The 281,040-nt window shown below is 37.6% G+C and overlaps 31 protein-coding genes, 4 long non-coding RNA genes and 2 other non-coding genes across 55 annotated transcripts; 18 read left to right on the top strand and 19 right to left on the bottom strand.

Moving 5' to 3' along the window:
• Positions 1-2,177: 2,177 nt before the first annotated feature.
• On the bottom strand, positions 2,178-7,505 carry LOC143188111 (uncharacterized). Its single transcript, XM_076392177.1, has 2 exons — positions 6,314-7,505; positions 2,178-2,437 (listed from the first exon to the last, which is right to left on the bottom strand). The coding sequence occupies exons 1-2, from the start codon at positions 7,503-7,505 to the stop codon at positions 2,178-2,180; spliced, it is 1,452 nt and encodes a 483-aa protein (XP_076248292.1).
• A 35,515-nt stretch (positions 7,506-43,020) lies between these two features.
• Croc (forkhead box protein crocodile) lies at positions 43,021-45,040 on the bottom strand. The gene is made up of 2 exons (XM_076392130.1): positions 43,692-45,040; positions 43,021-43,147 (listed from the first exon to the last, which is right to left on the bottom strand). The coding sequence occupies exons 1-2, from the start codon at positions 45,038-45,040 to the stop codon at positions 43,021-43,023; spliced, it is 1,476 nt and encodes a 491-aa protein (XP_076248245.1).
• An 18,391-nt stretch (positions 45,041-63,431) lies between these two features.
• Positions 63,432-64,730, top strand: LOC143188102 (uncharacterized). The gene is made up of 2 exons (XM_076392164.1): positions 63,432-63,784; positions 64,532-64,730. Exons 1-2 carry the CDS (start codon positions 63,513-63,515, stop codon positions 64,569-64,571), a joined length of 312 nt encoding a protein of 103 aa, XP_076248279.1. The 5' UTR covers positions 63,432-63,512; the 3' UTR covers positions 64,572-64,730.
• Positions 64,068-67,459, bottom strand: Not10 (CCR4-NOT transcription complex subunit 10). Of its 2 annotated transcripts, XM_076392163.1 has the most exons (10): positions 66,607-67,459; positions 66,172-66,494; positions 65,981-66,087; positions 65,755-65,906; positions 65,471-65,670; positions 65,130-65,406; positions 64,704-65,054; positions 64,523-64,632; positions 64,376-64,454; positions 64,069-64,294 (listed from the first exon to the last, which is right to left on the bottom strand). In XM_076392163.1, exons 1-10 carry the CDS (start codon positions 67,019-67,021, stop codon positions 64,239-64,241), a joined length of 2,070 nt encoding a protein of 689 aa, XP_076248278.1. In that variant the 5' UTR covers positions 67,022-67,459; the 3' UTR covers positions 64,069-64,238. The 2 variants fall into 2 exon arrangements, with proteins under 2 accessions (XP_076248277.1, XP_076248278.1); XM_076392162.1 differs by having other exon boundaries at positions 64,068-64,294; positions 65,471-65,906.
• A 1,335-nt stretch (positions 67,460-68,794) lies between these two features.
• LOC143183968 (uncharacterized) lies at positions 68,795-71,639 on the top strand. Its single transcript, XM_076385844.1, has 4 exons — positions 68,795-68,893; positions 68,966-70,091; positions 70,157-70,722; positions 70,802-71,639. Exons 1-4 carry the CDS (start codon positions 68,834-68,836, stop codon positions 71,402-71,404), a joined length of 2,355 nt encoding a protein of 784 aa, XP_076241959.1. The 5' UTR covers positions 68,795-68,833; the 3' UTR covers positions 71,405-71,639.
• A 153-nt stretch (positions 71,640-71,792) lies between these two features.
• LOC143183974 (peptidyl-prolyl cis-trans isomerase FKBP8) lies at positions 71,793-74,304 on the bottom strand. The gene is made up of 5 exons (XM_076385855.1): positions 74,071-74,304; positions 73,278-73,586; positions 72,989-73,188; positions 72,624-72,925; positions 71,793-72,530 (listed from the first exon to the last, which is right to left on the bottom strand). Exons 1-5 carry the CDS (start codon positions 74,098-74,100, stop codon positions 72,217-72,219), a joined length of 1,155 nt encoding a protein of 384 aa, XP_076241970.1. The 5' UTR covers positions 74,101-74,304; the 3' UTR covers positions 71,793-72,216.
• Ppib (peptidylprolyl isomerase B (cyclophilin B)) lies at positions 74,254-76,676 on the top strand. Of its 2 annotated transcripts, XM_076385878.1 has the most exons (5): positions 74,254-74,348; positions 75,398-75,471; positions 75,837-76,044; positions 76,127-76,311; positions 76,392-76,676. In XM_076385878.1, coding segments are annotated over exons 1-5 (603 nt in total). In that variant the 5' UTR covers positions 74,254-74,347; the 3' UTR covers positions 76,527-76,676. The 2 variants fall into 2 exon arrangements, with proteins under 2 accessions (XP_076241993.1, XP_076241982.1); XM_076385867.1 differs by lacking the exon at positions 74,254-74,348 and having other exon boundaries at positions 75,221-75,471.
• Positions 76,677-77,452: 776 nt separating this feature from the next.
• Pgap1 (GPI inositol-deacylase) lies at positions 77,453-81,335 on the top strand. Its single transcript, XM_076387575.1, has 10 exons — positions 77,453-77,848; positions 78,028-78,181; positions 78,254-78,364; positions 78,444-78,547; positions 78,608-79,051; positions 79,121-79,374; positions 79,465-79,890; positions 79,969-80,355; positions 80,427-80,804; positions 80,882-81,335. Exons 1-10 carry the CDS (start codon positions 77,693-77,695, stop codon positions 81,144-81,146), a joined length of 2,679 nt encoding a protein of 892 aa, XP_076243690.1. The 5' UTR covers positions 77,453-77,692; the 3' UTR covers positions 81,147-81,335.
• Positions 81,336-81,462: 127 nt separating this feature from the next.
• On the bottom strand, positions 81,463-86,327 carry Stub1 (STIP1 homology and U-box containing protein 1). Of its 2 annotated transcripts, XM_076387565.1 has the most exons (5): positions 86,229-86,327; positions 83,008-83,162; positions 82,751-82,949; positions 82,196-82,527; positions 81,463-82,097 (listed from the first exon to the last, which is right to left on the bottom strand). In XM_076387565.1, exons 2-5 carry the CDS (start codon positions 83,122-83,124, stop codon positions 81,855-81,857), a joined length of 891 nt encoding a protein of 296 aa, XP_076243680.1. In that variant the 5' UTR covers positions 83,125-83,162; positions 86,229-86,327; the 3' UTR covers positions 81,463-81,854. The 2 variants fall into 2 exon arrangements, with proteins under 2 accessions (XP_076243680.1, XP_076243671.1); XM_076387556.1 differs by lacking the exon at positions 86,229-86,327 and having other exon boundaries at positions 83,008-83,310.
• On the top strand, positions 83,701-91,212 carry Taf1 (TATA-box binding protein associated factor 1). The gene is made up of 19 exons (XM_076387531.1): positions 83,701-83,787; positions 83,917-84,280; positions 84,364-84,773; positions 84,853-85,098; positions 85,184-85,300; positions 85,373-85,554; positions 85,634-86,035; positions 86,114-86,354; positions 86,420-86,778; positions 86,851-87,113; positions 87,192-87,553; positions 87,634-88,851; positions 88,930-89,172; positions 89,241-89,679; positions 89,758-89,900; positions 89,982-90,119; positions 90,197-90,332; positions 90,405-90,617; positions 90,702-91,212. The coding sequence occupies exons 2-19, from the start codon at positions 83,935-83,937 to the stop codon at positions 90,914-90,916; spliced, it is 5,673 nt and encodes a 1,890-aa protein (XP_076243646.1). The 5' UTR covers positions 83,701-83,787; positions 83,917-83,934; the 3' UTR covers positions 90,917-91,212.
• Positions 91,213-91,396: 184 nt separating this feature from the next.
• On the top strand, positions 91,397-92,931 carry LOC143184930 (uncharacterized). Its single transcript, XM_076387543.1, has one exon. The coding sequence runs from the start codon at positions 91,402-91,404 to the stop codon at positions 92,929-92,931; it is 1,530 nt and encodes a 509-aa protein (XP_076243658.1). The 5' UTR covers positions 91,397-91,401.
• A 350-nt stretch (positions 92,932-93,281) lies between these two features.
• Positions 93,282-96,046, top strand: LOC143188145 (uncharacterized). Of its 2 annotated transcripts, XM_076392230.1 has the most exons (6): positions 93,456-93,726; positions 93,984-94,173; positions 94,243-94,419; positions 94,482-94,965; positions 95,078-95,137; positions 95,246-96,035. In XM_076392230.1, exons 2-6 carry the CDS (start codon positions 93,991-93,993, stop codon positions 95,626-95,628), a joined length of 1,287 nt encoding a protein of 428 aa, XP_076248345.1. In that variant the 5' UTR covers positions 93,456-93,726; positions 93,984-93,990; the 3' UTR covers positions 95,629-96,035. The 2 variants fall into 2 exon arrangements, with proteins under 2 accessions (XP_076248344.1, XP_076248345.1); XM_076392229.1 differs by having other exon boundaries at positions 93,282-93,726; positions 93,984-94,419; positions 95,246-96,046.
• Positions 96,036-99,291, bottom strand: LOC143188149 (uncharacterized). Its single transcript, XR_013003491.1, has 3 exons — positions 98,545-99,291; positions 96,417-98,450; positions 96,036-96,346 (listed from the first exon to the last, which is right to left on the bottom strand). It is a non-coding gene; the product is annotated as an uncharacterized LOC143188149 (long non-coding RNA).
• LOC143188146 (uncharacterized) lies at positions 96,757-100,385 on the top strand. The gene is given in 8 exon segments (XM_076392231.1): positions 96,757-96,874; positions 97,506-97,618; positions 97,695-97,913; positions 97,987-98,405; positions 98,550-99,298; positions 99,369-99,623; positions 99,792-100,023; positions 100,267-100,385. Coding segments are annotated over 7 exon segments (2,079 nt in total). The 3' UTR covers positions 99,998-100,023; positions 100,267-100,385.
• An 18-nt stretch (positions 100,386-100,403) lies between these two features.
• LOC143188143 (uncharacterized) lies at positions 100,404-107,096 on the bottom strand. Of its 2 annotated transcripts, none has more exons than XM_076392224.1 (6): positions 105,413-107,096; positions 105,176-105,339; positions 104,949-105,108; positions 103,061-103,327; positions 102,755-102,976; positions 100,404-102,631 (listed from the first exon to the last, which is right to left on the bottom strand). In XM_076392224.1, the coding sequence occupies exons 1-6, from the start codon at positions 107,069-107,071 to the stop codon at positions 102,179-102,181; spliced, it is 2,925 nt and encodes a 974-aa protein (XP_076248339.1). In that variant the 5' UTR covers positions 107,072-107,096; the 3' UTR covers positions 100,404-102,178. The 2 variants fall into 2 exon arrangements, with proteins under 2 accessions (XP_076248339.1, XP_076248340.1); XM_076392225.1 differs by having other exon boundaries at positions 104,952-105,108.
• Positions 106,683-107,829, top strand: LOC143188148 (uncharacterized). Its single transcript, XR_013003490.1, has 4 exons — positions 106,683-106,809; positions 107,090-107,273; positions 107,500-107,575; positions 107,651-107,829. It is a non-coding gene; the product is annotated as an uncharacterized LOC143188148 (long non-coding RNA).
• A 352-nt stretch (positions 107,830-108,181) lies between these two features.
• On the top strand, positions 108,182-110,789 carry LOC143188147 (uncharacterized). Its single transcript, XR_013003489.1, has 2 exons — positions 108,182-108,277; positions 109,857-110,789. It is a non-coding gene; the product is annotated as an uncharacterized LOC143188147 (long non-coding RNA).
• A 3,049-nt stretch (positions 110,790-113,838) lies between these two features.
• On the bottom strand, positions 113,839-134,410 carry LOC143188144 (monocarboxylate transporter 9). Of its 4 annotated transcripts, none has more exons than XM_076392228.1 (5): positions 128,165-129,481; positions 121,776-122,159; positions 119,279-121,697; positions 117,828-118,113; positions 113,839-117,404 (listed from the first exon to the last, which is right to left on the bottom strand). In XM_076392228.1, the coding sequence occupies exons 3-5, from the start codon at positions 121,559-121,561 to the stop codon at positions 117,232-117,234; spliced, it is 2,742 nt and encodes a 913-aa protein (XP_076248343.1). In that variant the 5' UTR covers positions 121,562-121,697; positions 121,776-122,159; positions 128,165-129,481; the 3' UTR covers positions 113,839-117,231. The 4 variants fall into 4 exon arrangements, 3 of the variants coding, with proteins under 3 accessions (XP_076248343.1, XP_076248342.1, XP_076248341.1); XR_013003488.1 differs by adding an exon at positions 117,492-117,723 and having other exon boundaries at positions 117,263-117,404; positions 119,279-122,159; positions 128,165-129,485; XM_076392227.1 differs by lacking the exon at positions 128,165-129,481 and adding an exon at positions 133,793-134,410 and having other exon boundaries at positions 119,279-122,159.
• A 414-nt stretch (positions 134,411-134,824) lies between these two features.
• LOC143188125 (uncharacterized) lies at positions 134,825-135,835 on the top strand. The gene is made up of 4 exons (XM_076392197.1): positions 134,825-135,003; positions 135,084-135,154; positions 135,274-135,619; positions 135,695-135,835. Exons 1-4 carry the CDS (start codon positions 134,905-134,907, stop codon positions 135,803-135,805), a joined length of 627 nt encoding a protein of 208 aa, XP_076248312.1. The 5' UTR covers positions 134,825-134,904; the 3' UTR covers positions 135,806-135,835.
• LOC143188124 (hydroxyacylglutathione hydrolase, mitochondrial-like) lies at positions 135,772-138,074 on the bottom strand. Of its 2 annotated transcripts, XM_076392194.1 has the most exons (6): positions 137,904-138,074; positions 137,474-137,784; positions 137,016-137,131; positions 136,549-136,891; positions 136,377-136,480; positions 135,772-136,303 (listed from the first exon to the last, which is right to left on the bottom strand). In XM_076392194.1, exons 2-6 carry the CDS (start codon positions 137,577-137,579, stop codon positions 136,031-136,033), a joined length of 942 nt encoding a protein of 313 aa, XP_076248309.1. In that variant the 5' UTR covers positions 137,580-137,784; positions 137,904-138,074; the 3' UTR covers positions 135,772-136,030. The 2 variants fall into 2 exon arrangements, with proteins under 2 accessions (XP_076248309.1, XP_076248311.1); XM_076392196.1 differs by having other exon boundaries at positions 137,635-138,064.
• Positions 138,075-138,872: 798 nt separating this feature from the next.
• Positions 138,873-154,979, bottom strand: Eps-15 (Epidermal growth factor receptor pathway substrate 15). Of its 3 annotated transcripts, none has more exons than XM_076387589.1 (14): positions 154,734-154,979; positions 154,250-154,294; positions 153,916-154,149; positions 153,572-153,844; positions 153,296-153,502; positions 152,262-152,419; positions 152,029-152,188; positions 149,190-149,435; positions 148,296-148,358; positions 147,356-147,699; positions 147,107-147,284; positions 146,918-147,037; positions 146,535-146,849; positions 138,873-144,198 (listed from the first exon to the last, which is right to left on the bottom strand). In XM_076387589.1, exons 1-14 carry the CDS (start codon positions 154,758-154,760, stop codon positions 143,416-143,418), a joined length of 3,153 nt encoding a protein of 1,050 aa, XP_076243704.1. In that variant the 5' UTR covers positions 154,761-154,979; the 3' UTR covers positions 138,873-143,415. The 3 variants fall into 3 exon arrangements, with proteins under 3 accessions (XP_076243704.1, XP_076243714.1, XP_076243723.1); XM_076387608.1 differs by having other exon boundaries at positions 144,109-144,233; XM_076387599.1 differs by lacking the exon at positions 148,296-148,358.
• LOC143187268 (uncharacterized) lies at positions 150,029-151,984 on the top strand. The gene is made up of 7 exons (XM_076391364.1): positions 150,029-150,161; positions 150,242-150,425; positions 150,485-150,650; positions 150,710-151,267; positions 151,351-151,532; positions 151,590-151,745; positions 151,813-151,984. Exons 1-7 carry the CDS (start codon positions 150,029-150,031, stop codon positions 151,982-151,984), a joined length of 1,551 nt encoding a protein of 516 aa, XP_076247479.1.
• A 271-nt stretch (positions 154,980-155,250) lies between the features above and the next one.
• Pcid2 (PCI domain-containing protein 2) lies at positions 155,251-156,903 on the bottom strand. 2 transcript variants are annotated; one of them, XM_076388259.1, is made up of 5 exons: positions 156,761-156,903; positions 156,656-156,697; positions 156,453-156,574; positions 155,888-156,369; positions 155,251-155,811 (listed from the first exon to the last, which is right to left on the bottom strand). In XM_076388259.1, the coding sequence occupies exons 1-5, from the start codon at positions 156,779-156,781 to the stop codon at positions 155,297-155,299; spliced, it is 1,182 nt and encodes a 393-aa protein (XP_076244374.1). In that variant the 5' UTR covers positions 156,782-156,903; the 3' UTR covers positions 155,251-155,296. The 2 variants fall into 2 exon arrangements, with proteins under 2 accessions (XP_076244374.1, XP_076244382.1); XM_076388267.1 differs by lacking the exon at positions 156,761-156,903 and having other exon boundaries at positions 156,470-156,574; positions 156,656-156,677.
• Positions 156,904-157,432: 529 nt separating this feature from the next.
• On the bottom strand, positions 157,433-158,659 carry Sumo (Small ubiquitin like modifier). The gene is made up of 3 exons (XM_076388617.1): positions 158,477-158,659; positions 158,276-158,401; positions 157,433-158,109 (listed from the first exon to the last, which is right to left on the bottom strand). Exons 1-3 carry the CDS (start codon positions 158,492-158,494, stop codon positions 157,969-157,971), a joined length of 285 nt encoding a protein of 94 aa, XP_076244732.1. The 5' UTR covers positions 158,495-158,659; the 3' UTR covers positions 157,433-157,968.
• Positions 158,660-159,496: 837 nt separating this feature from the next.
• On the top strand, positions 159,497-165,640 carry U2af50 (U2 small nuclear riboprotein auxiliary factor 50). Of its 4 annotated transcripts, none has more exons than XM_076392080.1 (8): positions 159,497-159,632; positions 160,600-160,829; positions 160,910-161,170; positions 161,256-161,394; positions 161,502-161,557; positions 164,130-164,411; positions 164,541-164,705; positions 164,789-165,640. In XM_076392080.1, exons 1-8 carry the CDS (start codon positions 159,611-159,613, stop codon positions 164,918-164,920), a joined length of 1,287 nt encoding a protein of 428 aa, XP_076248195.1. In that variant the 5' UTR covers positions 159,497-159,610; the 3' UTR covers positions 164,921-165,640. The 4 variants fall into 4 exon arrangements, with proteins under 4 accessions (XP_076248195.1, XP_076248191.1, XP_076248193.1 ...); XM_076392076.1 differs by having other exon boundaries at positions 161,481-161,557; XM_076392078.1 differs by having other exon boundaries at positions 161,256-161,406.
• Hoka (hoka) lies at positions 165,331-165,925 on the bottom strand. Its single transcript, XM_076392081.1, has 2 exons — positions 165,564-165,925; positions 165,331-165,494 (listed from the first exon to the last, which is right to left on the bottom strand). Exons 1-2 carry the CDS (start codon positions 165,640-165,642, stop codon positions 165,331-165,333), a joined length of 243 nt encoding a protein of 80 aa, XP_076248196.1. The 5' UTR covers positions 165,643-165,925.
• A 345-nt stretch (positions 165,926-166,270) lies between these two features.
• On the bottom strand, positions 166,271-174,024 carry LOC143186458 ((E3-independent) E2 ubiquitin-conjugating enzyme UBE2O). Of its 3 annotated transcripts, XR_013003053.1 has the most exons (10): positions 173,803-174,024; positions 173,365-173,538; positions 173,129-173,287; positions 172,420-173,070; positions 172,143-172,353; positions 171,883-172,066; positions 169,834-171,803; positions 169,382-169,759; positions 168,568-168,757; positions 166,556-168,463 (listed from the first exon to the last, which is right to left on the bottom strand). XR_013003053.1 is itself a non-coding variant. In XM_076390137.1 (9 exons), the coding sequence occupies exons 1-8, from the start codon at positions 174,022-174,024 to the stop codon at positions 169,389-169,391; spliced, it is 3,942 nt and encodes a 1,313-aa protein (XP_076246252.1). In that variant the 3' UTR covers positions 166,271-166,524; positions 169,382-169,388. The 3 variants fall into 3 exon arrangements, 2 of the variants coding, with proteins under 2 accessions (XP_076246252.1, XP_076246249.1); XM_076390137.1 differs by lacking the exons at positions 166,556-168,463; positions 168,568-168,757 and adding an exon at positions 166,271-166,524; XM_076390134.1 differs by having other exon boundaries at positions 166,556-168,757.
• A 779-nt stretch (positions 174,025-174,803) lies between these two features.
• On the bottom strand, positions 174,804-177,199 carry LOC143188119 (uncharacterized). Of its 2 annotated transcripts, none has more exons than XM_076392189.1 (9): positions 176,999-177,191; positions 176,703-176,889; positions 176,491-176,626; positions 176,208-176,425; positions 176,090-176,150; positions 175,881-176,009; positions 175,481-175,816; positions 175,328-175,410; positions 174,804-175,256 (listed from the first exon to the last, which is right to left on the bottom strand). In XM_076392189.1, the coding sequence occupies exons 1-9, from the start codon at positions 177,033-177,035 to the stop codon at positions 175,130-175,132; spliced, it is 1,314 nt and encodes a 437-aa protein (XP_076248304.1). In that variant the 5' UTR covers positions 177,036-177,191; the 3' UTR covers positions 174,804-175,129. The 2 variants fall into 2 exon arrangements, with proteins under 2 accessions (XP_076248304.1, XP_076248305.1); XM_076392190.1 differs by having other exon boundaries at positions 174,805-175,256; positions 176,990-177,199.
• An 86-nt stretch (positions 177,200-177,285) lies between these two features.
• On the top strand, positions 177,286-179,825 carry LOC143188120 (galactokinase). Its single transcript, XM_076392191.1, has 8 exons — positions 177,286-177,450; positions 177,589-177,770; positions 178,270-178,456; positions 178,530-178,672; positions 178,741-179,038; positions 179,136-179,457; positions 179,534-179,614; positions 179,713-179,825. Exons 2-7 carry the CDS (start codon positions 177,609-177,611, stop codon positions 179,601-179,603), a joined length of 1,182 nt encoding a protein of 393 aa, XP_076248306.1. The 5' UTR covers positions 177,286-177,450; positions 177,589-177,608; the 3' UTR covers positions 179,604-179,614; positions 179,713-179,825.
• On the bottom strand, positions 179,779-191,776 carry LOC143188118 (sodium-independent sulfate anion transporter). Its single transcript, XM_076392188.1, has 11 exons — positions 191,459-191,776; positions 186,008-186,356; positions 183,441-183,676; positions 183,107-183,308; positions 182,519-182,739; positions 181,903-182,248; positions 181,400-181,702; positions 181,046-181,191; positions 180,727-180,897; positions 180,462-180,615; positions 179,779-180,390 (listed from the first exon to the last, which is right to left on the bottom strand). Exons 2-11 carry the CDS (start codon positions 186,207-186,209, stop codon positions 180,353-180,355), a joined length of 2,019 nt encoding a protein of 672 aa, XP_076248303.1. The 5' UTR covers positions 186,210-186,356; positions 191,459-191,776; the 3' UTR covers positions 179,779-180,352.
• Positions 191,777-195,865: 4,089 nt separating this feature from the next.
• On the top strand, positions 195,866-195,947 carry Trnas-gcu (transfer RNA serine (anticodon GCU)). Its single transcript has one exon. It is a non-coding gene; the product is annotated as a tRNA-Ser (tRNA).
• Positions 195,948-198,635: 2,688 nt separating this feature from the next.
• Positions 198,636-198,717, top strand: Trnas-aga (transfer RNA serine (anticodon AGA)). The gene has a single exon. It is a non-coding gene; the product is annotated as a tRNA-Ser (tRNA).
• Positions 198,718-201,212: 2,495 nt separating this feature from the next.
• On the top strand, positions 201,213-206,004 carry LOC143188382 (sodium-independent sulfate anion transporter). The gene is made up of 8 exons (XM_076392591.1): positions 201,213-201,246; positions 202,261-202,478; positions 203,081-203,218; positions 203,624-203,902; positions 204,002-204,311; positions 204,500-204,802; positions 205,187-205,421; positions 205,514-206,004. The coding sequence occupies exons 1-8, from the start codon at positions 201,213-201,215 to the stop codon at positions 205,779-205,781; spliced, it is 1,785 nt and encodes a 594-aa protein (XP_076248706.1). The 3' UTR covers positions 205,782-206,004.
• A 5,059-nt stretch (positions 206,005-211,063) lies between these two features.
• On the top strand, positions 211,064-253,895 carry LOC143186348 (uncharacterized). The gene is made up of 8 exons (XM_076389980.1): positions 211,064-211,335; positions 232,849-232,899; positions 236,590-236,850; positions 247,628-247,833; positions 248,413-248,614; positions 249,433-249,660; positions 250,320-250,630; positions 251,368-253,895. Exons 3-8 carry the CDS (start codon positions 236,602-236,604, stop codon positions 251,873-251,875), a joined length of 1,704 nt encoding a protein of 567 aa, XP_076246095.1. The 5' UTR covers positions 211,064-211,335; positions 232,849-232,899; positions 236,590-236,601; the 3' UTR covers positions 251,876-253,895.
• A 167-nt stretch (positions 253,896-254,062) lies between these two features.
• On the bottom strand, positions 254,063-256,008 carry Cluap1 (clusterin associated protein 1). Its single transcript, XM_076389995.1, has 6 exons — positions 255,880-256,008; positions 255,603-255,799; positions 255,101-255,499; positions 254,786-255,024; positions 254,533-254,711; positions 254,063-254,450 (listed from the first exon to the last, which is right to left on the bottom strand). The coding sequence occupies exons 1-6, from the start codon at positions 255,899-255,901 to the stop codon at positions 254,179-254,181; spliced, it is 1,308 nt and encodes a 435-aa protein (XP_076246110.1). The 5' UTR covers positions 255,902-256,008; the 3' UTR covers positions 254,063-254,178.
• A 293-nt stretch (positions 256,009-256,301) lies between these two features.
• Positions 256,302-257,175, bottom strand: LOC143186355 (large ribosomal subunit protein mL62). The gene is made up of 3 exons (XM_076390010.1): positions 256,903-257,175; positions 256,632-256,820; positions 256,302-256,562 (listed from the first exon to the last, which is right to left on the bottom strand). The coding sequence occupies exons 1-3, from the start codon at positions 257,059-257,061 to the stop codon at positions 256,302-256,304; spliced, it is 609 nt and encodes a 202-aa protein (XP_076246125.1). The 5' UTR covers positions 257,062-257,175.
• A 1,041-nt stretch (positions 257,176-258,216) lies between these two features.
• On the bottom strand, positions 258,217-259,441 carry LOC143188134 (uncharacterized). The gene is made up of 4 exons (XR_013003484.1): positions 259,292-259,441; positions 258,902-259,079; positions 258,566-258,767; positions 258,217-258,300 (listed from the first exon to the last, which is right to left on the bottom strand). It is a non-coding gene; the product is annotated as an uncharacterized LOC143188134 (long non-coding RNA).
• Positions 259,442-281,040: the final 21,599 nt, after the last annotated feature.

Raw genomic sequence — 281,040 nt, 5'->3', positions numbered from 1 at the left:
AAAAATGTTACAACGCAGAACTTTGTGAATAAAATAAAGTAGCTTGGCTATCTCGTCGAGAAAAGAATATCGCAGCACCACAAAGTAAAGGGAGCGTTGAGAAAACGGTGAATAGCCACGGATAGCCTGTCATCGGCATCATTGAGTGACTCCGCTTGCACCTCGTGCATATTCGTCGTCTGATTTTACGTGCGTTCCAGACGAGAAGATCTTTTCGTGCTAACTTAGTAACTGAATCACGTGCTCCTAGTACAAACCGGTTGCGAAATAAAATGCTTCAAATCCTACTTTATTATTCAGTAACAAGAACATAACTTCATAGATAACTGAATACAATGTTCTTTATTTCATAAAGAAAAAAGGTATCTCAATTGCAATGAGATGTCTTTCTCAAAATTCCAAAAAATATTCTTTGAAATACGCAATTCCAAAGAAAGTCGTGTCACGAGTGGCGAGCAGAGCTCCTCCTAACGGTGGCAGAAAAATCTTAATGCGAAATTAACGTCGGTGATGAATCTGTTTCGTGTAAGCCGACACCACATGCGATCTGCCATCTCGCGTAGCGTTCTCTAATTTATTGCACAAACAATTGCGCCTCTTCGTACTCCCTAAACCGATTCAAAGAAGGCCATAGATAATACCGAATTGTAGGCTGCAAAAACAAGGGCCGCGTATTTTGATCGACAACGGTGCAGTGATACTTGTGCTACAATTATACTCGAATGCAAGAACAGTATATCATGCAGTGATCATTAGATCAGTATAGGATCCTGCTGTGACTTCAGATTTAGCACAGCTTCAGAACTAGAATAGAAGAAAATAGGATTTCGTGACTTCGAGATCGATCATAGGTCAATAATTCACAGTTCTTTTACACCGAGAATGGGTGAGTCACGAAGTGGTGGGGATGACGAATTAGCCAATAAAGAAACAAATAGATTCCCGAACAGAGGTCGCGACCAGAACGAAAATTAGTTGCGTTTCTTAACCCCTAACTACTGGTATCGATTTTATCTGATACGGAGATCTTATTTCAAAATAGTTAAAAAGTTATGAATTTATTAGATTTCACATTTACGTGAAGGAAGCAATATTTAGTGAGCGTAGATAAGAAATGTATAGATGTGAAACTATGTCAGTAGTTAAGGGTTAGAGGTACTATTTAGTGCGTGCTGAGTGTGAGTGTAAGTGCGATCGCGATCTGATTCACCCATGAAATTTCTTCCACGCGATCGTTGTTTCTCTTTCTTTGCTCGCGATAACGAGGATCTGGATCGAGTGTCATATACTATTTCGGGACGTGACCAGGATCGATTATCATCGGTATTTCTGCGAAGAGCACACGTGATTTAATGGAAAGGTTCTCACCGAAGAACGCTAGCAATATTTGAACACGTGACGAGAGAACTCCATATTACTCAAATAAGAATATCCTTCCCAAGGACGCCTCTAGGACCTGTTCGTCATTTTTATGGCAGGGAAGGCTACAAGCTGTTCCAATAGAAATCTGTGGCCCAGTGCTAGTCCAGTTGTATGCAGCTATGGTTGACGACCGTGTTATCTATTTTATAACCTCCTGCCAGTGGGATCTAGGGCCACCGAATTCCTCGAAAAAGCAGCTCGACTTCTTCTTTCAAGGTAAGACCGTATTTTCATGTCCTTTTTTGTAGAAAAGTAATGAAACTTAGAACATTAAGAGTTGTACATTTTTTGAGATAGTAAAAAGTGTTTTACTTTAGGAATTATTGAAGTCAGTGGGTTCTTGAAGAATCAGTGGTTCTAGAACCTAAATGTATTATTTTTTTATTTCTGTTCTCGAGTAAGGGGGAAATAGAGACTTTCTTCTTTTTTACGAAAGAACATTTTAATTCTACAGATCCGTTTCGCGATGAGGGGCTTAAATTAACATCGATAGCTATAAATATAAATAGTAGGAGCTTAATACGCGCAGTTATCGAAGCGACTGTAAAGATTCCTCGCGACTTTGATCGATTTTTGAGCATACAGTATTGTCTCTTCCTTTTTACAACTTACAAATACGAGAACACGTCCGTGACAAAGTCTCGAGGAGATATCTAGATCTAAAGTCAGACTCGATAACTCTGTTTCGTTGCACTGTTTCATAGTTCAAGCACTAGATTTGAGATAGTACGTTGTTCCTCTTGAATCGTCACAATTCACATGCTGTACTTGATCTGATCGTAGTACATCGACGTCGTCGACGGCGTCGTCGTCGTGTGATGAATATTCGAGGAGACTGTGCCGGGTATGTTCGATATGCTTAAACCGCCGATGTTGCTCAAGTTTAGAGAGCCAAGAGAACTCAATGAGCTCAAGGTCACAGAGCCTGCAGGGTGGCCGAAGTACGATGGTTTACGGTCGATTAGGCCAGCTCCTGTGCTGTTTGTGTTTGCGTTCGAACATTGCATTTTTATTCCTGAAATAAGAAAAAGACGAGGGTGTCAGTTTTTTTTTATTTTTTTGGGGTTATGGCGATTTTCTGGAAAATATAAATTATTACGCAGTTGCGCAATAATATGTGCGCAATGGATATTATCAAATACGCAGTTGCGCAATAATGGGTGCGCTGTGGATATTATTTAATACGCAGTTGCGCAATAATGGATGCGCTGTGGGTATTATTTAATACGCAGTTGCGCAATAATTGATGCGCTGTGGGTATTATTTAATACGCAGTTGCGCGATATTAGATGCGCAGCGAAAATTATTTATGACAAGGGAACAAAGTAGACTAAATTTTCAGAAATTTGACTGTAATGGGACCACACATGACGCAACAGAGGAAAAAAAAGGACGGCAGATCTCACGATAGATCAGTCCTTGTATAGGTACGATAAATCCGAAGCTCCAGCAGCTCTCGAGCAGTTCTTCAAGTGCACACTTCACTCGTGTCTCGACTCCGTCTTTGTCCTTTCTACCTTCTTTTTTATCTTCTTTCAAGTATCATGTCCCTAGACTTAAGCATTGCAAAAATACGAAAAAAGAAAAACAGAAAATTACTAAAAAAAATCTCTTCTGATACACAGTTTAATTTTATTCAACACTTACTCAAGAAAAATTTCACAACAAAATTCCACGATTTCAATTAAAACCGACTCGTCGGCCCCTGACGACCGGAATTCGGTTTAATTCCGGGTCGAAGGCAAGTGTAACGAGCGTCTTAAAACGGCGTCGTGTGTGGTCTCAATGGCAGTGCCGTCAGTCAAAACCTTCTCCCTGCCCCAGTCTCTCACCACCCCTCGAACTTCAGATTTTCTGAGGCACCCAACGTGCTCAGCGAATTTCTTTCCTTTCCCTCCCTTTTTTCTTATTTTCACCAGTACACAGTAGTGCTGGTAGCGTCGAAAACCGCGACAGTAAAAGAGCACAGAGGCCTACATCGGTTGATCCTCAACAACGATGCCATAGTCGCGGGGTAGAGATCTCGTGCGCGCGTGCACGCGTTCCAGAAATATATCCCGAGATCGGTGTAGAAAAAGAGAAAGAGGAAAACTGGGATGTACCCGAGGCACGTCTACAGATTGATCTCGTTTACACTTTACGTACCGAAGAGGAGAGAGGAGGGGTAAGGGGTGAAAGAGGGCGCAAGGGTGTGTGGGTGGCACGTTTATCCCCTGTCGATTTCTCGGTGTATCGAGGTGAAGAAGGAATAGATTGTACTTACAAATGGGAGTGGGGTTCAGTGGGAATCTCTGTCGATTATGATGATGGATCTGTGACGATGCAGCAGGTTCAGTATTTTTAGAAAAATTCTTTACCTATTTGGAGGATTAATGTGGTCACTGTCCTGACATACATGGGTCTTCATTCTTAAGATGCTAACCAAAGCTCTTTTATTGTCAAAGACCAGTGATATCGACGTTACAATTACTAATGCACAAAGCAGCTTGTAACTTACAATTAGAACAGAGCCTCATAGATAAGACAAATGTTTACACGAGCCGTTTCCATTATATTCGCCCCAATTCATTCCTCGAGTTATGTCCATGTGTTTCGGAACACCTTGTATATTATTGAAGAGAGGGAACGGAAGGAAAAATCTGTTTAGGAAGACACGTTGATCAACATTTAGCAAATTATTGGTTCATAATCGCTCGAGCAATCCTCGCAGCCATAAAGTTTCCCAAGATCGTGGATCCAAGGAACGAGGCCGATTCCGCGGAGAGGTTTAATAAACGAACCGGGCTAATGTTTGAGATGGCACGGTCGATGTACTTAGATTAAAGAACATCTTGTTTACCCCACTTGTAAATGTTTACGCGATAAGCGATTCGAGACCTCGCTCCGCTAGCACGCGACCACCGGTAAACCGATACAGAAAAAAAGTATATTTTTGCCTCGACTCGATCATTTGTTTACCACATACGTAATATCGTTGCATTCGTGGAATCGGTTCATTCATAAATAAGATGCTCATTGAGAATTATGTTTCTGTCGCTTTTTTTTTAAATACTATAGTTCACTGGTAGTTTCAAACGTCTGCACAGTGCTTAATAAATTTTTTCTGCGAATAATTCTTCAGTGGATTTCAAGCTTGAAGCCTCCCCTATCGAACGAGACCTTGGCGAGTGTCCTACGATTTTTTTTGGCTGAGTTATCGCAGTTTGAATGAAAAGTGGGACTCGAGCATCAGAATTGCGCAATGATCCAGGGGTCGAAAAAATTGTCGATATTTGAGCTGCTGTAACTTTGCGAAAAAAAATCGTACGGCAGTGAGCCTAGTCTCATTCTAAAGAGCAAAGCCTCTATTTTTACGCCTTTGAATTAAATTTTCTCAGAAAAATTTTCCTACTTGGCTGCAGATCGCGAAGAAGAAGGTTGTTTTTTTCCAAAATATTTTCCGTGTTCAATCGCATCTCCGGAACGGGATGAATTTTTTCTGCGACTCATTCTACTGTAGATTTCAAGCTTGAAGCCTCCCCTATCGAACGAGACCTTGACGAGTATCCTACGATTTTTTTTCGCCGAGTTATCGCAGTTTGAATGAAAGGTGGGACTCGAGCATCAGAATTGCGCAATGATCCAGGGGCCGAAAAAATTGTCGATGTTTGAGCTGCTGTAACTTTGTGAAAAAAAATCATATGGGAGTGAGCTTGGTCTCATTCTAATGGGCAAGCCTTCTTCTTTATCATCCCTGAATTGAATTTTCTCAGAAAAATTTTTACACTCGGCTGCAAGCCGAGAAAGAGAAGCTTGTTTTTCCTTAAATTTTTTCCGAATTCAGGCGAGCGTATGGAGCTTCACAAATTTTTTCCGTGACTAGTTTTACAGTAGATTTCAAGTTTGAAATCTCGTCTTTCCAACGAGACCTTAAAAATTGATCTACGATTTTTTTTCGCCGACTTATCGCACTTTGAATAAAAAGTGTGCCGCCAGCATCAAAGTGGTATGGAACAAATTCTGATTTAGAGCATTTTTATAACACTTTTACTGTCGCGGAAAAGAGCTTTTAACGAGTGTTTAATTGCCGTGGCCCCTGCTGACTGTGTTCACGGTAAATTAATCTGACGGGAAGCTTGTAGAGATTTCGTGTCACGGTGCGTTACACGTGTTCGGTTACGAGTTACGAATTACGACTTTCTGGCATGAGGCGTGACAGCGATGTCACACCGACTAATAGGTCCTGTCAACCTTAGTTATTTCGTGTCTGTTTACCCTGCTCTTCTGAGACAATTTTTTAAATTTGAAACTGTATCAAAAATATGAGAAATAATGATAAAAATAGAATAATATTTGCGCAACAAGTCTAGTCAATTTTGGAGTATAAAATATTTAAAGATCTTTGAAATATCTTCAGAGTCATAAAAAATCTAGAAAAATCAAATTTGAGTAAAAAATAACGTGCCATGACTGTTGCGCAAATGTATAACGTGTCGAGACACTTTGTGGAGTCGCTTGGTTTTACTGTGCCCGGCGCCTCTAGGGTCGTAAACTGTCTCCGATTTTCCAGATGGCCCCCCAAGACCATCTTGAATTGTCATTGTTGTCCTCGACTCCAGGATCCCCTGCTAGACGCGTAAATCGCGTCCAGAGATCAATGTCTGCACGTGATTATTCTGTTACCTTCTTATCTTATACCTAGCTTCATGTGACTCTGCTAATGATTCATATCTAACATCAATTTAACATTATGGACCATTTCATATACTACTATTCAAGTGAAAAAAAAGAGAAAGGAAACCATAGAGGTGGTCGTTGTTCTGAAGAGAGGCCCCAGCCAAAGGTTAGGAAACCTGCTCTAGAAGACTCCAAACTTCTCTAACTGCCCCAAGAAACTAGATAACAAACTCACCATTATCAGCTACAGGTGTCTGGCACCCACTATGCGGTGAACTAACATTCCCCACAGGACTGCTGCTCCCAGTCTGCTCCTGCATCGTCTGCATAGCCACATTTGCATTGTTCCCAGCATTGTTGACCCCAGGTAGCCCATATCCCACGTAATAGTCCTGCCCAGGTGTCTGAGTAGTAGGAACAGTATTCGACGGGCATTTATAAGGCATCATAGCCTCATTCTCCTTGTAAACCGTCTCTGGATGGTGCTGCTGGTGCTCCTTCACCGAGTATCCCTCTGAAGCTCTATAGGGCAGCTGGTCTTGACCCCTGGTGTATCCAGGTTCACTCTTAAACGCCACGATTTCCCCATTCCTGTACACCGACGGCTCCCCTGTCTTGTAAGTCACCTCTGTCGTCTTGTACGTGACCTCTGCTATAGGAGGCGTCTTGTAGGTAGTCTCTGGGTAGGCCCAGTCTGCAGAAACAGCCGCCCCAGGCGCATACATGGCGTACTCCTGATAATTCTGGTACTGATTCTGGTACCCATTTGCATACTCCATGCCTCCAGGTGCTAGGTTCTCGTATCCAGGCGCCTGGACCCCCACTGGCCCGCTCCCTGAGAAGTACTGAGGGTACTGGGGTTTCAGAGCCTGGCACTTGCGACGGAAGCCTCTTGGTCGTCGACGAAAGCTGCCTTCCTCGAACATGTACTCCGTGGATGGGTCTATCGTCCAGTAGTGACCCTTCCCAGGTCGACCCAGTCCCTTAGGAAGCTTGATGAAGCATTCGTTCAGGCTCAGGTTATGGCGAACAGAGTTCTTCCAGCCCTGATAGGCTCCTCTAAAGAAGGGGAAGCGCTGCTGGAGGAAGGAGTAGATTTCTGACAGGGTCAGCCTCTTCCCAGGGCTAGACTGGATCGCCATCACGATCAACGCGATGTAAGAGTAAGGTGGCTTCTCCTGGCGACGTGCTCCAGGCTTCCTTGGTAGTTCTGAGCTGGTAGGATTGATCATCAGGGGGTCCAGACTCTGGTCCTGGATTAGACTATTGCTCATGGATAGACTGGTCCGTGGGACCACGGTGGAGGAGTTAGAGTGAGCGACGGTAGGCTGGTCCTGGAGGTGCAGGCTCGATTCCGACTCGTTCTTCATGATCCTCGAGCTTTCTGCGCTGCGAGGAGTCGAGGGGACGATCACTCTCTGGTCCATGGAGTCCTAGGTCACACAGAAGGGAACATTCTAGGTCCTCGGGACTCTCGCTTCTTCACTTCACTATAATCTAATACTGGTCCAGGTCTAAACAGTCTTTACGAACTTAAAATCCTATGAATATAACACCAATAGCAATTAAAACTATTATTTATTAATCCCTCCCAGTTCCTAAGAATTCACTTTTAAAGTCCTCTTCAAAAGAGTCCCCAACGTCACTTCGATTCACCCAATCCTTCACTATTCGACTCTGTTTTCCAGCTCCAATATTCATTTAGCAAAACTTGGACCACTTTCACTTGGATCCATGCAAGACCCAAGGATCCAAAGATCCAACTCGCGTGTCAGCCACGCGGTTCACAGTGATCACAATGCTCGAGGCAGGGGGTGGCCGATATTTACGTTGCAATTTACGAATGTAAATTGTTTGCACGGAGTGGGGTCAATTATTTAGACTCCTCTGTCGGCCGTTCGCGCTGATGCGTCGCTAAGTGTTTTCGGTTGACTGGACCTCGAGATGAACTACGGGCCTCGCAGCGTCGCGATGACGCGAGCCACGCCGTCGCGGCTTGCTGCTCCCCTTTCCTCGGCGTGGGCGTGCTGAGCCAAAGGGGCCGACATTGGGGATCCTCTATTGGCTGGCAGCCAGTGAGTGGCACAAAAGCTGCCAGCGACTGCCAATGGGAGTCGACTGTGCTTTGTGCCTCGTCACGCCTGATGCGAGGCTGTAGGCATCGAGGGAGACCCTGAAGTTGGAGGATTGCTCTAAGGAAGATGTATGGATGAAAAAGATTGCATAACTTCTGAGGTTTTCATTGTTTGAGATGATTGTTGAATCAGGGATTATTGGATTATTTGTGAGGTGAGAGATTGAGATGAGTAGGGTTGGCTGATGGGCTTTCGGGGGATTGGGGAGATGAATCTGGGGCATTGAAACTTTGTTGCTTGAGGGATTGAGATATTTGATTTGGGGATTGGTTGTTTCTTCTTATCGGGGTTTCTTCTCAGTAGGTTACTCTGTGACTAAGCAGTTCTGCAAATAGTGGTTATGGCTCTATTATTAATCCATTATTCATTATCTCAGATTAGGTGATGAGTTTGTGAAAAATGGGACAGAGGAAAGTGAGAGAAAATAATCCTAGAATAATTTTTTAAATAAGAGGAACAGCAATTAGAGTCCATCAATTCTTGAAGCTTTTTTCTATTTCCCTTACTTCAGAGACTGTTTCATCATTTTCTTTCACTTTTCTGTATTCCATTCTTCTTTGTACCTATAAGTACAGATATACTTCCAGTAGTTTCCTTTAAATGATCATTTCATTTTGAGCACATTGCTTTCTTTTCCACATTCGTCTGCAGCGCAGTATAATTGAATTCACTGTGCAAGAAATTGATTTCTGAGGATGTTTTCAGAAATGACTGCTTTCGCACAATGTTGCAGCGAATTTTAGGAACTGAATGTACGTGCCAGCAAACGGATACGAAAAATCCATAGGAGATGATTGGTCCATTTGCTGGCCAACGAAGTGTTAGATCCATGCTCCGCCCGACCGTGGTACCGCCTTCTGTGCTCTGTTTCGGATCTCCTTCTCTTTAGAGTCTCTGCATCATCGATTACCCTGAATCCGTGGTAATTTTCAGGAAATTTTGCTCGGTGATATCAGCTTCCGTCGAAACGAACGTCATCGGAAATCCCCTTATTCGAGCAAACACAGCTGGTTTTATTTTCTCCTAATTTTTGTCTTAATACATTCTACACTCTTAATTCACCATTATGGAGAGTCTTTATTAAGTACTTTCAAAATATTGATAAAATTGAGGCCATTTCAATCAATATGCCTTTAAATCACGCTTGCGCGGTTGATCGACCAATCTGCGCTGGCGTGATAAGCACAGGGGCCCGCGAAATTAGAATTTGAATTTATTCAGTAATTTATTTAGTCTTGTGGTGGTATTTTTTAGATCCGCAGAACCTTAATTTTCTGTTTTATTATGACTATTTGCATTTTTTATAATTCAATTTTATTACTCTAAAAATCACCTACAATTCAGTTAGAATTACATTCAAGAAAAATCGTGTGGCAGAGTTTACTTTAATTTCACCTCAGTAATCATATGAATCCTGACATCACAATGGCTCCGTTGCCTGCTATCGTTAATTCACAAGGTGTCACTTTATTCCTTCACTGGCAGACCCTTTAGAGTTCCCTTATCGCAGGGTTCTCCATCACCATGGTTAAGCAATTAACGATCGACTCGTCAATGGCAGTCGATCGAAGCAAAATTGTTTACCCAATAAAACACGTGACAGAGTGTCGGGTGACAAGTCTGGAAGATTGAAGGAGATCAGGACTTATCAAGAGTCACGGCTCTACGTTCTCGACTTTATTGCGATACACGCCCTGACGTCTCTGTTTGGAGACTGCCAGACGAAATTCTAGAGAACTCATTAAGAACTCAACCAATGAATACGATTTCCCTCCAATACTTCTTATCTTTCAATTATTTTTGCTGATAGTGACATCTTTAGAAGCTGAGGTTTAACAAATATATCTACCTCTTTTTATCATTATTATTTTTTTATAGCATTCTCACTCAGTATATCAGATTTGGCTAAAAAATTAAATTTCCTGCCGTAAGTTTGCTAGAATATATAAACTCATTTTTTTACTTATATACGTACATATGTAGCTCATATGTTAGAAGTGTGGAGCGTGCATAGGAAATCAACAAGATCAGCATTTACTCGCAAGTACCAATTCCTTCATCCTTGAGGAGATCTAAGAACGAATCTAAAATTCGACCTCTAAGCTGAAGAATACACGAGACTCATAAATTGGAGCAAAGAGTTTCCGCTATTTTCGTGCGATTATTCATGTCTACGCGTGGATTCCTTGAAACGCGGAAATCTGGACATGAAGTATCAAGGAAAGCAATTATTTAATGTCGTCCAGCGATATCGTGCACCGTGTGCTCTTTAGACCACGAATTCTCTAAGAGTTTGTTTGCTTTACAGCGAACGATTCGACGAAAGAGAAGCGTCACGGCCATCTTGTCTTCGCCTGGAGCCCTGCAGCGGGTCTTCATAGCTGCTTTTACTCTCAATCATATGGTCCTTTGCGTCATAAATCTAGACAAAAATTTGATCATCTTAAATATCCCTCTGAAAAAGATACAGGAATTTCTCTGGATTAAATCAGATTTTCTTTTTCAGTTTAGGCTTCTTCATACTTAGGATTTTTAATATCCTAGAGTGACTAGATCTTCATTCTGAATCTATCTCTATGATAGAATGTGAAGGACCTATTAGCATAAATTCCCAGTTTTTAGTAGATAGCCATATTCCTAAAACTCGAAGCCCCAATTTAATTCCTAGTTTCTGGTTTCAGTATCGTCTGACTCCAGAAAAATAAAAAATTAGCTTAAAATACTGATAGTCGAGGGTCTTTCAAAAGACAGTATTCCCTCAGAAATCGGGCCCACTTGGAGAACCTCGTGCCTTAAGGGTTGAGCTGAAGTGTCTGTCCCTGAGAACCACCCTCGACAGATAGTGGCGCTTAGTAGTGTTTACCATTTTACTGCTTCCAAGTTTACTCGTGACATTTTCTGCGACAGCTTCAAGGGGCCCTTGGAAAAAACTAATTGAGTCCTCGACGTCCTGCAGAGACGGGAAAGTCAGAGCAGGGCTGTCTTCTCTCACCCAGAACGAGTCACCCATTGCTAACTCGAATTTACATGTTGCGAAAAGAAGTCTCCATAGACATTTCGTGATTGTCCCTTTTTTGAAAGGAAACAGGCGTGATTCCAGAGTGCCTCTGAAGTCTGTAAAAGACTTTCAGGAGACCCTTTGTCCCCTTTTCTACTAAACAGCGCTCTTGGTCGAATCGCGAGGGTTTCGGCTGGTTTTTTTAAGATAAAACGCTGCACGAGGAAGCAGGAACGAGGGACCACCCGAAGAAAACCCGTTTCAGTCGCACGTGTTCTCGTAGGAAAACCGCAGACCGGAACCAGACATTGCGGCTGGCTGTCTCACGTGCACGAGGTCTTCTTCTGTGTTCACATCCGCTGGGGTGGCCATTTTAATTCTGAACGATTCACTTTTTGAGTAGATATGATAAAGGAAGCTTATCATGAGATAGACATTAGTCAAACTTTAGAGTTGATCTTACAATTAGGCTTGAACTTGACGAGGAATTTTTTGTCATGAGTTCGATATGACTCTGAGCTTCTTGAGGAACTGTTGTACATTCTTTTTCTTGTTCTATTTCTTGGCATTGTTGAGTCTATAACGAGAAGACTAGCTTTTCGAAAATGTAGTTCAACTCCAATAAATTCTAAAAAAGAAATAGAGAAGAAAGGCCATAGACATCTTAAGCCTCAACACACCTTCAACTCTCCAAATTCACTATAGATACATAAAAAATTGAGTCTCTTATAAGTTCTAACTTCATCTGACTCGCTTACTGACTTCTGTACTCTTCAGCTGACCCAAACAAACAGTTGCCATGTTTCATGTCCCTAGGCTATAAGTTATAGAGTACTTCCGGACTCTTTTTTAGAGTACTCTTTTTTTCCCAATATCCAGTGGACCTACTTTCTACATTTTTTCTTTTTCTCTTATCTTCTGGGTACATCCTCCTCTTGACTCCTGGAGCTCAGGAAAAGCCAAGTAGAAGTGGTGTTTACAGACTCTAATTACAGCGACATTGGCCGATCCAACTGCGAATTTCCGTTTTGTCGATTCTCGAGCGATTCACGCGACCCAGCCTGGTCGACCAGGCCGAAGTTAGAGACTCGCTGCTTGTGGAGAACACGTGAGGCCCTGACGGCCACCCAAGCGGCCATCAGACGCGCCGACGATACTCTGTGTTTACACGATACCGTAATTTTATACCGCGGATCGTGGCTGCACGTCACGAGCCCTATGTTCCTGTCGCATCCCTTGCCCTCTGTTCATCAAACTGACTTTTCCTGTTTTTCGTACCTGCGCAATCCCTCGGATTTTATTCATAGTTTGCTTACAGCGTACAGTGATGTAAATATGCATGATCCAAAAAATGGGGATTAGGAAAATAATTTTTTTCATTATTTTTCACTTATTTTCTGGTACATTTTAGAGAGAAAAAACAATTTCTTTTTTAAATAAAAAATTGTGTATTGTAGGGTTAATTTAATGATGAAAGTTTACATGAGTTTATAATAGAGTGCCTGGTTTTTTTAAGAATTGACTTAGTTTTATTTTGAAATGAATTATGCCTAGATATTATAAATTTGGTGCAAGTGCAAACGTGGTGCGTTTGGTGCAAGGGTGAGTTTCAGGTGGCGCGTTCGGCTTCCTTTGAGGAAATGGATACCTTTCCGCTAGTAACGGGTCCTTGTTTTGATTGGGTCTTAAACTGTGTTCAAGACAAACAGTTTTGCCTCCTCTTTCTTTTGTTGCCCTTTCGTCCCGTTGCGAGTGGCGGGGAGGGAAGGGGTAAAATGGAGCAGCACGTGGTTGCCATACCGCCTTGAGGCTTCGACTTGCTCAATTTTTGAGTCACAGAATTATTAAACTAAATCTTGTAGAAACAAGTTGAACTTGAAATCGTAGAATCACTTCTTCTCAGAAATACATAGGTACACGTTTCCCAGAAAATCAGAGTCAATACAGAGTCAAAGTCTCAACTTTCAATCTTCTAAAATAAAAAAGTTCCCTTTTTAGAAAAATTTCTTCACCTCCATCTAACTTCAAACTCCCTCTCTTTTAACTCTCTCTTTTAACTTCTCTTTTCCCTCACCCCCACGACTCAAAAATCAAAAATCCTCCAGAATTATCTTTATTACTCCTCTCTGGGCTCTCCAAAAGCCCAAGTATCACCACCCATGTCGCCTTTCCGCGACGACACGCCTCTCACCAGCCGATCCTTGAGACCTAGACAGTGGGTGGACTGTTTTCACCACTCCAGGGTAAAAATCGCCCTTGAGCATGTCGCGGAGCGAAAAGTACGGTCGTCTACGTCGGAGGTCGCGACGAGATCGTTCGTCGATCGATCTATCCAGAAGCTCGTAAATTTCTCTGCGAACGCGTCTCGGTCCTGCCTCCCTCGAGCACCGTAATTTCTCTCCCCCGGATTTCTGCAGTCCATCCTTGGCGTACTGTGTCTGGATAGTGTTTCTTTTGCGTAAGATCAGGCTCGCTTGGCGGAGCAGGCCGAAGGGGTGCGGAGGAGGGCGACTGGCTCTCAAAATAAGACATGTTTATCCGCTGATGCTGCTATTTTGGAAAGAGCGCAAGTCCCTCTCCTATACGTAAGTCTCTATTGGAAGTTACCCTTCGGTTCTTCGCGAAATCTCGAGTTTCACGGTTTTCATATCATTCTAGGGGGATTTTCTACGATTTTTGTACAGTGTTCTTTTCTTCTGCAGCTTCATCTTGAAGAGTGCAGGTTCCTCTTCTGTATGTATACCTTTTTTCTAGCCTTTTTTCTCTGCTTTGGTTCTGCGTGGAATTTCAAGTTCCACATGGAGTATAGAATACTCTTTTTTAGTAATTCTATTTTTTGCAAGTTTTAGGAAACTGAGACTCCTGCAAAATCTCTTAATTGTAAACGTTTATATTTTATAATGTCCTCTTCTGTTATTTAAAGATATCTAGGGACGCTTTCCCACTGCGTAGAAATGTTTCACCGTACGGGCTGCACCCCCGCGGTGTCAGGCTGTTTACGCAACGCGTGTACCCCACTTAATCCAATGTTTTAGTGTTTAGATCTCGACTGCCGTAGGGGGTTGTTCTGACACGACCTCTCTCCGAGATTTCGTCCTGGGTCTTTGGACCCTTTTTTCCTCTCACTTGTCCTCTCTTTCGCCGTAGAGGAAACGGAGACGGAACAACCGTTGCTCGTTGCAGAACCTCCTTATGTAGCTTAATATATTCAAACAAATCAAGGTCCATAATAGGAAATTTCCTAGGGAATATCTACCCCCAAGACTTCTCACTATATATATTCTGTACTTATACATAGATAGGCTTATGAAATTAAGAAAAACTAAATGTAGACGTAGGTACATGTCAGTATCCTCCAAGAAGTTAGAGTAGTAAAATAAAAAACACTGTGTGCTCTGACACGTGTAATTCTTCCATTGACTCTACCCTTTTCTTCGAGACCTTCAATCGGAGGAATTGAGAGTGCATCTGTGCTAGAGCGCAAAGTACTTTTGAACTGATCGTAAGTCTAGTGGGCCAGAGAAAACGAGCAGACAGATATCGCGAAATGCACGATATAAATTACAGTGCGAGGCCCTGATCTGCTCTCCTCGATCGCGTGCTCGTTTGAGCTGAAACGAAGAGGGTTACAGCTGCAGCCATCTTGCTGGTCGACGTTTAACGGCATCGTTAAAAATTAACGACCGTTTGTTAAAAGACTTGGCCTACCGGAATAGAAACCGGGTACCGTGAACACACCGCGGCCTGCGTTACGAGTCGATGGTAACTGCGCGATTCCTCGACCCTCGAATTCTTGGATACCTCGATTGGGAAATTGAGGGATTTGAAGGACCAATAAGATACGATTTTAAAGAGTGGTTAAAATCGATTGACTAAATTAAATTTGAAGAGTCAAGCATCATTAAAGTGTTCCGGCGCCAAAATTAAAAAAAAATTGAAACTGTGGTCTTACCACACCCTGTGTACTTCTTCCTTTTATGTGATTGGTTTCTGATAGTCACTGTCATGAGAGTGAATAAATAGGTTAGGTTTCTAGTTCAATTATTACACAGGGCTATATTTAAATTTATCGTATTTTCATTATTAAGGTTAACACCATATCACTAAATTCATTCTAATTAGTTCTTGAGATTTCTCAAATGTGAGGTTAGGTAGTAATACAAGAGAGGTCGAATTTGTCCTTCGTGATAAATTATCGATTGGAGATCGATTTTTAGCAAGGATCGCGAACCGACCGCCATCTTCGAAGAATTTTCTTCACCGAACCGGAAGTTATAAATCTTAACTCTTTCTTCCACCTCCTGCCCTCTCAGACGATGGGAATGTTTGAGACGGCTCTCTGGCAAGGCGTCGGTTGAGATACGACGGGAGGAGTGACAATACTTCTGCCGTTCCTTCTTATGTTTACATGACAGAGTATCGTTACGAGCTTTCGGACGTGAACCATCTGTTTGGACCGTCCAGCGGGAAGATGATACCAAAAAAGTATCTTTCTTTCCTGCGTCACCCTTACGTCAGCCCTTTGGCTACCCTTAAAAAAAGGTTCGAGCAATTTTTCGTTCAGATTGACGTTGAACTGATTCTACGTATTTCTTGATTTATGGGAAGTAGAATAGCAGCTCCTGAGCACTGGCATTTGAATGTTGAAGATACTCCTTACATAACAGGAATATCAATTTCTTATATTTAATGAGTAATATCAAAAAAAGAAAGATTTTATAGTGCATCTTAGTAAGAACCTCGTATCAATTCTCTCTGAAATTGAAATCTGCGATATGTCTAGGCAAATCTACATTGTGCATAATCGGTGGTCGATGTTGTAGGTATTCTCAAATCTCGCAGAGTAATAGTCGTCGATAATGTAGGAAAATCCAGTAGAAATCGTTCCTAGAGTCGGTAAAGTCACTTCTCATTTTGCTGTTCATCTTTTACCGAGGGAAACCTAGTTTATCGATCAAAGCATTGGAAGTTATATTTTTCTGACACCAGATGTCGCTACGTATCTTCAAAACAACTTAATCAATAATGACATGATAGGATAATCACTTATGTACGTGCACTCACTTGAGACCACTAACGATTCTCATCAGTCACAATAAATATGCTTTCCTTACTTGAAACAGTAAAGCTGAGAATACCAAACTCATGAAACAGTAAAGTCTGGAATATTGATGACAGTAAAAAGCTTCTTTCTTTCGTATTTATGTATTTAAAAGTTAAACACATTCAGAGTTACGCGATACTTCGTGCAATACACAGTGCTGAATCCTTAAATACTTTATCCCAGACTAAATAAAAACATCGCTTGAACCCTGTGTCCCAGCCTGTTCACCGACCGATTTCGTATATTTTCTGAATCAATATTGAATCTTCCGCGTGACCTTGGCACAACAGGTAAGTTAGTTAGATCGGGACAGCTCTTACTGCCCTCGTTCTTGTGTTTGCATTTTGCAAAGATAGGACGAATTATGATCATTTGTTCTCAATATTAAATTTATGTCCATCCTAACTTTCCCCCGAGATGATCGATGGGCCCAATATTCGATGCTCGAGAGACTTTAATGGGCGATGCAATCTGCATATCAATGGGGACACCATGAGTCGACAGAAATATTTTTTCAGTTGCTGGCTTGTATGTCCACCCATTAAAATAACCCTTTGCTACATCTTGTTCTCTTTTTATCTCGATCAAGTGTAAATCGGGACATGTGTCTCAATAAGAACCTTATTGATCATTTTCCAAGAAAGGGTTATTAATTTATCGATACATAGTTTGCTGGATTTCAAAGAAAATCGTAAAATAGTAAGGTGATACCGTAGGTAAGGCGGCCACAAAGGTCGTGGTGAAAAAATAATCGAACCGTGTGTGGTGCCCGTCACAATTAACGTAGCAGGCGATAAAATGGAAAACGTACGAGTACACACGTCACGGCGAGTCTAAATATTCGATTTCGACCCGTACCCACTTACAGATCCTCCAAAAATTCTCGCTCTTGAGCGAAACATCGCCACTTAAAGGACGAGGCTCGCGCCACTTTTGTTCCTGAAAAGACACGACCCTCATTTTAGCGAGACTCTTTTTGTATCGGTGTTAAAAGGAACGTTTAAGAAAACAAAGTTTCATTCACGAAACTCTATAGAGATCTCGTACACAATTTGGTATTCTTTTTCAATTCAATAATGAGAGATAAAGTTTAGATTGTGTTTGCATTTGTGAGGTTGACATTCTTCCATAGATAAATATATATATCTGTAGCTGTAAAGCAAAATTGTGTAAGCGAGATTCTTAAAATATTTTTGAGGTTAGAAGAGAGGTTAGGATAAGGATTCGTATCAAATTGCAAAGTGTATTTTCTACTTATCGAAGAAGAACTGATTCAGCCTATCCAAGTTTTGTTTCCCCAACACAAAGCACGCCGCGAACATTTGTTTCGGCTTAGAAGGGGGCCCACCCTGTCGGTGGTTGCCACGAGAGAACCTCGGGCCCCAGCCATCTGGAAGGACTTAAAACACCGAGAATGGGAGAGACAAGGATGACCCAGGTCCAGTAGGGTTCTTTTTCCTTCAGCCTCGTGCCCCTCTCACTCGAGGTCTACGTGCACGGAACGGGGCCCGTCGGATCTGACCAAACAGGTCAAGCGAACCTCGTGTCTCCTATTCATCGCCTGACTAGATGAACTTCTGTAAATGGTTCTAGATTAACCTGTGGATTAGCGATTCTACGCGTCAAACGCCACCAGTCGCTTGATGGGAAAATAAGACAGCTTTCGACTGTGCGATGGTTACCGTCTACTAGGGCCCAACGTCAATCCCTGCTGGATTATACCAGCTTAAGGTGAATAATGCCACCAGTCGATCCCGACGGATAATCGTTCTCATTGAGGAATCCCAATCTGATCTGGAAACTCCCAATCTTGACTTCCAATTTTGTCTAGGGAATTTCCTAATTACTCAGGGCTCAATATTCCTAAGACTATCAGAAGCTTAGCACCTCTTCGAGTCGTCTAAGAAAAGAAAGCGTGAAACATCGTAAAAAGTAGTGTAATATATCAAGGAAGAGGAAGAGCCAGAGGAAGTCCGCAAGATCGGCAAGTAAAACGGAAGGAGAGAAGGGGGCGGAGAGAAGGAAGTCTCGATGGCGAACACATCAAAGGGAAGCGACAACGGATACGCGTAAACCATGAGAGCGCGAATGTCGAAAAACCGACAGAGGTTCGAGGTAGCCGCGCCGTTCTCGGGAAAACTCATCAAAGAGCCGTGGACGGATAAATGCAACCGGGCCGTTTAGCGCGAACCCTCGCTAATTTTAATTGCCGCCTGATTTACGTCTCGATACGTTCCTCTTCCCTTCTCTACCTTCTTTTCTCGCCTTCTTCGCGAGGACTTCCCCCTCCCATCAGGCACACGTGAGTGCAGGGGCGGATCCAGAAGCCTTTCTTGGGGGGAAAGGAGGGGGGATAAAATGTTTAAAGTACATAACCTAAATTATTTAACCTTCTTCTACTTTTACAGGGTCTGAAACTTGTTTAGGATTTCTTTTTTTACTTATCATCATTTTTTTCTTGTCTCTACCTTTCTTTCCTTCACGTGGCCCCGAAAATTCGATATCCCCCAAATTAGTGTACATGTACTAAATACAGAAATTTCCCATAAATGTATAAGTAAATATTGAAAAGGAAAGATTGTTGTTGCTATCACATGTTTACAGCGATTCTTAATGTATCCCAGTCTCTCTATCTTTCTCAACAAAGTTTTAAAAATGTGCCACAATATTTTTAGATCTCAGTACTCTTGTCCCCCCTTCTGGATCCGCCACTGAATGCTTGGAAGAGCCAACGATTTAGGAACGAGTTCCTTCGGCGATGAATTCGTTGGGGGAAAATGATAAATGTGGATAAATGCCTCGGGGAGGATCACCGTGATTTGTCGGTAAGGGCGACACGGCGATTTGTCACGAAATTTAATTGCAGATGCCGCGAGCGTCGTCCTTGTCGCGTGTTTGCTTCACGCACGGCCTCGTTGCTCGAGTTTCTTGCGCGTCCTGGCTTTTTACGAGGTCGAGTGAACGTTGCATAACTTGCGATGAAAATACTGTGGAAAGGAGTAAGAAGTTGAAGTGAGCGTCATGCATAAGTGATGAATGATGAATATTGTATTTATGTTAATCTGCGGGAAACTGAACAAAGCGTTCGGGTCAAAGCTACTGTGAAGAACTATGTGGGTAGATGCTGTGTACTGTTTTCCCTCATTATCGTTACGAGATTGGTGTTACATTCACTGTAATAGTGTAAAAGTGTTCTGTAAGAGCTAGAACTTTTAATTTTAGATTTATGTTATCTTTACAGAAATCGAACGAAACCTGACAAAGAGTGAAAGCTGAACTATGACGTGTGGAAGCTGCGTAGTGTGGACCCTTTTAGAGGTTATTGGTAAAGACTACGATCTTCATCTGGAATTTGACAGGTATGTGGAATATTCTACTTTTTTGTTTTCTCAATGCAAGGGGTTTTTGAAGTTCCATATATTTGGATATATTCAGATTTTCAAATGTTTGATACTTGAACTCTCAAAGAGTCGTTTTTTAATTTCGTATAAGTGCAATAATGTGGCTACGCGATCTAAGTGGAACGTCAAGTGAAGATGGTGTAACATAACCTGTTACATTCTTTACTTTTTTAATTTTGAGAGACTATATGGAAACTAAAGTAAACGTTCTCAGTACTTCTACTACTAAACATCAACCTTTAAGGGTACATATACAATAAAACGGGGAATCATAGACCAGAATTTTCGTAAACCATGGCCGATCAGCCTCATCGATCGATACGTCTCGCCTTTAGCTTTAAGTTTCCTACCAAAACTAGGTTTCGTTTCCGTTTCCAACGAAACGAAGCTGCCCTATCTTCCACCTCTCCACGTTTTCAGAAAGACAGGAGAGCGTGGTCGCAATATTCAGTTTAGTTTGATGCCACAGTCCGTCACCCTTGCGGCTGTTTTCATACAAAACAAAGAAACCCATCCCTCTCCCCCTTCCTCGTCGATATTTCCTCGTTCCTGTCACCGTCTTCCCTTCTCGAAGGGCGTCACTCCACCCCTCCTCATAGCCACCCCTTTCCTTCGTCGACCTGCGCCTTTCTTCGATCGCGACGCGACGTACGCGGAAGTACGAAGCTGCCGGATGCAGACGTAGGGGAGAAACCCGTCGCCACCATTGGTTGGGCTTCTGATCGCGAAAATGGTGGAGTTTATTGGACTAGAGGAAAAGTGTCACTCGTTATGGGGCTTAGGAAAGCAATTCTAAGGGTGCATTAAGGTTTCATTGAAATGGGATGGGGGAGGATGTTTATGAATCTTGATTTTTGTAGGAAGATCGGAAATTAGAAAAATTTGAGTATTTATGTATTGTCTAATAATTTAGGAATTCGTGAGTTTGAGAATTTATTGATAGATATGTAGAAGTTAAAAAGGGCAGAAAATTTGAAAACGCTTGCACTGAGAAAAACATATGTATACCTATATATATATATATTTGTCATTTTTATTATCATTTTGTGACTTCAAATTCTATTTGAAGGTTCTTTTATAACAGAACATCTGTGATTACTTTTTACTGTGAAGAAAAAAAGAAAGTGAAAAGAAATCACCCATGTTAGTATCTTAAGTCGCCCTCAAATATGTAGATTTATTAACATTTAAAGTACATTGTAATTTCTATACCAATCAACACTTTAACACCATATAATACATCGTCTTACCTTAAGACTAAGTTTGACAACATTGCTCTACTCGATAAGATTACTTTGCTTGACCGAATTACGAACCTTTCCCAAACATGTGCCCGAGAAAAAGAAGGGAGACTGATTCGAGCATCGCAGTCAGAGAAAGCCGTCTTTGGCAGACAGCGTGGCACCGAAGCCAGTCTATCCTTTTTTTTTCCTCGGGCGTGGCAATAAGGAAGTGGGCCCGCTGCTTAAGAAAACAGAGAGCCGCCAATATCGGGCAGGCCCTGCCGACTGCCTGAGAAAACAGTGAACCGTTTTCAGAATCCTGTCAAGGATACGGGATGGACCTAAGCTTTCCCTCGTGAATGAATGAAAACTTGAATAACCCTCGCGAGTCGCGTTCTCGACCGACGGGCGCTGGCAAAAGTGTCTCGAGTCATTTCTACTCGCTTCTATCACGAAGCATCCTGCTTTTACAATCGATGATGACTTATTTTATGACTCAGAAAAAATTGAGCAGAAAAAATGTTGGAATTGTAAGGGAATGTGGGTACATAGTGGATATACGAGCTTTTCAATCGAAAACAGGAACAGGCGGTCGTCTTTCCGGACGGGCCCAGACAGCGTGGCACCAAAGCCCCTCTCCCGACGTTTAGGGTGGGCGGTGACCGCTTAATTAACGGCCTGACGAAAGGCAGCGACAATTAATACGACGCCAGCTTCCTTCCAGGCTTCTGTGTCGGCCTCGGTCCAGCCTGCACGTGTGAAATGCCGGAGGAGGGTATTTGTCACGGTGTTGTCACGCGATAGTTTCCGTCACCTTCACGGTGCTGCCTTTTGTGAACGTGTGGTGCAAAACAATGCGGTAAATTCGTGTCAACAAGTAACATCAAGCAGCAAGGGGAGCGTTATTCACTGAGCAGTGTCCATTTTGATTTTTTATGTATTTGGAAGTGGAATAATTCTCCAAGAATTTGGGACTAATCTGTTGGGATGATCGAAGATGAACTTGCAACGAAAGGGAAATCATTGAAGTTAGACGGTACCTACACTTTTTTCTCATCGAAACTGTAAGTAAGAATATACTTAATAGGATCTGATGAGGGTCCATTTTAAGTATTCTCTTGGTGGCTTCCAAGTATTCAAAAATGCAAAAATTCAAAAATTCGAATATTTAATATTCAAACATTCAAAAATTCAGAAATTCAAATATAGTTTTTTTTAAGAAATTTTCATCCTACTAACTCGAAGACACTCTAAACGTACTAACGAGCCCATAACGAGTACTGCATTCAATTTTATCTAAATTTCAAGTAGGTACTATTCCTTCTGAAACACTGAATACTTCTAAATTCTATTGATTACTATTCTAAACACTTGGCAAACAATTCCCTTCGCGAACAACCTTTCTCATCATAAGCAATTATACGCGTAGAGTATTCTTCCACTAGTTCGATCGATTCTCAGCCACAAAGCGGAACTCGTTATCGTCCCTCAAGCGGTGCCAGTCTGTCTTTCGGCGTGACGAGTCACCGCGTGACAGAAAGTTCGGTCTGGCGAAGGTGTAACGCGAATATTGTGTATCTTTCGCGACGAGCCCATAATGGGCCTTAATTGGGTTGACTGTCAGCGCCGAGTTTCTCCTTGTCTCTCGGTAGCTGCCTGTGGACGGACAATGCATGCTCGGTAGCCATGTTGTTTGGCAGGAGATACGTACATATACGAACACACACGTAGACAGTTATTACACATACGAGAACAGCGGTGATCGAAGGAGATGAATAGCTTAGTGATGAAATATGTAAAAAATGTAGACTGTTGTAGAGGTGCTTTGAGTTGAGAGGATTTTGAGATTGAATGTAGCGTGATTTCGATTGGTATCTATTGATATTAGGGCTATTGTATTTTGTGACTTCATTAGAGTTTAAATAGTTTTCAAATACCTATAGTATCGTATCGCTAGTTTGATCTTTATTTTAAAAATATTGAAGAAAGTTCAATATTTTTTAAAGTAGATACAAAGTATATTATCTTCTCTCTGTAGGACCATGTCCCTACATCCCACATATATGTATCTAAAAGATATTTACCAGCAGCATACACCTGCAATTATCCTTCCTCCTACACACCTCCTTTTCCTATTCAGCCTGCTGTAAGGGATTAAAAAATAATTGACAGTCATCAGTATCTTTCATCACATTGAAAACTCTTTACAATCCCAACTCGCAACTTTGATCTCTCCCTTTGTGTATGTATCTCTCCCCCTGTTCGTTGCAACCAGTCAGCAACGATTGGCGATCCTCCTCCCGTTCGTCGTATCGCGATCGTTGCCTGTGACGAGCAGCGTCGAAGTCAAGCCATTCTCCGTAGGCTGGTGTTTTGACACGATGGCACCTCCGAGGATAATCCTTTAAACGGTCCCGACGGGTGGTCCTCGCGAGTCACCTTGCTCGCAGGACCTGCTCTTCGTCGCCTCTGCCTTTAATCCTGTGGGCCAATCCGGCGCACGAGCACTTCCTGGCGTCCTCGAAGCCGAGAAAGTCTTGCGGTTAATCCTGCAAAAGTCTGAGAGCCCCATACTGGGAATGGCTACTAGGATGGTCGCTCTGGACTTCCGACGAATTAGCATGTCGACGAGCGTGGTAATCGATTTGCCAGGGGAAATGTGTGTTTGCTTGTGTTGCGGGGAAGTTTTAGGGGGATGGGAAGAGGTACAGTGGTGGGTAATTCAAACTTTCAAATATTCAAATATTCAAATTTTCAAATATTCAAATTTTCAAATATTCAAATATTTAAATTTTCAAATATTCAAATTTTCAAATATTCAAATTTTCAAATACTGGAACCGTTAAATTTCAAATCTCTAAATTTTGATTTCTATACTACTCAATTTTTGACAAGCCATTTCTAGTGTTCTCATTACTTAAACTCCTTTACACCTACACAGAGTATTGAATCTCAATTTTCGTACCCACTACACACTCCACTACCGAAGTTGTCAAAAAACAATTAAGACTAGACAGATGAACTTGTCCATATCTTCTCGTCAAGTTCCAGCACGTGCTTCCCAGTGACCATTTTTTCACCCACCCGAACACAATGGCACCGTTGTCCTAGGGCACACGAATCCCGTTACAGCGTACTAGCCAGTGGACCTTATAGCTCGAACAGAGATTCTCCTGTCAGTCTGAGAATCGTAGAAACGTGTGAAGTCTCGAATGGAGTCATCAGGGTCTGGTTCTTGCTCGAGGCACCGAAGATTGAACCCTGACGCTCTATTTCCAACACAGTTTCGCTCCCCATATCCTAAACAGTGCTCTTCAGTATCTCCTCTTACGGTACCCGACACCATAAACCGACGAAACAAGGGAAAATCATATTCAAGTTTAAACACCGACTCACGTTCCTCCATTTGTTGTGATTCGCCTTCGTTTGATGCTCCTTGAGGCCTCGACGAAGGGAGCCGTGGATAGCGGCACGCTAAAGGACGCGAGTAGCAATTTATCGGTCAGTCGGCCTCTGCAAGCCTCCCCTCTCCGAGCCTCCAAGCTTTGTCTTTAATTCCCAGCATCCGGTTCCGGTCCTTATCTTACGTTACACATGTAACCTTCCGCGCTATTTGGCCCATTGTTGGCCACATGTGCCTCGTCTCGAGAGGTTTGCTTATGTTGGCCCACCTAACATAGCAAAGCCATGGGCCAGCCTCGAGTGTAAACTCCGCCGACAGGCCGATCCAGGAATTCGATCGCATCTAATCGTTTTCCAACCGTGATACGGCTCTATTTGAGTCACTGCCATAAGCAGGGGATGCTTTCCTCGATGTTTCAGTTTTCTGGGGGATTCTCTAGCTTAGAGTTGTGTAAACTTGGAGTTATGTACACGTCTTGAAAGAGTAGGGACTAGGGAGGGCTAGAATCTAGGGAAAATTAAGATAGAGAAAAGTTGCTTTGATATTTATATTATTAGGAATTTTAATCAAAAAGACTTTAAAGACTTTAAATCAAAACTATAAACTTTGTATTTTTGTTATACCATTACCTTATAGAACTTCAGTAACTTATATTTCCAAAAGTTATCTAATATCCTAGAAATAGTTCTAGAATGCCTCAGATAGGTATCTTGCAAAGATAGACAATTTTGATTTTCACTGTTCCACAGTAAATAACGCCACGGTTCGTGGTACTTCTATATTCGCATGTGTGCTTACGTTTTAAGATACGGTTGTTTGAAGTGCGTGCGCGTGTATACGAGATGTCATCATAGAAAACAAGATCTCCGCAAGATTCGTGATCCCGCGGTTTCCGGATCGACAGAGCGGACGGTGCTTATCCTCGCGTGAGTTTGAAACTCCTCGAATCTCGTATAAATTTTCTACTAGCGTTAGCTTCTCCGTCAAATATCTGAAAGAAAAGATCAAATTAATTCTCTGTTAATCTGTAATAAACTCAATTATTTCTTCTTATATTTTTCGCGTAGAAAATTCATTTTTTATTTCCTCGTGTTAAAAAATGATGCCTTCAAGAATCCAATTCGAAGGGATTAACTTTTTGTTCGCCAATCGATCGTCACTCGAGCCACAATGACGTCGGACAATGGGCCCTACTGGGCCTCAGTGGGGGCCCAACGTCAAAATCCGCGCGGAGGCTGCCGATCGGTCAGCGACATCTAATAAACGAGTAAATAATTTCGGTCACGTACCTACTAGTCGGGCATAGTCACAATGGCAGCTCCTTAAATAGGATTATATTAAGCTGTTTCACCAGCGATGAATGGCGAGTCAAATGGAGGATCGTCGAGGATGTTTTGGTAGGCGCGACTACGTGAGCAGTCGATGGCATTGCCAATGCTGTGCCACCGCGTCGCTCAGACACCAAGAAGAGAAGAGGAGGCATAAGGTAGTTGACAGGTGAATGGTCACGGGCATCCTCCTTCCTCCCTCGAGCAACAGCCTGAGCTTTCCCACGTTCCACTGCCCACTTGCAATCGCCTCTGTCCCTTCTTTCGCCCTTTCTTCACGGTTTTCACGCCCGCTCCTTTTCTTCAGACCTTCGAAATTTTGCGCAATTTTGAGAGAGATCGAGTCTTCGGTATTAGAGGGGTGTTGGATTTTTTTGGTGTAGGTTTTTAGTTGTCACTTTGTGGCGAGACTTAAGAGAGGATAGTCCCATTTGGGGACACTTGGGGATTTTTTTTAACCCTCAGCTGGTGTAGTGATTTATAGATACATACACAAACCTTTATACTGGCTACAGTTCTATTGACTTCTACTACTAGCACTTTATTTCCTATCATATTTAGGTATACGTTCTAAATTTTCTATTATAATTATATCCTGATCCACACCCATTTCATCTTTCTCCACCCCTCCCGAGGATTCTTGTGCTCAATTCCACATCGCAAATTTGTCTCAGCGAATTTCTCGGATACCATAATCTCAATCCTCCACGTCGAGATGTTTCTTCGAAGCCGTATGGTATCATTGCGTGCCCCGTTAAACTTTCAATTTGCACTGCTCTCTGTTCCATACGGACATGGACGTTTCGATTGAACAGCGGCCCATAAAGCAGGGGCCTTTCATCGGGGTACAACGCGCGACGATCAGCCCCTGGACTATTTCCGAGCCGTGGACGGTTTAAAAAGCCCGCCGATACTCGGCTGCCGACCTGTCGTTGGGATCGCCTGGCTCTTTGTCGTCGAATTATTTTAGCGGCCGATATTTCCATCCGTACTGCCACCTAAGCGAGGCTCCGAGCCAAAGTCAACAAAGAGAGAACGAGAGCGTCCTCCTTCTCGCTTCCTTTCACCCTCTCCTCCCTTGCCCCTTTCTTTCCCTCGCGCTTTTCCGCTCAGGCGACTTACTTCCAGCGACGAACCGGAATTCGTGGATCGCGCTTCTGGCGTCTCGAGTACAAATTGGGAGGCTCGTGATAACTAGACTTCGCTGGTACTAGTGGGTTGGAACGAAAGTTCCTAGCTTTTATTCAAAATTATATATGAATATTGTGGAATATCTACTGTTCAAATTATGTCATTGTACTCTGAAAATTTGTGGAAGTTATATTAGAAGTTTGAGTGATCTGAAATTTTGGGACACCTTGCATAAAATTGTTTTGAGGAGAACTTGTAACTGAGAAGTTGAGGGAATAGGTACTTCATGCCGATTAAATCGGCAAGAATTTCTAAGAATAAAGTGATGCACATGCAACGTGACGCAATGCAGTGTCCTACCACATTTTCACGCTGAAATCTTTGTCGCGAGTATTTCCTCGGATCGTTCATTCCAATATCGGCGTTCATAAATCGGTCGTTCGCCGTGTTTCCGCACGGGAACAGAGAAAGCAAACAAGAAATAAATCAGACGATAAAACGTTCCTCCGGCGATCGACGAATCCACCGGAAGAATAATAAGTTAGGTTGGCTCGATGATGGCACTGTGCTAGGTGCCAAGCTGTCTAGTTAGGCTCGAGAAGTGAGGGAAGGAAAATAAAAATTGACAGTCATTGAATTATGGTCAAGTGAGATTAGAATTTTTAGAAATACTTTTTTATATTATTTTGTCTTCCTTCGGCTTTTCTTCTTCGTATCCATTAAAACTCAACTTATTTAAAATTGCTTCATTGAAATCTTCTTCTTCTATTATCAATTCTTAATTCTTTCGTATTTCTGTTCAATGTCTCACTAAATGTACAGCTTTCTGAAACGTCAGAAAGCATTAAATATATCGCTTTCATGGTCAACATCGGGGACCAACGAGGCGTCTCCCCATGTTCTTAACGCCGAATCGTGAGTCGCAACGGGACGACTCAAAGTGATTCAAGTGCCTCGCGAGAAGGCAAATATTTGAGGAAGAAAGATGAATTCCGATGGAATTCCTCGTCGCCGCAGACATCGTGGCTCCATTCTGCGGTGAACGATGGCGTCGCGTCGACTGAAAAATTGCGAAGTGGGATGCAGCTTTTTCCTGCCAAAAGTGAAGGAAAAATAAACTCAAAATGAACTGCAATAAAAAGTTCCAATATACAGAATTTATTAAACACATGAACGATCAGTTTCTACACTAAGAAAATCCTATAAAGTGACGAAGAAAATGAAGATACTTCTCTTCTAAAAAAAATAGTGTAAGTTGAAGCTGCTCGAATTTCCTGAAGAATATTATTTCGCCATAGACACACCCATAGAATTGAGAAGAATCGAATCTCTCGCGCTGCCATCACGCTGCCGAAACTGGACTTGATCCTCCTGCTAGTCCACGCCATCGAACCGCTCGGGATTATTTATACAATAAGCAAAATACCCGCGGCTCCCGGGCACTCGCTGCGGAATCAGCGGCACTCGTAATTCGAACGAGGATCAGCCGTTGGCTGTCAAAAAACGAAATACCATCCGGGCCTTCCATCCACTCGAGGATGGTATTATGAATGAACAGCGACGCGAAACGAACGGGTGCAGAGACGAGTCCAAAAGCTAGGGAGGAAGACAGAGACAGAGACAGTGACTCGAGTCTCTCGAGGCTCTCCAGGGCTGAATGGAACCGGAGAGAAAAATCCGTGTGGTCATTTTTCGATCGAGGCACAATAAGGCTGACTGCCATGGCAGCATCCTCCAAGCCTCGGGGCTACCTTCACCAGATCGAGTCTCCATGTTGCTGCGTCACAACAGTGACACGCACACACGCATTGTGCCCCAGGGATTCCTCTCGAACGGGGCCTGGACGAAGGGGCAGAGGAGGGAGGAAGAAACTTGACGCAGTCAACAATGAGTGAGGAATGACTAGAGGAAGAGGCTATTTATGCGATCTCATTCCGAGACGAGGTGACACGGCCATGTCCCGTAAACAATGCCATCTTACGAGGGAAGAATGTCTACTGATTCGATTAACGGCGATGATTGGTTGTATCTACGGTCTGCTCATCGAGATTCCTCGCTGACTCTTCCTTCTTTAGCCTTTTTGGGTAATCCTGGAGAACCAGTCTATGAAGAATCCTAGTCAGATCTCGCTGGTGAGGAAAGAGAGTGAGTTTCCTGTCAGTGGGTGGCTATACTTTCAGCTTTGGGGCTGAATGTATAGAGACCCTTAGGAAAAAATCTTCCAAGACCTAGTATTTGCGTAGATTCGCGAGGAAGCTGAAGTTTTCTACCTACATCCGAGATGACAGCAGCGAGGATGGAGTCAAGATGCAAAACCAAAGGAGACTGCTTTTTGTCGAATCGTTTGCGACGCCTCTGAACCCATGGTCAATAATAGAGCAATAAAAAAGCTCATTGAGTCGGCGTGGCGTGTCTCAAAGCAGCGGTAATGGGGCTTGAAAGCTCCTCGTAGGCTGGGAAAAGGAAGTAGAAAGAAGCGAAAGAGGTGACGGGCCGAGGGAAAAGAGTCGGGCCAGAGACGAGAGACATTCGTCTTCGGAGGCGTTCAACCGTTTGATAGCGGAACCACCCAGCGTTGGCACTGCTTATTTCGCTTTCAGGGGAGGAAATCGGCTGCAACCGTCGGAAGCGGTTTACAAAGTGACAACCGTGGCTACTTGGATTTCCATGGGCTGGAACTGGGTCTATGGATACGTCTCACTTGAAAGGTGTGGCGGATGGGAACTGAAACTTTGGGCTCCTGTTATGTGAGCCTTTGTCGCTAGAACTGTCGACAATAGAAAAAAAAATATTAGTATGTGTTACTAGATTTGCTTAGAGGAAATAACCACCGATCCAGGAATACTAAATAAAGTAACCAGTCATGAGCAATCCATGAACTAATAATTAAACTCGCAAGATAATATTCCCCAGTGTTCTAGGTGTCGGATAAGACCCTAAACTTCATCAGACATTTAATAATTTCACTAAACGAGTATTTAGAAACTGTGTATGGAATTGTGCTCACAAAACGAGTCCACTTAATCCCAATAAAATTGCAATCACTTCAAGCAGACATTAACAAGTCACCCCACACGTATCGAATGCTCAATGCTCATCGAGCAGCTCGAATCACAGCCACTGATTCGACCCAATCTGAAGAATCGACTCTGCCTGATGTAATTAACATCCGTTAAATTTCAAAACGCCTCGAAGACCCTCCGGTATATGTATAGCTCGTGGCTCGAGGGACCCCACATCGGGCCCTCAGAGGCGTCAGACCTGTCGACGGTGGGTGGATGCATTCCCGAAGACGAACGGCTTTTTTACGTGACGCCAGACGTTCCTTGCGCCTCGTCAAGATGTCAACGACTTGACCGATGGATCGACGAACGGCTCCCGGAACAACGTCTGGATCACGCTTTCGCATGGAGCCGCGTGATCGATCGGGAAGCTTCGTGATCGAGGCAAGGGGTATCGAGTGTCTTCTACGTGACTCCTCGCTATTTCTGGAAATTTACGATTACTGTGTTCGCCATTCCAACCCTCTTTCACCTGAGTCTAGATAAACTGTTCGACAAGGATTTCTATAATCACAAGCAAAAGTTGATAGTATAGTTTGTGGTAAAATATTCTTAAAACAAAAATTGAAAAACAACAGGAGTGGATGAATTATCTGCAGTGTACCTATACTTTTTATTTCAGTACGTAGATAATTGGCATTAATATCATGTTTCAGCATAGTCCTTTTGCTTTTTAATACGTTTGATGTATCTTAAAAAAAGCTTCCTGTCTCTGGACCAAGGGTGTTGAAAAGTCCCAAGGGGGTTTTGCTGAAAAATAATTTTAATGCCAATTTCTTAAGGATTCGTATTGAAATAAAAATGATAGTTACCTCTCTGTCTTTATATAGAAACTCTGACTAATAGAAATGAGTAACCCTGAAATTATAATACAACTAGCAACCAGTAACCCTAAAACTCTGCTTCCAGCATCCATCAACCCAGCTACAAAGTAGTACTAGTGAAATTTCCCTAACACTCAAAGCAGATTCACACGAAGTACAGTTGACGGCTGGTTTGTTGACGTATCGACTTTTGAAGGGAGATCTTTGATTCCGATCTCAGCTTCTATCTGAGCTGATCCAAGTTATTAGTGGAATCCCTCATCCTCGGATCGTCGAGGTCGATTTTCAAATAAACGCGGCCTTCTGAGCTCGAGCGTGGAATCCAGCGTTGATAAGGTGTTAGACATGGACCTCCCCCTAGTTTAGGCGAAATTGATCTTTTTATAATTGCCTGTCACGCGCCTCATGATCCGACGAGCGATTATTATTACCCGGCGTGCGGGCGCTATCTAATTTTCTTGATCCCTGCTCGGCGTATCTGTCATAATATGTTCTTAATATTCAACAGCGCCCACGACACGTTGCGTTGTGTCAACATAGATCATTGCCAGCAACAACAAGAGCCGGTTACAATCTAGGTGCGCGTCCAAGATGAACAAGATCGGGTGCAGCCGGCTCTTTGTCATGATATTGTCTATTCTGATTTCTACTTTCACTTCCGAGGGGAGGGAGGACTAGATTTGTCTTGGTGCTAATTGGGTGTCTATCTTCTGAGTTAATTTTTCGTGGGATGCAGTGATAAGTTACTAGAACTACAGTGAAAGTATAAAAAAGAGAATTTAGAGTTGTAGTTTTCCTGAATATTATTCCAATATGTAGAATAGCAAACAGGTGGCACATACAGGTATATAGAATAGAGAGGGTGAGCAAGAATTGCTAAAAAAAGTAGCGCGCCCCTGGTAAGGGAACAAAGATTCTTATTTCGCCTTCACGCGTCCTACGTTCAGTCTTCAAAGTGCACTTGTCAGACAGGAGGAAGTGCTTTTTGTCCTGCCTGCGCGTCCTACGCGTATATTTAACTTGGCATACCTACTTCAACACCTTCCGCGCGCCAGGAACGCTCACCTCTACCTTTTCCTATTACCCACATCTTCAAATCGTTTTCCAACAAAAGACAAAACGAAAGAAGTGAAAAATCGAACGGAAAAGTTCAAAATTTTAAAACTAAAAAACATAGAAACTTACAGTTAAGTATTTGAAAATTTTTTAAATTTAAAATATAAATTTTAAATATTTGAAATTTTGAAAATTCAAAAATTTGAAAATTCAAAAATTTAAAAACTGGAATTCAGTTACGTTAGGGAATCTGATAGAATTTAAATTTTGAACTTCCCAAATTTTGAAGCCCCTCAAATTCTGACCCCCTCAAGCTCTGAACTCTTTTTTCACTATCTTTTTTATTTTACTACAATAATCACGACTACTAGATTGCATAGCATCGTTTCACCTACATGCACCACAGTGTCAGACGTGGTTACATTCGGTCACGCACTGAGAATATTTTGTCAATCGTCGACGACGCTCGTTAGGCGGCATCCGTCAGAGACACGGACGCGTCTCGGCGCCTTGACTTCTCGAAATAATCACGCAGGACGCATGCAACCCGCTTTTTCTCATTCTTCCTCTGCACTGTTGTTCTCGTCATGCAGGCTGAGCGCGATGTAAATACACCATGTCTGAAACTCGTGATACGTGTAACGTCATCAATAGAATTAACCCTTGAAAGCTACAGCACGTTTCTGTTAGAGTACCAGATATGTCTCAGCAGATAGTATTATTATCGTGGGCAGTTTGAATAATTCTTTTCTCACCCTAGATTAACAACTCGTAACACCAGAGATGTCGTATTATGGGACTAATCTCCCAGTGGGCGGGGCATAGGTAGCAACCAGACGCGCGGAAACATTCAGGAATAACAGAATAGCTGGAAAAGTCAACGGGGTAAATATGTGGGTAAATAAGTAAAGATCCGGAACAGCAGCGACGATACCCGCGACGGTTGTTCGGTTCGTGCAGGTGGTTTTGCACGAGGAGACACGAAGCGGTGCTTGGCCTGGTGTTTTCAGAATAAACTGGCAAGCTTATACTCATAACAAGAAAAATATTAAATCACCGTCATCGCCCTGTACCACCCTATCCGAGGGCCCTTATCTGTGTGCAGCGCTTTCGATAATAACCGTTGCCGAGTCGAGAAGCTTATTTGCGCTAACCTCGTTTCCGATTATCTTTATCTGCGTTTCAAACATTAAATATGGAATAATTTACGTGTATAAAGATGATTAATTATCGTTGCTTCTCAGCCACCTTTTTAAAAAAAAGAAAAAAAAAAGTGGTGGTGGGATTTTTCGGTTTGCGAAATGCTATATTCACTATATCTTAAGTTTAAAAAAATTCACGAAGGAAATAGGTTATTCCAGTGTATCTAGGGATATGCATACACGTAATCTCCTTTGTTGCGTATCGCCTTAGTGGATAGAGGGAATAGTTCGCCAGTTTCGTCCCTTTTCTCCTGTCGCACGGTGGCGTGGCACGAATTCCGCGTACCGATTCCCTTCTATCTGTAAGCCGCATCAACGACGCACCGATTGAGCTATTATATCTGTTGCTAATACTGTTTCGAAGATAGGACGACCTGCGGCCTCTATCCACCGTATCCACGTTTGCGTTCTCGTTCTACCGTGACACAGGAGGCACCGCGCACAATGGGCTTGCGTAAGGGCGCACCAGACCCACGGCTAAGGAACGCTCGATTTACCGTGAAATCGGTGAATACACCGAGACCCCTCCCTCGGGACGATGATCTTTTCCAGGGGACCGCGGTCGAGCAACGGGGAAACCGTCCTGATCCATTCTCTGCTAATTGTTACTTAAATAGAACGCTTTTTTGTGAAAGGAACCCCGCTCGTTAATGTCTTGCCACTTTCTTTGGGGCCTGATCCTTTGGGACTTATGTGGTTAGTCTTTTTATGGGCCATGGTGATGGTAGTCATCTTTCTTTTTGTGAGATTGTAGTGTGATGTGAACTCTACGCCAGAATCTATTAGAATATTGTTACTATGTATAGAACACTATTGGGCCTGATTTTGTGGATTTATTGTAGAATTTGCAGAACTCTTAACCAAAAATGGGCCTTATGAAACTAATCAAAACCTCTCGTATCTGAAATTTTTCCTTCCCTTTTCCAGACTCCAGCACCCATTAAAAAGACTTTCCTCACAAGATCCACCGCCAGGTTCAATAGCGGTCCCTAATTCAATCCGACGTGAAAAATAGAAGTCGATCGAGCAACGACGCGGGGCCCGCCTGCTCACGGGAGCAAATACGCCGTAACTCGAATTCGAAACAATGAGCTCGTTGTCCGTATCTCATTGTGTATCTTTCTGGGCAGCGAAGAGGATCCACGGGTCGCATCGGCGGACCCTGAAGGTGGGACGCACAATGCATACACGGGCACCACGACCCAACAATACAATCGGTAGGCGACAGGAGGATATCACGCGCACCACTGGCCACTGGCAATGACTTAATGCTATTTGGAGCCCACAGCCTCCTCTTGCACGCCATTATGCACGCGTGGCGGGTGCGCTCGTCCGTAAATGCTGCAACACGAGGCCCAAACAGACACGCCGACGCAGATAGAAATGTTCACGAATCGCCTTTTCAAATGAACACTCGTCGCTTGATCGACTTCTTTTGGTAGAAAGTGGGAGCTGTGATAGTAGAGAATTTTTCGATTAACTCCTTTTTTAATGTTCTTTGGGACGTGGAGTGTTCTCTAGATATCTCTAGGTATTTAAATTCAATTTTCTTTTACTAGAAGTAGATTCGTATCTTAAAAGTCTCCATAAATTCCTAAAAATCTCTATTTTACAAATTCCACTATCAAAAACAGCTAAACGCAATATAAACCAACCTGAATGGAAGGCGCAATACATATCGAGAATGTCCCATAGACTCCACCTTTCAGTTAACGATGCAATTCGGAGAAGAGCAGTCCATTCCGGTTTAATGGCATTCGGTGTCAGAATTTCGTGGGACGTACGCGCGTGTAAACAGGCACGGTGTCGGGCAACATACCGTACGGGGGTTGAACACCCTAAAATTAGCCCCGGGGGAGCGGGGACGCGGCGCGTACACGCGGGCACCGCGATCCTACGTGGACCCACACGCGTGGAGAGCGTGAAAAAATGCTTACATTATCATCCGTAATTTCGTAAACACACCGCGTGTAGTAACAGGGGCTGGACGACGCGCTGGTGCACTCGTTGCGGGTGGCCCGAGGAACGTGTCTTCCGCGGTGCACTTTTCACTTGAGAAGTGGCTCGTGGAAGGGACTTATTAGGAAACCAACAAGTTCTGTCGCTTTTCAAGTTTAAGAATCGCCTAAAAAAATTGGGAGTTGTATGCAAATGAAAATTGCTAACAATCTTCTTGCTGAGGAAGGGTAGTTCTATCTAAATTAAATGACAAAATTATTTTATTTGAAAAATAGTAGTGATCTTCCTCTAACTACTTCTGAAAAAAATAGAAAATAAGTGAAGAATGTTCTGAAGAATTTATCTAGTAAAGCTTCTCACGTTAGCCCACTCTAAAAACACCACTCTCCATGAATTACCCCAGCAAGGGTTGTCAACAATTCAGAATACAAATATGATGTATTCACAAGCGCGTCAGCATTCGAACGTGGCTCGTTACCGCCGCAACGGTTAATTAATTGCCTATTTTAAATTCGAATTACCATGCCGTAATAACTGTTACGTGTCAGGATCCCCCGCGGCGGCAACGTGCGCGCTAGAAGCGAAGGATGCAGACGGAGGATAGGTCGACGAGGAGACATTGATATCGTGTCCTCCTTCGTGTGTACGTTGGTAGATGTGCCAATTAAATTCGAAATTACCGGGTGAAAACGGGCAAATTGTTGCCGTTTAGCATAGAGTAAACGTACCTTCGCTCTGCTGGGAAACGTTCATTGCAGCCGATTTACCGTTTAACGTCATAATGACGTTTGCATTTTCGACTCTACGACCCTGTTGTTTATTTTATTTCGAATTAAACCGCGATTAAGCGTGATCCTCGTCCGCGCGGACAGTATTATGTAACGATATTGGCTAGTGGTTACAAGAATACATTTTTGATATACAGGCTTATGGGCCTGTGCTGAGGGCGTGGTTAAGCTCTTTTCGAGGGGCCTGATTGGGTTCTATGGAAAGAGGGGATAACATTTAGATCGACCTTTTTTTTGCACGAAAATTAAGTAAAAGGGTCAAAGATTAGCTTCGGTAGTTCTCACTACAGGTACTTGTGGTTACGCGGTGGGCATTAAAAGGGGTAATAACTTAGCGATGAACGCTTGACTGATTCTTAATAAGTTACATAATCAGTACTACATTACCATATCTACTATGTATAGATACTAGTTCAAAGGAGCCAGTGTAGCTCCAAACTCGCAGCCATATTGAAATATCCAGTCCAGGCACACAGAATATCCCCAGGCCCCAGTGCCTCAACTCTTTCAGCGCATTAATTTCTCCTCTCCACCTTCAAAGAGGAAGGGCAATTTACGAATCCCTGGTTTCTCACCATTTTCCCCAAAATTTCCCCAGTTCAGCCAGGGGCGAACCGAAAGGAAAATATCGTCGACTACTGTTAGCTTTACTTATCGCTCAGGGTCGAAAATTTTGCGAGCAGTAATAACCAGGCAGGCATTCGGACGGGACTCCACGGTCTCACAAATATTTTTCTCGACAGAGATACGCATAACGAGCCCAGGCAACGCTCGCCGCGCCGCTAAACCGCTTTCGTGCGATTTTCGCGACGTCCAGGGCGATGCTCCACATCCGACGACTATCGATCTGCGGAAAACCGATAGACCCATCGGTTCTACGCGAGCCAATTGCCATCGAACCATGCCCGCCACTTTGCTTCTCTTTCTGTTTCCCTTTCGTCTTTTTCTTTCCCGTCCTCCTGCTTTTTTCCTTTGTCCTCTCCTCCTCCTGTCTGAGAGGCGAAAGAGAGACGCTTTGGATATGGAGAGAGAGAGGGCAGATGGTCCTGGAATATTGTAACCTCGCTCAGTGCCCTTTGTAATTGCCAGTTTTAATTGGCCCCGTTCGAACTCCGTGCCCATCCCCCAATTCTTTCCCCCAGGCGCTCCCTATCTTTCGAGCTTCTTTTTTTCCCCTTTCGCTCGAAGAGCATGGCTGCGTTCGATGTAAATGAAATTCTATTTATCCACCGCCACGGGAGAGCCTCCTCTTCCATTTCGATCTTTTTTACTCGTATCCACGGGTTGCCTGTCCCTGGGAGGATCCTTTCGGTGTTGTGGAAGGGAAATGGAGAATTTTGTTACGATTCTGGGGAGGTTTAGGATATCTGGAGGGAATAGCCAGGTTTTTTCGCCGTATCACAGATTTTTGAAGTCCTGAAGGATTATTTGAGCCCTTCTGATGTAATTGGGGAATGCACCTAATTTTGAATTTAGAAATGTAATTTCTAAGCTTTTTAAAATGATTACTATTCTCCTGCATATTTCCATCCAAGTTCTATGGTCGTTACGGTCTCGTAAGCGTAAAAATGTTGGAAAACTAAGAAGAAAAATATGTAGATCCCGGAAGTAGAGAACAGAGGGAGAAGGGATGGTGAAGGACAAGCAGCAACAGGGAGGATAGAAGCTGCTGGGGCTAGGGTGTATCGAGGTTAGGTCACGGCACTCCAACAGCGATTCCAGTTTCGCGTTTTGCCGCGGGTCTCTGGGAAACGCGCACCTGTCGTCTTTCCCCTGGACGAGCAGACGATGGTGAAACCCCCTTTCTCTCCCGCTACGTTTTCCGTTCTTCTCTTTTCCACCCTCCTTCTCTACCCCCGTCGATGCCTTGCTTCCTCCGGCTGGATTTTTACCGGTTCAAAATATTCGTCGAAATTTAGTGAGGGTGTTTAAGCGAGGAACCTTTATTTTATTATTTGAAAGTGATGTACAGTGTGGGGGATAGAATATGTGTCTCTGTGATTTGAATCATTGGGGATAAAAAGATAAAACTAATGAGTTTGAGATTATTTGAAATTATCTAATTTAGACTTGTACTGTTCTTCAACTCAGCAGTTCGATCAATCACACCCCAATTCCAATCCATTACACTTTACAGCCATCTAATAAGGAAGTGTACACCTCGTAAATTCTCTAAAAGAAACAGATGAACCTTCCTTCCACCAGCACACTACTAAATCTCCCATTCCACCTAAGTCACCACCCAAAAGGTCAACGACCTTCCCCTAAAAAAAAGGATATACTTGTTATTTTCGCTTCGACGTTCAACCCTGTTTGTTACGATTCTCCTGCAAACCTGAACACTCTGAAGCTTTCACCCAGCCTCGACTTCTGTCTCGATCCAGAAAAGAAGGAAAGGAACGAGTTTACAGTGGCTTAAGTCGGGCAAGAAGAAGGCTGGACTCGCAGCCGTCTCTCTCTGTCCATTTCGTAGAGCGCGCTGTTTGTTTAACTAACCCGTCCAACTTTTTTCTCTTTCGTTCACTTGTTTGAAATTGATGATTGCGCGAACCGCTAATACGGCCGCGGCGGTTACGCGCGCGCGGGCACACAAGGGGGATAAAAAGAGGAAAAAGAGAATGAAAAGAGGCGAGAAGCGGAGGAGAGGGAGCTAAGACACGCTGTTTGTTCCTCCCGCTGAAATGATCGTCATTTAGCCGTGGTTTTTCCGTCGACGGTGTTTACGCCACACGTGGGAACCGCGCCGCGACGCTGTCAAACTTTCCAGCCTGTTTTTACGCCGAGCATCCTTCTTTAGAAACTTTTGAAGTTTTTTCGTTGCGCCACCAGCTGGGTCCTCTGATACGATCACGCAAAGTGTCCAGTTTTTATCGGTTGCGTCACTGGCTGCGTGTGGATTGAGATTATGTAACTTTTGTGTAATTAGGTTTGGGTGTTGATGTTGGGGAGAATGGAGAAGCTCAGGGTGCTGAATTAGGGGATGGTTGTTTGATTTGGCGGTTTTTTGGTTTTATATTTTATCTTTCTGGCTTGAGGTAGAAGTGTTAATCTCGATTCTCGATGATTAAGAAACCAGAAAATTCTGAATTTCGTATACCTAGACAGTAGCGTCCTAGACCTCATCATATTACCTATAATCTGTTGTACTGTCGACTCCACAATCCTGTCACTCAGATTATCCCCCTTCCCCATAATCCACGATCAGATAATCTACCACACCACCACACTCCACAGTCCTTTCCTCCCCAAAGACAAAAGTTCCACCGAAGATCGCAAGGGACTCAGGGGAATCGAATTTCACAGGAAGCTTGGGTTTTTCCAGCCAAATCCAGAACGCTCGGCCATCGATGCACAGTGGTCATGTTCGGGTGTAAGTTTCGTGGGGTGGAGGACGCGCATCCTCCACGGCGTATTTGCACGCCACGGGGCGGATAATTTTGAGTGTTTGCCGTGGAGATACAGAGTCGAGGGCCCGGTGACTTTTGCGCCCCTCGATATTCCGTTGCCTCTAAAATTGCCCCGGTGCCCAGCAGCTTGGAACTCGTGTGTTTGCTCGGTTTAGAGGCTAATGCCGCGGCACCATCCCAACCGTTTACATTCCGCGCAAATACCACTTCTGACGCCCGTCACTTTCGCCCGTCGATCGCTAATTTAATCCTGCCTTTGATAGAGTGTCTGTCAATTAATAATCGCGCGGCTGTTTTCCTGTTAATTCAGCGAAACGTGTGCCAGCCAGTATTTAGCAATTTTTAATTCAGGTTTCACTGTGGGAAAATTGGAGTTTGGGAGACCTAGAGGTTGATAGAATTATTACTATGATTTACTCAGATTATGCATGGAAAACAAAGTACAAATAGGTTCTGCGACTCATTTTCTTTAATAAATATCAATTTTAGTTTCACTATAATTCAGTGACTCTCGAATGCGAATAAAGTCTTTCTTTCCACTGATAAGGAAACCTTCCTCTTCCAGAAACTTTGATTTGGTTTGACTATGAAATTGCAAAGCTTTCAGGATGCTCATAAGCCTGAGTATCGGTCAGTTCAGTAACTAAGGCTCACGAGCACAGAAGTGAATTCCGAAACGGGGCACACGTTTACCTTCCGAGAGATCCTCGACCCCGGGTTTTCCATAAACTGAAGACCCTAAGGCGAAAGGAACCGAATAGACAGACGCGTGCTCGAAGGGATTCTGCTAACTGGCCGATAGGTATACACTCTATCTTTCGGCGAACTAACGGATTGACGGTGGCACAGAACCCAAAGCCGAGGCTTTATCCGGAGCACGTGTTTCGGCAGATGCAGCTAAATCCCGCCTCGAGCGAAAACCACCGACAGACCGACCACGAACTTTGCTACTGTGTCCTAGGGATAGTAGCTTTTTTATAACAATGGGAAGCTACAGAATGGAGGACAAAAAGAAATTAAAATTGCCATTCGTATAGATAGATACATATATCACTAGATATAGGTAAATTAAACCTCTATATTGGGAATTTTATTTTAAGATTATTACTATTATTTTATATGAAGATAGAGCCATTCACTGTTCCCAAAAAAGTTAGCCACTTTTTATTCAATTCTAATTAGTTTGCCTGCAAAAATATTAAGAATAAAATTTCCAAGTCTTGCATTAAGAATCTCAGCCCTGAACTCAACCAACTCCTAAATCCCGCATCATTCGGTACCGACAATGAGATTCCTCGAGCGTTACGCGTCCGATGTCATTCGATCGTGCAAATATCCAACCGAACAGACGAGATATTCTTACCTTTCCATTACCGCCCACGTCCGCGGCGGCGTAGGAGAAATAATGTTTCGCAGATTCGCACTAGAAATAATCAGGAGAATCGATCTGCGTATTCAGGAGCAGCAACAAAGTGGCTGGAATGCGCGCGCGCGAATTCTGTTTGAAGATTTCGCGAAAGTTTAAACACTGACCGCCTTCCGGTCCAGTTATTATTGTTATCAGCCAACGCGAGGGGTTCGAAACTTTTACGTTCTGTTTTCGAAATTTTTCGATCCATTAATTCGACTCGATTGTTTGCCCGTCGACAGCCGAGCAATTTTTCGTTCGCCGAGGCTCGATGGTGGGGAATTGATTCGCTCGAGCGGCGGGGTAATTAAAAAATCGCTTTACTGCGCCCGTTGTTTATACTGCGTTCGTATTTTCGCGCGTATTTTTGCGCGGGCTACGAGTGCGTCCGTTAACAGCGAAGAATGTAACGAAATATTTTTTCTGCACACTAGGTCCCTCGCGTAGAAGCAATAAACAGCCACGCGTTTATGGGGACGATACTTTTGTGAGGGCGTTGAAAGAGTTAGGCCAAGGTGGATGGTCAATCAGTGGCGGATGGTAAGGCACATGAGGCCCCAGTTTCGAGAGGGATCTTGAAGACAGTTAAACCTGGCAAAAAATATATTTCTTGCTGACTGTAATTGAAAATCTGGACTACGGAAAGATCGCTAATGTTTTTCTTTGTGTTTTAAGACGTATCAGTTTTTTGGTTATTAGCGATTGAACTAGTTTAGACTATTTTGGACACTTTTTATATTGGTGTTAAGAGGTGGGCCAAGGTGGAGATTCGCTGATGGTTGGTATCTCGGAAAGAACAACACATAGTGATTCCGTTTGTGATTCATTACGTTTATTTCGCAAGTTTTTTATCCGGTATTCGCACGATTTAGCCTACGTTGATAGTTTTGCGGTAGTAGTATTAATATTCGTGATACCAATACGGTTTTTTGTATACATATATATATCTGTGTCTATTTATACATATATAGCGTCGTCTATACAATCTATAACTATTTATATATTTATATATATATATATATACTCTTTGCAATAATATACACGCAGAGATCTATCTACGATACGGTTCCGTATTTTATTTTTACTTCGTTTATTCACATGATCCGTTATCAATAAATATATATAATTATCTCAGCTCTAGTCGAACGATCAATCTCTTGCAACACACGCGTTGCAGGGAATGACGTTACGAAATAAATGCACATGAACGGGATACGCAACCTCGCAATCATTCGAATGAGTTTTTTACAACGAGTTTTAGACAATCTTCACTATGATTCGCTAAATTAACTAGGAAGAAACTTTCATCTCGAATTCCGACGCAAGAACGGTTTCTAAAACAGTGGACCATTACACTGTAACAATAGAACTCTGTGGCCAGATTGCAATGGGTAGCGACCAATGTTGAGATTCAATTTAAAAACCTCATTAAACGAAGAGAAAGAAAAATATCGGTGGAAAAAAGGGCTCTAGAAAGTTTCGAGTTGGAAACAGTTTCTGCTGAGACGTTCAGCTATTGGAGTATGCCTTCACTTTCGAAGAAAAAAATGCCACCAATCTCGGCCCAGCGACGGCCAGTTCGAGATTGTTTGTCAATCCACGGGTCTTTCGCTATCGAGCTTTTTCGTATTTAAATTGAGGACACGTGTTCGTTGCTCGCGATAACGATCTCGCAAGTGTCCGAGTCCTCGTTTGGCGTACGTGACAGGGAGGACTCTATTTTTTCTAATATCCCCTATTCGCTATTTCGACCTCTTTTTTAACTTTGATCCGATATCGAAGCTCGAAAACAAACAACGCGAAACTAATTTCACTCGAAACACCACCACTACTAGCGTTCTTGTCGCTGATCGAAGTACAAATTACTAAAAGGTCAGTCGAGTTACTTCAGATACGGATGAAGATTCTTTTCGTTAAAGTCACTAGTAATTTCTCCTATTCGTTAACATTCATTGCTGTGCCTACGACGATTCTAAGTACACTCACGACTCTCGATTACGTGGACAATCTACAGTTAAGGTAGAAATACATTAATATCAGGTCACTGTGAGATCATGTGTTACCACAGCTGCTATCTGGTGTCATATCGTGACATCCGTAGAATGTGAGTTGATTTTTCTCTTCTTTTAAATCTGTTCAAATCACTAATCTCTATATAAGGCACAACTTTGTGTAATCGGGGGTTACTGGCTATGCCCTATCCATATTTATATAGAGATCAGTGATTTGAAACAAATTTGCTATAATGTGCAACGTGATAGCACATGATTTCAGTAATGTGTTTCTACCTTTATTCGATCGCGTGGAACAGCGTGAACAGGGTGATCGACCATCGATTATATTCGCGCGTTATTTTGTTGTGATGATACTTTTTGACTTATCTAGGTCCACTCTTTGGCAAGCTCCTCCGTGGAGGGTATCCATTCTTGCTTCACGTAGACCAGACTCGGGTCGTAGTGATCGTTGTGTTGCTCTTCAAGGCCCCGTTGATGAGGCCTTGAATTTCGGTATTCTCAGTATTTGTGCAGCGTGATTGGTAGATTGCCATTGGTGTTGACCGTGTTGCAGTCTTGATAGTATCTATGGTACAGGGGCGGAGACGGTGCTGCGCTCGTCGAGAGGGGTGTTGGGGGGCTAGATCTGGAAATAAGAGGAAAATTTGGTGATTAATTTTTGTTTGATTGGTGTAGTGTTCCACTGATAAGAAGAGACTTGGTAGCAATCCAGATCTATTGGTTCCAGGGTTCTTCTTGTCAGTAGAATACACTAGATAAGGCGAGGCTTCCCAAAATCTCTTACATTGACCAGTCTAAGTAAGATCAATTTTTTTACTATTCTTATAACGTCGTAGGTGAACTTGTTTAAATAGGATTCTCATTGAAAACGTGTCGAAACTAGATAACTCACGTTTAGAATATAAAGAAATCGAAAATATCTGTACCTGGACACGGAAAACTAGTGGACTTAATACAGATCAGTGTTACATCACTTTGAATAGATTCTATTCAATTTCCCAAAACTAGATCTCAAGAAAAATTGAGTTACAGTACCATTCTTAGCTGTGGATGGTTTCCATTTGCCCCTACAATATTGCCTCAACTTAACATATTCAAGCTACTATTTCGTCACTTAACGCACAATGATATAAAATGGAATTGAGTTCTCCATGAGAGATTCTCCCTACCTGTAAAGCTGACAACTCGGCGACTGCGTATCCTGGTAAATGGCGGCGGTATCCGGACTAGCGGATTCCTGGTACCACTGCGAGTGTCCCACTGTGTTATTATGGTTCCTTGTGTTGTACTCCGCGTGGTCCATAATGTAGCCAGCGGTGGGCGTGCAGTAAGGCGCGTACATAGTTCCAGGCGGCGAGCCATTGCTCCTGGGAACAGTGCTACCGTGTCCATATCCGGTGGTGGCCATCATCGCGGCGACGGCGGCGGTCGTCGTCGTGGTAGTGGTACACACAGATGGCAAATGGTCCCTGGACACCACTCCCGGGCCCATCGACTCTCTGCTGGTCATGATCGAGTGCGAGTGAGGATGAGGATGCTGAAGACTGTGAGGATGATGATGCTGGCTCTCCCTGGTCATCAGCCCAGCACTATTCTCTCGAGAGGTCATCAGAGCGTCAACACTAAAACTAGTCGGATCCAATCCCATGGACACATCCTGAATAGCGTCCTGATGAACCTGATGCGTCTGATGCACCTGGTGACCCAGGGCAGTCTGTATGACGCTCTGGCCAGCCACGACGCCCGTCGTCGTCGTGGCCGCTGACGTCTTAGCATCCTGAATAGGACTGTGCAGGCCATACTTCGCTTGCACTGCCATGCAGTGGCTCCCTGAATCGTTCACTGGCTCCCTTTTCGGTTTACACAGCGAGGTCTCCAGCGCTGACAACTTCTTCGCCGCGGAGTCCGACGGCGGCGGGATCACGATGCTGGACTTAGCCTCGTCCTGGCTGCGCTTCTCTGGGACCAAACCCTGTCTCTTCAAAGCCTCCTCTTTTTCCTTCAAAGCGTCCTTCTTCTTGAAGCGCCTGCGACGCCTCAGATAAGAACCATTGTCGAACATGTTGTAACTGTCTGGATCCAGGGACCAGTAGCTGCCCTTTCCTGGCTTCTTGTCGTCTCGAGGAACCTTCACGAAGCACTCGTTCAAGCTTAAATTGTGTCTGATAGAGTTCTGCCAGCCCTGCTTGTTCTCGCGGTAATAGGGGAATCTTTCCATGATGAATTGGTAGATTCCGTTTAGGGTGATCTTTTTGTCAGGAGCGTTTTGGATTGCCATCGCGATTAGGGCTATGTAGGAGTAAGGAGGCTTCACCATGTCCTTGCCTGGGTGGTGGATGTGTTGTTGAGTTATACCAGAAACTGGGTAGCCTGCCGCCGTCGCGTAGCCTCCGTATCGATACTGTTCGTAGTAACCTGGTGCGGCACCCACTCCTGGGTACGAGGGAGTCCCCATGCCCACGGGGACGGCTGTCGCGTGGCGATAGTAGGCATTCTGTTCGCCAAATAGGGTGTGCATGTTTGGAAAATTGAGAGGAAATGTGGATAGAGCAGAGAGACCTTGTTCTAGGAAGATTCAGTGAACTCGAATCTCTGCTAGTCTTCCTACAATCTGAGGATCACTGTTCGAGGGTGAGAGATAGTTCAGTATCCCAAAGATACAGCGATGCACATGTTCAGTATCCCAGACACTCACCTCCCCCCAGTCAATTTCAATATAACCAGACTTTTCACTCACTGATACAGATCAGTCACTTGCCGCGAATCATCGCACAGTCCGACATAGGGAATTTCACTAGAGGTCTCGATGCTTATCGCGCACTTAACTTTCAAGCAAAGGCCATCGATCGATCGATGCGACTGGTCAATCAATCTCAGCCCTCGGTCGATGGTTTATACTCCTGTTTTGTTGACGCTCCGAAATATCCGCGGTCTACTCCGCGACGAGGAAAAGACAGGATTCGGTGGTAGATGCTAACCCGTAAAACCCGCGTGCACGCGTATTATGATACACAACAGGCCGGAGTTTACTCAACCCCGAGTAAAAACACACTGGGGCCTCGGCCTCGCGAGCGAGCCAAGTGTTCGGTGCCGAGCACGGCTGCGCGAGGCCAGCGGCGTGGCGGTTGCCTTCGGAAAAATCCCCCAGGAAGCGCAGCCACGGACGAGCTTCCGTGGCGGCCAATCGGGAGAGGCGAAAGGCGATCATGTGACTCCACCTACGAGGCCTCGGCCAATGGGCTTAGGGACGAGGCTGAGCAAGACGTGGCCGCCTCGTTGGCCTCTGTTACCAACGATCTGTTGAGGATCCTAACCTAGTCACGCCCTCGCGGCTCGCGCAGGGCCGACGCAACAAAAGCGAGACGACGGAGCGTGTCGCCCCGCGCGTGGTGTGAGTGCTCGCGAAATTTTTACGCGCGCTGCCGTCGGATACTTTTCCCTAGAAGGTGCGGAGAATTGAGGAATTCGAGGGAATTCGGAGCCCTGGGGTGCGGTTTCATTTTGGGGCTAGGGAGTTCGCATGGTGCTTCCGGTTCGATGGCCGCGAGGAACCTGAGGGAAGTGATCGCTTGTCAATCACGTGGTGCTCTTGGAGTGGATGGACTTGTGTCGAGGGGCTTTTGGGGAGAGCTGTGGAGGGTTTTCGGTACTGGAAGATGCCGATTTTTGCTGAAGTGGTAATTAGAATTTGTATATTTTGGTATGGAATTTTATGTAGTTGCAATTGGTGGAATCGAGTTCTATGGTAGTTTACTTAATTTAACCCATTAGAAAATTCATGGTGAGGTGATGGATCCTGCGTCCAGAAATTCATATTTTGAATTTAATTCGTGTGTCATTAGCCTCCAATAGTAAGAAACAATTGAAACTGATAGGTTTGCGAAAATTAGATTTCGTGGAATATTCTTCCGAAGGGAGTCCCAGAAAAGATAAGGGGACACATTATCCGAGAAACACAGATAGGTGTGTGTAATCCGTGAAAGAAGAAAGCGGCGAAACCCCGACGGAGGAAGGTTCGAGTGGTAGAGTTATATAGATAAGGGAGAGACATCACGTTCTTATAGACGAGGGATTCAATTTGGCGTCTGTTTTTCCAAGGGTTCGACTCCTGGCTTGCGAAAACACTCGACAGGACACCTCAACTTCCATCTTGCCATTTCGACGCTCCTCGCCGTGAATCACCCCCAAACTTTTCTATCCAGGTTCTCAAAATATCTTCGATCCCCGAGATGTTCCACTTTTTCGTTTCATTAAGGGTCTGCGTAACGAGGTCTCATTTTATTTTGATTGAATGGAAGAATCGTCCTTTTTTATAGGACTCTCTTCCGTAGGATTACAGGACTCTAGGGCTTTAGATTCTAGGACTCTAGGATCCTAGGACACTAGAATACTAGGACTCTAGGACTCTCTGACTTCAGAACTGAAGCACCTTTCATATTCTTCATAGAAGTCTTGACACTTTTTCATTTGAATAGTAGCATTTTAATATTCAATTCTAAGGACTTCTGTTGAGCTTCGTCTATGTCTCGCTAGTGAAGGTTCCAAAGGGAAAGAAAAATCGATTCACAGGACGCAGTGGTGTCTAATTTTCATTTAAATGAAACGACGTTGCTGCAGGTGTTTCGATTCCGCTCCCTTCCGCCTCTTGCCTGCCCTGCGGCGCTACACGAAACGCTTTCGAACTTTCGGCCAAAGTTTAATTGTCTTTTGCTTGCGTTCTATCTGAATTCGTCGTTCGCTGCGACCACCAGGGTTTCCCTGCCGGCTAATCCATTTGATAAGATCAGTTGCTATTTATCCCTTTTGTAAATTCGAGGAAAAATATTTTCTAATCCATTCCCACTTTATTCTCATTAAATAATTGAGGGTTACGAAAGTTTATATTAAAAGGACTAATATTTATAATCCTCTAGGAACGGTAGAGGTGAAATTTTTTCAATTTTTGTTTTTGTACTATCAATCAGAATATTCTTACATAACGTTTTTCCATGTCCTCGCTTAACTTCTCACGTTTAACTCGACATGCTCTCTGATTTCACGATGCAAAAGTCAAGCCACTTATAAAGTGACTCACAGTCAAGTATTGTTTAAAAACTAGCATCTGATAACTTCGGTTTTTCTCTGCTCGCACGGAACTGCATAATAATTTCCCTGCAATCAGGGCTAGATCACGTAATCATCGACTTAATTGCATATTCATTTATTCACCAGCTTGGAGCATCGTAACAGGTCGATCTCATTAAAGATAGGTCTTTACCAATTCGAACGAACGTTGGCAGCGATAATCGGGATAGTAACGTCACTGTTTCATCACGGAAACAATAATCATTTTTTTCTCTCCTTCACGTTTAAACCGTCGACAAGCATCTTTCGCGAGGCGTTCAAGAAATTTCGAGGCTTTCCCAAATAAACCGTTGCCTTGACCTATCCCATGTAGACCGATGCGAACACTCTTTTTTGCCCGAGTAGAAACAATAAACCGGCGATTTCGTGGCGGACGAGTTACGTCAATGCTCCACATTAAAAAGAAAGTACATTTTCCTTGGATGATGCACACGCTCCGCGAATCATGGGGAAAATATTCTTACGTCAGTGCTTGGCTTCTGTAAACAATTGTTACGATAAATGGCTGGTAGAAATTCCCTAGAAATTGGAGACTCAGGGATTTTCCTTATACGAATTCTCTAGAAATCGATAACTTTGGGGCGTTCCTAATAGAAATGCCCTTAAAAATTCTCCTTAAACCTAGTATCGGTTTTCCCTAATTTTCTTGATCATATCCTTACCAACAATTATCCTATTTAGTCTTAAAAAGAATTATTCTCTCAAGAGGAGTTAATTAGTCCGCCTAATTACCTCAATCAAGCTCCAAATTAGTCACATTTTGAACGAAGTGTCGAAAGAATTAGATACACTTTTCTCTTTCTTCGACCACGGAGGTCCCCAGACTTAGGGAGACGGAACGTCGAACAATTTCCACCAGGTTTTTCTCTCCGCCGAGGTTTTTGCGGTGGAAACGTCGAGCTACTCGGTCCACGTATTGGCTTACACGAGTTCGCCGGTCCCGAGAATTAAATTTCATCGTTATGTAAACACTGAGAGGCCGGGGAACCAGACGAGAAGCATACGGAATCCCGAAGAGACTTCCACCGGGTTAATCCGATCGGGTGATACGATGGCCCTCGACGTGGAACCGTTTCTTTCACGCACGCCTCCTTCGCGCGATAAAAATATCTCCGCGCTCTCGATTATCCCCTTCCTCTGCTTCCGATCGGTCCACCATTTCGCGGGATATGGGACGTGTCGCGTCAATTACCGCTATTTCTAGGGAATCGGGTCGATCATATTCGCGATACGCCTTCGTTGCTTGAGAAACGTGGATCCACTTTCTGGGATCCCTTTTTTTGGTCTTTGATTCATTAATCTAAAGCTTTTTCAATCGACCCTTTTTGTTAAGCCATTTATCAATATTACAAATTTATTTGATCCATTTTTTCTGCTTATGAACATCTTACATGATCCCAATTCTGAGGTATAATAGACACTATTTCTTCCTTGCAATTTAGTTCCTAAAAACCTGAGACGTCATGAAAGCTGCTATATAAAAGGAAAACTATTGCTAACTGAAGTCAAGAGATAAATAGGTCAATGGAAGTAGTTCACAGAACTGTAGAAAAGTGAGGCTTGGAGGCTCTTGGAGGTTTCAAGGCACCCCTGCACAGTGTTCTGCGCGTTCCTCGTGTTTGTCTTTACAGCATCCAGCAATTCTGCATCGTATCTCCCACGAGCCTGTAATTCGTCCAGGTTTGCTTTGCGCCGTTTCCACCGCGTTTTCATGCAAGAATATGACGCGCGCGGGGGCCGATGCGATCGCGCATAAAGATAACAAACACGTCGATGCAGCCGTCTGCTGTTTCTCAAATCCGCTAAGAGAAAAAGCTAATCTGGTTAGCATTACCACTTTCCGCGGGACGCAGAGTCTGAGCTTTTTTTCGCCCAGTGGCCCACGAGCTGCGTCAACAATTGCCAAGCTGAACTGGCAAAGAACATTGGCAAAGAAGATTAGCAAATAAACTTTGCCGCCACTTATTGTGAGGACATTCATTCACTTGACTTTTACTGGGTGAATGAAGTCAGAGCCATGATTCTTCTCGGTTCTGGGGATTTTTGTTTCTGTTATTCTTCAGTGAAGTTATATTCGAGGATTTAGAATTAGATATTATAGCGACCACTGTGGTTCAGCTAATTTTATTCGTCTGCCTGGACATTAATAGTAGGACTTGCTTCTGATCTTTTTTGCCTCTTGGTAACTCTTCAGCTCTCTTTTTTGAATATTTCACTTGTTTACATATGTCTCGTACCTAATTAATTTCTCGAATCTCGAAAATTTTCCTTCAAACAATCTTTCATTCGTCGTCCACCGAATCGAATGAATCTCGAAGCCAGTGGAATCGCGCGATTTCGTCGTTAAAACGAGAAACCTGCTTCGCGTCGATAGGATTGAGTCTGCTCGGTTACGAGGGTGCGAAGTTGAAAAGGGCCTGGCTGGAATTCAAGCCGAACAATGCGTGCCGGGTGGCAATTTCACGCGACACGTCTCGCCATCAGCATATCAATGGGCCAGCGGGATTATCTGGATGTGCAGTGATATTCCGCGGTTGGTTCCGCCAGATAGGGTTGCGCAGCTTTCCTCGTCGCCGCGTTCCCCGACGTGTATTGGCTTCCCCGACACGATTCACTCTCTGCTGCACCGTATTGCGTGGAGATTTAGTCGGCGATATTATACAACGATTTATACCACACCAGCAGAACTTCACTTCATTATTTCCTCGTTAGCATGTGGGGGGGTAGCTTGATATCTTCATACTCTAGCTGGGTGTTCTTTTGGGGGTGTGGGCCTGGGACAAGTGGTGGTTTGTTGGTTTATGATTGTAGATTTATTAGCGATTTCGGGTTCTTGCATAGGGTTTTTTATTTTATTTTGGAACTCTAGAACTCTAACATTCTAAGACTTTAGAATTAAGAAAATGGCATTCTTGCATAACTCTTTAATTCCACCATACCACGACCAATATAATAAACGAAATCCTACTACTATAGTCAGCTGTAAGCATACCACATCACGGTGCACCGAGTTATTGCCTTATTGCACCTTATTGCACCATATCAAATGATGAAACAATGTTTTTCCAGTAACAAAGTAGCAGCCTTAGGTCGAATATCCCTGCGTCTCGATCATAGATGGAAATCAGAGTGGGGACCATCTTATTTTGATTAGGGTTTAGCAACATTCTAATGCGACCGATTCGCCATGGATGAAAACAAACGGCCGCGAAGTCCAAGTTTGTCCCTTGCTATACCCTCCCAGCCCCGACCGCAGCAAGCGTTTATTTTTCTTGAAAACGTATCGGCCGCATTTCCTTCCTCATTGTCTGCCTTAAGGAAATAAATCTACTGCCAGACTGTCCCGGGCTGGGTCGTTTCCTCTCGCTGTCATCCAACGTTTCTATCTTTCGTGTCCCCGTGTCGAGGCTGCAGCTAGTCGTAAATAATTTACTGTCAAATTTAGGTATCTTATTTAGTTTCCCTCGTTGATGGAAATTAGTTTAAAAAAATCCCTAGCTCTCCTCGCAAGTTAAACCACGTCTTATTTCCTCTTTCAAATCGTACCTTTATCTTCTCGATCAAAGTTCCAACTGTATCGAGTGACCCAAAAAGAACAGACCCAAGGTTAGCTACTCCAAAAATCATGTAGGTCGTCCTAGACGAGTCCACCGAACGATAACCAGAAATTCACGGAAGGCTACTTTTCCCATCTGACGCTGGAGGAAAGTAGACGCCGTCGGGCAGGAACAACCGACGCTAGGCAGCGTGGAAGATAATAGCCATAGAGAGGAGTAAACGGCGAAAGCACCGGTTTCCTCGGCGAGGGGGTAACGCGGGCTAATTCCGACTGTTTGGTTAGCAAGCATTTAAGGTTTGTCTTGGCTGTTGCTTCGTGTCTTTTAGACAGCCGATCTGTGTTCCGACCAAACGAAACGGAAGCTAAACGCTCCTGACGAGGTGACGAGCCGACGACTCGGTCGTTCGACGGTTCCGGTCCTCCCACAGACCTGCCTGATTAACTCGATGAGCTTTGCCGCCATCCGCAAGCTCCCTGCATTTCAGTACATGTCCAATCCTCTGTTTGACAGTGGATATTGGTGGCTAAGCGCTTCTGAGATGTTGCTAAGAGAGATAGGTAAAGATGGTAGATATGTGAGCGTGATGAAAGGTGTATGAAGGATTATTTTAATTTCTAGACGATGGAATAATTTCATTTTGAGGGTTGAGAACACGTGGAAGTAAATAGTATATGTTCTGCTAAAAAATTCAGAATAGTTAGGGGATTTTATGCTTGGGGATATTGTCTGGTATAAAAAACACGGCTATTGGAAATCTTCAAATTTGTGTAACATTTTCTCTATCTTTGCAAGTAACTGTTGTATCCCACTCACGCAAAACTTGAGCCAAAAGGATCAGATTAAGTTATTTCTAGAGAGGCGCGAGACAATTTTGGAATTTTCTTGTTTTGGTAGCCTGTGTGCTTTCAGGGCTCGCTGGTATGTATCTCTCGGCGAAGATGCTGGTGTACCTGGGCGCTAAGTAGGCACATAGGTACCCCGACACATATGTAACCGCGCTGTACGCGAGACAACCGCAACCCTCCTGCGTGCTGCACAAAAGATTTAGAGAAGTTGCGGCTGAACAAACACCGCCAGCGTAAGCGCGCACGTTCCCTCCCTTTGGCTTTTCCTGGGCTGCCGTACGAGCACCCGTAAATGCCTGCCGGCTTCTGTGTGCGTACCGTTCTCTGATAAGGCTTTTCTTAACGGCGGGAACCCTGGAGTACATTAATTCATCCTCTCCGCGGTTATTTCTGCTGCGTTTGATACTCTAACGTTTTATGTTAAGTAGATCTCGTGAAAGTATTTAATTAAATATTCTATACTTGGGATCTTCAATCACAGACTCTCCAAAGTCTTTTGGGACCACAATCCTTGAAACTTCTTCAAGCTCAAACTCAAAGTTAAGTCCCCTAAATTCCTATTTTCAGAATTCTCCCCAGTTTCTCAGATTCAAAATTTTTATTAACTACCTACAGCTTCTTAAAATTATTCATCGTGGAGATTGGAAGACCCGTGGTTTTATAAAAGGAATTCCATGTCCCAAGGCAGGACAGGATCCGCGGAAAACGTTGGAATAATCGCTAGCAGGGATCCAGGAGAAACAGTGGAAGAGCCAGAGATCCAGAGCGACAGCAGGCAGAGATAATGGCGTCGAGCTGAAAATGCGACGCATGGAAACGATGCCTGTTGTTATTTTATCGGGGTGGAACACCGTGTCAGCGGGGGGACCTCTCGTTAAACCGATTTGCACATCGGATGCACTCTCGATTCCTCGAACAGCGGACAATTTCACAGGGCTTTATTTACGCTGCTGCTGAGTCTGCCGCTCTACCCCACTCGTTTACGTATTTTCCTCTTTCCTGGCAAATATGTTGCGTTGATCCGCTTCCTGACTACTTCCAGAAAATTAATCTAGGATATCTGTTCTATTATTGTCAGACATAGAAAAGCTAAATAGTACAGTTTGCTTAGTCTTAATCAAATATCTCAGAATGTAATTTTTGGACCTGTCTGTTCTTCAACTCACCTATTCACTTATTTTATAGTGACACTCTACTCAACTTAGAGTACAGATAACACTATAACACTAAATTTTGGTACCATAGTCGTGATTTACTACTCACAAGCCCTCAGTTTGACCTCCTCTGACTCTAGTAGGTATCCATATTTTGGTCCAATAGATTAATAGTGCTCAGACTCCTACTATCACTTGGAGCCAGTCTCAAGGATACAGCATCAGGCGAATTTCAGGTGGTAATGCTCCTACACTTCGAAATTCTCTAGCTGCCTGATGTTCCCTGAGAGATCCATCAAGCTCCAGCGAAATAACGCAACATATTTCATACACGAAACGTCGAAACGCAGGCGTGTGCGTTCTGTCGTGGACAAGGAGGAGCACGGTTCATTTGCTCTTCTAGCCGAGGCTTCCCTTTCGCGCTGACGCGACGCAGCTTGCATTCGGACGTCACGTCACAGTCCGAAGACCAGTCGTCGACCATTAAATCGTTTTCTTCGTCGCTCGACTGTCTTGGTCTCGCATGGCTGCCGACTTCGAGGGGCCTCGAAGACCTCCAACGCGTTAGGACGTTCTCGAACCTCCTCAGGGTAGAGTCAAGCATCAGCTCCTTCGATTCTTAACGTTAGTTTCTATTGCCAACTTGCAATATTTGGTTTCCCATGACTCTATTACAGGGAGAAATTTCATACAATAGCCTTTGGAATCCTTGTAAGGTAGCACCTCTGTTATTTGGAGACTTCTTGGAGGGATTTATATATTAAGTTTAATCGAAAAGTAGAAATATATTGAAAATCCTCTCGCCCAAGAATTGTCACAAAGGCGACGCAAGAGTTTTCGACTTCGAGTCTTCTTGGTCTACAACTCGAGGTTGCTGCAAGAACGCAAGGAGGATGAGTAACTAACCCCCTGGCTATCGAGACGATTTTAATAAATTTGGCGCTGGCTAAGCTGCAACAACAGCGCGTATGAATTAAGAGGGCCGAAACACCGCTTGGATAAACATCTCGAATTAGGCACCGGAATTCTTTTCCGTCCATCCGCGTGCACGGGAGCTTTACGACTTCGGCATGCCTCGGCTGACGTGGCCTCGCGTGATATGTATATGAGGCGGTTAGCGCCGAGCCGCAAAGTTGCGGTAATGGACGGGATATTTTACAGCCGAGGGATTCCCGTTCGATGTTCCGGGGGATTAGGCTCATCCTTAGCTGCGCCCTGTAATCTCTGAAACGTGTTGCTTGATTAATTGTATCGATGGGGGCTCCTTCTTCCTTTGTTTCGTGTGAACGTCGCAGTAAACCTAAATGGAAAGGCATACACGCTGTAGTTAATTGGTCGTAGTTGAGTAGCTCTATAGATTATAATCGTTTGGCAATGGATTTGGTTAGAAAATAGTTTTCAAGTAGCAATAGTGACGTTTTAGAGTTCTAGGATTCTAGAACCCTAGAACTTTAGGAATCTAAAACTCCAGGACTCCAGAATCACATGTTCGCTAGAAGGAACTTACTTCACCACACAAAATTCTTTTCTCCTCCATATTTTCTTTTTTTCCTCGATCTCTCAGGAAATAGTAACAAGTGGGGGAGAGTTAGCCGCGAAACTGGAAGGCGGACCACCGTAGTGGAGACTCAATTGAATAAGACGTATCCATTTAGGACCGTGACAATCTGTTGAAAATACTGGACGGCCCTAAATCCTCGAATCACCGTCTATCGACCACTATTCCGGTGGTCTGGTCGAAATCTTCGCGTGGAATGCGCGTGATCTTATTCCACTGAAAAGGATCGAAATCCCTGATCCTTGCCATTATGCCAGGAATCCTGTGGGCAGACGTCAGACCATGATTTCTCAATCTTTTTCTCTTACTTTTATAAAAGATGTCTCTCATTTTCTCGAATTTGAGTCACGTCTATTTCTGTTATTTCCTAATTAGATTGCATTTGAAGTTACTTAATCTATTTATAAAGTAAGCCATGTGGCAGAGGCGGTTCAAAGCATTTTAAGGTGAGGTTTCCCGTAAGGAAAATAGCAGAGAAAGATTTTCCAATAGCAGGCACTGACGTAAAGCTCGCACTTGTCGGATGAAGCGTGGAAGAAGGAATCCCTTCGACGGATTTGCTCGATTCGATGCGGTGAACGCGAGGTGAGCTTGATTCCCTTTGTGATCTGTCCTGCCTGGTGACGTTGTTGTGTAAACAGGTCATTGGATTTCGACGGTGATGGATCGGCGAGGATAATTCGTATAACTGTGTAAAGATGTTTCTACACGTGTTGCTTCAATTGATTCTCTTTCGTAATAACAGATTAAGATGGAAAGATTTGTAGTTTCTGCTGGCTATACTATTACTAAAACTTCGAAACTTTAGACCTCTAGAGCTCTAAGACATTAGGATACTAGAACACTAAGATACTAGAACTCTAAGGCTCTAAGGCTCTAGGACTGTGGCACTCTAGGACTCTAGAACTCTGGAACTCCAGCGCTCTGAAATTCTCCAACCCTGGAAATCCACAATCCCTTACAATTTTAAAATTCAAGAACTCTATTTTCAAGTATCTACATACCAGAAAAATACCTTAACAGCTGAAATAGCTTACAAGTAGTATCCCAATTTGGTCTACGAACACATAATGCCAAATTGCACCCCGATCTACGACACCAGATTTTGTCCTGAACCACTGAAAGTGTTCGATTGTTCCCACCGAGTAGACCAGAAAATTCCTTTCGTATCCACACCGACAGGTGCGATCGCCTTCACCTGCGGATATTATTTCTGTCAACCTTCCTCGTGTTTATCCGCATACATATTTGACGAACTCCTCTCGTGCAGGTCCACCGTCTAGGTCGTCGGCTGGAGCGTGTTACCTGAAGAAGCAATCTCTGTCGCATGAAATAACATTTAGGCCGAAATGCCTGGCCCACTGCACTCCTCGTTTGTCCTTTGTGTATACCTGCCCCCTGTGTTACACAAACGTGGTGGCCAAGGAAATTGTCCTAAATCCAAGAACGTTGTCTGACTATTTAGACTTGGTCTGGCCTGGTTAGTCAATTCTACTTTGCACTTAGTATTGAAAGACTTTCATCAAACCCTTCAGTAGATATGGCACAATTGAATAGCAATCGAAATGAGAACCAGTTCCTTATTTCTGTTTCACTGAAACTACTGAATTAGAGAATTACTTTTTCTATCTACGACGTCCCATTTAGCCACACGATTAGCCCATCAGTTGACCCAACAGATCGACCTCAACAATGGAACAAATCACCATCCCAGGCGAGGGTGAGCAGGGTTTCTTCTTTCCCTCCTCTAGAACAACATCACAATTTCTGGGCGACGAGGGGCGGGAGCAAAGGATACGGGAGTGTGAAAAATAATTTCCTGCCGCTGATATGTGGCGGATCGGACGAGGAGAAAAGTCCTGGCAGGCAGAGAGGAGGGGAGGATATCAAAATATTATTCGAGAGTTGCCTAGGGTAGCTCCGCATTCTCGCGCCATATAGAAGCTAAAGTGGATGGTTATTGCCCTCAACCTGACCGCAGGAGCTCGCACAGTCATACTTCTCATGGCAGTACACGAATTTCATATTCACTCTTGGCTAATCCAGGGAAGGGCTCCCAAAAACGTGAACGCAGAATAAGTTCTTTTTTAAATCAATATTAATATCGTGTGTGTTATGGAAGAATTTCTTCGGTGTAGTTCATTTTATTTTATAAAGGAATATAGAATTTTAATTTTAAATTTTATTATTCATAGATATTTATTCCTAGATGTTTCCTAGATTTTTAGATATTTTCTTCTAGGCGAGCAAAAAAACTACAAGCAGAAATTTTCTTAAAAGCATTGGTTTTTAAACAAATTTTAGGTGAAATGTATTCATAATAGAAGTTCCATATTAAAAAACTATCGATACAAAAAATCCTCAGACGCCATTCAGAAAATGTAACCGGTTCTCCTCGTCGCTGGGGCGCGCGCGCACACTTGGGGAGAGCAGTGGACTCACACATGCGCGCACAAGTACTCGGGCAAGTACTTACAATTAGTGGCAGGGAACGCAGCCCCAAGCAGCGAGAGGGAAAGAGAGAGACTCGGTCGATATGTGGTCACAATGAAGGGTGTGGCATTCGAGAGGACCAAAAGCTCTCTCCTGTCTGCTTTATCCTACCATTGGCTGTTGCCAGGTGTCGAGAATGGCGGACCTTTCTCTCGGCCTCGGCCCTCCTATGCTTTTAACAGCACTTCAACTGGAGCTCCTTGCGAGCCCCGCGAAAGATTTCGCATTAATTGCGACAGGGGCGGGAGCGAATACCTGCTTTCTGATTTCTCGGTCACTGACGTGAGAACAGATCCATGTAGCCCTTCGTGATTATGGTCCAGCTTGAGTAGGTGTTCTACTTCGACGATTACTTGCTCTGGTGTTAGGTACATCAGCAGTTCCCTGTGGATCTTCATGCAAATTTAGGTTTTTGTGGATAGGGATCGAGGAATGGAACTTAATTGAACATTCAAAAAGTGAGGTCACAGATAGACTGTGCTAAAAAGTATAATTCCAAGGAAACATATGTACCATTGAGCTTGTATCAAGACAACCCAGTAAATCTGACTCACAGAATAAAGAATGTTCCCAAAAGTGATCGAGCTTCCCAGTAGAGAAAGGATTCAGCCAGAAAATGACGTGTTCGAGATTCCCAGCAAGCAGCACTTTAATGGAGACACGTGTCGCGGGTATTTTAGATCGTCTGGGCCCATCGTGCCGCGATGATGAAGAGAACGACGGACGTTCGAGGAAGATTGATGAGGTGTGTTTACTGCTAACTAATTCCCGTCTGCTGCCTGCTCACGTCTGGCTAACTAACTTTTGCTAGCGGAACGAAGCCTGAAGTTCCCCAAAGTTCCGTCGACAAATTGTTTGAATTCCGCCACGGTGGAGCCTGGTGATTAGGGACGGGGAGAATTGAGAGAAGCTGCTTTAAATTTTGAGGGATGTCGAACCCTTCCCCAGTGTTTTGGAAAACGAATGTCCTCTTGGCGAGTGGGATAATTAATGGAGCAGTCTAAATCTGGTGACGTCGCCACGGTATAATTTTATCTTTGTTTCTTGATTCCAGCAGAATGTGGAGTCCTAGAATGTCTTCTATCGGAGAATTCTAGAATTTCCTGTAGGTTTTAGAATTTCTTCTAGGGAGCCTTAGAATCTCCTCTATTTTTTACAAACTCTTCCAAATTAATATTTTTTAAGAGCATTTTTTTCAGCCAAACTTCCTATTAGTTCTACTTCACCTGGACTAAAGAAAAGGAGCTCTTCCCTAGAAATACAGTGACAGTAGTCGAGCTCAACGAGAAGAGCGAAGCGCCAAGGCATCCGCGCAGAGGTGGTTAACGAAGCATCACCCTGGATTAGGTTTGCGTCAAGCCACAAAACCAGCCTCTTCTCGGGGTTCGGCGTACGATGAAGAAACGGAGGTTATTCCTGGTTGAACAAACACTGGAATGGGTCGCGTGCGCCTCCCACATATTTATAGATTTTATCTCTCTTTGACTTCGCCGAGGCGAGCAAGCGAGTTCGTGTACTCGCGTGCAGCCAAGGGGAGCCGAGGAGGAATTCCTGGGGGCGCGAAAAGAGGGAGGAAATTTTCAGCATGACTTTAACACAGCTCGAAACAAAGTGTTTAACATTTACTAAAATTCATTAACCTGTCCGCTGCCGATCACGCGCTGGTGCGTGATAAGGCTTCTTCTAGAAGGTGCCGTTCACGCACCATCGCGTGAGATATCTGTGTTCAGTTTATGGCGAGAGTCGTGACTGGCAGTTTCGATGTTATATTTCTTTCTAGAAGTGCACGAACGTGTTAACACATTGGAGACCGATGATTCATTACCTCAGGCGGTAGCTTCTCGTTAACCTAGGGTAAATTTGAGTAAATTTTTGTACTTAGAAAACTCAGCAAATACCCTAATCTCCAATGTATCCATAGTTCCACTATCTTCTCCAGACATTTCCGATGAACCATCCCACTACTTTCGAGCGGGGGTGTCCAGAATCAGACGACCCAAGTGCCTCTCAAAGAATCACTGCGAGCGTCGAAGAGCTGTCCCCTCATTATTTATTCAACGCCGTTCCCGTAATTTTCGCCCGTCCGCGCACAATAAAAAGACAAACAGAGGTGAGGGCCAAGGGAGGTGGCGGACAGTTGTCACCGTCGTTCAATGGGGGGATTTTTCACGAGCGGCAGAAACGGTACCCAGGCCGAATCGGCCAATTGTTCGATCGTTTCGCCCTGTTATTTTTATAATTCACCGTATCCTCGATCTTTCCTGCGCTGGCTCTCCCGTGGCAGTGTTGTTTTTATTGGCCGCATTTAGGGAACGGATCAGGAGACAGCGAGCGAAAGGGACCAGCGGTGGAGAGGGACAACCTCCACTGTGGAGTGTCAGAGAAAGAGGGTGAGAGAGAAATCGGTGGGAACGGGGTGTTGTTTCATCCCTCCAGCTCCTCGTCTATTCTATTCAGGAGCACCTACATTCTAGCGCCTAAACTGAGCCAGAGCTAGGATAGGTCGGTCTAGGGAAAGAAAGATACGATTTCGATAGATGGAGAGAGAAAGAAGAGAATGTAAAGGAGAGGGAGAATCGTGGAGGTGCGACGGGGGTTGACAATACCACAGTCATCCAATGTTATTTCAGCACGAATTCCCTCCCTTCTTATCTCACTCCCTTTCTCCTTCCTCTTTACCTTCCCTCTCTCTTTCTCTGCCCGACTTCGCTATTCTTCTTCCCCTACTTCCTCTTCTTACTTGGTCTTCCAGTTTCCTCCCCTCCAACCCTGTCCACATTTCATCGACCTCCTCATTTCTCTTTCTATGTAGATACTCCAGGATCCCCGTCCATTTCGCCCGCCGCGAAAGAAAACATCCCCAGCTATTCCTCGCGCAATTGCTTCCACGGATTTTCCGCGCCGCGAGAGGGAGAATTATTATCGTCGCTGATAGACACCGAGGAGCTGGGATGGTGATGGATTCATCGAATGACGTGGGCCTGTCGTCGGTGATCGGCGACATCTGGGGCCTCGGGAGGGTGTATTTATAGGAAGTTGTGTATCGGTGTTTCGTACACTTTGCGACAGTGACGTTATTCGGAAATTATCATTTCCTGTGTGATGAATGTGAGGAGTGAGGAACTTTAGCTACGTACTAATTAAATAGATTTTAATAAGAGATTTCTTTCAGTGTTCTGCATAGTAAATGTGAGTAGATACAGATTCTGAGCAATGGTGAGAAAATGCAAGGGTTTTTTAAGATTGTAGATTTTAAAGGGTTTGATTTTTTAGAATGTGGATGGAATAGAGTAAGCATGAAGAAATAGTGAGGTTGTAATTAGTCCTACCGAGTACTTACAGTGATGAAGTTTTCAAATAGAAGTGGTACAGAAGAAAGATAGAGTGATAGTGGAAAATACTTTGAAAGTGTTCAATCAGTATTGAATGTTGTTTCTTCTGAGATCTTCATTTGATTATTTAGTGCATAGTATAGTTGTTGATAGCTCCAGCCATTTTTTAGAAAACCATGAACGCGTGATCCCGAAAATTAGGCGTCACTCTTCCGGATTGGAAGGAGGCTTCTTTGTGCCTGAAATATACCCAGGGATCTTGAACGAGTGGCATCTGTAATAACAACGTCCGTTCTTACGGCTCTCCCTCTACGTACGCTACCACGTACGATGGGTTTTCGAAACTTCGATCAGCTGGGATCGCGTCAATATAGCAACGCTAATCGAAACAGGGGTAATTGTAGAGGCTAAGATCAAATTAGTGTATCGACCTGTTCATTAACGCTGGAACTATCGAGTCCAGGAGAGTCGAAAGTCGAAATTCATTCGTACGATTATTCATTCTACACGTTTTATTGTTGAAACGCATTATATTTGATTTAGAAAATATCTGAAAGTGGAATACATACGTTTCAGTAGGTGATGAAATATAGGTATCAGATAGATTTAGGTACCTATTTTAGCCTCGGTAGTCCTAGAAAATTCGAAAATTTATGTAGTTTAATATTTACCTAAAATTTGCTAAGCTTAAAAATTTGAAAGTTTATATCTGGAACACAGAGCCAAAGTATATTAAATCGCACAAAAAGCAAGTAAACTTAATACACTTTGGTTCTGAGGTCCAGATACCTGAAAATTGGAGCATTTAAAAATCAAAAATTGAGGTATCAATAGTTCCAATAAAAATTCTCTTTCCTAGAATCCTCAGTGATATTTTCCAGGCTTTCGTCTAATCGCTTCCTTCCCAAAATACGAACTCACGTATAGCACAGTATCTAAACTTATTTAATAGCCATCGAGGATCCCAAAATTCCCTGAATCGAATGGCTGAATGAAAACGGCGCGGTTCGACTGAATGAACCAGCGTACTAGCGCCGCTACGCGCCAGTATATTGTTTTGGTTATTTTGGCAAACCTAACACAACATAGCTTGTTGTTTAACAAAATAATTGATTTTGTCGCCTCGTCTTTGAACTATGCTCACGACCCTGTCCCTCCCTTTTTCTTTTCCCTCTCTCGCTCGTGTCTCTTTCACTCGCTGTCTTTCGACTCCTCTATGCAGCGAGGCTCGCGTGCCAGATAGTTGACTACTTAGGCGGCGTACAAAAACAAATTGTTCGATTCGGTTTATTTATCCCTGATGGAAGTTTCGAATGGATTAACGACGCGAATCTTATTGTCATTGATCGCGCGCCATCCACGATACATGGGAGGGGATGATGAACAGACCGTGAGGAATTCCCTCAGCAGTGTTTATTAACTCTCGATGAGTGTGATATAGAATCTTGGAGCTCGATCAATAACATTCTTTTATACTTTATGTACAGTGCAGGCCAAAGATTTGGAATCACTTGCTGATAATGTATTTGAAAGTCAAAGTAATCCTTGCTTCCTTTTATTTTCTAAAAAGAAAAAATTTCAGGAGTAGAAAATGGAATCAAAACAATTATAGGTACTAGTGATCGCTATGATCAATAAGTACGTACTAATTTGGAGGGTATAGGGTTGTTAAAAACGCGTAATGCTAAGCTGACGACTGACAGTGTCTTCGCTTTTCCATCTCGCTGTAAATTGAAGGTACACGAGAAGAAGAACGAAGAAAGTTCTCTGTCGCCGCCTTTTTAAAGCCAACAAAAACATTCCCCGCGTAAATAGGAGTGAAACCATTTTTGTCCTCTTTCCCCTCTGTTTAAGTGGATGGCCTTTAATTATCACATTCTATTATAAAACTTCTAAGTGGCGTGCCACAGAAAATAGAAGAGCTGTCGTGTCTGTATCACGAATTATTTCTTGTATTGATATTCATTTAGATCTGGTGCAACTTGTAGTTATAAAATAATTGACATTACTATAGGGTTGATAGTGTTGAAGAAACCTCAGGTATCATGGGGTCATAGACTCGAAAAAGTATGAGCGAATAAATGAAGAAGTGATCCATTAGGTAGGAAGCCCCAGCTGACACACCCTGACGCTATCAAAACACGCCTTAAAACTTATATTCCCGCGTAACGGCGTTATAGTAGTGGAAAAACTGTGTACGTGAGATAAAATAACAGAGTGTAGTTAACAGGCTTGAGTAAAAATATTCATGCTAACTTCCATCCCCTCTTCGTCTTTTTCTCTTTCATCCCCCTTTCTATTTTTCTCTCCTTACTTGTTGCTCTTTTACATTTTTACTTACCATCGTGTATTTTTGTATATCATCTGTATTTAGAGGGAAGGTATTCTGCGATTGATTTTATGTCATTTTGAGGTCTTGTGTTTATATTAATGTATTACTGCATATTGAATATATACATAAATGTAATGCTACGAGTTGCCAGCATGTTTTGTCTTAAGAGTTCTCAATTGCAAAAGGTTAAAAGTTGAAAATTCATTTTATGAACTATATTCGAAAAAGTAGTAACTTCTTACTAAAATAAGTGCGTGAAAAAGAACTAGTTCTGTCTAGTAGCGACATCTATGCATGAAACGTTATTTCTTCTATTGATAAAGTTGTGATCTACCTTGAACTAAGTCGATAATAGGTCTATCATTACCGACGGAGTGTACGATCGATCTATTATCTTATGAGAATTTTGTGGTACACGGATGGAAATATAAATCGCGCGAATTGCAATCTTACTGTTATTCACAATTCACAGCTGGGACAGAATCGACCCAAGTCTCAGAGATGGGGCAGCGCATACAAAAAATAAAAATAGAGAAAGTAGAAGATAGGGGCAACAGAAGCAATAAGTGTAAAATTGGAGCAAAACTAACCTATGGTTCACGATGACCAGTGGTCAAGCTGCCCATTGGTCAAGGGAGTTCAGGATGACCAGTGGTCAAGGAAGTCCAAGATGACCAGTGACCAAACTTGGTCAAGCTCTCCACTGGCCAAGGGAGTCCAAGGTCCAGGAGTCCTTCCAGTGGATCCTCTGGAGGATCCTCACCCGCTGGAGGACCCGCGACGAGTGAGACTCTTGTGTTCCTGCAGCGGTATTTATACTCCCTTGGAGAAGGTGGGGAACCAACGAAAGAAATTCTTCGGGTGGTAGGAATTTGGAGATTGCTCTAACGAACAATATTTTGCAAAGTATTAATATTTCCTATAAAATAATCATCGCAGCAACAATTTCTGCTACATGTGTTGTTAATAACAATCGCCCTAGCAACACTTTCATACTATTAATATTTATGTTTATTAAATAACAAAATATAAAGAAATTTGCAATCTTGTAACGTTAGACTTTTTAGTAAGGCTGTATTTCCTGCAATGATGAATCATCTAAGGATCGTTTAAGGATCGTTTAAGGATCGTTTAAGGATATTTGGGAAAATGATTAGAATACTCATGCATCTTTTGCAATATATTTAAGAAATTTTTCACTTCATACATTAAACATTTATTTACATACGTAAATGTGTACAATTCATGTACATTGATAAAAAAGAAATTTACATAAAAATTCAATTTTATTACATTTAATTATTAAATTTACTGCTCATCAACGGTATTGAGGACAATGTTGCTTTATTATTGACCTTGAAATATCAGCATGACCTGTAATAACAATTCAAATTAATTTATCATTCAAAACTTTTTTTTTATACTATTTATAAATGAAAGTATAATTGTTATTACCTAATTGTAATTCTATGTATAAAGCTAACATTATGACATGTATTGGAATATCACAATCTGGGCCTTTCGACATCCAAACCTAATAAATTTATATTTATTAGTAATATTATCTATGTATATATATATTTAAATATATATATTAATTACTTGTTTCAGCGTTTCTCCAGACTTATCAAGTTCACCACGGATCGCGTAGGCTACAGCTAAATTGTAACGGAACACAGCAATACCCGTAGGAACAGTCGTCGGATACCACACTATAAAATTGAATTCATTAGATCAAGAAATATTAATAAATTCAAGATGAAATAGGACACATTTATCTTACTTTTGATAGGTTTTGAGATAACTTCCTCAGTTTTTTCTTTATCCTTTTCCTGGGCATCGGGAATAATAGGTATAAAAGTATTCAAATCCTGTATATTTTCTGGTTTAAGGTATTCAATTGCTTCGCCAATTTTATCTAAAAATATCAAACTTTCTGCAGCATAAAGATTTCCTAACATTCTGTATGCTCCAGGTAATTTATTAATCTTTAATAATGATTTAGCATGTTCGAGAGCAACAACATAGTCACCTAAACATAAAGATACGTAAGCACTTGCTGCTAGAACACTAATTTTCAAATTTAATGCTTCGACAGTAGAAGCTAGCGACATTATACTTAAACGCTGAAGACCTAAAAAAGTTATTTTTTTTTAATAGTGATTATATTTAATATTATTTACAACTGTAAACTTCAAGTTTATCGTACCTAAATTCTGAGCAACTTCTAATGGCATAGGTGCAATATTTATTAGTGGTATATGAAGGTCATTGTTATTCGGTAATAAATATAATGCGTTTTTTAAACAAAGAGATGCAAATTCCAAAGTTAATTGCGGTATAGCAGATGGAAACCCTTCAGGATGATATTTCGTATCTTTGGAAAGAGATGATGATAAAATAATTTTCCTATAGATTCCAGTACCAACAACTTTCTGTACTAAATCTTTTCGTCGCTTTGGAATATTAAAGTCGACTTCATTTGTCTGAAAAAATGAATAAAAAATTAAATTTTTATTTAATACCATATAATAGAGTATTTATACTTACTGGTTTATAATGATATATACAACATTCTGCAACTCTTAGCCAAAACTTGGGATTATTATGATACCACTGAGCAGCTTCCATAAAACAGTCAAAAGCTGCTGAGGCTTGCCCTGCATGTAATAATGATACGCCTAAACTGTATATTAATTCATAGTGTTTGTTTCCACCAAGCGTGTACAATGGTTGAGAGGATAAAGGATCTAAATAAAATTGATTTCTTTGAAAGGAATTACTTGTAGCAATAAATATAAAATTATAAAGCAGATATCGATTTTTATATTTACCACTGTCCTTTGCCTGCACACCTTCTATAGCACACTTGTTCTCATGCAAGGCTTTTCTTAAGTAGAAACAAGCTAAATTAGCTTTACCCATGGCAAGATGTATACATGCCATATTATTATAATATAAAACAGCAGGACATTCTCCAGAAGTTCTAAACATATTACAATATTATTATAATATGGAAAGTCTATGTATTAATACAAAGTAAGTATAAATCTAACATACTTGAAATCTAAATTTTCTGACTTTACAGAGTTCAGTAATTTGATAGCTTTTTTGTAATTTCCTCTTAAATATTCGAGATTAGCTTTCAGAAATACAGTTGATATATTCTGGAAGGAAGTAAAATATATGAAGAAAAAAATTAATTTGATCATAGTAAGTAAAAATAGTTTAAATATATCATTATATCTTACTGCAGGTGTACCCAGAGAGACTAGCGTTTTCCATTCCCTTTTACACAATTTTAATTGATGCTTCATGAGATATATTCTAGCTTTACATTTTAGTAGTTTGATTTTAAACGCATCTATAGCTGTATCAACTTCCTTTTTTTGTTCTTTTTGATCCTTTATTGATTTCATTATACCTTCCTTATCAACAGATTGAATTTTAGAATTGTCTGTTGATATAAGCTCACTTTCTATATAATTTATTAAAGATAATGCTCCATCTGGTTGCTCTGTTATTATATGTAGCTCTATTAAAAGAAGGCAAACTTTGTGTGCTAGCGATTCCTCTAAAATAGAATGACACGCATAAATAATAATTCTTTTACAAGGACCATAGTCTTGTTTCAAGTCAAAAAAATAAAATGATAGAGTTTTTAAAACAGTTAATTATTTTCATACCCATAGGTTCTATAAAAGCAAATAATCTATTTGCAATATCAAGTGCTACATTGTACTGTCTTGTATGATACAATAAAACTGCTTGATTATACTTCATAACACTTTTCTCAATATTAACTATAGGTTCAGGTGAATCGATAGTAGACATGTGTCCACATATTGCATTCAGACTTTTCCTCACCAAGTCTATCTTCTTCAAGTCATTTTTATAACATTCTACTATAACTTTATTATGCATCACCTTCAAATCTTTGGGCCTGAGCGCCTCCAATTTATTTAAATACGATAAACAAGTAGCATATGAGCCTTTTTGGAATTCAGAATACGCATTTTGAGCTAATTCGCGTTCCTGTTCCACGTTAACTCCTGGACCGATATCTTTGCTTTGAGTCTCGGATGTTTCGCTCATTTTCATTTATTATACAATAATACGTATCATGTCATAAAATTTGATTAAATTGTCACGACTTCAAAGTTACACATTTGACATTTGTAGAGGTTAAATATACCTAGAAAAATTATAGACAAATTCCCGGCATTTTCACGAAAATTGGCTAAAATCGAGACTGTACAAATAATGTTAAAATAATTACTAAATTATTCGAAATAGTTCTGTATAACTATCAAATAATTCTGAATTTTGGGAGTTTAACAACACTCTTAGAGTTTTCTGTTAAATGACATTCTCTTTGATGATACGGTCCTGGCACTCAATTGTTGTAAAGAAGAGTAAAATTGTTTATTTAACGAGTTATGCGCTATTTCAGACTGTAAAATCATTGTACAATCTCTGTAGATTACTCTGAAGTAGTATTGAGTACCAGGATTGTTTATTTATTGCAAAAAGCAGCATTTAAACATTTGGTTAAAACATGGACAGTGAAATAGTATAGCCATCTAGCGGCTGCCCCCAAACTACAAAAATTAAAAAATCGCTTATTTATTCATTTACGGGCAATCAAATGATTCAAAATCATTCTAGAGACTCTACAGATCATTATGCAACAAGAAAAGTCAACGGAAATTGTTTATTTATTGTAAAAATATCATTTAGAAAATAGAGCTGAAAATGGCACTGGTGGCGCCATCTAGCGGTGGCTGCAAGAATTAAATTAGTTATACCTAATTTAGTTCGAGGGCGGCATCGCTAGATGGCGCCACCAGCGCCATTTTCAGCTCTATTTTCTATATGCTATTTTTACAATAAATAAACAATTTCCTTCGACTTTTCTTGTTGCATAATGATCTGTAGAGTCTCTAGAATGATTCTGAATCATTATATTGCTCGGAAATTAATAAATAAGCGATTTTTCAATTTTTGTAGTTCGGGATCATCCGCTAGATGGCTATACTATTTCACTGTCCATGTTTTAATCTAATTGTTTAAATCCTTTTGCTACAATTTTTAAACAATTGTCACTGTTCAGTGTTATTGCAAAATGAATTATAAAAGGCCTGTAACGGCTTTATATCCTCAGATCATAAATAAATTTTGCAATACAAAGCTACATCGTTTGCAGGACAATGTATTTCATAAAACCAGTTTATAACAATAAACAATTCATTTTATATTACTTTGACTGTATAAATTCATAACAATATGTTTGTCTTTTGAATCAGCTGATGTTCTATCAGTTAATTTTTATTTATCCTACTTGAAATTGTCTTTAAAAATAACGACTAAATCATTTCAAAATTTCCTTACGGATCTTAATCAAATTTTTTGAAATAAAAATATAATACTTATCGAATTAAAGTTCAATACGGTATGGGTATTCATTATAGCACACATTAGTATTTGTGAGATGTGATTTATTTTATTCTAATAATGTTTTAATTACTGCTTTTACATATGTATATTTAAAAGCCAATCAGGATATCAGTACTGTAGATACAATAGTTACGTTCGATAGACCATGTTTGACAATTTAAAAAAAATAACGCAGTGCAAATTAAAATACTATAAACAAAAAAATGCATTTTTATACCGATTTTTTCGTAATTTAATTAGAATTATGTGAGGGAATTACTCAGCGTGTTCAAATTGTAACAGTTTTTTTGTAACTGTTTAATTTTTTAAGGTTATATCTAAGTGCAATTATATGAAAGAAGTCATAGAATATTTAATTATTCTCAAGTTTAATCCAAAAAACATTCTATAATTTCACCACGATATCATTGAAAGAATCCTTCACTGAATTAATATTTTTTTAAAATAGTTTAAACAATGTCAAGTAATAATGATCAACAATCCAAAACGCGATTGCTTCATTCATTTGACAATCAGGTAAGATTTAAAAAATATAAACGAACAAAAAATATAACATTGAAATGTCTAATGAATTTAATATTTTGTTAGGACGACTTGGTATTACAAACAGTACAAAATATGTCTTCAGGGACTAACGAAGCTGAAGCCTTTGATTATTTACAAGAATATGTAGATACTTTTGATAGCAAAGATTCTGGAATTAATATATCTTCTCTTCCTACAGATAACTCAAGTAATGAGTTTCAATTAGATACTATAGTTAATAATTACAAGAGTATAAACTTGAATGACACAGATCAAAATTTTATAAAAATTGAGAATACTTCACAGAATGGAATTACTGCTCAAAATGGAATAAAAAATACTTATGTAATACAGGACCATTCAAAAATGGAAAATTTAAGTATGAAATCTATTGTGTCATTTGATGAAGAGAGCATTTACATTGACAATACAAAATTAAAGTCAATCACACAATGTAATACAATGAATTTAACAGATAAAGAGAAAGAGAAGCCAGTTATATTTGAGAAAACTATTTTTTCACAGATTAAACATAAATCTCATAATCTAGAAATCAGCAATAAAACTTCATGTGATGAGAATAATGATCCTGAAACAAAATTTATGACATTGACTACTCAAAACAAAGGGAAAATCAATAGTTTAGATATATCAAATAAGCAAGTTAAAACATGTAGTCAGTGTTCAATGACATTTAAATATAAGAGACATTTAGATAGACATCTGGAAGGCCACCAAAAAAATAATTGTTCTCATTGCAATGCAAAGTTTGCCAGGCGCAAACACCTTGAAATACATTTGTTTCGTTCACATGGTGAGAGAGTAACAAAGTATCCACATTCTTGTGATGCTTGTTCCCGTAGTTTCCCAAAACGTATTTTATTAAATCGTCACAGGGCTAAACACAGTTATGAAAATGGCAAGGTGTGTTCAGATTGTGGAGAGATGTTGAAAGTAGAAGAAGATGATAAAGAGCATAAAGAAAATCATTGTACCAAAAAGCAGTTTAAATGTAAAAGGTGTTTGCAAACATTCAGTATTAAACAGACATATCTGACTCATATCCAGAATCATGATAATCATAAATGTTCAAAGTGTGATGTTACATTTGCATCTAAAAAGAAAGCACATGAACATTATAAACTGGTACATTCTTCCAAAGTAAATGATAATAAGATATCAAATAATGGTGAGTTTTTTTACAGCACAAAAGCAGAAGTATATATAGAATTCATGAAAATCATTATTTTGCAGGTATTTATTTTTGCATTGACTGTAGACACACTTTTTCTGAAAAGGATGATTATTCGCGTCATCTGGAATCTTCTTTGCACCTTAATAAAATGAACAGAGAAATACCACCTAGAGACAATTTTCCTTGTCCAGTTTGTTCTAAAAAATTAATTTCACAAAGAGCACTTGACCAGCATGTTAGACGTATACATAAAGGAGAAAAAAGATTCATATGCAACATATATGGTTGTACATTTCAGTGTGCAAGGAAATCAGACTTGGATAGGCATAAACAATTGCATGTAGAGCAACGAAACATTGTATGTGAACAATGTGGAAAAACTTTCACTAGTGTTAGTATTCTTAATGATCATGTCCTGTACATACACAACAAAGAAAGACAGTTTATCTGTGAAGAATGTGGTAAAGCATTTAAACGCAATAGTTTATTGAAAAGACACAAATTATCCCATCAACAATATCGACCATTTGCTTGCATGGAATGCAGCACTGCTTTTAAAAGGTCCCATCATTTAACGCGTCACATGGAAACTTGTCATAGAATTACTCTTGAAAAGAAAAAGAAGGTGAATTTAGTTATACACATTATTTTTTTTATTAGTATATACATGCCACTTATTTACAATGTTATGTAATATCTAACAGGTTGTAAAACTTATGAAAACAGAAGATGGTCACCTTGTTCCAATACCAGAAAAACCAAAAAAGTTGCAGCCTAAAAAACTAAAAAATAAAGAAGGATCTATTATAGTTTTAGCAGATGAAAAAATGACGTCGCCTGAGGCTACAGATATTACTGATGAACATTTCAATTCAAATTTAGAATTACAACCATTACTCAATTCCGCTGATCTCCCTGAAAATCCGACGCTCTCGTTGGAGCTTATAAATTTATCGCTTACTTCAGATTCTACCCCTCAAGTTCTTTCCCTAGTAGACATTAATACAGAACAGATTGTAACTGTAGAAGTTTCTAATCCTAAAACGCTGACAATGAATGATCTCATGGATCAATTTGATACAAATTCTAATGAAATATTGAATCTTACAAGCTATCACGATTTAGAATTTCAAAATGGAATTTTGAATTCGGATCAAAATTTTTACGACCATACAAATTATTCAGAATTGTCGTTAGGAGCTGCTGAAGGAACGCCTCTTTTTGTAGATTCAAACATTAACAAGGTAGATACTTTGCCAATAGAAAATTATTTGAATCAACCGTTTTCATCATTTTTAAATCTTTAATTAAAAGTTGAATTATTTTTTAATGATTTTATAATTACCGTGGCTCAAGTATGAAACTATATAGTATAAAAACTATTTGATACCGCCCAGATTGCTACAAATATAATTAGAAATTTTGAATTAATGATCGACAAAGAGAATGTGATATGTTTTATGATATTTAGATTTTATCGAAACTATGTTTGCATTTACTAAATTACGATTGTATAAGTTTTACATGTTTATTTATAATTGTTTATATTAAATTTTATACGAGAAATACAAAATGTATAAATGGCATAAAAATATTAACTTCAGGCTGTTTCATTTTAAAAATATACTTTTTAATCAACGTGAATGTTAAATTATTTTATTAAAATTAAAATTATCCTTGTAGAATATGATTTACATAAATCGTATATTTTTCATAACAATTACAATCTTAATTTTATACTTTTTTAACATCATGTATACACAATGTAAATGACTGATATACAAAAGTCTACAACAATTTTCTGCAATACAAATATGAATATAATAAATAAGTTAACAAATTGCAAAATCTTTTGCAAATGATACAAAATAAAAACTTAAACAGTCTGATTAAAATACCTCAACAAAAGTTTATAAACATTACATTCTTGACTTTTATTTATCTGTATGTTATTGAAGCATCAATTTTTTACAGCTTTCTTACTTTTACACCCACGTTTTTTATGGACAGTTTAAATGGACAAGGAATAATTATATATTGGTACATTTTACAATATTTAGTCTAAGAATTGTCTTTTAGCTTCATTTGTTTTTAAGATCACGTTCAATTTTTTCTTTTTTCATGAAGTAAATCTGTACAAAAGTACACCCACAAGTGCTGCACTTACACCTCCTCCTATTAAACCCCATGTAAGCTTTGAGGTAATTTTACTTTTGTTATCGTTCTTTGTAATTTTTGAAAGCGCATTATTGTTTTTATTCGTGCCTAACATTTTACGGTACAAATTTTTCTCGTGTTGAGCATCTTTAGCATTCTTCTGTTTTAAAATAGTCAGTTCTGCTTGAATAGCTTTCGATTCTGGTTCTAATTTTGCTGCTTGAAGTAACGTCTGATATGCTGATGCATGTTCCCCTTTATGATGTAAAATTTTTCCTGCAAATAGCCAAATGATTTAGTGTGTACAACTCATTGTATGTTAAGGAATAATGTGTCAATACATTTTCAGTGTATTTAAAGACAATATACCTTTTCTGAACAGTGCTTTTACATTTTGTGGTTGACAGCTTAAAACACTTTCTACACTTTTCAAAGCTGCATCATAAGCTTGTGTTCTCATTTGTGCAGCTGATAAATTGTTATACACTTTCATGCGATCCTCCAATAATGCCTGTAGTTCTGCATCAATGGTAGAGTCTTCAACTTCATGTTGGTAAGATGCACGACTCTCTGTTGGTAAAAGGAACTCTAATGCTCTTCGATAGCACTGTATTGCAAGTGTTGGTTCATTACGTGTAAACCACCAATTCCCGCGTTCCCGTTTTTTGTTACTGAAATATAATAATTATTTATCGATATATACAATATTTATGTTTCTTTTAAAAAATAATTACCCAATTTCTTTTCGTTGACTGATACTAAGAATCTCAATTTCTTCTTCCAATTCACTAGACTTCAATTCAACTGTATAGAAGATGGTAGCATCAGGTGGTATGTTTGGATCTTTTCCTAGTTGACCATATGCAAATCTTGGGTCTACTTCAATCTCAGCAACTTCTTCTACATCCATAAGTGCAACTGCTAGATCTAATCCCTGCAGTTAACAGATATAATGAAAATAAATATTTTCATACACAAATTTTATGTGTAAAATGTTTATAAGTACATGATAGCACACAACACCTGAATCACTTCGACATCACCTAACTGAATTTTGAGATTCTCATGTTCTTCAACTATTGTACCATCTTTCAATTTGCCAACAATTTTTAAAGTGCACATATCAGATCTGTTCGGCCGTGTTCCATTTTTACCCTTTCTAATGACTTTCTTTCTGAGCTGTCCATTTCCCAAAATATCCATCCATTCCTCAGGTTGAGGGTCATTTAAAGCTGCATTTGTCATTGGATCGTTTGGATCTACATCGAAGTTCAATTCATTTTTAATGAAGTCAGTCTGTGTTGTTCCTGGATGCACTGGTTCATCTTCCATCTTAAAAGAATTTCAACAAATTGATAATTTTGTCTAACTTAGGAAGCTACATAAAAATTAAAATAAAACAGTATTCTTTAAAAATTACTTATAGAAAGCAACGTCTCGCATTGTATCAAACCAAAAAGCTGATAAAAAACCATTAATCCTATCGTAAATAGTAGTAAAATTTTAAGTACGTCATAAATCAACAATATTAATTCACGACACGAATACTTTATATCGATGAAACATAACCGCGCGTAATTAGTAACAATTACAGAATAAAATTCGAAACCATAAGTCAATCGAAATAAAAAGTTCTCTACTTTATTTGACAAATCGATGGATATACGACGAGTGTGTAATCGACGACAGAAAAATGCACACTCATTTGATAATCGAAAAAATATGAAGCGGGATTAACGTTGCAGCTTTTTGTTATGCCACGGCGAAAATACGCTAAAACCCTTTAAAAATCATTTTGAATTTCTAAAAAACATACCTCAGTGTTCTTAAAAGTTTCAACAGTCATTGCGAATGATAAAAAATAACGTATATCTGCTTATTCGTAAAAACACGCGACACCGGTTGGCTTCACTTGCTATCTGAAATCAGCTTCAAATAAATAGAGAACGTAGATCGAGAACATTCAGTCGATCATCGAATTTCTATTGTGTTCTTTTATGCATTATTTATGATTACGTAAACGAATTTGTGTTCAACAAAAATCAATGAATCCCATTTAATTGTTTAATTGCTGTGGAATAAGTTCATGATCAAGTAAATGGCTTTTGCTTTACGACTAATTTCATGTTTTTTCAACCAACAAAATTTCAATAGATTAACATTTTCTAACCGTTGCTATCCCCTATTTAATCCTTTTCTTATTCGATATGCAACTTTTTCCCCCTATTTTTCCGCACGTAACGTGCAACGTGCAACACGTATTGTGCAACATTGAGTTCGTACAAATTGCACATTACAAATTTCTATGCCGCACGTAGTGCCTTTGTGTATCGTAACCATACAATCTAACGCTACAATGACCGAACAAAAAGGGCAGTAAATTATTGCTGTGACGAATTGTACGTATATGCCTAATGGAAAAATCTCTGCGATCATATCAATCCTTACAGTTTTAAACGTTTTGTTTACTTTTTATGTATGTGTACCACTCAGCCAATATTATATTAAATGTAGAACTGAAAGTATACGAATATTGAGAAATAAAAGTACGTTAGACTTACATTGGAAATAAAATTCATATCAAAATATTACGATATCTTTTATTTCCGGTACCTAAAACTGTAACATTCTTAAATTATATGTATTTAAAATATTTGTTAATTAAATAGAAATCGAATATTTAAAGTATACTCTACAAAAATAGAAAATATGTTACTTCATTGTCGTTTAATCAATCAAAAAAATGTCACAACAATATTTCATTTGTAACAATTCATATTTTTTAGGCGTCAAATAAAATATTCGATCTCTAACCTAAAATAATATTTAAATTCTAATTTATTTCAAATTGTAAATCTTGATTTCCTTCAACTTCCCATTAGTGTGTGTCCTGTGTTCTGTGAGCTACATTTATAAAGCATTTTTCTTTTCATTTTTTTTTTTTTTTTAAATGCGTTACTGCCGAGGTGAATGTAACCAATCGAATGATCCCACATTTCTAACATATGCGCGTGCGCAAAGGATCCACGTTCGACTGTGTTCCATTCTGACTTCTGACAGAGCACAGTCGTTGAGAAGTCTTTGTCCTGTTGTTTCTTGCTGAATTCTTACCTTTATATCAATAATGAAGTTACTTTTGTTAGTGGGTGTCGTGCTATCGGTTTTTTGCTCGTGTAGTAATGCCGACGATAAGAAAGGCCCGAAAGTAACAGACAAGGTGAGTGAATTCAACAATAGTATATTGTATACCGGTATACAATGTAAGAGACGCGTTGTCTTGTTACAAAGAATTTATGTTTTTGTGCAAAATAGGTAAAAATAGAATTTTTTATAAAACGGGTCATTATTGTGGAACGATATTTTAACGTTTATTATCGAGAATTGTTATATATGATAGTATTTACTTTTTCCTTAAGTTAACACGTGCACGGTAGTTTTTTTTTAAATATATATAATAATTATTTTGTAATCTTATAATTTATGTTAGTTTCTCATATACATTAATAAAACATGACATAGGAAATGGCAATTTGTAATTAAAGATTTGTTAGATTATTGTAAATAATTTACATATGTGTATAGGTATGGTTCGATATTAGTATTGATGGAAAGCCTGAAGGAAGAATTGAAATTGGACTTTTCGGAAAAACTGTCCCAAAGACTGTTAAAAACTTCATAGAATTAGCTAAGAAACCTCAGGGAGAGGGATATAAAGGTAGCAAATTCCATAGAGTCATCCGTGAGTTTATGATTCAAGGAGGAGACTTCACAAAAGGAGATGGAACTGGAGGTTTGATGATTTCACAAATGATAATATTAAGTTGACTGTTCTATAAACAATATTATATATTTTAAAAGCATCATTTTTTTAGGACACAGCATATATGGTGCCCGATTTGAAGATGAGAACTTCAAACTGAAGCATTATGGTGCTGGATGGTTGTCTATGGCAAATGCTGGAAAAGATACTAATGGTTCTCAGTTCTTCATAACTGTGAAACAAACTCCCTGGCTTGATGGTAGACATGTTGTTTTTGGCAAAATAATTAAGGGAATGGTATGTTTTGTTATTATATTCTACTGTATTATGCATATAAAATATCATACATATTTAGTGTATATTAATATTTTTTATAGGATATAGTCAGGAAAATTGAAAATATAAGTACTGATACCAGAGATAGACCAACAAAGGATGTTGTAATTGCTGATTGTGGAGCAGAAGTTGTTGAAGAACCATTCAGTGTATCAAAGGAAGATGCTACTGAATAAAAAATTATATTTTTGTTTTTGACTAACTGCTAATGGTTGCTATATAATGAATGAACGAATTTATTTACTCTATTAAGATGATTTCATAGTTCTGTATTCCAATTGAAATTGATCTACAAAGAAAATGTAATATTAAATAATTTCTTTTGATATGGTCATTTGAAATGCTGATTATTACAAAAAAAGTACAGTGATACTGTATAACTTCTCTTTTTAAATACTAAAAAAAGCTGTTTATCTACTCGCATAAATCCATAGACTATATAGTGATAAAAAAGCACAATACTGTATAAAAGGTATCTTATCATTCATTATCATCTTATCTAGACTTTTATGAAAACTTGTATACATGCCAAACAAAGCAATAAATTTTATATACCTGTAATTGCATTTTTTAATTACAAAATAAATATAGTTTTTTAAAGTTATGCATTTGTTATTTCTTCTCAGTTTATATATATTTATTTAATCTACAAATGGGAATAAATGAAATAATGCAATGCAACATAGTACCATGTAAGACAGTACTATGCATAAATAACAGTATTTTTTTAACTGTCAGTTTCCCAAGAATAGTTAAGCCTTTCACTTTAAAGTTCATGACATTCTCATCCACAGAATCATCTAAGAATTATCATTTTTATAAACTATACCTTACAACAGACTTATACAGCTTGAAAACTCAGAAATCCATAAAAAATTAATAAATTATAAAACTTATAAATTTAGAAAATTCATATTTTAAAGTTACGAAATTAAAATATTCTAAAAGAAATGAATATAACGTGCAATATATTTATTACTGAAAATTTATCAGTAAATAAATTTCAAATTTTAGTTATTTTGTATTTAAAATAAAATCACCTGTCTTCATTGTAAAGGAATTGCGCACTGACTACGAGATGCACACTAACCAATTTATCTCGCTGCGTTATAACCTCGAATCTTAAATATGTTGATATTTATGAACTATGTTTACCTTTTGATATTACAAAATTTATTTATATTACAACATGATACAACCCTTTCGTATCAGAAGTAATAATTAGTATTTTGAATTCGTCGAGATTGGCACATCAATTGACGAACATTTTTGCTGAAATCGTTCAAAACTTGCGTCATTTTTTATAGAAATCTAATATTCTGGTTAAGGAAAAGGCAAAAAGATGATTAAAATTAAATCTCTATTAATTTATGGCACATCTTTTTCATTTTTAATGCTCCTCCTTTTATTTTATATACTTGGTGCTGCTCGTTATGTCACGGATTTTGAAGAAAATACATGTGATATGACTTACATGTTTGAATATCCACAGTATGTGGTAAGTCAGCAAGAAATGTAGTTCTAATTTGTAGAGAAATGAATGAACACTACCCCACTTTACTCTAGTCCTCTTTACACATAACAGGCTGTCTGTGCACATTTAAAACTTTACTAATCCAGAATGTTAATTAAACTTCCTCTTATACACTTATCTACTAACTAAAGATTTTTTGTTAGAGAATATCCTTGGATAATGAGATAGAAGAACAATATCCTAGATATGGATTATACGCATATGGAGAAGGCTTTGTCACAGAAAAACTTAGAAGAATGTATTTCTCAGGAATACCAGTCCTTTTTATACCAGGCAATGCTGGATCTCATGAACAAGGTTCCAGACTCTGCTTGTGTCTTTATATTTTGAATATGCATTATAAAAACTAATTGTTTTATGTATTTTTAGTGAGGTCTATAGCTTCTGTGAGTCTGAGGAAGAGTTTGAAAGATAGGACTCCATTTCATTTTGATTATTTTACAGTTTCATTGGGCAAAGATTATTCTGCTTTATATGGAGGTACGTATTGCAAAAGAATATACTTCAATATTTTTTGAAACTTTACAATCACAATGAATATCTTCTTCTTTAATTCAAGGTGTATTAATGGAAGAGACTTTATATGTTTCACATTGCATACAGAAGATTTTAAGTTTATACAAGACAAATGTAGAAAATATTGTGCTCATTGGACATTCAATGGTAAATATAAAACTAATATATTATCAGAAATACATAATAATATGTTTGTTTGTTTTTCAGGGAGGAATTATAGCTAAAGGATCTGTTTTATTAACACCAAATGTAAACAGTAGTATTGCAAATATTATTATTACTTTGGCTGCTCCTCACACACCAAGATTAGTGCTAGATAGTACTTTTGCTAATTATTACTATAATTTAGAAAGTCACTTGAGTAAAATGAAAGAAGCAAGAATAAGTGTTGTATCAATAGGAGGTGGACCAAGAGATACACTTGTGACTGCTATGCAAACCTTAGATTCTACTGCAGATATTAATGTTCTTTCTACTGGTATACCAGATGTCTGGAAGTCTACAGATCATCTAAGTATCCTTTGGTGTAAACAATTAGTGCTCTCTATTGTGCGTTCATTATTTGACTCTGTTAATTATTCTCAAAGGCCTCCTAAAATTTCTTCCAAAGCTGAAGAGAGGATGCAGGCTTTATCCTATCATTTTTATTATGTAATGAACTTTTTTTTTACTGTCCTATCAATATAAAAACATTATTTCTAATATAAATAAATATTACAGCGTGCTTCTGGGAAAAAATTATACCATTATAAAGAAACAATGCAATTTGAACCTGGTGGTGAGTGGATAGAAGATATTCGAAGACATTATGTATGGAGTAATAAAAATTTATCTAAAAGGACATCCTCTGTTTATCTCATGATTAGACTAAATGGGCAACCAGATCACTTGACTATTGACACTGTAAATTTAGAATCTAAGGATTGGTTGTTTGCCTGCACAGCATCCAGGATACAAGGACAATCAAGAGTGTGGTAATAATATACTCTCATTTTCTTAACTCTTGAACAAAATAAGAAACCAATACTTTACTTTTAATGAGTGTCTATTCATTTATCTGTTAGCAACTGGGGCTGGAACTTAACAAATAGAACAAGAATTTTACCAGATCCTTTATATCGTTTAAGAAAGACTGTTGACTTGAATCTACAAGAAATAAAGTATCCTGATGTGACACATATTATTATAAAAATGACTTCCAACGATCTCGAAAAGTTTATTGCCGTAAACGTCGATTTATATTCCTATGATACAAGACTAGTACCTATTAGAGGCAATATACCTCTGTTAAAAAATTTACTTCCAAAGTTTCGAGAGAAAAAAACTGATATTGGACATATTAGATATTATGCTACTCTTATGAATGTTATGGATGTGATAACAATCGAAATGAAAGCATCTGAATGTACAGATCCCAAACATCATGCAATTGTTGAATTAATAGAACCATGGAGTATTGGAGTTGCACAAGTTCAGTTTTTTACAGTTGTGTAAGTACGAATAAATATATATAAATGTATTAATAAATAATTCAACAATACCTACACCTATTATATTTCACATTTTAGGGATAATGGACCAAAAACAATGCGAATTCAAACCAGGAACGAACATTCTAATGTTTCTCCAAGCTTAAGAATAACTTTAGATCCGGCTTGTTCGTACGCAATCAATATTCAAGAAAGCGGTATCGTAGATCAAATTTCCTGTATTGTAAGAGACCGCTGGTACCTTTTATACACAACAATTATCAGTTTATTATTGGTGTCACTGTCAATAAAAGTTAATCACGGGCACGAAAAAACTCCAACAATAATAGTTACCATATTTCTTGCATATTGCTATGGTTTAATGTTCGAATGCTTAATTGCTTTGGCAATACTTTGTGTATTTACCATTGGATTATGCTGTTCTATCATATTTCTTGGCTCAGTGGCACACAGTATTGCTGTTAGGTAAGATTTACACAGCTAACACGTTTGTAATACTCTAGAAACTGTACTGTTAAATTGATTAATTTTTTTAGATTTTTAGCGCGAGCAATAACTTTTTCAACAACATGGTCAGACTGGTTACTTGGTGGATTAAATCAGCTGCCATTTATCACAACAATTCTGGTTTTATCTTTAATTCCAGCAACTTGTGGAGCTATAGCAATGATAATTTCAGTTTTTCTGTATTTTTTAACGCTGACAAAAATGTACGAAGACTATTTAGAAGAATTGTTAATGGCTTCATTGCAACATTTTAACTGGATGGGACGATTTAGAGATGCTAAAGATAATGAGAAAGGACACGAAGATACCAGACAAAAAATATTTAATCATCTTATTCTTTTTATGCTTTGGTGTTTTACTGCTATTCCAGCTGTACCATCTGTCCTCGTTTGGGCAAAAAACTTCAGGTGTTTAATTCATTTTTTTGTACATAACACACATGCATATATGGAAATCATTAATGTACTTCTTGAATTTATTTCAGTTATGATATGAGACTTATAACCGAAGATCCTCTGTTGTATAAAAGTTGGATAGTGCTAGTAGCATGGAGCACGTTGGGATGGGTACAGATTCCTCCTAATTATCGTGGAAATCGATCACGAATATTGGCTAGTGTATTATATTTCTTGGGTTGGGTAGTACTTTTAATGGGAGCTGCACCCAATCCACCTTTTTATCAGTATTACATGCCACCTATTGTTGCTGGAGCGGTTACTCTTATTACATTAAATTTCATTATTCCATAGAATTCGTTTAAAAAATATGTTTTCCCTACAGTGTACATCGATTTCGTGTTCAAATATCGTGTATAATATATTTTATCTACATGAATTTTATTTAACTAACTAAAAAATTGAATGTACTGTGTATGACAATTGAAGATTATGTAAAAAGACTGTATTAATACAATTAAACAATAAAAAAAAGAACATTTTAAGTAACTTATATTCTACTTACCATGAATTAATCTACATTAATTTCTAAGAGATAATTTTACAAATAATTAGAAGTGTTAAACCATTTATCCATCAGAAAATAAATTACTTTATTTATCACTTATGGGAAAAAGGGATATACAATATTAATTCTAATATATGTATGACCTATATCTAACAAATATCCCATTTGTGGGCACTGTGCTTTTTTTTAAATATTTAATACATAAATATTTAAGATTTACAACAATGATTATAAAGTAAAGAAAGTTATATTATTTATACTTAATCCTTTCAATTATTTAGCATACAGTAAATAATAACAAATTGAATATATTTATCTATCATAATAAAAAAAGAGTTAGATTGAATTTTATACAAATGCATGATCTATTTACTGTACATAAGGTAATGATATGCATGTTTATGCAATTTAACAGGATCTAGAAATAATAATGATGTATACAGTTATATGTGTATCATAAAAATATGATAGTAAAATGCCTAATAATGTACAGTTTAATAGTACAATGCCCACTCATTTTCTTGAAGGAACGTATCAACTACTTCTTTCATTGCTAAGTTGGGAATCAATTGATCTTGTGTCAAACGAACTCTAGTAACAGGATCAAAATGTCCCACCCTTTGCAAATGTTCTTCAATGTCTTTTCTTTCATATGTAATTCCACTTGGTGTAATTACAGGTTCTTGCAAAATCTCAAAACTTATCTTTCCACACAAATAATCAGGTACTTCTCTTTTCTATTCAATATGTTCATAAAAATCATAAATAATATCATTAGTTTTATCTGTATGCAATGAAAAAATAGAAGAAATATTATTAAAAGAAACAAACTTACCCTTCTTCTCTCATCCACTTTTGCAAATAAATCATTTAGACGAGCCATACATGTATCTCTTTTTTCTTCTATTTCTTCTTTTCTTCTTGTAAACTCAGAAGCTTCATCTTCTGTTTTACCATTTGAATCTTTTGTTACTTCTTCTTCTTTCAAAGCTGCTAAACTTCTTTCAGCATCCTCTACTATTAACTGATTTAAGTACGACTGTAATTCAATGTCTTGAGCAATTCTTTGTTCCTCCCTCAATTGAAAACGGCGTTTCCGTGCTTGTCTTAAAACACTAGTCATATCATCTCCATAATTCAGTTTCTGTTCCTTGCCCAAATCCACAGCTGTGCCACCATTGTTTCAGATGAATAATCGCATCAAGAGCAAGTTTCAGATTGTTGTGACAACCATGAATATCATAGAAAAAGAATATTCATAAAATATTTTTACTGAATCATACTATGTCATAATCTTACCATATGGAAGCATAATAAAAAGAAATACTACTTAAGACAAACAAAAATCTTAAAAGGAGCAAGATTTCTGAAGAAAAACATAGGTGTGTACCTCTTTGTAAATGTTTAACAGCTTCATCAAAATATTCCAATTCAAGAAGAGCAAGACCCAAGAAAAAGTGACCCTTTACCAAGCACGGATCAATATCCAAAGCACGTCTGCTGTCTTGACAGGATGATTCCCATTTTTTTAATTTCAGATGACACAAAGCTCGGTTCGAAAAGTATAGCGCTTGGGATGGATTTTTGATCTGCAGAAGTGAAACGCAGTATCGTAACTTGTTTCCACATATTCACACAGTCACTTACGATTGCTTTGGTGTAGCAATACGCAGCATCTTCGTATTTTTGAAGGTTGAAAAGACGATTCCCTTGTTCCTTCAACTCCTTATCGGAGAGGTTTGCGGTCGAGTACATCTTACTCATCTTGGGAACAATTATTTTTTGCTGCTTCGATTACCCTTCTACATAGAAATTTTCGAACAATAATTAATTTGTTCGAGGCTTCTTACAGGAAAAATGAACCGTGTTCTTAAAAAATCGACTAACAAAACGTATTGTGCGATCTTATACGAATATGTGATCTTTCATTTTCCTTGTAGTGTAAGTTATGCTTGTCATTAACCAGAGTGTGACAAAGAAAGTGTATAAACAAATCTGAAGGAAGCTGCCTTTCCTTATAAAGACAGATTTTCAAGAAAGATCGTCAGATAAATGCTTCAATAAATATTTAATGGTGCTACCAATTTTTTATTCAGTCTTTTATATCTTAATCTGTTGCATGAGAAGCGCTTATGAATGTAAGAACCTCTATTTTTTATGAGAATTCATGAGGATTTGAATAGTTTATTCTCAAAGGTTATAAATTTTGCGACGCGTCCACTATATGCAGATTAATTAACGTATGAACAGTCCTTTAGGTTCATCTACTCGGCGGATCTATATAATGCTACGTTTAAGAACATGGATGCCAGTTAATGGAGAACTGCGACGTAAACAAGACGTTGGAGTGCAGTAACTTTGTTATTAATCAGATCTTGTAAATAATACTAATTATAATAAATACTAAACTTTTATAAATACATAAAGGTATGAACAAATACAGATATATATACAATATTTAAGTATTTCCATGATTAAAAAGACTGTAAGATTATTGTGTACTATTTGTAAAGGTTTATTCATTTTCTGATACAAACTAATATATTAACTTAACAGATTTCTTATTAAACAGAAATGGCTGATTCTGAGGAGGAGAGTGATAAAGACATAATGTCTGGAATTAATATGACTGGCTTCCTTTTTGGAAACATTGATGAAAATGGTCAGCTAGAAGATGACATTCTTGACCCAGAAGCTAAGCAGCATTTAGCTTCGCTTAGTCGTCTTGGTCTGAATTCATTTATTCGAGAAATGATGCCAAATGAAGGTAATATTGAGGACAGAGATGATTCAGATTCTAAATATGAACAAGAGAATGAAATGGTTGATGAGAAAGACATGGATTACATTGAGAAATCCCCTAATGCTCTTGATTTCTCTGATATAAATGAATTAGCAGATGACTTAAATGAGGAATCTAGTATGTATTATAAGTATTTGATTTTTTTCCTTCTTTTTTATATAATAGCAAATTATATACATTTTTTATCATTATTTGTACAGGTAAACAAAATTCCTTCAAAGGAAAGAATGATAAAGAAAATGATTATGATGCAGATGATGAAGAAGTTGTTAGCAAATCTGATACACAGTTAATGCCACCTCCTCCAGTACCGGAAGAAAAAGAGGCACTTACTGCAGAAGAAGCAGAGGCTGCTCGTCAACGTAAACTAGAAACTCCTCTTGCTTCTATGTTACCATCTAAATATGCCAATGTAAATGTCACAGAACTGTTTCCTGATTTCCGTGCTAACAAAGTATTGAGATTTTCAAGACTTTTTGGACCAGGGAAGCCTAGTAGCCTTCCTCAGATATGGAGAGGTGTGAAGAAACGTCGAAAAAAGAAACGGCACCATGATATTAGAGATTCTGATTCTGGATCCGATCAGGACGAAAAAAAACCGAAATTTAAAGTATGACTAATATGTGAATGTATTTTAATTTTACAAAAAAGTATAGTATTTAGAAGATACTAACGTAATTTCACATTAGGGCTGGATGATGCACTATGGTCCAGATCCTAATCCCGATATGTGTTGTTCTGATGATGAAAATAAATTATTATTACCAGTAGAGGATAAAGAACAAACTGGTAAATCTGGTGAAACTGGTGAAAATGGAGATATGGGACCAAAAGTAGCAGACTGGAGGTTTGGACCTGCACAACTTTGGTATGATATGCTTCAAGTTCCAGAAACTGGAGATGGCTTTAATTATGGATTTAAGATTACAGATCAGGTATTTAATTATGTATATTATACAAACATTAGTGTCATAAATGTTATAAAAGTTCAGTTTATCGCAGGAGTTATGTTTTTAATAGGATGAGGAGTCACACAATAAAGAAACTGAAGAATTTTCTGATGATGCATTTTTAATGGTGTCTCAATTGCATTGGGAAGACGATGTCATATGGAATGGTGATGATATAAAACACAAAGTATGCATAATTATTTTGATATAAGGTACTTCATGTAAAATAGTGTAATTCATTATACAAATGCCTTTGAAGGTATTACAGAAATTGAATAGTAAAAATAACGCAGCTGGATGGGTACCATCGAGTGGAAACAGAACTGCTCAAGCATTTAGTCAGCCAGGAAAAGGTGCACCTGTACCTGTTGCATCAAATGTTCGACTGGCTACTTCACAGATTACAACTCCATTACACATGCAATCTCAGAAAAATAAGATGTGAGAAAATAGCAAGCTAACTTTTAATAATATTAACATTTTTTCACAGTATTGATTTGTATCTTCACATTTGTAACAGGAACATGGGAAATAAGGGAAGTCAGCAACAAGCACGAGAAGAAAATTACGATGATACATGGTATTCCATTTTCCCGGTAGAAAATGAAGAATTGGTGTATGGACTTTGGGAGGAAGAAGTGATTTGGGATCCCGAAAATATGAGAAAGATACCAAAGCCTAAAATTCTTACTTTAGATCCAAACGATGAGAATATTGTCCTCGGTATTCCTGATGACATAGACCCAGCACTAGTTCACAAAGACAATGGACCTCAACCAAAAGTAAAAATACCCCACCCTCATGTCAAAAAAAGTAAATTATTATTAGGAAAAGCTGGAGTGATCAATGTTTTGGAAGAAGATACACCACCTCCACCACCGAAATCGCCTGATAGAGATCCATTTAATATTTCAAACGACACGTAAGTCTTGTCAAAGTGGTGGAGCTAATTTCTATTGTACTGAACGAACAATTCCATAATTTTTTTTGGATTTTTTAGATACTATATGCCTAGATCATCAGAAACGACGTTACGATTGAAAGTTGGAGGTGGAAACTTAATACAACACAGTACACCAGTGGTGGAATTGCGAGCTCCGTTCGTTCAAACTCACATGGGACCAATGCGTCTTCGGAACTTCCATAGGCCACCATTAAGAAGATTTAGTCATGGACCGCTAGCCCACCCAGGTCCTCATTCCGTTCTGCCATTGCTGAAACATATTAAGAAGAAAGCTAAGGTGAGTATTAAATAAAAAGAGAATAGAAATAGAAAAGGGAACTATATTCAATATGTATGTATTAGCAAAGAGAACAAGAAAGGATTGCATCTGGTGGAGGCGATGTTTTCTTCATGAGAACTCCCGAAGATTTAACTGGGAAAGATGGTGAATTGGTCCTTATAGAATTTTCTGAAGAGCATCCTCCTTTGATGAACCAAGTAGGAATGTGTTCCAAAGTGAAAAACTATTATAAAAGAAAAGCGGGGAAGGATCAAGGACCACAAAAATATAAATATGGTGAAACTGCTTATGCACACACTAGTCCTTTCCTTGGGATTCTTACGCCTGGTCAAAGTATACAGGCAATCGAAAATAACATGTACAGAGCACCGATATACGAACACAAAATTCCGGAAACTGATTTCTTGGTCATTAGGACAAGGTATTATAATATGTTCTTTACTTTTCTGTGTTCCCATTGTATGAGCAATAATTAATAACTTTTTTTATGTAGGCAACAATATTATATTAGAGAAGTAGACGCTATATTTGTCGCTGGACAAGAATGCCCATTATACGAAGTACCAGGTCCTAATTCGAAGAGAGCTAATAATTTTGTTAGAGATTTTTTACAAGTATTTATATACAGATTATTTTGGAAATCAAGTGATACGCCTAGGCGAATAAGAATGGATGATATTAAAAAAGCCTTTCCTTCGCATAGCGAAAGTAGCATAAGAAAACGATTAAAATTGTGCGCTGATTTCAAGAGGACTGGTATTTATTATATTGTTATAAATTTTAATAAAATTGATTATAAAAGGATAATAAATATGTCGAAATGTTTTACATTAGGTATGGATTCTAATTGGTGGGTCATAAAGCCGGACTTCAGGTTGCCAACTGAAGAAGAGATCAGAGCGATGGTATCCCCAGAGCAGTGTTGCGCATATTTCAGCATGATCGCGGCAGAGCAGAGATTAAAAGACGCTGGTTACGGTGAAAAGTTCCTGTTTACTCCTCAAGACGATGACGACGAAGAAATGCAACTAAAAATGGATGACGAAGTTAAAGTTGCACCTTGGAATACAACACGAGCGTACATCCAAGCCATGAAAGGAAAATGCTTGTTACAACTGGCTGGACCAGCGGATCCAACAGGCTGTGGCGAAGGATTCTCTTATGTTAGAGTTCCAAATAAACCAACAATAAGTAAGGTAAGTATTCCATACACAGTACAGCAACTTTGTGATGTCTTTTAATACATTTAAGCTCGTGTTTTCGTAAATAACATTAGGAGGAGCAAGAAGCTCAACCAAAAAGAACTGTAACTGGGACTGATGCTGATTTGAGAAGACTATCATTGAACAATGCGAAGGCATTACTTCGCAAATTTGGTGTTCCCGAGGAGGAAATCAAAAAATTATCGCGATGGGAAGTTATAGACGTAGTCAGAACATTATCAACGGAGAAGGCTAAGGCTGGAGAAGAAGGTATGACTAAGTTTTCGCGAGGAAATCGATTCTCCATTGCCGAGCATCAAGAGAGGTACAAAGAAGAGTGTCAAAGAATCTTCGACTTACAAAATCGTGTCTTATCGTCTAATGAGGTTTTAAGTACAGACGAGGGCGAAAGTTCAGAGGAAGATAGTTCTGATATAGAAGAAATGGGTAAGAATATAGAAAACATGCTCTCCAATAAGAAAACTAGCACTCAGCTGTCCCTCGAGCGTGAAGAACAACAGCGGCATGAGTTGCGAAAGATGTTAATGGGTGAAGTTCAAGAGCAAGACAAAAAGAGTAAAGAGAAGAAGAAGGATGATGAAGAAGACAGTCCTGTGAATAACTTCAATTCGCAACAGGGTAGAGTTCTCAAGATTTATCGAACGTTCAGAAACCCAGAGGGGAAAGAGTTCACGAGAGTGGAGCTGGTTAGGAAGGCAGCAGTTATAGACACGTATATAAAAATTAGGAACTCGAAGGATGAAACGTTCATCAAACAGTTCGCAACTTTGGACGAGGCGCAGAAGGAAGAGATGAAGAGAGAGAAGAGAAGAATACAAGAACAGTTACGACGAATTAAGCGAAATCAAGAGCGAGAACGTATGCTGGGTGGTCCAATGTCCAATAACGTACCCTCAAATAACATCTTCGACCGTAGTAATACCAATACCCCAACCACAACATCCTCCAGCAGTATCCTTAAATTCTGTAATTCTTTCCAATCTACCTCTCCTGCTTCTAAACATCCTAAACCCGAAATATCTCCTTCTAAACGAAAAAAACCTAAACTTAAACCAGATTTGAAATTAAAATGCGGTGCCTGCGGTAACGTGGGTCATATGCGTACGAATAAAGCTTGTCCTTTGTATCAGAATAGCATAACCACAGCGCCAGTAAATGTTGCGATGACGGAAGAGCAAGAAGAAGAAATTGAAAAGCAGCTAAACACTGATGACCAAGATCTCGTTAACGTAGATGGAACCAAAGTGAAATTATCATCTAAATTAATTAAGGTAACGTCATACGATACATGTAACTATAGTATGTAGTCAAAATTCAGAGTTCCTTTACGATTGTATTGGGTTTTACAGCATGCTGAAGAGATGAAGCGACGCACACTACTCTTGAAAGTGCCTAAAGAAGCAGTAAGTTCGAAGAAACGAAGAAGAGCGACTGGAGATGACCACTGTGATTACCTTAAACGGCAGCAGAGGCCTGCTAATAGAAGAAGGACTGATCCTGTCGTCGTCATGTCTACGATGTTAGAAAGTATACTCAACGAAATGAGAGATCTGCCCGATGTCCAGCCGTTCCTGTTTCCTGTTAACGCTAAGGTATGTAATTGTGTAGAATGTCTGTATCTTCAAGAACTTGTTTCTAACTCCTCAAAATCTTCTGTCAGGCTGTTCCAGATTATTATAAAATTATACAGAGACCCATGGATTTACAAACTATACGTGAAAATTTGAGATTAAAGAAGTATCAGAGTCGAGAAGAATTTTTAGCTGACGTCAATCAAATTGTGGAAAATTCAACATTGTACAATGGACCAAAGAGTTCGTTAACTGTCGCGGCTAAGCGCATGTTAGATACTTGTGTGGAGAGACTCGGTGAAAAAGAAGATCGTCTGATGAGATTAGAAAAAGCAATTAATCCTCTTCTCGATGATAACGATCAAGTTGCTCTTACATTTATATTGGATAATGTTGTTAATAATAAATTAAAGTCTATGACGGAAGCTTGGCCGTTCCTGAAGCCAGTAAATAAGAAGTTGGTGAAAGATTATTATAATGTTATTAAAAGACCTATGGATCTAGAGACAATATCGAAAAAAGTATCTGGTAAGTTGATCAATATTAATAGTAATATTATTAGTGGAAGTTTGCATTATAGTTATTAAATTTTACTACTTTTCACAGCACATAAGTATCATAATCGACACGAGTTTCTCAGAGATATTGAACAAATTCTGGAAAATTGTACAATATATAATGGAAAGGACTCTGTGTATACACACAAGGCAGAGCAACTTGTTAAAGTTTGCAAGGAAACATTAGATGAGGTAATTTTAAAAATAATTATTTATGTATTCTATTTTAATTATATCTGTCTTATATGACTACTACAAATTTATGTTCTGCAGTACGACGAGCATCTAATGCAGCTGGAAAAGAATATATTATTGGTACAAAAACGAGCAATGGAACAGGCAGATATAGATCCTTCTTGGCTAGGTCCAGACGAAGAAAATTATACTATTGTAGAGCCAGAATTTAGAGGGGTATTGTTTCTACGTTCATTACAAGTATTTTAATTCATAATGAATATAAAGTAACATTAACATAATGCTTCTTACAGAGTCAGACGAGTTCGCCAGAAAATCCATTTGGAAAATCGAATATGGATGACTTTTACTTTGTGGACGTCGAAGGAGATGCTGAAGGCGATGGTAGCAGAAGTGCAAATTCGAAGAAAAAAGACGTATTGGAAGAAGGTATGTCGACTTTATGAAATTTATATATTTCTTTTAAAGAAATATATTCAATATTAATTTGTTTTGCTTTAGATCTACAATTCTCCAGCGAAGATGAATTCGACGAAGTTCCATTTGGCACGGACGAACAGTCTGAAAATGCTGAGATGGAGACATTGGAATTAAATGAAGTTCGAGAAGTGGGAGTAGTGCTAGCGGATGATGACAGTCAGCAAGCAGCAGAAGCAATGGTTCAGTTGGGTAATGTCGGTTTTTATATGGCGGATCAACAATTGCTTCAGCAAGGTTGGTAAACCACTAAATTAAATACTTGATAAAGTTCATTAAATTTAAAAACCATATCTTTTCTTTTTTTTTCTTTTCTTATAGATGAAAGCATGGATGTCGATCCAAACTACGATCCTTCAGACTTTTTACTAGCTGGTTTGCCAGCGAGAGATGAAAAGAGCGAAAACAAAATACAAGATGATTTAGCTGTATCTGAAAGTGATGATGATGCAGACAATAACGCGCAACAAAAACAAAAAACGCCACAACAAATGTCACAACCGGAGGAGGATGTTGGCGGTGACTTGTGGTTCTAAAAAAAGTTCTGTTATTTGTTTCGAGCAATAATGTTATGCTATAGTTTATTTCGTAAATCAAGGGACTTTATACATACTATATTACAAAATGTAATGAAGAACGAAGTATTTATTTCTCATAGGAATAATGGAGTTTCAATATTTGAAATCACAAACTATATGTCTATGTTGTTTATTTTGTAAAAAAAATTAGAAAAAGTTGTCTAGACTTTTTAATACATATCTATGAATATTATGTATACATATATTTGTAAATACATAATTGAAAATTTGTTTTTAAACTTTACGTGTATATTCATGTAATTGTTTTCTCTTTAATGCACGACGTTTATGAACATAGCCAACTAATGTAATATGGAAAAATATCTTTTTACATACTGACATACGTAAAAGCTGCATGTTCAGTTGTGTTTATTTAAAACATATTTCTTACCAAAATTATATTTGTTGTGCTTTGTATCATATAAATGCAATATTACTAAATAATGATACCAGAGAAAGAGCTGATCAGTAAATTGGCTTACATACAACAAGTATGTTCTTCTATGCCCTCACCTTCATTGAAGGAGCAGGAAGCAGCACTAAACTATATAATAAGTATAACAAAAGGTGTCTCACAGAAGCAACTATTATCATACGAACCAAATGCTGCAATTATTACGTGCACTCTTAAACTGTTCTTCTATTATAACGAAAAATTGGCTCAATCGAATCACTTATGTGAGTGGAAACGCCGAAGAAAACGTCGGCTCGTAAAAGAATGTTATAATAGCTTATTGCAAATGTATATTCCTCAAAAATCGAAGACAATCCTTCGAGCAGTACTTAAAATGATTTATGAAAATAAACTTTGGGAATTTGAGACTTTCTGTTTTGAAGTTATGTTTAGTTTATTGGAATGTGGTGTAAGCGGATCATTAATGTTCCATATAATGTGGGACGTAGTTGACGCCCCGAATATAAGTATAGAGGACACTAGAAGAATAATAAGAATATTATATGAATTATTAGATGTTTATAACTGGCCAGACACTCATGAAACTGTGCTAGTTATCGAAAGAATATTAAATTCCTTTTATATCAGCATAACTTCTATGCAATCAGTAGATAATACCATGTCCCAATCATACACCATGCTCAAAAAAGGTCTAGAAGTTTGCATATTAAACATGGTCAAACATTTATGCAATGATCATCTTCTTATTATAGTACAGCATATGAGTTCATGGGCTGTTGAAAAAGGAATGACTGATGAAACTATTCTAGAATTTGGAAGTACCCTTGAATATACAGCATATATGCATAAAGTAACAACATATGAAAAAACCTTAACACCAAAGATATTTCCATTACTGATGGATATGATAGCATCAAAGAGTAAAATAGTAAGTTTATTGGGTAACAGAGTTATACAATATCTACTGGACAGGCATGAAAATAAAATGTGTTTCGACACACCAAGGATTTTTTTTGAGCATGGCCAATTTGACTTAAAAATACCTCAGTGTCTCAAAGAAGATAAACTGTTTTGCAAACTTCACAGGGAAATTTTGCATGATAGTCTCTTAAAAAGTATTATAAGCCATTATACATCACGGATGAATCTAGAAGCAACATATTGCACAATTTCTTTGATTGCCATAGAAGTTCCATGTGGATTTACAGCAGCAGCTATAGTTTGCCTCATGATGAACTTACAAGACTTAACTTTGAAGAAACAAAAGGATCATTCTGAAGTATCCTATCATTTGCATGCCACCGTAATAGCAGTTATGTCTCTTTTATGTTGGATTCATAAAGCTAAAGTATTTTATGAGTACGTGAACAAAATCATGCTGGAGAGAGCACAGTGGGCTCCGCATTTAAATCCACCCATTCAAGCTCAATATAATTTTGCAGCACATCATATCCTCTGGGATAAGCCAGAATTATTTTTTGTAGATTGGGAAGCACGTTATGGTCTATGGAAATGTTTTCGTTTGCGTGAAGGTGAAGATGATACGCAAGAATTGTGAATATTTGTTGAAATATTAATAACACAATTGTTTGAAATCATTAAAAAAATGAATTTCATACTGTTAAATAATATTATTTATCTTAGATTACACTAACTTTAAATTATAAATTCTAATTTATAGTGTCATTTTATTATTTTAGTAACACAAGATAAAGTGAATACAAAGAATAAGAGTTTAATTTATATTTTTATATGCAATTACGTCGAAAAAATTTAAAAAAATGTTTACATACATGCATAAATTTAAAGTTATGAATTTGGGATCCACGAATTACTATCATCAACAAAATGGCTGTTTTTCAATACCTAAGTAGTATATAGTGCATTTCATAAATTGTTGCATTATAAAAGATGAAAACAATAATTCTAAATAACTTCCAAATTTGAAATTAGAAAATAGCTTTTCACATATTATCTCGTCCCCCTTTTTATAAAACAAAACAACGCTAATACGATTGAAATTAGTACGCGATTGAAAGGCGCGACAATTTATCTTGAATTATTCATACGTTCGTCCATCTTATACCGCTGTAAACATTTTTTGATTCGTGAAATATTTGTTTTGTAAACTGTAAAGGACGATTGAAAATTTGATATGATTTGTTTGCAAACTGATGAAACGATCTTTGTAATCCTTCAAAAGTTCAAAAAATTGTAGTGACAGCGGAATTAAGTTGACATTTATCAATTTACAATTCGAATCGCAGTTATTAAAATCAAATTGTTTATATAACGAACACTGCGGTATTTAAGGATTATTTTCGTGAAACCGTCAAATTGCGTTTTAATAAAGGTTAATTTTTTGAACAAATAACACATTGTTCCTTCATTCTTAATGTAATTTTTTTATAACGACAGTGCTTTTTTGTCTTTCAAAATGATTAACTGTACAAACTATTTAATTACTGCGTAATTGATAGTTATCAATTTCAAATGTAAAAATAACAAAGGAATTTTTTTAGTTTGAGTAGCATTATTTTAATTAAAGTGTAAACTAATATTTTACTTTACAGATTTTTATTTTACTCTTGTTTAAAAAATTCTTTTCAGAGAAATAATGTCTGGAGAACAATTTTCATTAGTGTGGAACAGCTTCCCAAGGAACTTATCATCTGGATTATATACGTTACTAACTGATGAGCAATTGGTTGATGTAACGTTAGCTGCAGAGGGTCAAATATTACGTGCACATAAGTTGATATTATCAGTTTGCAGTACATATTTCAGGGAACTCTTTAAAGTACATTTGAATTTATTCAGTTATTCTCATTCATTATTATATTATAATGTTAATATATTTACATCACAGGGAAACTCATGTAAACATCCAATTGTAATCTTGAAAGATGTCAACTATCGTGACTTATCAGCAATGCTTCATTTTATGTATCAAGGGGAAGTTAATATAAAGCAGGAAGATATAGCAAGTTTCTTAAAAGTGGCAGAAACTTTACAAATAAAAGGTTTAACCACAGAAAATGAACAGGTATGTTAATTACACTTAATATTGTAATTATATAGTAAAAGAGAATATTGTTTACACCATAGAAACTTGAGAAAACATTGACCAAAGATGTGCAACAGTTAGACCACACATTTAATGCAGAAAAAAGCAGTATTGATGGTACAGGATCAGAGTTAAATATTCCTGCTACTGAAAATTCAAAGCAATTGACACACAAAGATCGACAATGTGATGAACAGGATGTTTCATCGAGGGAAGAGCTACATGACAAAGAACTTATAGAAAAGAACACAGCTTCCAGTGATGCATGTTGCCACCAAGATTCTACTTGTGACCCAGTTTACAATGTTCAAGATATTCATCTACCACCAAATAATAATTGTGGAAATGTAGACATTCAAAGTAGTGAAGAAGAGCCATTAGACTACACAGCTGATATTGGTCACACAGAACCAACAAAGCATGAACCATTGGATTATACGCTTGATGCAGATTCAGAAACAGGATATAAAACATATTTATCCAATGAATCGCTTTATAAAGCTGAAGAAAACATGCAGAGAAAAGGTATTATTGTATTCAAGTAATTTGTGAATATGTATAGAATAAATTATAGAAATCCCTAGATACTAATTCTATAGTTATATACAGCATAATAAGTCAGTGATTGATTTTCCAGATTTTGTACCAGATATGCAGTTAGTTCCCTATAATCAGAATACACAAACTCAGCCATTTGGTATGTATCTTTTTATTTTTACTGTTTGATCTAGCAATTACTCTTTTTTATGTACAATTAAAATAGAAAAATTCGCCACTGTTATTAATTTCTGTTCTTTAAATGTAGGCAATATAAGTGGTCCACAAAACGAGTTCCCCTATGACTCTGGTTGCCACAACAAAGGTCGACGAACTGTTAAAGGTATTTCTAACAACATTCTTCCTCTGGAAACAACTCTACGTGTTGTCTCTGAACTGGGACCAACGTTGCGCATGGAGAGAGGCAAAGTTATTCGAATGTATTCCTGTCCATGGTGTCTTCGTCATTTTACTCGTAAGGAGAATCTCAAGCTTCACGTCCGCTACATTCACGGCCCACTTGAAAGTTTAACGTGTAAGCTTTGTGGTAATAAATATAAGAATAGCAACAGTCTACGTGTACATTCGTATCTCTATCACAATGCGAAACGAGACAAACACACTAAGCCATTAGTAGACGGCGGTGTATGAAATTAAAAGCTGGAAGAATGTACTGACACTAATGCTTGCGACGTATGTTTTGTTATGTCATATCGAAAAATGTAGTAATACATTCGTTACATAGTATATGCTATACTATCGGCGCAATTTTTATTTATGGTCATTGAGTTATGACTAGCAACGAAATTCGTAAAAGTAAGATTATTTAATGTTGTTCATTTACGTACGTTATGTCTGGTTTGGACGCTAGACAATATAAGAACTCTAGAAACTTAGAGACATAATATTCTCTTACTTAGTTAGAGAGAGACATTACTTTTAAAACGATAGAAACTACGAACAATAATGCATATTTTTTGTATAATTGTATGATTGTAAATATATACACCTATGTACATTGATATACCATTTTGTAAATACATATTTCTAATAAAATGAAATAATTAACTATCTCCTTGCTTTAAGATTCATATTTAACACTTCATTACATACACCACACTAACAGAAAACTAATATTCATACCCAAAGGACTGTTACATTTCTGTCTGTTCTATCTTCAATCGTTCAATGCCACAAGTACACGTCAAAATATTAAAATCACATGAATCTCTATCATTTTTTATCATGAGTCTCTTCATTTCTTTCGTAATGAATCACTTAGGAGAATTTAAGGGACTTCCAGATGCAGAAATTTTCTCTTGGCCCTAAGAAAAGGAGTTCTCCATTTCTGTGACGAGATAAAGATCCTCTGTCCCTTAAAGCAATTCGATTTACAAAAGTTCAAAAATTTGGTTCACAATCTGTATCACCTTTGGTACCTTAGAAGTCACTTTCAGAAGTCTTCGTCAATCGTGCTTTCATTTTTTGGCAAGTGCTGTAAATCCTCGAGGATTTTCCGAGGAGGGAACGAAGGGAGATGAGGACAGTGCTTCCGATGCGACACTGTATCATCAAAGCCAATGTCTGGCTGACCTTTTGCAGCGAGGTCGAGGGTCAGGACTTCGGACACAATCGTCCATACAGCAGTTAGTAGTACCGTTTCGAATACGCGACGGTCGATATAGTTAATAGTCAGTCACTCGAAGAATTTTCTGCGGTTCGACAATTCTTCGCTTCTTCTAAAGTGATTCGAAGAACGTGGAAATCATCGGGAAGGCCATGGCCTCCTTCATGTTCAACCCAATGGATATCCTCGGCATTTCGCTTCTGGTCCACCTTGGCCTCAGCATGCTGTTGCTGTTTGTCTTGGTACCGCTCTTCCTGTTCGTTTATCCGGGTAATTATGCTTGAAGGACGTTTTCTGATAATAAAAAGATCAATGACATTTAGTGTGTGAGTTCTATGGGTATTTAATGATCTTGTGACTTTGCTATGAATGTTAAAAACCTTCAGAAAAAAATTATACACTTTCTTCTTCAATCAGCAGTGAAGTATATAAGATAGAGCAGCCATTGATTTCTTCTTTATATGTATGTTTTATTTGTGGAAAGTTTACTTAATTTTTGAAAGATTTATAAAAATTGAATTTAAAGTAATCATTTGAACGCAATCAGTGATACTGTTTTGTCTAAAACTATATGACTCTGATAGGGTTCTATATGTAACAAATCCGGTTAATTATCGTTCCACACATTGTACTTTGGATACGCGAAAAAGTTATAATGATTGATAGGAAATGTGAAGTCGAGACACTTTCATATGTATGTATTATATTTGTTTACGTCGGGAGTAGATACTGTTGAACAGAATATTGTCAAAGTTACGATATACAGAAACGATGAAATAATCAAGGAAGACAGATTACCTTCGGTAAACTCTAGCAAGTATTATATAAAGTGCCAAAAAGTCTTAATGTACAAATAAAAGAAAAAAGTACATTATTTTCTTTCTTCCTAATTGCATTGTAGCAATGACATGGTCGAGGAAGGCTTGGATACGTTTCGTGAAGTGGAAATATCCAAATGTTATCGTCGTGGAAGAGACCAGCATTCGCTCAATCTTGGACCATCTTCGAAATCACGTAGGTGTAAACCATTGCTCAATTAATTCATTGCGACATACATGAAAATTTCTATAATGTCTCCTCTTTAATTTAGGGCATTTATACATTGCTAGTTCAAGGCCGTTCAATTGCAGAAGGCATTCAAGGGCATTTACTCCATTTGATCTCGTCGAAAAGATTTCTACGATCACAATTATTAACGAGATGGGGCCTCTACGTGTGGAGGGATCTGAATCATTTCTCTCTGAATAATCATTTATTAACTTCACCATGCTCTTACAGGGGACGTCCTCTCACAGAGTCTAACATTCAAGTCAGTCTCATTAATGCGACTGCAAAAATAATATCTGTAACACAGTTACGTGCAATAGATTCATTCATTCTAGGACTACGTCAGCGACCTAACTTCCAAATTCCTGCCTTTGGGACAGCCCCCATGGCAGGTGCACGTGATAAACTGTGTTCTTCACGGCAAAGAGCGCCAAGTTTGTCTAGTGAGGGTCCATCATCTACTTCTACGTCAAGAGCATCTAGCATTAGCCGATTTCCTTCCACTGAAGTATTCCACTGAAAACTGGACGTGTCAAGAGTTCGAATCACCCTTCACGAATCTCTACGCTGAACCCTCCGCCCTTCCGAAGCTTTACCAGAAGCTCACGGAAAGTTTCAGCAACTACTGGAACGAGTTTCTTTATAATAATGATCCGAACGAACGACCAGAGATACTGAAGAAACAAATTGGTATTTTTCAGTGTGCGAAAATTGCTGTGATAATTTTGGTTTCTTCACTGAAGGAGTTGACTAGGTATATAGGAGTATGTAACAGGTTCCTCTTTCTGTGTCAGTGAGGCTGAAAAATAAACTTCACTTACTCACTAATAGACTAGTAGGAACTATGTTAATACAATAAAAAATATTCACGATACTAATTTCCTCTTATTTACTTCAGACAAAACAGAAAAGGAGAAAAATCCAAGATCTTCGACGCCCTGATGATCCTCCAGCGAGAAGCCTCCAAAAGAAACTTTGGTATTGCAGTGCTCTCACGTGCATTTTTAAAATCCATCAACCCTTTCGACATTATCTACAACGGGATCCTCTGGTTCTGGCACATGACAGTCACAGCAACCTTGAAGACACCAGTACTGATCCTGCGAGAGCTTCGAGCATTGAACTCCCGTCACAAGCACTACTATTCAGATACTTTGACTTCCATGCTGTGGTACTATATACCCTTGGTACTTCAGGCAGCTGTAGAACTATTCTCCATCTTCTGGATAACGATCAAAGCCCCAAAAATGATTTTAGAGGAGCTGTTCTTGAAGCATCCTCAGGCTAACCGATTGCAGACCACTTCCCCTTGTGGGAGGAAGGTGGTTGCATGGTCGGAGGAGGTAGAGTTTGATATTCTTCGAAAAATTTCCAGCATAACAGGAGCCTCTGAGGCGGAGATCCTGTTGGCTGCCACGGTTGACTCTTTAAAGGAGTACTTCCGGCAGTCTGGTGTTAGGATACCAAACGACGTGCTGGCTACTGGGAAGTTTGTCAGGCAGAGGACAATATTCATGCAGAACCACGAAGCTAGAGGTACCCTGTGCGTTGCATTGCCCACGAGGACTCCATTATTTGAGGATGATCTAGTCGAAATTCTGCAGGTTTGTGGCGGCATTGGCGAACTGTAGAGAGGAAGATATTCTCGTTAATTAAATGAACTTAGACACATAGATCTTATCTATTTTTCACAGTAATGTAATTGTACTCCCATGTTAAAGGAATGTATCTTTTTAGGTCATCCAGAGGAACATGCGGGAGGCAAGATCAAAGCAAAGCGCAATTTATGCTATCACAGCGGCGGAAGCTTCTTGCGGGCTGATATCCTCTTGTATACCCTCTCTTCTGCTCAAAGTGGTGCTAAACCAGCTGACCAGGAGATACTCCCTTACCTTGACTCACGTGGATGGAGACCTTCTAGTGGAAGACGTCGACGCTGTGATGTATTGGAGACCACCGCAGGGCAATTGCAGTAAATATTCAGAGGATTATTTGTTAATAAATTGTTACTAACACTGTCACGTTCAGATGTACTCAAAAGAAGTAGGAATGATGATAGCTATGAATAGAAGAATAAAAAATAAATACACCTATTCTAATTAAATTAGAGTGGTGAGTGTTGTATGTTAATTATTTTCAGATATGTCCATAACTCTACATAGGTACGGTGATGGGATACGCTTGGGCGTGATGGGTGATGCATTGATAGGCCCTGAACACTCCACAATCACGAAGACTTTTCCTAGAAGCGTGGAAAATCTTGCAAACATTGTGGGCGTTCCTAGAGCTTTGAGCAGAAACTCGACTCCGAGTCCAGGCAGTCCGAGTACTTCGCCTGGATATTAAAAATACGCAACTAGTTGAATAAGTTAGTAAGTAGCAAATGAATACTTATATAATCTGAACATGCTTGATGATTACGCAACATTACTGATGGGTTGACATGCTTTATCTCACTGTTCATTATTATGCTGTGTTACACGTTCCTGACATTGCATTGCAAGCTAATCAATATTACTTATCTGTTACTTGTCGATGTTATCTATGACAAAATTATAAATGAGTCTACGGAAAAATGTTATCGTATCATATCAATATGATTATGTTTTTATTAGGTGATATTACACATTTAGAAAATGCAGCGGAAGTGACTTCATCTTTTTAAGAAGAAGAAAACAGTGAAGAAAGCGAAAGAAGTAATATTTGTAACACTGTTTCGTTTCCGTCCTTCTCTGGTAAATTAAAAAGTCTGTTTGGATTATATCGTGATATATTATATGTACATATTTATATAAATATACATATTTGTACCTATATATACATATAAATTTTTAACAACCTTATCTTTGTCACAATAATACGCAGTGTAATACAAAGATGAGGAAACCAGCACATTTTTTTTATTTTCATTGTTTGCTATATTGATTAACGATTTTGAACAATATAAGTTATAAATATCGTAAATGTACCAATATATTGTTTTAATTTTGAATTTCGCCAAACTCGCTTGCTCTGCAGTAATTTTAAGCTTTTAAATAGTGCATTCCGTGAACAATTCAACACTAAGTTAATATGACAATTTGATTGCCATCATTGACTAGTTTATAGTTGGAAGCATGTTATTGTATGTCCCTCATACAATGAGGAGACTTGTTTAACAGACGTGTATAGATAAATATTGTTCATATAAAGTAATCATGTATACATATATTTTTTTAATAAAACTTTGCATAGGTGAGAATAAATTTTCTAGTAACACACAATGAAATTTACTACAGATAATTCAATTAATTGTTTCACTAGTACCTCGACTAACTAAAAATAAAACATTTAAGTAAACACACAAATACTGACAATTCTTATTTAAACAAAACCATGGTTCTTGTTACATTGTTTGTTATCGCTGTCATGAAATTTGTCTAAGTATAAATATTTCTAAAAATCTGTAAAGATATATCTAAAACTTTATCGAGTATGTACTTCTTTTTTTTCAATTACTACGTTTACGATTATCGTAATATTGGGCTTCGAAAAACCTGGAATATATCATTTTTATTAATATTTTAAACTGTTTAGAATACTTGGTAAATAGACGTACATGCTAAAAGTTTCCAAAAATTGCTGAATTCTTTCTTCCTGAAAATGGATACAATCACAGGTAGGACGTTTCGTTACAACAGTGCAAAATCAGTTGCATCAAATCCATTCGATTTGGCAAAGCTTTGATTTATTTTATGCTGCCACTGGCATTGGATGTTGTAAGGCAATACATTTAGAAGTACATTAATTTCTATTTGTTTCTAATTGAATTTTCCCTCGATTAGTATTTTCACGATCAAGTCAATTTAAACGCATTTAATATAATTTCCTAATGCAGAAACAGTCCAGCATTATCAGCCACCGATTTCGTGTATTCTGTTGACTGATAATGAGCACAAAGTGAAGATAATACACAATGTAATTCATATACATAAGCACGTATGCTACAAGTAGTTAACAAAGCAACTGCTCCTTCTTTAATCGTGAATACGTTTGTGACTAGATACAATACACATTTCAGAGGAAAAATATATTTACTAGATATAATAAAAATGAACGATTTAACCAGATGTGGAGTAATATTGTTCGTTTGTATGTTAATTAAAAAATGAATTTAAATTTATAATCCCTTGGTTTCGTCGACTTAAAAGTTAGGATAGCACTCATACAACAGTTTAGTATGTAATATGACTAGGCGTAAAATAAGTTCAATTAATTTAATTCTATACTGCTTTTTGTTCAGCTTTGTTAACAGTAAGTACCCATATTATTGTACAGAAAAAGTTACTATGCAATTGTTATAAAATGCAAAATGTGAGATCAATTATCAAGTACTTTTTTTATAATTATTCTATTTCCTTTGCTCAATATTTGGAGTTTACTACTATAAAAAGTTAAAACAAATCATATGTTAAAAAAACAATCAACAATTTCATAATATATCTTTGCAATAGTAACATCAACTTGTTAAAAGTGAAGCTGATAAATTCAAGCTAAACAAGTCTTTTCACGTTCCATTGCAATCGGACCCTTTCCCCAAATCTTTCGATTTTTCGTGTAAGGAATGAGCCCAATGAAGAATCCCGAGACAATGATCCAGGTACCAGCCATAAAGAAAGACAAGTCCCATGATTCGGTTACGTCAAATAACCAACCAGCTAGTGGCGGACCAAGAAGATTTCCTATCCCTTGACAAAGTAGAGTAAGGCCATAGGCAGTGGTAAACTGCTCCAATGGTATTAACTCTACAAGTATAACAGGTGTAAAACTAAAGCTACTCGCAAAAAACAGTCCAAATGCCGCGGAAGTAACTATCAATAAATTGTAAAAAGGTGTGAATATTGACATTAAAATTGTTGCTATACCACAGGCGACTAGACACCAAGTGTACGTTTTACTGACGTTCATCCAAGGCTGATCTCCTGCCCAACCCAGACCGATCTGGAAACAGAAAAAATAAAATAAAAGATTCTTGAAATGTTCCTCAAGTAATTAACAGCGGTACTTAAAAAAAGGTGGCAATCTTTTATGAATTATAATTAGTAAAATATAGAAACAACATACCATTCCAATTGTATTGGTGATGCCGATTATACTCAGAAGATTTGCCGCGTCAGACTCAGAGTAATTATTCCTAGTAAGATGCTCAGCAAGATAGAAATAAGGCACAATGAACCAAGTGAAGAGCAAAATCGTCGACAGTGACAAGAATAAAAAGTGTAGCTCCAGGAACATTGAAAAGTCTACCATACCTTTCAATAAATCTAGCAATTCACTATACCATTTCTAAAAACAGAAAATCGAAATGATGGTTAATCATCACCTACAGCATATTAATTGCTTATTCCAGTAAGAAGGTTCAGACTATACCTCCTCATTTTCCATTGCCAGTGTGGTCATGCTATTTCTGTAAATATTAGGACAACTACTGGCTCTTAATCTGTACTTATGCAAGTTCAGGGCAGCACCACGGTACATCACAGAGTTTCTGTGGACTCTGATATCTTTGAAGTAGTGTGTGTTTGTACTGAATTGTCTTCTCAACCATGGAAGCGAATCTGTTCTGATCATTCCACAGTTGAGACCTCCTATGCTACACTGTTTCGCTACTGACTTCGATTTCCGTTTTGTTGACATCTAAAGAATCAAGTATTATATTAAATCGTCTAAAACTAAGGCATTTATCTAAAATACAGACTGCTCAAGAAGCATATAGCATAGAAAAATTTTCGGCAAAAATTGACTAACTTTGACTGACGATAACTTCCTGAAAAATCGTCGTAGAATCATGATCTTTTTTTTAAATTAGAGCTTGAAATCTCTACATTAAGAGTCCATGTCTCAATTTTAAGTTGAATGCACTCCAGTCATAGGAATTCCCTAAATGTGAGCACATGTTGTCATAAAGAAAATTGGAAAGTTCGGCGGTGTGCACAGACTAGCTAAAATTTTTTTGGGGTATGCGGTTTACAGGATCAAATAGCTGGAACCTTCCCATTTAATTTAAAAAAAAGATCAGGTCGCTGCGATTTTTTTTCACGAAGCTACAGCACTTTAAAGTAGACCTTGTATTTGTACTGCACATCGGGTAGTGCCAATATACGACAAAAATGCAAGGGTTACTTTAAAGTGCTGTAACTCTGCGAAAAAAAATCGTAGCGACCTGATCTTTTTTTTAAATTAAAGGGAAAGGTCCGAACTTTATGCCACCTGAAGCGAAATTCCGGGAAAAAATTGTAGCAAGTCCCTGCGTCCTGTCAAACTTTGCAGTTTATCATAATAAAAATCGTCAACTTTGACGGGATGCAGAGACTTGCTCTAATTTTTTTGGGGCATAATCTTTGTAGTGACGTAAAATATGAACCTTCTCCTTTAAGTTACAAAAAAATCAGTTTGATACGATTTTTTTTCGCAAAGTTACAGCACTTTAAAGCAACCCCTGCATTTTTCGGGTACACGGGATAGCATCAATACATGACAAAAACGCAAGGTCTATTTTAAAGTGCTGTAACTTTGCGAAAAAAAATCGTATCAAGCTGATTTTTTTTGTAACTTAAAGGAGAAGGTTCATATTTTACGTCACTACAAAGATTATGCCCCAAAAAAATTAGAGCAAGTCTCTGCATCCCGTCAAAGTTGACGATTTTTATTATGATAAACTGCAAAGTTTGACAGGACGCAGGGACTTGCTACAATTTTTTCCCGAAATTTCGCTTCAGGTGGCATAAAGTTCGGACCTTTCCCTTTAATTTAAAAAAAAGATCAGGTCGCTACGATTTTTTTTCGCAGAGTTACAGCACTTTAAAGTAACCCTTGCGTTTTTGTCATGTATTAATGCTATCCCGCGTACCTGAAAAATGCAGGGGTTGCTCTAAAGTGCTGTAGCTTCGTGAAAAAAAATCGCATCGATCTGATCTTTTTTTTAAATTAAAGGGGAAGGTTCCAGCTATATGATCCTGTAAACCACATACTCCAAAAAAATTTTAGCTAGTCGGTGCACCCCGCCAAACTTCGCAATTTTCTATATGACAACATGCCCTTATATTTGGGGAATTCCTGTGACTGGAGTGTACTCAACTTAAAATCGAGACACGTGCTTCTATTATAGAGATTTCAAGCTCTAATTTAAAAAAAAGATCATGATTCTATGACGATTTTTCGCGGAGTTATCGTCTGTCAAAGTTAGTCAATTTTCGCCGAAAAGTTTTCTATGCTATAAATTTTTTGAGCAGTATAAAAAATGGTTCAATTTACTAACTGCAGTTTCAAGCTCCTTAGTTAATAAAGGATTAGTTTCTTCCGAATCCTTCTTAATTAGCTTTTTATTTGCATGGTTTTTTACAGAATTAGACCTCGATTGAACATTATTCGTTGCGTGGGAGTTTTCGACTTTGGGTTCATTATTTGCTTGCTTAATCCTGTGAAGAAAACGGAGCAATAGTATGAAAATTTGAGTGTGTGCTACTTGTATTTTATCTCTATCACCTCATAGACATCGTGACGACACTTTTATTGCCTCCTTCTACACCAGAATCTTGTAGCTTCTTATCCGAAGAGCTTCTACATGCCAGGACATTAGGGTAATTTTCCAAAATAACTTTATACAGCCTCGGGTTACTGGAAAGTAATTCTAGTACCTCCATAGGCACCTGTAATTCTCAAAAACACACTTCGCCTAACTTCTTCTCAAAACACTGTCCTGAAACTTAATGAAAAACTCACCTTCTCATTGTGCTTCACAAAAGTAGGCAAATTAACAACACTACTGAATTTAATATCCCCATTCGCCGCGTGTGGGGCCTGCGTGGTGGTACCAAGAATCTGTAACATATACTCAGGCGTGTGGCCGCTCTTCAACATCTCCCTAAGCTTCTGAACTCCAGGGAACTCGTCCTGGAGGCTCCCACTGAGCCTCTCGCCCTCAGACTTCGTCACAGACTTTTTCGGTGTAGCGTTCTGTTTCCTCTGCTCCTGGATCCACCACTCAGGATCGCGCATCACCGCCCCACAAACGATCATATTGAAGAAGGTGCCAGCTAGGAGCAAGCAAGTGCCTCGCCAGCCGTATTCCTCAATAAAATACGTCGTCATGGGCGCGTAGACGAAGGTACCTATACCAGTGCCACAGGCACCGAGACCTACAGCTAACGTTCGCTTCTTGTCGAACCAGTAAGCGATGCTCACAACCGCTGTGACGTAGCACAGACCCAGACCGAGACCCGCGATGACACCGAAAGTCAGGTACATTACCTCGATGGTGTTGCTGAAGCTGCTCAGCACGAAGCCCAGCCCTGATACCAGGCCACCCACGATGGTCATGTTCCTACATCCATAGCGATCGACAAGGGCTGACATGACAGGACCAGACAAAAGGGGCACAGCCATGAATAGAGAACCTATCCAGGCAGTTTTCGACTTGGAGGCACCAAACTCGTGGAGGAATTCAATATACAGGAGACCAAAACTGAAGGATATCCCGTCTGCTATCATAGAGATGACTAGGGAAGCCATTACTACCACCCAGCCCCAGCCACCGTCAGGAATCTTTGGTTTATTCTCTTTATCTTTGTCTGTGGAGGAAGCATCATTGTCCAGGTCCAAGACACTATCAGAGTAGATAGAGTCCTTCGTATCGGTCTCTTGGTAGCCTGGATTGAGAGTGATCATGGCTCTCGGTTCGGAGTACTTTTTGTCATTCTCTATTTCCTGATTCTTCTCTGATGGGAATGTACCTGGCGAGTCCAAGTCGCTTTTACAGGTAGGACTGAGGCCAATAGTAAGATTTGGCGAGGTCAAGTAGCTATTGTCCACAGGTGTGGGCGGTATTCTGTCCTCTGTGCAGTCTGTCCCAGGACTGAGTAAGTCAATTTTGTCTACTAGATCGTCGCCCAAGCTGAGGTCCTTGCTTCTGCCTAGGTCTGGAGAGGTAGTCAGTAGAGTGTCTTTATCTGGGGATAGGGACTCGACGCTTCTGCCGATGGTTCTAGCTGGAGTAGATTGCAGCAGCCTTTCGTCAGCCAGGCTGCTGAGGTCCTCGGTGTTCCCTGAGTCCTGGCAGATCCCTGAGCTCTTCGTGGAGGAGGTGACGCTCTGAGAACGAGATAAGTCAATTGTGCCAGGTGTGTCTCTATCGGGTGTTTGACAGGGTGTGCTTGGGAAGACAGTTGGACTGCCATTTTGCCAGCCCACTATCGGTGCTCTTTTTGGTGGACGATAGTTCCAATTCGCATGATCCCTCTGCTTGCTTGATCCATCCCTTTTAATCAGAGCTGTTTGATTGTTGTTGTTGTTCCAATTGTTGTTTGCAGCTCTGTTCGAGACATCTTGTTCTTTTGGTACATTTTCTGCGTCACATAGCAAATTCTCATTCCTGTCGGTCATCGTTTCTTCTAAATATAGGTACTGGCCGAGTGGATCCAACGACGGGGCCAGCCCTTCAGCCCTTGGATCTCGCTCGGGAAGGATCGTCCGCGCCCTTCAGCTACCATAAGGACCTCCCAACCGATCTTGGATGGGTTACTAAAGGTCGGTCGCCTCAGCATACACGCTCCGTCTTTGTTCTTGGCCTGCGGAATATTTTTCAGTTAGTAGTGAAGTATAAAGTATAAAGCTGGGATTATTGTACCTATTTCTGTGCCTTTGGTTTCAAGTCGTTTATAAAAAAAGAACTTTTACTAACTCTTTGTAACACTTTAGCATTACTCAGGACTCAGGAGATGGTCCCTGGAATCAATTAGGTTTGCATTATTTCCAGGGACCATCTTCTGAGCTCTCAACAGTACACTTATAATAAAAGTTCTTTCTTAAAGAAGACTTGAAGATTTCTTTCGAACTGAAGGTAAAAGAATGAAAATGAGGGTAACAAAGCAAGGACATGTTATAATTGTAAGTAAGCGATCCTGATAAAAAAAAAATAATGTTTACTCACCATAGAGGTAATGTGAAATGACTTATTTGCAGTATGCATGTGCGTCTGGGTCTAAGAAAGTGCATGCGACGTTAGACGGTGTGAGCAAATAAAAAAAATCGATGAAAGGAAACTAGTGTGCAAGGTAAAATCATTTAGTAACCACAGTGAAAATAAATTAACTGGAATATACAAAGCATGTAAATTCATTTTTACAAAATCAAAAGCTGTAAAATAAAAAAAAATTAATAAAAAAAACCTGTAAGAATATTTTTGAAATACCATGAAATACAAAAATATAAAAAATAAATACAAATTAAGTAATATACATTTTTATATCCTACATTGATTTTCTTGTGAATTGAAGTCAACTGTTTGCTTAAACAATATGTTCATCTTATCGCCTCAAGTGCATAAATAAATAATCATTATGTTTAACTAGTTAATAAAATGCATGAACAGCACACAGTACCGTGTTTTACACGTGTTGCAAGGATATGAAACAGTTTACTAAGTATTGCTTATATAAATAGGGAGAAGGTCGACTCTATGTTAATACTTAACTCGGACACGGTAAAAACGGGAATGAATCGCCTGCAGTCATTGACGGGCTTCAGGAGACGTCATTCAGTTTTCTGCGAACGGATTCTACATTCCTTGATCTTTATTCGATTTTAGAGGTATTAAAGCAAATTCTCAGAAACTTATTATTGAAAAATTACAAAAAACCTTCATTAATTTTTAAAGAATTACTGATCTAATAAAAATGTTAATTTCCACACTCACCAATTTTTAAACCTTCAAGTTAAATATAGTTAATATTTACGACTCACTGTGAGAGGAAGCAAAGTGAATAAGAAGAAGCAAGTGAAAACGGACAGTCTATGATGAGACGCTCCATGCGGATTAGAAATTATTATGAAATTATACCTCTGTAAGTTTCTCTATACGTGTATATACATTTAAAAGTCTTTCCATAAAAATTGTCTAAATTAGTATCAAGTAGAAGGAAATGGAAAAAGTTTATTCATGATTATTTAATAGGCTGCTTTACATCCGCCTCGATAAAAGTAGTGCTTAAGATCTTTACTTAGTATGAAAGATCTCTCGATACCTTGAAACTAATATTATTACCACGTTTCTGCCAAATCTTTCGTAACAGAGTTAGTGAAATACTCTGTAGGAGTTTATTCCAATAATACTTCGTTGCACAACTATCGATCCTAAATATAAAATTCGCGATGAATATTACCAAAGGAAATTTATGTCTTAACAAATTTAAAAGTGATGCTAGCTCGGTGAGCTTCTCCACCCCATTCAACTTAAAAAAGAAAATTTGTACTATATTAAACATTCTATGTTTATCAAATTTTTGATAGCAAATTATTCTGAAGTAGGAAGAACTATCTACCGTGTTATTAAATAGGTCATCGAGTTATCGTAAGGAAGATTCAATCGATAACTTCGATTAATCGTAAGTTTCAACTATATCCACCCTTTAATATTCTTATCTCCACCTAGATGCCGCTATTAGAATAACCTTGAAATTCTGTCGCGAAGGTGGAAAAACAAAGCAAACATATTCCCCTTGCCTAGAAATTAATTTAGCGATAATATTAGGTAGCACTGTTACCAGTTAATCTTTTATATAATATAATCTTGGAAGTTAGTAATATTCCGCCCGCGATATATGCAGAATACAGGTCTCAGCGGACCTTCACCTACAAGGTGTGGCCATAGCTTTAAGGTTATCAGGAAAGGAATTTAAAACGAGCGCTATTAGCCGACACGCGACGAGACCTTAAACGCTACTGTATTTACAGTTCACGATTGCCACTGAATTGTAGCATTACTCACAACACTTTGTGGGTAAATCGTTTAATAAAAAACAATACGAGAAACCTAAGGAGAACAGCTCAAATTACGCTATATGTATGTTGATATATTTTATAGCTTTGCTCGCTAAATTACACTTAACCCTTTCCTTCATCAATTAATTCAGTACTACAAAAAATTCATTACTTCCTGTTCCTGAAAATCCTATTTAAAAAAGGACAATAATGAGTTTTGTATTTAAAAAAAACCATAACTTCTTTAGATAGCATAATCCACAAATAGTTTTTAATCAAAATTATATAATATGTAACAAATAACCTCTGATAGATGACAAGTCATTAATAAAAAATGACTTTTTATTTATATTGAACGCACAATAGAAAAAATCGATAAGTCACATTTTTTTTCGTTTTGTATTTTTAGGAAAGAAATAAAATCTAATCGAGGTAGGAGAAAGATCACGATAAAGAGATTAGGTCAGCAGAGTACATAGTTTCGGTGCCATGAGTTATGAGAATGTGTGAGTACACACAGGACAATTCAGGAGCGGCTAAGGTGGGCGATCGAGGGGAGTCACCATGACGACCGCCTGGTCGATTCCTCGTCTCGTCTGTCGGAGAAAAATTAAGCAGGATCCTGTTTTATCGCGATCCATTTGGCAACTGATCAATAATATTATGTTATTCGCGAAGATGCACTATTTGTGTGCAGTAGATTTCCATCTTCGTCAGCAAAAATCATTGCTTACACGTGTACACGTGTCTGTCGATCCTTTGTTGGAATTCTAAATTATTAAATGGTCTCTAACAATTTTATGAACTATATTTATATTCAATATCTTCTTATCGTTAACTGATTTTTTCTAGTAAGAAAATACTAATCTAATATGATGATACAAGTGGAAAGTCAGTAATTCTACATGAAAAAATAAGCAAAAATATAGAATAAAAATTCGTACATATCATATTGAGTTTTCGAGAAAATTGAGTTTGGATTTTGATCGGACATGAGTGTACGGAAGTGAAGCATTAAGCGGTGGAGGGGTTTACGGGGTTAGAGGTATACTCACAGTCTGACCACTGACTCTATCTACTGTAAAGTAGAAGCGTTGCCCTCGCCCCTCCAGCGACTAAAATTGTACATTGCGTGCTCGACAAAAGTTGAAACTCAATTTTCTTGAAAACGAAGCAGGCTATCAAAAATATTATTCTATATTTTCCGCGTATTTTTTTACCTCATAGTCGCTAAACTATTTCTCAATATTACTGACCAAAACACTTACTAACGCGTTATAAGAGAATTGTAATAACGAAAGGGTATGATAAGTTTCCTGAAAATAAAGGTTTAAAAAATATAGATCCAACGATACGATTCTATTCCCATTCTGCTATATTTCGATAAGAGTTTAATACAGTCTCATGTTTAGATCACTATTGCTACGATTAATTATTATCTATGATAAAACGCCTACGAGAGGTAATCATCCATCGCGCTCGGCACGTGAATATCAATGCCACCTATTATTGGTACGTTACTGCTGCGGCACACTTTTAACGTGTTGTTTGAGTTATTAGAAGCATAATCAGTTATCCAATTACATCACATCGAGAATTCACACTTAGGATGTTAGCTCCGCACGTGCAACTTGCACTTGCATCTCGAAATTTTAGTTTTATTAAAGTCTTGCGAAAAAGCGAATAATTAAAAATAGATAAACTTTTTTTATTACGAGCTTTTTAATATTGAATATAAAAAACTAAGATTCTATTATGGTTTAATATCGCAGCATTTTAATGCCAACTGTCGTGGGACACACCTACCATTGCTATGGATTTCCAGTTCACGATATAATTTATTGGCGCGAACCATATAATGTGTAACTTTTTTAAAGTTAACATAAACTCACAATCAGTGTACATTTGTACATTCAGTTTTCCTTTCGTAGAGCTGTGTGTGTGTTTATGTTTCTCGTAAATCAGCTGTACGTTTAGTGTTTTGTAATCGATATTTACCAAGCAACGTATATCTTTGACGTAAACCGACAAAGAAAATACTTGCGTGATGAGAAATGACGGAAAGAGGAAATAAGAAGAATAAGTACTAATGTGAGGCAAAAAGCAGAGTTACATTGTATCGAATATTTTCTGGCCAGGGGATTAGCCCTTATCGAAAACAGAAGTAGTGGACAATGGCCTGATACTGTGGAAAGATTGAATGATATCTTATTCTTTGATTTTGACAAAAATTAGCCAGCTGAGCAAATATTTTTCAAGAAAACCTCGTGTCACGTGAAACTTACGAGAGAATAGAGACAAAAAAATCAAGAGAAGATATAACAAATGAAATTTGTCAAGCAAAAATAATTAAAGCGTATACAAAGTGGTTTGTTTTTAAAAACGTGGGTTTATAGCTGAGAAAAAAATTAATTCAATTACAATATGACCCTAAAGTGACCTCATATTGATGATGCACAAAAAAAAACGTATCATTTATGCCTATTTTTTATTTCTCCTCTTCCCAATGAAGTCTATATAATATTGTAAAAGGAAGAAGTTTATATTTGTTCTTCGACTATCATCTCGATCGCAATTCTCGAAATTACTGTTCGATTTTTTTTGATCCCACTATGAACAAGATAAACGATAATCGTCAACACATTAATTCATCTCAGAAACGTATATTTTATGCAATGTCAATACGTCACTAGTTATAAATTACAAGACTGCATTCCATAATGATTATACACCTTTCCTGCCACACTTGAAAAATCGTTCATTCACTTTTCTCTTATCAAAATTGTACAAACTACAAAACAAAGAAAGTGTTCTAAAAATAAAAACAATACATAAAAAAAGGTATTTAAAGCTTACAATTTATAAAACCATTAAAATCTAGTCAACTATTAGCCAGTGATTCATTATAATATAGCATCGAATATGTCAAAGATTAATTCACACACGAGTATGAATTGATATTTTCTCTTGTTGATGAAAACGAGAAAACAGAAAAGTAATTTCATGAACAGTAGAAATAGCGACACGAATTTACAACTAGAAAATGCTACGTTTAACATCGAATGGAAAGTTACCTGTTCATTCATAGTTTCTTATTCAAAACACGTGAATGAGGAACGAACGATACAGATATGTAGCATAGAAAATTTCTCAACTGTCAACTTACCCACGAGGAATGTTCCCAGCCTTTTCGCGGTGTTTTTGCTTCCCGTAGAATTGGATCGTTGAAAAGTCGTGAAATTCACTAAAACATCCACTTGACAATTATCCTTTTCCAGGCGTTTTCCTGCACGAGTCGTTTCGATCGATATCCACCGTAATTTCAATGTTCGGTGCTGTCACAAGACGCGAATTTTTCCCTTTATTGCACGTGCATATCCACTTCGATTGAACGCGCCCTGTGCACTAAATAGAGAATCGTTTCGGCGCTGCTGAGCTCTCACGTCGCTGGAAAATGCTTCCGAGTACCACCTGCAACTGAAAAGAGGGCGCAAGTTATTTCTTCGATGATTTCTAGGCATGAGCTGATCATAGGTCAAAGTGATAAACACGTTCGCTGCCCATCTGGAACGACGTGCCATCCCGAAACTGCCACCCACGCAGCTCGCCGTTTGATGAACACAGGTGCCTCACGCGATGACGCGTGAGCGGCAAGAGGTGGACAGAGACTGGTCACGCGCCAGCGCGTGATCGGCAGCGAAAGTGTTAACTTCAATTTTTTAATTTTTTAGAATTTTGGCGCTAAATTGATCGATACTTGAAGTAGAAATAAATATTTCTGTTTTGGAGAGATAATCGATTTGATAAACGAGCAATTCATATAGTTTCTCAATCCTATTAGGTAATAAACACAACATTCTGATAATTTGTCGAAAATGTATAGCATAGAAAATAGCAATTATTTTGTACAGAATTATGTATGTATAGGCTTGTAATCTAACATAGGTGAAATTGCATGAGATACCTTTTAATAATACAATATGGCTTGCGTATTACGAGTTAAATTATTTAGAAGCTTTAAACGTGAATTGTGTGACTCCCTTTAGTTCTATTAATCACTCTCGTTGCTATCAACGGTTAGATAAACGCGAAGAAATTTTATACTTCAATTAATATGTGAAACCACTTGTGTGACTAAACGACTGAACTTGCATTTAATAGATTTCTGTGTCTATTGTTAGTTATACGTTTTATATCTAATCTACTTTGAAATTGTTCAATCTTCGAGCACTTATAATTTACTTCATCGACTGTTGGTAAACTCTGACTTCCTCCGTTACGAATAAATAAACTAATGTAAACAGCTTAAAATAAGCCAATCTTTGCATTATTCGCGTTTCCTTTTTTATGCAAATTATCATTTACGGCAGGACACAAAAAAGAACGCCTAATTTATAGTTGTAATTTAATTTTTATTGTAGTTGAAATAAGATTCTCATACTTTTGTACGTGTGAATAGTATACGTTCTTTATACGTGTGATGTGTATATGTATTGTGTATGTATGCATGTGTGCTTGTGTGTACGTGTAATCGTGTGCATTATACGCATGTATACAATTCAAAAACGGATTTTCCCTAATAAAGTCTGAAAAGGAGTCTTAACGTAAGTCCCCGTGTTCCCTTTACAATGGAACAACAGTAACAGGCGCGAAACCGTTCTTTCAATTGGACTACCGTGCACAGTAAGTCGACAATTATTTTTCGAAAACGTTATTGCGTAAATTGAAATTATCTTGCTACCTCGACTGCAATATCTGTGGCTATATGGCAAAACGACTTGTCACATTTTTAAAAAAATGAGTTTTTAGCTTAATTTTAGGCTACAAAAATGAATATAAGAAGGTTAGAATTAGCGGATCTTTTCTCTATAAAATATGAAATGTAATAAAATAAAATTGAAATTCAAAACATCTTGAAAATAGAAAAATGCGACTTGCGTCGTTTTGCCTTACAACTAGGAGAAAATTAAAACTAAATCAATTATCTTCGTGATAATAGCAATAATCATCATGTCTAGAACTCTGAAACGAAACTGTAGGATTACAATAATTCTGTTACTGTTCACGACAGTCCGAGTAATGAACAATTACAAGAACCGTTCACTTTTGGACCACACAGCAAGCAAGTAGTTGTAGTATGCTTTTCTTAATTGTAAATACACAAAACTGAAAGAACAATTTCGCCCGAATTTCTCTGTTTAACAGACTGAAAGAAACTTCTAACGTATCTTTTTCGTCTTGCCGCGAACTCAGTTTTCATCCGCTTTTTTTCTTCGTTTCTCGTCTCTGCGTAGACTTTAAGCCACTTTCGAACGTTCAAGCGATTGCTTCGAGGTCATCAACAACGGTTAATAGGATCTTATTAACAAAGAGATAATGAGAATGTTCTAATTACTAAATAACAAGAAAAATCGGCATGGCAAATTCTGAGAGCAAAAATTCAATATTTTTAAATATATTCTGCGTACACTACTGTGTCTTAGATATATTTAAAAAGAAAAATTGAACATGCAAGCCGTGTGTACGTGTTCTGGTAAATAGAAGTTCTCACTACCTCTTTTACAAAAATGATCGTCCTACACCTCGCCTTAATAACTATTTATGCCACCGATGGAAGTCTCTCAGCCATGGTGGCTGACCGACTCGACTTCGTATATTTTGAAATGCACAGTTTTTGTTCGTTTTCATAATAAAATATTACTATACACTTTTCGTAAACGCCTGTAAGGCCGCGTATGCAGATTCACGTCACCATAACGCGAGCACACACACTGTAGAACAAGTTATTGCACCGTGATGAAACGAATTATTACTGAATGGCAAAACGTGCCAGAATAGCTTTATATGTTAAGATAAACGGTAATTCATACAAGTATATGACATTTTCTTTGAACAATGAGTTATTTGTATTCTTAGGAGAAAATACTATTAAAATTTTCTTTCTTCGTGAAAAGGCCTCTTTACGTTCCGTTTGTATTCTAGCTGAAAAACCTTAAAAGAAATTATTATCGAATACAATGAACGGTTCCTAGAAAATTGTATCCTCAGTAGATTATTATAATAATACATTAATCGAATAGATTATACATCAATCGAATTTTAAATTCGGTCTATTATTAATGCTTATTTAAATTCTAAAATAACGATCTAAAAAATTCAATTTCTTCAATATTGTAATTATCACCATTTTTAATGGATAAGATACGTTGATCGAGGAAGAACGCCAATTTACTTATATTCCTATATAACGTCATAATACCGTATTATCGTTATTATTATTTCGTGACACTTAAAGCAAACGCAACTGCGGTGCAAATAAATTGTAAACGCTCTGTCAGAATCAACGTACACGCACGCACGCACACGCTATGGGAACGGAGGTATTTAATCTATTTATAGCTCGAAAAGTTCATAAAATTCAGGTTCATCATCACAGAAAGCTATATAATATATATTTATACGTATATACATTTACCTATTTACATACACGATTCCTTTAAAACGTTGCATGCAAAAACGCACACGAACAGAAGGAGAATTGAGAAACTAAATTGAAAAATCAGCTAATTGAGCATACGTTTAGCTCGTTATTTCGATTAATCTCACTTTTTGTCTTTTTACTCGACCCAAAGAGAAAAATTAATACAAAAGTACTCGCACGCGTCTAACAAAACGCGTGCACGTTCTTTCTAATACGATTAACGATAAAATCAGCAGAACCACGAGAGTATTTCACTAGGAATACATTACGAAAACTAAATCTTGAGTATACACTATTTACAGTGACATATCTTTGGCGTTATTTAAAAAATAACTTGTCACACGTAATCGAAAGAAAAAACACAAATGTTTCAAAGGAACAAAAATGAAAAACATGTTAAGAAAAAGAGAAGATACAAAAGCAAATATACTTATCCTATATACGAAATACGCTTTGGCTGAACATTCATCGACTCATTCACTTTTTACGATTATCCTGAGATTCGAACTGTCTTTAATTGTCAACGATTGCAGCTTTGAACGAAATTCGCTTGCAAAATATTCGCAATCCACTTGATTCTCCGCTACTTACATCAAGCTTTACGTTGTTCTCGTTTAACTACCACTAATTATTTATTTCTGGTTCGCGTTTTCAAAATTTCAAGGAATTTGCCAATTCTTTTTACAAATATCATGATACCACGGTCTCATAATAAATGCTAGTAAGATATGGATTGCAAACAGTGAGCATAGAATGCTCATTGACCGGTTGCTCGATCAACAGGAATTTTCTCAGGTCGATTGCAACGTTTCCATCATGATTGACGTCATTAGTAACTGACCCTATTTTCGCTTGTACAGCCTGCAAACTGAGCGATCGTTCCTCTCGAAATTCCGCGATCCTAAACGCACGCGAGACTCTACGTATATATTCCTTAATAAAAACGGACGATCGAAGACATTGCTGTTCTTAATGGGTTAATCCTAGTTCTGGCGCGTCGAACTTCTTAACCCGCGTTTCGTTAATCTACGGAGGAACCACGAAGGACTCGTTCAATGGAATTCAAAACTCGCAACAGCTTCGAAGCGACGCGAGAAGGAAAGAAATACCGTTACGAACGTTCGAGATTTATCAGTACAGCCGTGAAATAGCAATTCCTTTTTTGGAAGCGTTCGTATTGCATAAATTCCGTTGAATCGATGACAAAGTGTAGACGATTTCATTATCGCTCTGTGTCGGCGATGTTTTTCCTTTCTTCCTGTTTCACCATAACTGGGAAGGTCGATCGGGACCTTTCCATAATTCAAACGGTGTTCACGCTGGAGAAATCCCTGTCTTCATTCTTCGATCCGTTTAAGCATCTTCGATACAGGCTGATTAAAGGCATCGCCAGTAATAGTACTCCACTCAACGCGATAAAGAAACCAGCCAGGTAAAAGGACAGATCGTACGTCCCTGTAATATCGTACAGCCATCCTAAAACAGTATAGAAAAGTATGGTTTAAGTGTTAGTCAGTCTTGGCGTGTGACTACTTCACGCATAAAGTGAAAAAGTGTACACACGTATGTCTTTAATAAAATTCTCTCTGCGCCAAGAACAATAAAATTTCAAGCCTAATTACGCGCTCGCTCATATCTAGGCGATGGAACTTCAAAGCCATTTATGATCACAGAATTCACAGAGGGGCTCTCACTGAGTTACCGTGGGCAGTGCTCTAATAATTGATCTCGCTATATCTGACCTTTGACGTATATACTAATGTTATTAAGCATTTATGTACACCCTTGCTTCCACCTTGTAACACAAATGTGTTGTAATTAACATTACAGCTTCTGTCCTCTAAAGTTAATGCATGAATGTTCCCACTGTTATTTTCAGAAAGTTTGTGTCCTCCTTACCAGCCAACGGAGGCCCCATAAGGTTGGCAATACCCTGGACCAGAAGCAGCAGGCCGTAAGCGTTGGTGAACCTCTCCAAAGTGATTAATTCGACGAGGATGATGCTGGTGAGACTGTAGTTCGCCCCGATGAATAGTCCAAAAGCACCAGAGATTGCGCACAAACTGTAATAACTGCTGACCACCATGGGTATTAAGGCCGTCACTGCACCGCAAAGCGCCATGCATACTGCATACACAATGGATGCGTTTACCCATGCCCTGTCACCTGCCCAACCGAGAAGAATCTGAAAAGGAGCACCCCAGTTTTTTTAGTAATAATAATAGACTTGATGTATAATTATTTTCTTAGCTATTCATTCATTCACTTCTTTATAACTCTTTTTTTAAGTTATTCTTCTTTTTTACAGAAGTATTTATCCATTTTAGCCCCCATTGAAGAAAATTTTTGTTGCAATCTAGGGAAGCTTTTACTTGGCCAACAAGAAGAGAAGTGTCAATTTCTGCTGGAATACAGAACTAATTCAATGAGTATAAGACTCATAATGAGAGCACAAAAGGGGAGACTATCTCTTAGTTGAATAAGGTACACCGTGCATACCTCGATTCCTCGAATCGATAGTTGGCGAATAAATTTTCTGAGAATTATTTCTATATTGATCTGAATCAAGTAACCCTTGCGTGATGCAAGCCTCAAGGTTAAAGGGAGTATGCAATCAAATGAGATCAGGGAGGGGTGAGAAAGGGACCAAGGCGCCACGTCACAAGTGACCTATGACCAGCTTGACGGAACAGATACTATTAAAAAGATTCTCGATTTAACGAAGCAATTAATTTTATATCTGTCAGATATTTAGGTGATTATCGTGTGTGTTAAAAATATAATTCCTCGATCAATCGTGATCCAAATATGGAATTCGAAGAATGATATCGTGTGTATTTATATTACAGGAAATCGATAATAATTCACAATTTTAAGGAGTAACACTTTACAGGGCTTCTGGTAGATTTAACTCGAACAGATGCAAAAGAGAACTGACGGGTTTCAAATTTTTTTGGGATCTTATCTGCATGGGTGAACTTCCCTTTCAGAAATTATGCCTCAGAGGACCAGCAAGTGAAAATAGCTATTCTTTGGTGACCGATAAACGGCAGCCAGGCGAACTAATATTGGAACACATAAAGGAACACAGTAACTGAGTACGGAGGAGAACCCGTGGAACAATGAACACCTATGTGTGGAATTATCGACACGTCGACACAGTGACACGGGCAATATTAAGCTACACGACGCGTATTGCACTATCAGTGAGTTTTAAAACTAGCATTTCTATTGCTAGTGTATTCTTTCCAGGAAATAACTAAGAATCTATTTTTTAAAATTACAAAAAAATTTGTATTCTATCTTATTTCTACTGAACTTCTACCCAAAAATTAAAAGGAGCTTCTTACCTCGCCTCCCATGTTGGTAATCCCTATCACCGATATCAGAATAGAAGCATCAGTCTCGCTGAACCCCATCTCGATAGCGTTGTCCGTGAGGTAGACGTAAGGCACGTCGTACCAAGTATGTAAAAGAAAATTGCTGATGGCGAACAGCAAGAACCTCGAATCGGCGAAGTGTGAAAAATCCAGCATATCGACGATCAGGTCCCAGAACTCCCACAGGCCAGCATACCAAACCAGCTTCGTCTTCGCTATGGTAGTCATCGAGTTTCTGTAGATATCAGGACAGCTGGAGGCCCTCAGCCGATATCGATTTATATTCAGCATCGCGCCTCGGTAAGTCAAGCTGTGCCTATGCATTCTGATGTCCTTCAGATAAGCAGTGGGAACTCTCCTCGTGTGCTCGAGAGTGCTGGACCGCCGCAAAGTGCTGCCCAGATTGATCTTTTTCAACCACCACAAGCGCCACGCCGCGTCCGCCTGCTGTTGAAGAGCTTGATCGTCGCTCGGCAAGGCCTTGTCCTTGTTCTCCTCGCCTTTCAGCTCCGACAGGGAGCTCGGCGTGGGCACGAACCTCGCCGAGGGTGTGCTAAGCTGGTCGTGAAGTGCCCCGGAATCGCTGAAGCTCCTCGACGATATCAAAAGGCTCGGGTAGTTCTGCAGCAACACATTGTAGACGTTCTTTCGCGTGCTGAGCAGCTCCAGCACCTCCAGAGGAACCTTCTCTCCATTCTTCACGAACGTAGGTAGACTGACCAAACTGGAGAACAGTTTTTCTCCATCTTCTTCCTCCTGCAGGCGAAGATTCTCCATGATAGTCAGAGTGTTCAGAGAGCTGTTGGCAGAAAATGAATCCAAAGAGCTCTGTACTCTAGTCCTCTTTTTCTCTCGATTCTTCCTTCTCTCCTCAGTCTTCGCCTTTGCTCTGGTGGTGGTCCACTCTAAATCCCTCATCAAGCACCCACAGACAGCTAGATTGAGGAACAGACCAGCTAGGATCAGAGTTGTCCCTCGCCAACCGTACTCAGCTAGTAGGTACTGAGTCACTGGCGCAAAGATGAACGTCCCAATCCCACTGCCACAGACTGACAAGCCTGTGGCGAAGGACCTCTTCTTGTCGAAGTAGTACGCAACGATTACCACAGCTGCCACGAAGCATAGGGATAGTCCAAACCCAGCGAGGATTCCAAAGGTGAACACTAGAACCCCCATAGAGTTGGCGTAGGAACTTATCACGAAGCCTGCCGTGGCCAGGATGCTCCCAGCTATCGAGACCCTTCGACAACCGTACCTGTCTGTGAGGAAGCTAGCCACAGGACCAGATAGCAGAGGCATAGCCATGAACAAGCTGCCTATCCAAGCGGTCTTCGACTTTCCTTCGCCGAAGTAGTTGAGGAACTCGACGTAGATAACGCCGAAGGAGAAGGTGATACCGTCTGCTATGAGATTCACCATGAAGGAGGCTGCCACGACGACCCAGCCCCAACCCCCGTCTGGGGGTGTGGCTTCACACAATTGTCCCAAGCTGGCGTTGTCCTCTGAGCTGCTAGTGGACGACGTGTGGATCGAGGGGCTGGGGTCTGGCCTCTGATCTCGGGAATGACACTTCTTGGAGTCCTTATTAAACTGTACATGGTGCTGCTGCTTGTCCTCCTTGGGCGATTTTCCATTGACAAGCTGCTCGGTGCTTTTCTGGGACGGCGAACGATTCTTGGATAGGATCCTTTCTGTGAAAATGCTCTTGCGCTTCTGTGGACTGGATGCATCCTTGTACAAACTATCTGGCTTCTTAATAGAGTTCTGAGACAGCTCCTTCAAGTCCTGCCTCGCTTCCTGACGTATCCTCGAGCCAGGCTCCTCGTAGCCTTCGTATGATTTGTTCTTCAGGCAGTTTTGCTCCTCCTCGTCCTCGGACCTCTCGATCGCCGCGTCGTTCTCGTAGCTCTGGTCGCTGAGCGCGTTGTTGTGGTCCTCCGAGAGTATGTCGATTTGGTCAGAGTTCTTTCTGAACCGCGAGACATCCTTCACTATCGAGTTGATCTCTGTGGACACTGTCTCTGTGGCTCTCCTAGGCTCCGTTTTTCGTGGAGTATCTTGCGGAGTCCTGTTGCCAGAGCGTTTTCTTTCGATCAACAGCTCCTCGTCGTTTCTTCGCGGAGGAACGTCTCCGTTTTTCAGATCCCCGCGCAGGTCTTTGATGCTAACATCTTCTTTGGCGCTTTCTGTTTCTAGCGTCTCGTTCGATTGAGCAAGCCTCTCCTCGCCGTTGAACTTGGCCCACTCGGCCATGATGATGACACCGACGACACGGAGGAGTCTAGGCGCGACCGAGGAGCCAAGGTAACGTCATCGAACTTGCTCCTCCGCTGCCTGGCGAACCGGTATCCTTTTTATGGTTAAACGTGGCTGTTAGCTAACTCTCTATCTACAACAACGTGATTAGTTACTCCTCCCTCGTTATCTTTTTCTTCTTTCAGACCTCTCTCTCTCTCTTGCTCCCTACCTCGGTCAGCACTTAGAACACACGCGTATAGCTAGAAAAAAGTTAAATCGCACGAATGAATCGCGACGGTTGGGGGGACCGATTCAGACACGGTCTAGTTTCGTCCTTGATTTAAACAACGGTAAGCACGGCCACTCGTACAGCTGTCTGGTGAACTGACGGCGCAATGGCAACAGCGACGCTGAGGACGTGGACGATTTAAAGTTCTTTGAAGGCTGTCGATTCGCACCTGGACCGCCACCATCGCAAACGTGGCCCAGGTTGCGGCGAGTTTTCCTTCTTCTCGGGCCCTGGTTAATCGGGACCGCCTCCTCCTCCGCGAAACGATGGTCAACCCAGGCACCCATGCGGCGAACGGTACTGCTTCGGCTCTTGCTGTGGATTCTGCGACCAAAATTTTCGGCCATTAGCGAAGGAGACACAGTTTGGCGACAAGGAATTGTGCAGGTAATTCTGCACCTGAGAGCTGGACTAACCCAAGTCCAGTTTTTTAAAAATTAAGTTTTATACGGCATTTTACTATTTTCTCTTCATTTAATAATAGGAATACATTCAAGGACTTGGTTCAGGTTGGCTCTTAGGTACAGAATTATGAAAGTGGTCTAGGTCAAAAATCAAACATCTGTTTCTTTTCCGCCACTGTAAGTACTTCTATAGAGCTAGGGGATTCCCTAGTAAATACCGATGATATCAACGCGAGAAAGTCGAGCTTAGTAGATATTAACTCGATTATAAAAAATTATCTTTAAGTAGAATTGTGTGTTTTATTATCGAAATAGAGAGTAGTGACTGGCATATAATACTTAATTGCAAATATGTGAGCAAAGCTGCAATTTTATGAAGGTGGAATTGGAATGAGGATTATTTTTAATCTCTGACCGACTCTCTAACTGGGAGAACATTTTATCTTAATCGACAATCGATAAATGGAAATCTGGGGTAGCTATTTCTCCTCTAATTATGTTTTATTAGTCAGTAAAATGTGCATTTCCGTTTACGCGTTTAATCGATCGGGGCTATAAAAGATTCAAGAGCATCTCGTGCGCAAATCGATATCATTCTTAACGTTGTTTCAACTATTAATAACAGGCAATGGTCGACGCCGAGAGGTGACTCTTGTGGAGTACCTAGGTTATAAAAATTCACGCTAACCAGTTACTTATAATCAGTTCAATTTTTTAATTTTATATCTTCATGGAGTATTTCAATAATGATAGAAACAAAAACTAGATATAAATCTAGAGTAAAACTGGATTCTATTATTAGAAGAGAAAAATGAGACGATAAAAGCGTGCCCTATGAAGTTCCTAGATAAAGAACTGTTATTTCTAAATATAAAATCAGTGGATACACCTACGCCACCTCAATCTACAAGTGAACCAGAGAAATGATTAGAACCAGAAAATAAGGCCAGATGGTTTCTCCACAGAGACCCACATTCATTATGCACTCTTTGAAATGTATGCATTCTCAAAATAGTGTCACGAAATTTAGTGACAAGCACCAAACATTATCAGAATCTTTACATATATATTTTCCTTTCATTAATTGATTATTGTCACAGACTGATAAAAAAAATAAGGAAAGTTAATATGACTGTTTTCCACGTGTAAATTAACTTTAGCACCAGCTGTCTTCTATTCTAACTAATTTCCTAGCACTACGTTATAGTGAGTAGAAAATACACCCTTCCTCTAGCACATACAGCCTCCCTTTTTCAGCTTCGAAAGTTCCATTAAACCAGCACAGTATTTCGAACAAAAATATCCCACCAATGGCGGTACAAACGTTCCCCACATTAAATAGAAGCTATTTAACCTCCCAAATGAAATTCCCGAAGTTCGCTTCATTCCCCCTGATCAATTAAAAAGGGACGTTCCCCTAGTTGTTACCAGGGACGTATTCAAATTGCATGGACGCAGTGCACGAGGTCTGCCCGTAGGAAAAGAGGAGCGGAATCGATGCCAGAGGCAGAATTCTCACGTCGTCGTCTCGAGTTCGATGTTTGGCAGAGACGGCGACAGCTACGTCGAGATTTGCTCCTGGCATTTCGTAACCAGCCGAAGTAGCTCGAGTTAGAGTCGGCGATTATAAATGAAGTTCATTGTGTATGAGTTGCTATCAATTTAACAGTGGCCACGGTGATCACGTGCATATCTCGCGATCCCCTGGCTCCTTCCTTCCGCGAGATATTCTTCTTCTTCTTCGGCCTCTGGATCCATCGGGGATTTCGATTATTTCTTCAGGCCAATCGGCCGCGAGGCCTCGAGCCAGCTTCTGACTGCAAAGCACGCCTTGCTGCGACGTACTTTCGCGACTCTGAGCTCTGAGCTTATAGGATTAGATGCATTATACGGTATCAGATATTAGGAAGTAAAGGCATTTTAATTCTTTGATTGTCGAGAACTTCTCTCCGAGGTTGTCGGTGTGATCCTGGCTTTGAAGAAGGTTCTTATCGAGCATTTTTACTGTCTTCGAATGGATTGCCGAGTGAAGAGGAAATGCAAGAAGTTTTTATTTCGTTTAAATAATTGGGGGCTCGACGGTGACCTCCATCTAGGCCACGAGGAAGATGACGATTTGCTTTTTACGCGAACCTTATGTTCTCTTAATGGGCCAGTTACACGTGAATCAGGAAATCTACAATTTGTGAGGACACTTTTACTTTTGTTTCATTCTTAATGTAGACAATTTTAGAGTTTTAGATGGTAATTGTAGGCAATTTTGGAATATTAAATACTTTCATGAGTGATTCTTGTGAATTGCTTTCTAATTGTTTTAACACAGTTTACAAAAATATTAATCGATTCTCTCTTCCTCTTTTGTTGCACTTCGTTATCAAAATTTGTTATCTTGTTTAATATTTAATTTATTATCCTGACCTCGACGATGATAGTCTCATGCGAGTGACCCTAGTGGCCATCGACTGAAGATTAAATAATAATTACGAGAATACTCACAAATATGACTGTAATATAATTTTAAAATTAAAATAAAAATAGTGGACATAAAAAAAAATTAATCTAAAACTGTGTTCTCATTTCCTATTTCCACAAATTATACATTATCCTTTTCTGCTTTCACCTTCACATTTTGAAGGTTGCTAGGGATAATATCCTGTCTTTAAATTCCTCAAAATAAGATTAATTTACGTGGCATTTAGAAGGCATCAAACAGCAAAGAGTTAAATATAATTTTACACATATTCCGTCTTAACTTTTACTTGAACAAACCAGCCAATCTCTTCTTGATATGCACAGACAAAAAGGAACTATATTAAATTTCAAATTTAAAGTTCCTGCAACATTTACATTTCTGTTGTGTCATGGCGCCAGTTTATGAGCCAATTTATTGAATTACACAATAAGAAGACCTTGCCAATTATAAAATAAGCAAATGAAATGGTCAAGTTGGGTCACCGAAATTTCACGAGATTCTGGCACGATGTCCATTGTTTCACATGCTAAATCCATCCCGCGAGGCTTTTAAGACTTTGCTGTCATGAATTTAAGCCAACGTCGCGCGAAAAGCTTAGGTTATTACCTTAATCGCGTTACCGATTAAAGGAAAAGAAAAAACCATTACGTAACTCGTTATGTTCGCTGGTAATAGCGTTTCGAAAATCCCTTTTTATGTGTGCATATAAATTCTACATTCGATCTGCCTAATCCATTGCATATAATCAACTGATCTCTGAAATTTCACGAAATGAAGAAATATTTTTACTAATTTTAGTCCCGTTACACAATTTGCTAAATGAAGCAATAGAATTAGTAGACATTTCTCGAAGGTTGCCTTGAACTACGAGTGAGAACACTACAGTTAATTATTCTATTTCTATTCGTCCAGCTTTCTGTGTAGACTCGTGCCTTTAGCCATAAGTGTCTGTACCTTTTTTAAAGACTAGAAGAGAGCTCTCAAGTATTACTTCTTAAAGAAAACTGGCAAGGCAATCGCGTTCTGGTACCCTCTTCTCTGCCTCTTTTTTTTTGTTAATCACATCAGATCAAAATTCTTTAACCTGTAAAATCTAGAAAAAGCTTTTAAATAAACTGAAGCTAAATAAAGCTTTGCAATAAAAACTATTGTATATTCCAGACATTTTAAGAATATTTTTTGATTTTTAAAAAATACAAAAATCAAGTTTAAGAAACTGTGACAGTAAATATAAGATTGCAATTGAAAAATTAAATTGCAGAAGAGTCTAATCCATAAAATATTTCTATTATTTACACCACTGTACAAGTAATCAACTGAAAATGTTCAAAGAATCTCATTGTCAGTCGAATAGAAAAAAGCTGAAATCGTGGGGGCGTCACATCACATTACGAACGAAAAGGGCAAAAAGAAAATTATGAAAAACATCCGATGCATCTGTTCAAAGTGTCCACAGGAAACGAGACAAAGTACATAGGTATTCTCTCAGAAGCGTTTACGTTGTAGAATTGTAGAAGATACAAAGGATACTTTAATACCCCTACATTGAAGTCAGAATAAATGCAACCGAGGGAAAGCTTTCATTGTGAAGAGACGTTTTAGTCTACATGTAAAACAGAAGACTGGACTATCGATAAAAGAAGGAAAAAAAAGTTGAATTTATCATTATATTATTAATTCAGATTATCGCGTAAAATGTGTGTTTCTCAATTCAAAGTACCTAATTTTTTGTCAAGCTAAGATCTTCTAAAACTTTATGACGAATTTCTATCTCACGATAAACCCAAAACACTTTGTCCTCGAACTCTTGGAGCGATCATTTCAAGTTTCTTCATAAGAGTCGCCCTACTCTTCCTTCCCATTATAATTCAGTTAATTTAACGCGGTGGGTTTAATCAATTGGAACAGTTAATGATTAACGATCGCGTTCCTGGAAACCGTGAAGAACCACGTGGGTCGGTATATGACAGTTACACGGTTTATCAGAGAAACGAGTAACAAATGATCAGGAAACTGTGAACCTTCGTTATCAGCGCGCAAGGAGAACGAACTCGTGCTACCACGTGCTTCGTTTAATCATCGACTCTTATCGGTCTAGAGGAAATATCAAACTCGCGTGTGAACGATGCGTGGAGTTGAGAGAGAGATAGAGAGAGGACAGTCATTATATGGTTGCTCGAATTAATTAGGGGGACATTTGAGCGTGAAAAAGTGATATCTCGAGTTCAATCAATTATTTCAGCTAAAGGAGTGATATAAGTGTTCTGTGGACCAGTGATTTTTTTATATTCCACATAAACTTCTAAATAGCAGCGACTTAAAGAAAATTTAACACTGGTATAGTTTTAATATTTAGTTTTAATATTTAGTGAGCTTTCAATCAATATATTTCTACGTACTTTTCAATTCTTAAAACTTAAGACGGAAAATTCATTTATTATATCCATAAGAGAACGTAATAGTTCCAAGAAAACATTAGTACGCGTTAATAAGGAAAGATAGTAGAAGAAAAAATAAATTATGAATTAATCATGAGTGTTTAATTTACTAGACATTGGCAGAAACAATAGATAGTATGCGATTATCGTTATCAAGATCAGATACCGATAATGACACTTAAGAAGTACAAACTAGCACAGGATTAATAATTAGATAACAATGTTAAAATAGTGCAACTGATCTTTACTTATTTCGTGAAACTAAAGCGATAGAAAATGTTACTTTCTACGTGTTTTATCTAAAGATACATTTCTGTACCGAATAATCGTGAATCACTCGTCTCGCGTGTCCGATAACGATAGTAACAACAAATGCAATGCATTAATGTGTCTAATGATAAGGATGCTTTAACCTACAGTTACAAGAGATTATTCAAACAAATGATGATTAGCAAATTTACCAACCATTTTATCTTTCTCTGTATCAGATCCTTCTATTTTTTCCTTATCAAAAGAGCGCAAAGGCATTAAAGAAAAATAAAAATATCGTCATTACGGTATCTGTCAAGTCAAAGAAAGAAACTTATCTGTATAACGTATTGACTTGTTTACGTCATCAATCGTTAATTTTTATCTAGTTTATTTAAGCCTTAAACTTATTCGTTAATTCTAATCTCTGACAAGTATCGAAGAAAATTGAAAATTTGAAAATTTCGAAAATTTAAAAATTTGAATATTGGACGGTTGAAAATTTTGAAAAATTTGAATATTGGACGGTTGAAAATTTTTAAATATTTAAAAATTTAAATATTAAACGGTTCGAAAATTTAAAAATTCGAAAATCAGAAAATACTCGCTCTAAGAAAAGAAAAATATTAATTAGCATATCTCGTCTAACTGTAACTCAGAACAAAAATCGCATCTACGATCATGCAGTTCTGCAGTTCGTGAATGGGCAGCGTCAATTTTGCGCCACTGACAATGACATTGAACCAGAGACAAAGGGAAACGTACCATGGCGCTCGACACCTGTTCCTCTAAAGCCGGCAGAAATGCGACCGCCAAAAAATCCACGAAGACACCAACAGAGACAGCACTGGCTTTTGCACGTGCCAAAACATTCACTGTTTCTCACTGTATGCCACACTCGAGTTTCACAATGTCAACGTCTTAAACAATTAACTAAACAAACCCACACTTATCTCCCCTCTAAATTCCACCGAGTCGAAAATTCATTAATAAAAAAAACTAACTTTACTAAAGAAACACAATCCAGATTTTCCAGCAAATCCAAATCCCTGGCTAAACACTTTCCAGGATCGTTTGAACCAGTTCCACGTCTTTCCGAACACAACAGGCCTCGCGAACTTCAACTAATGTTCGTCCTTATTTAAGATCGAGCCCCGTGGAGCGACTTTTCGACGTCCTGCGAAATCTCGTCGCTAGCATGGATGCAAGGAAACGGCACATCTCACAGCGTTTCGTTCGACGTTTCACTAATCTTCGATCTAGAAAGAACCGATTCGTCTTTTATCGCGAGAACAGTGGGTCGAGATAAGGCTCCCTCGAGAATAACCGATCTCCCGTTTCCCGATCACGCGGCCCATAAACTGTCTACACGCACTCTTCTTCACGGCTCCCTCGAAACTGGTCCCATCGTCGAGCTCTCTCTGTTTACCTCCCGAACGTCCCGAGCGCAGAAGAAAAACTGGCCAGGTTGACAGTGGAAGAGGGTCGAAAAATCTGTTATCTAATACGGCTTCGCGAATGACAGTCCGAACGGATTACAGCAGTTCCGCCTGGAAGAATTACGCCAGCCGTACTAATTTAATTCGGTTATTTATCTTTACAGTGCGTCGCGACACGCATATTGTCCCCTTTACGTAATGTCACTGATTACTGGCCCGACCGAACATTCGTACACACTCTTCTGTAACACACTTCTTCGTGGGATCTCCCGAGATTCAGGAGCTATCGCGCGACGAAGTATCGAAAGTTATTAATACGCTTTTATCAGGCGATTCTTCGAAAAGAAAACGATGAACACGTCCTTCCCTTGGGGGAAAAGGTACACGTTCTTCCTTCTCCAGGGGATTGCTTCTGTGTTTCGAGGGGAACCCTCTGTTTCTTCTTCCTCGATTGGTTCGTGTTGCTTCACCACGCTGCACTGGCGACACGAGGAGATGGCGAGGAGAACTGTTCCCAGTGTTTATAGGCGGAGGTTAGTTTTTCTACTAATGAAATCGTGGAGTGTTCAGCGGAACGAGTGCGCGCCTCAAGACGTCTGAAGTAATACTGATAGCTGGCAATGCTCTCTCTTGCCGATGCTTACGAACTGTTGCCTCCGAGATACCGGAGGTCCTCGCCTCCGCTCTTGACAGCGTGTTCCCTTATATACAATCGAGTTCCTTCTGTGCTGTGAGGGGATAGGCGATCGGAGGCGCGACTGAGATATGTTTACAAACGATTGGGATTCGTTAGTGGAACTGAAGACAATAGGAGAAAGATAATATTGTGGATGTTAGCTTTTATTGGGGTTTGAGGAAAAGGTCGTGGATCGTCCTTAAGACAGAGCTGCCACCTTTCTTGGGTTTAGGATATTCGAGAATTTTTGGTATTGGTAGCACTGCCCGCGGAGGAACTTCTGGGAAAAGGATCTATAGATCTGTAAAAATGGTTCCCTAAAATTTCGTGTATCAGTATTCCAACAATTGAGATAATCTTCTTCTCAACTGAGAATTATCTTTTGTGACTCTTAATTCTTGAGAATGTAGGAAAAAAGATTCAAATAGGAGGAAAATATTCCAGGAGTACAGGTGTATTAATGAATTACAAGTTCTGATCCCTTCCAGGAAGCACTTATAATTCCGATTGGAATTTGAAATTCAAACGCCGGGGAAGTACACTTTGGAATCGACTGTGACGTTGAAGCACATCCCAGAATACAGACTATCACAATGCAAGAATAATGATATCTCCTTTGGCTTTTAATTTAGATTTTCAAGTGACTTCAAGTTCGCCATAAATGGCTCTGCATACAAAGCGTCAGGTTAACTTTTCACGAAGCGAACGACTACCTGTTTATCGATGAAACTCGGTCGACCATAACTCGACCTCGTATTCAAGAAAATTTGAGTGCACTTTATGTCGAATAACAATTTATTCTATCCGTACATAAAAATAAATATGGAGGAACAGGGTGGCCTCTACTAATTGGAGCAAAAGTTGAGAATATTTTCAATTAAATCCTGCTTGAAAATAAAAAAAAAATCGATAGTTATAAAATATTGGAGACTTATATTCATAATAAAATGCATTGATATTACGTCATCATTTTGATTATCAGATTATTTCATTCGATACGCAATGACTTCGGCAGCGAAGCACGATGATCACGTGCTGTGTCTACATACTTGTTATACAAATATCTGTGAACGTTTCAAATATCGGATCTCGTAATTTTATCCTCGCCAACCTACATACAAGTAAATTTTAACAACTGAATAATTTCAACGACGTGTAGTGACAGACAACACAAGCGTCTCGACAAAAGGTTAAAAATGCGATAAGATAACTAGACGTGGCAGCGAACTTTACCAAACATTCTTCAATTTCCTGTAACTACATACTTTTATCTGTGACGTACACACTAAACGCACGATATTTATAATCAACTACCGATTATTTTAGTTCGTTCACTAACGTAGCGTAATTCATTGTGTTTAGAATACATTTAAGTTAAATGCTAATAAGTAACTAACTTCTATGTAATCAATTTATTCGCTAATGACGCTAATGGGTGATGTGACCTTAAAAAAAGACTGTAATGAAGTTGAGATTATTAACAAAAAATCTCGTTGTAATTTTCAACTAGCTTCGTTCGAAATATGCTTTTGAATAATTCAAGAGAGGAAAGAAACAAGAAAAAATCGTTCACAGATGATTTGAACCAAATGCCTTACTTGTACAACATTTAAGTCACGTGTATAATATTCAATTACTTTTCTTAGAATTATTTGGCGTTATCTTTCATGTTCAGATTTTACGCGGTACTTATTAATTCATTTCTGATTAAATCCTCAATAATGTGAGATAAAATCACACGAAGATAATGTCTATGGAAATTGTTTAAAATTTTCCATTTTTCCTTGTCCATGACGTATAGCATACTACATATTTAAAATTTTACAGTTGATAATATATTATAACCAAAAAACGGAAGACGTAAAAAGAAAGATAACCGAGACATCTACGCGAATCACTTTCCCAAATATCTTAAAAGCTAATTGATCAATTCAAATGAATCATTCTCTAAAACGATATATAATAAAATGCCGAAAACCATAGATTATCATCTCATTTATTTCGTTACAAAAAGAATCCTATAAATAACCTCTTCATAGCGTCCTAAAACAGAACCTCCCCTTAACCTCTTGAGAAAAGAATTTTTTAAGGCTAAGTAGAATAATTATATTTTATTTTAATAAATATATTTAAGACATATTCAAACAAATCAAGGGCAACATATAATAGGGAATTTCTTTCAAGAATTTTCATTGAACTTTTTATAATTATATATGAATTTTAGGAAACACTAAACATACACACATGTGTCAGTCTCCTTCAAGAGGTTAAGTAACTTCGAATCACTTCGAAACCAAGGTTCGATCATTGCTATAAAACTCTAACAATCTTGTTCCGAAGCAGTTCGGAATTATAATGCTAATGACGCACACAGCGAGACGCCGCGTCGGCGCGTAATTAGGCCGCGGCGTGAGAACATCAGAAACCTTTAAAAGACTGTTCCTTGTCGGGAAGTAGACGAAGATCCCTCGAGAAGCCTGCATTGCGGACCTTCCTATCACAGGGTCGCCTTGTCACACAGCGATTCTTCACCGAGAGGAAACGTGATTAAGGTTTATTTATCGTGTTTTCAAGAAGCATCGCAAGTTCAGAGCGTTGGTCAACGATGACCCCTGTGGCGCCACTGGAAAATTCGTTGACCGCACACTGTTAATCCGTGCAGAAATGGAATGCATTCAATTCTCGATCTTTCTTTCAGCGATGAAACATCATTTCGATCGGGATCATCAGAACCACAGTACTAAATTTGTATAATAAATCAGTGCTTTAATTGTAACTGCGTTTTCGTTTCATTTCTTATTGAATATGTACTTAGTTTATTCAGAAGAGTTGGTAATGAGGTTATGTCAATAGTTTCATATCGTAATTGTATTGTATCTGATATTGAATAAATCTCGATATAATATCGATGAAGTACTTCGATAACGTATTGAGTGAACAATATTGTGGGCGAAGATATTAAAATAATTAATTTAAGGCTTGAACGTATTTCAATGACGTCGCTGAAGTTAAGTGATTTATTTTCCAATGAGATTTTAATTAATTGTAATATCGCGACTCGCAGTTCATCTTGTAGCGAGACTTTCGTTCTTCTAATTGTACATTACACTGTACATTACATACAAGACACATACAAAGATTTACGAAATATAAAAGGTGAAGCACAAATGATAGTATTTGATAAGAATGAAATTAATTTTTATTTAAGTTCCATTTCTTCGGCTGTGTTTATCAAATTTGGCAGTTAATAATTACATTAATATTGCCTAAAGCTTGATAAACGTTAAAGTCTAATTATTATAATTGCGTTTAAAAAACACTGCAATATATTAATAAATTAAATATTACTAAACAAAGTCATTCTAATAATGTTCAAATCGATAACACGGTTTTCTAACTATCGACTCGATAATGCAAAGAATTTCATGCCAATACATGATCCATTTAAAACTCCATACACCCAATTTTTCAACACACACGCACATACCACATAAAACAATCATAATTCATGTCGCCAATAATCCCCATCGATTACTCTCTACTGTAATCATATCACACTCACGATACAAATATAACATGTCTAAACTTAACGAGAAGCCGCTAAATGTCATGAAGCAACTGCCACAGCAATGCCGACTGTTTATTTCGAGCCTCGAAACCGCATTAACTGCCTGAATTTCGCGCTGCCCTGTGGTAGTTCAGCGAAACAATGCTCCCTAATACACAAAAAAAAAAAAAAAGAAAAAGAAAAGAAAAGCAGAAGGAAGCGCTGCGTGTTTACCTGAACTAAAATAACACGCACTTAAAAAAGAACTTCCTTTGAATCCTATAACGTAACCAGGGTAAACCGTGCATTACTATTGAATTCTCGAATACCATTACACATACCGTATTTATGTTTCTCATAATAAGAACCAGAACTGTGGTTACCTCAAGAAAACCTGAACCTCACGTTTCTCCAGCCACCTCGAATACAAAGATACAAAACAGTTTGAAAATTGAAAGAAAATCAAATATTTCAGGTTCAACGAATTCTATGGATTCCAGTGATCTCACTCACGGATTATCACGATGTGGTATCTTGTAAACAATATAAGCATCGGTTGATCAGCTGATCGTGTTACCATAACCGCAATGGCCGCTATTGATCTCGCGAGCTGGCCCTTTCGTACGCGCTGCATTAAAGCCCCTTCTACCTGTTCCCTACGTGTGCGATTATATCTCGTCCTGTGTCTTTCACTCGTTATAGAGTCGTTGGATACATGAGTGGGTACTCACCGAACGTCGACCTGCCAGTCTGGAGTGAATGCTAAAAAACTGCGACGCACTGCATGGTACGGCGCGGGAAACAATAACTTAACAACTGATCGGCGAAAGAAGGATGCGTAACGCCACGAGATATGCGATAACGAATGGAAAAGTGTCCGCGCGAGAGGACGAGAAGGATGGCGATGACTGTTGACGCGCAGGAAGACGTACTGCGAATGGGCGAAATGCAAAACGTGACGTTCCGAGAGGTGGCGAAAAGAAAGTAATAACGCGAGCGGACCGATACGTGTTTTGACCGTGTCTCAAGTCCAGGGTGAATTGTGATTAGTTGCGCATGTGTATCGACGCAACCCTTCTTTCGCGAGTTTCATTGGTCGATTTAAGAGGCAGGGGCGACGCAATCCGGGGTGCTCTGATGGGAGAGATAAGAACGATCAAATTCGCCTGGGAAATATACTTTCGAGTCGATTTTCTTTTATTTATTTCCGTTTCCTTGGGGGTTTATTGCCGCGATTCCTTGGTTATTTGCAACTGTAAAGTGTTTTAGACTATTTTTGACTATGCTTTCTTTGAGAAAACTGTATGAATGGGTGATTTTCGTATGACCGAAAATGAATTATGTGGCATTACAGTTTCACCATAATATACTTATTTTACTATTGTTTATGTATTTAGTACACAAAATAGGGTAATCCAAATAAATATTACTAATACAAAAGAAAGTCACAATCACTTTTTTATTATTCCAGCTACGCAAATAAACAATACTACTAAAAATATGTGAATTAATTTATTTTAGAAGACAGATTTTTTATTAACCGTATTATCTTCTGTCGATAATCGACAAATTCGAATAATAAAATTGGATTATAATTCAGTAGAAATAAATTGAATACGAATTTTCTGTATAGTCGTTATCTATCTACTAATTAACGATTATTTTCTATTGAATGATAAAAAAAGAATGGAGTTTAGTTGATAAGTTAGGAGTTAGATTTACTAGCGGCATCTGTTATGCCATTGTTCTATTATGGTAAATAAACGTGCGGGAACCGTCGACATCGTATGAAAACAATGTGAAAAAAAATATTAACTTGATTTACCTGAAACGTGTAATTAAAATGTCAGACGAGTCGGAATACGACGTAGAACCGGAAGAATTCGATATTTACAAACGAAAATACCAATTACTACTAGATAAATGCGAAGTTTTACAACAGGTTTACATCTAACTTTGTGTTATGAATTCTTTACGGTTTTCTCAGGCTTTTGTGTCTCATTGTATTGCATTCAATTATAGGAAAACGAAAGATTGGTCTATCGTATCCAGAGGGTGAGGAAACTTCTTAAACGGACGAGGAAGGAAAAAAAGTTAGTTTAATTTATAGGTTATGTATTACACGAAACTATTGTTTGCCATTGTTGGTGTAAGAAATAACGTATCTGTTTAAAGTTAAATTATTATGAAGTAATAAAATATTTTGTCACAGATTTTTAATTGACCGTTTGGATCAACATGGTGATCGCTGGAGAGAAGCACCTATGGGTGTTCTCGAAGAAAACAATGTGTTTCAAGCAACATCTAAGCCAGAGAAAGGTACAAAATCAACAGCTCACAACTCTAAAGAAGAAAGAACTAAAAAGGGAACAAAAAGGAAAGGTGCAAAAACAGATCCTAATGCTCCAAAAAGACCAGCAAATCCATTTTTCCAATTTTGCCAAGAACAAAGGCCTCGTGTAATGGAACGCTTAGCTGGTGAACCAGAACCAAGCAAACAAGAACTCACTAGGCAACTTGCAACTACGTGGAAATCTCTTAGTTCAGAAGACAAAAAAGTATGTATTAAAAAGAAATTCATTTGCAGTTGCTTATTACTTGTGCTTGAACACTTATCAGTTACTTTTTTCTAGGTGTATTATGATATGTACGAACGATCCAAAGAGAAATATGTTGCTGAGATGCAAATTTATAATAAAAAGTCAGAAGATACACCAAATCAAATGTCTTTAAATATAACATAGTATTTGTATTTAAAATAAACATTTGTAAATACGTAATTTATAATCATATCTTTCTGCACATATGTCAATATTTATGTATAGCAATTTAAAATAAAATATTATATAAATAAAAAACAATTGCTTACGTACTTTGATACATAATGGTACACAAAATTTTATTCAGGAAGATTTGTCTTGTAAAATAAGGAAGCACTAAATTATTGTACTCTCTTTTTTATAATAAACTTAGGCTTTGAAATTATCCTTTTCCCTCCTAAGGAATGCCATAGTCTGAATGGGGTCTGTTTGCTTAGCATGATCCATAACTGATTGTTCATGCACCCGCATGAATGGGTTTGTTAATTTCTCTTCTTGGATAGTGCTAGGCACAGTAGGGCAATATTTTTCACGTTGTGTATGAACAGATTCTATCTTCTGAAGAATAGCTTGATTTTGAGGTTCTACATATTTTCCGAATTTTAAATTATTTTCTGTATATTCATGTCCACAATATACTTTCTGTGGAATACATTCAAAATATTCAATATGAAGCATTGTTATTGTAAGAAGATATATAAAATCATATGCTTACAGTTTCATCAGGCAATGATCCTAAAACTTGTATAAGTGCAGCGTACATTTGCTCTGCAGTACCTTCAAAGAATCTACCACAGCCACCAGCAAAGAGTGTATCTCCTATTCATTCATATTGATTACTTTCTAATAAAATTACAAGCAAGCAAATGGATAACTTAAATTATTACCAGTAAAGACTGCTGGAGGATCTTGGTCTGCTGTGACATAATAACAAATATGTCCAGTGGTATGACAAGGTGTGGCAAGGCATTTAACTTTCAGACCACCAATATTGAAAGTATCATCATGTTTCACTTTACATGTAAGTGCTTCTATCCTATCATCACCACCATATACTTGTAAGTTATTAAATTTTTTACATAACTTTGCATTCCCACCAGCATGATCCCAATGATGATGAGTAGTTAAGACCTTTGTTAGATTTACGTTATTTTGTTGAACAGCTGAGGCAACACCTTCAGGGTCAACAGGATCCACAATAGCAGCTTCTTGCGATGCTTCATCAATAATCTTTTACAGTTATAAAATTTAATGTTAAGTTCTTATTTAAAGAATGTAATAGATTTCTTAATATCTATTTCAATCGAAGTTATGAAAAGTGAAAGACATAGAAAATAACTGTAAAAATACCCACAAGATACATGTAGTTATCTTGAAGTGCTGGTATTATTTGGACCTTCATACTGGGTTGCTCTATTAATGTAGAAATTCTATGTGTTGCAGAAAAGCTATTTGTAGTAATACTTTTTGCTAAAAAAACAAATATTTTATATATTTTTTCAATATAAATTTTATGTTTTCCTGTATAAAGCAATATTTAGAATCCAATAAAATAATAACAAAGCTAAATAGTATACCTCTATAAATTATATTGATATAAAAAACATTTTTCATGCAAAACAGATAATGTTCCGATAAGGAAAAAAGAATGTACGTCGTAAACACGATCAAGAATTTTAAGAAAATTGGCACAAAAAGTGGAATAATATTTCAACCTAACTATGTCTTTACAGGATATGTTGTAGCATAAAAGCAACAATAATGATTATGGCAGCAAAGGTTTAGAACAAATACAATAAAAAAAAGGAATACCCCTGAAGTATAAAGATGTTAATGTATTTTCAAGCCAAGGACTCGCACGAAATACAGCATTTAACATATTCACTGATATGTTTAATTTCGTAAGAAGTAATCCCATATAATTTCACACGATTAATGATTTAATACCAAAATTCAGGCGAAACAGTACTTGCCTAATAACGCAGTACTGTCAAGAAATCAACTGGTCTCAACCACTCGTCAGAATAGGAATACCGGTTCCAAGCATTAGGTTACCTACGTCAATCCACGAGTCAGTTGAACGTTGAACTGCGTTGAACTGATTCTGACCGCACGGCGCACAACTACAGATGCATGGAAACGTAAATTTCCCCCCTCTGTTGTTCCAATTTTACATTGATACCTGCCATCTAGTGGCTCCACAAGTTAGTATCGATGTTATCACAGCACCTGATATACCGACCTCGTCAAATAGAATAATGTTGGCAAAACAGAGTAAAGGTGGTCCAAGGGTACCAAGAGGTCTTACAGGGTCCAGTAAGGGTCCAGTAAGGGTCCAGTAAGGGTCCAGTAAGGGTCCAGTAAGGGTCCAGTAAGGGTCCAGTAAGGGTCCAGTAAGGGTCCAGTAAGGGTCCAGTAAGGGTCCAGTAAGGGTCCAGTAAGGGTCCAGTAAGGGTCCAGTAAGGGTCCAGTAAGGGTCCAGTAAGGGTCCAGTAAGGGTCCAGTAAGGGTCCAGTAAGGGTCCAGTAAGGGTCCAGTAAGGGTCCAGTAAGGGTCCAGTAAGGGTCCAGTAAGGGTCCAGTAAGGGTCCAGTAAGGGTCCAGTAAGGGTCCAGTAAGGGTCCAGTAAGGGTCCAGTAAGGGTCCAGTAAGGGTCCAGTAAGGGTCCAGTAAGGGTCCAGTAAGGGTCCAGTAAGGGTCCAGTAAGGGTCCAGTAAGGGTCCAGTAAGGGTCCAGTAAGGGTCCAGTAAGGGTCCAGTAAGGGTCCAGTAAGGGTCCAGTAAGGGTCCAGTAAGGGTCCAGTAAGGGTCCAGTAAGGGTCCCCCAGTAGGACCTCAGGACCTCAAACGGGTCCGCACCCGCCGGAGGACCCGCGGCGACTGAGAAATTTCGTGTCCTGCGAGGATATTTATACCCTCTCAAGGAGGGTGGGGGAACCAATGAAATAAATTTCTTGCGCGGTAAGAATTTCGAAATTAATCGAACGAAGCATAATTTGCGAAAAATTAATATTTTCAATAAAATAGTCATCTCAACAACAATTTCTAGTACACATATTGTTAATAAAAATTGCACACTATGACTCCTGCAAATTATTAACAATTATAATTGTTATGCTCTTTCATTTTAATGAATAACTGAAAATAAATCTAGATTTCTTCAGAAACACGAGAACGGGAGGGAATGTGTATGATCATACAAATGTTAACATATGCATAATGAACCAGATATTTGTATATTTAAACTTATGTACAAGGAGGTTGTATTATAGTAAACAACGATCTGCTATACGAATTTGCCTATGAGAACTCGCAACATCGGTACAGTATATTTGTTGTATGGTCGTTTGACCATGTTTAACAAAACGCATTATAAACTTGCTATGTTAACGAGAATATAGGGGGTGGTGGGATGCAAGCGTATATCCGATTCAAGAAAGTTGATTCGAAATTTGAGTATTTCACCTAAAACTTGAGATATATTTTAACATGGAATACGACTTAAATCATCAGAATGGTATAAAATGATTTCACAAGTATCGACGATGAAATACACGATGCCCGAATTTATTTTAAAAGCGACAATTATCGGTAGCTTGAAATGCAATTTCCGTGTATCTACGAAATATTCAAGTTTCGAATGCCCCGACATAAAACTATTAATTGCATTATGTCGAACATTGTATTAGCATTAACGTGTCCAGTTAATAAGAGTTTTAACGAGCGATAACAACAAATTAGTTTTCGCGCCTATCTCGATGGACGCTCGATAATACTATCTTCGTTATCATCGACAGTCGGAACAAAATCAACTGACCATTTTTATTTTCACGTCAGCTTATTTTTGTTCTGCTTAAAGTACAAAGCATGTGCTTTTGCAGGCTTGCGTGAAAAATCGCGTTTTAAATGCGCGTTACGATGGGAGAAGCTCCTCAGTGTTTTAGAACGATCAACTGATTTTTCTTCGACGAGTAGGAAGCGTTGAGAAATATTAAGAACATACAGTAATACATCTCGAATGCTTAAATTTCAATTAGGAAACGAAAAGAATCGTAATCTTAAGAAATACATACTTAAAAATTGAGCAAAGATGTCGAATTGAATTCTTAAAAAAAATCAGCCACGATACACATAACGAAAAAGGAACATACTACCTTATGGCAAGTCGCGATTTGCCGATAAATAAAAATGTCACACAAAAGGTACTCATATCACTTATCACTCGTCATGTCATAATACAATGAAATCTTTCCTTTGAAGAGTATCAGGCTCTTTCCCTCTTAAACGCCGATGGATGATCACACACAGAGAACAAAGCGATTACGCGACATTTCCTAGAGTTTTCTACAAGGGAAACATTACAGACGTAACAGATTGCTACAACATCCTCATCTCAAATTTCTAACTTGTATATGTATACATATGTATGTATATATAAAAAGAAATCTCTGTCCTTTGTGCACAGTACCACCGTATACAATTCGTTTTCGTAACCGCGCATTAGGGAACTTCAAAATTGGAATACTGAATTTTATACATATTTCGAGTACATGTACGCGTTTATAACAATTTTGATAAGAGTATGCATGATAAATACATATATTCTTCGTTACTTTATACCATCTTTCCGCTCAATTTCCATTCTTAACAATGTTCCTAGCAACTCGATTGATATATTTCATTTACTATTTCACTTTAATATTAAAAAATAAGGAAAGCAAACCAGAGAAGCGCGATGTTTGTTTTTTTTTATATATAAACCACAACAGATTTTATCAAAAGTATTGAAACAATAAATTCATTTCTGAGATTTGTAAGCTGATACATAACCCTTATGTGGTTTTATGGGAATTGATGCTAAGAACGTCATATTGGTAGTTATACTGATAATGTAGACGGACATAGTTGCTAAATGATTATTTTTAGTCATTCTACACACCTGTACATCCGTAAAAATTCCTGTAAAATTTCAGCAATAATGTTTGGTTTCTGGATGATTTATCCGCAGGCCTTTTATTACAATTCTATGGCGCCTTGTCAAAACTTAATGGACGAGGGTGACGAGACACTTTTGCAACTCAATTAATCCTGAAACTTGGTAAGCACAATTATGTAAATCCTTATTTTTTTCAAAATGAGTCAGAAATTTCGCACATGCCAGAGAAATAAAATATGATAAATCTATGTACATTTATCGTCCTTTAAGTATTAACGAAACCAATGATATAGCTCTTTCTACTTACGCCTAGTCTAAATATGCCGCACTTTCTAATTCTTTCCTAAACAAACTAATTAATGTTCGTGCATATATGTTTCAACTTCCACTTGCGTAATATATATGTTCCTTTAGGATTACAAAATTCGCGCAATCTGAAGAGAACGAGTAATTTGTAATCTTCCTAATTTTTTCAATGAGAAATTCCATGATACACAGATGTATGATACTGATACCTTAATGGAATTTGTGATAGTAATTTTTTCTTTTAAAAAATAATAATTTTTCTTACGATCTATGTGATCACGAAATATGAAGATTATAATAGTCAACAAAGAATGTCGTTATCAGTATTTCCTCGAGAATACTTCGTACCTTAAAATGTACATCGAAAAGGGCCGATGGTGCGATTATACATACAACAACATTTAGAAAAGTAATGCACATTGTGACGAGTATAGTTAAGATTAACTGATTTAATCCTTTGGACCAAGGCATTCTAAATTATTCGAATTCATCGTGACGGTGAAGTCATTTCGTTTATTTTCGATGAAAGATCCTTCTGACACACACCCTCAATGCTCACGCGCGCGTTCACCTACAATTTTGCGATTAGGATGCGTGCACGCAGTTGTCGAACACATTTGTAACGCTACACAACGAATACATTATAATACGGTACTTGCAAATAACATACATATAATACGATTTTATAGTACGCTTTTTCTTCTTCACTGGTAAATGATATATCAACAGTACTTGCGCTTTTACAGACGCTATAGTATTAATAATAGTAATATAACAATAATAACACAATTATAATTACGATGAAATAATACAGATAGTAATATATACATTAGACGTAATACATTGTCGTTGTGAAAGTTACAAGATACACGAGTAAAGTATAGATTGCGGCCCTTTGGTGTTTGATATCAAAGATTCCACGTGACGCAAGATCTCAGGACAAACACGGGGAGCTACGTTTTGTCTGAACACCTTATTCTTTGGGACGTAATGAGACCGAACTTAGAATAGCTCTTTTTGAACGGTTCGCTCATTATTAACATTATCATCACTACCGTTTATTACTCCATTTCATTCATTTCATCTGTTTTCATTGAATACAGACTCGATAAGAACATTTTCTCCTCTATTACATCTTTAAGGAAACGCAAATTTGATGTCTTGCAATAGAAACTTACATTCATAATTTTCTTTACATATGGTAGTAGTAATGCGATTAAAAGCCATGGTCAGCGTGCAATGATTTCTCAGAAAACTTCATATGCTATTTCTCTTATGTATTGCTCTACTTATTATATAACATTCATATGTATAGTCAAATGTTTTTATCATCATAATCCATTATTCAATGCTTTTCAATAAATACTGGTGAAGATACATGCGCTGAATCTAAAATGCAGCTGTACATTTTGCTAGAATTTCTCTTTTATTATGTAATTGGAATTCAGCAGAACAAAATTTTTAACTTTTTGATATCAGAAGAAGATTTAGAAATGATTCTACAACGTCGAAACTTCAAAATCATTCATTTATCCATTCTTGAATTAAAATTACACATAGTCGAGGAACTTTTAACACAATGTTCAGACATTTTAGATTCATCATATAAGGAGTTAAAAAATGTAGTCTACATGGTCATTGTTATAATGATGTGGATTAAACGGCAACAAACAGAAACACGTTACTCCGCTATTATGATCGCGAATGTACAGATGTATTAAAGTGCGTTTTCATAAAGACGCCAAGAACTTCATCCATTTCGCGCCATCATCATTTATACTATCCCCTTCGTTCTGAAGTCACGGGAACATGTGTACATAACGCTTTTATTGTCGATCCAATAAATCTTGCCATTATATTTTGCTTTTATACATGCTAATTTATGTTAATGATAGTGTACAACCAGCTACTGATATATATAAGTGTTTTGTTACTTTAGAATACGATACCGCAAGGCAATAATGAATTTTCCTTCATCGGTTCCTCCTCTTTACAAAAATCGATCGATCTCTGCGGTAGACCAGAGTGCCGAAAAGAGCTCGAGGTTTAATACAAATTTCTTCCTTCATATTCAAATAAATATGTAATATATTAACAGTTCCATGAATGCATCTTACGCGAAGTGAAGAACGAAAAGGCCACATCGAAAACTGATTTGCTCATGGTGAAACACTTGATTGATTTCTGTATATGCTTCTATGAACTTCTGAATATTCGTTATGCGGTACTATTTTCTCCTAAATATTTTTTGTTCTCATCTTCACAGCAAGTATGATATGCTAGATAGTATTAAAATTAAGCATTATATATAATTGCAGTTTACACAAATATTTCTCATAGCCTTAATTAGTGAGAACCCCAAAATCTCGTAATAGTCATTAGGATAATATTCAGTAAACGTATCATGTACCTTCCAGTTCTGATCTCTTATCGAAGTTCGTAATAGTCGTTGTGCCCGAAAATTTGCTAGCCAACTAAACGAACAGAAAAGAAAAGTGTTCTACTGACCAAAGCTTACAATTTCCCAGACTTCTCGTGTTTACTCAATTCAAGTGCTAAAGCTATGTCAGCCTCCTCTTTCTGAATACGCTTGCGCCTTTCTTCTTCGCTTTTTAGGCTCTGTTTAGACGCTATAGCCAACTGTTCCTCTTCAGTCAATGCCAAAGGCGCACTGCCATTCCAAATTTTAATGTCACTCTTCAACTTTTTATCATTGAAAGTGACTTTAGATCTATTCAGGATCGAATCATGCCCCTGTCTTCTGGTAAACTTCTCGCTCTTGATCGCGAAAGCTTCATCAATATCGACAGACTTCTTACTCAAAAAAGCATCGTCGATATCGATTGCTTTCTTAGCCGAAAAAGCTTCATCAATATCGACCGTCTTCGTCTTGATATTAGAGAAAGCATCAGATTCGATAGACTTGATGTTTCTGTTATCGTCTGAGAATGCTTTCACGAAGTCAGTGTCAAATTTGGTATTGTCCTTTTCGAGTTTGTTCTTGCTGAGAGGAAAAGTGTTCGAAAAGTCAGCGTCGAAATCTTTTGCAATAGAATTTTTACGAGGAAGCACCGAAGTTGTTCCGTAGTCGAATGGATCTATCTTGCCTTGATCGTTACTCTTGTTCGCGTTAAAGTCTTCTGCGTCATCGGCGAAAGGATCAGCTATATTAAAGGGATCTTCGTATCGGTAATCCCTAAATGGATCTTCCGTGAAGTCCGGCAGCTTTGGGGTTACTGTAGTGTGTGCTCTGCTGGTTGGCCTGGGTGGAGCCGTTCGATTCAGTGTTGGTTCCGGCTGAAGCAGGTTTTTCACTGGTCAATTTTCGTTTACTGAAAAGGTAGAAACAATAGCGCGAGAACCGCTGGTTATCGTCAGGCTGCTGGACCATACATAGCTGCTGTTGAGATACTGACAAATATCAAGTCATTGATACTAACAAATGTTCGAGTTGATAAGTTAACTCTGTTATAATGTTGCGAAGATCTTTTTATAGAAATATACACTGCTGAAACAAGATTATGGCATAGAAAAATTTTGAACAAAAATTCGTCAATTTTGACTGTCGATAACTCCGCAAAAAATCGTCGTAGGATCAAGATTTTTTTTTTAAATTAAAGCTTGTAGTCTTTACTTTAAGACGCTATGTCTTGATTTTAAGTTTAATGCACTCCTATTACTGGAATCGCTTATATCTGAGGACATGTTTGTGACACTAAAAACTGAAAACTTTGACGGAACGCACGGCGTTGGAAAAATTTTTTCCGGGGATGCCGTTTGCAGTAGCATATAACTGAAACCTTCCCCTTTAATTTAAAAAAAAGATCAAGTCGCTGCGATTTTTTTTCGCGAAGCTACAGCACTTTAAAGTAGACTTTGTATTTGTACTGCACATCGGGTAGTGCCAATATACGACAAAAATGCAAGGGTTACTTTAAAGTGCTGTAACTCTGCGAAAAAAAATCGTAGCGACCTGATCTTTTTTTTAAATTAAAGGGAAAGGTCCGAACTATATGCCACCTGAAGCGAAATTTCGGGAAAAAATTGTAGCAAGTCCCTGCGTCCTGTCAAACTTTGCAGTTTATCATAATAAAAATCGTCAACTTTGACGGGATGCAGAGACTTGCTCTAATTTTTTGGGGGCATAATTTTTATAGCGACGTAAAATATGAACCTTCTCCTTTAAGTTACAAAAAAAATTAGCTTGATACGATTTTTTTTCGCAAAGTTACTGCACTTTGAAGTAGATCTTGCGTTTTTGTCATGTATTGATGCTATCCCGTGTACCCGAAAAATGCAGGGGTTGCTTTAAAGTGCTGTAACTTTGCGAAAAAAAATCGTATCAAACTGATTTTTTTTGTAACTTAAAGGAGAAGATTCATATTTTACGTCACTACGAAGATTATGCTCCAAAAAAATTAGAGCAAGTCTCTGCATCCCGTCAAAGTTGACGATTTTTAATATAACAAACTGCAAAGTTTGACGGGACGCAGGGACTTGCTACAATTTTTTTCCGAAATATCGCTTCAGGTGGCATAAAATTGGGACCTTCCTCTGTAATTTAAAAAAAAAGATCAAGTCGCTACGATTTTTTTTCGCAGAGTTACAGCATTTTAAAGTTACCCTTGCATTTTTGTCGTATATTGACACTACCCGATGTGCGGTAAAAATATAAGGTCTACTTTAAAGTGCTGTAGCTTCGCGAAAAAAAATCGCAGCGACCTGATCTTTTTTTTAAAATAAAGGGGAAGGTTCCAGCTATATGATCGTGTAAACCACATACCCCAAAAAAATTTTAGCTAGTCGGTGCACCTCGTCAAACTTTGCAATTTTCTATATGACAACATGCCCTCACATTTAGGAAATTCCTGTGACTGGAGTGCATTCAACTTAAAATCGAGACATGGGCTTCTAATATAGAGATTTCAAGCTCTAATTTAAAAAAAAGATCATGATTCTACGACGATTTTTCGCGGAGTTATCGTTAGTCAAAGTTAGTCAATTTTTGCCCAAAACTTTTTGGACCGTATATTGATTGGTACGTGTAACTCGAACATTTTACTGAATATACAAATAAGTAAATAATCAAAATTGCCATGCAATATTATAAAATGAAAATATAATACTGGAACAAAGAAGAACAAATGAATTAATTTGTAGACAGCATGCTCCAGAAGCCAGGTCAATGAATAAACTGAAAATTGTGCAGCTTCTACCTAAATATAAAACAAAAAAATATAATTAATCTTTTTTCTGTAAACGTATTTCCCAAAATAACTCTGCAATATATTGGAATGACTTAATAGCATTTGTTAATTTATACATTTTTATGTAATTGTATGTATCACTTAAATACATATTCGAGTCATACCAATATATTTGACTTCCTATTACAACTAGCTATACTTGAAATGTACAAGGATAACATAACATACTAGAAAATGGTAAAACTGGGAAAGAATGGGATATGGCCAGGAAGATATGTGGGAACACTATAAATAAAAGGAAAGGAAATCATTTGCATAATAATAAATAATTACATATTGTAATAAATAAATTTATCTTCTATAAACCAAAAGAAAGCATATTTTTTTTAAAAGTTTTAGTGATTATTTAAGCTAAGGAACACATACCTTTGAATCAAAATTTGCGAAATCAGCGAACCCAGTAGATGTGAAACTACTGCTATTGTTGTTATCAATAACTCCTTGTTGAGCAGAGAAGGGATCCGAATTAGCATTTGAGAAAGGATCTGGGGTAGGAGAAGGAGTGGGGGGCACTGGTGCTGCTCTCAAGGGACCAGTAGGTCCTTGAGAAGGTCTTGGAGGCGCTGGTCGTGGCGGTGGTTGCTTTGCTTTCTTAGGTGGAAGAGCAGGACTAGGACTTTCCGGGCGAGGAGGAGCATGAAGATTCGCAAATGGATCATCTCCGAAGGGATCCTTTGTTGCCTGAGAAAAATGAATTAAATGACAATTATTTATTCAAACAAAATTCCATTGCTATTTTAATAACTCACTATTGTTCCAGTTCCAGCTTTGATATCAGTTCTCTTGCCATCCCCAAACGGATCAAAAGGATCCTGTTTTATAACGTTACTGTTATCAAATGCACTAAACGGATCATTGGTAAATCCTCCCTGCAATTATAGATGAAGTTATTTTTTAGAATAAAAGACTAATTTACGATGAATAAAAAAGTGTCTTACAGTGTTAGTTTGCGATGGAAATGCAGCTCCAAACGGATCTGGAGTCGAGCTAAATGCTTCTTGAGCTTTGCTTGATGCGAAGGGATCTTGTTCAAATCCATCCGATTTGGCTGTTCCATTTGCGTTGGGCAATGCATCCGCTTCCTTTTGTTTAGTTTCGTCATTGTTTGCTTCGTAACTGTAATCAGGATAACGTAATGACGTTTTCATTAAGAACTTAAACGCACAATTTATGTATCAGATACGTACTCTACATCTTCAATTTCTGGATTAAATTGCAGACTAGTATCAGGTACAAGAGTGGCATCTCCTGCCGCAAGCGCAGAATCATAAAGTGCAATTGCATCGCTCATCTGACGTTGCTGTTCTTGCAAATGAGTAATTTTTGCTTTTGCTTGACAGATTTGTAATTGAGTATCCTGTAAATTTTTGGTGAGTTCATTTAATTGGTCCCTGCTTTTGTTTTGTTGTTGCTCCAATTGCTGTTCCTCTTGTCTCAAGCCTTCCAGTTCTTGCCGTTTGCTATTCAACTCGTCTTCCTGTGCACGTAGCACTGACTCTTGCTCTTCTGCTTGTTGGCGTAGTTTGTCAACCTGGTGTTAATAATTAAAAACAGTGAGTAATCACAAACTATGTATCTATTCAATCGACATATATACGTGGTTGAATGAATTATAATTCTTATTTCTATTCATGAACATATTAACCATAATGCAAACAGAAACAAATAATTGTGTTAGACTAAGGTCTTAAATGAAAGTTTGCAAGCAAATACACTTTTTCTTATGGCAGTCTATGCTACAATTATTTTGTCATGCATTGCAATAAAGCACTAGCATTAACTATGCAAGTGTAATAGAAACGATGAAGCTTTTAATTAAATAACATGAAGTGTATTAATATTGAATCATTTACTTAAAAATCCATAGTTTCCAGGTACGTATAAGACAAATCAAATATACATACATATAGACACATATGTGTACATGTATTTAATATTATATCAGTACATAAGTTTAAATTATACTTGACCTTTATCATATTATTTGTTATGTAACTTTTTTACGTAATAAAAATAAATATTTGAATATTATCACATTTAAAAAAACATGTCTTGTTGCACTTTATTTTTTATCTGCACATCACCACTGTACCTGCCCTTTATTAAAAGTAGAAATGTTTGATGTACCTTTTTTTGTTCCTCACGAATCTTCAGCTCGACCTCACTCAAATCTTTATCTATCACTGTCTTCTACAAGCGAAACATAATAAAACTAAATCATAATGAAGAAACTAAACGTAATATAAAATAAAATAAATTGATAGATATTAAAACACTGAAAGAAATAAATGATACAGAAAAAGCAAATAGAGGATGAACATATAAATATATAAATGGCACCCAGATAATAAACATACATTTTTTATTACACTGATAAAAATTATTTATTGTATGGTAAAAAGTATACTTAAAAAACAATATAAAACTCTGAATGCCATTGGAACTAATGACTTTATTTTGTTTCACATTTCCTATTTCAGGAGATTCGTACTGTGTTTTACATGATATGTATTGATGAATAGTAAAAATAATTTAAAAAATATAATTACATCAAAAACATGTTTCCTGGCATGCACTAAAAATATACATGCGCGCACACACATACACACGCCCTTATTCGAATTTATGGAAGGGGTGATAAGAGATTATGAAACCATGAATGAACGTGTTACATATATGTATATGTACATGTATACCTATTAAGCAAATGTCAGGATGTCTAGAATTAATCCAATATAGTGCCTTCATAAAAAGATGAGACATAACATAAACAATTCCTATTCATCAACTATTTCATGTAACTTTGGCAAAAAGAAATGAACTATATAACAATAATATAAAATAATATCTTCTTATTCATTGTCTTTAACACTATTTCAATCTGAAATATGTAAATATTTACATACCTTAATGAAAGCACTATTAATACAAATTACAAGTAGATGGGTTTCTAATTTTGTACAAAGCAAAGCTGCACATTTAGCAAGCAAATTAATTGTATTGAATGAAAGTTTAATTTACCTGAGCTTTTAAGTCATTTAATCGTTTTTGTGCTTCACCCTTCTGATTTTCCAATTGTTTCAATGTAGCAGCAAGCGTATCTAATTCACTTTGCAGACTCTTAATCTCCCCTGTTTTTATCTTGATATCAGCTTCTTTTTGTGCTATGTCTTGTTCCATGCTTTGCCTTTCTCGTACGAGTTCTGCTATGTCTTTACTTATCATGTCCAACTCTGGGTTTGAATAGCCAGATATATTGTTATTTTCCTAAACATGAAAAATATATTTTAATACATTAAAAAGGAGAGGAGTATTCTCATTAGAAAATGTTTATTACACAAAAATTTACAGTTTATGTTGGAACCAACAGTTGTAACAATTTAGCAAAATATATTATTTTTTACATTAATTTATAGTGATAAAAGTTCTGTCATTTAATGTGTTCTTGATAAATTCTTTGATATGTTCATGCCGAGTTTTAAACTTGATTTTCCCAGAATTGTCTACATCATACATAGATCTTAATCTTGCTTCCTTTGCTTCCTTCTGTAGTTTTTTAGCAAACATAACATTTTTCGCCTTTTCTCTTTCCAAAGCTATTGCAGGACATTTATAATTTATTGGAAGGGATATAATATTTATGAAATGCTGAGAATCCAAATTTTTCTTTTTCTTTGCACATGAAGAACACAAATTAAATGTTTTACTTAAATCCCACTTAGAACTCATTGTCGCGATTTATTAAATAGATTAGGAGAAAATGTATTTTTATTGAAATCAATAAATAAATGAAAAACTTCAATTGATATTTCTAGTTTCATTATGTTATAACTTCATAATTTTAGGAACTTACATGTACCATGCAATTACAGCAGCTTTTGGTTTTATATTTTTTAATAAATACAATATTGAATTGTGCAAATGGAATAAATATAAGGAAAAATTATGATAAGCTTCGTGAAAAACTAAACAAACTACTTCATAGACAAAAAGGTAATGACAATACCTTAAAATAAAACAATCATAATACTTTTTTCTAATAATTAACTTAATGAAATTCCATCTCTACAAAGAAAGTAAACTTCTTCTCGATATTGATGAATTTGAGTATCCGAGAGCAAATGAAACGCTTAGGAAAATACATAGACAATTATGGGAAGACTATTATCAATGTTTAAAAAAATCATATAGTGAAATGGGAATAGAGAAAGCAATATACCCCATTAATCTTGTAGCTTTAGAAGGAACATTTGTCACGTAAGGCAAGCATTATTTATGTTAATAATATAATCCTATAATCAAGCTACAAATTTTAGGTTGAATTGTCAAATATGTATCTCTCCAACAGAATCACATACAACTGATAATATAGAGTGGTACTTCAACAGTAGCACTAACAATGAAATGAACAAACTTATAGAAGAATCAGACAATGTTTTAATTTCACCAGATGATAAGAGATTAATGATATATAATGTTAAAGTATATTAATTGTCAAGAGAATAAAACTAAGGATAGAACTGATATAAAATGTTTTACAGGCTAATCAAGCTGGACAATACTGGTGTAAATTGGGAGATACATTATCAACTATAATTCATTATTTGTCAATTGATAGTGATATTAAAGAAGTGAAAACTGTATATCCCAGGACTGCTCCTAATATGCCACATGCAACAAAAGAAAGGATTTTACCCGAGTATAACTTAATCGTTCATACAACATGGACCAAATGGTCCCCCTGTTCCAAATGTAATGCGGTTGGCAAAAAAAATCGTTATGGTTACTGTACCCTTTCTTCACAAGAAAATCCAAAGAAACATCTTCGGAATTATAAAAGACAAAGTGAAGAAACAGAATCAACTACAGAATCTGAACACAGTGAAGCAGAAGATACAGTAGAAAAGGAACAAACTGGGGTGATAGAAGCTACAACTGAAGGCAAAAGTTTAAATGAAACTGCTAAGAATAAGATCAAGATGGCCTTAAATATATTTAGAAATTCATTGCCATGTAAAAGTAAGTATTTACCAAAAGAAATTCTGAATCACCCAGATGTGATAAGCAGAAAGACAGAAATGATGATTCGATATTGTAAGGTACTTTCAAAATGAGATTGAGGATACAATATTTCATGCACTAGTTGGTAGTGTAAGTAAAAAAAATGTGAATTTCTTCTTAGATAAAATGTTCAGAAAATGTAATATTTGAGGTACGAGACAAACAAGGAAGAATACTTGAAAGTGCAAATAATAGTGCAGGTATATATTCTATGGTTCAAGGAATACCTATTCCATCGCCACCAGTTATACGTACAGTAGTTTATGAAAAATATAAGAAGAAAGGAACACTTGCATGCCCAGGGTAAATTGATCTAATGTTTAAAACTTTTAAATCGAACTTATTGAAAAAGGATTTCAGAAATCTGAATACAGATGTACCAATTACATGGAAAGTAGATAATAAAGTATTAAATCCATCTATTATAAAAGAACAATCACGAGACAGAATTTACATTAATCCTCAAATGCAGATAATCTTCACATCATTAAAATTTGAAGACTCAAATATCTACAGGTAAAAAACTATATAGAATCAACTTCGATAGACAATATTATCTTACATGCAATTCGTCTGTCTGCAGTTGTTGGCAAAAAAATGATATTGCTGGTGTAATAAGACTGAATGTCGTGGGAGAAATAGAAGTGCAAACAAATTACACTATTATTATGACTGGTGGAAGTTTAATAATTATTGTATTTCTAATAATATTTTGGAAAGCGTTCAAGGGTCGCCGAAGATTCACAATACATTAATTATACTATATTTCACTGTTTTAAACATATAATAAATTACTTACCACAACAGTGTCAGATGGTTTTCGCATAGAAGGTGGTATCATGTCAGAACTTAAAGTTGCAGGTGGTTCAATACCCCTAAGCTTTTGCTTAATCAGCCACATAGCCAAAGCAAACTGTTCTTTATTCAACTTTCCACTTTGACACGTGTCACACAGACCCCTAGAGCATTGAATAGTTTTTATTATTCACTGATAAATGACCAACAAACTTGAAAATAAAAATATATATATACCATATGTGAGCTAGTACAGCTTGTGGAAGTCCACTTTGAAGGAAGACATCTTTAATTTCTAACCCTGAGACATATCCATCCATATCCATATCAGCTTGCAAAAACAATTTATCTGCTGCTATTTGATCCTCTCCAGAGACTACCCACTGTACGTTTGGCTGTAAGACAGACATTCACATTAAATTTATAACCCACACTTTGCACCAAAATTGAAGGATTACTACTTTTGGGCCGAAAAATTGTCCATGTTTCAGTTGCTGTAACTTTGTCAAAAAAAATCGCAGGGAGATGAGCCTAGTCTCATTCTACAGGATAAAACCTCTACTTTCACATCCCTAAGTTGAACTTGTTCGAAAAAAATTCTCCACTGCACGACACGCCGAGAGAGAGAGGGTGGTTTCCTCCCAAATCTTTCCCAACTTTAGACGACTCTCAGGAACTTGATGAATTTTTTTCCCGATACCTTTCGAAGGGATATTAAAGCTGGAACCCTTCCCTCTCGAATGAGACCTTAGCGAGTGCTCTGCGATTTTTTTTCGCCGAGATATCGCGGTCTGAGTGAAAAGTGAGCCCCCAGCCTCGGAATCACGCAGTGATCTGAAGGCCCAAGAAAGTGGCCAATATTTGACATGCTGTAACTTTACGAAAAAAAATCGCAGGGAGGTGGGCTTGGTCTCATTTTAAAGGTCCATTCTTCTACTTTCGCACCCCTGTATTGAATCTGTCCGAAAAAAATCCTCCACTCCATGACACACGCAGAAAAAGGGGGTGGTTTTTCTCCGAACGTTTTCCGACTATAGACGACTCACAAGAACTTAATAAATTTTTTTTTGCGTTATCTTTCGAGGAGATATTATAGCTGGAACACTCCTCTTTCGAACGAGATCTTAGCGAGTGCCCTACGATTTTTTTCCACAAAGTTGCAGCAACTTAAACATAGACAGTTTTTTGGCCAAAAATTAGTGACCCTTTAATTTTGTTGCAAGGTATGATTAATTAATAGTTTTTGTTTCTACTATGAGCACAAAAGTTACCTTTGCTGTCTCTAAACCACTCATACTCTTCACAGCAGATACATTAGGTAAAGGTGGAATTGGTGGGGCTGTTGTCATTGCCATTGGTGCAGGAGGCTTTGATACTGGTATTGTAACATCTTTTCTTTTACCAGGTGGCATTAATTCTGGTGGAAGTACACTTGGAATAGCATATTTTTCTAATGCTTTATACACTAAGTGCATAGCCTGTGTGATAAATGTAATTTACATATATATCTATAAATTGTTATAATTCTATAATTATAATCCACTTACAACAACAAATTCGTGTCTATCTAGCATTCCATCCTTATCCATATCTGCAAGGTCCCAAATCTTTCCAAGAGTTTCTACTGGAAGTTTACTGTCCATAAGGACGCCCTTAACTTTATTTCCAGGTATGTATCCATTCGAGGGTTGCAAGTTATCAAAGAGCTGATCGTATTTTGCTCTCTCTGTAGGTTTGATGGACCAATCTCCATTATTAACAGATGTGATTACTGGCATAGTATTGACTACATTTTTCTGGGGTATTACAGGAATATCACCCTAATAATAAACAACACTAATTAGTTAAAACTTACCACTATACTTCTAAAATAAAAAGTACAATAGCTTACCATCTTTGGAGGAGGTAATTCTAAATTTAAATTTGACATACTAAGGTCTCTCCCTGATTGTGCTAATGCACAAAGTTTCAGTGCAACAAAGAGACCAGATTTGTCTAATGAACCACGTGACTGTGGATCTGCCATATCCCATATTCTACTTAGTACAACATCGCTCAGCTGGGATTTCTTAAGAAATCTTGCAGCTTCCATTGCGCCAATTCTTCCGTATCCATTTGGATCAACCTTCAAGTACAATTCAACATGTCAGTCCCTCATTACAGATTAAAATTATCTAGATTCGCTAATAGACAAATAAGTGGCCTGAGAAAATGTGAAAATGTACCTGATTATAGTAGGCTTCATATATAGCAGTATGGCTTCCAGCCACCTGTAAAAATGAATTAATCAAGTTTATCCGTATTAATTTATAAACACGAATATATTACAGTGCACTCATACATATAAATTTTAACCGCCGGAAATGTGCGGTCTATCATAACTGACGTTTGCGAATATATAGATACAAGTTTTAACATTGAACAAAAACGTTTTATAATATATTTGCTGCAACGATTATGCCAAAAATTTTGCAAAGAATAGATGGAGAAAAAGTATACATTTATTACGAATATATTGGAAGACTATTTGCGCTGTCAAAGAAGTTAAAAAGTGATCGACAATACGAATATGGGAACATCAAGGCGGTATATGGTAAAAAGTGTGGTTGTTCCTGTACCAAGGAAAAGCGAATTCCTGAAATTCGTTTAATGATACAGAAGACATATCGAATATTTTATCACGTTAGAATTATAAAAATTACGATATACCTGCGTGGGTGATGGCAGGGCGGCCATACTTGCATTGAACACTGGCTTAACCAATCACGCTGTGAATCGATAGTATGTCATATTAACAGTTTTCTTTAGCATTTGGGAGACGAATGTTTATTGCTAAATGCACCGACAATACGCCACGATTGCACTTCCTATGCCCAACTGTTTGGTCATATGAACACAGCGGAAAAGAATTATCAATCAACGGCACGAAACACTTCTGCCGCTTGTCGCACTTGATCGTCCTCTCACACTCTTACGTTCCACCTCCTTTTCATCAACCGATAATCATGCAAACTAGACTTCATGCGCATGGTGGAATAACACTTGAATTCAAATTGAATCAACGTTGGTAATCAACCGTTTGAAGAGCTTCAACGTATTATAATTCACAAATTTTATATATTTTTATGAATGAAGATGGTTGTAAAACTAATTTTAAATGCATATTTAGAAAATTGAATGTAAATATATATGTACATATATTTAGAGAAACAACAAGTTTAAAAAATTTTAATTAATTTATTAAACAAAAAGTACAGATAAGTTAATAATAATTATGGTATTGTCGAAAGTCGAGGAAATGGGTTTTGCTTAGAAATGACTAATTTTTTGTGTTGATGAGATATGTATCCCTTAATTTTTCCTTCATGTATTAAATTTGCAACAATGCATTCTACTTCATCCATATCTACATCATCGATTCCATGCATCTGCAAAGCTGATAATAAACTTTGTACAGGAACTTGATGTATATTTAATACTAAATACACTTTTTTAAATAGATTTCTGTAAGCTATTATTTTTAGTTTCTCGACGATTAAGTATATTCCGGCTCCTATAAAGAAGGCTTCGTGTTTTTCCATTACTTTCTCAAGATTATGTAAGTCCCCTTTTTTAACAGCTTCCATTAATTCTCCGAATTCCATTAAATTATATTTTTCTAGCAAACTGTGTTTTGGCATATATCCTAATAGCATTTTTACAGGCACGAGATATGTTAAAATTAGTCGCTTATTTTTTGAGGATTGCTTGTGACAGTGCTCGAATGCGTAAGTCAAGTGTTCGTCAGCTGAAAAATAATTAATATTGTTAATATATGCGAAGTACTAAATTTATTGCAATGAACTTCGATAAGCTATATTTACCAGCTTTATAATCACTGTCAAACATTGCTTTACGACCGACAAAAAATTTATACGTAATTTGTTGCGCTAAAGCGAAACGTGCTTTGTATGGAGATGATTCTATTGCTCTTATCAAGGGTCTACACAGATGTAGCTTGTTGATTCTAAAGTAAATTTTTAATAACTGATTAACTAATGCCAGCATTCCCCATCTTTTTGTATCATCTTCTGAACTTCGATTATCACAAGCACATACTCTGAAACAACCCATTAGACAGTCTGCACATTTCTCTAAAATTTCTCCAGGCTTCATACTTTTGTTAGATTTTGTATTTTCAGCACATACTGCTAAGAGCCTTAACTCTAAGCACATTGTATTCATAACAGGTAACATCCAGTTCTCCTCTTTTTGCATTTGGAGAATTTTTGTTAAAGACTGTACAGCAGAACTTTGATAGTTATACATAGCCAAAGGGTCATCTTTGTTCATTGCTGCCACAGTTCTAAAAATGTAAATATTACAATGCTTAATTTGATGATATTCTAGCAAGTTATAGAAAAACTTGGAGAAAGTTTTATTAGTTACTTTAAATGGTAAAGTACCAAGTCATCAAGAGGAGCAGATAAATGTTCCATGGCTTTGGTCATTGCAGTTTCAGATCCAATTTGAGAAATTGCAACATGATGATGCCGTAAAGACAGCAAGTCCTGTAGAGGAAAAGTCTCTTTATATTTTCTATGTTATGTTTTTGCATACTTTGTTATCTTTATATTGTTTAAATAATTTACCGCTAAGGTATCCCCATCCTGATTCAACCACATACGTTTGACCTAGTACAAACATAACCTTAAATTAATTATACCTTTAGGATACATATAACTCCTATATGTTACCTGCATTATATACGAATCCATGGCAGTATGGATAATTCAATTTTTTAAGGATTTATTTTAAACAATTATGTTTTCAATATCGAAGTATTTACTGAAAAGACTACTAGACATTGTCAAACACTACCATTGAGTACAGCATACTATACCCGTGGAATTAACTATACTAAATATTTTGAAAAACAAATCATTTGATGCAGATGTCTCTACCTAAGCAGCAAACCAATACTATAGGAATCCCCTCTTTATATAATATCCATATTTATTCCAACAATTACAATAAATTGTATCATACATTTTCACTTCGCCGTTATATAAAAGGTTAACGTTTGAATTTTAAATATTTAAAACTGATGTTTAAGTAATAACTGTAACAAACATATTATTTTCTTTTTGAAAAATCGTAAATTCGTTTTTTAGTACTAAATCTAGTTAGAGATTAATGAATACAGTATACAACTAGTGAATGAATAAACAATTTCTTGTAGAAAAGATACGACACAATTTATTTTTGTTCATATACAAAGTAATATTAATTTTATGAAAAATAAAAGTATAATGTTAACACTAAAGTTGTTGTTTAGACACATAACTACATTATTAAATATTAACACAACTTTCTAACAATGTTATTCATTAATTTTTTAATCTGTACATTGTTATAAGGAACAAAAATACCTAAAAAGATGTAATTTATTAAAAGAACTGGAAATTTTACATTGTAATAGTTTTTGTGAAAATCATTTACAAAGGATTTCATGTTTGTCTCCACTCAGAATGTATATTGCTAACAATAACATAGCGGTAAGCTGTACTTTCGTAATATCTCAAATCAAATTGTTTTGAATATAGACGACACATTGCAAGAACAAGAGAATTTCACAACATTTTGTAATTACATAAAGAAAACATAATGAAATGCTTTGTATTGTAACATGATGTCAGAAGTACTAAAATTCTAAGTTATTTAGATAATATTAAATAATATAAAATGTATGTAAAAACAGTTTTTTGAAATAAAACGAATGAGTAGATTAAACTGTATTTTGAATGTTTGATGCGTATAAAATGTGTAAAGAATTTTTTTATATTAAGAAACAAAATTTTTTCTTATATTTAGAAAGATAGAAAATAATTCATGCCTTTTTTCCAAAGCACTTAAAAACAAATTTTGTATGAAGTCCATTTTTAAACTATCAAAAGTTAATCCTTTATTTCCTACAACACCCTCCTGTTTGTTGCTGATAAACCTCTATAGTATCACCCTCCTCCATTTCCAAACTTGTTGGTGTATCTAATTCGTTTATAGGTTGTCCATCAAATCTAAATCTTACTGCAGCAATTGCCAAACCCTATAGAAATACAACTAATTATTATACAATTAAAAATATTAAACGTATAATTTTAGATATAACAAAAGAGCATGTACGATAAAACACTAACATATTGTTATGAAATTAAGTAACCTTGAGTTATCTAATACTGAGATATGGAAATATATAAAATAAAAAATCATACCACTCGATCACAATAGGCATTCATTAGTTTCCTGAGTGGTGTGTGTTTTTTAATTTTAAATTGTACCACCGCGCTGTCTTGCCCCAGTACTTTTAAATTTATGTGTTCTGATTCCGTTTTTGCCTCCTGCAGATAAAATATACTGTTGATTCATCATTTATCAAATCAGATGTAGTAAGTTTTGAGGTTATAAAGCATTACCTTTTTTTCGTCCGACATGTTTATGGTTTATTACAAATACGTTATCTTGTCAACGATTAATAATAAAATTTCCACCAATTAATTGTTAAATTAAACGTCGGACTATTTAAAATTCTTACAAATAGACGCACGAGAGAGCAACTCGCAACAACCCCGCTCCTACCTTTAGAGCTGTAATCACAACGTTTCCATCTTACACATAAGCGTAGTATCGTAGAAAGTTATTGGTATACAGGCGTTTTAAAAACCTAACATGGAGGTGATTAATAAACCTTCTAGGGAATTTTATCCTTAACTATAGTTATCTTTATCCTAGGAATATAGTAATTGTTTCCAAATACAGGCATCGACAAAGTATAGAATAGACTTACCATCCAATAGATATTTTTTGTCACACTTTACTATTTTCCTGTCGTACCCGACATTATCAATTGAATTTAAAATAAAATTACAGCATTACAACCAATAAAACATTACTCGTAAATTTCGTAATTCGTTCATAAACGCAGGGGGTATAAAAAACCAACTGAGTTATGCAAAGTTGATATTGCAGACCATGTAGTTCTAACGATTTCGAATTTCGTACCAAATTTGTATAGTAATATTCCTAAATGACGGCTGTACTAACCTATCTTCGCGTGTTATATCTTTTTTTTTATTATATCTGTCCTCTGACACCATTTTATGTATAAATTAATATAAAAAATTCTACTTTGATGTTAAAGGTGGCTATTGTTGCACGTTTAATTTTCTAAAGAACAAATTAATGCGTTGCAAGGGTTGTTTCACCTTAAAAAGTATGATTCAAGCAAACGATTTCATAAGTATTCAGGAACCCTCTTCGTAAAATTTAACATACATGCATATTCTTAAATTACACATATGAATTGATCAGATTTAAAAAAATAATTATTTGTATTCTAATATTTATTGCAAGAGGGAGATCAATTCCGGTTCCATTTTACGCCACCTGGAGGCAAACGTATCAAGACTATATTCGCTAGCTAACACTACTTTAGCCTATCGCCATTTCGTAATAAAAATTTGTTTCAAGAACGATTGACATTTGCTAACCGCGTTATATCGTTCGCTTATCAAGAACGAATTTCGCGTTCCAGGTAATAAGTAAAAAAAATGGGCGAAGATTATAACGGTGGTAAGTATTCCAAAAGTCTTCAAAAATACTGTGCTTTCCGTCACTGTTCCCGCGTTACAGCCAGGTAAATAAGTTGGGTGATTGTAATGGCCGGAGAAACACACTCGTGAAAGTGATAAACACACCTTGGAGCATTTCCTCTTACAATTCATTTCGCCCCACCGAAAGCTCTCGATCGCGAGCACTGCCGGAATTATTCCAACACGAATTTGAGCAGTACTTAAAACATTTTTCGTGAAATCTAGCGAATTTATCGATAACCTGAAAAACAAGCATCTACGAGGATTGTTCTTATGGGTACATTTTTCATTATATATTTGGAATATCGAATAATCTTAAGGATCTTATTGTTTCACTGACGTCGCTTAAAGTTTTTTTTTTTCAATTCTTTTTCTTGACTTATTCCACTTTAATCAAAAGCAGTTACAATTATCATGATTACAATTGTAATCTTTGAGGTTTAGGTAATTGCATACATTACCTATAAGTGATGTACAGGATGCTTCAAATCTGGAAGTACAAACTTCACTGATTAATGAATGGAACTAATGGAAGGAAGCAAATGAATTTTAACAAGCTTGAATACGTGAACTAATTATTCAAAATAGTAAAGTTTTGTTCTGCAACTGTTTTATTTTCTTACTAAAAATAAAAAATTTTTTTATTTAAAATAAGTATTGGATGAATAGTGTTTTAATACAGATTAATTTTGTTTAGAGCTTTGCCCAGTGATGATGGATTCATACTCACTACTTTTTTTTACTTGTTGTAAATATTAAGTACACAAAATAATGAAAAATATTAAAAAGTCATAAAGTATGATTTAGATATTTATGAAAATAACCTGCACCACTATTCAAATAATTATAAAAGTACAGCAATTCATGATAAAAGGGTCCACTTTTCTTGTTAATAAAAAAAAGCAATGGTACCTGTTATGCTTAAGTTTTTCTGATATTTTCAATAGATCGAGATCGCCAAGACCGTGATAAGGATAGGGATAGGGACAGAGACCGTGATAGGAGGCACAGATCTCGCAGTAGAGACCGTAGGAAACGTTCACGTTCACGTTCTAAAGATAGGAGAGATAGGAAAAGGAGTAGTTCACCTAAAAAGAGCCGTAGTTCTAGAAGGAGGAAACCTTCTCTTTATTGGGATGTTCCACCACCTGGATTTGAGCACATCACTCCCTTACAGGTAATATTATCCTCAGTTTACAAAGGTTTATAATTTTAGAAGATCAAATTTTTAGAAAACTTCAATTTTAATTTCAACAGTATAAGGCAATGCAAGCTGCAGGACAAATACCAGCAAACATTGTGGCAGATACACCACAAGCAGCAGTACCAGTTGTCGGTAGTACAATAACTCGACAAGCAAGGAGACTCTATGTAGGAAACATTCCATTTGGGGTGACTGAAGAAGAAATGATGGAGTTCTTCAATCAACAAATGCATCTATCAGGGCTTGCACAGGCTGCTGGAAATCCAGTATTAGCATGTCAAATCAATTTAGACAAAAACTTTGCTTTCTTAGAGGTACAATTAGATTTATTTCAAGATGAGATCTGCATTCATAATTTGCATAGTCCTGTAACAAAGTATACGCGAAACTTTTTTTTAGTTCCGTTCGATAGACGAAACGACGCAAGCTATGGCATTTGATGGTATCAACTTCAAAGGACAAAGTTTGAAAATAAGAAGACCGCATGACTACCAGCCAATGCCGGGAATGACTGATAATCCAAGCATGAACGTGCCAGGTACGGTCCCCGGTATGTTTAATGCATACTCCATTTATCCTTAATTCATCCCGAAAAATTTTGTGTTAACATAACGTAAAATATAGTGCAACGTTTTGTCGTTTCAGACTCTCCACACAAGATCTTCATTGGTGGTTTACCCAATTATTTGAATGAAGAACAGGTACGCAAACGAATTCATTGTACAATTTTATTTATTGCACATCTTCGGATGCACATTTATTCACTGTTGCCTATATTCATATACTATACCTCATTTTGTTATATTTATTCAATATTGTAAGATTTGTGAAACATGTGAACTATACGTAAATGGCACCAGTGATTAAAATGATTGCACCAGTGTATAACAATGCTGTAGGATTACTTTGAATATGTGCTAGTTCTCAGCATTGTGAGTCATACCAAAGGATTAAATTATAACATAGGCATTTAGCTATTTAGCGGAGATCAAACTAACGAAGATGCGTCGACTACCCAAATGCCACAGAGGTATGTATGCTGTATCCATTGGATTCCAGCGTCGACTAGGCTTTAACTAGGAGTATCAGGGTTTAAATTCCATCTTTCTACGTCTGGTCAAGCATAGGCAATCTAGAGCATCGTTCTCTCGAAATTCTCATCTCTTCTTGAAACACCATTACTGTATCGTGGATAGGGAAACTAGAACTCTAGAGGTGTTACAGCATTTAGGCAGAGATGCGGTCGCAGCATTCGTCTTTCTTTTACAGTCTTTCTAGGATCATCGTGGACCCAGCCAAGGGAATACGAGATTTTTCTTTAAATTTAGGAACTTCTAACAAGATCCTCAAATCAGGGGCTACAAGGGATGGGGTAGGAGGGGAGTGGAAAAGATGTTTACTCATGCTTGTCTTGAAATTGTTAGGCACAGAAAACTGTCTTCAGAAATAACGATCCTTCGTATCATTACATCTGGAACACTTTTGCAGAGAAAATCCGTTTTCCGCAGTGATACATGCAAAAGGATATTTTAGGACTGCAAAAGATAAATGAACATTTTATCTAGTGCATCAGTTTTTTTTTTTCTTGACGGGATTACAGGGTCAACACATAATCTTATGTGCATCTGGTAACAGCTCCAAGTCTTTTGGCACTTATTCTTTTCAGGAGTATCTTTTTTCTCTTGCAGCTGTTTTCTTTACAGGCTTTACAGGCTTTACAGCTCTTCGTCCTTGTGCCTTGTTACGTTTACAGGTTACGCGAACGAACTTGTGTTCGAGTATCAGTAATGTGCATTCATACAAAGACAAAGTGCAAAGAGAAAGTAAGACGATATAAAAGTCGGTAAATGTGATTATATTGAACGCCAGAAAAAAAAGTTAATGCTGTGTTCTTACAGTGGTACATTGTTGGATTGAAACAAAGAAAAAACAAAAGTATAACCATTTGGTTAATTATATAGTAAAACTGTGGACTGATACCAGTGCCCTTTCTCCCCATTTCTTAGCTTAGGGTCGCGCCGATCAAAAGCATTTGCTTACCACTACCACTACTTCTACCACTACTACTACTACTACTACTGAACATGACAAAATACCACACTGCCTGGAGAGAGGCTAGCCCAGTCCCTCGAGGCAAGTACTTATATCATTTTCATGCCTTCGTATTGGGCTTATGCGACTTTTGCAGCCCCTTTTCCGAAGACCTCGGTTCTTCTATGTAAATGGTGCGTTTTCTAATTCGATAGTTTTTCATTGATAATAGCGTGTTGCTTACCCACAGATATTAATGATGCAATAGGGAGCATTGAGTGCCATAAGGGATAGTATTTCTTATAAAATCTTATAGATACATGAAACTTCTTTAATCATCTGAAATAGTAGCTTAGTTTGCTAGGTGATAATATCTAAAATTGAAATGTGTCTTCATAATGATACAGTTCCTATTGGAGCATATGTATTATGCAAATGTTCTTGTTTCTTTCAGTTGTGATAGCATGAAAAATGTTTTTTTTTCTAAGATCATTTTTTTTAGAGTTTCTAGAAGTATTTTTTTTCAGACATTCTCTAGACACACAAGTTTGCATTTACATATGCTTTGATAAGATGAATTGAAATGTCTATAAAACATCTATTGTAAAGTTGAGTATATCAACACCTGAAAGTTTTGCCTCTCCACAATGATAGTACATCTTTCTTAAATGCAACATGCTGTTATCTCTGCTTCAGTGTTTTCAGTACATCTGGAGAATGGAAAGACGTAAGTAAATTTAAGGTACACTTCTTTTTGAAGAGAGAATAAAAGTGTACATGGGAGAAATCCACGCTCGACGAGCAAGAGTGTTCTGTTGAGAAACCTTGACAAAGATCTGTTCCAGATTGAAGTAAAACTTTCGTATGTAAGAAAAGTATTATATGAAGATGTTAAATGGAAGTCGAGTAGAAGACATACATTTATGCATTAATAGTGAATTCTTTGTTTTCAGATTATGCAACTTTCATACTGCTTAATTATCTTCTATTTCTTACATTATTATTTTATGTATTTAATTTTTCAAGAAGCGAGACAATATTTTAAAATTATTTACAAATTTTAAACCACATACAATGTCAAAAGAGGTGATCACTCCACGCAGTAGCGGCATTACGCTAGAGTAAAAAAAAAAAAAAAAAAAAATGTAAAAAAATAACAGAAGAAAAGTTGCATAATCTGAATGAATCTAGATCATATTGATGTCACAGAAGTAAATAGGTAATGTTGTTCTTACAATACAGGTGAAGGAGCTGCTGATGAGCTTCGGACAACTAAGAGCGTTCAATTTAGTAAAGGATTCAGCTACAGGTCTATCCAAGGGCTATGCATTCTGCGAATATGTTGACGTGTCGATGACCGACCAAGCAATCGCTGGATTGAATGGAATGCAGCTGGGAGATAAAAAACTAATAGTACAACGAGCTAGCGTAGGTGCTAAGAATCCAATGATTGGTGCACAAGCTCCAGTTCAAATTCAGGTGCCTGGATTGTCCATGGTGGGCACGAGTGGACCAGCAACTGAGGTAACAAAATTTGATTTATTGTGATTCCTAAATCTGACAAGATATTTGCATAATTTTATTTTTTTACAAACCTACACATATATGTAATACATAGTATTACGAAAATTATCATTACATACAAATGCTTAGGTGCTGTGCTTGCTGAATATGGTAACTCCCGAGGAACTGATGGAGGAAGAAGAGTATGAAGATATTCTAGAAGATATTAAAGAAGAATGTAACAAATATGGCGTAGTTCGGTCTGTGGAAATACCAAGACCTATAGAAGGCGTAGATGTACCTGGATGTGGAAAAGTAAGTTTCCTTATAATGTACATCAAATTTTACTTTCTTCCAGGGCACCATACTGTTTTAACCACATGTTCTTTTTTAAATAGGTATTTGTCGAATTTAATAGCGTGATCGACTGCCAGAAAGCACAGCAAACCCTTACAGGACGAAAATTCAATAATCGCGTTGTTGTGACGTCATACTTTGATCCCGACAAATACCATCGCAGAGAATTTTAAAAATAGATTTTTCTTTTCATACCAATTAATAATTGACAACCAATGTATAATATATATATTGAATGAACACTCTAAACGAACCCGAAAATTAATCAATTCTCTTTTATCAGAATGTACAAAGTAAATATTACAATTGTTTCCCGATTGTATTGTGCATTGAAGAATAATTGTTGTAGCTTTGCATATCTTTTGATTATATATAATCATATATAAATAATGCGTAATTTATGACACGATATTTCTTAATTTGAAATTAGTAACAAAAATGAAAATGGTACGAAAGTACAATTATGTGAAAATAGCGACATTATGAATTTCGATATTGAATTAGTGAGATTAAAATGATAGACGATTGTCAAAGACAGAATTACATTAATAAAATAACACATTGTCACTGTGTTTATTTTAATTTAAGCTTCATTTTGTAATGCTGGCTGATACGAAGCATGACTTTCACCAGTATCAGCGTTATCAACTACAAATTTTTGTAGCATTACGTACAGGCCACCACCTCCAAGGAGCATACTAATTCCTAGTAGAAGTACTATGGACCACGCTGGTATCGCAGTTCCCCCTAAAAGTCACAATACTTCGTCAGTGTATATAATTTTTTCCCTATCTTTTCTAAACATTTTTAACTTACAATAATAGCGCCTTGTAACTGTTTTTCGTCCTCTTAAAACCTTGCGTCTTGCTTCAGCTCCATCCATGAAGATTCCCATGATTACTAATTGAAATTAGTACATTAAAATGTATTAGAAATTGAAGCTAAACCCATAAATTATAAATTACGCAATATAATAATTATAGTCAATACTATTTTATTCATAAATATGTTGTATAATTAATTTTTTTAAATTATTAAGCTTTATACACTACAAAGATGAAAATATATACTTACAGAGAGCAATAGTAACGTAACACAACAATTTTTTGGAGTACATTTTTTTCGTCTAGATGTGAATTGTCAAGAATGGTGACACAAAACTGGCACAAAACGTAGTTTTTAGTCGAAGTAACTTTTGAACGTTATGAGTGAATCAAGAGACTGATAATTTGAACGTGCATTCATACTGAGTCAACCGTTTGTTAAAATAGTGATAACAGGTGAAATCTTATCTTTCTATAAAGAGATAAAGGGCTGTAGTATAGAATTCTATTGAGTTTTTTAAACAATGCTAACACACTTTTGACGGTTAACATCTATTATCACGTAAGTTAAAAAACATACTATCGCAACTATTACAGAAGTAAACAGAAGTATTAATAAAGTATTAATTCATTATAGTATTTCTATATTGATCAATAAAAATCCAACTTTTTGAGTTTTTCAATATATTATACAAAAAACTTTTCAAATATAAAATACATCTTAGTTTAGTTTAACTGAAGTTATGATACAAAGTTAATAGTATTTATACAAATTTATATAAAATGATTTACTGACATCCATTGACCGCACTGAAAAGCTGTAATGCAGCCTCATTTCCTGTTCATAAATATTCAAGAAAACGTAGAAACTTAGGATGCAGCTGAAATTTAATGATGCGGATACGAAGTATATTATGGGGAGTGCAGGTCGAAGATTTGGTAAAGGATGGGATCTATTAAACAGAAAAAATAATATTTGATTAATATCCCTTGATGGCATTCTGACCTTTTTATTAATTCAAAATCAAGGAAATCAAGTTACAAGTATAATATAACTTATTATACGATCGTTGTAATATCGGACTGGTCGATGTCAACGAAGGACTTCAAATGTAAAATTAAAAGAACTCTCCTCTGATACTCTATCAAATAGAATAACATACAATCCTTTTAAATTTATCTCGACAAAACATGAAAAAAAAAAAAAAAAAAAAAGAAACGCGAATTAACTCGCTCTATTCATAATCAAAGTCAGGTAATCGAAATCGAAATTACAAATTGAATTACATTCATGTAATGAATAATTTATCCCAATCATAGTGTTTAGAAGAAAGCGGGTGAACTCACTATTAAAGCCTTTAATTTAGAGTAGTTGACATCGACATTTTTTTATGTTGATTTGGATAATTAATATACTTCTATTTTTATATAACATTGAAGTAATTACGGCAAAAATAAAGCTTTATGCAACTTACAAATGTAATTACCATAATAATGTAAATAGAAATAGCTGGCACATATACAAGGCATTCCAAAACATCACGTTTCATATAACAATCTCCTCCGCCTTAAGTGGCAGAATTCGTAACTCTCCCCTCGTTACTTTTACTTCATCTAGTTCTACCTTTCTACTTATACATTCTCTTTCATCCTCTCTTTCGCTCGCTCTCTTTTCTTTAGAAACTGTAGCTTCCCTGTATAACTGTACCTCCTCTCACATTTTTTTTTCTTTTTATTCAGCACCATATGATTTCAGAGAAACCATTACACGAGTACATGGATTTTATCATGCTCCTATTATCGCTCTAAACCGCGCCCGATCGACACTGCGATCAGATCTCGAAGAATATCAGATCTACTTTGATCGTAGAAGAGATATGCTTGGATGACCGACGCGATGTTCGTAGTTCACTCATTAACATAATTCATAATTCTTTAACGCGCAAATATAATAAAAAAAGAGTTCGGTACATAAATAAAAAAAATTTACAAAAATATTTGAAAATAAGCCACTTTGAAGAAAATGTTTTTACACGCGGGTCTTGAGGGAATTACATTCCCTTCGCATAATGACCGACCAGTTACATTAAACTATACATTCTTAGGTTTAGATGAGAAATAAATAACGTGCGATAATAATACAAACTAATATAAATAAAATATGATTGTACAACAGAATCGAAAAAGGCGGAAAGAAAAAATAAAGTATATTAACATATGAATACTCATTGCTCTGTTTTACTGAACGTAATACTTTCGCTATTCACTCTCGCAGAATTCCATTTTGCATGTATCGAATTTTGTGTTCTCGGTTATATTCGCACCGTCTCGAAATTTACACAAATACGACTCTCTCATCGTAAACAAATATATTCTACATTACACTAGGGATTTGTTTAGAATGAAATAAGAAAATAAATATAAATAATACTGTAAAACGCTTATGTTGTACCGTAAGTACTAACACTCCGCAACCGTCTTTTTACTGTAACACTAAGTACTTCTTTTATTATCGTATCATTTGTGACATATCAAAAAGAAAAGTTAATAGAAGTCCATGAAGACATTGAATTTTTCTACAAATGTATGAAATAAATTGTTGGTAAAGGAAACTTTACTGGTAGATAATAGAACATCTAATACATTCCGCTATAATTTACAAACTACGATCGAAGTGTGTATAACACTGGACTTAGTCGTCATAGGTTTCTCTCATCTAAATACGAATCCTCATTTCTAAGCTACAACCTATTTGCAATCAAAGTCACTTTGAATTTCATTTTCAAATACTGTACTTAGTGGATGGCATACAATGACTTTAAAGGTAGTTGAAGGATAATGATTCTTTTTTGTTATTTAAAGTCGGTGGCGTTATTATTCGAAATGTACTCACTGAAATGCATTTAGAATTAATAACTATTATTATCGTGTCTCTTAATTCTATTGTAAAGTATTCCCTTCACGTTGGCTCGACGTATTGCTACCGATTACTTTACCTTCCTCTTTTTTAATTCTTATCACTTTTTACGATGTTCCTTCGTTCACCCGATACCCGAAATTGTATTTTTTTTTCTTTTTTAATTAGTCAGTCAAGTTGTTATTGCGTCTTCGAGGTGCTTTCTATTTTCATTGCAGAATTATAGAACTAAATGCATGTGGTATCCCATGTATTTTTGCTTTTATCCCCTGGCCGAATATTTTACATCCGTTAATATTATAATATTATATGCAACAATTTACTGCACAGAGTATCTCTAGACAATTTACAAAATGTTTACTAAACCAGAAGATATTGAGAAATATAAATAAAGTGCAATAATTGATAGTATTAGATTAACTTTTAGATGGATCTTGAGCTATACAAAAAATTCAGAAAACACTTCTGCTTTGCATTATCAAATCCTAAATAGAAAAAAAATCTCATAGTACTCATCTAGAGATACTTTGTATATTCATAATATTATAAATTAATTATGTAATGCGTCTCGGAAGTCCATGATATTATATATGAAAGCAAGATCTCATTTGCTTTCACTGAGTGCTTTCACGTGATCGCGTTTAATTTATGTCACTATAACATTCTATAGTAACATATATTCCTAGCTGCGGAGCAATGACAGCGGCGTTTCTGTTAAAGTGTTATCGCTTGTTAGTAGTGATGTTAAATATCAATAAATAGATACCGCGATTACCATTGAACATATTTTCATCTTTAATATATATGTATATAATAATAAATTAATCGAATATATTACCGTATAATCGTGTACCTTTTATGAGCTAAATATTTAGGTTTAAGCTTAAGTTTACCTTGTGGCTAGCTGATGGTACGGTCCGAAATGTTTTTTTTCGTTTCGCTTAACGGTGTAGTGGAAATATTCGTCGAGGAAGTTGAAACACAGTCCTTGGATAGACTTCCATTTGGAGTTAATTTGCAGCTCTCCTGGCTGTTCTTTCTTTTACTGCTATCGCGATCTGTCTTGCTACAATCGGCTTTTGATGTTTCATGGCACTCGCTCTTAGTACTTTTTACATCTTCTTTAACATTGTCACTATCTTCTACTTTGTCATTCATTATGATGCCTTCTCTAATCAGTACATCTTTGAATGTGGCTAAGGTTTTACGAAGTGTTATACAGAATCCTCTGGACGCTGGTATTAATGGAAATTCCGGAAGAATTTTTTTATCTGAACAGAAAAATAGAATTTTAATACCCGATGACATTGGTAATAGAAATACAAGATTATTTATCAGAACTTACCCACGTCAGCTATTTGTTTAAAAGTCGTAGGCGTAACTGGAGATAAAGGATGTTGACTGTTGTGTTGCTCTGATATTTCCATCCACAGGTCTAACCGTTGCAACAATTTCGTTGCGTGCCTCTTGAAATGTCCAATGATGATGTCTTTAAAAACAGGGGGTGGATGCTGCAGTAGCTTCGTTTGTGCTTGAACTAGTTTCAGTACAACCATTTCATTGTACATCCTCGAATTCTCTCGTCCTTGTTGGGAACCCTTCTGTTTCTCAAAGCCAGCTTCATTAAAATACGGTTCAGGTACAAGAATAAGGCCCTGAATCGAAACTATAACTTGTAACAAAGTCGAAGAACTTGTCCACACTTCTGTTCCACGACCAGACCACGTTCCAAGTAGACTCACGCATACTTTACCATCTTCGTAGAGATTGGGATTCAACCTATCGTTGCAGTAAGAAATATAATGGCAAAGTGGTGGCGCAGCAGGGTAATCAGCGGACAACTGAAAGTCGAAAAGGAAAAGACCATCCTCGTATGGTGTTTTCTCAGGGCCACGGAACATTACAGAGTACAAATCTATCCTGTCTTCAAATCCTTTTACCCATATACCGGGTGGAAGTGAACTTTTCAATAGTTTTAACTCCTTGGACACAGTTCGGAAGAAATTTGTGGGATCCGTAGGTTGAAACATCGTTAACCTAAATTTGTGACTATCTGGTGCTGTTTCTTCTATGGAAAATCCTTCTCCTTCCATATATACTGGCGGTGGAATTTCTATCGAAGTCTCTGACGATTCTTGCACTAATTCTATGCGCTTCTCTTCTTCCTTTTTCTGTTTCTTCAAAGGAGAAGAACCCTTTTCAGCATCAGACAATGACATCTTCGATAAACCAAAGCGTTTCGATACTTCTGCATGTGCTAATACAAGTTGAGCTTTTATTAAAGTACAAAGTTTGACGCAAACTTGAGAACCAGCCACGTTGGAACTGGGTATGTAAGTTTGAGACTGCGTCTTGCTAGCTTTGGTTGTCTCTGTTTTTTCCACTGAACGATCAGGTACATTGTTAGCATCTTCGCTGAGTAGAAATTCTCCGCTGGATTCGCTGGAACCTGATTCTTTTTTCGAATTATCCGCGGAATATAACCCAGAATCTTCTGGATTGGGATTGACGTTGATGAATAGTCGATCAATCGATTTCTCATTTTTTGCATTCTGTTGTTTATTGATACCTTCCTCGCTTTTCTCATCGATTGACTCCGTTGTGTCTGTTACGGTAATAATTTTTTCAGAAGTGTTACTAGAATTTTCTGTGTTGTCCTTTTCTGTATTTTCCTCAGACCCATCAAACTTATGGGTAAATAATCTATTCACTTGATCTGCCATTCGCTGAGCCACATTTGCTCGGCCGCCCTGTCTGACCCTTTCCAGAAGTCCTTGGAAATGGCTCTCGTGGAAGAAAGAGGTACCCATAAGCTTGTCCATGTAGCGACAATCTTTATAAACGTCTAATAATTTCCTCATGACTTCAGTCGTTTGGAGTGATGGGTTTTGGGTAAATATCTCTTCCAATCTGGACATAGCAATGCGAGCTTTCTCGATGTGAGCGGCTAATTTTGGCTTTATATTCTCCAATTCTGTCTGTTCTGTTCCATCAGTGTCGGCGATAAAACAATCTTCCAGTTCCGTTTCCCATGACGCATCGGACGATACATCGTCCCACAGTTCACCTTCATCACTGTCGTATTCACCTACTTTATACAAATCTTGAGGCCAACACATACTTACATGTCCATCGACCCACCACACTTTTACTCGCCCTTCTGGATAATTATCTAGCACTTGTCCAGCAGTGCAGCCAGCATCTTCTCCTTCGAAATTGGCTATTCGAATCACTAACGTACCTGGTCTATATTGAAAGTCTGGGTGATCCTTTAAATCGTATACACTTACTTCGCGTTCTTCTAGTAATGTTGGCCTGAAAAATATTTCTTGGAATTAATTTCAATACTTTTAATGTTTTTTAATGGTTTAAAAATATGGGAATGATCACTTACTGTGGACTTTGACTAGAAGCATAGGTTTTGAACCATTTTATTTTCGCTGTTCTACCTTGGTGATCGACACTCTGGACCACTCCATACATTCTTGACTCTTCTTTTTGATCCACTACAAAATCACCCGGGAAGAACTCTTTATCGTCTAAATGGTGAATTGGGAAAAGTTGTGTTGATGGAATGCCTGAAGATCAACAGAAAAAATTATAAAAATCTAGCATTAATGAAGAAATATGTAACTAAGAATCTTAATAAGGTACCAAATTCTACTGATCCATCTTGCCACACGACATTAGCTTTCGTATTTGTAGATAATGTTTCCACAACAATTTTAGTTCCTGGAATAAGTGGAATTGGTGGCACCTTTTTCTTTGCTTTGCACAACTTTTTCTTCTTCAGCACTTTAGTCATCAGAGCGGGACCCTTTTTCTTTTTACCCATAGATGACATGCTTGAACATCCACTGGATACCTATAAATAATGAAGCATTTATTAAGTCTATTATGTAAGAATGTACAAAATAACGAAAGATCTTACCGAAGCACTATCACTTTGTGAACCTGTGTCTTCCGTATCCCAATCGTCCGAACTCTCGGTATTTTGGTTCTGCATTGGAGGCATTAGAGTATTATTGCTTGTTATATTTTGCAAATTGTTAATATTATTTTGAGCATTTTCTTCTAACTCCTGTTGTTCATTAACTTTATCCTTTTCTTTCGCTTTATCGTCAGTCGGCTTTGTGACACTAATATTCGGACGTGTTTTCTTTGGACTGTGTTTAGGAACTTGAAAATTGTCTCTTTGTTGCTTTCTCCACTGCTCTCGGGTAATGACGTTTTCGTCACCTTTAATTACATAAAAATTTCGATCTCCCACTTGTACGGTCGAAGGTTCAAAGACATTTAATAATTTTAATTTTTTCAAATTTTCTCCTTCAACTACAAACTTCGGTGGTGCTTGATCCAACCAGGCACCATCCTTTGAGTATGCTCTACACTGCCAGTGCACTCCTACCCAGTCTGTTTCTACCTTTTCTACAATCACTTTTGTCAGTTTCTGTGGTTTAGTCTTTCTCTTTGCTTTCATTTCTTTTGTACACGTAATCCACTGTGCATCTTCTAGGCAGTGTATTGGTCCCCACAAACTTTGACCAGGATAAAATTCAGAAGAGTGGGGAAAGTCATTGTCCTAAAAAAAATTCTCAATGAATTCTATGTCATAAAGTGACTTCAAATTTCATTCTTACATTGTCTCGTTTCTCTTCTAACTGTCCTAAAACATGAGACTCCATATCATTTATAACACATCTAGATCCATCAGGTGTAGTAAGCCATAATTTAAAGTGTGCCATCTTTATACCACCGACCCATGAATCCATGCAAACAGCTATATCTGTTGCAAATTCCTACGAACAAAAACTATTAATTATGATACATGAGTGTCTTTGTTGAAAATAATTACTGTGCATGCTTGATTACATACTTCCAAAGGAACTAAATCTTCGCTCCTAATATTCGTAAGAACCTGCTTAGTACCGATCACTTGAACACAAGCTGTAAGTTCTATATCCCTACAATATCCCCTCTGTGTGTCTTTCCCTTTGATCATTCGACGTACAACATCTCCTGGCATAAGTGTCCTGTCTGCCAAATGAACCTATGCACAAACATGAACATATCCAAAAAAGGTCACACAGTACTCAACCGACAGAATACGGTTATCGCATCCGAATTGAATTCAAATTTGAATTAACATTTAATCCTGACACCGTTTCCGTGACAGGTGTCGCTTCTCACGAAATTAAAAACATAAATATGACAATAAGTATGGGATAACACGGTGGAGTGCGAATTATCATTCCCTTGAAGGGTCATTCCTCGCGGGGGAGACATCCTCGCGTGATATTAAGAGTCCTCGTACCTTCTTTGTGTTGACCACCTCCTCGACACCGGAGGGATGCCAGACCACGCGAATCTCGCCCTTTTTTCTCTTCGGGCTCTCCTCGCTATCAGAACTCTCTGACGTGAGATCTGTGTCGTCGTTGTCCATAACGATCCCGAACACAACGTTACCCTTCTTGTCCACACGGTAGACGACATCCTCGTAAAAGTACTGACACTCTACCCCCCAGTTCGTAGCCATCTTTCCTCTGGTCACTGATTACTCGCTCTCTGCCGACGACGGCTGACGGAAGGTTACACGGCGCAACGGTTACGGCGCACGTCGCAAGCAGGGAACTTGACTCCCAACCCCGACACCCGATCCCAACCCTGACCTAAGGAATCACCGATTCGAGATGCCTCTTGCTTCTTCCTCGCCGATCGACCTCTTATCGACCTATTCGAAATCGAGACTCGTTCCTACATTTTTCAACCGTCACTTTCACCCACCTGTCAAAATATTTTCATTTAACGTTGCATCAACGTACGCAGCCATACGCGTGTAGACGTTTGCACAGAGATCGTTTTCAATTCATTCCTGTAGAGGATAATTCAGTCAATTATTGAAAAAAAAACCTTTGGATATGCAGTGTATAATAATATAAGTTTCACTCGAATCGATTGCGAAATAAAAATGTTATGATTATTGCAAAATAGGGAACGATTTAACAGACACCTTATAGTATACAGGCTGATCCATGTTGCAGAGTTTTGATACTGCACAGCGTGAGGCACGTAAAGTATGGCGTTAGTTTTTTCTGAAATTATTCTGTGTAACAAATTTTTTATATTTTTAGCAGATTGATTTTTTAAAAATTATATCTGCATATCTTTTTATCTTGCAATTAGATACGGGACTCAAAGTTCACTTCGAAATATTATTTTTAAAAATTGGTGGGGATGACAGGGGACGTTAAAGTGGGTGAAAATTCGGAGATTAAAATGGGCAGCCCGTTATATAACGAAAAATTCTTTTTATTGGAAGAATTTTGAAATTGAGACACTTACAAGATACTTACAATTAGTTACAATATCACATGAAAATGTAGTCATAAATAGCGATTAATATTGTAATTATTAAAAAGTGTTTATTTTTCAGAAAATATATATTTTATTTACATCCAACATATTTAATTTTTTTTAACTAGGAAATCTGATTATGGAATTAACTACTTGAAGAATAGAATTCATTTATACTGACTAGATATGTGAGCAAAAATACTCTAAGTATATATTTTAATACATATTTAAAATATGTCTTTCATAGTGTGAGAAACATTTTTTAGAAACTTTATTTTCTAAAATGTTTAAACTGCAAAATGAGTACGTTGGAATCCTTGGCCTAGACTTTGTAATATAGTCTGCACTTCGTCCTCATTTTCATGGTAAAACACATAAGCATCGAATTTTGTTGCTAAATTACAGTTAGTATCTCTGCAAAACATATTAAAAGTTTATTTAATCGTTCATGAAATTTGTTAAAAAGTTTATATTAATGATATTACCCTGCAATGAAAGCAAAATAGTTTGGAATGTTCACGGTACGGCCGCAAGATGAGATCTCCATGTAACTTTGTTTACATATTACCTAAATATTGAAATAAAAGTTACTATTACTGTATTATAATTCGCAACTATGAATAATTATATTTACGTACTACATCGTCTATGTCTTGAGTTACTCTAATTCCAAGTTCTAAACATTCAAATTTCACAGACACTAATTTTATTTCTTCCGATTTCAGTACTTGTAGGATTGCTCTTTCAATCTGCTTAACATCTCCTTCTGTACCAATGTACACAGAACCACAATATTTAATAGAAAATCCAGCATTTAATGATTTATTATTTGATCGAGATATTTCTGGCTTTTCACTATTTTCATTCATCTCTGAATTGAATCTCTTTAAAATTTTTTTTAGGGTATCAATACCCGAATTTTTTATCAGGTTAACTATTGGAGCATATAATTCGAACGTTTCTTTATTGCGATGCTAAAAATTCATAAAATTATAAATTAAAAATTGGATTTTACATAAGTAAAAAAAATATACATACCTTAATTACGTGTAAACACACTGGTTGACCCATAGTTTTTTTCATAATTTTACGTAAGTGGCCCTTAGTATTGGATGTTATAGCATGTCCATTTATTTCATCTAGTATATCTCCAACTTCAACTTTATCCTAGTAAGAAATGAAAAACAAGTATTAGTGGCATTAATATTAAAAATTTTAATTTTGTTTTAAAAAAATCTATTTCTTACATCTTCTGCTGCTACAGAATTTTTATCTAAATTGATTATTAAAGCTTTCCCTTTGATGAAACTGTAAAAGCAAACAGTAAATATTTTGTTCATAATTGTTTATTATAAAATTACTTACCATATAGAGATACCTAGATTTCTACAAGGTACTAATTCCAATGCAACACATTCTGGTAATTGCCAAGAGTAATCCAAAAAACTGGAATTTCGAATATTTAATTTGAAATTTAATTTACTACATTGTAGTAATACTGACAAAAATATTTCACCAAGAATATCATCTCCTAGAATACTGTTTTTATCATAATAGTCTGTAGCCATCAGTGGTGTCCTGACCTACAAAACTTTTTTATAGTTATTGTAACAATTAAATTACATGTATTTTAAGGTAATATGTATACCAGCATCTCAACTGGCATATAAAGGCACTTTCGCATCAAACATGTTCTTATTAAAAGCCTAAGACGACCAGTAGGTGTATGTACTTTTTGGTTTTGTTTTACTTGCTCAACCACCAAAGAGTAAGTGCAAGAGGAACTGAAAAACAATACAATTATAATCTTCCAAATCACAGTCGAATCATAATATTGATATTTGAAAAAAATTCAAAAACCTAAAATGTTTTTCTGCAATTTCTTCCAGCCAATACCAAGCATCAGGTAATTTTGGGAAATTGACTACACTTAAGCGCATTAATATACCCTTTTGCAAGCATTTTTCTAAAGATTTACAAAATAATGGCAGATCTGTGTTTTCATCGTCAATCTCCTTGCCCCATTCTGTTAACTTTCTTGTCCAACCTAAAAAATAGTTTAACAATATATTTCTATTATAAATAAAAAAAAATACAATAAATACATAAAATAAATTTCTAACCTAAACCCATCTACAGCCACTTACTCTAATTACCTTTCAATTCTTTAATAAGGGGATTTGAGACCGTCATCGCATTATCGTTCAGGATTTTTGTCTGATAATTATTTCATTAGATGAACCGAATTATTGGTTACAAATTCTCAATAATTAGCACAAACGTCATTTTAGGCTGCATCAATTCGCTTAACATTGTTAGCGACATAAATGCATACATAGTGCTCAATACTTCCCGATCCTCTGTACCTCACAAACGTCACTTTTTTGACAAGTGTATTGTAGCATGTTTATGGCGCGCATGTTTGTATATTCGTGTAGTGTATTATCAATTTTATCATTCGAAGCACAATTGTGTGTATTCATACACACATGTAGTCACGTATTCAAGATAAATGATAACCTGCACTCGATAATTTTAATTTTTTCTCAGTAAAAGCGTTAGATTCTTTTTTCAAGTGCTCTCGGTGCGTCGTGAAATTACGTAAAGAGTAAATTATTTTTCATTTACTTTTGAAAATTAATTAATTAAATTTTAATACTGATCACGAATCGAAATAGAAAATATTCGATAGTGTATTCTGTAAGATTTTTTAGTGATATTTAATTTTGTAATTGTCTGCTGACAGATAATTAGGAAAGCTGGAAAATGGCAACAGTAGTGCCCGACGTGAATGAAATTAAATTGCAAGCTTTGGAAGCATTCAAAAAAGAATTTGGGAAAGATGCAAGTGTCTGTGTTTGCGCACCTGGTCGTGTGAATTTAATCGGAGAACATACCGATTACAACGAAGGCTTCGTTTTGCCGATGGTACATTTTTGATAATTGAACGAATTTCATGTATTTTCTATCTGAAATCAATTTTAATTGAATTTCGTATTGTCTTCGATTGAAAAATAGATTACAGAGAACATAATTAACGTCTTCGTTGCATTATTTCTGCGATCGATATTTCGATAATTTTCTTATTCAATATTTGAATTTCGATAGAAGTATCGTTATTTTTAGTAACAGAAAAGAAAATCTTTTGATTGAATTTTTTTTCTTTTCACTTAATATCAGTACCATTTAATTCTAATTTAAGATATCATTTAATTAAATTCGTTGCATTAATCCCTTTATTGATTACGTGAAATTAAAGTATTTGTAGTATAGATACGAAGAGATTTTGATATTCATTTTTCGCGTAATAATTACATAACTGTCATTTATTACAAAGTTTTTTATATATATTTGAAAATACTTGGATTTTCGAATTTTTTTACAAAATTGATTAGAGTTGTAATACTGAATTTATTTAAATCTTTAGGCATTGCCTATGGTTACTGTTATAGCTGGAGGATTTAATAATACCAAAAAACATAAAATTATTTCTCTTAGTGAGTCAGTTATTTCTCAAAATTGTGCTAAATTTGAAGCAAATACTCGTGATGATATAATACCAGGGGAACCAAAATGGGCAAACTATGTAAAAGGATGTGTAGCAAATTTTATTTGTGAGTTTTGGTACTTTATTCTTTTTTTTCTGAAATTGTGCTGTTAAAACACTAAATTATATATCAATTTTAGCTGATGTACCAGCGTTTAATGCTGTAATTGTATCTAGTGTGCCTGTTGGTGCTGGTTTAAGTAGTTCAGCTGCTTTGGAAGTTGCTACTTATACATTTTTAGAAGCACTGACTGGTACAAAATCAAATAAAGCAGAGGATAAGGTAGAGTTGCATTAGTTTACTATTTTTATTTCAAAAAACATATCTTAGAAATATTTGATAATTTGCAGGCTTTAGCATGCCAGGAGGCTGAACATGATTTTGCTGGTGTACCATGTGGTATAATGGACCAATTTATATCTGTGATGGGGAAAGAAGGTTACGCTCTTCTGCTTGATTGTAGAGATCTTAGTACTAAGCAAATCCCTATGTCACAAATCAATGACTATGCTTTTCTCATTACTAACTCGAACACTCCTCATAAACTAACTTCCAGTGCATATTGTGAACGCAGAGACGCATGTTATGCAGCTGCAGTAAAGTTAAATAAGAAAAGTTTGCGTGAGGCTTCTATAAATGATCTTCAGGGTAAATTTAAAGTTTTGGCATAAAAATTGATTTCCTAATATCAGCATTAAAATTCCACTAGTATTAATTTTGGCGATTCTTTCTATTCTGCTCTCAGTATTGCAATCACAGGGTGTGCCTGAGGAGATGATCAAAAGAACTCGTCATGTGGTCACAGAAATTCAGAGAACAGTTGATGCTGCAGCTGCTCTTGAGAAGGGAGATTTTGTCAAGTTTGGACAGTTGATGAATGAAAGTCATGATTCTTTAAAAAATGATTACAATGTTTCTTCTGTTGAACTTGATACTCTAGTGTCAGCAGCAAGAGAAGTAGAAGGTGTATTAGGAAGTCGTTTGACTGGCGCTGGTTTTGGAGGCTGTACAGTAACTTTACTCAAGACAGAAGTGATAGATGAAGCCATTAACCACATGACAGCCAAGTTAGATCATGTTATTTTTAATACTTACAATTATGTTATTTGATATTAGTTTTTTTAAAAATTCCCTTTTTTACAGATATCCAGGAAATGCAACATTTTACATAGCAAAACCTGGAATGGGAGCAAGATGCTTAGATATAAATTAGATGATATATTGGTAAGGAAAAGTAAAGAAATACATATGATGATTATGGTTAATTAGAAACTTTGCGATTGTTTCTATATTTGTATTCAGTACATTTTTCGTCATTTCAGGAAAAAAGCAATATACTTCCAAGTAAAAAATATTAATGCAATTTTACTCAAATTTAAATTTTTGTATAGTATATGATCTAAGCTAGACGTGGACAATATTTTTTTAATACTTGTTAACATCTTTTGAATTAACATACATTTATAAAATACATATCAAAGATACTAAAAAGTGATTACTCATTAGATGTGTATAATAAAATGTATATGTATAAAAAACATGTATAATGCTACTGCCATATGTGCATATGGACTTGCGTCAAAATATTTATTTATATGTACATTTTGTATTATCTTAATCATATTTTAATGAACTCCTTTGGCACGACATCGGTGTAATATGATTTTTTTTAAAAATCATTTATATGTTTGATATATTTTACTATACTAATTAGTTCAGTATAGTATGCTGTTTAAATATTCCATGAATTTCTTCCTATTCTTTCTCAGAAATGAAACACCGTGGTCGCATGAATACTTGTTAAATTGGAGTTAATTATTTTAAAAAAATTATTAAAAACCTAACACTCTCTTATAGTAATATTGTCTACAATTATCGTCTATTTTTCTGTCAATATAATACTGATGCTTATTAGATAAAATATAGTTGTGGGACGGAATTTTTAAGAACATTTATCCATTTTCAGTACCTATTTGTAGCTGCCGAAATGTTCGTAAATTCTAAAAAAAAAAAATAACATTTTTACTATCTTTATATATTTACATTAAAAAGGTCAGAATATTTAAATTACCTTTAAGGCAGTCATTAAGTTCAAGCTCATTGGAACTACACCTTAAACCTGAGGGTTTTACGCCTTTGAAAATTTCAATGACACTTGGTTTCAAATTATGAAAAATTAAAGGCTGGCCGCGTTTAGAAAAATCTTCTGTTAAATTCTTCACTCCCTAAACAATTTATACTTAACTTTAATGCAAGTTTAAGTCGATGATAAGAAAAATTAATGCTTAAATTAGATTCTATATAAGGTTCTACTTAAGTAAGATCTCTAAACGTACCTTCGCAGCCGTAAAATCTGCCGCTTGAATATGCGTAGAATCTATGACAACAGGTACTGCGGTTCCCTGCTTCGTACCCTGCTTACTAATTAAGGCTCGCACGTATTCAACACTGGGAAATACGAGACTCCTGTCGGGCGTTATGACAAGATATTCACAGCCATTAATACTCTGTAAAAAAAACAAATTGTCTACAATTTATATAAAAAATGATTTTTTTAGATCGCGACCGAATCTATTTTTCTTCAATATTTTACTGCTAGGCAAAGAAGACGAAAGGCAATTAATATAGCAGGTTGTAAAATGAAAAGCATTTTACCGTATCTTTATGAACTCGTAACGATGGCCTCGCTGAAGCGTAAAGTAGGAACAGCACGTTTATACCAATACCAATCACTATACCTAGTTCGAGTCTTATAAAAAGACAGCATAAAAACGTTGCTATTGCTGGTATGAGATCAATTTCTGGAAGAAAAAGTAATATTACAAACCGTAAATTTAAACGCATAACTACCATATTTAGCTGTTAACACACTACTATCAGTTCAATTATTGATGCGGTTACCGCGGATTGTTTTTTATTAGATTAAGTTATTATCCTTGCTCATAACGAGGGAATATTTCTGTGATAGACAGTAGCGTGTTAACTGTTTAATGTAATTAAAGATCGTACTTTTAGTTCGCCATATGGGCTTGATCACGTGTAATTCCACCATGAAGATGACCGCAGCGATGATGATCGCTGCGAGGGCAGCGTTAGGAATAAAGTAAAGATACGGTGTAAGGAACTGAAGTGATACAAGTACTAAGAGGCCAGTATAAATTCCACCGAGTGTGGTCTTCACTCCGGATGAATGATTCACAGCACCGCGGCTTAGGCCACCGCTGACAGGCATCGAAGACACAAACGCAGACACGACGTTGCACGCGCCCAACGCTAGCATCTCTTGAGTTGCGTCGATTGGTTTGCCTTCGTCTGAAAATACGTCACTGTTACTCAAACTCACTCTGTAATCGAATCAAATAATAATCCTCAGAGGATATTTTTCCCTATTTCCTTTTATTTTTTAATCTTACGTATTAATAAGTAAACTTAAATAAAAAATAACTTCTCAAGTTTTTTTCTGCAGACATAGAGACAAGTATTCTAGTCAACAAAAAAATTCTGAAACTCACTAAACACTTTGGCAATAGAGATAGTCTCCAAAAGGCTCAGCAGGGGTATAACCAGACACCCAGAACCCAGAGCCGATATCATATCGACAAAATCGTAGGTTTCATTCTTGTGATACGTTTTGAACGGTGGCGGCTGAAATTCCGGAAGCCCTTGTTTAACGTGGCCCGTCAGTTTCACTGGCGAAGAACCTAAATGGCTTTCTAAAAGCCAGCATATAACGCCGCATACGACGACCACGAGTATGTTTCGAGACGTAGAAAGCAGCCAAAGGGATTTCTGTATAAATACTTGTACTTTCGACTGCATTTTTGCAGCTTTCTGCATAAACGGTATGTCTTTGATTTTCTGTAGAAAAAAAAATAATAGGAAAAGATGAATATTAAAATCACACTCGAGAAAGTAATGCTTGTGGCTAAGATTACATGGCAAGATGATTCGACGAATCGTTGACTCATCATGCGTCTTATCGCTGGCGGTGTAAGTCATTATTGCGAGAAAATTAATATGCAACCAGAGTAACGAGAAACTACTTTAATATGGCGATGTTTTGTATTATAATTTAGTGTTATATTCATCTACGAATGAGACTGAAATAGAAAATGAGATAATACTGACCCTAAGAAGAAGGAGGATGACTATACATGTAATACCAAGAGCGGTGTCCCAGAGTTTCGTCTCGCCGATTTTTTCAAATATATTTTGCCACACTTCTACGAACTTACTACCGCCTATATGAATACCCAAAATATCCTTTATTTGACTGGTAGCTATTATAATGGCTGCTGCTGACGTGAAACCAACTGAGACTGGTCCTGATATAAAATCTAACAAAAAACCTGACGAAAGGAAACATATGAAAATTAATTAAACGAATTTGTAGTAATGTTTCAATGGTTTTTGTGTTACATAAAAAAAAGGACATTGCAAAAGTTTTTATGTCAATGTCATACACAGTATTGAAGCTTATGTAATGATAGAGATAACTCTGCGAGACAGGGTGTTCCAAAGTAGGTGACACAGTGTGAGAATCGAATCTTTCTGAAAGAATAGAATGCAATTTAATTCATTGAATTTTTTATTACAGAACGAGAATTCATATGAGATTTATTTTTTAACGAGGTCGTTTTTTTTAAATTTGGAACACCTTGCAAGTAGAATTCCATTGATCAAGTTAAAATATTATACTTAAGAGTGGTTTTTTACCTAATTGTAAAATCCCCATTAACAAACAGACACAGCCAGATATGAAAGTTAAGAGAACCGCGAAACTTGGCCCTAAGTCAGATTTCTGCAAAGTTTCTCTAGTTAAAATGGCGATAATCGCTGTTGGGCCAACTGGCACATCCTTACAGGATCCTAGGATAGTGTATACGAAGCACGCCATGAAAGAAGAGTATAAACCATACTGAAAAATAAAACTTTATTACTGAAACACCCTTTTTAACTTCTTTTGAATATAAACGTTTTACCGTAAAATGATAAAAAAAATTTAGCGTAAGAACAATTTCGAAAGGTGAACGAACGTTAACGTCCTTACCTGCAAAGGAAGGCCTGCAACATTTGCATAAGCTATTGCTTGCGGTATAACGGTAAGGCCTACTGTAATACCAGCAACCAGATCGCTTGCAATGTAGTCCTTTCGATACATTTGTAACCACGCTACAATAGGCAACCTTTTGTAGAGCAATTTTTTCCTGCAAGTCCTTTTGATCCTTTGATACAGCCATCTCCTTCCTAAGGTGCACAGGAGATTTTTTTCAGGACTTTGCGGATCTGAGATAAAAATTGAATCGGTTTTATTAAAAACCATTTTTTAAATTTCCCTAACTTAAGAAGAGAATAGATTCAAAAGGACAATAAATTTTTTTAAAAGGCTTTAATATATTATTTGCAGACTCAATATTAACAGAATCACAATTTTCGATTTTTTATTTTTATTCTCTTCTTCAAACTACCGATTCAATTATAGAAATAGTTCAAAGACCGCCTGAAATGTAGTCTGTCGAATAAGCATTACTACTTTCGAGTTTATTGATCGCAGTAGCGATTTTGCCAGTAACGCTGATTAGCAAGACTACCGTGTACCAGAAATGCAATTGATGCTAGTCAACGTGTTGAGTGTAAACTCGAGGATCCGTGACGTTGCGGGGAATGCCTGACGTTGCGACTTTTCAATGAGCGATTTTAGAAAGTATACTGCGATTAAAACAAGGAGAAAAATAAAAAAAAGAGAAGAAAAATGTTCGTCACGAGACATCTATATTACCATAATGTATGCTAGTATGCACGTCTCGGGAATTACTGGATAACTGAGAGATAATTGCGTCCAAAAGTGAAGCCAGACAGGTTTAACTGGTTTGTCGTGTTAGCACGTGAAGATTAGATTATGAAAAAAATTGCATGATCGAAAATTTATTTCTATTGAATTCGTTTCACTTATCGTGTTAAATTAAATCGTACCTAATGTATAGTTATAAATTATGTTAGTAATGATACGAAAATTCGGGTTGAGTGTTTGAGTATAACAAATACGACGAACAGTCTTAACTCTAGTGTCATCTCAAGTTCAGTTAGGAACTTGAGAACTATTGATTCCTATCATTTTCGGAACGCAATGACGTCAATCGGGTCCTCCGAATTTTCCACAGGTAGTCATCGTCCTCGGATGCATGTTCTCGTCAACTAATTACACGGTTTGTCTAACACCGTTATGTAATAGTGCGTTGTGAAGTTCCTAATTTAGCGAGCATTCACAAAAGAGAAAGGAAAGTGCAAACTATGAATTGTTAAAGAAGTATGTGTTGCAAATTGTGATCAATTTGCTGAATTTTTATAAAAAGAGGATCAATGTACTGCAAGACTAAAGCTGAATCTCAAAATAATGAGCATCATTGTGTCTCGTGACCAAACTATATTCACAGATTAATAACCAATTCATTACGTATTGCAAAGTGTGTACATGTCAAGATCGTATATCGATTTCTGTCTGTACGAGATGTTTACTTAAGAAACGTGGATTACGTGAACCTATAAAGTCAGCTAATTAATATGGCCCATCAATCAAATAATATTTAAACATCAAAAGACTGAGTGTGCCGATTGGTATTAAGGGGCTCATAAACTTGACATTTGTAACACAAGATTAGGATGTTTTTATAGTAACGATATCATAGATTGAACTGTCATCTACTCGATCACTGATTATCTAAAGTTCATTGTAACGAATTTTTTTGGAAATTGGAAAAAAAATGTAAATTTGAATATTTGAAAATTCAACCGTTTGAAAATTTAAAAATTTAAAAATTTGAAAATTCAACCGTTTGAAAATTTAAAAATTTGATAATTCAACCGTTTGAAAATTTAAAAATTTGAAAATTTGAAAATTCAACCGTTTGAAAATTAAAAAATTCGTAATTTTAAGAGTGCTTCTGTACCAGGAAAAAACACTATGCATACAGTTATGAATTGCTAGATACATAAACAGTTAATTGCTTTGGGGTATTCCCTAAGTAGATTTGAGGAAGGGTATTACCCAAGATACACGGCATATTAAGTTTTTATTAGCCATCGAGTCACTAGATCATATGTTTCGATTTATCCTTATTTCCGCGTTGGGTAGATGACTCGTGTATTTCATATTTTTAAAGCACCATGTGTGAACAGTTTTATGCGCAATAAGTAGTAATATTTATAGCAGATTTTATCTATCCAGCACAATTGAGGAACTTCCTCCATTTTATATTCACTCACATCAAATCAATATTTTTAGCGACATATACGTAATTTCATACACATTTTATTGAATATCCAACCTAAGTGGATTACCTTTGGGATCAACTATAGCTTCCCATACAAAGATAAGCTTTTCCTATGAAGAAGATGAATCTTTGTCTAGTGTTTACCACCCTACTCCACATTAACACATATTAAACCAATTTCCTACTCATTAGGACAGGTGATAGCTCTTCTCATTAGCCGAAAGCACAGCATTCGTGTCATTTTATACTTAGAAGACTTTTGTCGACCGTCGAGCAGTCTCGATAAAGCACACTTGTCTAGAATGTGTTAAAAGTCAGGACAAACAAATATAGTGTACAAACTTACCATTGTTGACCGCAGTTTCGTCGTCCTTGGTACAAACATGGATGCTGCTCAGCTTGTTAAGGTTGTTCTCGAGGTCACTGGTCTGATCAGAATTATTGTTATAAGTCCGAAGTGGATCTTCGAAAGCGGCATTGCTATAGCCGGTTAGCTGAACCTGCTTCCCCGTTTCGAGGTCGAACTCTTGGATATTGTACTTCGACATGTTCGTATGGAGTACTGGAGGAGCTGGATGGGGAAGAAAGTTCGAACAGTTTGCCGATCTAGCGGACAGATGATCGAGGGAAGCTAAGTTTCACAAGCGTCGCTCAGACAGCCTTCATTGTTCGTTGTCTGGACACGAGTTACGACCCTGAAAAACCAGATTACATAAGGTAATTCATTGTTAAGCCTATCCTTTTGTTGACAGATTTTCTGACCAGGAGGTAAGACTTCGATTATGTAATTTGGTAATGGATTCAAAGTTGAAACAGTTTATTTTCTGTCGACTATTGCTAAATCAAGGTGTAGCTTTCATCTAAGATTCCATCATCCTTTTATGGCTAATACCTATTGTCATTAATAGGGAACCAGGATATCAAATATCCTGGACAGTGACTTGGTTAACGAAGGTCCTACAATAATTCATTAAACTTTTTACCAAGTCCAGTTTCACAATGGTAAGTTCAAGGATCTTAGTATTTTTTTGAAACACTCTCCATCGTTCCCGTTATTGAATTATTTTCGCTTGGCAAAAAACGATTGAAAGTATCAGGGAATGTCGATAAATAATAGAAGAGCACGGTTTAATTAGTACCTTGATTGCTACGCTATGTTTGCTACAATTTCTGTCAGACTCTACCGAGAATATAATAACTAAATGAATAGAACGAAACAGGAAGTTTGTGAAATAAATAAACTGGCTTTTTAATTAAAATAATAAGGACCATAGAATATGAAGTTAAATGGATTTGATCACGCGATTAGGTATTTTAGATTCGACGCCAGATAAAGTATGTTTTTTTCCTAAGGTGCAGAAATGGTGCGTTTTAAGAAATTTTGCTAGCTCATCAGGATTTCATAACATGTCACGAAAATTCAATGCGAACGTTGTGCTTTCGTGGTAGCAATTACGCAGATATTATGGCACACGTAACACGATTTTTTGTTCGAATCGTTTGCCACATGCGATCAGTGTATTACTGCGTTATTTTTTATTTAGTCTTCCTGTTTATGTCCCGTGTGATTCTAATCCATGTAACTGATAATAGGATTGCATCATAATTTCAATTTTTTAAGATATTATTCGTTTCTCTATGAATACTGGATTCAATATCAGACCATGAAATAATTTATGTACATCGAACTTGATTAAAGCGTTGATACGAGGTAAATCAAGTGGGAGTGTTTAAGTAAGCTACTTTAATCCTGAGTTAGGTATGAGTTTCCTTCAAAAGTGTTATCAACAGTGTAACACTTATGTTCAAGTACGAATGATTAAAATAAATAATTTATTCAATTTTATGTACATACCCATATGTGTTACTGTATCTTGTCTGACGAATGCTTCATGTTTATTGCGTATATGCATTATGAAAAAAACTTACAACTTGCAACAGAATATGCGACGGATCACTGATTAATATATTCTTTGTGACTTTGAACAAAAGTTAAAGTGCACCTGAATATATTTTGCATTTGGTAATTATAATTTCATATGAAAGAACTTTATCTTGAATTTTAGTCACTAATGTTAACACCCATGTTTCTAGGTAACGACAGGTATATTGCAATTAATAAATAACTACGATTTTACTATACGATATTAGTAATAGCTAGGAGTCTTGAAAATTCCATAAAAACGATACTTTACACGTCCACCCAGCTTACAATTAGATTATTAAATCCAGCTTAGCTATCGTTTATCAGTTTTTCCTTCTAGTTCTTTTTTCCCAGCTCTTTGCGTCAGATATCTAATGCCATTTTTTGCTTGCGAATTTCAAGCGGCGATTAAAATTCTCATTCAACATTCCTTATCCTGTACATTGTATATTCCATAAATGTGAACTTATGCTTGAAATAGGCAAACACGTGGCGATCACACAGAAAAACGAAGAGTCGTAGTTTAGGTCTCGAATGACAATATTCTCACGAGAATTATCACGCATCATCCTTAAACTAAAATAAACGTCAATGCATTGTGGAATGATTTGCTGACTCGGAATTTTTTTCTACGAGAGGCAGGCTTAACATAAGGGGACGCTCATTCATATGAAACGATTTAGACGGTAAAAGAATTGTGTCAACGTCGTAATTAGATACCGTTAGTGTTACTACACTGTCTCCTCGTGATCGAAGACTTACGCTCGATCGATCGCATTTAGCAGTATCACGCACGAGCACAAAAAAAACACGGTCAGCTTACGATTAGAGGCGAAACACATTGCCGAGTAGAACTATAGCACCATTACGATTTTTCTAAACTGTTTTCTAAGGGTACATAATTATAACAATACCTTCTGCAATTTTGTATTTTAAACAGAGGTAGTTAATATGCATTAATATGAAATTTATTTCCCCAGAAGTAAGTTGCATACAATGACATTTAACCAGATGCAAATGTATTAACTCTAAATGTTCCTTTTTTAAACATAATCAGATATGCTGAAAATTTTAGCTGTGTCATGAGCATTGATGAAATACTGCGGGTTATTGACACACATATTCAACGAACACGTAATAAATTCGCGTTAGTGACAATAATTTCGTGAAAGTGTTAAGTAATTCATTTACTCCTTGCTTAACGACCGAATTGCTTTATAAACAGTCAAACATATTTATCCAGCTTAGCGATCACTGACTCCATTTAATGACATAGACATAGTTGTATAAATATAGACGTGTTTACTATTACGTATAGTGAAATTGTACGTCGAAAACAAGCGTAATAGTGTCTGTTTTTGTAGTGTTGACGTAGGCGTAGACGTCATTTCTGAATTACGAAACGATCCTTCTTTCATAAATTTACATTACCTTTTATCAGTTATGTTTATTCTATTCAGAGTTCTATTACAGTGAGGCTAAGAAAGAAGTAGAGGTGAAATTTGTAAAAAATTCTATAACTTCGTCATATATTCGAATTACAAAAAATCCTTTTAGCAAAGTGTTCCACTCGCGCGAAACTTACAATAAATATTCAATACTAATTTTTCGGTTTTTCTAAACCAAAGAGGAACCTCTCGCATTTTCGAACAACCACAAGCGTGAGTCAGTTACGGTATTACTAATTCGTTATTTTCTTCAATATTTTTCAACAGCGCGCAATTTCCGATAACGGGTCTCTGCAGATGATCGTAATTCCGAAAATTGGATTTGTCAATTACTGAAGAAAGACAAAGAAATAGAGGAATAATTCTACGATACTGCGTTTTGCATCAAGAGGTTTATGCAGTCGAAACTATAGCACGTTTTTTCGATGTGTAAAAGCTGTCGTGGCGATTGTGGAGCACTCGAGATACCGACTATTTAAATTTACGACTGCAATTAGGCTAGTCAAGGCCGTTTTGTTACGTCTCTGCGGTCAACTTTTTTTCCTTCTCAATTTTTTTATAGATTCATCTCCGGTTACGGAATAGTGGATATCATTTGTGCATCGCTGCATCGATCGAGTATTCTATGCAAAGCAAGTTCCTTTTTCTGAACATTTCTTTTTTAAGTTGCGATTAGAGTCAGTTTTTAAACAAGATGCAACGTAGTAGTTTCCTGCAAATCCTGCACATTTCCTGAACCAAGTTTAATCAACATCCTTTGTACCCTTAATTGTGAGAGATTCCATAACTATGCTCTCACGTGTGCGTGAAATTTTTCATTCAATTCGCGACGTTCGTTTCACTTACGTTTGCAGTTGGTGCCTAACTGTGTGCGAAAGTTTATTAGAAGGCCTATAATCCTACATAAAGGCGGATGATGCTTTCTCTGGGTGATTCCAACGTGTGTTACGAAGCGATGATCCGATATACTTTATAAAATTTTAAATAAACTGTAACAGGATAATCCGCGGCAATACGGATAATAAATCAAAACCAGTTGGCCCGATTCTCAATTAACCCAATTTCCGAATGAACATTTTTAAGAGAAAATTATGCGATTTGTTTCTCTCTTGCTCCATGATCGCAGAATAATTAATATCGAATATGTTTACTCGCAAAAAATGTATTAGACATGCACGATATCGATAAGCAATGTGACTTATCGTTAGTTCCGGTTACTACGATTATTCTAAGCAGTGATGCGCGTTTTTCCAGTGATATCAACTGATACTGGATAAAAATTGGATAATTTATTTCGAACGAGAGAATCGTTATGCTAGGTTACTGTAAATTACCGTCTGATTGAATGATAATGACTGGATTGTTCTCGTAGCGTCGGCATCGCGGTTGTAATTAATTACAACTCTCTCTCTGATCGTAAGTTTGCGGAACACGTGGTTATTGTAAGAATGAACGCACCATATTCTAATTTTTCTAGCCGTGATATTTACACCACTTTATTAGAGAAAAATGATAAACTTTTTAGTCCTCTTATGACTCTGGTAAAATGAGTTTGGTAGAATTGTATGTATAATTTTTGAAAGTACCGTGAAAAATAATTCAGTGAAATTTTTCTCTCACTTTCCACCTTTCTGTTTCTGTTCATTATGGAATGTATTAAATATGCTGATACGACTGGCGTTTTTGTAATTTCTTAACAGTTTCAAGTAATTATTATTTTGTTTATCTGATTAATTAGTTTCTTTAAGTTCTATTTGTTACATGCGTATAGACACAAACATACACCTTCAATATTCGCATGAAATTACCATATATCATTTATTTACATAATATATCTATTCAGTTATCATTAGGAGTGTAAATTAATTCGGTGCCTTCACCCGTTTATAACAGCTATTTTAAATTTAAATATTTTCTCGACAAATGGAAATTTTAGAGAATCATTACTGTTTACGTTATTTCACACGAATGAGTTGAACGATAAATACTACGTGATTCATAAATAAAATTTAAAAGCTCTTCAAAAATATTGTATTACGGGACTCTAATCAGTATTCTCACTTACGAACTTTATAATTCAATTCGAAAATTAAAACCACTGTTTTCATAAAAAAAAGGTAAAATTCTATTTATTGTCAATTAGCATTTCACTACTTTACCCACCGGAAGTGTTTACTAATACATACGTACACATGCACATAGAGTGTCCATCGTTCGAATCTTTCATAGTTTGGAACTATATTCGTACCAGCCTATTCAATTCACCCTTCGTTATTTAATCACACAGAAACAGAAGCCAGTAGCACAGAAACATTGAGTTGGTCCTTCAACGATGACAGTACAACAACGACCCCTGACAGTAGGCTCCACCGAAATGAACCCAGCCAAGTGAAAGAAAGTATAAAAATATAAAATACATAAGTACCTCGTATCAGTGTCATATCACATCCAACAATGGACCGTTATGGTTACGCTCCTCGAAGGCGTCATGACCAGTAGCCGCTGGTGTGCCGTTTTTGCCTAGAACGGCGACCGTTCCAGTTCTTTTTTTCCGAGCAGCTCGCGTGCGATTCAGCAGCGCAGCAAAGGAAATGGGTCGCGTCCCTCGAAGCACAGCTTTCGGGCAAGAAAGCACGGGAGCACCACGTGCGAGCGTCGTGTCGCGAGATGAAATTTGAAACGGGCAGCGGCGAGGCAAAGTAGCGAAAGGTTATGGCGCGTCTGGAAACTTGTTCTCTCTAGGAGAGTTTAGGTTACGGTCGCGCGAGAAAGCGAGCCCCGTGGATGTTTTCGAACCTTTGACGCAGCCTGTGCGGACGCGAAGCTTTTACGAACGTTTGCACCTGGCAAACTCTGGTCACTGTGTCCTCAGCGAGAGGAACGCTCACCTGAACAGAAACTTGACAGCCGAGAGAATTCGCCTTTGCGCGGTGCGCCGACGCGTCTGCGCATTAATACCCATCTCTCCTAAAAGATTGTCACGTGCTTCTGAGTCAGTCGACGCTACACAGTGGTCACGACTACCTGTTTACCTGTCTGCATGGGGCTGAGCGCGGTGAAAATAAAGAGACATTCGAGACGGGATGAGATAAATCATTTAACGATTCATGAATATACATGCGTACACATGTAAACTCCGACTGAAGTGACTGAGCTCGGTTTGACTTTCTTTCACGAAATTCCTCCGGTAAATCCGAGACTCTATAACGCGGTACTGTGAGCGTATTGTAACTGTGGTAAAACCAGTTTCCCCTTGTAGGATTTTTAGTTCTTAGAACTTTTCGAATTTCCTCTATAGGAGGTGGATGATTTATTAATTTTTTGGCGTGGATGGGGCTCACGCGCTTGGGGGCTCGGACTAGGAAAGGGGAAACAGTGGAACATAGTTCTTGGATATAGAAACGGGGAAACTGAAACAGGGATATACTAGGTTAGGCATTAGATCGGTCGAAAATTTATTTTATTAGGTTAATTTAAGACAGTATGTATTGGGAAGTTGTGTTTTTATAATATTTAATTAATAGAAAATAATTTAGGTTTTTTAATAGTGGTTAAGTAAAAGTATCGAAGAAATAAGCTGAGAAGTTTGAGAAATTTGCATTCGTTAAGACAAATACGTACTACGTCTATTATTCGGAATTGTTGGTTCTAATGATTTCAAAATTGTTATCGAGGGATCGAAATTAATCGGAGAATGCTTCTTGTTTAGAATGGCGAAGATGCATACTCGTATTTCTTAAACTGAAATCAGATTACTAAATACATTGTGCCTGGAAGCATTCTCGAGTGTCATTAACGTGTTCTGTAACTTTTTATTCCCGTACAAGTGCATGTACCGTTTAATGGGGCAATTCAATTAAGAAGAAGTCATTAAAAGCAAGGATTTAGTAAATTGGTAAAACATCTGTGACTCCTTCGACGAGTTGGTAAGTCTTCGTAGTTCTAGAATACATTCCAATGAAATTAAACTAGGTCTGTACGCTAAGTCGCTTTTGTAGCGGTGCCCATCTTTACTACGCAGTTCCTTACCCACTTATTCGAGGTTTTTTATTTTTAAAACCTGTTTCCTCGGAGAAAAAAGTATCTCTATACCTATACGAACTCTATACATATAATATGCATGAGTTCTAATATTCTTTCAAGTCAATTATTATTACGATGAAAATCGAATACAGTATTTCTATATGTATTTCCACTCTTTGATAAACATCGCATGACACGTGACAAGTGATAATTTAATACAATTTTACAGTCATGATTCATTTGCTGCATTTTGAAAGAGCTAATGTAAATATTTCTATTCTTTCGGTAAAATTGTTATCTTTAGATGAATCGATGAAAGTTGCAGGTAACCTTAAAAAATCTGCCAGGATTTGCTAAGATTTAAAATATTATCAAGTTGTAAAGCATTAGTGTCTTAAGTAAGATGTGAAATACGAATATATGAACGTATATGAGGAGGCAACAGAAAAAGTCACATTTGTGGGATGCAGGTGTCATGAACATTCTAGAATTTTCTATCAACAAACGTGCGATTTTTTGAAAATTCCTTAACTAAGATATCATTAATTACTGTTTACCAGTTAAAACGTTGCATAATATGGTCGGTAGTCGCGAATGGATCGTTAATGATAAGCTCTGTAGCCTTCTTTGCTAGCCAAAGATCTTTCGTACGTGTCTACCATGCTATCTTGCATTTCGTTTCCGTTCTCTTACATCACTGGCGCATATTTGCCACAAATGGAATTCATGTGAATTCATATCTATTGTTAGAAGAATCGAACTGGAGAATAGTACTACTGTAAAACCACGTCGTAAATCGGAGCAACGAACGGACAGTCATTTACGATTTTACTCACTTTGTCGAGCAATTCGATTCGCAGGGAATGAACATCCGGTTGCATTACGCGTGGGACGTTTCAAGAGGAAAATTTCGTTTCCCAGAAATACCCAAGTATTGTGATTTCAACCTAATAGTTGCGAAAGGATCAAGAAAATCTAGTGGAGGAAAGGAAGGTCTGATATTCCCCAGTGACGATAACTTAAAGCATGAAAATTATGTTTCTTGGTAAATTCGCGATTAGTGGAATTATCCTAAAGTTCATGTAACAAGTGGCTACTATGCACCTAAAAATATTAATACAATTTCTACAGAAAACTTTGTCTGCCTTTACCAATAAGTTTATTGATATAAAAATTATTTATACAGAAGGTTAAATCATTTTTGTCATTATCTGTGATTTTTTTCCAGCAGCCGTGAATTCGTTTCCGGTGAATTATGTAATGTATCATCAACCTTATTTGATCGTCCAGATCTCGGTTTACCTAACAGAGTGAGCTCAGTTCGTCTAAATTTTATAAGTGATTGTTTTACGATAATTTCACGTGACGAATATCTTCAAACCATTTCTTAATTAGAGTGTCATTGAAACGAACGACTAATTTTGAAGCATATCAATTGTGTGAGGGTGAAAGACGTGTTTTGTAGTGACGTATAGAAAGACATTTTCCTAAAATAATCTACTTAGGCTTTAACATGCTATTAATTGAAACAATAAAATTTTCCCTTCTTATATCCTCGAGGAGTACGTCAGTTAACTTACATACCAGAATCGATTAAACTAGACTTCGATTATCTTCGAACCATAAATCTTGCATTCTAGAATGTTATCTCTTTCGTTCATTAATCTCCTAAATGGAAGGACGAGATCAACTGATTGCAGAAAAGGAAAAAATAATTCCATGCACATATTCTGCATAATTTACTCACGATCAGTCACGAATGCGTTTGCAGCTTGCAACAATGGAATTTAGTCACATTACATGATTATTTAGTACCCTTTTCTACAACTCTACCATCACAAGGTGTCTTACAGCAGTTTTTTGTAATTGTAGAAAAATGTTATAGGTGATACAGGGAAAGATAGAGATTTTTGCGTAAGGTGAGGTGAAAAAAGAATAATGCTCCAAGGCTGTTTAGAAAGCGCTCTGTTAGTACGTGAAGTTCATGGAAATGAAGTGCGTTGGCTCAAGAGGTAAGCACGTGATCGAAGGAATTCTGAATTTCTCGGCCGATACGTTCTGCGTAAGCTAGATGCATGTGACTCCCCGTTATCTGCATTGTCTTCGAGCGACAGTCATTGCATTCCTTATAGATTCTCGTAAAATGCATCGATATGTAAATCCATGACTTTTTTAACATGGTCACACGTTTTATTCCCTTTCTCTCCGTCGTTTTTGAATTGCTAATTAAATTATGTAACACGCCATCTATGCACAACTGCATCCCCATGTTTTCTGCTCTGCATCGATGTTACAAAATAGTGTCTTTATAGTATAAAGTATCTTGGTCTTTAATTTATTAAACGTAACGATTGCATAAGAAAATTTATAGTTTACTAAATACGCATTTTATTATGTCTTGAAATTTTATTGAAATTATTACATCACTGTCAATGAAAATATTCAAAGTAAATATCAAGCGTCCCGTTCTGACAGCCACAGTGGCACGTCATTTTAAATTCTGTCGGATGAGGAGTATTCCTTATATAATTAAAAGACTATACGTCCAATTCGTGGAATGCTACAACCAATCCTGGCTAGAGCAGTTATTCGATAGCTTCGATTATTCCTGTTCAGTGAGTCGGAACGATTGAATCATTTGAGGTGTTTCGAACAAATATTACTGCTTGTATTATATAACTTTGGAGATATTTGGACAGTCGAGGGTAAGATCGATATTAAAATATGTAATATAAAGAATATATTGATTTCATTTCTCCTTATAAATAACCCTACAAAAATGGATCGAATAGAGAAGGGGTTCTCACGCGACGAGGTGGCCGAGTGGTTAAGGCGTTGGACTGCTAATCCAATGTGCTCTGCACGCGTGGGTTCGAATCCCATCCTCGTCGGAATTCGCTTTTTGTTGCTTTTCGAAGATGCCACACTTGGGACAAATGTGTGTAATTTGGACTGTGAATAAAAAACATTGTAAATATGAGTAAGCTAATTTATATCTGTTTGAAGAAGTTAAGTTATTGTTAGCAAAAGAGAATTAAATAAATTATGATTTACTAAATTTGTTTAAAATGTACATTTACGATCTTCATGTCACATCTGATGGTAACTAAAAGTGCAGTCATAGTATTATTTTTTATTGGTATGTTACATGAATATAAGAATTTAGAGCTTAAATAAATACAAAATACCACCCTTCCCATAGCTAATGTGAGGTTATGAGTAAATGTTGATACAGTTAATATTTTGTAACATTAATTCCCACTTCCATCTGTGAATGAATTTTGATGCACTAGATTTGTATAGTAGTAAATAATTAATATTTGTCTATGGAGTATTAAAGCGTTTTCGTATAAGTATAGCTTATATACATTGATCAATTCTGTTGCACAATCGATTACATAAGTTTGGAATGTGCTTTGCGTATAATCATTATTTTTTAATGGAGATATCCCAGATCGTTTTTATTATAATTACTACAGAAGTTCGAACAAAATTCTGAAATTTTCAACACAGAAGCAAGATGAAGAACCAGAGAACTAGAGACTCATTATACGTATCTAATTATTAGCAAGGATATCTCACATTCTTCATTACGTTTCTAATCAATGGAATCGAAAGAATCGACTGAATCTGTGAATATTCATTTAGATTTTCTTGTCGTCATAATGTATTCATGGTATTGACTATCGCGTATTAGCGAAATTACGTATTATGTGAACCACGATCTACTTGTTTCATAGAGCATAACATCAAGAGTTCGCGAAAATATATTAACTAATAAAAGTTAATTATTTAATTAATATGACATGCTTTCAGCTATTTCAAATGGTAATTCATAAATTTAGATGATAGGTGATGCGTATAAATGAATTAATAAGATCTTTTCAGTATGAGGCGGATTGTTTTCGTAGCGTGTCAGTCACCTACGTACAATGTCATATATGTATTCGAATGAGTAATAATTATGCATGTATGTACATGTATACGAGTGGATATGTACAAGTAAGTCACATGACAAGAGTATTGACGTTAGTAACACTCCTGTTACTTGGAACGATAGCACTATACATGTAAATATAATGAAATCACTATTTTCCCTCACTTGTAGGATAGAATGGCATACTTTCACTTTATTTGCACTACACTTTTGTCAGAGACTTCTTTGAAAATAAAAATTTCATCGAACTACGTCACCATTGTCCTTATGTAAAAAATTACATACGTCATGTCACAGGTTAGAATTCCTTTCGAGGAAGGCAACTTATTATTGACAATTTTTTAAAAAATTTCATACAAACAAGAGAGAAACCTTGTCACACTCACATTATTTTCGTCATATCTATGTAAAAATTGAGTATATAAAAATACGTTCAGAATCTTGTAACATGCTTGATATCGATAAAGTGACGCACGTGATGCACGTTTATTTGCTTCTACTACAGATTATATTTGAGACAAGGACACTGTATTCCCGTATCTGCTTCTTACAAAGTTTCCTGACACAGTTATTTTACTAATTACTAAGAGGAAAAAGATATCAAATTGATCAGCGCTATTAAATCGATAAGCAGGAAAATCATTTACTGTAGCCCCCTGTCGACGTCAAATCTGTTTCAATATTCACTAACGCGTAACGTGTTTAAAATAGTTATCGATTATCGTTAATCGAAGCCGTTTCCGTTCTTCCCTACCAATAATAAAAAATTCTTATTATTTTTATTAATTATAATAGATGTCAAGTGACTAAGACATTAAGTTATTAAGAGATATAAGAAATTTTTATTATATTTAAGTTGTAGATAAAAGCTATAATAAAATAATCGAAGTAATCTACCTTTTTACTTGATTATTATCAATATTGATTAAATAGAAGCTGAAAGAGTACAAATAATATTACACAATTTTAGCACGAATATATTACTACAATAATATGATCATCAGTGTCTGATGGGACGCATCATCATAGAATAGACGAAACGATTCTATTACATGTAATGTCCAAGGCATTGTGCACACGTTTCCACGTGATAACATTGCACTACAATCATGCTCGGTGATCACGTTCTGCCTTATCGACATTGCTAGGTCTCTCGAATCGCGCTTTTGTGTTGAAATACGTAATGCTTTTATACTCAGCGTATATGTAAGTACGTAGAGCGTAGTTGCTGCCTTGAATCAGTATTCGATTATGCAAAAATGTTTTACGAGAGAGGAAGCATTGGAGAGACAACACCATTATTGAGTAAGTTTTATACCCAAAATTTCAGTCTGTCCACGATATCAATCTTTTACTACTGCCGTAACTCATTTCTGCATATTTTGCATATTTCCATTAGCGATTGTATCTTGTTTTCTGAGTGCTGCGCTTTTATAGATGTCTCGATCATTATGTATTATTATTCGTATTGTTTTAGTTTAGGTTTACATAGAAATATTTAATGAATTATTAAAATTAATAGTTGTAAATAAATGTAATATTAAGAAAATATTGTGACAATACATCTTTAATTTTCAATTTTAATATTCTTTTTTGAGTATTCGACTCGGTATATCTACATTGTCAGCAAGTTGAACTCGTAGCAGTCGTGGCCGAGTGGTTAAGGCGTCTGACTAGAAATCAGATTCCCTCTGGGAGCGTAGGTTCGAGTCCTACCGACTGCGATGTGATGAGTGGATTTTTTTTTTAATTTTTAATGTATTATTTTCATGGAATAGCTAAATTATTTTTTTTTTGACATAGTTAAATGACTGATATAAATATAAATATAAATATGTATGGAAATATGAATTGTACATTTCTCTGTGGTAGAACATTGAAATGAAATCAATGATTTTATACGTGAGAAAAATGCATGATGGTAATTTGTTGCTTAGAACTCCTCCTTGCAATGTATGAGCAAATTTGTTAGTTATACTATTGCGATAACGCACGAAACTTCCGTGCCAAACAATCAATGTAAAGATAACAAATCACAAACACGTTATATCTGGCTATTTTCATCGACTGCTTCGTTCTATTCGAAACCATAATTGTTTCAACAGCGATTCGTACGGTTCACTTCAATTATGTCCGTTTATCTTCATTATATTCGAAATTATGATGTCTGTAACATATACATACATGCATATTAATTTTATTAGCATAGAGATCAATGAACTCTCTCATGACAGCTTATTATCATAGCAAAATGATTGAGATAGAGCAAATTTATTAAAAGAGTTTTAAGTGTATTCATAAAAATATGAATTTACATAAAGTGACAATTATTTAATGGAAACAATTGTAAAATAATTTTTGAATCTGTTTAGATAAATATAATTGTCTAATTACGGGTCATTTATTAACGTTACTCATCATTGTATTATTCACTATTGTCACAATTCTACGAGTGTTTAATTTTAACTGTTTTATTGCTTGTCTTAAAGTATTTATTACGATGCTACTTTACGCGGAGATAAATGGTAATTATACCTATTTATTAAATACTCCAAAATATAGACAGTAGTGTACACGGCATAATATAAGCACGTATGGTACATATTTGTTCTGTGATTCCAAGTATTGCACAGTTGTAACTAAACAAACTCGCAGTTTGTAGCATTACATTCATGACAATCATATCGTGCGATCATATCTCTTTTTTTTTAGGGGTAATTGACAATGAAAAATTAATGAACCTTCATAGTATAAAATACAACTCTATTGACGCGTGCTATTATTATAATTAAATACTGTCACGTCAGTTTATTTAACTAAATTGATTGCTTATTTTTGAGAAAAAAATTTAATCGATCACTAGCTACTATTAGATCCCCTTTCCTTACACATTTATTCTGAAAATAATTGATTTAAATGTTACTCACATTTCGGGAGGAATTCGCGTCCGATTTGGATTTCACTGTGACATTAAATCTCTAATTTAACTGTGAATGCAATACGACCATCGACGCTGTTTCTATTTTCGTTTTGCAACGCAGGAGGAAATTATCGAGCATCGCCCCGCGAAATCCTTGCACGCTATTAAATTACACGCTTAAACACGCGATCGAAATGAATGCTGGGAGATTTCTCGAATTTAAACAAGCCCTACTGCTGTGATTAATCATGTGATCCGTTATCAAGGAATTAACGGATGATAAAAGACATTTTACGAAGATCAGACGGTCTTGGCGAATAAAGAAATTTTCTCTAGGCAGTGTCAATACACCACAGATTCGAACGATCGTTATCTCCAGAAGGCGGTAATCGCAAGTCAAACGTATTATCGCTATATGATTGTACATTTGAGAGCTCATTCCTCTTGTGTCTCGGACAACGTGTTTTTAATTGCAACCGTGCCTCGTTGAGCCTGTCAGTGCAGTCGAGAAGCTGTGGACGAAAACTGTGTGGGGCTATCTGTGAAAACTAATGATTCCTTTTTTCGCGTGCATTATCTCTGTGCCTGGTGATTTCAACTATAAATAATTCGGGACAGGTGTTGGGGTAGTAGTGCCACTTTGACGCAGAATAGGAGAAGTATTCATTATAATTATGATGCTGTGTAAGTAGAACTCAGGATCTGAAATATATAGATATAATTTTATAATTCATAATAAACTTGTTGGTACATTATAGTGTGAATTATGTAATATTTCTACTCTGTCTCCATTGCATTAATTACACGGTGGCCTAAAAAAATGGTCAATAAAAAGTCAGCAGTAGCAGCAACTTTTACGTTGCACGTATTCTTGATTTGCGAGCGAGCAGGGTTGGTTTACGAGACACTAACATTTTACCTCCTGTTTAACCGAAGGAAATGATGTCTACTCCTCTGTAATATTACATTATTAAAGTAATTTTGTGGAATACACTGTCATCAGTGGATAATTAACGATTTAAAGGTCGCTATCAGTGGACATATTGCGATGTCCTCAGTTTCTGAGGTATTATTTCAATTCTCTCCATTTTTCATACGATTCTTGCTCGTCAAGACTCAGAATCTTGTTCCATTCGTCTCAAAGACGAGATCGTCGATGCGAGGACTTCGTTTTCCATCGTTAAGGACCGTGAGATATTGATTCGATTCGGTGTAATTAGAATCAGATACGTCAGTTAGTTAACGAAGTGTTACTTCTTGGAACCAATACGCAGTTTCGTTGTGAAGTAGTTAGCAAGGATGTCTGGAATAGCGTATTCCCCTGTGGCTGCAAGTAAGAGCGATGCAACTTTACGAATGTGTAAATTATTTATTTTCAGTTGATCTCATGATTTTTCGTTGATATTTATCTTTGTAGTTATCTTTGATAGAATCTTTGATACAGAACATATTTTTTTTAAATGAATTATTTCTAGAGCTCTACTATTTTAATTTCTAACAAATCATCAGTGTTCTTCGCGTTAGATCTACCACTTGTCACTCTATTAGATACAATATGGATATGGAATTCCTAGTGATTAGGTGATTGATTTTGTCAGATAATTGGATTACTTTTATCGCGACGAAGAAGAGTTGATTGAGTATCACATCATGAATTATGAATTGCACTGAAATATAATCATCTCTGTCATCTGTTGATGGTCCTTGAAATATTTGGAATTAACGTCATAATTCATATTTCAGTTTAAATTTCATTTTTCAATATTTAAGATATTTAAAATTAATTTACGAAAACTTTAAAAATGTATTTGCAAATCGATTATTGCTTTTTCTGTTTGTTTCTCGGTGCTAATATTTTTCAGCAAACAGTATATCATTTTGCGATCTCCAATTATGTGTCTAGTTAGTCAATAATTGTTAACAGAATAATGCGCGCATTATTTTCACAGTTGAATTAACGCGCTACGCTGTCGAATTATCCGCTAATGTATGTGTCTATCACGGTTTAACAGAGAACAATGTTTGACCATGTGTCGTTGTTTATCCGACACGAATGCTGAATTACCAGAAACGTGGAGTTTGTACAGACTGTCGCACAATCCACTACGGACTTAATTAGTTGTTAATTAGGAAAAAACTGGCTGCTTTCTTGGAGCGTCTCTGTATCTACTAAAATGCTATTATTATCCCTGTGGAATATTTTCTCACATTTTAAAGGCAACCTCTGCGATTTCTATCGAAGATTCATTTTTAAAATTTAATTTCAATTTGTCATGTCTGAAATAATTAGCTGTTGCTGGTGATTGCTAAGCAAGTAGGAGATTAGTTGAGAACTAATTAATTTTCTGTAATATAAACTCTTCCACCTGGTGGATTGCAGGGAGAAACGTGGCTCCGAGGTTTGATTTAAAGCAGCTCCTGCTGCGAAGGATACCTGTCCTGGCATGGCTGCCTCTCTACAGTTGGTCGAAACTTCTTCAAGATACTCTAGCAGGATTGACAGTTGGTTTGACTGCTATACCGCAGGGCATAGCTTACGCGATCGTGGCTGGACTTCCTGCTCAGGTATAGATCCATTCGACATTGTTCGAACTTCTCATTTCGATATTTTATAATTCTATATTCCATTGAAACAGTCCTCTGTTACCTTCGACAGTTTTGACCAACCTCAGAGAGGTTCAAACAAATACAGTTTCTTAAATGAAATACAATTCCTCTGTCAATCTTCTTCCTATAAAAAAGTACAGAAAAATCAGAGATAAAAGAAAACAAAGCATCAGGATTCAAACAATTTACCAAAGCGAGCCATCTGCTAAAAGTGAATGTTTTTTTTCAATTGAAATATTTGTTGACCAAGCACAATGAATTCTATTCAGAAAAACAGATAGATCGTTTTTAAATAAAAAAAAAAAAAAAAATATACACTGCCACAAATCGTGACAGCGTTGTCGATAAATTTATATTTGGAGTAAAACGAGGACGAAGGGATATAGAGTAGAGAATAACGAGAAAAAGGGAGGTAAAAGAGCGGACAGTCGATTTACGTTTCAAATCGGGTTTCTGTTAAATCCTCGATGGCCGATGAATTGATAAGAATAAGTTAGTTACATTGAATCGACAATAGATGGTAAGCCGATTCTCGTTAGGTGAACTTTTGAAAACTTCAGTACGGCCTCTACAGCAGCTTCATGGGATGCTTCGTCTACTTGGTGTTTGGCAGCTGCAAAGATGTCACGGTGGGCCCCACGGCAATAATGGCTTTATTGTCGCAACAGCATGTTATGAGACTCGGGGAGGACATAGCCGTAAGTGCACCTACAACTTTACCCCTTCTTTTTGCGCCACCCCTTTGCCACTTTGCCTCGAAATTCCAGAACTCTGTTATCTTAGGGGATAGCGACAGAGCGCCAGTGTAGGATAAAATGCCTTGTAAAATTAGTTTTCTTGAAAGATAAGAGAATAATGAATTTCAGTCGAAATTGAATCAGTTAAATATTATATAAAAGAAACTACAATTTTTTACAGTAAATGAATAATTCCTTCAAGAATAAGAAATATTTGAAAATTACCAAGTTAGGAATTTTTGCAACTCTTCTAGGATAAGATTACCTATAAACACATTCATAAGTGAATTAACGAATCCACGTTGTGAAATAAATGTAATTGTTCAGGTTTATAATGAGTAATAATCGCAACTGTTCTTCCTCCAGGTCTTCATCTGCTTCTTATCAGGTTGCATTATACTGCTCATGGGACTCCTCCACTTGGGGTTTCTCGTAGAATTCGTTAGTATGCCAGTGATCTCTGGATTCAGCAACGCGGCTGCAATAATAATTGGAACATCTCAGTTGGGCACGCTCCTCGGTCTGAACGGGAGAAGCGATTCTTTTATCGATGCCATTTCTAAAGTCGTCAAGAATATCAATTACATCACCCCTTGGGATACATTACTTGGAGTCTCTTCTATGATTGTATTAGTCTGTCTTAAGGTACACCATTCACAGGGGAAATTCTTCTTTAAATTCCCTTCTCTAGTTTCATTTTCTCATTACGTTAAATAAATCGACTGTTTAAATATTCCAAAATAGAAATTGCCAGGCAAGAAAAACGGGACAGCGTTTCAGAAATTCTTGTGGGTGGTATCGCTCGCCAGGAACGCTGTGGTAGTCATCGTTGGAATAATACTAAGCTATTCACTCTCTTCTTATGGTATTAAACCATTCAAAATTACGGGGAATATCACGGAAGGCTTACCATACCTTAGTCCACCGCCGTTCTCCATTGTAAGCAGAAACCACACGTACGACTTCATGGAGTTAATTAGTGATCTCGGAAGCACCACCTTTTCGGTACCAATGATCGCCATCTTGGAGAGCATCGCCATTGCCAAGGCTTTTGGTGAGTTCTTCGAAATTATTTAGTAAAATTCAAATAGTATACATACAATTCTATGCACCTTTTATCTTTTATGCACTTCCTATGCAAGTAACACAAACATAGTAGGGACCAAAGTGAATCCAGATCTAGCAAGATCTAATATTCCCCTTTTGTATCAATCGACCAGTGTTTTACATCCTTTTTTGCAGCCAAAGGAAAAACAGTGGACGCCAATCAAGAAATGTTAGCTCTGGGACTGTGCAACATTTTCGGTAGTTTCGTTCGATCGATGCCAGCCACAGGAAGCTTTACAAGGACCGCTGTAAACAACGCCTCGGGTGTAAAAACGCCGATGGGCGGTGTTATTACTGGATGTTTGGTGCTTTTAGCGTGCGGTCTTCTGACCTCGACTTTTGAGTTCATCCCGAAGGCAACGCTCGCCGCAGTGATTATAGTTGCTATGTACTACATGTTCGACCTCCGCATATTCAGCGTCTTGTGGAGAACAAAGAGTAAGATCTGACATACTCTTATCAATGCACTTCTGATTCTTCCACTGTGATAATGTGTTTTGACGAACGTACAGAAGAAGACATACTACTTCGAATTTTTTTTAGAAAATATAGGCCTACTTATCTTATCCTTACTTTTAAAGTTATTTTAGATTATTTTCTTCTGTACCAAGAATTAATCGTGCAATATTAATTTCTAGTTTCTTTTTATGAAATGACTTAAATATGTTGGAAGCTACTTGAAAAGATCATAATACCCCTAATTGCACCATAAAGTTTTCGCTAGCAGTATGTGCAGTCCACTTACCATGACAAAATCCCATTTCGCTGACGATTCATTGCTCGTCACGGTCCCACTAATTCGGTATTTGTCTCTATTCGTAGAGATCGATTTGATACCTTTGACAGTGACTTTGCTGAGCTGCCTGGTAATCGGCCCGGAATACGGCATGATTGCTGGAATCGCGGTAAATCTAATTCTCCTGCTCTATTTCGCTGCCAGGCCCGGATTATTGATCGAGGAACGTGTTGTCGATGGACTGACGATTCTGTTTGTGTCGCCGAAACAATCGCTGAGCTACCCAGCCGCGGAGTATCTTCGGGAACGAGTGATGTCCTGGTGAGTCTAAGCCTTTCTCCTCGCCCCTGTTATAATTGGATCATAAATCGAACAGACGTTCATTTTATTTATTGGACGTTATTGTTTCTCAGGTGCGACGGGAGGTCAGAGGCGATCCCCGTGGTGGTGGAAGGTCGTCACGTGCTTAGAATCGACGCGACAGTCGCCAAGAATCTCGCCCTCCTGCTGGTGGACCTGGAGGCAAGGAACCAGAAGCTGGTCTTCTGGAATTGGTACGAAGAGGCCAGGCGAACTCTCATAAGTTATGATGCGTCCCTGGCGATGTCCTTCAGGACCTCCGGCAGCATAGCTCAAATATTTTCCGGTAGAAGCGCCTCAATCCACGTTCCGCGTGAGTGAAATCCTCAGTCTAATGAACTGCGCGGAACACTTTCCTTGGAATGCGCCCGAGCGTGTCCAATGAGCGTATCGCTCTTTCACCGAATTTCACGCTTAATGAAACCTCGTTCCGAACGCGGGAAATATTTTTAATATTCAGTCTTGAATAATAGACCGTTTGGTGTGAATGTGTTCTTCAAGCGTCGCGTCTTCGATTTTTATAGCAAATAATAAATTTGAGTGATAAGTAGACAGTGGGTTTTTATGTAGTTTCATATTTTCAGAAACAATTTACTTCGTTTTTAAATACTATACTCCATAGCAAAATCAAAAGATTAGTAATTTTGGGTTAAGAAATTGTCAATTTTTGACCTGTTGTAACTTTGCGAAAAAAAATCGCAGGAAGGTGAGCTTTGTCTCATTTTAAAGAACAAACCTTTTACTTTCACGTCCCTGAATTGAACTTGTTCGAAAAAAATCCTCCACTTCATGACACGCCAAGAGAGAGAGGGTGATTTCTCCCCGAATGTTTTTCAAATTCGTACGACTCTCAGGGACTTGATAAATTTTTTTTGCGACATCTATTGAGTGAATATCAAAGCTGGAACCCTCCCCTTTCGAATGAGACCTTAGCGAGTGCTCTCCGATTTTTTTTCGCTGAGTTATCGCGCTCTGAATGAAAAGTGAGCTTTCAGCCTTCGAATCGCGCGGTGATTCAGAGGCCGAAAAAGTAGCCAATTCTTGAGCTGCTGTAATTTTGTGAAAAAAAATCGTAAGAAGGTGAGCCTGGTCTCATTTTAAAGGCCAAACCTTCTACTTTTACGTCCCTGAGTTGAACTTGTCCGAAAAAAATTCTCCACTCCACGACACACCGAGAGAGAGAGGGTGGTTTTTCCCCGAAAGTTTCCCGACTTTAGGCGACTCTCAGGAACTTGATGAATTTTTTTCGCGACATCTTTTGATGGGATATCAAAGCCGGAACCCTCCCCTTTGGAATGAGACCTTAGTGAGTGTTCTGCGATTTTTTTTCGCTGAGTTATCGCGCTCTGAATGAAAAATGAGCTTGCACCCTTGGAATCGCGCGGTGATCCAGAGCCCGAAAAAGTAGCTTATATTTGAGCTGCTGTAACTTCGTGAAAAAAAATCGCAGGGAGGTGAGCCTGGTCTCATTTTAAAGGTCAAACTTTCTACTTTATCATCCCTGAACTGAACTTGTCCGAAAAAAATTTTCCACGCCATGACATACCGAGAGAGAGAGCGTAGTTTTTCCCCGCAACTTCTTCAAATTCAGATCACTCTCACAAACTTGAAAAATTTTTTTCGGAACTAATTTTGCAGTAAATTTCATATATAAAGCCTCTCCTTTCGAATGAGACCTTAACAAATGATCTACGATTTTTTTCGCCGAGTCATTGTACTTTGATTGAAATGATAGCCAAAGTACGGTTTGGATGAAGTGGTGATTCCGAGTGTGGCGGCTCACTTTTCACTCAGAGCGCGATATCTCGACGAAAAAAAATCGCAGAACACTCGCTAAGGTCTCATTCAAAAGGAGAGGGTTCCAGCTTTGATATCCCATCAAAAGATGTCGTGAAAAAAATTCATCAAGTTCCTGAGAGTCGTCTAAAGTCGGGAAACTTTCGGGGAAAAACCACCCTCTCTCTCTCGGCGTGTCGTGGAGTGAAGAATTTTTTTCGGACAAGTTCAACTCAGGAACGTAAAAGTAGAAGGTTTGTCCTTTAAAATGAGACCAGGCTCACCTTCTTGCGATTTTTTTTCACAAAATTACAGCAGCTCAAAGATTGGCTACTTTTTCGGATTCTGGATCGATGGGCGATTCCAAGGCTGAAAGCTCACTTTTCATTGAGAGCGCGATAACTCAGCGAAAAAAAATCGCAGAGCACTCGCTAAGGTCTCATTCGAAAGGGGAGGGTTTCAGCTTTGATATCCACTCAATAGATGTCGCGAAAAAAATTCATCAAGACCCTGAGTGCCGACTGAAGTTGGAGAACATTCGGGGAGAAATCACCTTCTCTCTCTGGGCATATCATGAAGTGGAGGATATTTTTCGAACAAGTTTAATTCAGGGACGTGAAAGTAGACGCTTTACGCTTTAAGATGAGACTAGGCTCACCTCCCTGCAATTTTTTGTCACAAAATTACAGGAGCTCAAATATCGACAATTTTTTGGCCAAAAATCAGCGATCTCTTAATTTTATTACGAGGTGTATAATATAATATTTTGTATAATTTTTTATATTATAATGATTTCATAATTTTTCACACATTTCAAGTTATTATAAATGCATAAAAATCCACCTTCTAGTAGTAAAGCAAACTATGCTTTATTATTTGTCACCTTAGTTAGCTCTTTTCTCATTTTTAGTTTGATAAAACCCTTTGCCGCAAAAGCTACTTGTATTATTTCTGAATGGAATTGAAAGCTTGTAAGATCTGAGAAGGAATGTTAACTATTAGTTAGTGCATTAGTTACTTTCGCGTATGTCAACAATTAACAATTGCAAATTCATTTGCATTCAACTATATCTTATCATACGTGTTATCCAAAGTCGGAAACGGTATTATCATATTGAAGGATCGTTCCTTTCGAGTAGTATTCTATTTGTGTTCATTAACTAATTTTTCAATAAAAGTTATCAGGAAAACAACTTTACTCGTTCAATATTGTAAGCTTCCTAATTGCAAGGCAACTAATTTCTGCAGATATCTTTAATACTGCAGCAATATCTCCTGCCGTGCATCATTTTCAATTAACGCTGACGTATTGTCATTAATCTTGATTAATCTTTCGTTTCCGTTTCTTTCTCTTCCAAAACTGTTATCACCATTTCCAACTTTCTTAAGCTATTCTGGTGTAGTGGATCCATTAATCACCTCTCTGTTATATACAACAGACCATAATTTTTCTTATTATTTGCATTCCTCCTGTTTTCATAAACCATCGATCTGTTTGCACTTTCCTTGGGCCATAACTTCTCCAATCTCCGATTATAAAAATTCCTACTTCTCCATTTAATCCCTCGTACTATCTCCTTTATGTAGTTTCAGCAAGTCACATCGTGGCTTGTTGAATCTCTCTTATCAAACATGACAGCATAAAAAGTAATCTCTATTATAAAGCTCCGTCTCTCAATCAGAGACCTCAAACTTTCATCCTCGAAGACACTCGTTCTTGAAATCAAATCTAAACGAATAAACAAAGTACACTCGAGCCTCGCATTTTATCGTTCCATTTGATGTACCAATTTATACGTGACTTCTAACAGAAAAATAAATCGAATCGGTCAATAAAGTGAACGAGCTCTTAGAGTCTCTTATAGTTTACTTGACTTGGTTTCAGAGTCCTCGCCGCAGAAACATAAAGTTAGCAGTTTCGTTTGCATCTGTAAACTACAGTTCCCAGGTAGCCCCGCATTTTTATTTCTATATTTTATTCTTCCGCTACTAACGACAAGTAAAGGCAGGCTTTGCATCAGCAACACGAATGTTCAATACCGCAAATGCAAACTGACGATTGCTATTGAAAGGATTGAAGGATCTCGATTCGCTTCGCCAATAATAACGCTTGTGTAACCGCGCGATGCCAATTGCCGGAAATATCGCGTCCGGAAAATGAAACTTTATTTTCCTGTTTCCACGAGCGACTATCAGGAAATTTTCATGGTGTCTACATGATTCCGATCGAAAATTGCTGGCATTTACGCATGATTCCACTATCACGTATGCGCATACAAAATGACTCTTGCGAGAGTACCGAGTCCTAACAGAATCGAATCGCGATATCTATGTAATTTGATTTTTTATTTCGACGTCGAAAGGTACCCTCATTCAAATACTGATGACGCTCAAGTGCTGCTGAAAAGGTAGATTTGCGAGCACTCTTATCACTTTTATCGATTTCAATTAACAGTGTACTGTACGGTGTATTTTAGAACGAATAATATCGTGTTATTATACAGGGTGGTAAAAAAAGAGAGGATCTTGTAAGTAAGAAAAAAGAGTATATAGGTTTTGTACGTCCTGGACACTTTTCTCTATTGCCCTATATTTTCTATAGTCGTCACTGTTGTTTGAATTATTAAATACGAATTTCTGGGAACAGGATTAAAAAATATTTGGAAAGAAGACCTAAATATACTACGCAAAAAGAGAAGGCAGGATTCCAAGTTAAATCCTCTGTTTATGGTACCTCACTGAAACATTATCACCCTGCATAATCCACTTAAACACTCGAAATGTGTACGTTCCTAAGAAATGATAATATTTGTTCAGTGTAAGTAAGGTAATATTCGGTGGCGACGATGTATTTTCAACGCTATTACATTTGTGTAAGACTTTTACGAGAACATTCTACAATTATCATCGTAAATTTATTTCTGCAGTAGAATTTCCATCGTTTTTATTACTTGGTAGATAAGACCTTCAAATGACTAGCTAAATAATTGCCCGATGTACATTGTATATTATTGTGAACTATTAATTTATTGTCCTACAAATACCTGCTGCTTATCGCGTGTTGCGTTGCAGAAAGCTCGATAAGGCAAGGAAGGTATACAGATAAGTAGGTTCCATGTAAGTTAAACGACCTTCGAAGGCGTAGGTGATTTCAAACAATTGATTCAACCTAGAAAAATAAAAGAACTTACTTTTGAAACAAATATATCATTTGTACATGCACTTTTTCAAACGACTGAAAACAGAACAATGACTAGCTACAAAAGAAATTACAATAAATAACCCACATGAAATTCATCGCTTCGTCGAATAATACAAAAACATCAAAAATTTCTGAAACTCAGAAAAACAGCAGAAAAACATGAGAAAAACACTCCCATCATTCATCCCTAAAAGAGCAAACCCAAAATTCCGAATCCCCAACCCCAAATGGCGCAAAAATCCATACCTCCACAGCCGCGATTTCCCTTCTTCGAAACTTTCACAAAAGCTCCAACAAACTCTTCAAAACATGTTGAAAACACCTTCTGAAGGGAACCGTGAAGAAATCTCGAAGCACTCGTGCACCCCCGAATTAACATCCCAAAGAAATAAAAGGAAAAAAGGATAGGAATATTTGGTGCGCGCCAAAGCAATAACTTGAAGGGAGAGCAACGCGCGCCCTTTTTTAACGCGGCAGCGCGGCTGCGCGAGGATCAGGTGCCCGCGCTCCCGGCGGCGCGCGCAGCAGGGAGCCAACCAATGGGAGGGCCGGGTGGTAGAGGGTGCTCCGATCGATGCACTCGCCCCAGGAGCGTGCGCCAGTGGGCGAGCGTTTACAACGCGATAAGCGTCGCGGTGCCCAAACGACGTCGCTTCCGAGGACGTCCTGGCACCTCTGTATTCTGCTTCCTGGTGCATCCTCGCGCGCGTTCCCTCGCGTTCGCTCGCAGTGCCCCGCGACCGCTGGTGCAGTGACGATTTTCCCTCGCGGGGCTGTCGACGCGACTGCCATGAGACCATGAAGCAGACTACGTGCCGCGACGACTGTCAAGAAGATGCCGGTAGACCAATCGCGCAGAGGAAATGCGGCCCAGCTGGAGAGTGTTGCGTCCTAATCGTGAGTATCGTTCAGTTTTCTTCCTTTTTTTTAGAGAAATGGAATTATGGCGCGTGTCGAGTGTCTTGCTTTGGCCTCGGTTTGGTCACGCAGAGGTCAGTGACAGTTCAATTTCTGTCATGATTCAATGTCGAACGGAAGAGGAAATTAACCCTCTGGTTCCTACAGATGTTCAGGACTGAGGCCTGGGATTTTAGGAATTGATCGAGGAGTCGATTTTCTTTGTTTAACCTCTTTAGAGAGCTACTTCTTTTAAGACTAAATAGAATTGTATAAATATTTCGTATTTGTTTGAGATGTATTCGTATAAATCGGAGGCAGTAGGGAATTGTTTGGAGGATATTTAACCTCTCAATATTTTTATTTTATCTTCTCTGTAATTGTGCATAGATTCATGAAAAACTGAACGTATACATAGTCTTCTTTAAGAGGTTAAAGTAGTGTGTCTCGTTTTTCACATAACCTTGATTTCTGTTTGAATGTCGCGCTGCGCGTATTTTTGTCGAGGACTTTATCGCTGGTTGAGATTGATTTCCGCCTGGGATTTAATTAGTTTATGCGAGACTTCCGATTAAAATTAAGATTGGTACTTCCGGTTTGAGTGGAGATCGCCGGATGTGTCTTTGCGGAGGGAGGGTTGAATACATTTCTTGGGTTCGAAATCGATGGTGGTTGATTCGAGGTCACTCAGTCAGTGTGTGACAAAATCAGAATTTTGAGGTTATAGAAAAGCTTTAAAAATACTTTATTGTTATTTGTTTATTTTTATTTTATTTCTACCTAACTTATATTGATGTTAGTATCCAAATTAATATTTATCATACGTGTAAATTGTGCACTGACGTAAATATATGCATGTTAATATTAAACAAACGATATCGGTCATCAGGTGTTCATAATATTGAAATGCACCTTGCTTGTGTATCAATGCATATAATATATAATTTTGATATGCAGCTTGTGATAAAACATAGAAATTAATTTTAGAACAGAACTGAGCAAAAGTTGCATTGAAACAATAACTGTTGTATTATGTTCGGATAAAATTTGCAGAATAAATCATTAGAAGTTGCGCGAAATAATTAGTTTGCCATCGCGCAGTAGTTAAAACTTTTTCATCAAGATTACGTGCGGTGTGTTTAAATACTGATTTTTAATTATGTCGCAACAGAGGAAATCCTCTTAAATGCACGTTTGGTTGCGTTTAAATGAATGACAATAGCGTATTTGGGACAAAATTTCATTGAATCGAGGAATCCTACAGTTAGTGGCCTCGCGCATAATTATCGAGGGAATTGCCATACGCTTTCTAAACTTTTGCGAAACTTTCGCATCGTTTTCAGTTGTGTGTGCTTTGTTAAAAATATATACGGTTTGTCCATTGAGAAAAGTGTACTAAACTCTTTTACTTGCAGGAGCAATTTACTATGTTTACTTTTTTATTTAACAGTAGCCTTATTTGGTCCGAGCTGCTTTCGCCTTTTCGTTCCAGTCCACGTTCATTTGTTTGCTTTCGATTTAGTCGAGTCAGACACAGAACAGCAAAAACTCAGAGTCGCATGGTGATTCTGTTGTCAGATGGCAAAACCTGACATGTTACTTTTTTTCTAAACTGAGATGTGTACTCTTCCATGTGTATTTAGATAAGATCTATCAGTTTGTAAAAGATATCTGTGCATCAGGTAATTTAAGAAAAAAGAAAGATAGCAATTCATGATACCTGAGTTTGTCTAGTGATTCACATATTTTCGATTTATTTTTTCGCTTGTACCAGCAGTTATGGGACAGCCTATACTGTGTGTATCAATTATTGAAATTAATTTTGTCTTAGATTCTGTTGTTTCTGATAAAGTTCACACTCTTCGTAATAACTCATTTATGGGCTACAGTAATTTAAGGGAATAAATTTTCGCGTTAAAGCGTTAAAGCGTTAAAGCAAGTAACAAATATTGCACGAAGGTGAGTTGCGTGAACCACAGTTCCTGAGTTCCAGAACATTAAGGGCGACGCTCGAATAGGGCCATAAAATTTTCAAAAGCGCATAAAATATCCAATTTGCAATTCAGTTCGAAACTCATCTCGTAAAATTTCAACTTGGCGATATTCTAGTTTAATCCTTTTTAATTAGGTTTCGGCTTAATCTCTATTCTTCATTGTTACTTCAAGGAATGTCATCTACGCGGCGACTTTAAGGGTTTTGCAATTCTAATGCATCGATTAACATAGTACACTCCCTTTAATTGCATTTATTTTCCTTTCCAATATTCAGTTATTAGTAATAACTCTATTTTACTTATACATTGTATATTGTTCGTCAAAACGAGAAATCTTTATTGGTTTTTTTTATTTATTGAACAGTTGTTTTATTTAACGTGTCGTTTTTGTATGAAATTGGTTTTGCAATCAACTAGTAGACGTATTAAAATTTACTTCGTAAGCAATTACACGCTTCGTTACAGGGTTTATTGAAAAATAAATTTCTGAAACGAAGCTCACGAACGTTTTTCATTCCTTGTGCAATTAAATGAAAATTGGAATCTTTTTATAGTCTTTTTTCAAGGAGCTGCAACGTAGAAACTCTATCTAGTGTGCATACGTATCTATACACAGAAGTACACACAGTCATATCATTTGCAGTTTCTCTCGCAAATACATATTTCTCTATCGCGTTGCTTTGAGGCGCAACTTTGTGTAACATTCTCGTAGCTGAACCAGAAATAATTCCGATTTCGATGTAACGCGGCTGTTATGTGTGTTTCGTGCAGAAACTTTGCTCGCAAATCCCAATTGATTACCTACCGAGTTTCTACGGACTCGGTTTTATGCTTATTGCAAGGTATGCAAACACGCGTGTGCAATGACGCCGTGTACGATACTGTGTTATGTTATTCATGAAAGTGCGTCACTGTGTTCGAATGAATACAGAATGAACCGTAAAATTGGTGGTAGCATTCTGAGGAAGGTGATTCCTCCTTCAGAAGTAACACCGAGAACTGAGCTAGTAATAACTTATTCATATCGGGCCTCGATTTCAGGGGAATTAAGTTTCAAAATTCGTAGGATCACGTGCCTCCACTTATATGCGATATTCCGAGAAATAAAACTGATAATGTGGCGAATCTTTCTTCCTTATTTTATTTTCAAGGAAATTAGCTTAGATTTTAATCGTACTATCATTTGAAAATTTTCAATATTTACATATTTTGGATATTTTGAATATTTTGAATATTTTAGATATTTTAGATATTTTGGATATTTGGATATTTTAAATATTTGAATATTTGAATGTTTGAATATTTGAATATTTGAATATTTGAATATTTGAATATTTGAATATTTGAATATATGAATATTTGAATGTCTCGCTTCATGAAGAGCACATTTAGGTTACATGTTAATACCCAGAGATAAATACCTGATATCCTCTCTATTAATTTCAATTTCCACATTTCAATCCTGTGTTTCACTATAGGTACCATTAATTGGATTTTAGTATTAAGTAGAAATATATCGTCGGAACATTATTCTGTAATAATGCTTTATTAACAAACATTAAGACTTTAATCATCTTGCTGCACTATTGCAGTTATTAACATCGTAACATAATTCTCCACGGATTTTAATTGGAATAATTAATACGTAATGTTTAGTGCTAATTAGAATCTAGCTTTTGATAATGATTTTGTGCCCGTCTAGGTTAAATATTCTGACGAGTATGTAAATGTGAATGGTAAATTATGCATGGATTCGTACTATTATAAGAGACGAGATTAAATTCCATGTAGGACGAAAATGACAGGTCGAACCACGAATATTTCAATGAAAATAGTTGTCAATAACTCAGATATTAATGACGTAGTCACGCATATCTTCGCGGATGTCGATTCCATAAAATTGGAAAACGAATGCAAATATCAGTGTCATACAAGTGAACGAAAAAAAAATCTCATTTTAATAGGAATCCCTTAATCACAGAACCAAAATTATGGGCGGTTTTAATGGAATTATTAAACGATTTAATTATGAATTGCTTTTCATTAATTATAAGTATGTAGGTGCAAGAAATTTTAATTTATAATATTTCTTTTTTAATTTGTAGAAGGTATAGATTTTATAAGAAAGACATTTTACATTTATCTATGTATAAAAATTACACCCTATCATTCAGTAGAATAATATTGCTCCTAAGTAGTCATCGGAGCGTCTGACCACAGACAGTCTTATTCCACTTGCCACTTGATTGCCTCTTCCTCGAGCTAAAATCGCACTCTTTATTACTAGTTGAAATGTAACTCATACTTTTTCCCTCTCAATTTTTCACAAGACCCATACTTTTAGACGTTTTAGTTAATGTTAAGTCTTCCTTATTCTTAAGTCCATTTTTCATTCGAAAACTTCGCCACCTCGAAAATATATTCTCCCGAACACGTCAACAAGTTGGGAAACGTTAAATTAATATTTTACACCTGAACGACGCCGCTATTAAATTTAACGGACACTTAGTGAAGTGAAAATTTAATCGTCTCTTTAATCCACCCTTTTTCCCTCTTGCTACACTGCGTTTTCAAACCCGTCGAATTCACACTTTATAACTTCCTCGCAGTTCGATGTCGATAATTACAGGGAGTACCCGAAAATCGTCCCTTTTGATCGAAGTATTTCTAAATTATTTCGAAATCGCTGCTGTCCGAATTTCGTTGCCTCTGTAATCGGTGCATTTCCCTTTGCAGGGAATACGCTGCACGTTGCGTCGCTTACACGTTGAACGATTTTATACGTACGTGTTCGCCAAAACCACTGGTATTTTCTATAAAATATAAGCAGAATTTTGATGAACTCCGATTTTATTATTATTTATTGTAATACGAGTTATGAAACGAGTAAATATGAAGTAATTTTGTTAAATTTAATTCTGCAAAATATCATACATTTATTTTTATTAAACATAAACCACCTCTGCTATATATTGCATACCATATAATTACTGTGCATTCCAATTAGACTGCAAATTTTTACGCAAACTGTACTTTTGTTGCACATTGAAATTTCTCATGCAGTCTACTTATAACATTTGAAAAATATCTTATTTATTTCATTTTTGTGTTCCTCAGTTCGTTGAAGGAGTCAAACGATTTCTTATCTCGTTATGTAGTTATCTAGAAAGTTGCTCTCGATTCTCTTAATTGTGAGAATCGAATCATCCCCATCTTCCGATTATCGTTCATCTTTACATCTATATTGTTCAGTTTTAATGAGAATCGTTTGAGTGTACCGACGACAGATGAATCGACTTGACGATAAGAGGATTAAAGGACGTCCAGTCGTGGAGGAAACGAATGAAATGGTTCCTCCATTTTCTATCCTATAGGACTATTATCTCGAAACGCTTCTGTGTTTTCCAGTATACATTTCCCTAAGAGAAACAGTTGCAGAGTGGAGAATGTTGCTTCTCATTACTCGGAACTTTAATCCCTTGGTATGGGATCGAGTGGAATGTATTTCCATTTTGTAGAACGTCTGCTGGAGCTTGAATTTCGGTCGTAGATTACCTTTTCTGCGAAAAGTTGCCATTTTTTTCCCTTCCACGTTCAATTAGTCTTTTGTCCTTAAGAGGCTTATCTCGGGGAAACAAAGCTCGTGGAGATGCTGCTTTAATTTACTGGTAACCATAACATCAGGAGCTTTCTTGGGCACATGTAAGCGTTTAAAAGCATACTCGACATTTATTATTATTAGCGTACCGAGTGTTCTGAGAAAGAAGGTTCGGGACTTTTAGTATTCATTAAGCTGAGTACATAATTTTTAATTGACCTAAATTAGCTTGTACTTTCTACTCGTTTTATGTGGTTGAAGAGATGGTAATTTTGTTTTAATAATTTGAGTAGTAATTAGTAGTTCTAGTTTGCATATTAATTAGGAATTATATTCTGCAATGAGACATAAATAAGTTCCTATGCAGGTAGGTAAGGTCTGTTTGCTGTTTCTAGAAATTTATGCAAATGGATTGACAAGTTGCCTGAGAAATGGCCAGGAGTTGAGTGCACGCTATGATATTTGAAGTGTAAAACAAACTCCTATTTAGGTCCCACTTATAAAAGCCTGAATTTACATAAACGTCCACAGTCTTGAAAAAAAAGCAGCGAAAAATGGAATGAAGCAGGAAAAGAATTTGGTTCATTTCAGGGATTGTTGCTAATAATTCCACTGTGACGAGGTATCAAGATAACAGAAAAACTAATTAAAGCTAGAGCTCTAAATGAGAAAGAAAAATAGATGACGCTGGATAACGTTGAATTTGCTCTTAAAAGAATTCTTCCTCTGTAGATGCTTGAAATGGTTATTTCGTTTCTTTCAGGGTGTCGTTTATATGTTCGAGGAAACTTTTTAACGATTTCAAGCTAGTTCTCGCTACTTTAACTTTTACATGAAATTTTATATAACTTGTGTAACAGTTGAGTTTACGGTTTTACAAGGAAGGCAAATTGTAAGTCGAAAGTTGTGTAATTGAGTTCTTTCATAGCAAATTCTATATTACATTATTTTTTATACGCGCTATTGCATATTTTATATGCACTTGCATAACTTTCTAATAATTTTAAATATTGAGAGTAATTCCATTTCATGTGTAATAACTTCTACTTTATTCTGAATCGAAATAAACCGCCGACGAATAAAAATTTCCATAAAAATAATTACAAACGCGCAATAAATGTTGCCAGAACTCCATCTACATTTCCATAGTAGCATTTTCGTCACGAGAGGACTGTTTCCACGGAAATACTGTGGCTAGTGAAAATTGCGCTTCGTTTAGTCTGGCATTGTCGTTCCCTTTGTACGCTTTGACAGGAGTAAATGCCGCCATCCTCGAAAAGTAGCCGCGTGGCGGAGCAATTAGGACAACGATAAATATCCGCGTGTGTTGCCAGCTTTATTGTTTCCCGTCGCGTGATGAATGATCCCTCAAGTGCCTTCCTTAATTTATCATTTCTGTTACTAAACGTTGGCTACAGGGAATGATCTTCAAGATCCTTTGATAAAGAGTCCATCGGTACTTGCTAGGGGAATATAAAGTAAGGGACGATGAATATCGATTGATAGTTTCGATCGATGAACTTTATTCGTTCAGAATCTTAGCATAAAAAATTTTGCTGTGACATACGATGGGATTTCTTAGTTTTCATCGATAGAGTACTTCGACACCCTGTAGCTCCTTATTTGTATTTGTTATCTGTTGTAGTTATTTAAAAAAAAGAACCTTGCGATTTAGTATTTTTTTGTTTGAGGAAACATTCTTATTTGAAGAAGCATTTTTATCTATCTTTATTACAATTATTCTGGGTGTTTTAATTAAAAATGAAGACTGAATCGTCTCCGATGCCAAATTTCACTCCAAAACGACCATACTTTTCGTGTAGCATAAAAACTGTGGAATTTTTTGTGGTGCTGAATTTTCTCTCGTTACACGATTTGCATTTTTCACTTTTATATTATTAGTAGCAGTACGGGCGCTGAGTTATGCCGCGTGCTCGGAAAATCCTGGGGAAACGGGAATTTTCGGAGTCTCTTGCATTCATTCTACTAATTGCAAATTACATATCGAAATACAAAAATCCCTGGTGCTTCAGAAAGCAAAGTTTGAATAACAGCTTTCGCGACTTTTATTCTTCTTTTTTCAAACTTACTTATCACTTTCCAGTTATAAATAGATGACATTTGCAACAGCACGTAACGTTACCGTTATGCGTTTCTGAGCATTAACAGTGCGACGTTTTATACATTTTTCCCTCTTTCATATTTCATTTCCTGCGACGGTGATATACGCGGGATATTTCATGCGAAGTCAAAATTTTTTAAATCAACGACATTACGTATGCGCTACAAAATTACATTACGGTGCGAACTTTCGAGGGAAAATCTGACAAATAAAATATTTTTTCACTGCTGCAGAATGCTTTTAACGTGATATGTATTTTAAGGCTTGCGTTGCTGCATTACACTGAGGATTTGGAAAATAAGCTTGGTGAATGAAATATTTTTCAGTCATTCCTGGAAAATTCATCGCGATATTCAAATAAAAGCTTTTTGATTCTATTATCAGTAATATTCGTATTGTCTCTGTATTCGATATATTACACAGCACCCACACAAAGCTTTAGAGTAATGTAAAAGGTTCCATAAATTCAGTTTTGCTGTTGCACCTTGCTATTCACATTCTCCAAGGCACTCGACAAAAATGTTAGTAAACTGTTTTAATGTAAAGACAGAAGCATCGAACGACAGTTACTCTAATGGGCAGGTTACGTATTTTAATTGCATAGGAAATCGCGAAAAAGCTTACATTAATCACACGAGTAATCATACATTAAATCTGTGAACAGACTGTGCTATATTATTAATGATCAAAGCGATACGAACTTTCTCTCCCGTCTATCACGTGCTGATAATAAATATCATGAATCGGAGAAACGTTTAAACAGTTAAACAGTGTAAAAGGTACACAAATAACATGCACTTTTTTCTCCACAAATACCGGTTCCATGACGTGCCTATTGAAAACGAGTCACGTGCTGATGATTACATGTTTTCGATTCTACAGTCACGCGCTTTCGCTTTCACATCATTTTCAGAACTTCTTCCATCAGGTGACTTATGCTTATTTCTTTATTATTAACTAATGAGAGACCTATACACCGCAAGAAAAATTGCGGAGCAGAAAATAAACTAGAACATCGAATAATATTCCACTCAGAGACAAGTCTAGCTATTTCAACACCTTTGGTAGTTTCAGTCTGTTAAATTTATTATTACACTTATAATATATGAAATAATTAGTTGCTTGAAACTGCACGATTTCAATTACTGTGAGATTTCGAAGCAGAAACGAGCCGGTTTCATGGGTTGATAACTGGTGCTAGTTTGAAATAAATGAGCCATGACCACAGTGTCAGCTTCAGGACAATTTAACATGGAATAGCTGGTAGAGTGTAGCCAAACGACAGGAGGAAACGAACGGTTGGGTCAAAGCTGCGGATTGGACTTTCCTAACGAATCACCCTCTAAACTTGAGTCCACTTCTGCCGGAGTCGCTTTCACGCCCTCGTGAGAATTGCTATTTTAGCGTCGGTTGGCCAAGGGAGCTGGTTTAAAGATACGGTTACGTCCACGGATTAGTTTAGCCGACGCTGAGGGGATCATTCAAGTCGGGTAGATGGATATAAAACCAGCGTCTCACTTTTTAAGCCGCCTGAGCCGGCTCTGCAGCCTCCACTGCGTTCCTATCCTGTGAAACTAGGATTATATTCAAGTTTTCGTCGGTTCAGGATCTTCCGAGATCTCATTCTCCTGGCCGGGCAATGATTCAAGTGTTGCTTCAATACAACAGCGTCACAGTGCTGGGATAATATAAATATTTGGGAATTTGAATGCGTGACTGTTTGAAAAATTGAATATTATACCATTTGAATTTTTCAACTTTTGAATATTTGAAGTTTTGAATATTTAACCGTTTGAAAATTTGAGTATTTGAATATTTGAAGTTTTGAATATTTAATCGTTTGAAAATTTGAATATTTAAATATTTGAATATTTGAATATTTGAAAATTTGAATTTTTAAATATTTGAATAATTTAATACCTGTAAGTAGCAGTGCAGGTGTTAGAGGAGTGCAGTTTTATTTTAGGTATTCTTCCGCTTGATATTTTAGAAATAGATTCTCAGAACGTATAGATAGCATCCTATATTCCATCTGTAAGGAAGAAAAGATATGTGCGCCATGTTTCGTGGCTGAATGACTTAGGGGTTTACGGGTCACATCGCCAAAAAGCGACCGAGATCTTCAAGGATCGACGATAGTGTAACCGAGTCATGAATCGATTCGGCGCAACAGGCAGAAAGAAATAATATCTACCTTGGTCAGATCGGTCGGTATTACATCCAACCGTTGCATCTTCGATTTTCAATAAGATGACGTTCCAGAAACTACTATTTCTGTATGACAAATTTGAAACATTTTATATCAGTATTTTAACGAAATATTTTTAAGCATCTTTGAATACATATTCTTCTACTCTTATTGATAATCAAAGCTCTATTTAATTTAAATATTCCTTTGATAATTACATTATTCGTATTTAATTTGTGACTGCTTTTCGTTGCAGAGACTCGATTGCTAAAGAAGGTTGTCCTCGTGACCGTTAAAAATTGGGCGCAGAAAAGATTGCTTTTAAAATTTCTCTCTTTTTACACTTCGTAGCATAATTCGCGATTAATGAGAGTTTTAGTGGTCTGCGTGGTTATTTGCGAGAGGCTCATTTGTGGCAATGGAAATAACGTTTAAAAATATTAAATGCAATTATTTTGCATAATGCGACGCAATCAGAGCAGTTTTAATTTTATTCTGCTGCCAGATGTTACAGATCTCCAGGCATTAAAGTTTGACATTTTCTTAAATGACGCATAATTTTAACTACTCATACTTCATAACAGCATGACTAGAAATAAAATACAGATACACATAACTTCGATACAACAACATAGTCTTCTTATTTATTCCAAAGATGCAGAGTGCATCCATGAAATTCTACATTAATTTCCGCATAATTACTTTGCATAATTACATCCATGGAATGCTTATTAAAATCGCTTAAAATTAAATTAGCCTCCAGTGAACGCAGTAAGAATTTAATATCGGAAAGACTTACGAAATTATTATTACCTGAACATCCAATAACATGGCTAATAAGCCAATATGCTTCCAATTTTTTTATGCCAAAGTATTTTCATTTTAATTATCGCGAAATTACCTGACTACCAGAACGAGAACCTTACGCAATTTCCATTTTGCTTAAATAACTTTTATTTTTTTTCCGCAACATAACTAGAACAAAATACAAAACTCTATTTTCGTATTAAACCCTCGAAAATGTTCTGAAAATTTTCAAATTTTCCAGGGATATTCAGGTCTTCTGTATCTCGTACCTCACCCTATAGTTTGTTTCCAGTTTCACGTTTCGCGTGTATCACACACAGCCGTAGAATTATATTTCGTGGCTTACCTAGCCATACCAGAGGGTTACCCTTCTGCGGTCCGAGTTTCTCCTATAATGGACTGCTGGCAGAGTTAATTTTGTTCTGGACAGTGCTCTGCATACAAAGCAAAATAATTCAGGATAGGAACTGCTAAAAATTACATTCCTGAATCACGTGGAGCAACCATGGGTACCTAAGTCCATGATCATTTTAGAGTTTTTATAATCGTTTTTAATGCTCACATATTTTGAACCTGATTCTACGAAGAATAGACAAACAGACTAGTCCTCGTTACTTCTTCAAGTCAACAATCCAAGGAGCTACGTTTATACTGTTTACCTTCGTTGGCACATGTCTCGACTGTTTCTCGCAAGTCAATTTCTCTGGTAGATGAAATCTGTCGGGTATACCTCGAAGCTATATTCGGATACCCAGTTCCTGCAATATTAAATCGATCAATGCTTGAAACCACATATTGAACTTGGTCGAACCGCCACCGCCAAGAGCACAAACCTATGTTTCTTGTTTCGCCATCCATTCTCGGTCGCGCAAACAATCAAAACCGTGGTGCATATTAACGAATTAGCCTAGTTCTGTACCCTCACAGAGTCAATTGAAAATTTGGGAGAGATGTTTCAGAGGATCGATTCGATGCAACAGGCTGGCAGAGTATCTAGCCTGGCGGGTCGTAGGTTCTTCCTCGCGGCTGCTTCTAGCAAGCAACGTGCAAAGGGAAATTGGTCCCTTCAGGACCGAGGAGAGTCAGTGCTCCAACTTCGTTTCCTTTGCTGAGGACTCAAAGGAATGGAGGATATAGAGTATTGGTAATTTTTGTTGAGGGAAGGTTGAGGAAGATTAACCTAGTGGCTTGTTAACACACTCAGGTATTTCTTTATACCAAGTTGGTGTAGCTTCTTTATGACAGATGCAATGAAAAACTTGCAGAAATTAGGTAAATGATAATCGTTGCTGGTAAATCCTAAAAAAAGCATAGGTTAAAAGAAGAAAATGTTTTCTTCAGATTTCTTCCTCCTCTCTTCTCTTTATTCCTTAAGCCCAAGGAATAAATCGAAGGAAAGGAAATGGATAAGCAGTATCGCGAGTTGGAAATAACGTAGGCTGGCTGGCGGATAGATTACCTGTCGCCGTGCTCTTATCGTTGTCGAATAAAGTGACGTTTTATTGATTCATACACCGGCCTCGATCGAGTTTAGAGTTTCATAGCCAGGGTCGGCCCAGGCTAGATTTATGTACACGCGCATGTACGGTGGGATGGTTCTGAGGATACAGTGGCGACCGAAATCGGGAAGGGGTTGGTGCACTGGTCGATTTATTTCTCTGCTGTACGAGGTGGGTTCTCCTCGAGCTACTCTTTTTTCAAGTGGTACGTGATTGGAGGATATTTATGCATTTCGAAATTACTCGGATGGATGGAGATTGCAATTGAAAGGCCTCAGAGGAAAAACAGTTCTTGTTAATTAGAATGGTCTGCTGAGTTTTTAGGGCAGAGATACAGGTGCCTTGCTACACTATCGGTATTGAAACTTTTTTCATCCATCTCGCTATGTGGCTAGTGCATAAACAATGTTTTATTTTCTATTGGAAATATAATGGGGTGTTCCAGCCTCATGAGATCACAAAATACAGGATTCAATTGTACAGCAGCGAAATAGCAGAGAGAATTGTACAGCAGAGGGTGATTTCTTTCCGAATGTTTTCCAACTTCGCCTGACTCTCAGAGACTCGATGAATTTTTTTTGCGACTTGTTTTGGGGTAGATTTCAAATTTGAAGTCTTCCCTTTCCATCGAGATTTTAAAAATTGATGTACGATTTTTTTTCGTAGAGTTATCGAACTTTAAATGACAAGTGTATTTGGGGAACGCTTCGTTCGAAGTGTAATTTAGGTACTATTTCATTTAAATTGCATTAACTCAGCGAAAAAAAATTTCAGAGGACTCACCAAAGTCTCGTTCGAAAGGGGAGGGTTCCAACTTCAATATCCTCCCAAAAGTTGTCACGAAAAAAATTCATCAAGTCCCTGAGAGTGGTCTGAAGTTGGAGAACATTCGGGGAGTAATCACCCTTTCTGTTTTGGCGTGTTACGAAGTGGAGGATTTTTTTCGAACAAGTTCAATTCAGGGATGTTAAAGTAGAATGTTTACCCTTTAAAATGAGACCAGGCTCACCTCCCTGCGATTTTTTTTCACAAAATTACAGCAGCTCAAATATCGACGACTTCTTCGGGCTCTGGACTACTACGTGATTTCGAGACCAATGTCTTACTTTTCACTCAGAGTGCGATATCTCGGCGAAAAAAAATCGCAGAGCACTCGCTAAGGTCTCATTCCAAAGGAGAGGGTTCCAGCTTTGATATCCCATCAAAAGATGTCGCGAAAAAAATTCATCAAGTTCCTGAGAGTCGTCTAAAGTCGGGAAACTTTCGGGGAAAAACCACCCTCTCTCTCTTGGCGTGTCGTGGAGTGAAGAATTTTTTTCGGACAAGTTCAACTCAGGGACGTAAAAGTAGAAGGTTTGCCCTTTAAAATGAGACCAGGCTCACCTTCTTGCGATTTTTTTTCACAAAATTACAGCAGCTCAAATATTGGCTACTTTTTCAGATTCTGGATTGGTGGGCGATTCGAAGGCTGAAAGCTCACTTTTCATTCAGAGCGCGATAACTCAGCGAGAAAAAATCGCAGAGTACTCGCTAAGGTCTCATTCGAAAGGGGAGGATTCCAGCTTTGATATCCACTCAATAGATGTCGCAAAAAAAATTTATCAAGTCCCTGACAGTCGTACGAAGTTGAAGAACATTCGGGGAGAAATCACCCTCTCTCTCTTAGCGTGTCATGAAGTGGAGAATTTTTTTCGGATAAATTCAATTCAAGGATGTAAAAATAGAGGCTTCGCTCTTTCAAATAAGACCAGGCTCACCTCGCTGTGATTTTTTTTCACAAAGTTATAGCAGCTCAAAAATCAACAATTTCTGTGCTCAAAGTTAGCAACCTTCGATTTTGCTGCTACGAGTATTCAGGTGTACCCATTTACCTGAGACACCCTATACGTATACAGAAAGGTACCAATGACATGGAAAAATCGAGAGTCCATTATACTTGAACGTGGAATCAAATAACTCACTAACAACGCTCTAGTCAACAGCAATTGTCAAACATTTTCACTCACGAATGATGAATTTTTTCCCCAATGAAATCACGCGCTTTCGGAAGCTCTGTGAGGCTCAGCGCAAAGGTCGCTGTGCAAATCGACCTGAAAATTGAATTTTTCCGAGCGAGGCAAATAAACGAATTAAATATCGCGACACGCGGTGACAGGTATTCGGTAAACCCATTGCCACGAAGTAAATAAAATTTCGGTCGACGCTGCGATTTGCTGGGAGCTCGTCCTACTGCGGCGCAACGCGTGCGTTTAATGGGGAAAAAATGTTATAGGAGCATCCACCGATTGGTGAACGCTTAAGCCACGATAATGGGAAGACGCGGCGATAAAATTGAAATCGACTCGCAAATTGCGAAATTCGGTTGCAATTTTCTTGGCAGAAGCAATGGAATGTGCTCGAACTTGGTCAGGTATGCTTTGATAAGACACGAAAATAGAGTCAAAACGCGAACGTTCTTCTTCGTTTTATCGCCGTTCATTTTTTATCAGCGCTGTTAAATACGAGTATAAGAGATAGTAATGTCAGGAATGAATAATTCATGGTTTTACTTAGTAGAAGCTCTAACGTCTGACGTTAATAACTAGAGTATGTACGATGCAGTCTTACGTTGTTCTCATTTTTTCTGTGTGCTATAAAATTTGAAGTTTATGAGATCAGCTTCGAAGCACTCAGCTGGATCCTGAGAGATCAATACTTGGAAACTACAGAGTAGATATCAGTATTTCTTTTTCTTAATTCTTAATTAATTCTTAATTCTTTATTTTACAGTAATTAGTAATGCAGATTATATTATATTTAAAATATAATTCTTGAATTTTGTCTCGTTATATCTAGAGGTGCTATAATATTCTAAGAGTACTGGAAACAACTGTACATTGAAATGTGGAAATAGTAGATGCATGTGACTTTTTAAAACATTTCTCAGATACTCTGTGTATTACATGTTTCCCTCTCGAGACTGTCGCCACATAGAAAATTCGAGCAGTACGTTCAATTCAGAGTTCTTGTAACCATTCCTTCTTGCATTTTCCGCTCGTAAATCTTGGCTGTCGACACTGCACACAAGCAGTGCACTACTTAGAAAAATTACATCCCAGGAAATCTTGACCCCTCGATGTATCCTTAAGCAATCATGAATCTTCTCCTCTAGACTTCATTTCTTTTCGAGCAATTACTAAACTCGAAAGGAAATCAATATCCACTGGTACGAAAACAAAAATAGAGTAATATATTGAATATCATTTTTAATACCTAGGAGTTACATCTCAAACGAAATTTACTTACTCTTCGAGGGACTTATTTCTTCAAATTTTAAGTACTTACATTTACTTTACTTTCCTCTCGCCAAGTATAAGGAAAAGAAACAAATTACAGAATTAATAATCTTCTAGGGTCTTTCATTTTCTCCACTCAGTTCACCGAGTGGCAACACTGCTTTAATATTTGCAACACACCCTTCTACAAATGCAACCCATTAAAAGGCAAGCGGCTTAAACAGTGAATTCACCATGCGGCCTCATGCATCATTATTCTCCCCATTAACTGTAAGCAATCAGTGGCAGGGTCACTGAGCCATTAAATCAAGAGTTTTCTTTCGTACAAGAACCACAGGTCGACTCTGTTCCTCCACCGTCGCTTCGAGTAGCCATCGCGTGAAAAAGGGTTGAAAATGGCGAAGGGCATTCCCTCAGAAATCGTTCTTTAGTTATAGTGATAAAAATGCATTGAATTTAAAAATCGAGATACAGTGTCGCAAAGTAAAGACTTGAAGCTTTAATTTAAAAAAAAGATCATTGTCCTACAACTATTCTTCGCAAAGTTATCGTCAGTCAAAGTTGATCAATTTTTCCTCTAAACTTTTCCATGCTCTTATAAAAAACTTGTGAGCTATAGGACTCGAAACTAAAACCTTTCCACTCGAAACAATTTCAATCCTTAGCAAATAAATCAGAACGAATGCACATCGAAGAGATACCGTATCAGAGTGCACAGGCACATTTCCTCCCATGAAAATCAATCAATGGATCGTCAACAAGGTCTGGCCCTATAACATTGCCCTGTGTGCCAGCGCAGCCTCCATTTGCATGAAGTATTCACGAGTGTGCAAGCGAAACGAAGGTCTCCTCCTTTGGTCTTTCAACGCGTCGTGAAAGGGGAAGGTGTACAAAGCGCCAGCAAAAAGCACTGGTCAGGAGTTATACGAACCGGTCGTGCGTGGCTGACTATGCAAGGATTTATTCACTGCTCCGAGCCGCCTGGAAACTTTGGTCCCCGATGGGGCGAGTGTTGACGGCGGACAAATGGTCAGTACTTCGTCGGCTCTCTAGAGACTGGCGGGGATCGTGTAATTAATTCGATCAAAAATTCACAGCCCTTTCGAAACGCTTCTCTCGTTCTCTCTGGCCATTCAGGGGACTGCGTCACCAAGTTTTTTGTGATTAGAGAGTCTGATGGTGACGTAGAAATTGAATAAGCGCGGGGCTCGAAGGCAAAGACGAACACTTGCGTTTTTGTTACGTGACTTCTGTTCATTTTCAAAGAATTTTTTTCAAGTAATGAATATTCGTCTCTTTGCTGCATGTTTGGGTGGAAATACTTCCGACATTTTTTTCGGATAATTAATGTTCATCTTCAGATATGAAGTAGCTTTAATTTCGATATAGTATTGTTCGACGTCATCGACGAATGAAAAAACACCAGGTATAAAAATAAATTGCGCATCTACTTCGCATTGATAAGTCATTCAATTTCCCTTGTATCCGTGAATGCATGGATAACCCAGTTTTCAAGTTGCTTTGCTTTATCCATTTCCCTGAAGTGTCTGAAAGCTTCTAGGACATTTATCTCGAGTTGCTCTGCAAGTTTTCTGACAGTAGGACGTGAATTCGCTTTAGCTCGCAGTCGCAAATCTTCATTGCACACCTGCGTTGCCTATCTCTGTTTCTTACTTCATCTTCAAGATAAATATTGAACTTGGGAAACCAGCGAAGAGTCTGTTGTCCATTAGACAGTATATATTTCTTTTCTGTTAAACCAGTGGCATTACTACTGCGACTGAAATGGTTGACATGATTCACTGTTATCATTGGCAATTAAGTGTAGTAATACTGGTCTGTGTGTGGAGACCTGAGAAGCATTTTTGGAAAATCAGATTTGAAGAAAAGTTTTGACAATTTTGTATGAGAAAAATGTCCCTGCTTTTTCCTAGTCTTTTTCTAATCTATAGCATGAATGAAGAAGAGTTATTTTATTGTATTTATTCTACTTATTTCTCTGTGTCTGACATGTGATTTACTTATTCTACTGAGTTTGTGTGTTTGCTTCAGGACCTACTTATTCTGTGGATCTTTTTGTGTCTGGATTTGGACTTGCTTATTCTACTGGTTCTTCTGTGTCTGGGCCATGACTTACTTATTCTACTGATTTTGATGTGTCTCAGGGCTTCTACTGCCTCTTTAAATGTCTGACTCAGTGTCTTTTCTACTGGCTTTTCTGTGTCTATTTATTATAGAATTCTTCACAACCCAAGTAGCTTATTTCAATTCTCTTCTCTTCAAAAGGAGGTTAAATTCCCCCGAAAAATAGTGGAATACCGAATCTGATGTAAAGGGGATACCGCTGGCAAACCGTAACTGAATTACAGAACTATCTTGGAGCGGACATTTAATAGATCGCAACCCAATTCCTAGGTTGGTTTAAGCGGTTACAGGGCAATGTACATGGTGCTGCTTTGCGAATTTCACATGCAGGAACCGCGAAAGCTCTGGAAATTACTTTATTGCTGGCAGTATCATAAATCGACTCCCTTGAGTCGTGAACCGAAACCTGAACCGTGGCCTTGGAAAATGACTGGCAAATGCAGGGGAAATGCAGGAGAATTACTAAGAGACGAATCAGGTGTGTATCAGGCGAAGGAGTAAATCAATTAGTGTAGTACGAACTAGAAGACCTTGTCACGAAGCCCTGCTACTAAATTTTAAGCGCAGCCTTGAATGCAGACGTCGTTTTCAGGAAATGGTTGGAACATAAATTCAGGTCTGGTTGAGGGTGACTCAAGAACGATACAGTTTCGTAAATTGTCGGTTGTTGCTTGCATTCGTATTGAATCTAGCAAAAGGAAAAACCTGTGTAGGAGAGGCTCCTCGAGGAGGAATTTCTAGAGAAATATGAAGGAAGATTCGCTGGTCAAGGGTATAAATTCTGAGAGATCAGTGGGTTATTCCTTATAATGCTTTCTTCGGATCTCCCTTAAACCCTCCATTCTAGCGGGTCGTTGGAATACGAACCAGGCCAATTCTTATTTCAGACATAAGTATTTTAGTGGAAATAAGAGGGAAATAAAATGAAGTAATTTCTTTCAGTGTAGTGCATTTCTTAAGAATAAATGCTAAATACTGCAATTATTTTTGCTTTCAGAACTCGAAGTAAATGGTAATCTAGATTTTATTTCAGCTATAGGTTCGCTGACAAACCTATTTCTGTATAGGCAGATGGTTGTATTCCACGAATTAAAATCTTGACATCTAAACTTGAAAATTTGGAAATTTGAAAGTTCCAAGATTAGAAAATTCACTATCTTGAAAATTTGCAGCATTAAGAAATAAGAAGCCGACAAAAAAACTGGAGCAAGTAATGGCTCGCATAATTACTCTGGCCATTAAACAGCAATCGATCAGACAAGTTTTACCTGCCACAACGAATAAAGCGCAAGTAAATTGTAGCAGGATAGATCTCGATAACTTGTTCCCCTAGTGGCCGTGCAAAGTTATTAAACTTAAATTTGCCAGCGTTGTCTTGTTTGTATCGGTGAACTTTTTCAAACCCTGACAGGATAGCAATATATCTCCTGGGACAGGGACGTTCTCGGACCACTATTTTTCTCCAATTTAAAGTTTCCTGTCTTAAAGGCACTAGCTACGAAAATTAAGTGTACGAAAGTTTCCTTTCGGCCTGATAAACCGAAACGTCGAACAGTTTCGCCATAGCCATGAACTTCTTCAATATCGACGAACTTGGGTGATTTTCCGCGAGCGCATTCCTCGCGTTGTTTGGGGAGCATGTGTTTTCGACGCGATGGAAAACCGCCGTCACCAGAATCGCTGAGTTTTTCCTGCGCTTTCGAAGTCGACGTAATCCAATTTTCTTCACTTCGCGAAAACTGCAGTCGACGCGGAGTGACGTGGATTTGAGTGGGAGAAATACGCAGTATTTGACAAAACTGTGAAATATTTCTTCGGGATTAATCGAATCGCTGTGAAGGAGAACAGTATAGGTCCAAGATCAGCCATTTTCATGTCATTTCAAAAGTATATATTTGCAAAGTTTGACGAGATGCATGGACTTGCTAGAATTTTTTTCGGAAACACCGTTTGCAGGAGCATTAAGATGGAACCTTCCCCTACAATTGAAAAAAAAGATGAAGTCGATACGATTTTTTTTCGCAAACTTACAGGACTTCAAAGTAACCCTTGTATTTTGACAGTATATCGAGTCGTGCCCATAAATGACGAAAATGCAAGGGTTACTTTGAGGTGCCGTAACTTTGTGAAAAAAAATCGCAGCGACCTGATCTTTTTTTTAAATTGAAGGGGAAGGATCAAGCTTTATGCCACTGCAAACGGCATTCCCCCAAAAAATTTTGGCAAGTCCCTGCGTTTCGTCAAATTTCACAATTTTTAATATGATAAATTGTAAAATTTGACAAAATGCAGGGACTCGCGACAATTTTTTTCGGGGATACGATTGGCAGTAGCATGAAGCTTGATCCTTCCCCTTCAATTTAAAAAAAAGATCAGGTCTCTGCGATTTTTTTTGACAAAGTTACAGCAATTCAAAATAACCCTTGCATTTTTGCCATGTATTGGCACTATCCGATATACTGTTAAAATGCAAGGGTTACTTTAAGGTGCTGTAACTTTGCGAAAAAAAATCGTAGCGACTTGATCTTTTTTTTAAATTGAAGGGGAAGATTCCAATTTTATGCTTCTGTGAACAGCGTTTCCGAAAAAAATTTGGACAAGTCTGTGCATCTCGTCAAACTTTGCATTTTTCAACATGACAGACATGTCTTTATATTTACGGGGTTATAATGACTAAGATGCATTAATCGTAAAATAAAGACATGCTGTCTTGAAGTAAAGACTTCTGGCTTTAATTTAAAAAAAAAAATCATGATCCTAGGATGATTTCTTGCGGAGTTATCGTCAGTCAAAGTTGCCCAATTTTTGCCTACAAGTTTCCGCATCCATAATCTTCTTTGAGCATTGTACTCAATATCACTAGGTTTCAATCAAAGTCTTCGTATCTAAAAATTGGCTGTCTATAGTTGAAATTTAATCGTGACCCGCGATACAGGAATATTTTTACTATTTTTATGTCTGCCATTGCTCTTGATGAAAATAGCCGATATTTTTGTTAACGCTCTGTGTATCGCGGGTTCCATTTAACGATAAATTATGAATAGTTTCACGTAAAACGTAAAACGAGTTCATCTTGCTACGTCAAGCGCTTTATCGGGGATCCTTGTTCCCTTTCAGGCCACAGTAATGCATTTTTCATCTCCATTTTATGCGTGCGCATTATTTTTGTACTTTGAGTTCTGTGTCTTGCATGCAACCTGGCATTCGAACGTATGACCGAGTTAAATAATTTCTGCACGGCTTTTGAGGACTGCCTGATCGTTTGATATGCATCGTAAGTGCATATGCAGGTACTCGTGATTGAATTTTCGGATTGAGATTAAGAATATACTTATATGTGACGTAAATTCATGAGAATTGTGAAGAATTATCGTGAACGCGTGTTTTTGCTCGTCTGAACTCTGCCCAAACTGCTCCACCAGTAAATAAAAAATAGAGTAGTTTACAAAGAAAATAGAGGATTATTTAAAATCCATTTCAGCCATAAATTAAAAGCCACTGTATTAAAAATAAATTAGAAAGGAAAATGAATAAACAATTTCATACCCCTTGTGCTCTGACTGGTTAAGAATCTCAAAGGAAAAGCATTTATTTTTCCCTTTCTGCAGCCTGTCATGCAACTGTAATGGAAAAAGTGCATGGAACCTGTTTCCCCCGATGCGCTCGTATACGAGTATTCTTAACGAGTTGAACTATGAAAAAGATACGTGCAATTGAAAACGAATAGAGGGAAAAGAGGGAGCATATGAAATTCATGAAAAACGAGACATGCTCGCGTTGATATAAGCCTCGTATAAAATCCAGTAGAATTTCCCTTGTGAAGCATGCTGTACGCCCTCGCTGGATGACGAATTAATTATTCCTTGTTTTTTTATTTGCTTGCAGGACGACCTACCGTCCCCATGCTTGGCAGTGTCCTTCCTGGGAGCGCTTTAGGTGAGTCGTGTAGTAATGGAAATTTCTCTATTGAAACTTCAGGCAATAAGATTGTTTGCCATCCATCCTCCACGCTCTGTCGTCCTCGATGTGATTTAAAGCACTCCACTCACGTTTATTATCGAACGATGTAGAGTGCCCTTGCATTTTAAAGGGGGATCGATGCCTGGGGGAGACGCCAAGGGGGCCGATATCGAGGAAATACTTTTCCGAGTAACAAGAAACGAAGTCGTAGTTCCTATCGAAACTCGGAAAATTCAAATTATATCTTGCATTGTGACGTTTAGTTTAACTAGGGGAAAGGGGGGAAACTCTATTGATCTTGGGAGTACGTCGAAGTTGGAATTCTTTTTACACAGAGTAAACTACGTGAAACGATATTTTAACTTGCGTATTACTTTTCATCGTTTTATTTCCTTGAGAATTTTGTGGGAGTAGAAATTAAGTATATCCTTTTTTAATAATTCATGAAACAAGCAAACAAAGCTATTTAGCTTAACAATAAAAAGAAGAAAAGGAGGTAAAAAAATTCTCTTTGCAAAGGGTTAAAATGAAACGCAAGCCACATAGCAGCCCAGAATTTTTTTTCATACAACTTCGAGAAGATTTACAGTTTGTCCAGGAAATAAAATAGCTATGCTTGAAACGACCACAATTTTCCTCTTCCGTACTTCTTTTAAATTTCGTTTCAGAGTAGACGATTCGATAAGAAAAAACTTTTTACTGTGTTATGCTTTTCACCGAGCAGGGCAGATGTAGATAACAGTGAAACAGTGTGAAACTTGGTCCTTCCTGAAATTTAATTCCAAGTTCCTGAGAGATTGACGATTTGATCTAAATCCGAAGCCAAAGTTCGTCCTCCATGTTGTATGCGCATACATAAGTATGTGTATTTGCTCGGTAGCCTGTCCTAGAAGTTCCTCCATCTGCCACAGACTGGTGCATGTATCAAGCAGAGGCAGAAGTTTCGATACTTCCATCATCGTTCACTTTTTTGCCCCTTTTATCTTGAAAAGTACTAGACTGCTGAACTTCGTTTGCTTGTGAAACGGGATTCCTCTGGTGTTTTTAGTATCGCTAACGAGGTAGAAGTTCTACCTGATACTTTGTACAAATTATTTTAATACGTCAATTTCCATAAATTGTTAATACCTTAACGTAAAAATTGTTTTGAAAGAATTTCCAATTAAGAACTGCAATGAAAATGTGGAAACTAGGTCTGACAGAATGATAGTATCTTTTTAGTTATACAATAGGTTGTGCAATAATTTGGTTATACAATACAGAAAATTATCCAGTTATATAAGGTACCTAAGTAAGAAAGATGATTTATTTGAAAATAAATGAAACTCTTTTTATCTCTCGTTACAACCACAGAAACATCTTTTAATAATTCCAATTAATTTTTGCATATATATAATATGAATAATTATCTGTACATCTGTATTACGAAAGGAATATTATTCCCAAGCGTTTTATCGGAAAATGAATTTTTCATATAGATCAGATCCTAATAACTTCATGTTGACAGTAATTCGAAATGTCGCGTAGACTCTAACATTTGCAGACAGCATCGTTATCGGAAAACTATTTTTCGATATGAGCAGGTCGATTCGACGAATAATAGAGGATTTCGTGGGCGATTTGACATCAGAGTTCTGTTCTCGCGTTGGGTCAAGTATCGCGTGAGAGACCTGCCTTCCCCTGCTTTCTCTTTTTTAATCGTTTTCGGCGAATAATCCAGCACATGATCTGTAAATTAGAACAGGCCTTCCTCTATTCTCTAACTATACCTAATACCATAAAATTGGTAGGAAAAATACGAACATTCTCGCTTAACTTTATAGATTCGATCAAATACTGCACTTTCCAGGTTTATTAGCAGTAAAATAATCTCATAAATGGCAGTAAAATAATCTCATAAACCTTTGTAACCCTTTCAGCCTCAAATGATGTACCAGCCCATTAATTAAAACTGCAATCAGTCCGATTACGAAGATTATCATTGTTCATACATTAGTGGAAGTGACTGTACGTAGAATTGAAATAGATCTCCATGAAGGATTCGAAGTATGTTTCAAGTCCACGTACAATATGTGCATACGTTTTATTAGAAAGCTGGAATATGGCCTCTATGCAGTCCAATAAATGCTCCAGTGGAATTCCAGCATAGTTCTACCGCTCTCCAAGATAGTTCTTGTTCCAATATTGCTTCCAATAACCATGCTGGACACCCTTTTCTCTAGGGCATTCCTGGAAGGTGGCATACGTACGTGTGAAATGTAGAACTATGACCGCAGACTGTAACTGAGTGACACAACTTGTGACGAGAGTGAAAGAGAAATTTGCTGGGATTTCGAACTAAAAGCAGTCTTAGTATTTTGTTTATTCAGTGGGGCTAATTGATCAATATTTGATGAAATCTGAAAACGTACTTGCATTTTGGCAACACGATATTAGTGGAGAGTAACAAATTTATTATGAAAATTATCTGGAAACTGTACTGTTGAATGTGTTTATCGCTGAAAGTTTAATAATCCCATTTCACCAAGCCAATATCGAACGATTTAAATATTTAAATATTTGGCGAGCACTTGCACACTCGAATAGTTAAGTGGCTACTTGAATACTCATGAATATGAACAATATTCAAATGTTCAAGTACCTGAATCACATGTCAGCCTTCGAATATTCGGTTACAGAAAATTGAACAAGCCTCAGGTCTATTAGATTGTGGTCACAGTTCAAATTTGAAATGAAGTCATTGACAGAAGCAGATTAAAATGCGTTCTGTCAGTGATGCTAACTTTAGAATAGGATGAATGATAGCGAGCATCACCAGGCGATGAAACAGATGCATAGATTGCGACCCAGTTCATATGCACCAATGGGAAAACTAAACATCATGTGCTCTGGAAGCTGCAATTGATCAGACTTGACAAATCGTTTCGCGAGTGTGTGAAGCTTCGAATTAATTACTAACATTCAGATTGGTAATTACCGTAGTTATTGCATCGATCTGCGAGTGATTTAAGGGTACAGTTATGTGAGTCGGTGGAGCTTTGAGATAACTGAGCCTGCTGAGCTTTCCCCTTCATTCTTGATACCTTTTAAAGGTTCAAATTTATGCTTGTTAGAAGCTTATTTAATGTAAAACAGAAAAAAAAGTGTAAAATGTAATTTTTTGTGAGCAGGCTGTTTTAAGACACCGTGGGATGCCAAGAAAATCCAATATGAGTTTTATCGCCAGGAAAATTGAGAGAAAAGGGAAGGAAATTATTTGGTTACGAAAGGAGTAATATAAGAATGTGAGACACGAATAGTAATTTGAATATTTGAAAATTTGAATATTTGAATATTTGAATATTTGAAAATTAGAATATTTGAATATTTGAATATTTGAAAATTTGAATATTTGAATATTTGAAAATTTGAATATTTGAATATCTCAATATTTCAATATTTCAGTATCGAATATTCGAAAATTCGAAAATTCGGCTACTTGACTCCTTTCCAAAAGAAGTGACTACCTTCTAAAAAAAATTGGATCACCAAGGACTCGATATGGAAGCATAAAAGCCGTTTATTGACCTGTTCAGGAACTCTTAATCAGAAATATCCTTCCCTTGGTCTAACTTAAGGCACTATGGATCCTCCAGAGAATCCAATAATTTCTGTTGTTACCACCAGAGCCGTTGGAGGATGGGTTCCCGAAGGAGCGGGTCCGGGGGGAGCCGGGCGAACGCAGGCGTCCTGAAGGAACGCGCCAACATGTCGTTCATGCTGGTGGTCATGTTCTTCGCTGTGTTCGGCTTCATCGTCCTTACGGAGATATTCCTGATCGACGAGAGGCGTGGCGTGGGCGTAGGTGGCACTGGTGCCCTAGGAGGTCACAGGAGCGGGCATCGATTGCCGCCTGCGCCCGATCGTCCGGATTACGGCGAGATCGGAGTAAGTACGCAATTAGGACCATCTGTATCCACTTAATTAAACGCGCCGCCTGATATGAATCTCTGACCCCGCTATATTTAGCGGCTGCATGGAACAAATAAGCTGGGTCAGTCTGCAGGAGCGGTTCGATCGTTTTGCATCCTACCATAGGGCTTCCATCAAGGGACAGTGAGACCAGAATTCACAAATTTTTTCGAATTTTTTGCGAAACAGGGAATGTCTTTTTAGATCTAATAAGTGTACAGGGTGATCAGTTTATCTGGAAATCCTCTGAGTGGTGGCAGCATTTATTTGAAATGCTGTTAGCATTGCAAATGCCGCCAACATTCATTAGAGGGTTTCTAGTTAAACTGATCAGCCTGTGCATATGTTATTGGCAGAATATTAGTGTTCCTAGTTCCTAGGTGTTTTATCTGATTTTAGGAAGGTCTGGGACCTTCAGTCTCTGTGCCACATATTGTAAATAGGAAGTGTTTATATTTGGGAAAAGAAGACTTTCCAGATCCATGTTTACATGATTCTCTTTCATTCTTTGGAAAAAGTAGAGTGCGCTATCAAAGTGGGTTGATCTGTTTTGTTGTCACTGGTACTCGAAACACTGTGCGCAGAGCTTAGCTTCGGCCGCCATCGGCGAATTATTTACCTTGACTCGATGGACCGTTTATTAGCTAGCGTTTAGCTTTGTTTTACTAACCGCTTTAATCGCACGCCGCGCGCAAATATTGATCGGCGCGAAATTTTTCGATGAACGAAAAGCGTGAGCTCTAGTTTGTCTCTGACGATCTGAAATCAAACAGTTTTCAAAGGCATTAGGAGGCTCAATTTTCAATTATTTTCAAAAGCTAATTCCACATCGAGAAGTAGATAATGAATTCAAGGTTTCTATTCTTCGACTAGGCACATATTTACTTGCTGAGTTAATTCCTGAAACAATTAAATCTTGAGCTTTCTCAGAAATAAAATAACACTTTTTGCCGAGTGATTTCAGGGCAATAATTATTTCTAAGTAATTAGTCAATGTATTTTCACAGCCACTGAGATAAATAGCTTTCCTAAATTGATGAATGTTCGTTTCACCGTCCCTGTATTAAAATTTCACCCTTAGGGTATAATACATCGCTTCTGAAGAGAATTATGCTCTCAAGGGGTTCAATTTGCGCGCGTTAATTTACAGAGGATTAATGAGTAGTTAGAATTTTTGTTGGCCTCGTTGACTGGCTAATAACTTATGATATCGTAATCGAGAATATTTGAAAGGTGCTGGTTCGTTAAGCTAAATGAATTGCGTTCGATGATTCGACATGGACGTGTACATTAAAGCTGTCCTACATTCTGTTCGATATAGGCCATGGTATATAGTTTACGACATAGTGTTTTGTAAGGAATCTACATATCAAATTATGGTTTCCGCATATGTACTTATATAAAGCACGACTCTATCAACGTTCACGTTAATTAGTTAGGTGGATAACGATAACGTTAATGCAGCTATCAGCATTTGGATGTTTGAGTGGGAATTAGATACGCGAAAGCTGACGTTGAAGAGAAAACTTCATTGATGCTAATAAATGGAACTGAAACAATGTTATTGACAGACAAAATACTCGGAATAATATCACAATTTTGTCGAGAAATGAGACAATAACTTCATTTCCTCCAAAATTCGATTTTTTAATAGATACTACGTACTACTAATTTAAGTAGTATTACTAACTCACTTATTAACTTAGTACTACTACCTCAAGTAAATATAGATTTATTTAGAGAATTCACTAAATGATGGAGAAAAGTTCGAAAAAATAGTATGCCAAAGCTCTGCACAGCTGTCTCTTTCCTGAGAGTTCCTCCAGCCTCGTTTCGACCCCTTCCTATCGATTCTCGATTCGCTGAATATTAATCACACAGAATCCTTATCGCAGTCCAAGTATCAATATCCCAGCATCACGTATTTTCTATCAATCTCCTTGCCAGCGTTTTCAATAAAGGACGTTTAATATTCGAAACGTTGGGGGCGATATTAAGGGGTGAGAGCTGAAACAGCTTCACCTGGTCCTCTCGAAAGCGCGCAGGGGTCATAAGTGAATGCTCTCCTTTCCGTCGCAGTGGAAACCATTTTAATCTCCGCTATAAAGTTCGCAATCATCGCGAATAAAAGGGAGCGGATTATGAGGTGAAATCGCGAGGACGTTTCGGTGTCCCCTCGCGAGCCACCCTCCGAGAAATTAAAATGTCTCGATGGCCTTTGGCGATCCTTGACGACCGAGTTACTTCTGACCGTCGGAACTTTCCTCGCCCTCGTCCTCTTTCCTCTCTCCCTCTCTCCACGCTTATCTCCTTTCTGTCCCGCTCGTTTCCTGTAATAAGCAAGGAGATATCGGGACGAGAGTTCGTCGAACGCTAGCTCTCCATTCCAAAGTGTCCCGCGTTTCTCGCGGGGTCGATAATCCTCAAACGTTTTCTGCTCTAGAAAGGTAGCTGGAAGACTTTTCGAACTAATGGCAAAGGCCTCAACTTTATACTCCCTTGGTCTTTGTTCGTACAAGGGAGGAAAAGTGGAGACGGAAAAGTTTGCCATCCTGGTCCATCGATTTTCCCTGTCGCTGCTTTCCTAGCCTGACACGCTCCTATTTTTATTTCCCCTTTTATTTCGTGCCTCTACTTTGCCTTGTACCCGACGTCCCCCGACACCCCCGACGTGCCTTGGCTATTTTATGTGGACCCCAATATCGTTGACAATGATTCACGTGGGGGGAGGGTCAAAGGAGCGAGAAACATCGGTGCACGTTGGAGATGTTATCGAAGGTGTGAGTCGATTCGATTTTAGTCTGGTTCCTTTCCTGGGTACTATCAGCGTTTAATCTTTGTAAATTAGGCTGGAAGGAAGGGGAAAGTGGGTTTCTTGGGGATTGAGGATTCTGAAAGGGTTTGCTGTGGGCTGAGGGTTTGTAGAGCTTCAATTTTTGAAGTTTGACGGAATGTACAGACTTGCCAAAATTTTTTTCGGGAATGTGGTTTCCAGTGGCAGATAGATTGCACCTTCCCCTTTAATTTAAAAAAAAGATGAAGTCGATGCGATTTTTTTTCGCAAAGTTACAGCAATTCAAAGTAATCCTTGCATTTTGACAGTATATCGGATAGTGCCAATACATGGCAAAATTGCAAGGGTTACTTTGAAGTCCTGTAACTTTGTCAAAAAAAATCGCAGAGACCTGATCTTTTTTTTAAATTAAAGGGGAAGGATCAAGCTTTATGCTACTGTCAATCGTATTCCCGAAAAAAATTGTGGCGAGTCCCTGCATTTTGTCAAATTCTACAATTTATCATATTAAAAATTGTGAAATTTGACGAAACGCAGGGACTTGCCAAAATTTTTTGGGGGAATGCCGTTTGCAATGGCATAAAGCTTGATCTTTCCCCTTCAATTTAAAAAAAAGATCAGGTCGCTGCGATTTTTTTTCACAAAGTTACGGCACTTCAAAGTAACCCTTGCATTTTCGTTATTTATTGGCACTACCCCATATGCTGTCAAAATGCAAGGGTTACTTTGAATTGCTGTAACTTTGCGAAAAAAAATCGCATCGACTTCATCTTTTTTTTAAATTGAAGGGAAAGGTTGCAACTTTATGCTCCTGTAAACCACAATCTCAAAAAAAATTTTGATAAGTCTGTGCATTCCGTCAAAGTTTGCAATTTTCGATATAATAAACGTGCCCTTAGGTTTAAGGGCTTAGTGAGACAAAAGTGAACGAAACTTAAAATCGAGATACAGTATCTCAAAGTAAAGACTTGAAGCTTTAATTTAAAAAAAAGATCATAATCCTACAGCGATTTTTCGCAGAGTTAGCGTCAGTCAAAATTGGCCAATCTTTCTATGTCATAATTTTTTTGAGCAATGTATGTTTTATTTCATTTCTAATTTTGTCTGAATAAATTACACTCTTTTTCACCATTTTAGAGTAGAATTCTTAATGACTATATTCTGCTTGATCGTTTTACTTTCCTCCTTTCTCCACTTCTTCGGTTGCTCTCCTCCCCTCGGTCGTCGATTCTACATTTCCTGTTTCCGGGGAGCCTGAAAAGCGATGTTAGAGCGTAAATTGGTCTGAGATGATTTCCGAGATGAAAAAGCAGGATGTAACTTTTGCAGGAATGGTACACGTGGTTCTGTCGAACTGTGCCCAGAATTATTAAGGAGCGTTCACTCGAGTCCTATCAGGTCCGTAATTTCACTCTAACTATTTCAAGGAATTATATTAACTCAGATAACTGTTCCTTTTTTAGACGTTCTTCGTCTCATCCATCCAAAAGCAGCACTGCTAGTATAAAAATTTTCGAATAGGTTTATTCTTCCATAAACTTCCATTTCGTCTGAGCTACCAAACCAGTGTCCCTATCTTTGGCCACGTCTCGCATATTTGAAAGGGTAAATGGACCCTCAGTGAGCGAGGGTGAAGGGACCTGTTAACATTATCTCGACGAAAGCACAAAAGAATATCGAAAAAGCATCCAGACCAGCGTGAATGAAGTCGTCTCTTAATGTAGAGTTGGGGCGATAAAAAAGCTGAGCGATACGCAAACTGCCGCCAAGGCGAATATGGCTCCGCGACGCTCTGCGTTGATTTTGTTTTGCAACGATGTGGACAGCTGCTTGATAAACTATTCACGAGAGCCTTGCCACAGTGTAATAGCATGCTAATGAAGCGACCGTAAAACCGTTGTACAGTTTACTCTGTGACTGGTAATTATCACCCAAAACGGGCTGATTTATTCAAAAGCCATCAGTGGTTTCGTGCACACAGAGATGGCTCTCATATAAAGATAGAGAAAATGTTTATTAAGCTCTGAAAGCGACTGGGCTTTTATTCAGTTTCCACAATTACAGAGGGAAATCTTTTTTAAGGATCTTTCTTTCCTTCTTTTCGTCTTGCATTAGTAAAAGTGCCTTGAGATCTACAGGATGTTTCAAATATAGGCTGAAATATTTATGGAGGGATATAGAGGAACTCGATTGAATTACAAAAAATATTAAACTTTGAATATTTCGAAAGCACTAAAAAACTATAAATATGCAAGCGTGCAGTCTTCTGTAATTTTTTTGTACTTTTTACCTCGAGTAATTCTTGTCCAAGACTCCTTCGTATTTTTAGCCACTGAAACGTATAAAGCTTCTGCAATATGTCACACGACGTCAGGATAATTCTCAATTTTGTATTCACTTTGAGATTAGGGGCTTCTGTGAAATAAAACTAGAGTAAGAAAAAAAAAAAGAAAAATAAAAAGCTAGCGCACAGTGAATTGGGCTCCGAAGGGAATAACGAGGGTAGGTAGTTGGAACTTTATCGTTGGAGTTTCACAAATTTACTCCGTTTCCCGTACTCGACGCGCGGAAGTGTGGAAAATTTGCATTTTCCAGCCTTTTTTCTCGGTTCTGTTATTAGTATGACAGAAGTCTGCTGCTTATTAGCTTGGTACCTTAATTAAAACTTCGAGGTAATATTTCTACTACTTCATATTTATATATAATTTTTATTACAATCATCTAATATTTCTAGAATTTAATTTTTTAATGAATTCAGTAGTTCAAATCAATCATTATTGAACCTAATTCATTAATCACTCTTCTCAAAGAAAACTATCAATTTCTGTGTAATACTAACACAAAATCTCACCAGCCATTACCTTTAACAAACAACTCTCAGTTCTCTGTAACCCAATTTCCCAACGCTAAGTCACTGACATTATGAGCTTACCAGTTTACAAGAAATTCGTTTTGTTGTCGTCGTGAACGTCATCGTTAACATTAATTTGCCTCTTAACAAGCCTCGTAAGCGACGTGAATAGGTTCGTAACGTGCTCGAGAATGTAATAAAAGAGGAAGTTCGGTGTCACTGTAATATTCTTACCTGTGAAGAAAATTAGTAGTGAGTTGGCTGGAAAGAACACGTTCCGATACAAGACGAAGTTAAATTCAATTTGTCACACGTCACGAGTCGCCTTATACTTACTATGCTTCCTTCTATATGAGCAGGTTTTGCATAGCATTACATAAATCCTGAAGACAGATTGAAAAACTGTATTCACTGTAGACCTATTAAACAAATTGATCGATTCCAATTTATTGCTGGCGTTTGAAAAATTATCAAGCAAGTCCTGCTGAATAAATTGACGTTCATGGAGTGGCCAAATGTAATTAGTTAATTACAGTTGACTGAAAATTATAATTTAACCATTGTTTCTCGCGCGATTAAAACAGTGAAGGGATTGTTAGAATAAGAGGTTAATTAGTTTATATTAATCGACGCTTGCTTTGCACGGCGGAATGTAATTAAAACGCGTCATGGTCAGTTTGGACGATTAAATAAATCTTCCTCGCTAATGAGCAGTAATCGACGTAACGACTTGTAATCAGTGGCTTTCCACTAGCTTCCATTGCACCCTTGGGTATCAAATGGTGTTATTGGCTTCCTGGGTATACTGTGAAACGAGCATATTGTACAAGGAAATTCGTGAATATGTGAAATTAAATAATCTCGAACAATCGAAGCAGCTTACATTAAGGAAAAACAGCTGGTTTATTCGAAAACAATTTGGGGAAGTCAAAAATCAAAAGCTCGCCTTTGGTACCGCACTCATACGCATAATAGACCGCTCATTCATTCACAAAGTACAGATTTATGCACCCACACAGAGATTTGAATACTTGAAAGAGGTACCATACACAAAGAACAGCCTCCCTTCTCCACAATTCATGAGACTACATCTCTCAGGTGAATTTCCTTGAAATCTTTCACAATTGACTCTCAACTACCTTTGTTCTATATGTACATTGTTATCCATTTTCGCTAAACATGCACACGTCTTCCAGAAACTAGGAGAATTTTCTTCTGGTGGTCTTAGGACATAGAACGTTATTTAAAAAGGAGGTACTTTATTATTTCAAGTTTCCAGGAATAGAGGGTGCTCAATAAGAGGTGTTAGAAATTTTAAGGATCGATTCCACAATCTAAAATAAGAGAAAAGTTAAGGATAATGAAAATGCATTTGAAGCTTTGTTTCAGAGTTATTAATTATCGAGAACGTGCCTAATGTCTGATTTGAGACCTATTCTACTAGGTTAGAGCTAGGTCAGAGCAGAGCTATTCTACTAGATTAGACACGGCAAAGTTAGTAGAATAAGCCCAGAGTCAGACACAAAAAAAATCAGTAGAATAACTTCCAAGTCAGACACATTTCACTCCAACTTCAGGCTTTCCTTGTATACTTAATAACTCTGAAACGAATCCTTAAACGCAATTTCAATCTCCTTAATTTTCGTCTAATTCTTTCATCCAGACTCACCCCTTAAAATTTCTGACACCTTTCATCGAGCACCCTCCATACTTCTTAACCCATTCAAGAAGGTTTCACCCTCCCACTGTCTTGTCCCATGTACCACAGCAATCTCTGACATCCTCTCCAGAAGCTTATCTTCGTCGACTACATTGGCCAATCCTTGCACCGAATTCCCAGCAAACAAAGCGAAGTACTTCATCCTGGAACACGGTTATGTCACACCCTCGAACACGCTGAAGTAGCTTTATTACTATTTTTCTTTCCCCAAGCCGAGAGCTCGACAGAAGCACACGCTCCTGGGTTAGCTGGAAATGATTGCCACGGGGAGAGCAAATATTTTTCCGCGGAGTGTTCGCGAAACTAAATCCGCGTTCGAGTTTCCAAAGTCAATACCTGTAAGTCGTAGAGACCACCTCGGAACTTGTTGCCGAGATACGTGCGAGCGATAACGCACGCGAGCTCTCTCAAGGGTGAATATACACGTAACAGGTGTACTCGGTGTCTCGCGACAGCAATTTTCTTCTAGCATTGCCAGAACACGGGCACGTGACGACACACGGTTGAGATATTGCGTTTTTAGATTGTTTTCAGTGCGCCACGAGAAGCTGGGGGAAATCTCTGGCCAACCTGGAACCGTTTAAATCAGGGACACAGGGTTGAAACGTGATGACGAGTAATAACTTTTAATGCGATTTTTGTGAGAGGTTTAGAGGCGAGGTAAATGCTATTTTTTTAGGTTTTAGGAAATTTCTGTCCCTGTCCAAGAGCACTATCTTCGTTCAGATCTAATGAAATAATTTTGCTCCAGTGTGAACTACTATATTCAGCTCGTCTTCCGATAAAAGAAGCACAGTCCTCTGAATTAAAATTCCAATCGGACCGACAGAAAGTCGTATTTATTTATGCCAGGAAGTGAATGTAATTCAGATGAAAGTTTATGCAGAAACGGCGGCATTTGAATAAAAATTCATCCCGCGGTGAAATGTTGCTGGCTCCTATATTGCTGTAACGCGTGCAAAATGAGAGGAGAATTTTACCGTCAGCCATAACCGAAGAATGATGATGCTATTTTTCACGCAGCCACTAGCTCGCGATCCACTCGGGCAATCGATCATTGTAAAATGAAAAAAAAAAGAGAGTACAGAGGCTATGAGAACACGCAGATGACTATTACCGCGTGTATACACGGCGAGCAGGGTTGTCTCCGAGCGTAATCCCTCGCAGAGGGGATGAAAATCCAGGAGAACCTGGAAATGAAATTTTTCTGAGATCAGCAGTTCAAAACGGTGCTCGAAAAGCTCGTATAGGATCGTCCGTACAGTAAACGTATTATCCCCTTTCTCTTTAACAGCCTCACGTTCCACTTATACCTTTGTCCCTGGTCCGACTGTTTTATTTTCGAGTGGCGAATTCTGAAGGGTCACCTCTGGGGACTTGAGAAGATATGAACGAAGGAATGAAATTCTTTTTTAGGGAAGTGTGGGTGGAAGTGTAACACCTTTCTTGCTGAAATTTGTGGACTTTTGCTATCTAGATTTCCCTATATTCTTTTTCCCCCTAGAATATTCACTGACTAAAAATTGTTTTATTAGAAATCTTGTGATCTCGAAGTTAACGAGCTTGTAGCCTGAGAAATCCATATCCAGAAACCAGCAAAGCAGTTAAAATTGAAATTCTCTTTGAGATCAGAGGACAGCTGATCTTAAAGCATTGATATCAAAGAACTCAGAGGCCCCCATTGCCAGTGTGAACCATTACGAAGTGAAACAGTAATGGGGGATTCTAGCATGTAGCGAACTCGTACAATCGCGAAGTTCAGATGATAGAATATTCATGATGCGGAAATCGAACACGCAGACATGAATAATTTCGAAACCTGAGGACTTTGCGTATCGATGGCTTGGAAGTTACAGAGAGGTCGCCAGTCTTCGGGTAAATTTCAACGAGACAACCCTATCCGAGCCCGTATTGATAAACCTTTGCAATGTAAAGTTTACACGGAGTCAAAGGTATGCAAGTCGATCCCTGATGGCTTCCGTGTTGCGAGATCCGCCCTAAATCCTGCCAGTCGATGTTCGGAGTTTCTGGGTCAGGTTTTGAATGACTTTTAGTTTCCTGAAATATGAATGACACTGATACGGCTAATTACAAGCCAAGCGTGACTCGTGCTTTCCAGGGTAATTCACCTGAAAGCTTTTTAGCGCTGGAAGAGTACTGTTTCCTGTATTTTAAAATAGGAGTGGAAGATGTGTAGAAAAATACTGTAGAAAAATTTAGTTTTAGAATTGCAGTATGAATTTTTAAAAATTGTCAAAAAAATTGAGGCAAATTATTGGGTAAAAAACCACCTTTACTTTTTCGAGTCGCGTACGAGTACAGAAGCGTATTCAGGAAAATCAATTGAGGGATGAGAAAGTAGAGACTTTGCCCTATAGAATGAGACCAAGCCCACTGTCGTATGATTTTTTTTGACAAACTGACAGCAGCTCAAAGATCGATTACTTTTTGGATCTCTGGATTATTGGGTTACTCTGTAGGTGGAAGCATACTTTTCATTTAGACTGCGATAACTCGATGAAAAAAAATCGTAGATCATTCGTTAAGGTCTCGTTCGACAGGGGAGGCTTCAGGCTTGACATCTGCTGCAAAATTAGTCCTGAAAAAAATTTTTCAAGTTCGTGATAGTCGTTTGAACTTGAAGAAGATTCAGGGAAAAACCATGTCCTCTTTCGCGGTCTGCAGCGGACTATGAAAATTTTTCTGAAAAAATTTAATTCAAGGATGATAAAATAGAGGCTTTGCTCTTTAAAATGAGACCAGGCTCACTGCCATACGATTTTTTTTGGCAAAGTCACAGAAGCTCAAATATTGACCACTTTTTGGATCCCTGGATCACCGACTGATTCTGATGCCAAAGCGTCATTTTTTATTCAGAGAGCTATAACTCGGCAAAAAAAAATCGTAGGTCACTCGCTATGGTTTCATTTGAAAGGGGAGGCTTCAGACTTAAAATCTACTATAGAATGAATCGCGAAAAAAATTCATTCCGTTCTTGAAAGTCAATTGAATTCGGAAAATATTTTTCGAAAAACAACCTTCTCTTTCACTGTCTGTAACCGAGTGAGAAAATTCTTTTCAGAAAATTCAATTCAGGGATGATAAAGTAGAGACCTTTCCCTTTAAAATGAGACCAGGCTCACTGCTGTACGATTTTTTTCCGCAAAGTTACAGAAGCTCAAATATTGTTAATTCCTCGATCCAAAATTAGCGATCCTTTAATGTGAAGTATATAATAATTAATTCTTGTACGTATAATAAAATAATGTTACAATTTCTATTAAAATCGCAGAAGAAGAGATTTCAACCTCTGATTAGATTACCTGTTGGAGGGACAGTTATTTGCGACGGATTGGGAATTATTAAACCATCTGTTTGGCTTTCACAGGCTGAAGATTATATCGGATTGAAGGGCAGCTTCGACGATCATATCGGATTATTGGTGCGTGGGGAAGACGGGGGACAGAAGACCGCGGTTCAACCGGACCCGAGAGGTTTACCAAGCTTACCACCCAACTTGGAAGCTCGTCTACCACAACTCGATCAGAGCCTGAGAATCACGCACGCCGAATGGTTGCCAGTCACGAAAACCAGGTGTGTTCACCGACTGATAAGGGCTTCTTGAATATTTATTGGTCGTAATTGTTCACACTTAATTTCGATTGACCCCTTTAGTCGGTACAAACCCTCCTACATACACGCAGAAAGAAACATTTACATTTTATCTGTGAACAGATTGAAATTTATGAATCCAGAAATCGTGACTAATCGTGACACTTTATTTAGAGCAAGGTATAATGTTCTGGATAAATGTTTTACGTAGGTACAATGTAGCTCTACTCACTTTTATGAGTTATTCAGATTATAGACCTAGCAGGTGCTAGAGTAGCTGACTTAGCACCAGATTGGATATTGAAACGTCTTCTCGAATATTCATTTTTTTATTTCTTGGAGAAGACTATTTTATATAAAACTGGAATTATGACTTGGTTAATAAGGATCCTAAGTCCTATCCTTCTTGAGTTAAGACAAAGCAGTCACCATTTTAGGAAGACAAGATATTGAAAGAATTCTTAAGTCAAAGGGGCTACCATTTTAGTAACACAGAATATTAAAAGAATTCAGGCTATTAAAAGGTCTCGAATGTTTAGCCCTCTGTTTCTTGCCCTCCAGATTCAAATTCTTCGTATACTCAGCATATTTCGACGACAGGGTTGGTGGCGCGGGCACACCAACAGGCAAAAATCAGGGCATGGTGCGCATAATAAGCGCGACGAAGACGAGAGGGCCAGAGCGTGTTTGGTGCAGATTTTGGTATCGACCAGAGAACGGGGCGAACGTTACCGCTTCCGTAACGGTGGCTGCTAAAGTGAAGGTGTGTATTAACGAAGGGAGAAAAAAAAGTGCCACCTCGCTGGTGTTGCCTCTAAAACGCGGGCAATTATTTTGTAAAAAAAAAAAAAAAAAAAAAAAAAAAACGAGTGGAAAGTGGAGAGTAACTTTGGTCGTAATGTGCCTCAGCGCATGAACTGACTTTTTACTCGACACAACATTGTTCGTTTTTTTATTTTTACTGCCTTGGACAAATTTAACCCTTTGTGTTGGGTAAATTGGAGGCAACATATTTTCCTGCTGCGCTTACACACTGCGTACGGTTTTATTTTACTTTTGGGGAGAATGTCCCTGGACATTCTAGAAATGTTTTGTTTTGATGGCAATACGTGCACGAAGTTTTATTGAACGCAGTAATGTTTTTCAAAATATTGTTTGAAGCTATTGAATGTGCTGTGTGAGAAAATATAGGGACGAAGGAAAATTGATGTATCTTTTATTGAGAATAATAGACTTATTCTGAATATGTTCCTTTAACAGAAAAAACTATAAACTCTGGCAATTTTTTAAGGGAAATGAATTTTTCTGATATTTAATTACGCTGGTAATTATAAAAGTGGTCTAAGTAAAAAATATAAAACTGTGATGAATTCAATTTTTTCGGAGTTTTAACATAGACCACTCTCATAATTATTGTCACATATTTTCACAGGAAAATATGAACACACGTATATTGCACACAATTCCTCCATACATTCTCCACTCACAGAACATTTTGTTCTAAAAAAGGGTCGCCACGTAACAGCAAACTGCAGCGTGCATTTTTAATCAAGCCAACAATGATGATTATCGTGCCGATAGGTAATCAGGGAGAACTGGAACCTGAAGTACAGTGCATGCTTCGTGATTTGCCCATTACCAAAGGAGTCACCCACGTCCGACAAGGTGCCGGAAACAGTGAGTGTCGTGGCTAGGCTGAAGGCAGCCCCAACGAATCGGATCCTCGTTCAGAACCGACCAGAGAGTAGGTCGAAGGACAAAGAGTTGTTGGCCATTTGCGTGAAACCCCTGCATTACGATTATAACAGAGTACGTTTCAAAGACCTTTCCAAGCTTTGATGTGAGACACTATAGAATGGAAGCAAGCCACGTTTGCCCTGCTCGCGATTGCTTCGCTTCAAGTCTTGAATAATTGAAGCGTTTCAGGCGATTAGGACGTAAGCCACAGTTTAAGAAAAGTCGAGATACCTATAGTACATGGAAATTGAATTATGTTCCAAGATGGGTGCAAAATATGTTACAAAAATAGTGAAAATTAGCCACCCTTTTTTACCAATAATACATTTTTATAATATGCTAAAAAAGAAATATTCTCAGTTTAATAGTGCCAAAACGTGTTATACAGCAAAAATTTACTGGCTTAAAAAGCAAATCCTTTGAAGTTGATTCTTTCAATACAATAAGCCCACTATAGCTTATGTCCTTGTTGCCAGAGCACTTCAATTGATCGAACAAAGCCACTGCAGTCTTGCTTTCTCACTCTCCCCAGCAATCTTATTTATTTAGTCGTAGATATAATTGCTCCCGATAAGGAAGCAAAGGGTTGAGGGTTGATGGTGTCGGGTCACGATAAGTTCTAGTGTCGAGTCGATAAGGGAAAGCATTGGAACGAGCGTGGATTGAAAGCGAAAACGTGGTTGTTTCTCGAGCGTGTTCTTCACTGTGTTAACCGAACGAAAATGTTGCAGGTGCTACAGCTTGTAGAGTTTATCGAGCTGCACAGGCTGCTCGGCGCTAGCCATGTGACGCTTTACAATGACACGGTTGGCGCGGAGGCCGGATGCGCTCTCAAGTACTACGAGGCCAAAGGTCTCGTTACTGTCTTACCTTGGCATCATTTGGACATGATTTCCCAGCGAGACATTCGTACGGAAGGCTTGTTCGCCGCCCTTAACGATTGCCTTTATCGATCTATGTACAAATACCAGTACGTGGCGTTGGTGGACCTTGACGAGTTCATTATACCGAGGCACAATGACACGATAATTGATCTCATAAGGTGAGCAGAGTCTCTAATATGTTGTGACACGCAACAGCGTCGCCTAGTGGGTGTTTAATTACTACCTTGGTGTTGGAGACGCGGTATCTCTTTCACAGTTGGATTAAAGGAGGAAGGGAGTATGTTTAATGGATATACTAAAGCATCGATAGTTAAAGTGTGACTCACGAGCCGCGTGTAGCTCTTGTAGCATCTACTGTGGCACCTAGGTTTTGGAAAGACTCTAATTAGACAAATTTTTAGAGGAAAAAAGCCATCTTCTCTTTCACGGTTTGTAGCCGAATGAGAAAATTTTTCTGAGAAAATTCAATTCAGGGATGAGAAAGTAGAGGCTTTGCCCTTTAAAATGAGACCAGGCTCACTTCCGTACGATTTTTTTTCGCAAAGTTACGGAAGCTCAAAGATTGGCAATTTTGTGGGTCTCTGGGTCATCGCCTCATTCTGACGCCAAAGTGTCACTTTTCATTCAGGGCGCGATAACTCAGCGAAAAAAAATCGCAGAGCACTCGCTAAGGTCTCAATCGAAAGAGGAGGCTTCAAACTTAAAATCTACTGTAAAACTAGTCCCGAAAAAAATTGTTTCAGTTCGTGACAGTCGATCAAACTTGAAGAAAATTTTGTTGAAAACCCTCTTCTCTTTCTTTCGCAAAGTAATCAAGCTTCGAGAGTAATTCAATGAGTATATCCACCCACGAAGCTTCGATCCATTTGTACTGACATTATTCAATGTTTTCCAGGTGGATGAGCAGTCGTATAAATACCAAATCCCACGGAGCATACTCCTTTCAAAACGCGTTCTTTTACCTCCAGTGGGCCGACGATCCGTTCACAACGATGAGCCGGACGCCCATCGAAGCCGGTTTAATTACATTAAGGAAAACGAGACGTAGGACGAAACTGCACCCGCACAAACAGCGCTCAAAATACGTTTGCAAGCCTCAGGATGTTGTGGAGGCTGGCAATCACTTCGTTTGGGAGTTCATTCCAGGGCACGGGACACTGAACGTCCCCTCAGATGCCGCGATTCTGCACCATTACAGGGTCTGCGAATTCGGCGGCGACGATTGTATAAAGACTCAATCGGTGGTCGATAGAACGGCCTATAAGTATAAGGGCAGATTGGCTGACAACGTTGGCAAGACCTGGGCGGATCTAAGTACCGAATGTTTGTTGCCAAAATTGGATCCGATACCAGCGATGACGCCGCGGATAAAAACGAACGTTGCGCTGAAGTCGATCAGGTAGCAAAAGACCATCGTTGATATTGTGTGGGATATTGGTAACTTCACCGGTACGCCCAAGGTAGCGAGAACCTATTTCTACAACTACGGTGGGGCATAGTTTCTCGAATGGAATCTGTTTCCGCGAGAAATTCCGCCGCGGCGGAGATTTATTGTTAAGGCTACCCGTGACACGTTTTTTCTACCTTTTGCGGTCCACGCTTGGTGAATCTTGTTCTCTGGAAATGGGGAACCCATGCCTGTCGACGAGGACAGCGGGGAAGCTGTCGTTGAGGCACGCGACGCTCATTGGAAAGCTGACGAATAATATTTTTCTACGTGAGGAGGATTCATGACCGTCCAGGAAGGTACTAGAACACTTTCCGGGTCGATCCTGCATCTCTTACGCTATGGTGCTTCTTTCACGATTTTATACGTGTATTTTACTTAACATTTGGTTCCCTTTAACGATGCTGATTGTGTAATGATTCGTTTTAATGTTTAGACACCGTGGTATTTTGTGAGATTGTTATTCCCTTTTGTTATTAGATGAATGAATGAATTAGTATTTAATGAATTAAAGCATTCATTTGAATTGTTGTGAAATATAACATTTATTTTTATAATTTGTATAAGGTGTTTTAAAGATCTTTTAAATAATCGACGGACTTTTACAAGTCGATTTCTTTGTACACTATATAGCCGCTATCTGGACAGTCTAATGTATATCATTAAGGTGTATAAGAAACTATGTGGATTAAAGATGATTAAATTTTCTATTTTTCTCAGCTGAAGTAAGTGCTTGAACGCATGATAACCAGTAATCGATTGGCCCTGTAATAAGTAAATAAGAAAGATAATTTAAGGAACACTATGATGTCTAAATATCAATGCGAATCATTTTATGTGAAACTGACTACGATATCGCAGATGTGTTTCGAAGGTGATAGAACTCAGAAAACTATGAAAAATGTAGTTTTTTAAGTTCTGTTACTTTTGAAATACATGTACGATATGTAGAGATGATGAAGCAGGGCCTACTTCCACTTTGGTCTACATTGCAGGCTATAACATGAGATTTGATATTACATTGTTGTCTTGTTAATACATTCTTTTAAACACACCTTCTAAATTCGCACAACGTATAAACAAAACATACGCATATCCATAGGATCAATACCTAGTCGTAGATTATGTATGTATAATATGTATCTAGAACAGCTAGTATTCAATCTATAGCAAACGCGTAGAATGCGTAATGTCTTAAAAAAATAAAAAATACCATTTACATCTAGCAGTTTGTAACCGATGAATTTGTTACGCTGTGAACAAATCGCTTGGTTCAACGGAGATCTCATTCACCCTTTATTTTCATCTAACGTTAGTCACTTTTAACGATTTTACACGTTGTCGACCAATACTCGCGAAAACACTTTTTATTACTCGGTGAAAGTAATTCCAAGATATTATTGTTATCAAAATGTAGCTGCATTAGAAAAGATTATTGTTAATTGTGCTCACAATCGCGAAGACGGAGGAAGCATTACTGTGTCAGCTAAATAAGAGTTACCCATCTGAGCGTTATGACAATGAATACAGGCAAACTGTTTCTATTTCTTTCATAAGATCACATTTTTTACGCGCACACACATTTATGTATATATTTATAAGTGCATATATCGGACATGTACGATCAGTGCTTTGTGTGACGAGCGCTTATGCACGTATTGAATGAGTGGAAGAACAGCTTATTACATTTTTTTGAAATTCATTGATAATTGTGTCAGGACAGTCGTCTTTCATATTTATAAACTGTCGGAAAATCTTTTGCCCTCGTGGGAAACTACATATGTACATGACTGAATATGTCCTGAAATGTCATTATGGATGAATTGTGCGTGTCTGGTATATGCAAATGTGTACGTGTATTTACGTACGCAGCGTGTAGGATAGGTAAATTACATACATGTGATCGGTGCTAAGCCACAACATCAACATGCCGTTTGGACGTGTTGAGAAAGTTAATAAATATTATACGACGACAATATGTATTTTGATTCCCTTGAAGATATATTTCATGAGTCTGGGATACACGTACAATTATAATGAATAATTGAATTTTAAATTATTTATCAAAGCTATATCGTACATGTATGTTTTAAGTATTTTTTAACACCGTTAAAATTCGTGAGAGATCAGGAGGAATGAAAAGGAATGATATTACTTTTTATTATCTGTTTACAGTTATTGTAAAAATATGCGTATACAGACGGATAATTACACTGACGGTATATTTTCAAGTTTTTGTAATTATTTTTTATAACGACGCTAAAAATCCTCATCCGAATGATCTAGTTTGCTGACTGCACGTTTCTCTTGTCCAACCTTTAGATCAAAATTCCCAATCTCTGGTCCTCCTACAGAATCTAAAATATCATCATCCTCATCGTCATCATCGAGATCGCCGTCAATCAACAAGTCACTGTCGCTATCTAGCGAACCCGCACTATCATTTGATTCTTGTATCGTTCCCCTCTGACGTCCTGACATACTACCGTAAATTCGACGCTGAGACATTTGCATTCTGGATGAACGGCCAGCTATTTTTTTTATATGTAAGTTTTTGATGTAATCTTCATATTTTCTTAAGATTGATTAAAATTAAATTGTGATTATACCTACCTGATTTTAGTCGACTACTTGGAGTTCTTTTCTCTGTGGTCTGTTTTTCTATTTCAGTGAGTGGAGGAGGAGGTTCTTGAAGACTTGCGGGTAATATAGAATCATTTCCCTCCATCATGCTTTCGAAATTGGCATCTTCAGCTCTCATCTTTTCCAGCTGCTTTCGTGTTGCTTCTTGTCTGTTATGGATTAGACGAATTATTGATTTAGAGTTGCTATAGAATTTTCTTTTTCATAATTCTATAATACTCACCTCCTTTCGAACCTTTCCTGTTCTGCCTTAGCTGCATCTTCGTACAAGTGTTCAAGATACGCAAGGTAACGAAACTTTTGTAAATAATCATCGTATAAAGACCTTAATTCTACTTCAAGTTTTTCAAATTCTTCCATAAAAGCTGGACGTACTTTCTTTAATGTCTGTAGCCTTTTCTGATTCCTGTCAAGCTCTCCCCGACGTCTTTCAATTCTTACATCTAAGTTTTGTTCTGTATCCTTAAGAATTGAGAACCGATTATACCATGTCACTTATCATAGTGTTTAGAATATAAAGCAGAAAGCTATATAATACCTTAACGTTATCAATCTGTCTCTTAGTGTCCTCAATTTCTTTACGTATGTTTTCAATAACATTTTTTAATGCTGTTTCAATCTCTGATGTATCAAACTGTCTAGCAACTCTAGAATTACGAATTTCCCGAAGGTCAACCTCACGTCCCAGCAAATCAAATAATGATGCACCAGTAACAGTCAGCTGACTAGCTAACTGCCTAGTTGATTTTAGTTCATTAATTTTATCAGAGATATCAAAATTAGCTATACTGAAATTATCATCAGAAATAATGTCACTATTATTGCTGTTACTTTGAGCATCATATAAAAGCGTAGCTATTTTTAATAATTCTTTTACTGCATATCCATCAGCTTGATATAGTTTTTTTGTATTTAACTTAACATTTGTTTTCAGAGCCTGTATTAAATTAACGAGTAAGTTATCATTTAACAAGATCACACTGATTAGTTGAAACATTTTCTTGAGCTGATTTATCTGTGATTTATCTTTCAATTATTACCATGAACTCAGCAACAGCACGTATTAACGCAATACGTCCTTCTTCAGTAATATATTCATCAGGGATATCAGCATCAGGATCGAATCTTTTTACCAGCCATATGAGAATTTCCGCAACTAATGGAAAAATCGGTGTACGAAAATTCCCAACAGAAATTAACCTGGGATAACCAAGTACTCGCATTATTTCCGTAAAATCTGTAAGCAGGTGGTAAGTTTATTATGTTTACAGAGTCATAAAATTTATTACACGCGTAAAAACTAGTTTGTTTACATACTTCTTAAGTCGCGGAATGACATTTTCTTAGCGAACACTGTTATCAATGAACCAAAACACTTTTTTCCGACTTTCACAGTTGTGTTTACATTCACGCGCAGTACGTTGCCAAGGAAACGCGTTACACGAATTCAACGTGGTTTTTCACTGAGTCATAAAAACAGACAGCGACCTTTGGAGTAGCTTTTCCTCGCGATTCCAGTTCAGAAGTGTAGTTCAACGTAGTAACATTGAAATAAATCAATTAAGTAGTTTTTTAAAACTTCAAAGATATAAAAAAGAAAAAAAATATTAGGTTGAAATTTCTGACATCAAAGTACAAATTCTAACACTGTAACTTTTGAATTACAATTCATTTATTTTAGTAGTACACTATTCTATTTGCACCACAAAAGTATAAGAGCTAATTATATTTATATAACACTAAAAGTCAGCAGGATTTGGTTTTCTACTTTGTTTAATATAAGAATGTTGTCGTTTTTCAAAAAGTCTTTGCCTTGCTGCTTTTAATTTCTGTTTCCGTTTCATTTCTTCAGTCTCAGGAGATACCTCTACAGGTGGCTTTATAACTTCTCTTATCATTGCTCTTAATTTCTGCAGAGCATCAGCTAGATTCAGTTGTTGAGACCTTGTTAATTCTGATTTAACTATTAAGCAGCCATCTTTGTTTAGTTTATTCTTGTACTGTAACAAATCTTATGTTAACAAAAGCTTGTTCTTTAGGATGATTATTATAAAACTGAAATTGCAAACCTGTTCTATTATTTTTTCTTTGACATCTTCTGCTAGCCATGTGGCATTCTTTACATTGAATCTTACATCTACTTTAGTATTTACACAATTTACATGCTGTCCACCTGGACCACTACTACGGCTATACGTTATATCTAGTTCTTGTAATGGTATGTAACCACTGAATTTTGCATTTGGATCCTCTGGGACCTGAAAAAAATATAGATATGCAATAGTAGAACCTATTTCATTAAAATTCTCTGTGATTATGATAAAAAAACGATAAACTTACAAATGTTGGGGTGTAAAGTTTAAGATTACTTGTTGGATATAACTTGTCAAGGGAGAATGCACTTTTATATGCAAGTGCTCTGCCAAGAATACAAAACTGATTTTGCTGTGTTAAATCACTTTTGAAGATTCTAAGACACTGTCTGCCGATAACGTTCATTTTGTTTCTTTTTTTATTTCAGAATCCCACAGCTTCGCTTTCAAAACATAACCTAACATAACCTGTATCGCGATAGTACCAAACCTACCGCCTGAAGGTCGCCACTTACGATCGATACATAAGAATCGTTTCCCGTGTTTAACGTATCGATACTCAGACTTCCGGCTTCCGTTTTGTTAGAACTCGTGAAAAGTAATGTTGATTTTTGCTCGTGATATTTAGCTATTTTAATTAATATTGAGTTTGTAAAATGTGTTATAATTGATACAGTCGTCTGGAATATTGTATGGCGATGAAAATGATATAATATCTTCTATGTGAGTAATCAGAATTTCTTAAATTATTTAATCGAATATTTAATGCATCTAATCCCCTTATACTAAGCATACGAGTAAAGTAGAGACATCATTTAAAGCGAAATACAAGCAATATTTTATATATTTTACTAATATTTATTGCATTTCGTGTTTTTTTAACAGGGAGTGATAGAAAATTTTAAAGGAAGGAGATTTGATACTATGGCGACTCAAGCAGATATTCTTGGTATTCTCGAAGCTGCGCGCGCAGTTCTCTTTGAGTCTCCAGAGAGCAGAATTCATCGCAAAAGTAAGTCTTACACTGTTTTCCTTAGTATTATTTCAGAGCTTATGAGGTTTTTGTGTGCTAAGATACTTTTGTGTTACTATACAGTAAAAGTTTTATAAAAAAAAAGATATTTATTTGAAAGGTTTATCAATATTTAAACTGTAGTTAGGAGATTCTTAATGCGCGTGTACGTAATCACGTGACTGGTACTGCGCATACGCGAGGTCACATGATTATTCTTGCGCCTGCGTATTTGCGTTTCTAATACATTTTTCGCGCCCGTTCAGACGTGAAGATCATGTCCTGCTTTTTATTTCTTTTTCTGTAGAACAAACGTTTAACTCTTCATTATTTAATTTAATTTCAATTTCCATAACTTCAGTGTTTCGGTTGCTTATGTTTTTTTGTTAATTGAGTGATGGAGGAAGCTCTGAAGTGAAGAAATACTAGTAGGTAAATCGAACGATAGTTTTGCTTTGAGATGAAATGAATGTTTTAGAATTGTTTTAACACAATATATTTTCATTTATACAATTATATATATTTACTTACAATTTGTATTTCTTTAGCGTTACAGATTTTTTATTGCAATTGGAATATCAATGAAGTCGAGTTCCTGTGTTGGTGATTTCTGGCGCCAGAACATGCAGCATACTGTAAGTCTTATTTTATTCAATTGAAATTTTAAAGGAAATTTAAAAATTCTAATTTAAAGCTCAGAGTTTAAAATTTGAAAAATTTTAAGCTTTAAATTAGAAATTAGAAATGTAAGACATGTGAGATTGTTATGGAAAATGTGAAGTGTTTTAAACATACATGATTCTAAACCGTGATTAGAGGTGTTAAAAGAAAAGACGTGGAACGACTAAACAAGTCATGTTCGTCTTGGTCAATAATCGTCAAAATAATAGAAGATTACCAATATGCATTGTTGTAGTACACAAACTATCGATGTAATGATGGTTTTGCAATCGTTCAAAGGATTGCATAAACGTATTCTGGAAAAGACGGTAATAACCGACAAGTAATTTCCCGCAAGGATGCCGAACTTCTTAAGCTGTGTGCTTTTCTCGGTAAAATACTGTGACAAGGCCACAAACATAAACTGACTAGTAGAATCTCTGAAAGGGAACAATGTAGTTTGGATAAACGTGGGTCCTAAAGTGACTTGAAACTCTTTAACTAACCATACAGGGTTGCTACTATATTATTGCTCTAAAACTGTCTTCAGTAAATCAGAAAATCGACTACAAACCTGTCGATTATGCAGAACGATTCCTCGCGACAAGCTCCCTATACGAAACATATTTACACAATCGATTTTGCGCAAGAGATCTAATCCAGGATCGTATCCTCTTTGATCTGTTCTGTATCTTGCAAGAATCCTTAATTTTCGCTACTCATCTTACTAGTAGATATGCATCAATAACTTCCTATATTATGAAACTTACAATTATCCATGGTAGTCGTAAATATCTATCATAAAAATCCCCTTTTGAACCCAGCTATCAGGATAAAATAATTTTTAAATAATCTAGAAGCTTAAATATAAAAGTGGAATACAGTAATCAGAAATGGAATACAGAAACTAGGATAGAATTTTATCTTGGCATTGAAATGAAAGAAAAAATTGAATTTAAATTACCTTGATAATTACGTGCAGAATTTTTTGCTACACAAAAAAATAATCAGTTGGAAGCGTCTCGAGGCTAGCCGATCGCCAGCTGTAGAACAGCGAAATTTATCCTCGGCCAGGCATCGCTCGGTAATTCGATTCAACGACTCGCCGCTTTCGAGCGACGATGATGAAAACGGCTCGTGACTACGAGTCTGCGCGTCGGTTGCAGCATTGACACAAAATTGTAATTATCGTAATAGGAGGCATTACACGGCTGATGTGGTTTTATATAACGTTCAATTTTCAAGCACGCCTGTGACGTAATGTCGCCGATGTCGCGTGGCGATCGACGATCGACGCGTAAACCGCTCTTCGCGCGGTTAAATAACGGTACATGCGTGGCTGTATCGATATATTCGAGGCTCGTCATAGCGACGAACGGGAGATCGCTGTTGACGAAGGAGACGTCGAGGAGATGGAGCAAGTAGGCGAGGAGGGAACAAAGAGAAGAAGAGGGATTGCACAATTGGGCGCGTGATCGCAGCCTGGTGGAACGCGCGCGCATACAAACGCGATTTATCTCTCGGTGTGTTCGCGTGGCACGGGTCTATCACATAGAGACTGTGTAATCCACGATACGGGCATTCAATTAAAATATCCTTACGGCACGCGAGCCTGGACTCTCGGTATTTTTGCTACAGCCTTTTCTAAACTTGCCATCTCGTCTTCAGTTTAGCTTAACTCTTTTTTTCGGGGTATTTCTATAGCACATTTTATCTGAATTATATTTTACTTTTATATTTATATTTCTGAATAATTTAAAAGTTATTTCATCTTGAACTTTGGGTTCAAAAATTGATGTCTTTTTATTTTTTTATAGTTAAAGATATCAAGTTTTATGGTTCATGTAGCAGGAATTGATTTTAGGACCCATTTAGAGAGTATTTAAAGTTTACATCTTTTCTTTTAACACACATCTGTTGAGTGCATTTCGAAATTTGCTGTTTCTGAAACTTTACGCGACTCCAATTACGAGAACACGTTGTTTTCTATAACGTAATAACATTAGAATTCTAAAAATTGAGATTATACCAGCGTGTGGAGCGATGTCAGGACTCCAGTAATAAATATCCTTTAGAAAATGAAATTAGTTGTTGGTACATAATATTAGGTTGGTAATATCATTGCTAATGCGACCTCTCTAGTTGTCCAAAGCAGCTGTGTTTGTCCTTTGGGCGTACTGTTCAAGCGAAGTATGCGAACGATGTGATCTTTGGTCTCTCCAGAGGCATCGGGATTTCCGATAAAATTATTTTAATGAAGGTGTATCGTCCACTATGAAAGGAGCCTATCGAGAAAGTTGGAGAGAGTCGAATTCGGTTTTACTTTCATACATTTTGAGATCGCCGATTTGTTGAATTTCAAATCGACGATTTTATGTTTGTAACCTTTCCGAAATGATCGTCTGATTAAAGCGACTCTCGAGTATGCACGAATATCTTTAATTAATTTATTAATATAACCATTTTTACCACTCGTAACATTTTTAGTAGATATTTGAAGTGGCTTATACTATATGAGAATGAGGCTTTTGGACTTGTACTGTTCCTCAACGATTCAATCAGCTAGGTCCTTTTAAAACTATCCAAAGACTTTTACACGAAAAAATTTCTATTGTCACGCCCTCGATCACCCAGAATAATCAGCGTGGACTCTAGACGACTGTAAACGAAAAATGATCGCTAATGATCTCTCAGGCGTTCTTCTTCATTACGTGTGCACTCGACCAAGACGCGTATTTCGCTCCGTTGCACCGATGTTTTGCTGTTTTCGTAATAAATTATGCAGGCGTAGAATCGACTCACGTGTTCTACACGCGGAACCGGATCTGTATTATTCTCCTCGACCGAAGGAAGCACGACAATACCATGGAGAACATAATCGTTCTCTCTGGGAAGATAAGAGTAGCAATGGGAAGATCCACCAAGGGGAAAAGGAAAAACCCGATAGCAGTGCGAACGTAATGACGAAGTTTCAGCTTCGTCTTCATCTTTTTTCCACGAAGTGATGCAAATCACAGTTTATTCCGTCGAAGGTGAGCTCATACTTTTGGCCCTTCGTAATACTTTGTTTACACAGATTGCTGAAATGCAGTTACTTATCTTGCGGATTTGCATCGGTTAAGTCACTTCAGATCCTGGTGAAACGTATTTCTGATGACGCTCGGTTTACGTAATTATTTTTTATGTAATTCATGCATGATTGATGGTCAGATGATTACGTTGACGTAGAGGAACTCTATTTGTCCATGAACTTCAACAGTTTTTCCCGCCAAGGTTCAAAGAATGTTAATCATTTTTTTTTTCGATTTTGAATACAGGTATGGTCAAAGTGATTAATTTCATTTTTTGAATGTTTAAAAATTGTAGTGTTAAGACACCCGATGGATCTCTAATTTTTTATATTTAAAACAAGCATAAATAATCTGCTCAAAAAATATGATATGATGAATTTACGTATATTAAAAATTGCAAAGTTTGACGTGATGTACGGACTTGGTAAAATTTTTTGAGGAAATGCCGTTCATAGGAGCACAAAGCTTGATCCTTCCCCTTCAATTTAAAAAAAAGATCAGGTCGCTGCGATTTTTTTTCGCAAAGTTACAGGACTTTAAAGCAACCCTTGCATTTTTTCTATGTATTGGACCAACGCGAAATACGCTAAAAATGCAAGGGTTAGTTTGAAGTGCTGTAACTTCGCGAAAAAAAATCGCAGCGACCTCATCTTTTTTTTAGACTGTAGGGGAAGGTTCCAACTTTATGCTACTGTTAATAGTATCTCCGGAAAAAATTGTAGTGAGTCGCTGCATTTTGTCAAAGTTTGCAGTTTGTCATATTGAAAAGCGTAAAGTTTGATGGGATGTAGGGACTTGCCAAAATTTTTTTTGGGGATGCAGCTTGCAGTAGCATAAAGTTGAAACCTTCCCCTACAATCTAAAAAAAAGATGAAGTCGCTGCGTTTTTTTTTCACAAAGTTACAAGACTTTAAAGTAACCCTTGCGTTTTCGTTATTTATTGGCACTAGCTGAAATGCTTTAAAAATGCAAGGGTTGCTTTAAAGTTCTGTAACTTTGCGAAAAAAAATCGTAGCGACCTGATCTTTTTTTTAAATTGAAGGGGAAGGTTCCAGCTTTATGCTACTGTCAATCGTATCAGTGGAAAAAATTGTAACGAGTTGCTGTATTTTGCCAAACTATGCAATTTATCATATTAAAAATTGTGAAATTTGACGAAACGCAGAGACTCGCTAAAATTTTTTTGGGAAATGCCGTTTACAGTGGTATAAAGCTTAATCCTTCCCCTTCAATTTAAAAAAAAGATCAGGTCGTTGCGATTTTTTTTGACAAAGTTACAGCACTTCAAAGTAACCCTTGCATTTTTGCTATGTATAAGGCACTATCCGATATAGTGTCAAAATGCAAGGGTTACTTTAAGGTGCTGTAACTTTGTGAAAAAAAATCGCAGCGACCTGATCTTTTTTTTAAATTGAAGGGAAGGATCAAGCTTTATGCTCCTGTAAACGGCGTTTCCAAAAAAAATTTTGTTGAGTCCCTGCATTCCGTCAAACTTCGTCTTTCATCAGAAAGTTTCTATTGAACAGTTTCCAATTAGTCATCCTTACTTATGAGAGCCAGACAACTGATCAGCCAATAGACAATATTGTGCCTCCGATTTTGCTTTCTGATTCATAGCGCTAGATCCAAACTCAGCTGCTTCTAACTAATAAATCTCCTCGTTTGAAACGACAGTCGTTGCTCCAAGTCGTTTTCCCTCTGAAACGCAGTGCTGCAGAGTTGTCGGCTTCTTTTCTAACCCGTAAACTATAATCGTTGCAGCGTTTACTTTCTCCTACAATGGCCGAACGTTTATATTTAAAGGGAATTCGTGATACGCGTGTAAACGAGGCTGGATAACACGCGAGCAACAAATACGCGCGTATTCGGTGTTTCTGTGCCTGGAATGCAAGTCTGCAAGGGTTTTACCAAACCGACGCACGTACCTTCTAGTCCATCCAACCTTTTTTCTTTTCTCGTGGCGGTCAATTTCGCAAGAACAGGCCCGACCTGATAGTGATAAATTCTTCGAGTCCAAAATGACGTTCGGTTTGGTTCGTGGATCATCTGAGTTTCAGGGTCAGATATTTAGAAATTATTTTTTGAACGAGAAGAACTGGTTCATTTCTTGATCGCTGACTGCTTTTTTACCTACTGGTTGATCTAGACGAGTTGCTTTTATCTGGGGGAAATAAATCGTGTATTGAATAATTTATTTATTAAATTGTCTGTATGTTCTGAAGGATTTATCTCCTGTTTTTGAGAAAAGGAATCGTGTTCAGAGGTAGAGTGATCCTTTTGTGAATGACTTGAGGCTACTTACTAATTTTGTCGATTATAATTATTCTCATTTACCCTGATCCGACGATTTTATATATGGAATTCTAATTATCGATAGAAACACCTGCGCTTCTAGTCTGAGAATCTCATAATCCAGAGCTGACTTTCGTGTACAAGGTTGTGGGTATGCATCGAGAAATGGGTGACCCTGTATGTAAAATTAGAGCAGTTACATTAGAATTCTGTAATTATGTCGCTCATTCAATGCTGTTATTCTTATGGCAGAACGATTAAAGGTTTAGCTTCCGTAGTGTACACCAAGGAAATTAGAAAAGTAGACCTGGAACAGTGGTCCACATACCAAGTATCATCATCTAATGATTCATCAGCAGTATCCTTCTCCTGGCACATGATTTCCATAATATTAAAATTCTCAAAAGCACGCCGAGTTAAGACAATTACATCTTATCTTAAATCACCAAGATTACTGGGTCACAAGTGAAGGCTTCCGATGTTTAAAATTCATATTTAGTAATTAGTGTGAAGGCTAAGAGCATATTTAATTTCAGTCGAGAGTAAAGGTCCCTACAAAGTGAAAGCAAAAATATAAAACTTGGAAATTTGCGAGGTCGAGGAACAGGCTGAAACGAAATTTGAAGAATAAAAATTGACGTGGATCTTCTTCGCAGTCGACGACGAAATCGTTTTAAATGTCAGAAATATACGTAGCTCGGTAGCAGACTTGAACTGTTGCCCAAGAGACTGTGCGGCTTCGTTACAAAGACAATGATCTACGGAGGGATACGTTTTCAAGGGAATGAAGCTGTTTCGTATCTGCGAGCAAGTATTCAGCCTAGAACAAGAGTACTCGTTAGAACGTCTGTCTTATCACCCTGGATCGGGGGCTTCAAGAAACAAGATCACGATTTAATTGAATATTCATGTGGCCTGATACATAAAACAAAAGGCGAAGGAAATAAGTAAATACGGTGGAGATGAATGGATGGTAACAGTTTGTGCAATTTCTTTGGAGTGTAAAGCGTGGAACAGGCTGAGTTACTACGTTGACTAGATTCTGTTGCAAGCTGAAGTTCTGAACCACAATATACATTGAAGTATAATGAAGTCGATTCTGAATTACATGGAGTATTACGTGAAATATCTTCTGGCGAGAAGATAAATCTCAGATTTACCATGACTTTTAATTAAGAAACTTAATTAAAGAAACGCCTGCATATCCCAGACATCTCCACTTACAAAAAAGAACAAATTCCAGTGAAGTCGACGCTAGAAGATACATCATACTTACTCTGTCAACTCTCCATGTCAATAACCGAGGGTTAACATCGCTCGCCCTTCAATCAAGCTTAAACCCCAGCTGAAACAAAGCACTCCCATAATACCCTATTACCACCTCACCACTAAAACAATCCCCCCAATTAACGACCCTGACGTCACCCGCTGACTCACTCAGACAAGAGGAAACATCTCCCACAAAAAAGAGAAAGAAACAAATTCATGCATCGGGGTTGTCGCAATGCTCCCCAAACGCTCGCAGCGTCGCTCGTTACTTGACTAATTAGGAGTAATCAGTGGCTGGTTCCCAGGAATGTGACAAGCGCCGGGGATGGGGATCGATGGAGGCGCAAGAAAACTCTCGAAAGTATAGTCGACGGCGAGATACAGCGATTCTAGTGAAGATGGGAGCATGGCATCGATGGCCAGTCGAAAACTCAGAAGCGAACCAATGTAGGTTCTTTTTTCTTGACTCGAGAGATGGCAAAAGGTGTGAAATGGGTCTGACCATGGGCTTATTCTATTTATTTTTCTGTGTCTGGATTCAAGCATATTCTACTTACTTTTTGGGTCTGACCCGAGGGTTATTGTCGTTCCTTTCTTCTGTCTGACTCGGTGCTTATCCTACTTAGTATCCTGTGACTCGAAGCTTATTCTACTGATTTTTCTAAGCCAGACATATCTTTCGTACTTGATAAGTAGAATAACCCTCAAGCCAGACACCTTTACTAAAATTTCAGTCGCCTACTAATCAATTAGCAACCCCGAAACAGAGCCTGAAACACATTTTCGTTGAATTTCACCGCGCAGAATCGTCCCTGAGAATGTCTAACAGCCATTCTCGGACACGCTGCATAGAGCAGTGCACAGGGTTGCCCCAGCCGTTATTTCCAGCGGCACATACGCGAAGAATTACGCGCGTCATGAACACACATGGCGTGTTCGCAATCATTAGGGACCGATCCTTTGGAATGGCAGGAACGCGTCCTCTCCTCTGGCTCCGCGGCTAGAGCTGCGAGCGTCGCGTTGCGCAAGAGGCCTCGCGTCCTGAGTCGCCTCTCCAGCGTGTTGCTGCTCGAGCAGCAAACCGGGGAAACACACGTTGACTAATGCACGAAGATGCATCTCTCCCGGGTTACAACGTCGGCCCCTAACCGTCGTTCAGCGGTGGATATTATGAAACAAGGATGTCTGCGGCGAAAAGCGGGTCAGTGCACGGTTCGTTTATCGCGCGCCAGGTTCCTGGATCGTTTCACCTCACCGGCCCGCTCCTGGTTTATTCGATCCAGTTCGATCTGGTTCGCGAAAATCGCCTTCGAGAATCGGCCCTCCTCTGCTCGGAGGAGGACGAGGCTCTACCTTGAAGATGCGTCAGGCTTGCGAGCCTTACGACTGCCTCCGAATGTCTTTAACCTTTATTGTTTCGGAGCATCGTATGGGAGAATCTTAGGCAGCTCTGTTTTCAAACGATGGATCTTGCGGATGGGGTTTTCTGTTTGTGTGCAGCCAGGAGATGTGCGTGCTGTGCTGCTTGAGGTTCTTCAATTTGTATGAGGAGGATGTGTTTGTGATAGATCGGGTGATTGATGGTTTTTGAAGGAAGTCGTTTGGAAATTTTCAATATGAGTACATAAATATTTGAATTTTTGAATTTTTGAATTTTTGAATTTTTGAATTTTTGAATTTTTGAATTTTTGAATATTTGAATTTTTGAATTTTTGAATTTTTGAATTTTTGAATTTTTGAATTTGGTCATTGCTTAGTAATTCCTCGTGCATGAGATTAAACACAAATGCCGAAGGAAAGGTGTCGCATATGAGACATCCGAATGTGTCCTTGATACGAGTGCACTTTAAGTCTTGAAGAGTCGACTCGCTACTAAATTGGGGGGAGGAATCTTTAAGGAAGAAAAAAGTCGTGTCGTTTTGCGCCTCGTGAGTGAGTCGCAGCGCTCGCGACTCGCTCAGGTGAGACAAGCTCTGGGAGATCCTTGCGACAGAGAATAATCCATGTCCTTGCGAGACATGTACTCGTGACACATTGGAATTGGATTCCTTCGAAAAGATATTGACCTCCTTTCAGCCGAAACGATTGTGCTCTACTGTCGTCAGACCTGAACTGTACTCCTTCAAGCTTTGTGCTTTGAACTCTGTTGCTAGGAATATCGTTTAAAAGATATTATTCCCTTGGACTTGTGCATCTTCAATAGATGGAGAAATCAATTTTTCCTAATTGTTATTATCTACGATTGATGGGAAAATAATCACGTCATTAATTCAACTTTGCTTCCCCAGTTTTCATAGACTGCTTCAATCTTTATTTACCTTCTCACCAAGACCTTCAATCAATTCAATATCCCTAACAATCGTAAGACTTCCATGCCTTTTAATTCTTCTAAATAAATCATCGTAACAATCTTAATTCAATCACAAAAGTCTTACACCTTTATTCAATGTCTTGGGTCAATTAGGATCTCATCGTATAGAATAATATATTAATCTAAATCTTGGTTCGATTCATCGTTTCACCGCAGATACTTATCGTGCTCGACGAGATTCGCATGATTAATACCATAAAATCAATCACACTCGAGTAATTCCTCCGATCAGCGTTCATTAAATCGCCACGGCATTGACGCTGCGAATTCGATCGTTACCCCTCCCACTGGCAGCTGCATTCCAGAATAATCCTCTTGTCGTAACGAGATGTAACGCAAGTAGGAGAAAGTTGTTATGCTTTTAGCGCCCATTACCTGCCATATTCATCGCGAGTGACCAAATTTCTATACGGTGACTAACGTTGATCAAATCGCGACTTATCAGTACTGAAATTAATTTATAATAAATTTGTTCTCTGATATATTCCTATTAGTAAAAATCCAGGGATGTATAGTCTGGCCTCCTTAGAAACGAATTTAATCAGTTATTGGTCACCTGCATGTCTGACTAATTTTTATTATCAATTTTCTATCAATTTTCAGGTGAGCTTTCTACTGAAGAAGTGTAATGCCAAATTTGTTATTCAACTTTTGATTTAAAATCACCGTCTCTTGGGTTGTTCTACGATTACTGTTCCATTATGTATGGAACTCCATTTCAGTAGAGGATGAGGCTTTCGAGTATTTGCACTGCTTTATACATAAAAGCGTGGGCGCTATGTGCTGCTAACGTACTCATCGAGACGAGCTGGAACGATTCGAGTGCATCAGTCATACTGTACTCTTTTTCACTGAACGGGTCAAAACATCCGGTCGAATTACTCAGGATCGCTCGTAACCTTTTATTGCAGGTCGTCCTGTTTCTCTTTGAATCGCAAATGAACAAAGAAGTTCGAAATTTGTAACAGCTGGTTGACATGCAGGAAGTTATTTGAGAGATCTTTTCAAGTGACATAATTGACAATTAGGCATGAAGAAAATATCTTATCCCCTGTGTATACTTACATACAATGAAAAGCATAAATAGCGTTCACTTCGACAGGGAGTATCAATAACTTACATAATAGAAATCTGAGAAGCAGGAACTCATGTGAGTGATCTCCACGCAGTATTAAATTCGCTAGAAACTAGCGTAAGCGTTTCCCTTCAAAGACTGAACGTATTTCGATTATTATAAGATTAGATAAAGTTTCAAATTATTAGATAGAGTTTCTAGTTATAAAGGAGATTTTCTAGCAGCTTTTTAGTACTGAATGTATAAAAAATGTCGCAATAGCTTCAGTGAAATTAATCAATTTGTTGATATCGTAACGCCTTTGACGAAACTAGAGAACGCGAGGGTCCTATCAAGTCAGCTTTATTTTTAAAACGAGTTGCGTTGAGCACATCAGCCAATCGTGGACTTAAAATGTAAGTACGTGTCGATGGTCGTGTCTGGCTTCCGTTTACGAATCATCGCATTCCGACGCGGCGTGAGTTAATCGATGATGAATCCAAACCTTGAACCGATTTCGATCGAATGTTAGACACGAATACAGGTGACGCCATACCCCTCGTTTGTCGGCGACCATTTCGTAGACAACAATTTCAAGGTTCTCTTGCAGACCAAATTCGCTATCGTAACACGACCCTCGAAGATGTTACGATATTGTAGTGTAACTTCGACATTTGCAATCGAATCGATAAACTGAAGAACAGTACAGTCCAAAATTAGCCAATTTCGAGTACTATTAGAGTTATATCTAGATCCCTGAGCCAAAGTGCATTAAGTCATACAGAAATTATTTTCCCTCGATATTTATTTTATCGATAGACAGTTATATAAAGGTGCTCAGTCAAGAAACAAACGTACTCAGTCGTTAAAACCACAAAATGTGCGTCAATTACCAGAGAGTGACAGAATGCAATAGCAAAACGCATTTTCATGAGTGCCAAGTAGTCTACTAAAAACTATTCCGCCAGGAAATGGTATCAACATCTCAAGAACTCTATAATCTTAAAATTTCCTTCTGTGAAGGGTGCCTTTCTGCCTGGAAAACACTTGCAGTCGCGTCGATTAAATAAGAACTCTAGATCCGGGAAGCGAGCTTGATGAAAAACCATGATTGCATTTCGGCTGATTTAACTTCACTTTCTCTTGCGAAGATAACGATGATATCATCCACGGTGGTAACCAGTAACCGCTGTGGCCTCATCAAAATGCCTTTGCTTTTGATAGTTATTACAATTATGATCGAATATAATAGTAATTCGTACTAGTAGCACACTTCATTCAAAATGGTCTTCATATAAAATATAAAATATAAAAAATAAGCAAGCTTTTCTTGACCTGTGCTTATGAAAATGTGAAATTGCATAAAAATTCGAGGCTCTTTGGCGAGCCTCTGTATCTATCTCAAGGCAGGCGAAAGAAGAGGATTACTGGCGCAAAGTCGACGTGACAGGACGATGTGACGTGATGAGATGTGACGTGAGGCGCGCGTGTATGCTTGTCACACGCGGGAATTGCTCATTGAGTAACTCTCGCTCGCTCTCACTCTCGCTACTGATAGCAGCCCGTATGACACACTGACACAGAAATCGACTTATGCTGGTCACCCCCTGTCGCGAATGGGTTGGAAAAATTTAGGAGAGAAAAAGAGAGGATCAACGGAGTCGCGTTATCTTAAGTAGCGTTTCGGTAGCTCGATCGAAAGTAGTAATTCTGGTATTACGATTATTACGAAATGTGAGTCAGACTTGCTACTAAGCTCTTCGATTTTATCTTGCATTTACAATTTAAAGCCTGTAAAACCTTGTAGGTCGAAATGGCAGTGGGAACTTTAATATGGCGTTTACTGCTGCTGTTACACACCACTTGTTATTCCATTTCTGTGTACATTTATCTTACAGGATGCACGATTTTCACGCGATATAAACTCGTCGTTAATTCTAGCATCTGCGTTCGGTTTCTTTAAATGACTCGCATTTTCTGAGTTTGACAACCTGGGTAGGAATCAACAGGTAGATAAATTCTAGGTAGATAAATTTAGGATTCGATGAAGATTCGTGAGACTTAGTAATCTACATATTCGAGAGTTCAAAGGTTACGTTGAAGATATGGGTGGCTAGTGTATAAGCAGCCTCGAAAAACAACCTTTCGAATTTCACTGGAGGACCCACGAAATGTCTTTCTCTTCCACCTTTCTTCCTTCGTTCCGCCATCCAGCTGCCCGTCAGTAGCTCTGGAAGATCGCGTTGCTCTCTTTAGGTTTGCAAATTAAACGATTCGAGGAGAGAAATTTCGTTTCGAAAAGGTTGCGTGGATGTTCACCAGAGTGGTGCTGAATTGTCTGAGAATGGAAATATACCAACGTTTGCAAAGATGTATAATACTGAAGTAGAAATAGCACTCAGTTGAGAAAGGTGCAAAGTAGTACATGTACAATCTTGATGATCAGAAGTAAATTTTCTAGAATAACTATTAAATTTTTTTATTAAAAAATGGATACAGAACTTAAGTACGTTTCCTCGTATTTCGTAACATCTCGGAACTAATTTCATGCTGCATTACTGGTTAGGAATATGTTTTTGTAATCAGTGCTACATATATGTGATAATAAAATGGAATTTAGTAATGAAATTGAAGAGGTGAAGAATTTTATTGAGCCTGCAAAAAGAGAAATTTTTGAGAGGTTTTCTTCGAAATTTAGTAAGCGATTCAAATGGGAACTGTAACTTACTAATTCGTAACAAAAAGAATGAACCTCTTTTATCGCAGGAGATGCAATTTTCTTCTATCATTTTCATTGTTTTTCAAATACGCGGGGAAAGAAACTCAAGAGCACACGTAACATCTCAGGAAGCCGAACGCGTCGAATTTAATTTTACTTTCCATTCTTCGAACGGTGGTGCGTTGTTTACAATTTTTAACGCGTTTCTATTACTTGACGCGTTATTAGAATGCGGAAACGTTCGATGCAGCTCGTGTGGCCGTATGTCATAGGATCATGCAATTCAACAGCGATCCAGTCTCTTCTTCGTCGAATCGAGCGGCAAGAAAAAAATCGAGGATATCGGGCACGAAACTCCACAGCAGAAACTACATGCAATAATTTGATATTTTTAGTCCTCGCTCATAATTCTTTCCTTTTTGCCTCGATTCCTTAACCCGACACACATCGGCGTTTGCTGTTGTCAGAGAACAGAGAGGGAAACCCTGGCACGCATCTCTCTTTCTCTTTCCACAACACTTTCACTGCATGTCCCGTGACTCTGATCCCCTTGCTTCCCTCTTCGCTCTTGTCCTCGTTACGGTACACACGTGATCGTGAAAGTTTCGTCTGGCCGTGGTCCTGGATTTCCACACGCCGCGCGGACAGTAGTTTCCCCACCGCCTTGGAATGAGGAAAAATAGCGGCGAGCCATTTTCAAGATCAGCACCGCCGATCGCGTTCGCCCGATGAATTCGGAAGCTCGCGCGAAAACGAAACCAGTCGACTTCCGAGGTGGATCGTTCCTTCGGGCCAACTAGGGAATCCTTGTTGCCCTTGTGCTGCTGTTACTGATTCATCTGGGGAGTTTCTTCACTTCTCAAGATATGGTTGCAAGAAAATTTAGAGTTTAGTGACGTGATTTGAGGAAATTGTTCGTTGAATCTCTAGGATATTGATCTAGAGTTTCTAGGTTGGTGTTACTGATTTATCTGAGGGAATTCTTTCGTTTCTGAAAGTAAGGCTAAAAGAAAATTTACAATTTAGTTACCGAAGGTAACTAAAACTGTTAATAAATAGTGACCTTTTAACTTCATGTATTTTGTAAGTGCTGCAGTTAACTGCAGTTAGAATATTATGACTGATATTCCTATACGTATATCCTGTAGTCGTTAACTGTTCATTTTAATCGTGTTGGTGTCATGGATCATTGATCAGCAAACACAATTTATTCGATTAGCTTGATACTTGAAATAGTCAGAGGAGGTGTTACGTATGGTATTTAATTCATAATCGGCACTTTTCTTGACGTTATCAAGGTGTTCCGATATTTAATAGTCTTTACAGAGTATTTTATTGAAAAATTCTTCTTATGCAGACATTAATACATAAATCCAACTAGAGACTCATGTTAGTAGAAGAGCAAAGGGAAACAGTGTTCAATGGGATATAGTATAATTTTGCAAACTACGATTACTGACATGCCCCAAATACGCGAATTCATATGCATAAAGTGTTATCCAAATATTACGTATAAACTTACGCTGAGTAGGCGAAGATGTAGGTGTACCGTATTTTTCGTAAGAGCAGATTTCAAAGCAGATAAGAAGACTAGATGTTTCGCTTTCTTGCGTTCACACGATTCTCTGCTTTGTCGTGGCCTCACGTAATGCAATTAGCACTGGCCACTATACGATTTTGGGTCTTCTGTTTTAACCTAGTTTTCTCGTACTGATACCTACTAAATTTGCAAATTTTGTACATTACCATATTTAACCAGATAATTTAAAATTTTGAATCGAGACAACCTTTAGATTACAAACTGTTTTAGTATCAACTCAGGGAAGAAAAAAAATTTCAGTGCAGTATAGCATCCAATAAAAGATTATTAAAAATTTTGTGGTTGTCGATCATGGGAGAAGGTTTAGAATGGCACAATAGAGTTAAAAGATGTGTTGTCTGAAAAAATGAGCTGCAGAAGTGAAACCGGAAGTAAAAGTTACTTAAGGAAACATGAACTCAAAGTGCAGTCTCTCGGCTCGTGTATCACGAGTTCAAAGCTCTGAAGGCAGGAAGTGGTATTCGCCCTGGGGCGAACAGTCACCTTGATTTTAGAATCCCGGATGACTTCTGCGCCTTCCTTTCTTCTTTTTCTTGTCCCCTGGGATTTTCGATTTTCCCCGATCTGACCACTTCATGAATTGCCTCAGTTTTTCATGTACTTTCAATCTAACAAGTCAAACATTCCATATTTTTATTTTGCTTTAGTCTACCTTACTGTAAACTTATCTTTATGGAGTAGACTTTGAAGTGGAATTAGCAATATTGGGTCAGACATGACATAGAACTGTTTTATATTATTCAAAATTATGACGAATCTTTGGAACTTTGACAGCAGGCCATTTATCACTTAAAAAAACTAAAATCTAAAAATAGCAAGAGATATTACTTAATTATTCAAATTCTTCTGGAGCTGAAGTAATGAAATACTGAGCTTACGAGGAACTTCCAATTCAGTAACAAAATCGAAGTTTCTCTGTCGATGAAAGTAGAATTGCAAACAGGATTTAGATTTACGTACAGAGGTCAAGGTCACGACACGGTTTCAACATCGAAATAATCCAAACTATACGTCACAGGGAGGGATCCTCGTGTTCCACTTCAGACTTTTACGTGACCTCGTTTCAGTCGACCTGTTGACTCGAGAGCCCTTCGGACCTTTAGGTTATCTCTTTAAATATTCCTTTCAGTTCTAAATCAATACTTTAAAATGCCATTTTTTACTATTTAGTACCTTTTAATTGAAAACCCTAATGCCAAATATTCTTTTAAATCTTTCTCAGTCTTGTTGATCTATTTGTCAGACATCTGAATCCCAAAGTGCAGAAATGGTATTCCTTCCGCCTTTATTTACATTTTTCTATATCAGATCCTTCTCACGATCATAAAGTCAGCCATTATCCGGCGTGAAGGAAAAATTAGTCAGGGAAAGTCTGGAACAGGTGTAGTTCGATGAAATTGTAGGCGAATGGTGTAAGATACATCGGTGTTGATCCTTTCAACGATCACATGACAATTACGCCACTCTGTTCTGATCACGGGATTCTTCGTTCCTCGCTTCTCAGAATTTTTGTGATACTCGGCCTGCGAGACGTACCTTCTTTTCCCCTGAACTCCTCTCGTCTCGTCGAGTCACGAGGTAACCTCCCCCTCTTGTTGTCTTCGACGTGGATGCAAACAACGCGACAGACAATGGATGCTAGGTGAGCCTGGAGAGGTGTGTTTAGGTGCATCTGTTACTATGAGAATTCACGCGATGGGTAGAAGACATGATAGCGCCAGATCGAAGCTGTGCATTATTCGCATGAATTTTTGTTTATTTTATGTGATGAGGCCTTTATTGTCTGAAGATTTGTTATCTGAATGAGAAGCGCCTGAAATGGCGTTAAAATGTGTGATCTCAAGAGTGTCTGGATTTCAAATTTTCAAAGTTTCAAATATTTAAATATTCAAATTTTCAAATTTTCGAATTTTCGAATTTTCAAATATTCAAGTATTTAAATATTCAAATATTTAAATATTCAAATTTTCAAATTCTCAACTTCTCAAATCCTCAGTCCTTGAACTGGTTCACTGAAATTTCTCCAACATTACTACCTATCAAACACTCGTCAAATCGAACTCGTTCAGGTCTTCCAGATCCTTGTTTACATGAACGCGATTAGAAAGTTCGCCACGCGTTCGGCGCGAATCCCTGCGTGGGAAAAAGCATGAAATCAGGAAGCAAAAATCGTTAGAACACAGAGAGGAATATCTGGGAAAAATCCGGAATAGTGCGTTTTAAGGGGTCACGAGGCTCGTGGTCATCGAGCGCGCGATCCATGTTCAAAGCGGGTGAACCTGCGCGTATCAGTGGGTTCCTTCCGCGTGGTGCTTTCGCCGTCGTTCCATTCCCCGTAGCGACTCGTTCTCGGTTTTCTTCGCACGTGACGAGATCCACGGTTCCCTGACGCGGCAGCTTCCGTCCTTCTCTGAACTCCGCTGCCTCCATCTCGGGCCCGCGCACGGGGTCCGCGTAAGAGTCTCCCGTTTTTCACGTGACCAGCCGCGCATCGTGCTTTCTCTCTCGCTTGAATTAGTCTATTGAGTGGCACGTAACAGAAGAGCAGCGTTCCCGCAGCGTTCCCGCAGCCGCCTCCTCCTGCTCCGTCTGGGCCCTCGAGGCCCCGCTACACGTTCTTCCCTCTCGGGGCATAATTGCAGCGTCGTGCTTTCTTGCTCGCTTCAATCAGTCCTCCTCGTTGTCTTCTCCACGTAACTGAGGACCAGCGTCCTCGCGCTTCCACCAGACGGCCCTCTGTCCTCCTCGTCTGCTCTCTCGCTCTCTTATGGGACCCACGTAAGGCTTTCCTCCTTTTCACGTGACTGAGCCATCGCGCTTTCTCGCTCGCCCCCTCGGTCCTCCGTCTTCCTCTTTCCTGCTCGGGCCCACGACGAGTCGGTGCTCGCTCGCTGCCTCTCGCGGCACCTCTCGCTTTCACTCGTCCGTGTGAAGAGGCTATCGCGGGCCCCGAGAGCTCAGTATCCGCCGGACCGTCGCGTGGTTCGATGTCGTGCACACAGTACGACTGGTGCATCGTCCTTTGACGAACTAAGTGCCCCCTCAGCCTTCGACGCTGCTCCTAACACCGTTCCTCGCCGGCTGGAAACTTCTGAGGACACGGGGACCAGGGAGTCCAAAGATACTGTGATTGCCTGGGCTCTTGGGAGGATTCGTACTCGGTGATATCACGTCTGAACTGAATTCAGGAGTTCCTGCGATGGGGAGAATCAGCTCTTTCAGGTGAGGATTTTATTTTTCTTCGAGAAGAAGAACGATTTGTTTGAGGGGTAGTTAACTAGAGTCAAGTGTGATATCTGTTTGAGGATTTCTCTGTGTATTTGCTCTGAGTAGCCTTCAGTGAAGCTTATGTTTACCTACAGAAATTCCACAAACACCATCCTATGCAATTTGAACTGTCTTCGTGTTGCTCAATGCCTAACGTCCATTAACGCAACTCGTTAAGTAACGCGTGGGTGTTCAGCATGCGCACGCTAGTTAGAAATGTGACATTTCTAATTTCGATTGCGTACGCGCGCTTGAGTCCACATTTGCGCATCGACTATCCAAACTAACGAGATATGTAACACCATTAAGAATTTGTCTATCTGTTTTCTGTGAGTTATGTTTGTTTTTTATGAAATTTCACAGGAGAAATTTTGTATTTAAAATATCGCCGATTTTTGTTGCCATTTGTTTCGAGGTGATTAAGTCCTCTTCTGACAGGCTCATATTTCTGCTCGTCGCTGTTCGTTATGTCGCGCGTGTCGCGAATGAAAATCGACGGTGATCCACTGGTCGACAGGAAGTGGCCATTCAAAAGTGAAAGTTAATGAATTCGTTTTTCAAATTTTCGAGTCACGAAGCGGTCGATCCTTCCTCAGCGACAGTTGGGATGATAATGTTCGCGATAAAGAGAGCCGTGTGTATTGCGAATGGGGAATTGTTTACCAATGCTGGAATGTGGCAATTATTGCGACCGCGGAAATGAAAAAGTGATAAGGCCCGCATGACCCGAGAATTTCGGTTGTCGAATTAGCCTAACTGAGGTACTGAACAAGCTTGTCGAAAGTGCAGGTATATTTCTGTGGAGAACAAAGCAAATTTGAGAATAACAAGGGTATAGAAGAAGAATCAGTAATAACTTTTTTATTTAGACAGTTTCTTTTTACTGAAGATAGTTCCTCAAGAGAGGTTTTCGATTTAGAAGACAACAATTTTTTTGTCAGAACCCTCCTTTCGATTTTTCTGGGAACTAGAAGTGCATAGTTTTTAAAAGGTATAAAGAAGTGAATCAGTAGATCACTGCAGTTGGGTCCCAATGTTGGGAATGCTGCCTCGACGTCTCCCAGACTTATAATTTCTGTGTTTTCCCTGTTTCTTTTGGAGAATGTTTCCTCCGAGCTGAATTTTTCAGCTCAGTGTTATCATATTTCACATAATCCTAAAAAAGATTCAAAACAATATATTCAGTTTTGTCTTCAAAATAATTATCACGCTAAAAACTTGAAAAATAAAATTTTCTCTTTTGTTGCATAACACGTTGTGACATAGTAGCTTAATGTTTACATAAAAAATTCTTTTCTGGTAAATTCTCACAGGCTGATAAATGGATTCTTCTCGCGATAATTATCAATCTATTACTGATCGATCGAAGTAATTGATTCGTTCAATTGCATAAGGTTTCCTTTACATTCTCGACGAGTACCATCGTTATTCAATTATTTAAAAGACAATAGAAATCGGAAGTCTCCTAGAAATTACGCAGTAATTCCAATTGAAATGTCAGCGAAGGGCGTGGTAATTTGAAGCTCTAAGCGCTGAAGCTGGATTTGTCGCGCAAGTAGTATGAATCGTTATTGGTCAGACCCGAACGATTTCTAGTAGCCTATTAAACTGACTGATTTTATTACCAATAGTATCGTATCATTGGAAGCAAAACGTAGTAAAATTAGCTGAATCAAGATCAATTTGTCCAACTTTGCTCTCATAATAAATTTATTGAGAAATTGTAAAGACTGAACAAGAACGTCAACACTTTTATCATTCACTGTCATGCATCTGATTACAAAGACATCCGTTAAACCGTAGAAGTAGCAATGATTTCATTATACAGAGAAGACTCGACTTTTAATGGGAATCACGAGAGTTTGAATCATACGACTTTCCGAGCGATAAATTATAATAATTAGTAAATGAGGATCCTTTGTTCAACCGTGAAAACGTGAGGAAGAAGAAAATACGCAGAACATTCAATGTTTATCATTGAAAATAGACGTATCTCATCGAACATGATTAAATGTAATTTACGTTCAGGCCGTGTGTAATTTCAAGGAAAGGCAATTGTTCTATTTGTCTTGTAGGAGAATTGAAAAGATTCACGAAATTCGAAGAATTTCGAAGTATACTTCAAGCGGAAAGTATAAGAATTTAACAAGAAAAATTGAGCCTCAGGTTCAGAAAGATTTACACAAGCTGTTTAGCATGAACTGAATATTTAAGATTCCAGTGAAAATCGATGACCATGTCATGAACAATACGTTGGAAAACAATCAGTGCGTGTGAATATTTTCTTTTTGTTTTAAGATGAAAATAACTAGTCCAAACAACACATGCATTGATTAGATACATTGTATGTAACGCCTTCATTTAACGCAAATTTTTACATAAATCATTCATCAGTTAATTCCACATGAATAATTTATTCATTGCATAGCCAGTACTTTGATCGGTAGAAAGTAATTGTAACAGCAAGCACCACATGAAAACCGTATGTAGGAAGTCATTAAAATTTACACTGTTATCGAGCAAGGAATTCGAAATTGAAAAATTCGTCTAATCGACATTAAAATACAATTCAATCGTAAATGATGAAGCGTGAATCTCCTCTGATCCCAAGCAAAAATATATTCATTTTCTATCTCTTACTTTCACTGATACGTCAGTTCCCATTGACTGCCTCGAAGATTGGTCATCAACAAGCAGCGTCAAAATTACCAGTGACGATTAACAGGAAGCTTCTACAATTTTTTATTTATTCATAAATCTTGTGTCTCATGCTGGAGATAATGTAATTAAACATACGTTTATGAAGCGTGAAATAGTCAGGACGTCCTCGAATAAAAGGACACTTGTCGCTGATTGCGAGGTGTAATTCTTACGAGTAGCAGAAAATGGGAATGTCAAGTAGCGTAATATATGACACAATACAGAATTACTGAAACAAAAGAAATTCGAAACATAACACTATACCCATAAATTAGACAAATACCCAAGTAATAATATCCTGATAAATATTTCATAATTCCATTTTCTAGATTATCAGAATCTTTTTTATTTCGCTCAGCTTTTAAGCACTCTTTCAATTCCCAGTGTATAACAGCAGTTCAACGAATCCACTGTCAACACGTGACAGATGCAAAGTGCATTATTCTTCGAAACGATTAACGAGTTATCGCGGGACGCAGGATTTCGCAATCCCACGATTTAACCGTGGCACTGTTCATCGACTGCCGAGTTCCGTTCGGTAAGATGTAATTTTTTTTTTCATGCCCCTCCGTTTGAAAATTTCCTGTCGCGAAGAGGAGTGAAACCAAAGACGGAGGAGGAAACGAGACAGCCGAAGGACGTTGCACTCGGTTAAGGATGCCTGTGTTTACAACCGTAGTGGATTTACGGTAGAACGAGCACGTGCATTATTAGATTACTAATCGTCGTAACATTTACTATGTGGGACACTAACCGTAACACAACTGCGTGGAATGTACTCGTTGACGCTGGGAATTTGATGAGTTGCTGGTGAATGACTTATTAACACATTCAGTGATCACTCAATCAGAGAAACGAACAGAAATCGGTGTTCTGGTGTCTAGAAAATATGCACAGTTGTTAGAAAGTGAAGTCAATTATTATTAGGGGTACCCATAAATCGTTAGTCTTGTTTAAATGAGTACATTCAAGGGTCGTATATAATGATGGAAATTATATAATAAAAAAGAATCTTGATTCATATGTACTATTATCTCTATTTAATCTTGGAATAATTGATGAATTATGGTTACCTCTAAAATTTTCACAAAATTGCAAATTTTATTGTTGATATATGTCTATATGTCTACAATGCAAAGAAAAAGAGTTTGTGCTTCCTGTAGATTACATATAGGATACTTTATTTTTACGGAAATAGTGATAGTACAAGCTAGTGTACTTTCTCTGCTGAAGTTACAATTCTCTTCCTTTCACATTAGGATTATTGATTGCACGTTGTTTATTATCGAAGGATTTCGGCTGAAAGAATGGATAAACTAGTAGCTTCCTTTTTTAACAACGAATAGATAATGAATCACGACCATAGAGAATATTAGTTTTGGATTAAGATTAATTTTACTTTCACCTTTAGTAGGTATTGTTTTCTGCGGTTTTCTGATAAACTGTGTTTAAAAGGTTCGATCCTGAAGCCTTCGTGATTACCTTAATGATGTACGGATGTCCGGGTACAAGCATCGTGAAAGATTAATAATTGAAAGGAAACTTGGTGTAGATAATTATTTATAAAGCAGTACGTTCCTATGAAGAACAGATTGGGAGGATATTATTTTTTTCGTGGGAATAGGTTAAAGTATCGTCATATGTGATAGCGTTTTATGGTAAAACGTTTAGGAAAAGTTCTGATCTACTCAAGTTTTCGATTAATCATTTTAGACACGTGGAGGAACACTGTCGTCACTTTTGCATAATTTATAGAAGTTATTGCCCACTGAATGAAAGTTTGCAATGCTTTTTTTGGAAAGTCTTTTCCTTGAAAGTCATTTCCTAAAGATGATATGCTTGCTAGTAACCTTACAATTAGATCAACTCGTACATCTATAATTCGATTGCAAGAAATATGTAAAATCTACTTGTGAATCAATTAAATTTGATATTAAAGATTGATCGATGGTAATTGTGTTAATCCAGGATGTTTCTTCACGGGTGACAATACTTTTCCGTAACACTGACCTATCACGATCCGAGATAAAAAAATTCTTGGCTGAGAACCGTGCAATGGGTTGCAATAGTTGCGGGTCAGTTGCAACAATTAAGTAAAATATCAGCCATTATTTACTTTAGGCTATTCTGTGGTTGATGTTCTTTATTCCTTTTCTTATACCAAAGGAATAAATGTAAATTGCTTTTGCTTGAGTTTATGCTAAAATTTCAATATTTGAGAGATTCTAAATTTGACAGTTGAGAAATTTGAATATTTGAAAATTTGAATATTTGAATATTTGAATATTTGAATATTTGAATATTTGAATATTTGAATATTTGCAAATTTGAAAGTATGTATTTTTTGTACAAGTAATATCCAAGACATTT

Source organism: Calliopsis andreniformis, chromosome 2, assembly GCF_051401765.1.
Source record: "Calliopsis andreniformis isolate RMS-2024a chromosome 2, iyCalAndr_principal, whole genome shotgun sequence".
In the NCBI taxonomy this organism is placed as follows: Eukaryota; Metazoa; Arthropoda; class Insecta; order Hymenoptera; family Andrenidae; genus Calliopsis; species Calliopsis andreniformis.
The sequence above is the reverse complement of the archived record's forward strand: the minus strand, read 5'-3'. Positions and strand labels throughout refer to the sequence as shown.

Coding starts and splice junctions, on each gene's coding strand:
- LOC143188111 (XM_076392177.1), bottom strand. CDS start 7,505: ATGGACCAGAGAGTGATCGTCCCCTCGACTCCTCGCAGCGCAGAAAGC. Junction 2,438..6,313: donor GACACCTGTAGCTGATAATG/GTGAGTTTGTTA, acceptor TTCTTATTTCAG/GAATAAAAATGCAATGTTCG.
- Croc (XM_076392130.1), bottom strand. CDS start 45,040: ATGCACACCCTATTTGGCGAACAGAATGCCTACTATCGCCACGCGACA. Junction 43,148..43,691: donor CCGAGTTGTCAGCTTTACAG/GTAGGGAGAATC, acceptor TCTTATTTCCAG/ATCTAGCCCCCCAACACCCC.
- LOC143188102 (XM_076392164.1), top strand. CDS start 63,513: ATGGTTCACGATGACCAGTGGTCAAGCTGCCCATTGGTCAAGGGAGTT. Junction 63,785..64,531: donor CGAAAGAAATTCTTCGGGTG/GTAGGAATTTGG, acceptor TACTTGTTTCAG/CGTTTCTCCAGACTTATCAA.
- Not10 (XM_076392162.1), bottom strand. CDS start 67,021: ATGAAAATGAGCGAAACATCCGAGACTCAAAGCAAAGATATCGGTCCA. Junction 64,455..64,522: donor CTGGAGAAACGCTGAAACAA/GTAATTAATATA, acceptor TAAATTTATTAG/GTTTGGATGTCGAAAGGCCC. Junction 64,295..64,375: donor ATACATAGAATTACAATTAG/GTAATAACAATT, acceptor TTGTTATTACAG/GTCATGCTGATATTTCAAGG.
- LOC143183968 (XM_076385844.1), top strand. CDS start 68,834: ATGTCAAGTAATAATGATCAACAATCCAAAACGCGATTGCTTCATTCA. Junction 68,894..68,965: donor TTCATTCATTTGACAATCAG/GTAAGATTTAAA, acceptor ATATTTTGTTAG/GACGACTTGGTATTACAAAC. Junction 70,723..70,801: donor CTCTTGAAAAGAAAAAGAAG/GTGAATTTAGTT, acceptor AATATCTAACAG/GTTGTAAAACTTATGAAAAC.
- LOC143183974 (XM_076385855.1), bottom strand. CDS start 74,100: ATGACTGTTGAAACTTTTAAGAACACTGAG. Junction 73,189..73,277: donor GTGATGTCGAAGTGATTCAG/GTGTTGTGTGCT, acceptor TGTTAACTGCAG/GGATTAGATCTAGCAGTTGC. Junction 72,926..72,988: donor AGTCAACGAAAAGAAATTGG/GTAATTATTTTT, acceptor ATTATATTTCAG/TAACAAAAAACGGGAACGCG.
- Ppib (XM_076385867.1), top strand. CDS start 75,379: ATGAAGTTACTTTTGTTAGTGGGTGTCGTGCTATCGGTTTTTTGCTCG. Junction 75,472..75,836: donor GCCCGAAAGTAACAGACAAG/GTGAGTGAATTC, acceptor ATATGTGTATAG/GTATGGTTCGATATTAGTAT. Junction 76,312..76,391: donor GCAAAATAATTAAGGGAATG/GTATGTTTTGTT, acceptor TATTTTTTATAG/GATATAGTCAGGAAAATTGA.
- Pgap1 (XM_076387575.1), top strand. CDS start 77,693: ATGATTAAAATTAAATCTCTATTAATTTATGGCACATCTTTTTCATTT. Junction 79,052..79,120: donor TATCCTATCATTTTTATTAT/GTAATGAACTTT, acceptor TAAATATTACAG/CGTGCTTCTGGGAAAAAATT. Junction 79,891..79,968: donor GTTCAGTTTTTTACAGTTGT/GTAAGTACGAAT, acceptor TTCACATTTTAG/GGATAATGGACCAAAAACAA.
- Stub1 (XM_076387565.1), bottom strand. CDS start 83,124: ATGAGTAAGATGTACTCGACCGCAAACCTCTCCGATAAGGAGTTGAAG. Junction 82,950..83,007: donor ATTGCTACACCAAAGCAATC/GTAAGTGACTGT, acceptor TCACTTCTGCAG/ATCAAAAATCCATCCCAAGC. Junction 82,528..82,750: donor TGTTAAACATTTACAAAGAG/GTACACACCTAT, acceptor ATGGTGGCACAG/CTGTGGATTTGGGCAAGGAA.
- Taf1 (XM_076387531.1), top strand. CDS start 83,935: ATGGCTGATTCTGAGGAGGAGAGTGATAAAGACATAATGTCTGGAATT. Junction 84,281..84,363: donor TGACTTAAATGAGGAATCTA/GTATGTATTATA, acceptor TTATTTGTACAG/GTAAACAAAATTCCTTCAAA. Junction 90,333..90,404: donor AAAAGACGTATTGGAAGAAG/GTATGTCGACTT, acceptor GTTTTGCTTTAG/ATCTACAATTCTCCAGCGAA.
- LOC143184930 (XM_076387543.1), top strand. CDS start 91,402: ATGATACCAGAGAAAGAGCTGATCAGTAAATTGGCTTACATACAACAA.
- LOC143188145 (XM_076392229.1), top strand. CDS start 93,991: ATGTCTGGAGAACAATTTTCATTAGTGTGGAACAGCTTCCCAAGGAAC. Junction 94,966..95,077: donor AGAAAACATGCAGAGAAAAG/GTATTATTGTAT, acceptor TTGATTTTCCAG/ATTTTGTACCAGATATGCAG. Junction 95,138..95,245: donor TACACAAACTCAGCCATTTG/GTATGTATCTTT, acceptor CTTTAAATGTAG/GCAATATAAGTGGTCCACAA.
- LOC143188143 (XM_076392224.1), bottom strand. CDS start 107,071: ATGACCGACAGGAATGAGAATTTGCTATGTGACGCAGAAAATGTACCA. Junction 105,109..105,175: donor GTCGTCACGATGTCTATGAG/GTGATAGAGATA, acceptor TTTTCTTCACAG/GATTAAGCAAGCAAATAATG. Junction 102,977..103,060: donor TGGCAATGGAAAATGAGGAG/GTATAGTCTGAA, acceptor TTCTGTTTTTAG/AAATGGTATAGTGAATTGCT.
- LOC143188144 (XM_076392227.1), bottom strand. CDS start 121,561: ATGGCCGAGTGGGCCAAGTTCAACGGCGAGGAGAGGCTTGCTCAATCG. Junction 118,114..119,278: donor TTACCAACATGGGAGGCGAG/GTAAGAAGCTCC, acceptor GCTCCTTTTCAG/ATTCTTCTCGGTTGGGCAGG. Junction 117,405..117,827: donor TATGGGGCCTCCGTTGGCTG/GTAAGGAGGACA, acceptor ATACTGTTTTAG/GATGGCTGTACGATATTACA.
- LOC143188125 (XM_076392197.1), top strand. CDS start 134,905: ATGTCAGACGAGTCGGAATACGACGTAGAACCGGAAGAATTCGATATT. Junction 135,004..135,083: donor AATGCGAAGTTTTACAACAG/GTTTACATCTAA, acceptor ATTCAATTATAG/GAAAACGAAAGATTGGTCTA. Junction 135,620..135,694: donor TTAGTTCAGAAGACAAAAAA/GTATGTATTAAA, acceptor ACTTTTTTCTAG/GTGTATTATGATATGTACGA.
- LOC143188124 (XM_076392194.1), bottom strand. CDS start 137,579: ATGGGATTACTTCTTACGAAATTAAACATATCAGTGAATATGTTAAAT. Junction 137,132..137,473: donor AACATCTTTATACTTCAGGG/GTATTCCTTTTT, acceptor TTGTTTTTTTAG/CAAAAAGTATTACTACAAAT. Junction 136,481..136,548: donor TCCTCCAGCAGTCTTTACTG/GTAATAATTTAA, acceptor ATGAATGAATAG/GAGATACACTCTTTGCTGGT.
- LOC143187268 (XM_076391364.1), top strand. CDS start 150,029: ATGCAATTACAGCAGCTTTTGGTTTTATATTTTTTAATAAATACAATA. Junction 150,651..150,709: donor TAATGATATATAATGTTAAA/GTATATTAATTG, acceptor AATGTTTTACAG/GCTAATCAAGCTGGACAATA. Junction 151,533..151,589: donor GGAACACTTGCATGCCCAGG/GTAAATTGATCT, acceptor AAAGGATTTCAG/AAATCTGAATACAGATGTAC.
- Eps-15 (XM_076387589.1), bottom strand. CDS start 154,760: ATGGCCGCCCTGCCATCACCCACGCAG. Junction 154,295..154,733: donor CCCTGCCATCACCCACGCAG/GTATATCGTAAT, acceptor TCATTTTTACAG/GTGGCTGGAAGCCATACTGC. Junction 147,700..148,295: donor TTCGTGAGGAACAAAAAAAG/GTACATCAAACA, acceptor TATTAACACCAG/GTTGACAAACTACGCCAACA.
- Pcid2 (XM_076388259.1), bottom strand. CDS start 156,781: ATGGATTCGTATATAATGCAG. Junction 156,575..156,655: donor AGGATGGGGATACCTTAGCG/GTAAATTATTTA, acceptor TTTCCTCTACAG/GACTTGCTGTCTTTACGGCA. Junction 155,812..155,887: donor TGACAGTGATTATAAAGCTG/GTAAATATAGCT, acceptor ATTATTTTTCAG/CTGACGAACACTTGACTTAC.
- Sumo (XM_076388617.1), bottom strand. Junction 158,110..158,275: donor ATGCCTATTGTGATCGAGTG/GTATGATTTTTT, acceptor GTATTTCTATAG/GGTTTGGCAATTGCTGCAGT.
- U2af50 (XM_076392076.1), top strand. CDS start 159,611: ATGGGCGAAGATTATAACGGTG. Junction 160,830..160,909: donor AGCACATCACTCCCTTACAG/GTAATATTATCC, acceptor TAATTTCAACAG/TATAAGGCAATGCAAGCTGC. Junction 161,558..164,129: donor ATTATTTGAATGAAGAACAG/GTACGCAAACGA, acceptor CTTACAATACAG/GTGAAGGAGCTGCTGATGAG.
- Hoka (XM_076392081.1), bottom strand. CDS start 165,642: ATGGGAATCTTCATGGATGGAGCTGAAGCAAGACGCAAGGTTTTAAGA. Junction 165,495..165,563: donor AGTTACAAGGCGCTATTATT/GTAAGTTAAAAA, acceptor TGTGACTTTTAG/GGGGAACTGCGATACCAGCG.
- LOC143186458 (XM_076390137.1), bottom strand. CDS start 174,024: ATGGCTACGAACTGGGGGGTAGAGTGTCAGTACTTTTACGAGGATGTC. Junction 173,539..173,802: donor AGGTGGTCAACACAAAGAAG/GTACGAGGACTC, acceptor GTTTGTGCATAG/GTTCATTTGGCAGACAGGAC. Junction 172,354..172,419: donor CACAAAGTGATAGTGCTTCG/GTAAGATCTTTC, acceptor CATTATTTATAG/GTATCCAGTGGATGTTCAAG.
- LOC143188119 (XM_076392189.1), bottom strand. CDS start 177,035: ATGACGGTCTCAAATCCCCTTATTAAAGAATTGAAAG. Junction 176,426..176,490: donor ATATGCCAGTTGAGATGCTG/GTATACATATTA, acceptor AAAGTTTTGTAG/GTCAGGACACCACTGATGGC. Junction 175,411..175,480: donor CTCAAGACATAGACGATGTA/GTACGTAAATAT, acceptor TTCAATATTTAG/GTAATATGTAAACAAAGTTA.
- LOC143188120 (XM_076392191.1), top strand. CDS start 177,609: ATGGCAACAGTAGTGCCCGACGTGAATGAAATTAAATTGCAAGCTTTG. Junction 178,457..178,529: donor ATGTGTAGCAAATTTTATTT/GTGAGTTTTGGT, acceptor TATCAATTTTAG/CTGATGTACCAGCGTTTAAT. Junction 179,458..179,533: donor ATTAACCACATGACAGCCAA/GTTAGATCATGT, acceptor CCTTTTTTACAG/ATATCCAGGAAATGCAACAT.
- LOC143188118 (XM_076392188.1), bottom strand. CDS start 186,209: ATGTCGAAGTACAATATCCAAGAGTTCGACCTCGAAACGGGGAAGCAG. Junction 181,703..181,902: donor CTCTATTGCCAAAGTGTTTA/GTGAGTTTCAGA, acceptor ACGTATTTTCAG/ACGAAGGCAAACCAATCGAC. Junction 180,391..180,461: donor ACTTAATGACTGCCTTAAAG/GTAATTTAAATA, acceptor TTTTTTTTTTAG/AATTTACGAACATTTCGGCA.
- LOC143188382 (XM_076392591.1), top strand. CDS start 201,213: ATGTCTGGAATAGCGTATTCCCCTGTGGCTGCAA. Junction 203,219..203,623: donor GACTCGGGGAGGACATAGCC/GTAAGTGCACCT, acceptor TTCTTCCTCCAG/GTCTTCATCTGCTTCTTATC. Junction 204,312..204,499: donor CGCCATTGCCAAGGCTTTTG/GTGAGTTCTTCG, acceptor CCTTTTTTGCAG/CCAAAGGAAAAACAGTGGAC.
- LOC143186348 (XM_076389980.1), top strand. CDS start 236,602: ATGGGTTCCCGAAGGAGCGGGTCCGGGGGGAGCCGGGCGAACGCAGGC. Junction 247,834..248,412: donor TTGCCAGTCACGAAAACCAG/GTGTGTTCACCG, acceptor CTTGCCCTCCAG/ATTCAAATTCTTCGTATACT. Junction 248,615..249,432: donor CGGTGGCTGCTAAAGTGAAG/GTGTGTATTAAC, acceptor TCGTGCCGATAG/GTAATCAGGGAGAACTGGAA.
- Cluap1 (XM_076389995.1), bottom strand. CDS start 255,901: ATGTCATTCCGCGACTTAAGAA. Junction 255,025..255,100: donor GACAGATTGATAACGTTAAG/GTATTATATAGC, acceptor TCAATTCTTAAG/GATACAGAACAAAACTTAGA. Junction 254,712..254,785: donor CAGGAAAGGTTCGAAAGGAG/GTGAGTATTATA, acceptor AATCCATAACAG/ACAAGAAGCAACACGAAAGC.
- LOC143186355 (XM_076390010.1), bottom strand. CDS start 257,061: ATGAACGTTATCGGCAGACAGTGTCTTAGAATCTTCAAAAGTGATTTA. Junction 256,821..256,902: donor AACTTTACACCCCAACATTT/GTAAGTTTATCG, acceptor TATTTTTTTCAG/GTCCCAGAGGATCCAAATGC. Junction 256,563..256,631: donor AAGAAAAAATAATAGAACAG/GTTTGCAATTTC, acceptor GATTTGTTACAG/TACAAGAATAAACTAAACAA.